We start from the raw sequence: 288,358 nt of genomic DNA, 5'->3' as shown, positions 1-288,358 counted from the left end.
TACTCGGGCACCTAGAACTTAAATTAAATGTTCATTTCTAAAATGAAGAAAATGTATTTTGAAACAGCTAAGCAGTCAGAACTGTGCACCTTCAGCAAGCAGAAGCCTAAGAGTCCCCGTGACAGGAGCAGAGGTGAGGAGTCCTGTGGCGTATCATAGGCTCACAGGGTGCAAAGAACTCTGGACATTAAGGCATGAGGTCTCCTCTATGACACTGGGGTTCCAGAAAGGGGCCCCTGATCAAAAAAAAAAACATGCTCCTTATTTTTGGTTAACGCTGGAATTCTTTCTCTAAGAGGCTCTCAGAGGGACAGGATGACAAGAAGATTCACTCCTGGTCACATTTCATTAACAGGATTATGGAAGACAGAGGCCCAGATCACCCATTACAGCAAATTAAAATACAGGGCTCCCAGTTAAATTGAAATTACAGATAAACAACACATACTGTTTTAGTATATGCAATATTTAGATCATATCTATAATAAAAAAGAAGAAAGAAGAGTATTCATTAATCATCTGAAATTCGAATGTAACTGGGCATCTTGCATTTCATTCTCTAGACTCAGGATACCTCTGAGAAAAATAGGATGGATGTCACAGAGGAATAAAGGACACATGCAAAGGAGGTGGGGTACCAACGCCAAATCTCTGTTATCTACTTCAGGATATGGTGAGTCACCCATGCTCACAGTGGCTCATCAAGGCGGCACAAAGTCCCTGCTAAATGGCCAGGCACTGTCACCGGTGTGCATCTCATCCCATCCTTGCAGCAGCTCCACAAGCTTTGAAGGACAACAAGTATTAACCCTTCTCATAAGTTAGAAAACAAAAGTTCATGGAGGCTAAGAGAATTTTCTCGAAGTCTCAGAGTTGCAAAACTGACGAGCCAGACCTCATATTCCTGGATGAGTACTGAAGAAAGTTTAGAAGGAAGAAATGGATTTCACATGGTTGAAGAGAAGAAAAAGCAATTCCTAAGAAGAGATCCTTGATAAAGGTTAAAAGAGCTATTTGCTACATTTATTTTTGTTACTTAAATGCAAATTATCTAAACTGAAATCTGAGCTTAAAGATTAAGGGTCTTAACAGACAATTAGCAAGTAAACGTCTGGGTTCCTTAGGGGAGTACAGTAATCTTTTCAAAAGTCTGGCTGTTCCTCAGTTGTTACTCCTTCAGCAATTCCACACTGTGGTCAAAAGCAAAATCTTGTTCTCCAAATGGAGCATCTCTGCATACTGCCCAAATTTGGGCCGGGACAACAGAACAATTGGTGTGCACTGCACTAAAGGTTGGGCTTACATAAGAGACACATGGTAAGAAATGGGACACACACCTGGACTACAGCAAACAGGCTGTAAAAAAAATTTAAAAAGCCTCAAACCTCAGTCTAGGCTCACAAGCTAACTTAAGTGATGATCACGTCAAAATACAACAATGTCTCAGCTTTCTAAAATGCATTAGACTCAGCCTATACCCTGCAAGGGAAGCAAACCCAGGACACCTAATCCCAATCCCCTTTCCTCCCACCCTGGGGTGGGGGAGCTGCCTAAGGAGGCCAATGTGGAACTCCAGTCCTGCACTCTAGTCAGCAAGCCCAATTCCTGTCCCAGGCTCATTTTAGAGGGGGAAGGAAGTCAAGACTAGAAAAGGTGTTGCTGGCAACTCCTCTGTTGGATATCACGATCAAAATCTTCAGACAGAAGCACAATTTTTACCTGCAACTCAGATAAATATCATACACTGATCATTACCAATAAGAATTAGTTACCATATTTAGAACTTGCTATGAGCCAAGTATTTTCACATTTTATCTAATACTGCAATAATACTACAAGATAGTTATCATTACCATTTTTACAGATAGATCAAATAATTTGCCCAATATCATACAGTCAAGACTTATAAAACTAGAATTCAAATCTAGGATTGACTAATTCCAAAGTCATAGTACTTTCATTAGGTTCAGGAATTTAGACAAACTACCCTTTAATTATATGAAGGATGCTCTCTAAACTTATTCTCCAACCCTATAAGACCTATTAAGAAATAAACAAAAGAAATAAGCTAGAAATGCAGCATGGGAGACTGAAGTTAGCTCTCAGATTCCTTAATTACTAAGAATTTAACATATTATAAGTGATTCTGATTAACACTTTGTCCCAAGAAAAGTTCCTAGTACTTAAAAAGTACATTTTTACTGAATGGTTGACTGGATAAGTGGCTGGCTGGTAAATTGAAGAATAGATTAATGAATGAATATCCACTCTATCCACTGTTCCCCCTCTTTAGATAACTTGGTTTTCATTGTGAGGATTTTGTTGTTGTTGCTGTGTTCCTACTGTAATGCTAAAAAAAAAAAAAAATCTATCTAACACTTTTTATGTTCTTCTAATTTAGTGGGGCTCCCTTCCTTGTCTAGTTAGATCCCATTTTCTTCAGGGCCTGGCTCAAAATCTTACTAAGAAGCCTCTGTCAACTAGCAAAAGCTACACTAATCACCCCTCTCCCCTGAATTCCCACAGCTCCTCGAGTTCACTATTTAATAAAAGGTGTAAATCTTTATTTCCCAAGTGACTCACTTGAGGAAAGTCCATTTCGTCTTTTATATAATTATAATGTTTTTCTCAAAATATGTCCTCAAGCCGGGTGCAGTGGTGCAGGCCTATAATCTCAGTGGCTCGGGAGGCTGAGGCAGGAGGATCACAAGTTCAAAGCCAGCCTCAGCAACTTAGTGAGGCCCTAAGCAACTTATCAAGACCCTGTCTCAAAAATATAAAAAGAAAAAATAAAAAGAACTGAGGATGTGGCTCAGTAATAAAGCGCCTTGGGTTCAATCCCCAGTACAAAAAAAAAAAAAAAAGTCCTCAAACCTCTAGTTCTTGTTGTTTCACAAATAAGACTGTTTTATGATTAAAGATATCTGAGAAACGTCTGGCTTACAGAGATGCATAATCCCTTTGCCATGGACCATTTTGAAACCTCTTCTATGCTAATGGATATCTAATTCTTCAATATATCTAAACCTCTTGATGTTTCAGAGACCTAAAAACATCATGGCTCCTATCCTTTGAAAGGCAATCTGGCAAACACTGGTTGATGGTATGTTCCACCCTTGATAACTCTTGGACGATTCTCTCATCTACCTAAACTGGTTGAGAGAATCATCAGTGCAGGCAGAAGGCTGGGAGATACCCAGAAATTCTGCTTGTTTGTTTGTTTGTTTTTAGAATATCCTTGATGGCTCAATGATACAGAAAGAGGCTCCATTTAAAAACTAAATTTACTTTTTGTGGGTCTTGAACACTAGGTAAAGAAGCAAGCTGTTAAAAATAGCTTTGTGGTTTTTGATCACAACAATGGGGAAGGATGGGGAGAGAAATAAAAAAAGAAGCTGGCAGTTTTACAGGGGAGACAAGACAGCTTCGGGAAGAACAAGAAAGATAAATGATCAAGGGCTGGATTGAGGATAGTCAAGGTTCAAAAAGTGGAGTGCAGAGAGCTAAATCAGGGTCATTGTTAACAGTGACTTAACACAGCATCTGGACAATGTTATCTTCTGATTTCACAGATGTGGGATCTAAGGTCTGCCCAGTGGTGCAGACCTGTAATCCCAGCAGCTCAGGAGGCTGAGGCAGGAGGATCCAGAGAGAGTTCAAAGCCAGCCTCAGTAAAGGCAAGGCTCTAAGCAACTCAATAAGAGTTATCTCTAAATAAAATACATAACAGGGCTGGGAATGTGGCTCAGTGGTTGAGTGCCCCTGAGTTCAATACTTGGTACAACAATAACAACAAAAAAAGAAGCAAGGCCTAAATGTCCCAGGGCTTTGAAAGAACTGAACTCCAAGAATTTATGTTACTCCTTGATTAATACTGTGTCTCCTTCTAGACTTGGGCTGGGGATGTAGCTCCTCAGTGGTAGAGAACTTGCCTGGTACCTGTTTGATCCCCAGCATTGCAAAAAAAATTAAAGTAAAAAAATAGAAAAGATGAAGCATTGGTCTAAACCCTCCCTTGCCTTGGTGCCTGGCACAGATGGTATTCAATAAATATTTGCTGAATGAAATGAAAGGCTGGCCAGCACAATGAATGAATACATCACTCTGTCCACTGCCTAGGATCTTTTGTGGGGCCCATCATCTTCCTTTTCAACACTGTACCAAATGATGAACTTCTGAGAGCGCTGTCTAGGTCAGTCAGATTAAAGAATGCTGCCTATTTGATCTTCCAAGAGACCGAGCTAGAGAAGCAGCCTTTGACTCAACCAACCAATAAGGAGTGGGCTGTGTGGACTTTCTGAGCAGCTCAGACTCTGAGTGGAGAATGGGGCAGAGGGACTGGCTCCAAGAGATGCTCTAGTCTGAGAAAATAAACATATGTCTATTTGAGAACAACACAAGCAAAATCAAAGACTTTTTTCCCCCTCAATAATTAATTATATATTCACTCACTATGACTTTCCAACCCCTTCTTGAGTCTGATTACATTTTTGGTCTTAAATACTTCTCAGGTCTGGTGTGGTGGCACACTCCGGTAATCCCAGCAGGTTGGGAAGCTGAAGCAGGAGGATCGCAAGTTCAAAGCCAGCCTCAGCAACTTAAATACTTCTGGGGGCAGGAGCTCATTGAGTGTACTGCTTGCTGGCAAATAAGGTGACTTTTCTCTAGCTTTAAATTAACTCTCTGAGACTTCAAGGTGAGGTAGAGGGGACAGGAGGGGTTGGGGAGAGGGGCGGTCATCATTTCCTTTCAGTACTTGGGTTTGGTGGCAGGCTCCAGTTTGTCCTCTTCCTCTCAGACATTACAGTATGGAGTTCAATCATATTCCCCTCTGGAGTTCCAATTTTGTTTGGACGGAGGTGAGTTACATTGACAACAGTATGTTCCAGTCCTCTCGTTTCTCTCAGTGCAGTACAGACTTTTGGCCATTTCACAAGGTTTCTGCCAGAAAACTAAATTCCAAACAGGTGCAGCCCTGCTGATTAGCATTATAATAGATTGTAATTACTTAACAAGCCCATATATACCCAGAGGAACTTGGAGAGAAATGTGTTTTGCCAAGTGTAGCTTTATTTATGTAAAATACTACAGGCCTGCTCTGGAGTTCTTTTAGGCTAAGTGAAACCTGCAAGGTTTGTCTGCAACCGGCTTCAATGAGCTCTGTGAGTTCAGATGCTGCCATTTGAAATTTCATTTCTTGTCGCTTCGAACTACAACAGGTTTTGTATCCAACAACCCCGATGACCATTGAAACTTGATTTAAAACTCGGCAAATGAGGACAAGTGTGCTCTTTCTCTCTCTTCTAACCACAGCACCTTGCACAGGCCATGGACACCCAGAAGACGCATATCCCTGCTTTAAGAAACTCTGGACTTGATAGAAATTCTTCGGTTCAGTGCAAATTGCCACATGGACATTCTCTCACAAGGATGTCTTTGGGGATCTCACAGACTTTTTTATATATCATTTTCTTCCTCCTGTTTACTTCTTTCAACTGTGCAGAGGAATTGTTTAAGGAATCTACTCAACTGCTTACCATGTTGGTCTTCTCAACTCCATGTTGTGTTTTTATACTTCCCAGTGGAAAGAACTTTGCCATACACACAACTTTTGTTTTACCAAGCCCCCAATATCTATCGTAGTGCTGGATCACAGTAGGTACTAGGCACACATTTACTTCATTAAATTCATTCATTCAATGGTATGCTAGGCACTATTTTAGATGCCAAGAAGACAGCAGTGAATAAAAACCTGTACTAGAACTTCTGTACTGGTGTCAGGAATACAAAATAAAGACAAATAGAAAAATATGTAGTATATGAGATAGAAATGAGAGATAAGGAGAAAAAGCAAACTTGAAAAGGAGCATATAAAACCTTCTAGAAGAGGATAGAATTTTAGATAGGCCTTCCAGAAGATCCCTTATATTTGAATAAAGGCTTGAGCCATGAGGTTATCTGGGGAAGGAACAATCTAGAAGGATGAGATGGAAAAGCATAAAGACTGAGGTTTATGAGAATGTTCTGTGGGCCAACATGGCTAAAGAGGAAGGATCAGGGTGAGGACACTAGGTAATAGGGCCAGAGAGGCTGGACCCAGAGGCCGGACTGTTGGTCCTGCCGATTACGCTCTTCGGGTTTATCCTCTGAAGGATTTTCTGACAAAGTTGGGGCAAAGCAGAACAAATTTGGAGGCAGTTGAGATAATCCAGGTGCAAGATGATAGCAACTGGGCAACAATGGTATCAGCAGAGACAGGAAAAATAATCAGATTTCAATCTATTTAGACACAACAGATGTTGCTCTCAGATTAGATATGGGTGGTGAGAATCACAGGCATTACGGATGGCTCTTCGTGGCTGATGATCTGGGCAACTGGAAGAATTGAGTTGCCATTTCTTGATATGGGGAAGATTAGCTTAGATTGGGGAGCAGGAAATTAGGTATATATTTGACACATTGTGTTCAAGATGCCCTTTACACAATCAAATGGCAATGATGAGAAGGCAGACCCCCACATATGAGTTCTAGTGTCCAAAGATGGGTACAGGCTAGAATTAGGAATTTCAAGTTAACAGCACTGGAAATGGACTGAAATGCTTGAAACTGGATGAAATTGGTACAGTAAAATAAAAAACGCTGGCTCCAAAATATTCCTACTTCCAATTACTTATAAGCTTCAATAAATAATTAACTTTCGTCCGCAACGACCACAATTCCTAGACCTTCCAAAACAACCTCATTTCAAGAAATTTGATTATTTTCAAAAAGGCAATTTGCTAAGTGTAACTAAATTAAATTTATTTTTAGACTATGTAAGACTTTTCTTGTAAATACATTCACAAATCAAGGAGCAAAATATCTTTCACTGGACCATATGTTCAATTTAAGATTCTAAATCTATGAACACGCCCACATAACTCTTCAAACATTAATAAAACTGTTGAAATGTTTTGCGGCCAAACCCTTTGCTTCAAGTTTACAAAGATTCCTTATGTAATCCTCACCTCAAGCCTAAGAGTAAGAACTCTTATATTCCCATTTTGCAGATGAAGAAACAAGTTTAAAGGGCCTAAGTCACATGATCAAAGTCATATACCCAGTGAGTGGTAGAGACAACCTATATAGTTACAACTCACTGATTCCAAGGAGATAGATCCACTGAGGAACTGAGGGCCTCAGCTATTCACTAAATCCTCTTGGTGTCAAAGATAACAAAAAACAGAACACACAGACAAGGCCTGACTGCCCTGGAGACCTAAGGCTATCTCAAACCCTTAACTCTTGGGCCCCAATGCCAGAAGTCTGTATGTGATAGCATTGGGCCAAGAACTAACCCTTAAGGGAGTTATTAACAACTAAGAGGAGCAATACTGAATTAGATAGAAAAAAAATGTATAGGAGTAGAGAAAAGGGAGAGATCTATAGTCTCTCAGCCACTGGAAGACAAACTCAAGGTATAGGTGCCCATAAAGGGGTCATGGATGGACCATACCCAGCCTTTGCAAAATACCCTCTGCAGATCCTTCCAGCTTCACTCTGTCTAAAAGATGCTGGAGGTTTTCCAAGACCTCCCTAAGACTTCCCAAAAAAATGTCCTAAAGAGATATGCCCTTGAGCAATATATATATCAACCTGTAGTATGGTCCCCATCAGACTTACCAGGAAGCCTGTTTAATGACCTCCCATGTCCCCAGGCTCCTCCCAGAGTATGAAAATCAGAACACCCAGGGCTGTGCCCAGGCATTTGTGTTGTAAGAATCTCCCCAAGTGAATCGGATAGGCCAGAGGGGAAGCAGGCCCATTTGGGGTAGAGGACTAGCTCCCAGAATCAGCAGGCACAGGATAACTTTGAGAGAAGCCTCGTCCATGGACTACTTCAGAAATCTGAAACAGAAACACTTTGTATACTAGCCTGCTCTTTCTCACAGTAGGCAGGGTCTGAGCAGAATTCCAAGGACAGCTCACTAAAAATGCAGACTCTTGGTGATAGTCCCAAAACATGGAATCAACAGCTGTGAAGATGGGGTCGGAGATTCTTATGCACACCTAAATCTGAGTAGCATTATTATCTAGTTCTTAGAAAACCCCGACCTAGTGCAATGGTGTCATAATGGATTCAGCTTCCAGCACCAGCAAAATCTTTCCTTCTCTTGGTAATGAGCTTTCTCTAAAGCAACCTTCTTGTCATCTCACCTGAGATGTCTTCTCATTATGTGAAGAATAATTACCTCAGCCTGGCTTTTAAACATTCTAGAATCCACCTCGGTTTTCGAAACTTTCTCCTACTTCGGTGTTTCAAACTGTGGCCCCACGTCACTAATGATGTCAAGAGGCACCTGGGATGAACTTCTTTTCCTTTTACTTTTCAGCCATATTTGTTTTAAAATGAACAAAGCAAAATTACAGCTACAAAACCCAAACCTGTGATTTCACAATGAATAGTGAGGCCTAAGAAAAAACTAAGTAAAGAAAAGAATCAATTTGTTAAAATATTTAAAAAGAGCACAGAGGCTATTCAGATGAGTCTCAAATCTGAGAAACCTTGTCCTGCTTGGTCCTAACAGGTATGCGCAGTTTCAGCCCTGCTTGTGCATTCTTCAATCCAAACCACAGATATTCTCCACCTATAGTGAAGCGGTACCCATGCCCAGCAAACCGTCTCCAATTGCAGACATTTCTTTAAATGTTACCTGCTTTTTCATGCCTCCTTCTAGGAATCCTGAATTCTTCCAGCTCTCCCAGGACACTTACTTTCTGAATTTGTTTAATCTACTTAGGGTACCTACCACTCAATTGGAACATAATTGCTACTTAAGTATCTATATGCATCTACTCTTAGTATCATGCAAGCCCATTAAGAGCAACCCATGGCCTCTTCTACCTCTGGATTAGCTACAATGCTAAATTCCCCTGGTGGGATCTGAGCACAAAACAGGAATTCGGGGAATACATAGGAATTCCGGGAATACATGGGAATTCAAAGTGCAGTTAAATGAAATATTCTGCCACATGGACAGAAGCCTTTCCTTGCTCTCCACCTCCCTAACCTCAAACCAGACCTCTTAGCCACATGCTAGAAATGGTGGATCTCTTCATTCCTTCCAGTTAAGGAGCACAAAGGCCTGAGTTCAGGAAATTCTGCCCAAAGATGTGATTCTGTGGGTGTACCCTAGATGATGGGGATGGAAAGGTGGCCTGAATCAGTCCAAATGCAACTTGTGTCTGTTTCCAAAGGCCAGTCACCTCTGCCCATGCAGCCCATGTTCAGTCTGGAGGAACCAGAGTAGCCACAGCAGCCTGCCTCAAGTATTTTAATCTATCCAATATCTGTCATACTTCATTCACACTTGCTATATGGCGAAGAGATAATGATTTTGAAAGCACTTTAAGTTATCACACACAATAAAAATGTCAGGGACACAGCACATGAATCTGTAGAGAGAATAAATAGAGGAGGCTAGACAGACTGTCCCCCTCTAGGCAAGCCGTAAGCAAGAGGAGGTGGCAGCCCAACTTCCAACCCACCTGTGCTGGCCATGTGACCTTGATACCCACTTAGTTACTCTGGAACTCAATGTCCTTGTCTGTAACACCTGCTTGTGCACTAGACAATCTGGTCTATAGCCAAATGCAGCACAAATTTGAGAACCTTACAGAATGACAACCAAGCAGAGAGTTCCCAATACATGCTTTACTAGAAGTGTTGATAAGGCAGGGGTATCCTGATGCACCTCAAGTTTGTGGCAGACCCCAGTATCACAGAGCCACTCTCCCTCCAATTGATTCCTGTTTTGTGAACATAGACCTGCTCTCTGCTCACTGCCCACCTTGATGCACATTTTCAAGAAGGCCTCAATCTCCTCACCACCACAGGCAGGTTTTGAGTGTTGAAGTCGCTTCCAAAATTATTTATCCCTTCAGCGCCCCCCACCCCCTACCCGGAACATGCACTGCCTACAGGAGTAAAAGGACCACGGCCATATGTAGAGAGAAAATGGGGAATCAGAGAGGGGTCCCAGGGGAAGAACATCTATGAAATGCAGTAGGATGAAATGCATTGAATTCTCTTGCATTCCATAAAGGTTTGCCTGCTTTGCAAAGTGGAAGCCACAGATCTCCTAGGGTTGTACCTGTGTGGCTAATTGGAGCTTCCCTGTAAGCCCTGTAACCATGGTTTCAAGCAGGCTACATCACAGCCAGAGCAGAAAAAGAGCAATTTTTTTTCCTATTTTCCCCTAAAACCCTATGTCCTTGAAAAAAACATTAAGGTGACATGCCAAGGGGGTTCATATGCAACCTCTGGCCCCTAGGATATTCAGGAGTTGGCTGTTTTTCAGTAGAAAGTGATTCCTCCATATCTCTTCATGAGTCTAAGGTAACTCTTTCTGTGTAAACCAAAGAATCTTGAAAACATATTCATCCAGAGCAATGCTTGTCCTGAGTGGAAACATGTAACAAATACAGAAACTTATCTCCTAATTTAACACCTTTTGCTCCAGGAAGAGCTTCAAAGAAGAAAAGAAAAAAAAGCAAATAAGCTTGCTTCTCTCTGCTTGTCCAAGTGCCAAATTGCATCTATCTGGCTTACATTGACAAGACCTATTTCCAAGTGCCTAATATTGAACTATTTAATCAATTAGCAATTAACTCGGTCTCAGAGATAGTATTTTATTATTTTATGCTACTGTATCTTGGTAATCAAAACAAGAAGCAATATAACTTTAAGCTTCGAAGCACTGACTTCCATGAAAATACAACATTCTGGATGAATGGGCAATGAATTGGGCGAAACGGGCTCCACTGATGTTTGGAGACTCTAGAGGGGGCATCCTGGAGAAGAACAAATTTTTTTCTTTGATGTCAGAAGATGAGCTAGCCACACATGCAGTAGAATAGAAACAAGCAAGCTTCCTTCTGGAGGGAAAAATAAAAGCAACTCCTCACTTGGCTAGCAGGACAAAGCCAGGACGTGCAAGAAACCTTCAGTCTGAGCTCCACGTGCCTCTCCAAGGATGGAGGGACCCACCCACACACAATTGCTCCGAACCAGCCCACCACGCGCCTGCGGAAGGCGCCAGGTCCTCTGTCAACCTTCAGCACCAGCGGCCCAGGGCTCTCCCAACTTGCAAGCCCCCTGCAGTACCCTCTGCCAGGAGGGCACAGAGCCGGCAGAAGGCTATACCCTCCTTTCATGTCCCATCTTTCTCACGCCAAAGTCTGTTTCTTCTCAGCTACGAAGTGAAACGTGCCCTTCCAAAGAAACTGAGACGTACATGCACACACCCCAGTCGCCAATTGAGTTTCGGAGAAGACCTATGTCCAAAGCCTAGGCAGCCAGTCTTTCCCCCGGGACCCCAGGGCCGGGTTCCCGTAAGGGGAGCGGCCGGACTCACCCAGTCCTCGAAGTGGCGGCTCCCGTTTTGCAGCAGCTCCTCAAACTGGATGGTGCAGTTGGCCACGAAGTCATCGTAGCCGATGGGGGCATCGTGAAAGACGGCCAGCTCAATCTTGCGCCCATTGCACACATCCGTGACGAACTCATCGTGCCAGGCCGGGCTATTAGTCTTCTGTTTGGTGGCGGTTTGGCCGATGCGCGAGTCGTCCACGTTGAGGGCGATGTAGGGGTCGAGAAGGAAAGTCTGTGGCCGGGGTCCCACCGCATGGCGCAGCGACCACGCTGTGGGCTTCAAGCTCACGGCCTCACAGATTTTGATCTTAAGAAGGCCATTGAACACTACCATGGTCGGGGCGGGGAGTGGGGGCCGAGGTCACTCCGTCCGCCCCGAAGGCCGGAATGAAGAACAGACCGCGGGCGCTCTGAGCCACGGGGACTCCTGGGTCCCCTCTTGCTCCACCCAACTCACTCCCTACACCTTGTGGCGTTGCGCCCGGGCGCCGGCGATTCTCAGCGAGTGCATGTATTTCCTCGCCGGGTTCCTAACGGAAAACAGGGAGGGGGGGAGAGCCGGGAGACGTCCGTGTTTGGAGCAAGTCTCTCCCCCCCTACCACCAGCGGCACCTCCAGAAGAGAAGACGAGCTGTGGACTCCACCGCAAGCCGAGGGGGCTGCCTCGCCGCCTCGCTGGCTCTCGGGTCCGGGTGCCGGGAAGCGGGCGCCGCGCCCGGCGCTTACCTACCTTTCCGAAACATAATCCCCGGGAAATTTCGACTCCGGGAGGGGGAGGGGGCGGTAGAACGGGGCGGGGACGAGAACCGGGGGCGCAGATTTCAACCCGGATCCTCTTCGCCCACCCAGCGCCTGCCTCTGACCGCGCGGGGCGGGGAGTGGACCGAGGGATGTGCAGTCTATCCGGAGGGATGCATGTCGAGAGGAAATGGTCCTCCTCGGAGCCAAATTTTTAAAAATCCACAAGCCACACAGCCAGCCCGGCCGCCGCCTTCTGATCGAAGCAGAGCCGTGCCGCAGCCGGCGTTCGGGAGGCGCCAGGAGACCGGAATCTTACAGTCGCTCGGGCTCAGGAGTCGGGTGGCCGCCGTTCGGGATCGGGGCGCAGGCCGGCACCCGGCGGTGCGCAGCGCGGCGGCGGGGCCGGGACTGCGACTCGGCGCGGCCCCACCTCCTGGGCGCCAGCGCCCGCCCGCCGCGCTCCCAGCGTCCCAGCTCTCGCCTGCCGCTCGCTCGCTGCCCGCCAGCCCGCTCTCCCCCACGGTCTCTTCTCCCTCGGTCGGTGTGCGAGCGAGTCTCCCTCCCTCTAATGCAGGAAATGCGCAAAAGACGTCAGTGTGTGAGTGTGTGTGTGTGTGTGTGTGTGTGTGTGTGTGTGTGTGTGTGTGTGCACGCGCGCGCGCGCGCGCCAGTGTTTAGGGAAATAGAAAGTTTTGCCGGTTGGGGGAGCAATACGGGAAAAGTGAGCGGAGGAGAGAACAGCAAAGAGCGGGCCAGCCTGCCTGAGTCGAGCCGGCGGGCGGGGGAGCCCGGAGGGAACCCTGAGTGGAAGCCCTGGGAGCGGCAGCATGGGGGTGCGGGAGCGGGAGCTCCGAGCGATGGATGGATACGTCGTTTTGGGTCTCCACCGGGAGAGGACCGGGCCGCGCACCTTTCGTGGACGCTGCGGCCAACTCTTTAAGAGTTGGGGAGAGAGGAGTGGCGGGGATCGCGTTGCCCCCAGAGGACTCGGGAACCCCCCCCCCCCAGGCCTACCCTACTGGGGCAGTGGCCGGCCAGAGAAGCCTGCGAGTGTTGACCTGTCATTCTGTCCCGGGACGCTCAGCTCCCTGGCAGTGGGGGAGGGGCTCCTGTGAGTTTTTTAAAGGGGATTATTGTCTCTTCCGTTTCTTTGGGAAGCGTTCGCCCCTTGGGGATCTGTCCTGGACCCCTCTGGGTGTGAAAACTTGACGAGAGAAAGCTTGGTCGAACCCCGGCCAGGCCCGGCTTGTGTGTTTATATTTACAGAGTGTGTTTTCCTTTTTACGCTGGACCCCGTCCGTGCCTCGGAGGGGCACACCGGGTCCGATTAGTGCGCTGACAGCCGGCGTCCGGGCTTCGGGAAAGCGGGGCGCGCCCTCCGGGGGGCGAGTGGCGGTGCCCGCGCTAATTTCCTCCGTAACCTTTAAACTCTCGCTGGAAGCCGCCGCGGCGGCTGGTCACGTGAGGCGAGCCCTGGGCTGCTGGGGAAGAATTTCCTCCGCGGGGAGCCGGGGCGAGGAACGGCCCCGCGCCGGGAGACTGGGAACCTGCAAGGGCGGGGCGGAGAGCGCCCAGGCCTGGGGTGCGGCCCAGCTGTAGCTGCAAGGCTATGGCGGGAAGAGATCGACCTGGGAGCTGCAGTGCTTTGAAAGTGGAAGAAGAAACCTCTGCTTTTTTGTGTCTGCCAAGTCAAGTCCCATAGTTTGTAGGATAGTAGTAAATTGAGTGTTTATCTGACGGATCTGATTAGTGTAGACTAAAATTTAAAACCCGCCTCCCGATCATTTTTTCCTCACTGGAAAAGGTTATCATTGCTTGTGGCTTAAAGGCTTAAAAGGGCTTAAAAACGAAGACGGCTGCCCCTTGGAACAACACGATCCACATATAGTGCAACACAGACTTCTCAAAATCATCGGAAGGGTCCCAAGGCCATTGGGGCAGGTCCTCCAGTCCCAGAGGAGCACACAAAGTAGCCACCTGCAGCCAATACCGGAGAAATTACTGGTATTTCTTAGATCTGGTCCAATTGCTTGGGGTAGCTAAGTAGAGATGATGCTAAAATGCAGTCTTGGGGACAGCCGAAATAATTCTCACGCAAAAAGTCAGGATTTTAAAGTGTGCCTTACACGGTCACTTCAGCCAGCTGGAGGTGTGATATTTTAAAATATCAGTTTGACAAAACACTAGCAGAGACATCTCATTGCTGTTTGTTTTCTCATTTCTTTGATCACTGGAATTTTTCTTTCTTGCTTCTCAATTCCATTATTGTATTCTTCCTGACCTTACTGGAGATTGAACCCAAGGGCTCTTTACCACTTAGCCACATGCCCAGCCCTTTTGAGTTTTGATTTTGAGACAGGGTCTTACTAAGTTGCTGATGCTGGCCTAGAACTTTCAGTCCTACTGCCTTGGCCTCCAAAGTTGGGGAGGTACAGGTTGTGTGACATACATTCCCTCCCCTTCCACCACTGTGCTCAATTTTCCATCTTGGGGAATGTGATAGAAGGTAATGGCACATAGGGCTTGATCTTCTGAAAATGTGTTCTGGAAGCAGAGTCAGCAGTAAAATGAGCTGTGTGAGATACTTTTCAAGCAAGCAAAATGTAAAGAATACCAAGAAACTCATTAATCAAAATAAATAATTTTAATGCATTTTTTAAAAATAAAAATATAAAAATTTAAGAATATCCAAATCTTAAATAATTTTAAAACTACACTAAAATATTGTTTCTATTGCTGAGTTTATTGGCAACCATTAAATTTTATACCCAACCAAATGTTTCTTTTGCCTCACCCTTATCTTGGCTCAATTGGGAAATCTAGAATGCCAAAAATTTATGAAGTTAGGGATCCTTGACTAGTTAGTATTTCATACTGTCTCTCTAACTTACTCTGGCAGCTCCTATGTTATATACAAACAGAAACACATTGGATTTAAAAATATTGAATTAAATCCCTCCTCTTTTGTATATTAAACAGAAAGTAAGTTTAGAATTAAGGACACACTGAACTTGAACCTTTTGCATGTGTCTGTTTATTTTTTACAAAGTGAGTCTTCTATTTATATGGGTCCTTGGCTATGCCACTCAGGAGGACATCACCTCTGAACAAGCACTGCTGCCCAAGCGAGACCCTAAATATATTCAATAGGGTCTGTTGCTATCTCAGTGACTATCGTAAACAGATAACCAACAAACTTCCAACACAATTGCCTTGCACATTGGGCAAAGTTACAGGAAGGCGACACCTGCCTCTTAAGAGGCTGTTATCCATGTGAGTAACCGGTCTGCAATTCTCAGAGTCAGCCAATACCAGTCTCCTTTCCTTTACAAGTTTTACAGACTACAAAAAGACTTTGCCAAACAAAATGCCTGCTTTTTAATATTTACATTAAAAGGGAGAATGCATGTATTCTACATGCAAACACTGCTTGTTTCTTGCCCTTCTTACGTTCTTATTTCTAAATAAATATCTTACCTTCCCACAGTCAAACTTGACCAAATGAAAATATGTATTTATTTGGGTTAGTAGCTGGGGTCTACATTGTGCAATATGCCCTTTGGGTTCCAACAATGGCCCCCTTATTTCATAATCATTGAGAGAAGAAAGAAAAATGATGGAAGAATGTAACAAAGATGATGAAGATAGGGCCTCTCTCCTTTTAAAATTAGTTGATGAGAAAAGGATTGATAGAGCGGCAAGCATACACAGGGCAGTGTGGTCAATGTTGCAATAGATCCAGGGATGGGAGTGGCATCCCTTGCCTGGAGAAGCTTACCAACTTATCACCTCAAAGGTCCTTTGAGCATGGAGTTCCTCCAGCTGCACAAAAAAAAAAAAAAAAAAAAAAAAAAAAAGCAAGGAAAGGGCATTGGCAGCAAAGGGAGCAGAGTGTGCCACACAGTTAGAAAAGGCTGTGGCTACTGGGGAAGAGTAAGGGGCTGGGTGTGCCCCTTACATAATATTTACATTAAAAGGGAGAATGCATGTATTCTACATGCAAACACTGCTTGTTTCTTGCCCTTTTTTTGGCAGATAGTAGTGGGAGATGAGGCAGGTTGGAATCAGACAGTTAAGATCTGGTGGGACCTGTGGATGGGTTTGAAATGATTCCTGGATAGACACTGAAAAACTACTATTTTTTTTTTAGTTATTTATTTTTATGTGGTGCTGAGGATCAAACCCAGCACCTCACACATGCTAGACAAGAGCTCCACCGCTGAGCCACAACCCCAGCCAGAGACACTGAAACTTCTAGTGGGCCAGCAGCGTGACAAATTAATACTTTAAAAAAGCAGTTTTGTGACAGATGAATATTTTTCTCTTTTATAACTTTTCCTCCAGCAGACTCACCTCAAAATAGGGTGTTAGAAAGAAGATTCAACTCAAAAAAATGATTTACATTCTGATAAAAAAAAAAAAAAGAATCAGTCGGTGGATATTGTTTAGATCAGCTAAAGGCAGCAGGGAAGGGGAGCTGGAACCTAGAGCAGCGTGTTAATATTCATGTCCCTGCCGCTGTGCTGCTTGTTGCCATTTATAGAATGTTAATGGGCCTCTGGAAGGTCTGCCTGGTCAGGGTCTATCAGACATTCCTCACATGCTCTGTTGAACAGAATTCAACCACCTGGGCCATGGGATGGAATGTGCAGTGACACAATGACAGAGCCCTGCCAGGGAGGCGCAGCCCAGCTCCCACCCAACTCCCAGTCAGCTCCTAACTCTCCCCCAGGCCCACCTTCTGTGTGGCTGGCTTCTGTCTGGCCTGCCCTGGCTTCTTATTTTAGATCAACCTCTGCTCTGAACTCTTCTGCAGTAAGCTTTGTTTGCACCTGTGAGGATTCAGAGGGTTCTGAGGCAGCCTCACAGAGATTAAAGAGGGAGGAGATGGCCTGGTGCCCTTCCTTCCTCAGTTCCCTGGACTGTGAGCCCCGCTCTCTAGGACACCAGATGGAAATAACATCACACATATGTTCTTTGGTTGGCTGTTGCACTGGGTCTTGGGACCTTTAAGTACATATATAATCCAAGAGTCTTTACTAAGTACGTGCTATGTACAAGCTATTAGGGCATGTGCTCTACAGAGGATAAGCAGATACTGGATAATTCCTACTCCAGTCAGGGAGATTAGATCAATTCAGTCAGTCATGTATTAGTTGGGATTGGCCCTTCATTAGTCAGGATTGGTAGGACATGTTGCTATAATAAGCTGTCCACAAATCTCAAAGTCTTGAAATGACAAAAGTTTCTTCTCAGTAGTGACAGATGCTGGAAACTCTGCTCCATATCAGCATTATCTTTGCTCCTGTGTCCAAGCTGACCAAAGACTCACCAACTGGAACGTGGATGGTGATAAGCAGAAAGCAAAAGGATGTCTGGAGAGTCTTAGGCAATTCAATAGTCTCCTCCCCTACCAAATGCTAAATATCTGCTACTGGTTGAGGGGAGAGGGATCATATCAGCCATATGATCCCTCTCCCCTCAACCACAAGGGAGCTAGGAAGTTCTACCATCTTCCAGGGCAAGGAGCCTGGAGTATTTGGTGAGTAGCATCAGAGATGGCCATAGAAATCAATCTCAAATAACTGCTGCAGAAAAATAAATCAAGGTGGCACATAGCAAATGACAGATAAGGGTCCCAGTTAGAAAGTACTGTAGAAATTCAGTAATAGCAATGATCATAGTAAGAGTGGGACTATCTGATCCCCAGTGGCCCTGGGCCACTGTATACAGAAGACTTCAGCTGACATGGGGTATTCTAAGTAGTCTCAGAAATAGCAACCACCCTATACTCCTTTATCCTCTCCTTCATATGCCTAACCTTACAGGTTCTGCTGACCCTTAAAGTGATGTCAGAAAAAAGACAGCACTAAGGGGGCATTTGGATGCAACAAAACAGAGAAGTTTGTTATACTCTATAGGATTTGAGATCACTGTCTATATACCTTATTGGTATTAAATGAGGAATATGAGACCCAGAGAAGTTAACTCACTTGCCAAAAAAGGAAAACAATGCCAATGCCAATAATTATCGACCTAAACCCAAATCTTATGCCTCCTAGTTAAACTTACTACTTTTTCCCATTGTCTGGCTGGAACCAACACACCATTTGGTGATGATAACTTCAATTACACTTTAATATCTTGGAAACAAAATTTCTGTAAATCCAAGGCTCTGAGTTTAATTTATTGCTTTCAAATTATGCTGGCCTTATTCCAGTATAATATAATAATTCTTATAATACTATATACTACCTATACTACATATCATAATAATACAATTATAATAATTCCCAAGAGGACAGTAATATTGATAGTCCTTCTTTAAGTTTTTTGGTGATAAGAATCTTTAAAACAAGAACCTATTGTACCTTAACCTCTATGTTTTTGCATCTTGTCTCCTAACACCAGCATATGTATTGATGTATTTTCAGCATCTGGTTTTATGATCCCTGTACAGTGTGTAACAGCTGCTTCCACAGACTGTGGATATTTTATCAATACAGAATGACTGACCTAACTGTTCCCACTGGGTCATGTGTCTCTAGTACATTCTGGACATTTGGCTAATCCATTTCTACTTCTGATTTGCATTTCAGGATCAACAAGCTGAGACTCAAGGGCAGGGAATAGTGCCCTTTGTCACTGATAGCAAGCATTTAGGCATAACAAAATGTAAAACTAAGACTGGTTAAATCCACAGGTTCTGTTGCAACAAATACTGGAGGCAGGATGCCAAATATTTTCCTCTTTTAAGGTCCAAATTCTCTATGAACCAGGTATTATTCCCTTAGCTCAATCTGTAGCCTCCTTCCAGAATTCTCCCACCTCTTTAACCTTATTGTTCAGAAATCCTACCTCCTCCTACTAAACATGACATAGTTATTTGGAACCTTGCTTGAATTCTGCCACTTCTCTGAAAGGTCTCGGAGACCCAGCAGGACTCTTCTTGGCACTCTTAAATACCTTGGATACACTGTAATATCAATACAATTATAATAATTCTCATGAGAGGATTATATTGATAGAGTTCTTTAAGTTGTTTTGATAAGAGTATCTAAAAAAAAGACTTTATTGTTTTAGTGACTTTGTACTCTATCAACGTTTGAATAATGAAGAGCGTCACAAAGGGCCCTCTTCTCTGTCTTCCCTAGCTCGCCCAAATGAGAGCCTTGAGATGGTTGGCCTCTCCACTCACAGTCAGCTTCAGTCGGGTAGCTCAGTCCCTGGGCTGCAGCTTGGGTTGGCCGCAGGTTCCCGGCTCCGCGAGCCCACAGCGCCCTCTGGCGGTCCCACGCTCACGGGCGCAGTGGCTCCCAGCCTCTCCGTGTGCGCCGAAGGATGACCCTTCCCAACCTTGCTCTGTCTTGTTCTTTGTCGTAGCTCCCAGAACAGACCCTCTCAGGTCGCTGCAGTCTAGGTGGACATGGGATAGAGAAGCGAATAGAGAGACCTGGGTCTAAAGAGGGCCCAGCGAGTCTGTTATCTCTGGTTTAGCAGCCTGTACCTATTTAGTATCTGTCTGAATTCTGCCACTTCACAGGGCCAAGGAGCAAGCAGTAGTGCCTGCTTATTTTGCTGGAAGATGATTTTGAAAGGGACAGCCCCTAGGCCCTGAGCCAGGAGAGGAGTATGAGGCATGCCATGGCCTCAGAAGATTTCTGAAAGTTCTGGAGTAGGAAAGCACAGCAGACCTGGGGATAAGGGACAGGAGACAGACAGGGCCATTTGGATAGCCAGACCACAGGGTCAGAGTATAGGTGATGGACGGGGACTCATTTATTCAGCCTCATTCAAGCTGTGTGACTTATCCACCCTCTGGAAGCTTTATTTCCTCCAAAGTGGGGATAATAGTAACACTGTACGGAACTGTCCTGAGGATTAATGTACTAACCTGTGCCAGTCATCAATTGATGTGCCTTGCACATGGTATAGAATCACTAGGATAACTTAGCAGCCAAGGAATCAAGTCTGGGGAAGACCACAGAGCACCGGACTATTGGCCTTACCCACATGCTCACCACAAGTGAGGGGCAAATACAATCAGCAACAGCTTGTTCTCTGTAAATACTTTGATAAATCCAGGCCTGGTGGCACACTCCTGTAGTCCCAACTACTTGGAAGGCTCTGTAGGAGGATGGCAAGTTGGAGGCCAGCCTGGACAATTTTTAGCAAACCACTGTCTCAAAATAAAAAATAAAAAGGGCTGGGATGTAACTCAGTGGTAAAATGCCTCTGGGTTCAATTCCCTAGAGTACTTTGTTTTTGATTTTTTAATAACTAGTCTTCTCAAAGAGAAGAACTCGGTTCTTATCATTGCATTAGAACAACAGTTCATCTATTTGGTACTTAAATCTATGCTGGGTTCAGAAAAAGCAGATGAAGGAGTTGTGGCCCAGGTATTCAAGAAGCTAAAACATGAAGGTGAAGAAATTCTAGAGATCTCCAGGCAGACCACAGAGACCAACTCTCTGCACTTAAAAAAAAAAAAAAATTCTCAACACCACTGAATCCTCCTTTCTTTTTTTAAAAATATTTTTAGTTGTAGATGGGCACAATATCTTTATTTTGTTTATTTACTTTTATGTAGTGCTGAGGATGGAACCCAGTGCTTCACGTGTGCTAGGCGTGTGCTCTACCACTGAGCTACAACCCCAGACCAACTCCGTATTTTTCAGGTCAGCTCCTGAAGCAGAGGGTAGGATCATGAGAAATGGCCACAGAACTTCTCTGGAGAGGATGGAAACAAGGGGAACTGGAGAGGGTCAGAGGTTGGCCTTTTACTCAACAACACAGAAGCCATCTGTTGGATGTTTACTCAACCTTTCACTGTCAAACCCGGCCACCATTTAGGAAAGGAGAAGGGTGAGCGCCACTCATCCATCCCACCAGTCATCATGGAAGCAGATCCCTCCAGATCAGCCTCCCCATTCCTGGCACATCCCCCAGCCCTGCTTTTCGGGGACTCCACTCTCTTACGTCATCCCTCACTTTTCTTCGACCTCTTCCCTTCTACCAGCTCTTTTCCATCAGTAAGTCTCACCGACCTCACATGAAATATTTTTAACCTCTCCTCACCTCGCATTTCTCTCTACCCACCACTCAACACTCTTCTCCTCCCCAAACTTCTTATGTGTTATTTATTTTCACTGTCTCCATTTTCTTACTACCCACTCCTTCCTCAGCCCACGCTATTGGGCTCACTGAAACATCACTTGCTTCCACCCTGATAGAACCATTTTTTTTTTTTTGTCGTCTTTACCTTATTTAACCACTCTCTGCAGCAGATGAGGCAGCTCCACCTCCCTCCTTGATATGCTCCCTTCCTCTGGTTTCCATGACATCTGAGCTCTTCATATTTTCTTCTGACCTCCTTGGCTTCTTGTATTCCGTTTCGTTTGTTCTTCTCTTCCCCTGCCCTTCTCCTAAATGCATTATTATTGTATGGGCACATTGCCAAATGCTAAGACAATAATGCAAAAGTTGCCTCCATGAGTTGTCAAGCAAGTGACCATATGATGCTGTGACTGTGAAGGAAGGAGAGGTCCCTGTGGCCTGGCAGAGCAAGAAAAGGCCCTCAAGGAGGGAGGTGGGAAAGGAGCATGGATGGGGAGAGAGGTTCAGAGGCAGAGAAGAAGGAAAAGGCATTCCTGGTGGAGGAAACTCCCACAGACTGCAAAGAGAGTTAAAACTAAGCACAATTTTATTCACTGACTATTAAGCATCTCTTGGGAGCCAGTACTTTTCAGGGCATGGCACAAAACAGAAACAAATGTTGTGAGTCTCTAGTTTAATATTCCCATAAAATAATGGCATAGCAATATAAGGTGGTGTTTGGTAGAGGCAGAGGTAGTAGGACAGATCCACAGGGGCTTCCTGAAGATAGCAGGGCTCCTAGGCTGTACCGATCTGTTCAAAATAGAATAAACATAGGCCCCCAAATAAATAAAAGCTTAAACAAAAGAGGTGTTTATTTCTTTCTCACCTATCCATATTGGGTGGCTGAACATGTTGGGGTGTCTCTATCCCTCCCAGGATTCCATAGTCATCCTGGGGGGTGCTGTCACTAATGGATCCATGTAGAAAGAGAAAAGATGACTGAGGGGCTGTCTGCTGAACACCCCCTTCCTGAGGGGCACTAAGTCTCTCCCACCTCTGGGTCAGGCAGATGTCTCTCCAATTCTTACCTTGAGGACAAATTTTCTTTTCCAAGTCAGTCTTTTCCCTACCTCCCCTTTCTCTTTCTCTGAACCTGTTGCACTGCACCGTAAGTTAATTTTTTTTTTTGTACCCTGATTGAACCCAAGGACGCTTAGCCACTGAGCCACATCCCCAGCCCTAATTTGTATTTTATTTAGAGACAGGGTCTCACTGAATTGCTTAGTGCCTTGCTTTTGCTGAGGCTGGCTTTGAACTCATGAACCTCCTGCCTCAACCTCCTGAGCTGCTGGGATTACAGGTGTGCACCACCATGCCCAGGATTAGGTTAACTTTTGACAGAGGAAGTTTTTCTGGATATTTTTGCAAATGCAAACATAAACTGATCAGCATAGGCCAGGTAAGGCTGATGCAGGCCCAGTGTTCTTGGAGGGTGGGAACTGAGTATGGAAGCCTTCTCCTGGACTTGAGAACTCCCAGGGATCTCAGAGAAAAGGTGAAAGTCCTGCTCAAAAGAGGATCCTGCTAACCTCTAGGAGTGCCAATGCAGGACTCTGTACTCTGAGTCTCCGGTGCCTTGAGTAGTGAGGAAGAACCAAAGATGCTACCCTTGTACTGCCTGGAAACCATGATGCTCCTTTTCCCTACCTGGGTCCTGCACCTGTCTTTTCCTTTTGCCAGGACTCCCTTCCCCAACCTCTGGGTCTCAGTGTGGGGATGTGTCTTCCAGAAGGCTCCTCTGTTCCCCCAGCAGCCCTGAATACATTTTTGTCATTGTTGCTATCATTGTTTCCCCCTAAAAAAAAAAAAAAACTGCAACAGCACTGATAAGTTTGATTTTAGGGTCCTCACAATCTTGTACTCCCTCCAAGGCCCTGTTTCTAGTTTGTTTTTGTTTTTTGTTATTGCTGTTTTATTTGTTTTCTCCTCCTCCTCTTCTTCCTCTTCCTCCTCTTCCTCTCCTCTGTCTCCTTTATCTCCTCCCCTCCCATTCTTCTCCTTCTTCCTCATTCCTTCTTCCTCCTCCTCTTCTTCCTCTCCTTCCCCTTCCCTGGGGATGGAACCCAGGCCCTTGCTCATACACTCTGCCACTGAGCTGTACTACCTGGGTTCACTGTTCCTAATTTTATCTTCCTCATTTTTATATTCCTTTTCCCACAGAGAGCTCTTCAAAGTGGTTAAGCTTCAGGGCCCATGAAACCTGGGCCCACCATGGCCTTTCCCACATTGGTTTGTCTCCTCTGTAACTCCTGTTAGAGTTAAACCCCATTGTGAGCTATTAAGAGGGTAAGAGGGCAGATGTTAAATCCACTTATGGCGTTTAAAGGTGGGAACTTTGAGAGATGATTAGAATTGGATAAGAAGCCCCCAACTGAGTACTGGTGACTTTACAAGAAGTGACAGAAAGACCAGAGAGACACACATGTGCTCTGTCTTTTGCCATGGGGGTGGCTTCCACCATCTTGGGATTCACCAGCGAGAAGGCCATCAATGACATAAAATGGGCTAATATACAACATACAGCTACTCTGCAAACCCCTGAATCAGAAACCATGTGTCAGATTCCTTGGGGGTATTCCTAGTGCCTACAGCACATGCCAGGCTCCCAATAGACAGTTGTTGGACTAAGAAGGAAGAACCCTAAGATGATACCCTTGTCCTGCCTGGAAACCATGATGCTCCATGATGTTGGATAAAAGAATGAAAGGAAGAAAGAATCCTTAGCTTGTGCTTAGGACCTGTCACCTGGGCAATCTGATGGCTGGTCTATCCCTTTAGGGTAACACCTTGGGTGGGAGGAATCGGTTTGGATGCTTAGGAACTTCGCTCTAGCATCCTGGACAAATTTCTCACCTCCCAATGGGCCTTGATTTATTCAAATGTAATGGAGTGATAGCAACACCTTACAGAATAACAAGGGGTATTGATCATGGTGGGTACAAGACCTGGCACAAGGAGTTCTCAGGAAATGCCCTCCCTCTGGAACTTTTCATTTTTAATCCTTTTTAACACCAACACTGACAGCAAATCCTTTCCCCCAAGGTGGTTCCTGGATAATGGGGTTTGTGGGTGAGAGAACACAACATTTGTGTTTCCTTGGGCCCCACATCCCACTAAGAATGACCCCAAGACTGGGTCTGGGTACCCCCTTTTATATTGCTCATTTGGACAGTAAAGATAAAGGACTGCATAGGAAATCCAAAGAACTTAAATGATAATATAAATACAAATAGAAGGAAACAAATGTTCCCCATGCAGCTGGGTTGAGTTTTATAGCCAGCTAGCCCAAAGTGAACCCTAATTTATGTATCTCCCTCACCAGGCTGTTGAGTAGTAATTATTTATCTCTGTCTCACAGAGAAGAGAAACTCAAAGGACATTGAGCCACATGCTTAAAGTGCCATGGTGGGCAGCAGCAGACTGAGAACTGTGGCCCAGGTCCATGTCCTTGCTGGACCTAGCCTTCTGTCACTGTCCTTCTGCACAGGATTGACATACCTATCAATTCATTCAAGTTCCCTCCCCACCCACTTACCTTGTGAGAACCAGTGTGCATGCCAATGCAAGATGTGACCCTGCTGCCACATCACTTAGCATGTCATTGCAGTTTTTCTCTAATAAGAATCAAGAGGTGATAAATGTTTCTCTCATTCTGCTCTCTGTCTACATGTGCCAGAGCTTGAAAATTCAGCAAAATAGGTAGGGTATGCAAATGAGTGGTGGGCTGGGAGGGACATCTTACAATTTATTACAAATTCCACTATTCATTTATTAAAATAATAATAGTAGTATTAATAACAACAATGATAATAGCTAACAACTATTGTTTGAGAACAATGTACCAAGCATTAGCATTTAACAACTATTTTAATCATTGAAACAGCCCATTGAAATAATATTACCATATTTATTTGATTCTAAGACACGTATTTTTTAAAGCATTTTATCAAGTATGACAGGAAAGTGCTATCATATTATAATTGATGAAGTTTTAAAACAAAATCTCTACATAGTCTATAAAATTAGGTTACACTTAACAAATAAAGCTACTAAGGTGAAGAAATACTAATCAGCATTCCCAGTCCCATAGTAAATTGGCAGCAAAGCTTGGATTCATAGGCCAGTGGTCCAACTCTAGCGTCCAACTCATTTGCTTATATTTTTGTTTGTTTTGCAATCTCAGGCATCCCGTAAACATCTCCCCTCACAGTCAGCCATAGGCCCATAAGGAGCCAGGGTCATGATGACTTTTCGCTCTGTAAGATGGGTTATATATATTTCATTCACACCTTTATTGTTTAACTTGCACATGTAACTGTGGTTCTATTCTCTTTCATACCAAATTCTGAATTTAGATACTCCCTAAAGAACAAGAGAGGCCAAGTTAAATCTGGTTGAATGGGCCTCGGGTGGAAGACAGGCATGAGAAATATTTCCCAAGGAAAAATCTACTCTAGGGCTGGGGTTGTGGCTCAGAGGTGGAGGGCTTGCCTGGCATGTGTGGGGGCACTAGGTTCGACCCTCAGCACCACATAAAAATGAAATAAAGATATGGTGTCACCTATAACTGGGAGATAAATATTTTTAAAAATCTACTCTAGTAGTGGCTTTGTAGTTCTTTTGGCCTTGATTAAGTTACTTTAACTCTTTTACTGAAGTTTCTCCAAATGTAAAAGGAGAATATTGCACCTCTTCCAAACTTTTTTTTTTTTTTTTTTTGGTACTGGAGATTGAACCCAGGGGTACTTATCTACTAAGCTATATCCTCAGCCATTGTTATTTTTTTATTTTCAGACAGGGTTTCACTAAATCTCTGAGGGCCTTGCTAACTTGTTTAGGATGGACTCAGATTTGCAATCTTCCTGTCTCAGCTTCCCAAGTGGCTGGGATTATAGGCTTGCACCACCGGGTCTGGCCTCTCCAACATTTTTTGATGGTGTATTCCTAACATTTTAAACATATGAACACATATTCTTAATGTATAATCCTTTTTATTTACAAAGAATAAAATTTATTTTTGTGCATTTTGAACTTTCATGCATGTTCAGATCTTTGCAACCACAACCCTAATCAGAATTCAGAGTGATTCTGTCACCCCCAGGAGTTCCCTCACGTCACCTGTTTGTAATGAAATGGTTCCCTGGGCCCAGCCCCCAGCAACCACTGCTTAGTTCCTTATTCTGATTGTGTTATCTTTCCAGAATGTTTTATAAATGTAATCATGCAGTTCATAACTTTAAAATATATATATATTTTAGTTGTAGATGGACACAATACCCTTATTTTTTTATTTTTATTTGGTGCCGGGGATCAAACCCAGTGTCTCACACATGCTAGCCAAGCACTCTACCTCTGAGTCACAACCCCAGCCCCTCTAGTATGTAACTTTTTAAAAAATATATATTTCTTTTAGTTGTAGTTGGACACAATATCTTTATTTTTATGTGGTGCTGAGGATCAAACCCAGGGCCTTGCACATGCTCAGCGAGCGGTCTACCTCTAAACCACAACCCCAGCCCCCAGTATGTAACTTTTAAGACTGGTTTCATTCAGTGAAAATGTCTTTGAGCTTTATCTGTATTGTTGCATGTATCGATAATCCGTTCCTTTTTATTGTGAAGTCATGACTCACTGAATGAATGCACACTTTACTTAACCATGCATTCACTGAGGGGCATTTAGGACATTTCCAGATTTTGGTGATTATAAATAAAGCTGCTATAAACATCCATGGACAAACTTTTGTGTTGAGCATGTTTTCATTTCTACGGGTAAATATCTAAAATGAGATCATCTGTATGGCGAGAATATGTTAGACTATATAAGAAAGTAACAAACTCTCTCCAGAGCCTTTACCATTTTGAAGTCCTACTGGCAATGTATGAAAGTTCTGGTTTTTCCACATCCTCGACCACACTTGGTATTTTTGTGTGATGGTGTTAGTGGTGGTGTTTTTAGTCATCTAAGAGGTATACAGCTACACCTCATTGTGGTTTTAATTTTCATTTCTCACATAGCTGGTGATTTCGAGGCTCTTTTCATGTGTTTATCTGCATAACTTCTTGGGTGAAATGTTTATCCAAATATTTTGCCTATTTTTAAAATTGTGTGGTTGTTTCTTATCATTGAGTTTTGAAAGTTATATACTTATTCTGGATACATGTTCTTCGTTGGATATACGATTTGCTAAAACTTGATCCGTATTTACAGCTTGTCCTTAAGTTCTTTTAGTAATATCTTTTGAAGAAAAATGTTTTTAATTTTAAATCTAATTTACCTATATTTTTTCTTTTACAAAAATATAGGTAAATTAGAATTCTTTGCAAAACTTATGGTCACAATCATTTTCCTAATTTGTTTGCTTTTTTTTTCTTTTCTTTTTCTTTCTTTCTTTCTTTTTTTTTTTTTTTTATTTGTTGTTGTTGTTACTGGGGATTGAACCCAGGAGCACTCAACCACTGAGTCACATCCCCAACCCATTTTTAGAGACAAGGTCTCACTAAGTGGCTTAGAGCCTTACTAAATTGCTGAAGCTGACTTTGAACTTGGGATCCTCCTGCCTTAGCTTCCTGAGCCACTGGAATTACATGTGTGCACCACCACACCTGGCCATTTTCCTAGTTCTTAAATAAACATTTTATGTTTTTTTTTGCTTTACATTTAGATCTATATTCATTTTTAGGTTAATTTTTTTTATAAATTATACTCTAATATACAAGTCAGGGCTCATTTTTAGGATATATATATATATATATATATATATATATATATATATATATATCCAACTTTTCCTTTGTTGAATAGCTGTCCTTTATCCATGTAATAACTTTCATACCTTTATTAAAAATTAAATGCTCTTTCCAGGTGCAGTGGTGCACACCTGTAATCCCAGGGACTCAGGAGGCTGAGGCAGGAGGATGGTAAGTTTAAGACCAGCCTTTGCAACTTACTGAGTCCCTAAGCAACTTAATGAGACACTGTATCAAAATAGAAAATAAAAAGGACTGACAATGTAGCTCAATAGTAAAGTACCCCTGAGTTCAATCCCCAGTACCAAAAAAAAAAAAAAAATAGTTTTCTCTTTGCCAGGTATAGAGGCATATGCTTGTAATTCCAGTTCCTTGAGAGGCTGAGAAAGAAAGATCTCCTGGGCAAGATAAGCCTGGGCAACTTAGCAAGACCCTATCTCAAAATAAAAAATAAAAAAGACCGAGTAGTCCAAGGACTTAAAAACAGCATATTATAGGGCCACAGTCACATTAAAATTTATAGCAGCATAATTCACAATAGCTAAACTGTGGAACCAACCAGATGCCCTTTGGTAGATGAATGGATAAAAAAAATGTGGCATATATATACAATAGAATATTACTCGGCAATAAAAGAGAATAAAATCCCGGCATTTGCAGGTAAATGGATGGAGTTAGAGAAGATAATGCTAAGTGAAGTTAGCCAATCCCAAGAAACCAAATGCCAAATGTTTTCTCTGATATAAGGAGGCTGATTCATAGTGGGATAGGGAGGGGGAGCATGGGAGGAATAGACAACTCTAGATAGGGCAGAGGGGTGGGAGGGGAAGGGAGGGGGCAAGGGGTTAGAAATGTTGGTGGAATGTGATGAACATCATTATCCAAAGTACTTGTATGAAGGCACAAATTGGTGTGAATATACTTTGTAGACAACCAGAGATATGAAAAATTGTGCTCTATACGTGTAATATGAATTGTAATGCATTCTGATGTCATAACATATATTATTATATATCATATATAAAAATATATAGTACATAAAATATATAATATATTAAAATATATAATATATATATAAAATATTATATATACACATAGATAAATAAAGATTGGATATTGCACTCCTGAGTTCAATTCCCAGTACTGCAAAAATAGTAATAATAATAGTCAATCAGTCATATTTATGTGTATCTCTTTCTAGACTCTATGTTGTTCTATTATTTATATGTCTCTAGTTTCACCAATACCATACTTTTTTGATTACTTAGCTTTAGATTGAGTTTTCAAATTGGTTAGCATTGAGCCCTATCACTATTCTTCCTTTAAAAATTATTTTGGTTATTCAAAATAACCAAATTTGGTTTTCAAATATATTTTGGAACCAGCTTGCCAATCTCAAAAAATAAAATATTGCTGGGATTTTGATTATTGTATTAAATCTAAAAAATCAGACTGTGCCCCATAGGATTGCCAGGTAATATATACGCCACTGTATTAAATTTGAGTTTCAGATAAACAATTTTTGGTAAAATTATGTTTACAAATATTACATGGTGCATTAACTACACTTAAAAAGTATTTGTCATAAAAAGATTTTGAAATTTGTCAAATGCTTTTTATGAATCAATGATACAAACATTTTTTTCTTTAGATCATTAATATGGTGAATTACATTGACTGATTTTAAAATATCAAATTAGTTTTAACTTCCCAGAATAAGTTCCATTTGGTAATGTATTCTTATTTTTACATATTGCTGTAACCAATTTGATAATATTTTATTAAAGATTTATGTATCTATATTCATCAGTCTAGATTTTTTTCTATTCCTATTTTCTAACTTAACAGTGCTTAAAATTTTCCTCTAAACATTACTTTAGCTGCAGAATTTTCATTTAGGTCTAAAATATTTTCTTTCCCTTGATATTTTCTCTTTGATCCAAGGATTATTTATAAGTATTATTTAGATTTTCAAGTTTGGGGAAATTTTCCACATATCTTTCTGTTATTTCTAGTTTAAATACATTATGGTCATAGAACATATTTTGTATTATTTCAATTATCTTGAATGTAAATTAAATGTAAATTTAAATTAAGAATTGTTTTAAGACCTGGGATATAGACCACCTTGGTAATGGTTCCAAGAGCACTTAAAAATACTATATAGTTTCTTGTTACTGGATGGAATAATCTATATGGGAAATTAATAATATATGGGAAATTAAGCCTAGTTGGTTGATAATATTCAGGTCTTCTATATCCTTGCTGATATATTCTTTCCACTTGTTCTGTTAATTATTAAAAAGGGAGCTTTGAGGTTTGCAGCTACAATTATGTCCATTTCTTCTAGCAGTTTTATCAAGTTTTGCTTTATGTATTTTGAAACTCTGTTGTCAGGTGTATATACATTTAGCATTGTTATGACTTCTTGGCAAATTGACTCTTATATCTTTATGCCTGATTATTTTACTTACATTAACATCTAATTTGTCTGATGTTAATATTGGAACTCTAGCTTGGTTTTCATTTGTGTTGACACAGTATGTCTATTTCCATCCTTTTTCTTTAGTCCATCCTTAGTATATTTCGTGCAAGTTTTTTTTTTGTAGATGACATTTAATTGAATCTTGGAATGGATATGTATGTGTGTACATATTTATTCTTCAGTTTGGCAATCTTCATCTTTAAATTAGTTTATTTAGATTATTTACATTTAATATAATTGCTGGTAAGTTTGAAAGTTAGGTATATTAGTTTGTAATTTGTTTCATGGTGGTTCTTTCTGTTTTTTTATTCTTTTTCCTCTTTCTTGACTTTTTGACATTATCAAAAACTTTTTTAGCAACCTATTTTAGTTTATCTCTTATGATTTTGAATATATCTTTTTGTATAGCATTTTAGTAGTTGCTCTAGGTATTATAGCACATCATTTGAATTTTACAATTTATGTTTAGGGAATATTTTACCACTTCAAGTAGAATGTGGAAACCACAGACTTAAAGAGATCCCTTCCTTCTCTCCTTATGTTTTGGTTGTTTTATGTGTATGTTGCATTTATATGCCTTGGAAACATCTCAAGACAATATTTTAAGTTTGTTTTTTAACTGTCCTATGCGGTTTTTAAAAAATTTAAAAAATATTTTTAGTTGTAGATGGACAAAATAACTTTATTTTGTTTATTTTTTTATGTAGTGCTGAGGATCGAATCCAGTGCCTCACATATGCAAGGCAAGTGCTCTGCAACTGAGCCACAACCCCAGCCCTGTCCTGTGTGTTTTAAAGAACTTCACAAGAGAAAAACTGTCTTTTATATTTAGATTTTTACCCTTTATGTTACTCTTCATTGCTAAACTCCTAAGTTCTCTCTGGTATCATTTCCCCTTTACCGGAAATAATTCCTTTAGGTCTTTTTGTTTTGAAAAATTTTTTAGTTGTTGATGGACCTTTATTTTATTTATTTACATGTGGTGCTGAGAATCGAACCCAGTGCCTCACACATGCTAGGCAAGCACTCTACCACTGAGCTACAACCCCAGCCCTTGTTTTGCTTTTTTAATCAGAGCTTCAGGTGATAAATTATATCAATTTTCCTGCAACTGACACTATCTTCATTTTACTTTAATTCCTAAAGGATATTTTTTGCTGGACATAGAATTCCTGGACTGATAATGTTTTTTTTTTAAACTTTTAAAATGTTCCTTCACTGCACTGTGACCTTCATCATTTCTGATGAGGAAGTCACAGTCATTAGAATTGTTGTCCCTTTATATGCTATGTACAAATTCTTCTGGTTCTTTTCAAGATTTTTCTTTGTCTCTGGTTTCGGTGGTTTGCTTATGCTGCATCTCAGAAGGAACTTCTTTGAGTTTTCCTATTTGGACTTCACTGAATCTCTTGAATATAGGGTCAGTACCTTTCTTAAAATTTTGAAAGTTTTTAGCCAATTTATTTTTTAACATTTTTTTTAATTTGAAAAATTTGAATATGGAAACAATTTTTTTTCTATCCCACTGTCTTTCTCCTTTCTTTCTGGAAATATTAAAATTTAAAAAAAATAAAATTCTAGCTTTAGTGGATTGCATGGTGGCCCCCACAAACGTGTCCACATCTGAATCTCTGGAACTTAATCCCTGGATTTATGACTGCTACTTTACTGGGAAGAGGGATCTTTGCAGATAAAATTAAGTTAAAGATCTTCAGATGAGGAAATTGTCCTGGATTATTGGTGCAGGTCCTATATTGAATGCCAGATATTCTTATAAGTGTAAAGCAGAGAGAGAGAGATTGATACCTACACAGAGGAGAAGGTGTTTGAAGAAGCAGGCAGAGATTGGTGATGAGGCCACAGGTCAAGGAAGTCAAAAGTGCTGATAGCCAATCCAAAGTGTGAAGAAGCAAGGAAAGGTTCATTCTGAGAGCCCTTGGGGAAGTATAATCCTGATTTTGAACTTCTGGACCCCAATTTGAAAGAATTGGTATTTTTGTGTGTGTGTGTGTGTGTGTGTTGTTTTAAACCCCCTATGTTGTGATAATATGTTACAGCAGCAACAGCAATCTAATACAGGGATTTACTGGTTGCTAAAAAGAAAAGAAAAAGGAAACTAGGGGTCAGGAAGAATGCTCACAGACTCTACAAATTTGCTGATGGTTGGTCTTTTTTCAGAGTCTCAGCTTTGGCCCTGAGTTAGCCAGTTAGCCTGTGCCTTGCTCCATAGTCAAAGAACAACTCATAAATCCTCTAGTCACACATTTTATCCTGATCTCACTGTAGAAGTTGCTCCTTGCAGTGGTCATTATCTTTTATGTGCATGCCCTTAGACCCAAGCAATCCAGATAAAACAGTTTGGTGGATTATTCAGTATATATTTTTCTCATCCCTGGGGATACAACACATAGGAAGAATTGTACCTAGAGGTACAATTCTATAAGAAGAAGAGTACCTTTGGTAAATTCACTCCCCCAAGTGAAAATGCCCAGGTAACTTGACATAATTGGAGACTCTGGCAGAATCTAGGAACAGAATAAGTTTGGGACAAAAGAACTAATATATTTTTGTGCAAGTAACATAGCCAAGAGCCGTGTTAAGTAAAACATACATGATTTCATTCAATTCCTGCAAGAATCTCATAAAGTTAGCAGTAGTAGTATTCTGTTTTATAATCATGGAAACTGAGACTCAGAGGAGACATAACATGCCCATGATCTCACAGCTTATAAGTGATGGAAACAGATTCAAGGTGTTCTAGCTAGTTCCCAAGCCCATGTTTTCTACATTAGAAATTGCTACCTCCCAGTTCAAGCTAGGAAACACTCAAGACTGAGAGCAAAGGATGGATGGGAGAAGCATCAGGTCCAAACCTCTGTCACTGTTTCCTCACAGACAGAAGGAATGTCTGTAGAGCCCCTGGGGGGAAAAAAAAAACAACCAAAAACAAACCCTGATGCAGTGGTCCTGGACTGATTGTTTTAAATAATGCCACTCTGAGAATGACTTGACACTTTAATATGGTTCGCTGGAGTCCTGATCTCAGGTCCTCTGGGACCACTGGTTACTCAAAATGAAAAGACAGCAAGTGTATTTGCCTACCTAGGCCTTTAGAGCTTGTTTCTGCCCAGATCTGGGTAGAGCCAAAAGTGTAGGTGTGAGCCAAAAGTTAATTTAAAAAGAGGGACTACTCTTGACCTTTTCTCTTCTACTTCCCCACACCCCATACCCTTCCTAGACTTGCAGAAAATAGCATCTTGGAAAAGATGTGCTCACCCTGTTTGTATGGGGTCATTGGCTCTCCAGAGAGGTAGAACTAGGAACCAAGCCAGAATTTTCCTTTCCCTCTAGTCCTTCTAAGAAATTTCCCAGTAAGCAGTAGGCAAACTTTTTAAGAGAAAAAGGTTAAGCTTATCACAGGAATATAAGGTTTTAAACCCCAAGTTTCTGGGGGATAGTGCCAGTGATCCTCTCATAGCCCAGAGTTTGGGAAAAGTACGCTTCCTCCTCACTGCCTCGCATCTTCCTTAGTCAGTAATTTTCCTTTTCCAGGAAAGGAAACTGTCCAAGTATCCAATTTTCAAATCAAGCAATCAAGGACTTGTTCCTGCAGTTCAGAAGCTGGGAATTCACATCAAGACCGGTCTGTGCCTCACTGGTTTGTTTGCTCTGAATAGCTTTGAAGTTTACCAGACTCTTCTGGTGACTCCCGCCCCCAGCAGGATCTATTTACCTGTAGTTCACCTTTCCTGTGGTAGTTTTCTTAGAACTCGGGTATGATCCAGGTCCCCGGTCCCTGCCTGTGTGATTTGGAATGAGTCACTCAATGGCTCTGAGTCCCAGTGTCCTGCGTCCCACGACAGGCGAGTCATCCCTGCCTCCTACTCACTGTTGGTCTCAGACCAGAGGAGGTTGTGAAAGTACACTGACAATTCTAGAGGCTGGTGTGGATGTAAATAACATCTTTGTGCAAATCCTTGGCCCTCCAAGCTGACAGCTGCTTTTGTTCAACATTTCAGCAGAGAGAAGAGCACCTCATCTCCAAGAGTTCATGGTTTAATGTAAGAAAACAATTTCTTTATATTCATTTAAGATGAAAGTATAGCTCCAATCCTTACCCAGTTTCAGCCTTAGGCTGTCCATAAGGATAATCCTCTCATGTAGGAGTCTCCACAGGAAAGATTCCACCAGCATCATCAAGCCTCAGCTGGTTCTCCTAATACCTTCTCATGTGGGTCAGTTATGACTTTTAGAGAATGACCCCTCAATGAGAATCCCAACATACTTCCACCAGCATTTTGCTTGCTAGAGTCACAGAGAAGGTCACCCACCCAGTCATCTACTGAGAGATGCTGGAACATAGCACCCAATCCTCATAAGAGCTGCCTACTCCAACAAACATCTCAGGTGCATTCCACACATCACAGGGTTTTAAACCCTAGTGATTCTTGGCTGTCCTTCTTGGGACACACTAGATTTGTCAGTGTCCCTTCAAAAATGATCTTAGGGACTGGGATTGTGGCTCAGTGACAGAGCACTTGTCTAACATGTCTGAGGCACTAGGTTCCATCCTCAGCACCATATAAAAATAAATAAGTAAAATAAAGGTATTGTGTCCATCTACAACTAAAACAACAAAAAAAAATTAAGAAAAGTATTCACTGTAGTCCTCTATTGCCGTGAAATAAATTACCCTAAACCCTCATGGCCTAAAGCTAGCAGTGTCTATTATGTTTCTTGGAGTCAGGAGTCCAGGGATGGTTGAGTTGGTGGTTCTGCTCTGCATCTTTCACAAGGTCCCAAGTGTCTGCCTGTTTGGAATTAGATGGCAACCCAACCCACATTTCTGCATCACTTCCACCAACAGATCATAAAAACACCAACCATACCCAGGTTCTCCGGGCCCATCAGGTTATAATCAAATTGCCATTAACAGAAAATAATTTAGAGATCAATAAATGCAATCTCCTTATTTTAGGAAAGGAAAAATAAAATGAAGTACATTGCGCAAGGTCACCAGGTATTGCTAGAAACAGGACTGGAATCCAATTCCATTCAACATTATGCTCATCGCCTCCATAATGGGTCACACAGAGACCATAGGAAGCACCATGTAGGTCACAGCAGGTAGGTGTCTCCCTGGTTCTTTTCCCCACAGCCTAGGTAGGGCACAGCATCTATGGCAAGCCTGTTCTGGCTCCTTTTGATCGCCTCCTTTTCTTTAAATTAAAAATAAAACATATGACATTTATATTCTTTAAATGTTAATAAACCATCTGTTTAATATGTATTCAAAACCTTTGGGAGGATGGGAAATCTTACAAGCCTGTATTTCCTATAATCTACATTTCCTACCTTTGTAAAATTTTTAAAATAGCTTTTATTATTTATTTATATATTTATGTGGCTCTGAGGATTGAACCCAGTGGTACAACCCCAGCCCCTGTAAAATTCTTTTGCCCTATCTAGAATGGTAGCACGTGCCTGTAATTTCTAACTTGGGGGCACCGAGGCAGGAGGATCACAGGTTGGAGGCCAGCCTGGGCAATTTAGCAAGACCCTGACTCAAAATCAAAAATAAGAAGGGCTGGGATGTAACTCAGTGGTCAAGTGTCTCTGGGTTCAATCCCCAGTACTAGAAAGAAAAGAAAAAGCAAATCTTCAGCCCCCTCTTCTTTTCTTCATTATTTCACAAAAATTCCCAAGAATGCTTCTGTCACTTGGTGTTTATTTGTTTTACGGCTGTGGTTTGTATTTGTCCAAACTCAAGAGATATTGACTCCTGTATATTGTCCAAGGTCATTTTACTATTTTTTTCCTGTGTCAAACTTCATGGCATTTTTCTTATACTTTCCAAGTTGAAGAACTTTATTCTTAGAGGAAAAAGAGGCAAAATATGGATTATTGTGTTTTTTCTTTTAACTATCTACAGTTTATTCACTGTCTTTTCCAAAGAACAATTTATTCCTTCTCTACTTTCTGACTTACAACATACATGTTAAAGCCCTGACTTCACTGCTCTGCCATGGAATACTATTCAGCCAGAAAAAGAAGGAACTAACTTAGGTAATGATGTGGAATAAGTTCAGGGTATATTGTTGAATACAGAATCATAAACATCAGATACTATCTTCTGTGCAACATTGGAACAAATGAATATAGCCAAAATTCATTGATTTCAATATGTACATATTTTTACATTTTTGATGTTTCTGAAATTAGAATGTGCTATTTTTCCATAATAAATAGTATGTCATTGTTTCATTGGCAGGCTTTTTAAAAATGGCTTTATAGTAATAAAAACAATAATGGTGCTTCTTGTAATTGATGGCATCTTAGGTTTGATAAAATAAATTATTTGCCCATTTGTTTGTATAAGCATAGAATTTTCTCTGAAAAATGTCTCAAGAGCCAGGCATGGTGGCACACACCTGTAATCCCAGCATTTTGTGAGGCCAAGAGAGGAGGATCATGAGTTCAAAGCCAGCTTCAGCAAAAGTGAAGTGTTAAGCTACTCAGTGAGACCCTGTCTCTAAATAAAATACAAAGTAGGGCTGATGTGGCTCAGTGGTTGAGTGTCCCTGAGTTCAATCCCTGGTACCAGAAAAAAAAAAAAAGAAGAAGAAGAAGAAGATTCTCAAGAAACTAGTAAAATAGATTGCTCATGGGTAGGGGAACTAAACTATATTGCTGGGGAACAGAGGTGACAGAATTTCTGTTTCATTTCCTTTGTATTTTTTACATTTTGAATCATAATATTATGTTAACAAAACATTTGAACAATAAATTCAAATTTTAAAGGTAAGACTGGATGTGAGTTGTTTGGATACCCCTACTTCATGCAGATCTGTACATAGTTTTCTGTTCCTTCCTAGAAATGGCCAGAGAGCACTGGGAAGGTAGAATTGTGCCTTTATGTGTCCTGCTCTTCATCCAGAGTCCAGCACGGTGCCTGGTCAGGGACTAACTCCAACTGATATTGTTTATTTCTCCCAAGGTGTCGGTCACTTGTAAATCATTAGCCAGATCCTTTGTTGGGTTAAAATTTAGTTCAATATAACAGTTTCTCTCATTATTGCCTTTACCTTCCTGTTGATAAAATTTTTCCATAAGGCAAGGCATAAATATATCTGATGTTCTGCTTTTATTAGATTTTGGCTTCCAACACAACCATTGAGCAGCATCTAGGGAATGAAGAGAAAAACATCTTTAAAAGACAAGAAAAACAGTTTAATTGGTGCCAATGCACTTGACAATAACTGAGTTACCATGAGAGCTCACACATGGTGTTTGCTAAATGAATCAGGAGGTGACTGCAAGAAGGGACTAGAGGATCTGGCAGTTATGCATGTCACTAAAACACCATTGCTGATTCATTCCTGTTGATGATATTTAGAAATGCAAATACCCACTTTTCAGACCATTTTAAAGGTTATATGCACACAAAAAGTCATATTAAATCGCAAGTAAGCCAAATCAATCCAAGAAATCCTGAGTGGTACAGAATAACGGGTAACAAGTGCAGAGCTAACATATCAGGCCTCTTGCAAAAAGTAGTATTTTTAGGGCCAGAGCTTTCAATCTTGACAGAGATGGAATCCAAGCCAATGCTGGCTGGGTGTGGAAAAGGGCAGGTTCCAGGGTGGTTACCATCTATTCCTGTTGGCATTTGTGGTTCATTCTTATCAGTAGACTGGTGCAGGGTGAAGCAAGCTTACCACCCAGGAGTAAAAATGAATGGCTTTTGTGGTTTATGTGTTGGGGTATTACAATAACAAAATTTCTAGAGTTAGGACAGACCAGAACTTATATAAATTTACTCTTGAGTAACACTGATAATTTAATGTGCAACTAACATAAAACATTTCCTTTAATTACTTCTCAAATTAAAAAATAGACAACTTGTTCCAGTCTATGGTATAGAATATGTGGTTTTCTTATTGGAATACCAGATCTTAAGTATTGCTACTGATCTTCTTTCCCACGCTTTCCCTTCAAGAAGGCTTTTCTTTCTCTGTCACACATGTTGCACTCCAGGGTACAATTCTTCCCTAGACCTTGTGCCAGACATCCTCAGTTAGTTCCTCTAGAACCATTTGCCACCTTTTTTCACCCTGCTTTTTGTCCCAGAAGGCTGACCTCTATAGGAAACCTAACAGGTTCCAGTCTGGCCCCTTGGGATGGATCTCAGGAAGCAAAACAAAGGAGAGGAATGAAGTGAGGATTTTTTTTTTTTATTCTCCATTTTTGCCAACTCAGGTTGGCTCTGTTCCTTGACCAAACTTTACTGCTTCTCTCAAGGAGACCAACTGTATAGAATTTCCTCCAGCTACAGCAACCATTCTCTCTCCTCATGTCTTTAAGCCCAGGGGTTGCAGCAATGTTCTCTCGCTTTTTTCTGTGGTCCGCTTACTGAGTTCCAGACCCTTAAGAATAGTTTATCTTAATTTGAATGCAATATTCATCTCCTATTGCGACCCTGATTGATAACCTAACTTAAATTTGACCAAATGGAAAAAAGGGAGCTCCAAACCAGAGTTTTAAAAAGTGAGACTTGTAGATGGTCCACATCACAATCATCTGGGATTTGATTAAAAGCAGATTCCCAGGCCCCTCTACCTCCGGAAGCCAGACTGCAGGGGGAAGTGGTTGGTATGTTAAATAAGTTTTCAATTGATATCTAGACATATTAAAATGGGAAAACATGTCACAAGAATAGATAATTTTAAAAACACACTGCTAATAAAACTAAAGTTGAAAAAGAAATCTTATCAAAGAACTAGAGCATTATCCTAATCTCCCACTAGGATTCTAAATGGTCTGCCAAATCTCTTCAGGAAGCCAAAAAATAAAACTAAGAACACTAACACAAGATAATGACTAGTGTAAAATTGGTCTTTCAGTGACTAAGAAACTTTCCCTCAGGATGAAAAAGTTCTTTAGAAGTATGACATAAATCCCAGAGGTCAACCATATAAGCATGAAACATTTCTGATGGAAAAATCATTATACGCAAAATTAAAAGACAAGTAAGAAAACTATTCGCAATAAATAACCTAAGGAACTTAAAATGTTTTTTGAACCCCCCCCCCGACCAATTCCAGTTTTAGAGTTTTTTGGATGGGGAGGTGGGATATTTGTAGACCTCTTTTACTTCACCGTAGCTAAAAGTCCTGCCTAATTCTTCAAAAACAATCAAACTAGATCTCAATTGTCTTCTCAGGAGACACATAACAAGTAGCATAATGTTAATCAGCTTTCCATCACTATAATAAATACCTGAGACAATCAACTTATAAAGAGAAAAGGTTTATCTTGGATCACAGAACTGGAGGTTCCAGTCTATGACTGACATGGCCCCACTGGGTTTGGGCCTCTGGTGAGGTAGGACATCAGGGCAGGAACATGTGGTGGAACAAAATTGCTCACCTTATGACCAGGAAGCAAGGAAGAGAAGAGAACAGTCCCCTTCAAGGGCACACCCCCAATGGCCTAAAAACTTCCCACTAAGATCCACTTCCTAAAGGTCCCCCATCTCCCAATAGTGACACTCTGGGGAGCAAATTTTTACTCTATGAAATTTTGTGGGACATTTAAAATCCAAACTCTAACAGCATATTTAATATGCTTGATTTTTCCCTGTCCATTTTTGTTTCTGTGAACATTAATATATATATATATATAATATATAATATAATAATATATATATTAATGTGTGTGTATATATATATACACACACACACACAAACACACACACACATGCACATACACACACACTCACATACATATATATAATGTTAAAGACCTTTATTTTATTCTTTGTTTATATGCTGCACTGAGAATCAAACCCAGTGCCTCACACATGCTAGACATGTGCTCTACCACTGAGCCACAACTCCAGTCCTGCCCTATCCATTTTTTTGGTGAAGACACAAGCAATGAAATAGTGTCCTATGACTAGAAAGGTAGAAAGGGTAGACAGGGTGAAGGGGAGAAGTAGCGAAAGAGTTTAATAAATGAAAAACAAGTAAGTAACTCATTTCTTTGAATAAACCAGTTTTTCAGAATTTCAGGATTATCTTTTTAAAAATAATTCTTTTAACATCAACTTTACTATTTCAAACATCATTAAAAATAGTCATAATATATTTCCTTGGTGACCTAAATTATGTCAAAACCTCTTTGCTTTTCAGACATTTAGACCACTTGTATTGGCCCCTGTTCATTCGGTCCAAGGATCCCTGTGAGCTGACTTTTTATGAATTTGTTCACAGAGGTAGGTTGGATAGGAGTAGAATGGCAGCTTATGGTCAGAACAATTTCATTCCCACCAATGCTATTGACTGATATTGTGAACTTCATGCAGATTTCTATTTTCTGTTAGAAATACCTGTGACATAGAGTCATGGAGAACAAGCAAGCTTTGCCTAGATCCTGAATCTGTGTGACTTCCTTCAAGAACTAAAGAAAAACAATTTATGTTTCTCCTTCTCTTCTTTTCTTGTTTCTCTTCTTTTTCCTTTTTTTTCTTCTTTCTCTTCCTTTTCTCTATCAATTAAATTCAGGCTTATTCTGGTATGCATATGAACACTGTTCTATTCAGGAATAGTACTCTTTTTGCCTTTTGAGTTGACACTGTCAATTCGGAATGACTTTCTTGTATATCATTAGAAAAGACTTGAATAGCATTATTTTTCTACTGAATTAAGTCTACTATATTTAAGTTAAAAAAATAATGACAACTCAAATTCTTTTTTTACTGTGTACCTCACACAGTAAAAAAAAAAGAAAGTCTGAATATATTGTTTTCACTATATCTTTGAGTATGCATTCATTTAGACTCTGTTACTCTGGACTCCAATTCATCCACTTTATTTGCCAGGAGAGTAAGTGAATTATTTAGAATGCATATGATATTAAAAAAATATTTTGGGGGTAATCTGTTTGGATCAATGGATAATTAATACAGTTTTAGTTGAAGTAGGTACTTCATAGAACTATTTTTCTTTTTTAGTTTATCAGTTTTTTGACACACCTACTTAATTATGCTCTGTAAATTTGGGTGAATTACTTAAACTCCCTCAGCACTTCAGTTTTATCATCTTAAAATGGGAATAAATACATCAACTTTTTGCTTCAAAGTTTTTTTTTTGTTTGTTTGTTTTTGTAGTACAGATTGAACCCTCGGTTGCTCTACTACTGAGCTATATCCCCAGCTCTTTTTAAAATTTTATTTTGAGACAGGGTCTCTCTAAATTATCTTCAGACTGCTCTTGAACTTGTTATTCTCCTGCCTCAGCCTCCTGAGTCACTAGGATTACAGTCATGGGCCAACACACCCAGCTCAAAGAGTTATTTTAAATATGAAAAAAAATCCAAAAACTTTAACTAAAAAAGTACATAACGGCCTTATTATAGAATCTTTAAAATATTAGGCAATCGATAAGTGTTAGCTATTGTCATTGTTTTCAATTAATAAACTATATATATTTAGAGGGCTAGAGGAACTATGAATATCTGGTCTATCTTTTGAAAAGGTATGTTTAAGGTTAAGACCCTTAAAATTCTGTCTTAAGCTACCATATGGCTATAGCTCCATCCTCTAAGCTTCTTAAATCAAGTGTCTATTAAATGTTATTCTTTTTGTAGTGTACAGAACACTCTGTTGGGATCAAAAATTGTGGCTTTCACACACACATAGATACCACCTTACACCTATTAATTTGGAATCTCATAATCTAGAATGATAATTGGCATTTAAAAGAAGCTCTGCTGGTGATTCTTATGTGCATTAGAATATAAGAAGTGCTAGCCAGGTCTGGTGGCGCACACCTGTAATTCCATCGGCTTGGGAGGTTGAGTTAGAAGTTGCAAGTTCAAAGCCAGCCTCAGTAATGGCAAGGCACTAAGCAACTCAGTGAGATCCTGTCTCTAAATAAAATACAAAAATAGGTCTGGGGAGTGTGGCTCAGTGGTTGAGTGTCCTGAGTTCAATCTCTGGTACCAAAAAAAGAAAAGAAAATATATATGTATATATACACACATATGAAGTGTTAGCTAATGCTTTCTAGAAACAGGCCTGAAAGTTATAGAGTTGTAGACCTAGAATCACTAAACTGAGAAAAGCTCATGGTAGAAAGTTATTAAAAGCCCTTATAAGTACAATACATACTTTTAAAGTCTAACTTGCAGGATCCAACAGCAATTGCTTGGTAAACTATCAGGATTTAGGATTTAGTCTAAACAAATAAGCTATTATGGCTTAGCTAACTTTTTATATTATTTCCTAAAATGTATAAATACCACTTTCTCCATTTTATAGCATTACTTTAGAATGCTAAGTTAATGTATTTAAAACTCATACTTTTATCATCTTTCACTGTGAAATGAGGTCATTTTTCTAAACACAATGTTTTCTGTCTTGAGTGATGCTGGTAATTAGAATTTTGGTATTAGTGATGAGGTATTAGTGACTTTGATTCCTTCGGTCAGCTAGACTCTTGAATGACACTTGTCTTTGGTTATTTTCTTTGTAGCCAAAGAAGGAATCATTTTTCTGTGTGCTACTCTGTTGGCAATTGCCTGTGATAAATTAGATGTGTGTGTGTGTGTGTGTGTGTGTGTGTTTGTGTGTGTGTTTGTGTGTATTTTTTTTCCTACAGTACTAGGGATTGAACTCAGGGGAGCTCTACTGCTGAGCTACATTCTGAGCCCTTTTGATTTTGAGGTAAGGTCTCCCTAAGTTTCCAAGGATGGCCTTGAACTTGAGATCCTCCTCCCTCAGCCTACCAAGTAGCTGGGACTACAGATTACGTCATCGTGATAAGCTAATAAATTACAATTCTTAGAACCAGATTTCATATTTGATAAAATATGATAAGGGACTAAAATTTACAATAATGGAATCTTTAAAGTTCAATAATCAAAAATACAGTTAAAGTTTGATAAAAGATCTGAATAGACACTTCATCTAAGAAGATATATAGGTGAAAAATAAATACATTAGTAATAAACATCATTAGTCATTAGGAAGATACAAATTGAAACTATAACAAAAACCCTTATTTACTTACTGGAATGGTAAAAAGAAATTTAAAAAACTGACAATATTAAGTTCTGGCAAGAATGTGGTACAAGTTGAATGGTAACTGTACCATTTTGCATGTACCATGGAAAACAATTTAGTAGTTTCTTATACAACTAAACACACACTACATCATTCAGCAACCTATTTCTAGATATTTATTTACTATAGAGAAATGAAAACATGTTTACACAGAAACTTGTACATGGATGTTCACAGTGGCATTATTCATGATAGCTTAACATGGAAACAACTAAATGTTTAACTGGTAAATGGATTATCAAACTGGTATATCCATACAATGGAACTCTGGCTGTAAAAAGAAAGAAACTGATAAATATAATGACATGGATTAATCTCAAATGCATTATACTGAAAGAAATCAGATGGGAATGGTCACATACTCTGGGATTCCATTTATATGACTTTCTGGAAAAGGTAAAATTATTGGAACAGAGAGCTAATTATTGGTTGCCTAAGGTGGAAGGAGGGGTTTTGGGGGTTGATGGAAGATATAGAACACTATATATATTTTTTCAGTTGTTGATGGACTTTTATTCATTTATTTATATGAGGTGCTGAGGTTCAAACCCAGTGCCTCACACATGCTAGGCCGGCACTCCATCACTGAGCCACAACACAGCCCCTAGAACACTATATTTTGATTAATTGTGATGGTGGTTACATAACTATATATGTTTATCTGAATAAAAAAGTAGTTTTATGCTATGTAAATTATAACTCAATAAACCTAACTTTAAAAAAGTATGGACAAACTTGGACATAGACTGATATGAAACTCAAAGTTTTTCTGAATTTGAATTCCATTTAATGTGTGAAAGCTCTAGTATTAAAATTATGATTATAGCCATTCCTGGATAAATGTTTCAGGCAAGCATTTTGCAGGACAGTTTCAATTTGTTATGCTGGAATACGGACCAAAGGTACTAGATATAAAACCTCGTTCTGATAAAGAGTCTCCAGATGTGTCTCTGTGTAATTAGTCTACATTAAACTAAAATAAGTCCAGCCCCACTATGCTGCCATTTATCTTTTTTGGCAACTCGACCAACCATGCCATCATTAAGATCTAAATGAGCCCTTTGGGGTTTCCATACTTAGATCTCAGGCCATTTAGTGGAAATTTTAGAACTTTGAGGTGGTCCCTGGACACTACTGATGAGAATTCACCACAAGATAATGTCATAATTTGTCTGCTCCTGAGAACAATAAATTGTGTGCTTCTTATTGAATTTGCTAGGCAAAGTGATGAGTGGAAGAGTGGACCATGCAATAGATACAGCATTTTCATCTTTGTTTATGCTTTTTATGAATCTCAATCTTATTTCTAATTGCATTCATTAAAAAATACCTTGAGATATTAGAAAAAGAGTAGGATAAAACATTAAAAATTTCAAATGTCGCCTGAAGATAGAAATTATATTTCTATATACAGGTCCCATAATTTAACTTCCTATGAGAAATTTAAATATTTGATTTCAATTCCTTGAAAAATCTGTATAATCAAATTCCTTGGGCTTAATTTATGCTTTCCCAAGATCCATTTGATACTCAGTTGATAGTCTGGATTTTAATCCCTTGGATCTTTCTTCTAAGAAAGAGAGACAAATTTATTTTGGGCTAAAAAAAATGGCCTCCATCATGGACTAGGACATTGGTATTATGCTGCTGCTTCTAATCAGATTTAGGAGTAACAGGACAGGCCAAGTTTGGGAACTCCACCTACCAACCTAACCTTAACAAGAAACCCATTTCTCATGTGGGAAACAAAGGCAGTTTCCTTTTTTGTTTTAGAATCTCTAAGATTTTGCAGGAAATCTCTAAATTACTGGTTGAATTAGTCTTTGAAGCTCATTGAAACTAGTAACTTGTCGTTAGGAATGACAGCTTCTTATAGTGAGAAGAGGGGATAGGGAGGAGCTAATATGGAAATTTATGAAAGAGGACACAGTTACAGTTTGTGTATCTTCCAATCTGAAACACTCTTCCACCATTCTAATTATATCAGTGAGGATTCTCCAGAGAAACAACAAATATGAGAGACAGACAGATGAGAGGGGATTTATTAAGAGAATTGGCTCATGAAATTATGGAGGCCATAAATGGTACCATAGGCTACCTGAAAGTTGGAGAACCAATGTAGCTGGAAACATGGGCTGATCCAAAGGTCTCAAAATCAGGGGAGGTAATGACTAAACCCTTCATCCAAGGCCGAATATCTAAGAAACTAAAGGGCCACAAGCACAAGTTCTGGAGTACAAAGGCCAGAGAATCTCGAGTTCTAATGTCCAAGGGCAGATAAAATGCATGTTTCGACTCCAGAACAGAGAGAGAAAATTCCACCTTCCTCTCCTTTTTGCTCTATTCAGGCCTTTAGCAAGTGGATGTGCCTGCCCACATTGGGTGAGGGAGGATCTTCTTTACTTAGTCCACAAGTTCAACTGCCAGTCTCTTCTGGAAATGCCTCATCCACTTATCTAGAAACAATGCTGTGCCAGCCATCAGGCCATGTCTTAATTCAGTTAAGTTGACAGCTAAAATTAATTATCACACCAAGTGATTGTTTCTAAGGGGGAAAAAGTTTGAATCACCAGAAGTAGAGTCAGTTTTATAAATGGGAACCTAGCTGGAATAGGAGCTCTAGTTAACTTTTCTAGAATGAGAAAGGATTTATTTTATTTTATTTTTTTAACTCCAGGCACATTTTTGGGTTCAGGGATTAGTCTACTGTCTTACTGAGTATTTGTCAAGCATTACTAGCCACTGAGTAGGTGAATGGAGAGGATGGAAGTGGGTTGGGGATAAAAAATGCACAAGATTTAGTTTCTAGATCCAAGTATCTTACACTTTAGTGGGTGAAACAATTGCATCTATGTTAAGAATTTTTGCTTCTGTGGAATTTCAATTAGTTCAAAGCCAATAAAGAAAATGGCCTTGCTATGTTTCAGGTGGTTAGACAGTACTTTATTTAGTGTATTTAGAGATTCAACTGTTTCTGAATGTCTCAAGGATTCCAAGTATTGTAGGGGCCATCATAGTTGAAAAAGAAAGATCTTTGCTTCACATTGATGGTATATGAATATATTTAAAAGTACTGGTAAAGCATATCACTGGTTCTGAATCCCACATCTGCAATTTAGTACTGATGTGACTTTATATGAATTATTTAACTTCTCTATTCCTCATTTTCCTCATTTATAAAAAGGGGGAGATAGCAAGAGCTCCTTTAGCTGATATGTGAATTAATTACATAAATACATGTAAAAGCATTAAGTTAGTGTCTGACACATGGCAGGTAATTAATAAGGGTAAATTATTACTTTTTTTTTGTGTGTGTATGTGTGGTGCTGGGGATTAAACCCAGGGCCTTGTGCATTTGAGGCAAGCACTCTACCAACTGAGCTATATCCCCAGCAAAGATTAAATTATTACTATTATTATTATTATTATTATTATTATGATGTTCTCACTGGAGAGACCAAACACATAGAAAGAATTTGAAAACATTGACAATAGCAATTGACAAATTGACAAATGATAATTTACTAAAAAGTATCATATAAAGAGCTGTATTTTTTTTTTTTTTTTTTTTTTGGTCCTGGGAATTGAACTTAGGGACAATCAACCACTGAGACACATCCCTAGCCCTATTTCGTATTTTATTTAGAGACAGGGTCTCACTGAGTCGCTTAGCGCCTAGCTGTTGTTGAGGCTAGCTTTGAACTGAAGATTCTCCTGCCTCAGCCTCCCAAGCTGCTGGGATTATAGGTGAGCGCCACTGCGCCTGGCCAAGAGCTGTATGTTTTGAAGCAATAAAATAAATAATCCCCAAGCAAATCCAAAGCATGTTTTACTTGCTTCCTGATTGCATAATTTCAGAGGGTGTCAAGATTACTCCAGCTCTGTGTCTAAATCCATGAATTTCTTGGAATTCAGCACTTGAGATCCAAAGGTAAATAATAAATTGGGCAAGGTTCTAGACAGAAAAGGCAGTTTTAGTGGTAGGGCCTGGTTTATACTTAACTGATTACAAATATCCTGTGACAGCTCTTAGTGGGAGTGGCTCTCTTGTAAAATTCCAAGGGAAATAAATGTTCTCTGGACAATTTTACTTCTCTTTGGATTAAGACACCAGCTACATATTTTAATTTTAGAGGATTCTGACCTAAGTTTTATTTTTCCCAGATGTTTGATGCCTAAAATCCTACCAGACTTTTCACTTTAGCTTAGTAATCTTTTCTTTCCCAGGTAAAAGGCAAATATCCTTGATGTGGGTCAAGGTCCAACATACGATGGTCAATCCCTACCTTCTTCCTGGATATGTAGTGTGGCTACTACCTGCTTAACTCTAGAGTAGTCTCTAGAGTATTACTTGGGTATTTGTCTCTTGTGGCTATATCTATTTTCTAGTCTTGTTTGTAAATTTTCCAGGGCATGAACTATGTCAAAAGACTGTAGATCTGGGCACAGTGGCACACACCTACAATCCTAGCCACTTGGGAAGCTGAAGCAGGAGGATCCCAAGTTTGAGGCTACTCTCAGCAACTTACCCAGACCCTGTCTCAAAATTAAAAAATAAAATGGTCTGGGAATGCAGTTCAGTGACAGTGCACTTGCCTAGCATGTGCAAGGTCCTGGGTTGAATCTCCAGTACTAGAAGAAAGGAAGAAAGGAAAGAAGGAAGAAAGAAGCTTTGTAGTATATTGATTCACCTTGACCCTTAATACATTTACCTTAAATTTGTCTAGCACAATGCAATATCAAAAGGAGGTAACTAGTGAATAATTGTGGTTGATTTTTATGATGTGGTTTATTTTCCTATAACCCTGGACTGTAACATGTTCCCTTGTATTCATTCAGGACTATAAATTATAAAATACACAAATTATGATTGTAGCAGACATTTACAGACTTTCTGAAACCAGCCGCAAAAAAGCAACATAAGAATGGAAATTAAGAAAGGAAAAAAATCCCTAAGCAACCTTAGAAAATGATCTTTAGTGACCAATGATTTCAGATATACAAGATTAGATTTACCAAGTTTAAAAAGAGCCCTGCTTTTATTCCCATCACAAAATGTATCCAGTAAAATGTATGCTTGCTTTGGATGAATCATTAGCAAGGCCCACTCCTGGGTCATTTCAGTACTTTTGCTAGGCTCTTTCATACTCAGAGTCCAGGAAATGTGTGAGTAGCAGTGGGAAGCTGCTCTTTAGAACCTTCTAAAACAAATCCATGGGGTTTTGACTTTAGTAGTAAAATCTAATCTAGATAGAAGGCTCATTTCTCTAATTTAACAATTTAATTAGTTTCTGTGGGCTTGGTTTAGAAACCTGGTAAAAACCATGAAACTAAAGACAAGTCATTTTATATATATACTGAGCACTGATTTTATGATGTGTACAACAGTAAACAGAAAGAATTGATTGGGGGTGAGCTCGGTGACACAGGCCTGCAATTCCAGCTGCTCAGGAGCCTGAGGCAAGAGGATCGTGAGTTCAAATCCAGCCTCAGCAAAAGTGAGGTGCTAAGCAACTCAGTGACACCTTGTCTCTAATTCAAAAAGGGCTGGGGATGTGGATCAGGAGTTGAGTGGCCCTGAGTTCAATCCCTGGTATCCCCCCACCCCCCCCGCCAAAAAAAAAAAGAAAGAAAGAATTGATGGGAAGCAATTTTTCTTTTTTGTGGTACTTACACTGATACTTCCGGTTAGTTCTGCTTCCTCACATGTTGAAGTATACCATTAGAAAAGCATTCTGAGGCAAGCATATAAAACAGAGTTTATTTAAAAAGGGGTAACATAGACTTCTACTGGGAGGGAGAAGGGGGCCATACCTGGTATCCTGGTATCCCCAGAAGTGAGGGCGGTCTGCTTTTTATATGTCCTAGGATTCCTTTGTTCTCCTATGCTCTTCCCCTTATCTTTCTCCTTCCTGCATACGTGACTAGGCCCCAGAAATGCTGGGTGGGATGCCCAAAATGTGGGAAACAGGTGGGCTGGAGGGCCCAGGGCCAATTAATTATCAATTTCCTGTCTGCTCTGGAGTTGCTTCATTAACAATTTTTAAAAAATATTTATTTTTAAGTGGTAGTTGTCAATACCTTTATTTTTTTAATGTGGTGCTGAGATTCAAACCCAGGGCCTCGCACACGCTAGGCGAGTGCTCTACAGCTGAGCCACAACCCCAGCCACACATTATTAACAATTCTTTAGGATGGGCTGCCCAGGCCAGGCTTTGGGGACATTAACATTTCAATCTCCCAGGTGTAGTTTCAGATTTCCTGGACTCAAATAGGACTCCATTTTCCCCATCAGACCTAATTTACCTACCTACACTAACTACCTGTCTTTAAAGCTAACTTCAACGCTTGCTCAGTAAGTAATCTACTGCTAAGCTACAGCCTCAGCCCTTTTTATTTTCAAAGAGGGGGGTCTGGCTAAATGGCCCAGGTTGGCCTTCAATTTGAGATGCTCTGGTATCAGCCTCCCTAGTAGCTGGGGTTAGAGTGGGAAAAAAAAGGTGGGGTTCAGGGCATGGAAGCAGCATTAAGATATTTATGCCTCATTGATTATAAAGCAGGTGCTACTTTTGTATTGTGGCAAGGGCAATGGAAACGACGAATCTAGAATAAGACCCACCTAGGATATTGGGTTACCAGGAATTAAGTCACAGCACTTTCCAAATAATCTGAAAATGAAATGGGGTAGAGTTTTTCTATTCTTGCCCAAGAAGTACAGGGTCTGCCATTTGCCTAGAGTAAATTGATTCATTCTAGCATTTACTCCTAGTTTGCTGGGTATCTGAACAGGTAAAGGACTGGTGGAAGGTGAAGGCAGTTGAAACAGCTCCAAAAACATAAGGCAGGCCAAGTGCAGGGGCGGCCCCCTGTCATCCCAGCCACTCAGGAGGCTGAAGCAGAGGGATCTCAAATTCAAAGCCAACTTGAGCAACTCCGTGAGGCCCTAAGCAACTTACAGAGACCCTGTCTCAAAATAAAACATGAAAAGGGCTGGGGATGTGGCCCTGTGATGAAGAGCCCCTGGGTTCTGTCCTTGGTACCAAAGGAGGTGGTGGTGGGGGGACAATTTGCACAAAGCCCGGGCAGACTTAGATTTGTTTGATACTTTTACTACGAAGTTCCTGAGAGAACCCATTTTTCAAATCGGTATACTTGGCAGTGTACCCAGCTACCTGAATGACCAAAATAAGTTAGTGATGAGTCCAGGGTTTAAGTTTTCCATTAAGGTAGCTGAAGAAGGACTTTAGTTACAGGCGACAAGATTTGGATCTATCTTAAAGACTAGAGCAAAATCCATATTTCGGACCTTAGGAAATAAAGATGTGAAATTAACGGCGCTTTAAACAAAAAAATAAAGCTAAAATGTTTATTTTTTCACCGTAAATGAATAATGCAAATGAAAAGAACTGTCCTTGATTGGACTTAACATAGGGTAGATGAAAATAAAGCGGGTCAAAGAAAGAGCATTCGCAGCACCCTAACCCCACGCCCGATGAATCCAGGGAAACGCAGCCCAGCCGATTGGCAGCCCAGGAGCCAGGATCACCTCTACACTCCTTCAGGATCCTAGCTCCGGCCCCGCCTCCATCCCGTTTGGCTCCGCCCCATTTCGTCTGCGCCGCGGCTTGGCTCGGCGTTTTTACCTTCGTCGGGGAAAACTGAGGCGGGACTTCCGGCATTTGAAAAACTTCCGGCGGGAACCGGAAGATATAGTAGCACAGAATCCCCGGTCTTCCGACACGCTGGGCGGGAAGGTGAGCTGTGCGTCCTCCTCAGCGGCAGTTCTTTGGGCTCCCAAGGGCCGGCGTCCGGGCTCCGGCTTTTTTGAGGCCACTTAAAAAGTTCCAAGCGCCCATTTGGGAACTAACACTTCCCCTATTTTTTTTTAAAGTGAGAGGTTCATTACATTTTACTGTATCTCATAACCTATACCCGGAGAATCTCCTAGCTGCTGCGTGTCACCTGGCGCGTCTTCTAATTGCAGCTCAGAGGGGCAAACATGGGAAAGCTCGGGCAGACTTTGGTTGTTTTATACCTCGAAGATGAGGGAGGAAGCACCTTTTCACTTTCAGATCGTGGCCCTGTCTGCATTAGCTGCATTTTCAGCAGTGTGCTGGGCATCTAGGAGGCGCTTAAATAACTTAGGGAATATGAACGGGAACTCCAGGCAACTTTATCCTCGAGCCTCCCACGTTCCAGCATGTCATTAATGTAATTTTTATGAAATGGGAAACAAGACTAGTCTTGCTGTTTGGGGCGCTGGTTTCTAGTCCTTTGCCATGTATTTTTTTGAGTAACCCATTTCACCTTCTCTAGCGTCAGGATTCTCATTGATTTTTTTAAAAACATGGCAGTACGGCAGGGCTGTCTGATCCCAGAGGTACTTTCTAACTCGAATTTTGTTTTTGTGACTTGGGTATTTATGTTAACATTTGAAGCCCTTCTGTTGGTTTCCTCTGGGTAACTTCTTTAGGTGCCTTTTAAGAAAGTATTCCTTCTCAATCTCCTTGAATTTTAGTGTTTTCCCCCTATTTTAAGATTCATTTATAGGTCCTTTTGCCCTTTGTTTCCACTTTTCACTTGCCCTAGTTTGGTGCCTCCTCCCTTAGTAACATCACAGCAACCTACTAATTATTGGTTTGGAATATGTTCGTGTGCCCATAGAGATAAGATAACTTGGAAGAGGGAAAATCCTAGATCGCTGAAGAATAGAAATGTTCTCAATGTGCCTTTTCAAGACAGCAGTGAATGCCAAATATTGCATTGCCTAATAGGGATAGAAAGTAAATTCATATTTCTCTTCAGAGCCCATATTTGTATATATTCTTACGTTTATTTAATGGATAGTTATAGAGAAATCAGTAAGTGCTAGGCTCAGTGTGATATGAAAGTAAGACAAATATTTCCTTCCTTCATGTTCTTCACTATATTAATAAAATAGTAAAACAAAATATAATTTTAGATTATGCTATATATTGCTGTATAAAAGAAATAAATAGGGCTTTAAAAAATACAGTGTAACTGAGAAGCTCATAGTATGCCTAAGGTGATGAGAGGATCCACACATTTGATGAGCAGAAAAAGTAGAGTGACCCTGAGTTGGGAAAGAATTATGCTTGTTAGAGGTAATGAAAGAATGTGACTGAAGTTTAGGAGCTACAACAAATGGTAAATATGATTAGGAAGGGAAGCAGAGGTCAAATCTGCAGGGCATTATAGAAAACCATGGTAAAAAATGAGATTGGATTCTGAGTGAAGAATGAGATAGGAAGTCATTAAGTGTTTTTTAAAACATTTTCAAATCATGACTTAGGATGATATGTGAATAATAGGTTGTAAGGACAAGAGCATGGAAGCCGAGAGGGTGGTTGGGGAGAGTGCCATAGTGCAGGTGAGAGATGTGATACTATAGTTTGAATGTATCCCCCCAGAGTTCACATGTTGAACACTTAATTTGCAATTCATATATTGGTAGAATTTGGAGGTAGGGTCTTTGGGAGGTAATTTGGGTTAGATGAGATTATGAGGCTGGTGCCCTCATGATGGGATCGGTGACATTATAAAAGAGGGAGGGAAATCTGAATTGGAAAGCTCTCTTTTTCTGGAAAGCTCTTTCTCTAGTGTGTGATGCCTTCTGCCAGGATATGACTCAGGAAGAAGGCTGAGGGCTGGGGTTGTGGCTCAGTGGTGGAACTCTTGCCTAGAAACTGTGAGGCACTGGGTTTGATCCTCAGTACTGCATAAAATAAATAAATAAAATAAAGGTATTGTGTCCATCTACAACTTAAAAAAAGGTCAACTTCACAACCACTAGTCTATAGTTATTCTGAAATAACAACAGGAAACAGACTCAAGGACCAAATATCCACTGAAGATTGTAGAGATATATTTTGGAGGAAAAATTTATGTGACTTACTAATAAACTGGATATAAGAGATGGAAGAGAAAAAAAATTTCACAGTGTTTTGGCTTAACAAATGATGGATATGTTCATTGTCTTGATTGTGGTGATGTGTATACATATGTCAAAATTTACCAGATTTGAACCTTTTAAAAGTATTCAGTGTACTGAATGTCATTTGCACCTTAGTGAAGCTGTAAGAAAAATTCCAAGTTCTGGCTCAGCAAATAGATGGATTCTGATGCTATTTTCTGAGATGGGAAGGATTCTGGTAGAAATGTGTTTTAGGGCAGGGAATGGTTATCAAGCTTTCTGTTCTGTTTTTTTTTTTTTAATTTTAGTTAACTATGAGACATCTAAATAGTTTCAGAGGCAGGAATTTTATTATGTAAATCAGAATTTTAAAGGCAAGGTTTGGGATGGAGGAATTAGGATTGTTTAGTAGGTGATATAGGTACAGTCATGTGCTGAATAACAGTAATGTTGGTGATAGATGCCAGTGATGGATGCATATATGCTTGAAGGTGATCCAAGAAGATTGTATCACCTGATGATGTCATAGCTGTAGTTTGTGAAAGTACACTATGATGTTTGCATGATAATAATTAATTCCCTATTGATGCATTTCTCAGAATGTGTCCCTATTGTTAAGTGACACTTGACTGAACTGAAAACATGGAAATGGCCGGGTGTACCTGAAATCCTAGTAACTTGGGAGGCTGAGGCAGGAGGATTGCAAGTTCGAGGCTAACCTCAACAACTTAATGAGATGGTGTCTCAAAAAAACAAACAAAAAAAGGACTGGGAATGTAGCTCAGTGGTAAAGCACCCTTGGGTTCAATCTCCAGTTCTAAAACCCCCAAACAACAAAACAATTGAAGAAAAAACCCCAAACATGGAAATGGGTGCCATAATAATTTTTATGATATGAAGAAGACATGATAGGAATAGAAGTGGAGAAACAGGCCCTTTAAGGACATTGGTCTTTAAACTGGAGCAAACACACCTCTGGGAGTATAACTGGCATGAATAATTTGTAATAAATGATTTCTAGGTCTCAGCTTCTGTATATAATACTTTCTAAAATGGATCTGCTTGTAATTGGCCTCTGTGCTCATACAGATTCTCCTTTTCTATCTCCCTTTACAATCATATTTTTTCCCACCAATGAAAAGAAATGTTTCCATTTTACCCACCTTTCTATGTGCATTGTGTCTAGGGTATCTAATAAAGGGATAGTTGGAAATATTAGTTTCGGGAAGCCTTCTTTAAGACTAGTTGTTAATCAAACGTAAGCCTGCCAGTGTTTTTTTTTTTTTTGTGTGTGTGTGTGTGGGGGGGGGTGGTCTTGAACTCAGCAACATCTTCAGTCCTTTTTATTTTTTGTTTTGAAACAGGATCTCAGTAAGTTGCTGAGGGGCTTGCTAAGTTGTAAAAGCTGGTTGCAAATTTGCAGTCCTCCTGCCTCAGCCTCCCACACTGGGAGGGATTACAAGCATGCACCACCATGCCCAGCTTGTCTTTCCCTATTTTAAATGCATTTCCGTTAAGGTTAAAATGTGGAGATAGAATTGGTATATGATGGTCTGTGTGGTATAGTAGCTCCCTCATCCTTAGAAAATACATGTCTAGATCCCAAGTGGATACTTGATATCTCAAATAGTACTGAACCCTGGATATATGCCATGTGTTTTTTTCTATACTACTTATGATAGTTAATTTTTAAATAAGGCATAGTAAGATATTAATAATAACTAATAGTAAAATAGAATAATTATAACAATATATTGTGATAAAATTGCCAGCATTGCTACTCTTGTGCTTTGGGGCTATTATTAAATAAAATTAGGGTTCCATGAACACAAGCATTGTGATCTTATGATAGTCTATCTAATAACCAAGATGACTGCTAAGTGATTAATGGGTGTGGGTAGTTTATACAATATGGATGTGCTGGACAAAGGGATGAGTCATGTCCTTAAAGAGTAAGGTGGAGATTTAATTACATTACTTGGGACAGTATGCAGTTTAAAACATAAGGATTATTCATTTCTGGAATTTTCTGTTTAACATTTTTGGATTGCAGTTGACTGAGGTAACAAACTGTAGAAATCAAAACCCTGGATAAAGGAGGAACTACTTTATATTGTAGGTTGGGGTGATAGGAATGGTTATAAGGTGATCTGGGTGGGTTGTTTGATGAAGAGCATAGAACCTACAGTTTTTCACTTTGGGTGTGGTCAGATCCTCCTGAAAAAAGCCTTCTCATTGTTTGCCCTTAGAGGGCAAGGATCTGACTGGCATTCTGGGTTCTTAGTGGAAGAAGAGTACTGGAGGATTCTGCATTTAGCATACAGTCTGTATGGTTCACATGTACATAGTTGCACTTGGTATACTTTAGTCTGGAGATTCTAGTTTACCTTCTCTGGAAATTAAACTAGACCTTTTCCTAGGGCAGTTGTCTACTGGCATGTTGGGTAGGGGACCTAGATATATAACCTTGTGTCAGATAGCTTATACTGAACCTCCTCATCCTTGTTCTCAAAGGTGTCAGCACTGCTTCTGGAATTTTGAGTCATGCCCAGGAAAAGCTGTGTTTCCTTACACCTACTCAAGATTATGAATAGTTGTCTTTGTTTTTTGTAGCACTTTTGTAGTTTTATTTTGTGTGTTTTAAATAATTAGTCATTGTGGAATATATTTTTGTTCATAGTGTGGAGGTGGGAATTAAACACTTGTTTTTCTCAGAGGAATACCTGATTGTCTCAATACTGATTAATCTGTTTTTGCCCTGCCCTGATTTGAATTGCCACCCTGTCAAAACTAACTTCCTCTGTTTTATTTTATTTTATATTTTTGGTGTTGTGAATCAAACCTAGGGCCTTGTGCATGCAAGGCAAGCACTCTACTAACTTTAGCCCCAGCTTGTTTTATTTTATTTTTATTCTGGTAAATTACATATAACACAGAAATCAGAGTTACCTGTTATGTTATGAACAATATTTAGAACTACTCATTTAAGGAAGGATTACCTGCATAACCATATTCTAAAAGAATGTGAAGGCAAAGATGGGAGGGTTTTTTTTTTTTGTCTACTTCCTTGGGACTGTTTTCCTTCCTGGTTTCCTCTGAGTGCTGTTCTTTCTTCCCAGTAATTCTATACTTACTGGACAGATATGAGCTATTTCTGCTGGGGGAACATGTTCCCATTTGTGACAATTCTCCACCAGAGGCACTATAATATATGACTGGTTTAGGACCTTAAACATATCAGAGTTTAAGGGTTCTAAACATATCAGAGTCTAATGTACTTTTTTATGTTCTGACACACGATCTTTAGGAAATAAATTTTGCAGCTTCAGTAAATTTATTTCCTGTATTTTGTGATGCCTCTTGCTATCTGTCTGGATATTTTTCTATAGATGAGCCTTTGAATCTGGTAAATATTTTTAGTGGCATAGTGATTAATCATTTTATCTAAGTATGAACTGTTATTATAAGAAATGCTTGTCTTGTTTTAGGAATAACCTGATTGCTTTTTCAGTTAATCAATTCCATTTGACTGCCACCTTTGTAGAGGTACCTCTACTGTATACTGTAAGAAGTTACAGAAGAGAGGAAAATATTTCTTATCTTTGAGATATAGTTTAACATAAGATTTTATAATTTGATGGCTGATAGTATTACTAATAATATTTGCAGAATACCCACCCTGTGGGAACTTATTTTTCAAAAGGTAGCCCACACTCACAAAGTGTTTGAGTCCTTTGCAAGGGTGTTTGGTGCTCTTTTAATTGGCTGCTACTTAGAGGGGAAAACCAGTGTTTGGCTTATGAATAAGCCTTCTGTTTTTTCCTATGGCATTTTTAAGCAGCAGAGCTATTGGAATGTTATTTTCAAATGGCACATCATTTTGTAACTGAATGACCATGATCAGACTATTCAAGTCATGCTGATTTTATGTTCGATTCTTCCAGATGTCATTGTTGCCAAGAAGAGCAAAAATACAGGTCCAGACTGCAGTATCCAAAGATGAATTTGCTTGCTTCTCGGAGTTGTAAGCCTCTTGGTTTAATATGATAGTGGGGGAATGAGACATATTTTAAGAAGTAATGCGTTTGTCTCTTACAGACTTGTTAAGTCATTTGGGTGGAAGAAAGCTGTATCTTTTACATTCATTCATACAACAGTATTTCTTGAACTCATGCTGTGATCCAGCCTTTAATGTTGGTGATAAAGTGTTACATAAGGAGAGAGAAAGTAACTAATTAAATACATAACATAGTATTTACACTAGAATGTAAGCTCCATGAGCATAGGGAGTACTTTATATTACATTAGAGCAGAGTTTCTCAACCTGTGCACTATTGACATTGTATGCAGAATAATTCTTTGTTGTGGGGCCTGTCTTTGGCCTTGTAGGATGTTTAGTTGCATCCCTGACTGCTACCCAATAAGCACCCCTCCCACCATTGTGACAATAAAAAATGTCTTTAGATAGTGCCAGTTTTGTAAATTGTCCCCAGTTGAGAATCTTTGCTGTACAGTGTCATGTTAAGTACTCTTAAGATATTTGTTAAAGATATTATTGGTTCATCCCATCATGATTATGCTCTCCTGTAGCATAATTTAACTAAGAAGTCATTCAGTCAGGCTTTTGCTGCCTGACTGAATGACTGAATTTAAGTGGAATTTAACCAATCAAAAACCCTGACATCTCTATTCACTAGTCTCAGTGAAGTGGTTATCCTTTACCCCAAAACCGATCGAACTGACTTGATAGGAGCATGATGTTCCCTCAACAGAATTCACTGGCTACTTTCTTTCTGCTCGTGCTCTGAGTATTATAATGCTTGGTTGTCAAAAAGTATGATAACTGCACTTGATCCAATGTAGTCAAGATCTGTGAAAGGAAAAGAAGGGTTAATAAAAACAACTGGACAGGCCTTGATGCTGACTTTTTATGTAATTAGGATGTTTCCTGGAGTCATTACTCATTCCTTTCATTGAATGAATAACAATACAATTTAAATAGATTTGATTAGCACTTAGGAACTTATTTAAGTGCTCTTCATTGTTAAAATTGAAAAGCTCACATTGATTATGTGTGACATGACTTAGTAAATTACTTAAGGTAATAAGTGATTTTCCGTGTCATGAAAGTGTGTGTGAACATGTTTGTTGACTAGGTGAGAGGAGAGTGGCAAGACCAGTGATTTATAGTGTATGATATGATATGGGGAAGATGTTTTTATACTCTAATCAACTCTGTTCTTTTAATTCTTAGTAATAATTGTTCACAGCTTATGCTCTTATCACTCCATTTTATCTGAATTTATCAGTTTTTTAAGAAGCATATGTCTGTTTTTTACCTTTGATATATTTTTTCCCCCTGGAAATTCTTCTGTCAATTTACTGCTAGATCATCTGCCTCTGAAGAAGATGACAAGGAAGATAATGCCTGGGAGCCCCAAAAGAAAGTCTCCAGAAGCCGTAAGCGGCCAGCTCCCAAGGAATCCAAACCAAAAAGGGTACCTCGAGTGAAGAAGAACACTCCACTGATCAGTGATGGCTCAGGGGTTGTGGATGTTAAAGAGGAGCTGGTAGGTGCTGAACCTAGATAGGGGGAAGGCTGAAGTGTTTTCCTGATTTGGGATGTTACTTTCTCCTTACATAGAGTAGGACAAAATGCAAGTGGAAAAAAAATGAAGGGCAGTAGTCTCCTTGTCATGAGTCCTAATAGCATATTTTGTATATATGTGTATATATATACATACATACATACACACACAAATATATATATATACAGTATTTTATATATATATATATATATATATATACAGTATTTTATATACAGTATTTTATATACACACACATTTTTGTGGTGCTGGGGATAGAACTTAGGCCTTGTGCATGCTAAGCAAGCATTCTACTTCTAAGTTATACTCCCAGCCTTCTCTCTCTCTCTCTCTCTCTCTTTTTAAAATTTTTTTTTTTGTTGATAGTCCTTTATTTTATTTATTTATATTCAATCCAGAGAATCGAACCCAGTACCTCACACATGCCAGGCAAGTGCGCTACCACTAAGCCACAACCCTAACCCCCTAACCTTCTCTTAATAATATTTATCATCAGAACCATTGTGTTTCTTCATTTGCTTTCTTTTTCCTCTCCTAGTAATAATGGCAATGTTAGCAAATAGTAATATTGTTAATGAAGCAATATGCTCAGCATTGCACTCTTGCGATCTTTTTTTTTGGTAGGGGGAATTGAACCCAGGGGTGCTTAACCACTGAGCCACAAACCCATCTCCTTTTAAACAATATTTTATTTAGAGACAGGGCCTTGCTAAGTTGCTGAAGCTGTCTTTGAACTTGTGATCCTCTTACTTCAGCCTCCTGAGCCTCTGGGATTATAGGCGTGTACCACTGCACCCAGCTCACTCTTATGATCTTAATCATAGCAACAACTGTTGGCTAAGAGAGGTGCTGTTATTTCCAGATATTATAGGTAAAAAAGCTGAGGCAAGTGATTTTAAGTGACTTGCTCATAGTACATAGATAGTATGTGATGGCACTGGTTTTCTAAGTCAGCATTTCAGGAACTCATCTATTTCTCATGAGTGTTTTCACATTAGCCATACTCAGGAGTGATGTATATAATTGGAGTGCTAGTTTAATAATTAACACTTTGAAATAATCACCACAAGGTCTTAAAATTCTGATAGCTAGCACTTTTTCTCCTTTGAGTCTGACCTAAGTTGGGCCATAAATAAGAATCCGAAATTTGCTTGATGAGCATGGACTCAGAATGGGAGACTTGACTGTTTATTGGGTTTATTGAAGGCTTCCTATGGTGGAGCTATTGTGCTTGTCACAGTGACAATTGAATGTTTTAATTGTGTGGAGGTAAGGTAGTCTGAAATATTCATCTCACAGCAGGATTCTCTTACCATTGGGACCAAAATACTTGATCTATTTGCTGAGCTTTCTTCTCTTTTGTACATTACTTATAAGAATGCTGATCATATATTTTTTTAATATTTATTTTTTAGTTGTAGGTGGACACACAATATCTTTGTTTCATTTTTATGTGGTGCTGAGGATTGAACCCAGTGCCTCACGTGTGCTAGGTGAATGCTCTACCACTGAGCCTCAGCCCCAGCCCATGCTGATCATATTTGCTTTTTCCTTTTTCTGTTCCTCTGTGGCTGACAATTCCCTTTATAACTGATATATTGGTTTTTTAGCTATAGCAATTCATTTAATTAGGTTATTATCAACTCTTACTGCTTCAGCATCTTATTATCTTCATATCTCTTTTCTGAATCCATTGTGTTTAAGGGATTGAACCCAGGGCCTTATGCATGTTTGGCAAGTGCTCTAACACTGTGCGACATCCCCAGTCCTGCAATGTTTTTAATAGTCAATAACTCTGGAAAAATATTTGATAGAAGAGAAGATTGGGCATTGTTGTTTTTGTTTGTGCCATCTGTGTTACTTAAATAACTGGAAACAAAGCTAGCATGTGAAACTGTAAGCTTCTTAAAGGCAGAATATATTTATTGCTCTATCCCCAGTACTAAGTGTCTGGTTTCCTTCCTTCACAGCTGAGCTGTCACATGGGGAGAGAAAGTGGGGGTGAAGTGAGTAGTCCCTGGATTCCTGTGTAGACTGCTGGATGAACTCTGATTAAAGAAAATGCCTGCTATTACCCTGCTGACATTCTGTTTTCTGTTCTCTCTCCTTTTGATTAAATAGATGGCACATGTAGCTTTTATGAGTGTCTTCTTTCCGTTGTTGAGTTTTGATTATAAGTTTTAATCTTTGTTTCCTGGCATGTATAGATTCATTTTTTAAAATTAAACTTTATTTTTAAACAATTCACATGTAGTAGTAAGAAATAACACAGAGGGATTTCATGTACCATTTATCCAGTTGTCCCCAATAGTAAACTCACTTATCTTACAAAATTTTAGTAAAATATTACAATCAGGATGTTGATATTAATAATTTAGATTCCTCTAGTTTTACTTATATTCACTTGTATGTATTTAGTTCTATGCAATTTTATCACATGCATAGGTTTTCATATCCATTATCACAAGGATCCCTAGTGTTGCCCTTTTATAGCCAAGCCCACCTCCTTCCTGCCTCCCCCACTCACATCTCTAACTCTTTGCAATCACTAATCTGTTCATGAGTGTTATATAAATATAATCATGTAGTATGTAACTTTGAGGTTGGCTTTTTCCACACTCAACATGGTTCCCTTGAGAGTCTTCCAAGTTATTGTGTATATCAATAATTTGTTCCTTTTAATTTCTGAGTAGTATCCTAGGGAAATTGGTTTTTATCTTCTAATTCTTATGTCTTCTCTTTGTGGCTTAATAGAATAGCTCTGTGGCAATTGCTGATGTTGATTTGGAAAAGGAAAAAAACAAATTGGACACTGTACAGACTCTGAAAACAGCGAAGACAAAAAGGAAAAATTCAGCTCAAAGGACCAAAAAACTGAAAATTGAAGAAGAAATGAGCAAAGCCAGCAATTTAGAGGGTGGGACTAATAGTACAGAAATACCATCAACAAGCACCATGTGGGAAGGTGCATGCAAGAAGGAAGAGAGTGAAGATGACTTTACATTTGGTCAGTCTCCTTTAAAGAAAATCAAGACTGAAATGTGCCCTCAGGGGCAGCCTGTCAAGTTTCCAGCAAGTGCCAACAATATTAACGAGGAAGTAGATATGAACTGGGACATAGTTCAGGTAAGTGCAGCCATTTCTTATTACTTTAGTTGATTTAATTCCTTCCTTTTGAAATAGGGGTTGTGCTGGTTAAAAGAAGGGTTGGAGTTTTCAACTCCCTCCTCAGTATTGCCACTGATATCTGGATGCTTTGACCACTGGTTCTTTTCTAGAGCATGCTATTTTTGTATTATGGCTTATCATCATCATCAGTTCTTTGGCTCAGAGCTGTGAACTTCGTCAAGGTGGGTCTTTGCCATGGTGTTTTAATTGTGTTAATCAGTTTTCTGTTGCTATAAAAGATTCCTGAGATGAACGAATTATAATAAGGAAAGGTTTATTTTGGCTTATGGGTTTGAAGGTTTCAATTCATGGTTGATTGACCCCATTGCTTTTGGCCTATGGCAGTATACCATAGCAAGAACATATTTTTGGACAAGTTACTTACCTCATGGCCATCAGGAAGCAGAGAAAGAAAGAGGAAGGTCAGGGTCCCAAGATTCCATCTTGTGACCTAAGTGACTAAGTGACCTAAGATCCTCTACTAAGCCTCACTCTTAAAGGTTCTACCATCTCCCAGTGGTACTCAGCTAGGGGCCAACCCTAAGACTTGGGCCTTTGGGGGATATTCCAAATCTAAACTATAGCAGACAGATACTATGTGGACAGATTATACCAACAGATTGAGACCTCAGAGGTTCATTGCTTTATTTTTGCTTTGAAGTTGGACTATCTTTCACCATAAAATTAGTTCAGGTCATTAGGTCATTGGCAATTCATGCCTTTATTTAAACCTTAATGTATTGTAATGTACTATGAACAAGCCTAGCAATCTTCCAAAGGGAAATTTTTAAGAATTTAAACTTGAGATGCCAAAATGATATCTTTTACTACAGGGAAATAGGATTTCTTTCTTTGTTTTCCCTTTTTCAGGGGTGGGGGATTGGCTTTGGGATGAGTAGAAGGGTCCTGATGAGTAACTCATGAACAGTTATTCTTATCTTTTGTCTGATACCACACGCCTGGGACCATTTCAAGTAGAAATAGCCTTCAGGATGAATCTAATATAGATCTATGACCCACAATTCTAAAGCATTATCTTTTAGGTTTAAATGAATAAAGCAAAAGAAGGCATAAGAAGGAGCCTAATTATAGTTTCTGCAAGATACCTTAGACTATTTAATTCAGGGATGAGAGTAAGAAAGAAGCTGTGAGGCAACATTCTATTCCTTAGTGAGCCAGAAAGAAAACAATCATGGTTAAAATTTAATGTTGTTTGGGGCTGGGGATGTGGGTCAAGCGGTAGCGCACTTGCCTGGCATGCGTGCGGCCCGGGTTTGATCCTCAGCACCACATACAAACAAAGATGTTGTGTCCGCCGAAAACTAAAAAAAAAAAAAAAATATTAAAAAAAAATTACTGTTGGCATTCTGTTTGTAAATAATAGAAAAGGCAGTGTTGGTAAAAAGACACTTCTCCAAAGGAAAAAAAAAAAAAAACAACCCAAAAAAACAAAACATACAGCTCCAGACTGGAAGATAGTATTAAGATTGGGCACGTAATGAATATTTACATATTTTTTAGAATTTATTTTTAATCACTGCTGTAATACCTTAAAAGTGTTTGTTCACAGATCTGTAATTGACAAGGGATAATATTTGCCATTTACTTGCAGATGATTTATTATGGGATAGGCTAGGCTCCATACCAGACACTTTATTACTTTCTTTTATTTATTTATTATCATGATAGATTATTAGAAATAATGTATAATCTCAAAAATCAATTATAGCTAGGATTAGAATAGACAAATATTTTTGCTTATATAATAAGGACTAAAGAGAAGTCATCTCAAAGTTAAAAATTACTGAGAATTGACTCAAAAGTGTTTGCAGAATTTAGTTTCTGTAGGGTGTGTCCTTTCTCTAATAGGTATGACTAAAGTTGATTATGAATTTCAATGTATTAAATACCATAATGTATTAAATCTAAAATTTGCTAACCTGGACTTTTTATTTTTTATTAGGGGAGATTAGCTGGGTTCACTAATGAGTTCTGTAATGTCAGTAAGATAGCAGCTAAACAAAGCTTTTTCGAAAATGAAAGAGAAAGGTGAGATTACTTGCTGAATAGAATGAGGAGGGGAACCTATGTTGAGAGACAAGAGTCCAGCTGTCAGGGTAAGTGGCAGAAAACAGGCAGAAGGAGAAGAAGGTTCATTTATAAACCATAGCAGCAGTGTCCATTAATTGTGGGAACATCAAGTGGAAGAGCGTTATCTCATTTTTAAGACCCTAAAAGCATTTTACAGTCTTTGGTCTCCTTTGAAAACATACATACTCTAATCTTAACTTTTTATTCAAGCAATTTTTCCCTCCTTCTCCTTATTGGAAGTGATTTTTGATGGCTGAATCCTGTTCTCAGGGAATCTGGGCAGTCTTTTCTGTGAGCTGGGAAAAGTGGTTGCTCACCTTAGCCGAGCAACTTGATGACAATTGTTAAGTCCAATGTTTTCCAGGTAAGCTTAAGGGAAATTGCCTGGGAAACTGTTAAGAATTTTTTACATGTTTGGGTTCTTTTCATTTAATCAAATGTAGTCATTCTTTGCTAACTTTAAATTAGCTTTTATGGAAATCCTTAATTGGAAATGTGTATTTTCATTTTATATATGTATGAAATACCATAATGTATGTATGAAATGTGTATTTCATTTGATACATATATGAAACGAAATATATAATATATATGTATTTTAAATTCCACCATAAACAAGAGAAACTCTGTGTTAGAGAATAGTTTTGTCTTAAAATCATATTTATGCTTCCTAACATGGTTGAGAAAGTGGCTAGTGTTGGAAGAACAGGGAGTGAGAAGACTGAGCCAGTGGAAAATCAGGAGGGTCTAAACATTTGCATAAGGACCAGACTGAATGATTTGTCTATAATGCTTATATTATCTGCCACAAAATGTATGCCCAGGTTCTTTTGGTAAATCCCTAATAGTACCTAGCCAGTGAGGAATGGTCAACGGAAATTGATTGTATAGAAATTATTATTAATTATTATTCTGTGTGCTAGTTAGTTCTCATGGCCCCTGCCCACCACCATGCCTGATCCTCGATTTTTTTTCTTCAGGTATATTTCTGAATTCTGAAAACTCTACTGCTTTTTCGGGAACATTACCATCTTGTTTGGGGAGGGAAAACTACATAGCCAACTTGATTTATTTTTAGGCTTTACATATGAACATACTTGTCTAGTTTCTGATCAGGGTCTGGGGATGACTAGATCTCTTGAGCAAAAGCAACCTATTCATTTTTATCCCTTTCTCTCAAACTACAATTGTATGGTTATCACCAGGAACTATTTTTTGTTAAAATCCATTATGCAAATATATAACAACACTATGAGTTTTAGAACATTTAAAAAAGCAAGTAGCACTAATCAATTTTTGAAAAAATTAAACTGCTACAAAGTTGTGATTGCTGTTACATGGTTTCCTTATTTTGAGGGTGGGCATAGGGGAGTGGAGTAACTATGCCTATCTTAGTAACATTTGTCTAAATGAAGGAGCTAAAGGAAACAAAAACCTTTTCTTTTTTTTTTTTAAGAGAGAGTGAGAGAGGAGAGAGAGAGAGAGAGAGAGAGAGAGAGAGAGAGAGAGAGAGAGAGAATTTTTTTAATATTTATTTTTAGTTCTTGGCGGACACAACATCTCTGTTGGTATGCGGTGCTGAGGATCGAACCCGGGCCGCACGCATGCCAGGCGAGCGCGCTACCGCTTGAGCCACATCCCCAGCCCCAAAAACCTTTTCATGAGCCATTTTCCCCTTTGTTCTAGGAGAGTGGGATTATATGGGGGAAGACCTGCATGGGATGACAAAAGTGTGGGAAGAAGTGGGATGAAAAGGTGGACAGTGTCTGTGAGCTGGTCATTTCACTGTAATTCTGCATCTATATGCAGAACCATTTGGTAGGTGCAACTTATTTGTCCTAGGAGAGATTAAATAAAAGAAATTAGAATATTTTTTGTTTCTGTAATTTAACTGATAGTATTTGCTTAAAAATTTTTTTTTGAAATATAACACACATACAGAAAATTTATTTAACTGTGTAGCCCAGGAATGTTCAAGAGGGTAACCATGTCAAGAAACAACACAATCCCCCATCATACCCTTTTCCAATTCCTCCTTGTTTCTCTTATAACCACTCTTCTCATTTCTAACAGCATAGTTTAGTTTTCCTTCTTCTTTAAGGAAAATTTTGGTGTGTGTGATAAAAGTGATACAATAAACTAGAGAAGGGTAGAGAGAATAGCAGGAATCAACAGCTTTTCAGAAGGTGTCCAATTGTGGTTTGGGAGTGATTCTGAATAGAAAATCCTCTCAATTCTACTCACTAGAGACTCATTTAATTTTGATTTTTTTTTTTTTGAAGCAGATGCTTCCTGAATGTTTAGAGCTATAGTGTATTTGCTCATGCCCAGATGTTTTCTTTTGAACTGAGGGAATGGCAATTTTCATTTGGAGGAGTAAATCTTAGGTCACCCTGGGAGAAGGCATTTTCTTGGAGTTGTTGTTTTTTCATGGTGCTGGGGATTGAACCCAGAGCCTTGTGCATGCTAAGCAAGCGCTCTACCACTGAGCTGTATACCTTTTTGACAGTTGGAGGGTGGTAGGAAGACATCTTGAGCTACCTATCTGCGGTTGCGCTCAGGAAGAAAAGTGAGGCAATTTGAGCAATTTGTATTTTTATTTGAAAAGACATCTTGTTTTGCATAAAATTTGAATTTTTGAAGGTGTAATATAGCCTTTGGGAGTTGAGACAATTTACTTGATTAATTTGGTCTTTAGTTTTTGTGTCAATAAAATGTGAATAATTATTGTACCTATCTCATATAATTTAAATGAATGCATAAGAGACTTTACCACATAATAAGCCCTATAAAGGTTTTAGCATAAAACAATAAAAATAACCTCTCTAAAACTTAGAGGTTAAAAAAATAATTCAAGACTGCCTTTAAAACCTTACTTTCATTACTACCAGTTAATTTAAAAAATGAAGTAATATATGTGAATAATTTAAAAGTAAAAAACACAGTTGTTCCCTGCCCCACCCCTCCCCATCCATAAGTCTTGTTCTCTACTTTTCACTTAATTATGTTATATACTGGGGATTAAACCCAGGAGTGATTTGCCACTGAGCTGTAACCCAGACCTTTTTATTTTTTTGAGACTGGGTCTTGCTAAGTTGGTGAGTCTGGCCTTGAACTTGTGATCCTTGTGAACTTTGTGATCCTCCCAAGCCACTGGGATTACAGGAGCGTACCACAGCACCCAGCTACCTCATTTTTTTAAAATACAGATTGTTGGGCCATATCCTTGAATTCTGATTCAGTTTATTTTAGGCAGCACACAAGAATTTGCATTTTTAACAAGTTCTTAGATGATGTAATTATGCTGCTGGTTTGAGACCACACACTCTATAAACCACTTTTGCAGTCCACAGATCTTGTTAACTCAAATGTAACAGCTTACAGATTTGACTCATTCACTGAAACCAAGAAATGAGTAGATCAGTCCTTGAATGTCTTCCTTCTGCGCACAGAAGAAACAAAATTCTTTCTTTATAGAATTATCATCTAGCCCCATCCATCTTTGCATTTCTACCACATGCACATTTCAGCATTACTGAACTTTTAGCAATTTAAAGAATGTACAGTGGTTTCTCATCACTGATTTCTGATATGCTATTCATTCTTCCAGGATTCCTGCCCCTCATTTAGCTGTCTGGAGATACCTTCATTTACTTTTTTTTTTGTTGTTGTTCTGTGCTCCTGTGCTCTTAAAACTGTGTACTTATGCTTCAACTAGATAGAGATCATACTATATTTTAACTGTTGATTTCTGTTAGGTTGTTAGTGCCTTGAGAACAGGGAGTTGGGGTGTGTGTTTGTGTGTATGTGTGTGTGTGTGTTGAGAATCTAACATAGGATCTGTGTGCTAGGTAGGTGCCTTGCCTCTAATGTACCCTGACAGCCTTGGGAACTTGTTTTTTTTAATATCTTGGTTAATACTGGCTTAATATGGCCTTTGACATGTAATATGAAGTAAAATAATGTTTGACAAAATCAACAGAAGAAATTTGGAGATTTGGAGGCCCAAAAGTGATGACTGCTTATGTAGTTTTGTTAGTTTTAATTTCAATGAGCAGTTTTGCATAAGCAGCAACGTATACTCCCTTAATACATGTGATGCTAGCTGGATTCCTTAGGACCTAGTATTATCCAAGTGAGAGTCTGGGATTTTAGCTGTCTTAGACCTTTTTTTTTTTTTTGTGGTATTGGGGATTGAACCCCGGGGTTTTCTTCCACTGAGCCACACCCACCATCCTCTTTTATTTTATTTTGAGACAGGGTTGCCAAGACTAGCTTCAAACTTGTGATCCTCTTCCCCAGTCACTGGTGCTCTACTGTGCTTAGCTTTAAATTCTGTTACTCAGCAACAGCTGATCTATTTAATATAGTTTCTCATTACACTAACAATCACACAGTTTCAAAATGAGCATTTTTGTCACTTCCATTTCTCATTACCATCTTTCAGAATCTTGCTTGTCTTTCAAGGGCCAAGTGAAATGCTACCCCTGCAATAGACACCTCTTGATTATCCCAAAGAAAGCTTGTTCTTTTCTGAAAGCATGGTACTACTTACTGTCTGGCATGTGCTGTTTTATTTGTAATTGTTTGCGTTAATATTTTATCTTCCTTTTTATATTGCTAACTACTTTGAGGACAGTGAAAGTTTGAGCCTCAACTTGGGAAGGGATTTTAAAACTATGCTACGTGGTTACACCTTTTCCAGTAAGTAGATTAAAATCACTGGAGTTGATGTTCAAAAAAGAAAAGAAAAAACAAGGGGTGTGTGTTAGTTTTTTGTTGCTGTGATCAAAATACCTATCAAGGAAACTTTAGAGGAGGAAAAGTTTATTTTGGCTCACAGTTTCAGAGGTTCAGTCCATGGTGGGCCAAATCCATTGCTCTGGGCCCAAGGTGAGGCCAAACATAACAAAAGAGCATGGTGGAAGAGTATTGCTCTATTCATGGCAGCCTAGAAGCAGAAAGAATGCAAGGGAAGAGCTGAAGGAACAAGATACGATCCCTAAGGGCATCCCCTCTTCTACCCACCTCCTTCAGTCATACCCCACTAGCCCAGAGTTACCACCCAGCCCAGTAGTGGGACTTGAACCCAGTGGGGATTGAACCCACTTGAATACCTTCATGAAGCTGCTCCACCATATGGAAATGCTCCTCTTCAGTATTTTCTCTCTTAAATCTGTTCCTTTTCCCATTTGTTATTCTAGTCAACAATTACGTCATCCACCACAGAGACCTTAAAGGTTTTGTGGTTATCTCCTCCAAACTATGGTTACCTCTTTGTTATGTAGCAGCTATTGGCTTGCTACAATTGATTCGTTACAACTCCCATAATCTAATCATTTCACCTCTGAACAGTCCTGCATTAACACAGGAGCTTTGGGGATCCCTCATATCCAAACCATAGCAGTTTCTGATTATATCTATATTTAAAAAATATAATCAGTAGTCATGCAGAGAGGCTGGATGGATAGAGAACAATAATAATGACAACAACATACTACTATGTATTAAAGATAAAATATCTCACTAATGAAATATTTTATCTTTAATACATATATTTTTATGTATTAAAATACATAGTATGTATTAAAGATAAAATATTTCATTAGTGAGAAAGGAGCTCAAGGGGAGGGAACAGATGTCTTACAAGTTTCATTCTCCTCCTTGGTGACAGATTAAATGGGTGTGATAGAGAATCCACAGTGATGTTGACATCTTTAATTAGAATGCTTTTGGTTACAAAAAAAGAAAACCCATCTTAAACTAGTTTAAGAAACAAAGGAGGGGCTGGGGTTATAGCTCAGCAGTAGAGTGCTCGCCTCGCACATGCAAGGCCCTGGGTTCGAGTCTCAGCACCACATAAAAATAAATAAATAAATAAATAAAAATTAAAGATATTGTGTCCGACAACATTACAAAAAATAAATATTTAAAAAAAGAAAGGAGATTTATTGACCTACAAAATGGGAAAGTTGGGGGTCAGTGTATTTATACTATTCTTTCAGTACTACTATCTTCTTTATAGCAAAATAGCTACAGCTTCATGATCTACACAACAAACTGTATTTTTCCAGAAGAAGACATTGTACTGGGGCCCAGAGTTCCAGTCCAAATCTTGAGTTTCATGTTGGTTGGTTTAATTTACCTGGCTGTTAATTCTTTTAAAAATTATTTGAGGCAAATGGAGCTGAAATTGGGGTCAAGTACTGTCAAACCAATAGCTGCTACATATAATTTGGATGAGATAACCACAAAATCCTTTAAGGTCTCTGTAGTGGATGATGATATTGTTGACTAGAATAATATGGGGAAAGGTACAGGTTTAAGAGAGAAAATGCTGAAGAGGAGCATTTCCAAATGGTGGAGCAGCTTCATGAATTCATTCAAGAGGAAAGCAACTGGGCTTGTTTCAGAACCGTTGGGAGAAAGAAGGATAAGATGAGGTTGATAAAAGGACGCTGCTGTCCTTTGGGTCATGGCAAAGAGTTTGGGTTTCAACTGCAATGGAAAATCAGTTAAGTGACATGATCAGATAGACATTTTGAAAAGACTGTTATTGGTGTTGTATAGAAAATGAGACAGGAGCAAATGCAGGCTATTTCAGTAGAAAATAGTAGAAATAGACTGGGGTATAGGGCAGAAGAAACACAGAGACTTAGGAAGTTATTTTGTAGTTAGAGTTGACCAGTTCTTAATGATGGATTGGTTTAAGAGTTGAAGGAAATGGAAGACTTTCCTGCTTGCACTGTTTGAAAAGATATTAGTTACATGAGGAAAGCTGGAGGAATAAGTTTGAGAGGAAGAACACTTTGCAAATTCAAGGTCGAAATGCCCAGTTAGATTTCTGAGAGAATATGTTAAGTAGTTGGTGTTTGGAGCTTGTGCTGAGATGAGTAAGGACTACAGATGTAAAAATTGATGTCCTTATCAGAGATTTGGTAGTAAACTATCAGAATGGGTAATAGAGACGTATGTCTCAGAATTTTAGATACCTAGAGAATGAGGTGTCCTCTATAGTTCCTAGAGTTCAGTCATATCTTGACTTGATTTTGTTAGTTGATTATAATGTTTAAATAATTTTTCCCCTGAGGTTCCTCCCACTCCTCAAGTTTTGGCAGATCTTGGGCATCCAGGTTGAAATTATAATAAAACTTAAATTCTTTTGTTCTTTTCTTTGGGAATAGTTACTGAAATTGAGTTTTATTCTTTCTCTTCTCCAGGTTGACTTTTCTGCTTACATGTACATTTTGCTGGGACCTGTGACTCATTTTTAAAAATAATTTAACTATTTTGACTGTGTGGTATCTATGCATGTTACAAAATTTAAAAAATATAGATGGGTCTTCCTACCTTAATCCTCAGCTGACCAGTTACTTTTCCTGCAAATAATCATGGTCCATGTTTTTGTGAACCATTCCCTATCAGTTCATTTAGGGTTGTGTCATATTCTTAAATAGTCGCACAGTATTCTACTGTATGGGCATATTGTAATTCATTTACGAGTTCCCATTGTAAATTTAGGTTTTTGATGAATTTTACTGTGCTAGAAACAGTTCTTCAAAAAGAAAAATTATTTTAAATAGTATATTTACCAGGGGTATGTCAATATTAGGATGAATTTCCAGGAGTGGAACTATTGGGTCAAACAATTTAGTCATTGTAAATTTTGATAGATATTGCCAAATTGTTCCTCCTCTAAAGGTTAAACCATTGTATCTTGTCACTAGCGGTGATTAAAAATGCTTTTTCTCTGTACTCAGGCCAACATAGTGAGTTACCAACTCCTTGATCTTTGCTATTACTTTGAGAAATGAAAAGAGCATCATTGCATTATTGGAAATGCTCTTCCAGTTCATATATATAATTCATATGGTTTCCTTTAAAAACGAAACAAATGGTTTCTAAGTGCCTGGAAAGCAATATTTAATACTGTATTTGAAGCATAGATGTCTAATTTTCAGTGTTTTAAATCACTATATATCTTTAACTTGTAGGTTTTATCTGAGAGAACCAACATTGAACTTTGGGTTTGTGCCAACATCATTCGTCTCTTTAATGATGATAACACAATTCCCTTCATTATACGTTATCGAAAAGAACTCATTAATAACCTTGATGCTGATTCCTTGAGAGAAGTTCGACAAACCCTAGAGGAGTTACGGTAAGAAACTGGGAAGGGATGAACCTAATATAAGGGAATAGAGACCTGGTAAGCCAATGAGGAAAAACTGGGAGGAAGTGAATGACAGCTTATTTTAATAGTTCCAATGTTTACTTTTCTAGAATTGTAATCTGAATGTGGTCCTCTTCTGACATTCAGCTCTGTTTTACATATTTGGGTGTGTATGAGTCCCTCTGCTGGTGTGTGTTTGAATAGCTTGGGCATGAATCAGTGAAAAGGTGGTTTGTAGTTGAGTGTGCCTCAGGGTTTGATGTCATCTTCATGCATAGAAGTGATTTGCCATTTTTGCCAGCAAAAAATGGTAAAATCAGGACTGCCAGCAGGAAACTCAGAAAAGTACATTTTAGTCTAATTCTTCAACAGCTTACATAAAACTGTGCTATTAATACTACAAAGTCCCTAAATGGAGAGTTCTTTGGAAGTACAGATGGTCTCCAACCTACGATACTTTGACTTAACAGTTTTTTGACTTTGTGATGATTAAAACCATAAGCATTCAGTAGAAGCCATACTTTGGATATTTTGAATTCTATTTTTTCCCTAGGTTAGCTGTATCCTACAGCTTTTCTTGTGATCGTTTTTTTTTTTTTCATTCAGCTATGTGATCACTAGAGCAAACAAGCCACACTCCACACTGCACAGTGTTGCCAATGGTTTTTCGATACAGGTATTAAAAAAATTATATAAGCTATTCAGTACTTTATTATACAATAGGCTTTGTGTTAGATGATTTTGCCCAATTGAAAAAAGTGCTCTGAGCACATTTATGGTAGGCTAGGCTAAGTTATATTTGTTAGATTATTTTTATTAAATGCATGTTTGATTTATAATATTTTCAATTTATAATGGGCTTATTGAGCCATAATCTCATTGTAAGTCAAGGAACATTTCTATAGTGTTTGGTAGGAAGTATATGTTTCCATTCTTTTTGAAGATAAGGATAGTTTAATTTTAGTGGATTGTAATTTTTCTATGGTTGTAGAATGGAAAGTACCTTTTAAAAAGTGGATAATTTAAGAACTTCAATATGAGTAATAAGTACATAAGAGTGACTATATTACTTACAATGATTTATTAAAACACTGTATATCATTTGTACATTTATTGCATGTTTGTTACAGGAATGTGTAATGTGTATATTCTTCAGGTCTACAGCAAGGATCTGATTAAAATTGGATATATTTCTTCTTTCAGGCCATTTTAAAAAGTACTAATGGTTACTTGTAAAATTATCCTGATAAGCTTTCTGTGATGTATGGGGAATTTGTATTTCACCAACTTTACTACTTTTGTTGATGTTCTTTTACTGCCAGGACAATTAAAGTGTTAGTGTCTAGTAAATTATATTTCCTTGAGAGGCAGAATAAATTAGCCAATTCAGAAGTATAAATGAGTCGCCAAACAGATGGTCTTAGATGTAGATCTTCCAGCCTGGATAGTATAATCAAGCATCAGGGGATAAGAAGTAGAGATTACTGGCTGGGATTGTGGCTCAGTGGTAGAGCACTTGCCTCGAATGTGTGGGTTTGATTCTCAGCACCACATAAATAAATAAAATAAAGGTATTGTGTCTATCTACAACTAAATATTAAAAAAAAAGACTTAGGGATCCCAAGTCTTGTCTCTGAGGGGAGCCCTTAATTATCTCCTGGGAATCACGACATGCAGAGTTGTCTGCCCAGTTTGCTGGAGTTTCCTGTATGTGAAAAGAAGCTGCTAATCTAGAATTTTATGTAAGGAGTTTCTGGACCAAACAAACTGTCTACAGGCCAGTAATTTGCAAATTCTAAGTAAGCTTTCTGCTTGGTTGAAAGCAAGGTAGTAAAGAAAGCCTGAGGATTTGGGGACAGTGTCACACAAGAATGGTTTGCTTAAAGTTAAAGGTATTCTAACAATATTTTATTGTATGGGACAGAAAGAAACTTTATGATAAGATTATTATTAATGTTTTCTTTTTGTATAAAAAGCCCTTCTGCAAAAGAGTTTCATTTATTTGGGTTTCTGTTAATGGAGGATTACATTAATTATTACTAAAGGAATATTCCTTGACATAAGTGGAAACATTGAGGCTTAGAACATCTTTTTTTATTACATTTCTTTTTTTGGTAATGAGACATATGATCTCTACTTTTTTTTAAGCTCTGCATTTTCTTTTATTTTTTATTTTTATTTTTATTATTTATTTTTTATTTGCACACACACACACACACTCTCTCTCTCTCTCTAATATATATATATATATATATATATATATATATATATATATATATATATTGTGTGTGTGTGTGTGTGTGTGAGAGAGAGAGAGAGAGAGAGAGAGTGAGAGAGATACCATGTATGTGTGATATGTCCAAATACATATCATACAAACATGGAGTATAACTTCCCATTCTTGTGGTTGTACATGATGTGGAATTACACTTGTCATGTATTCATACATGAATATACAAACGTTATGTCTGGTTTGTTCTACTGTTTTTCCCATCCCCATACATGCACCCCCCCCACCCCCAATCCAGTGACATGCTCCCTCCATTGTGAGTCAGCATCTGCATATCAGAGAGAAATTTGGCTTTTTTTTTTTTTTTTTTGGAATTGGCTTATTTCACTTAGCATGACAGTCTCCATTTCCATGTATTTACTGGGAAATGCCATAATTTCATTCTTCTTTGTGGCTGAGTAATATTCCATTGTGTGTATGTACCACATTTTCTTTATCCATTCATCTTTGTAGGTACCTAGATTGGTTCCATAGCTAAAAGCTATTGTGAATTGAGCTGCTATGAATGTTGATGTGGCTGTGTCACTGTAGTACACTGATCTTGAGTCCTTTGGGTATATGCTAAGGAGTGGGATAACTGGGTCAAGTGGTGGTTCCATCCCAAGTTTTCTGAGGAATCTCCATACTTAAGTCAGCATGTTCTATAACTAGAATATTAATTTTCAGTCCATTAAATGTTACCTGTATATGAAAAGTGAAACCAATAATTCATCCCATTTAAAAATAAAATGGAAAACATAAGGGCACAGTTTATGTGGTAAAGGAAAATATTGTTTCATGAAACATTGTTTCAATTATGTGTGTGTATGTGTGTGTGTGTGTGTGTTTGTGCATATAAAATTAGTTGTGAGTTAAAATATATTAGTATGGATGGCTGTTAGAAAGGGAATTAAGTAATATACCACTGGATAGTAAGGAAAGTTTCCTGAAATTTTTTTTCCTCTTCCTTATATGCAGCCCATTAGAATATTAGCCTTTTGTCAAAATGACCCTGATAGCAAATGGCTTGGGTTACCAGGATTATAAAAGATGTAAAAGTTGTAAATTAAAATTTCATAGTTCACATTTTTTCCTTTAATTGACAATCTTCTTTAGTATTTTTCTTAATATAAATAGATTTAATTTTTTTTCTATCAATTCTTGTAATCATTATTGTTAACTTTTACCCATCATTCTAGTAATACCCTTATTAAACAGAACCTATAAATAGGAATAGGGAATGAAATAGGGTGAGATCCATTATATATAGGAAGAGAATTGTATATTCACAGAGAAAAGCCATTGTAAAGTGGGGAAAACTACTATACCCTTCCCTTCCCCTTATTTGTAAATTGATTCCTGTATGTTGATTCCTGGAATCAGCATTTTTACATGAAATCCTGTTTCTTTTTAGTGGAGAATGGTATTTAGAAACCAGTTGTGGGTGCTAGGTGTGCCCATCTTGAGTAATGATACTCCCATAGCAGTGAGCACACCTAATACTCATAATTTGGTTTCTAAGTGCCATTCTTCTGATTCCAGGGCTGGGACAGAGAATGTAAAGGATGAGCCTGGAATATCTTGTAGCAGAGAATAAGAATAACTTGGGGTTCAAACAATGGTGGAGACATGTCAGAAGGATATAGCAGCAAGCTTGAAGGGGTTATGTCTGGTCACATTGGGGACAATATGACCATTAAAATAAATGATAGCAATGGATTATTACAACTAAATAAAAAAGAAACCACAAATCTAGAGTAATATAAATGAATCTGTGCGTAAATTGAAACCTTAATCTGGAATGTGATAATTACATAGTCTCAAAGCACCTCTACACAAAACATTAATTACAGAGGGAATAAAGAGTACCTGTATTGTGGAGAAACCTATAGACATCAGATAATATAAGGATCAAAGTTAATTAGTAATGGAACAAATCAAATTACTTGCCACCTAATGGGTTGTGGTAAAAGACCAGAGTCACTTCTAAGCTGTCCCTGCAAGGAGACACCAGTGGAATTTAACTGTATGGAAACATCAGAAAAACCTAAACTTTGGGACTTCACACAGAATAACTTGCCTACAGCATTTAAAAGTATTAAGGCCTTGATTTTGAAGGAAACGAGATATGTGGAACTTGTAATTCTGAAGTGAATATACTACAAAAGACTATTATTACGGTACTAGGGATTAAACCCATGAGTACTCTACCAGTGAGTGATATCACTAGCCCTTGTTATGTTTTTTCATTTTGAGATAGGGTCTTGCTAAGTTGTTGAGGCTGGCCTTGAACTTGCAATCCTCCTGCATCAGTCTCCTGAGTAGATGGAATTTCAGGTGTATATCACTGCACCCTATCAAAGACATTGTTCAAACAGTTGATGAAACTTGGATGAGGCCTCAGGTCTGAGTATTAGATGATGATAATGCATCATTATTAATTATTTGGTGTTAAAGATCATTTTGTGATTTTGTAGATTTTTTTTATAGGAAATAACACACTAAAATGTGTGGGGGGGCAGTATTATTCTCAAATGAATCAGAGGAAAAAGGATTCCGTTTCCTTTATCTGCAACTTTTTGAGATGGGCTCAAAAAGAAAGTCTTAAAGTATAGGTCTTGTATATTACAAAAGTTTTTATTTTCAGGGCTGTTGCAAAGAAGGTTCATAGTACAATCCAGAAAATTAAGAAGGAAGGGAAGATGTCTGAATGCTTACTAAAAGCCTTGCTGAACTGTAAAACTTTGGAAGAACTAGAACACGTGGTAAGGAACTCTTTTTATCTTTTAATGTAATGCCTGAATATATTATGATTTGGGTCTTTTTATAATTGAAGACCAAGACATAAAAAGCTAAAATTATTAGCCACCATTACTTAATTCCTCAAAATACTTATCCTTTGTTCAATAAATACTTATTGAATACTTTTTTTGTGTTAAGCACTGGGTTTACAAATATGGGTAATATGCGGTCCTTACTCCCAAGGAATTCCCCATCGAGTGAAAGAAGAGTAGGTTAATAATGTGAAGCTTAAGGGAGAGGGCTAAAATGGAGACCTAGATATGAGTATCTTTACGTACATTTGGCCCTTCGGTTATTCATTTGTGTGTTCCACATCCATGTGTTCAAATAATGTTGGTAAAAAATATTTGAAAAATGTTGTATTTGTATTGAACATGTATGGACTTTTTTGTTAGTATTCCCAAAGCTATACAATATAACAACTATTTACATATATCTACATTGTTTTAGATGGTCTCAGTAATCTAGAGATGATTTAAAGTGTACAGGATGATATGCATAGATTATATGCAAATGCCCCATACCATTTTACATAAGAGACCTGAGCATGATCAGGTTTTGGTATCCAGAAGGAAGGGAGGGTTGTGTTAGAAACTATGAGAGTGGAAGAACTTATTTAAGTGGGTAGGCAGGTCAGAATGAGCCACTGGGCAACATCAGCTTAAAGTGAGGAGGGGAGAACCTAGAGAGACATGGAAAAAATGGTTGGAGAATTATGGGGAGAATCCAGAGGTGATGGTGCATGGACGGTAGGTAGGGAAGAGAGTTTTAGAATGAGGGAAACAATCACTAAGTAAGTGGAGGAGGTTTGGTGAGATAAAACTGAAAGCTGTATATACTTAGGGGTTCTTCATAGATTTTTGTGATACCACTTTCAGTAAGGTGTTTCTTTTCTAGAAGCCAGATGGTGGTGGGTTGAGGAATGAATGTGATTAAGTAGAAGTATCCTAAGCAGACAAGTTTTAGAGTAGCTTGCTTGGTTGAGAAGAGGACCTTGTAGTCAGGTGGTTTTTAAGATAAGTAAACAAATAACTAAGTTAATTAGTACAAATTTATGTCTGAAGGAAGGGGAAAGGTTTAAGAAAAGGATATCCTCAGAATTCTTATTGTGTCCTCTGTTTTGGATCTTAGTTTTTTTAACTTTTGCTTTTTAAAACTGAATCCTAAGTGATTTATGCCTTTTTTTTTTTTTTTTTTCCTAGTCTGCTCCCTATAAAACTGGGAGCAAAGGCACCAAAGCCCAAAGAGCAAAGCAGCTGGGATTAGAAAGAGCAGCCTGGACCCTGCTGGAGAAGCCAGGGGAGCTTAATCTGCTGTCTTACATTAGACCTGATGTTAAAGGTACCAGCTTTACTTAAAGAGTTCAGCCCTGTTTCCTTCCTTCATTTCTTTCTTTCTTTTCTTACTTCAAACTTTATGCTAACAAGTGCTGTCATTAAGTAATGACCATACAAAGGAATATTATAGCATGTAAATATTAAGTGATTCTAATGAAACAGATCCTGGTAGACCTGTTGCTTAGTCATTCACCTTTCCTCTTTTGATAAAGTACCTGTTCTAGTCTTTTGCCCATTTTTCTTTTATGTTGTTTCTCTTTTTCTTATGAATATGTACATATTTTTTAGGCATTCTTTGTTACATAATGTGTGTTGTAATCTTTTCAAAGAAAGATGACTTTCTTTATGACATCTCTTGGTAAATATAAGGTATTAGTTTTATTATTACTTTTTAAAAAATATTTATTTTTTAGTTGTAGTTGGATACAATACCTTCATTTCACTTATCTATTTTTTAATGTGGTGCTGAGGATTGAATCGCATGTGAGAGATGAGTGCTCTACCGCTGAGCCACATCCCCAACCCCTATTATTATTACTTTTTAATAAGTGCTTTCTCCCTCTTTTTAAAGAAATCTCTTCATACCCTGAATTTTTATATCCTTACGTTGTTTTTTAAAGCTTTTATTCTGTTTCTAAAAATTTGTTTAATTATACAACCCAGACCTCCTCTTTATAAAGACTTTCAACACTTCTGACATGCATGAAGTATAAATTAAAGCCACACCCCTATACTTTCTAAGAGGTAAAGTATCTTTTTCTGAAATTTACATCCCAGGAGATCTTCCTGTCCATTGTATGTGAGAGAGAATGAGAAGGAGGGAGTAAAGGAGAGAGAGATTTTGAAGGAAAATTCAAAGAAACTAGTTGATTCATGTCAAGGTTCTCTGGTTTTATTGTCAGAATGAACCCAAGAGTGAGAACTTTCTGAATAAGAATTACTTTTTATCAGGATTGCTTTTTCGATTGAGTGAGATTGATATTCTGGTGATTCCTATTCTTTTCAAAAAATGTTTATGTTTTAAAATTTTTTTTGTGTGTATGAGGTATACAATGTGATCTTTTTTTTGTTTGCTTTATGGTACTAGAGATTGATCCCAGAGGCACTCTTCTACTGAGCTCTATCCCAGTCCTTTTTAAAAATTTTGGGACAGGGTCTTAATTATTTGAAGGCTGACTTTGAACTTGTGATTCTCCTTCTACAACCTCCCAAGTAGCTGGGATTTCAGGTGTTTGCTACTGTGCTTGTCTCCAAGATGTTTTGATATTTATACACAAACATTTGTGAGTGTGAGTGTGTGTGTGTGTGTGTGTGTGTGTGTACATAAATGACTACTATAGTAAAACAGTACTGTACTTGATATTCAAATTAACATATTCATTATTTTACAGTTGCCTTTTTTATTCTTTTGTAGTAAGGGCACCTAAAGTTTATTCTCTTAGTAAATTTCCAGTACATAATATTGTTGACTAATTTCACTGGATCTCAAGGTTTAGTCAGCCTACCTTACTTGAAATAACTGCAACTTTGAGCTGTATGTCTCTATCTCCATTGTAGTTTCTTCAGCCTTCTGTTGATTCTTTAAGATGGGAGACATAAATGTCTGTAGGGGGCAGCCTCTGATAACAAAATTCACACTTTGTACTTAACTGTAGAGAATAATAGCATACCATAACCCATTTTTAGATTTAAATAATCCAGAAATTGTAGATTTGTGTGTGTGTCTGTAAAATACAAATATTGTTCATACAAACTCATCTTAATATCTTTGGGAAGAGACAACAATGAAAAGGAAAAGCAAAATAGTAATATTTGAATTTAGAGATGGTTTGAAATAAGTAACATTCACATGTTTTAATTTTTTAATGTGTATTTAAAGTTAAATTTCAAATGGTTGTAATATTTAATATTTTAATAATAGCTGAGATCGAATAGCCAAACCTTAAGGTTAATCACAGTGGAAACTGTCTGTGCCCATCATGGAATGTTTTATTAGAATGGAATGTTGGAGCTTTTGGTATGTTAGATGCACACAGATTTACTTCCTATTTTTTCCTTATGATTAATTTCTTTTCCTTCTTCTTCCCACCCCCTTTGGACTAAAGTTCTCCTTAGTTCTCACACATACTGAGTTCCTATTGGGTAGGTTTTTAATAACTATCTCTTGATTGTCATATATGGTGTAGCTCCTGGAATACATGATGATGGATACCTGGTAGTGATACTTCTGATCACGTGGATGAATAGCTCAGAGCCAACACAAGTAGTACTTGCAAACATATCAAGACTTTGTTTGCTTTATTCTTTTATCCTGATCATAAATGTAGAAGAATTATAATTAATTCTAAATAAGCCAGGTACTGCTTTTAAAAATTTGAAATGTTTTTTCTGTCTCACTGCCCCTTCACTGTTTTTCTGGTACACATACACACGATCATTTTTAATTACTATTTTTCTAAAGTATTTTCATTATTCCTCAAGAAATATTTAAGAAACTGGATATTTCAGATTTTTTTCCCCCAGTGGAAGACACTTGTTGCTTGCCACAGACTAACAAAATTTGGTTTGAATCAAATCTGTTCTATACTGCAGATGGACTGTGTCCTAGGCGATCCATACTGTACACAAGGAGTAGCTGATTGTTTTGTTGAATGTAACAGGAGGTTGCCTAAGTGTAGTAAGAGAGAAATGAAATGTTGACTTTTCATTTTTTTTCTATATATATGTTTTTTAGTTGTAGATGGACACAATATGTTTATTTTGTTTATTTATTTATTTTTATGTGATGCTGGGGGTCAAACTCAGTGCTTCACACATGCGAGGCAAGTGCTCTACCGCTGAGCCACAACCCCAGCCCCTGGGACTTTTCAGTTTTTGTTTCAGGTGTGGAGATCTGGAGAGTTGGTGGCTAGAAAGATTACATTGTAAGGCAAGGGATAGGATTTTCTGATTCTATGGACTTAATTTCCTCCTGCTTTCACTGAAAGACTGAAGTTTAGGAATTCCTGTTGTCTTTGGCTATATTATGCACCTCTAAAATCAATTCTCTTTGACTGGAGAAGGAATTTTTCAAAACACACAAGACTCATATTTTTCAATTATTCTCTGGGTTGAGAAGGGTATGTGATTTGAAAGATCTTTCCAAATGATTCTGATAATTTCTACCTCCCACTGAGAACCACTGCTGTAGAGGTAGCTCAAGGTACCTCCCTAGCAGTGGTTTTTAAAAGTCGAATGAATTTCAGAATCATTTGGGATGCTCTGTGAAACAATACAATCCCATAGTTTGAGGGTGTGTGTGTGTGTGTGTGTGTGTGTGTGTGTGTGTGTGCGCGCGCACGCGCGCATACATGCCAGATGTTGAACCTAGAGCTTTGTGCATACTAACAGGTACTCTATCACTGGATACACCCCAGTCTGAAATCTGTATATTTAACAAGTACCTAGTATAGTTTCATTTTCAGGTCTTCAGACTATTTCACAAACCATTGTACTAGAGCTCTAACGTAATTTTAATTATGAAAGGTTCAGTAACTACATAAGGTTCTCTAACTGTATTCCCCCAATGTGATGGGGCCTTTTTTTTTTTTTAATGTATTTTAGTTGTTGGTAGACCTTTATTTATTTATACACAGTGCTGAGAATTGATCCCAGTACCTCACACATGCCAGGCAGGTGAGCTACCGCTGAGCCACCTTTCAAAGGCTCTTTTTATAGCAACGTGTATAATTTTTTCTTTCTATTCTGTACATCATTGTAGATTCCATCTTTACTCATTACCATGATGTTATCATAAGACTTTTGAGTAATGACACTTCAAGGTGATTTGAGTATCCTAGAAGTAGTGCATAGAGAATAACCATAGAGATGATAACCATAGAGAATAATCATTCTCTGTGCACTAGGTGAAGGCTGATGTAGGGAGATGGCTAACATAGGAGCAAACATTTATTGAGTGCTCACTATGTTAGAGCTGTTCTAAGTCTTTTACATATAGTCTTCCACCTTGTAAAGTTAATTTGTTTCTGAAATTTTCTTCATAGAGAAATTCTCTTCAAATGGAAATAGAATTTCTATTAATTTCCACGGTAAAATTTCTCTTTGAATTTCTTTAAACACAATTACTTCAGTAGTTACAATTAACTACTATCACAATTATATTAACTATCATAACAATAACAATAAGGTATTTTGCTTTTTTATTAATTAGGTCATAGTAAGTCTGTTTTTCTGTTCTCTTTGGTTTTTATGCCTCTTCTTCATTAAAACTGTGCCCACAGAAAAACATACATGAACAACATACTCAGTGCAGTGTAATTTAAGCTTTTGTGTAAAACAACAAACACCACCAAAACACTTTTAATGCAAATAAAACAATAAAGACAAAGGAAATGAAGGAAGGCAATGCAAATGACATTTGTCTATATAGTTTGATTTCACAGGGGCCATGATAAATAAGAGTGAGTTCTGTAAATTAGCAAATCTAAAGCACTTGGAGAGAACATAGTGCATCACTGAGAGACAATTTTATTTTGAAGATGAATATTCGCACTATAGCTTTTGTTTTATGTTTGTGAGGTTTATGAAATTCAGCTGGGTCATTGAAAATGTAAATAAATGTTTTATAATCCAAAATAGGAGTAGTAATAAAATTGCTTATAAGGAGAGTTTTTGTAACAATTGAAAAATTTATGAACCTTGGGAGATGACTCTTACTACATATTTACCATCTCATTTAATTTTTGCAACTACTTCATGAAAGCATTACTATTATTTTTATAGAAAACTTGAGGTAGAGAAGTTAAGGAACTTTCCCAGGGTTCCACAATTAGTATTAGAACCAGGAGCAGATCAGGCAGCTGTCTCCAAACCTGCCTTTTTACTAGTTGGCAATATATTATGGGAAGGCCCTACAGTATTGCTTCTGGAGGCTCTCTTTTGTTGCATATGGAAGCTAGTCATTGTTATGGTATCTTTCTGTCTTAAGTTTGTTAAGTTAAAATTTTATTTCGACTAGGATTTAAAATAATGTGGTAATTACAGGCATTAAAAGCAATCTTTATACTTTGTTTTTTTGTTCTCCCTCTTACCCTTCACCTAAAGGGCTGTCAGCACTCCAGGATATTGAAACAGGAGTGCAGCATATTTTGGCAGACATGATTGCTAAAGACAAAGACACGCTTGATTTCATTCGGAAATTGTGAGTAACTCTTTCACAGAGTTTTCTGCTTTGTGGGCTTTTGTTGTTAAGGGTCACATGGTTACTGCTAACACCAGTGTTCATTAAAAACTGTCTTCCGACTTTTTTTTCCCCTAGTATCAGATCACTTTTTTCAAACAACAGAACCTTAATATATAGAACAGATAAAAGAAAAGATGTTTTAATTGAATTATGGTCAGGGAGCCTGGAACTCTATCTACTCATCCTATTAAACCCCGGCACCTCAATGGAGGGCTCTGATGAACACAGTTTAGAAACCACTGCATTTACATAACATCTACTAGAGATTTATGCTTATTTAGAGTTGGTAGCATTGCTTTCTTAAACATGTTAATTGTGATGTACATGTTTAATTTTATAATAGTTAATTTATGGAGTTTATTGGCAATTACGTTATCTTCAGAATGTGTGATATGAGATATGGATAAAAGCACTGACCTTAAAATGAATTTTGGCTTCTGGGGGGAGCAGCTTATCCATCCATTGCATCACAATCTGCATTTATGAGATTAAAACTCTTTGCTAGACCTATTTGGGCTCATGGATTTTATGCCTCATTTTAAAAAAGGCATTACTTTTTAAATTTTTTTTTAAAATAAAGTTTATTTTCTTCCTACGATAGAAATACATACCAATTGCATAAAGTATAAAAGTTTACCTAGTAAATAGAATTTTACAAATATGGAATAATGTATATGATAAATTAAAATAGAAATTCAAGCATAATCCTATAATATAAACAAATTCCTGTATTTTTATACAAGAGACATAGAAAATATTTATAAAGCACATAAAAATGTTCACTCCTGAGAAGAGAGAGGTTTCCAAGAGGTAGGATATCATGTGGGGTAGCTGTCAGTAAAAAGGAACATATACTTTTTTTTTATAGTTCTATGTTACTTTTAGATTTTATAAATGACCACTTTTGCTTTTCTAATTTTAACAATTTAAAAAGTCAACAGTACAGATAAGCAAAAATAATTTTTAGCTACACACTCAGTTACCATTCTTACTACTGTTGCAGATTTCTAAGAGTGCTTACTCACAATATACTTTTCTATGCATATTCACTAATATACTAGGATAGATTGTATTGCATGAAAATTAAACCTTTAAAAAATTAACAGGATTGTATGAACATCTTTTTATGTTTATGAAAATATTTCTATAGCTTTAATGCATCAGCTTAAGTGTGTTTGGATTATAACACAAAAATAGAATAATGGGTAGATAATGCAACCCTAAACAGTTTAGATTTAATCCAAACAACTCTGACTTTAGACATAAAGGGAAAATATATGTATTTCTCCTAACTGAATTGGCTAGATAATTGTTCTCAAGTCTTTGCTTCATGGAAATTTTTTAGATGTAAGATGCTAATTTATTTCATTTAAAAATATATCAATAGTTGTATGAAAAGAAGACATATCTGGCAACTCCGATTTTTTTTTAAATTTTTTTATTCTAATTTGTTATGTATGACAGCAGAATGCATTGCAGTTCATATTACATATATAGAGCACATTTTTTCATATCTCTGGTTGTATACAAAGTATATTAACACCATTCGTGTCTTCATTCATGTATTTTGGATAATGATGTCCATCTCATCCCTCCATCGATTTCTAACTCCATGCCCCCTCCCTTTCCCTCCTACTCCCTTGCCCTATTTAGAGTTCGTCTATTCCTCCCATGTTCCCCCTCCCTACCCCAGTATGCATCAGCCTACTTATATCAGAGAAAACATTTGGCATTTGGTTTCTTGGGATTGGCTAATTTCACTTAGCATTATCTTCTCCAACTCCATCCATTTACCTGCAAATGCCACGATTTCATTCTCCAACTCCGTCTATTTACCTACAAATGCCATGATTTTATTCTCTTTTATTACTAATATTCTATCTGTGTTTATACTACATTTTTTTAATCCATTCATCTACTGAAGGGCATGTAGGTTGGTTCCATAGTTTAGCTATTGTGAATTGTGCTGCTATGTGGCCGTGTCCCTATAGTATGCTGTTTTTAAGTCATTTGGATATAGACCAAGGAGAGGAATAGCTGGGTCAAATGGTGGTTTCATTTCTAGTTTTCCAAGGAATCTCCATACTGCTTTCCATATTGGCTGTCCCAATTTGCAGTCCCACCAGCAATGTATGAGTATGCCTTAAAAAGGCATTACTTTAAAACTGAAGTTAATTTTTTTGTTTAGTTGTTGATGCATCTGTATTTGTTTATTTAAAATTTTTTTTTTACATAATGTTTTTTAGTTGTCAAAGTTATCTTATTTATTTATATGTGGTGCTGAGTATTGAACCCAGTGCCTCACATATGCTAGGCAAGTGCTCCACCACTGAGCTACAAACCCAGCCCATAAAACCTTATTTTTATGTACCCTGTTGTTCTTTTTCTGCTATCTATCAAAAGAAATGGTAGGTTTCTGCCAGAGATTTGCTTTTGCTGTGTGTCCTTCCATACCTCCAGCTCTATGACTTTGCAGAAAGAGGAAAGGGGATGAACCAGTTGATTGCTGTTGCATCAGGGGTTTTGTTAATTCAAGGAAGAGAACTTTTCTGTGTTCTCAGTGGTCCTAGCAGGAATGGGTTGAAGTAGGAAAAGTGATTAGATTAATTTTTTTGGGTGTGTGAGTAATTATGCAACTGAAATTTGTCTCAATTTTATAAATTATTATAGGAAGCTATACTGGTACATCCTTTTGTTTGTTTGTTTCTTTTTTTTTTTTAGCTTTTAATTGACTGTGACTGCCTAATTCAGTGGTTAGAGAAGGATGATATTTAGACTACAGTTATTAGTCTGATTCCTATGATAGTTTTGGTCTCTTGCGTAACTATAAATGGTATTTGAACTCATTTAGGCATATTGGGTTGACACATAAATAGTTCTGTAGGATATATGTTAGCATGGTAGGCAAAATGTCCTTATGATGGGTTAATAATACTATTGTTTTCATAATTGGGCATCATTAAACACATTGCACTTGATAATGGCTTATTTTTTTTGCTATCCTTATTTCCATATAACTTATTTTTGTTCTACTGAGGTACTTATTAGTTGGATACATGCTTATAATTCTGGCAACTTGGGAGGCTGAGGCAGGAGGATCACAAGTTTGAGGCCAGCCCCAGCAACTTAACAAGACTGTCTCAAAATAAATAATAAAAATGGCCAGCAATGTAATTTAGTGGTATAGCACCCTGGGTTCAATCCCAGTACTTAAATAAGTAAATAAAATATTAATTTTTTGAACATTTGTGTATCTGATCAGGTGCCAAAATAGATACATTTGTATCCAGTCATCTCTGGCAAAAGTGTCCTCAAAAAAGGTAAATGAGAAAGACGTTGATAAGTTTCAGCTCTACCAGAACTTTTCATGTAACATAAGAAACATCCAGCATCATCAGGTGAGTAAGGAACTACTTGTATGTTCTGATGCCAATAGTAATGATAGTGCTCTATACTTGCCTGCTGCTTTACTTACCTAAGAATTTAAAGAATTTTATGTCATCTGGTTTCTTTTTTCTTCATACACATTTCTTATAAAATATTATATTTTCCTAATTTCACAAATGGGAAACTAAAGACCTAGAGAAGTTAGTGACACTGGGAATTTTTAGCAGAACCAACAGTATAACAACTTAGGTCTCTTGCTTTCTGCCTGGTGATCTTTCATGTTAGACTCTGATTCCCCGTTTGCTTGGGTTTCTTTTCCACATGAAATACAAATCAGAGGTGTCTGGTTTAGAATAAAGTGTGATAGATCTCATTTGGTTGCATGAACCATAGTAATTGTTACTCAGTCTTCTGATTTCATTTTCCATTTTACTAATTTTTTAAAAAATATAGTCATTTAGGGAATGCATGCGTATATTGTAGAATTTAAAAAACATTGGTTTTTAAATAATATAGGAGAAACAAGAGGAGTTATAAATAAAAAATACGGTAGTACTGGCTTTTATATTTACCTGTATAGTTACCTTAACCATGTTCTTTATTTCTTCATTTGGCTTTGAGTTACTGTCTACTGTCTTTTCATTCCAATCCTAAACTGCAAACACTGACCCCCACTATATTTTATGTAGGGCAGATCTACTAATGACAGACTTTTGTAGTTTTTGTTTATCTGGGAAATCTTTAAGTTCTCCTTTTAATTAACTTTTACATAACTGCAGTAAAATACACATAATATAAAATGTATGATCTTCATCATTTTAAGAATGAGTAATGTTTCTACAACCTGTCTCAGAACCTCTTCATCTTGCAAAACTGAAACTCTACCCATTAAACTTTTTCATTATTTCTGAAGAATGATTTTTCTGAGTATAGAATTCCTAATTGGCAGTCTTTTGTAACTTTGGATATGTCATTCACTGTCTTGTGGTATGCCTTCCATGATTTTTCTTTTTATTGTAGCAGGCATTGAACCCACGGGTGCTCAGTGGCCACCGAGCCACATTCCCTAGCCCTACTCCCCTTTTAATTTTTTATTTTGAGACAGGGTCTTGCTAAATTGCTTAGGGACTCCCTAAGTTGCTGAGGCTGGCTTTGAACTAAATCCTTCTGCCTCAGCCTCCCAAACCATTGGGGTTATAGGCATGTGCCACCATGCCTGGACACTTCATAAATTTTGATGAGCAGTCAGCTGCTAATCTTAGTGTGCCAAGTTACTTCTTTCTCACTCTTCTTTCAAGATTCTTTGCCTTTGTCTTTGAAATTTTGATGATAACGTGCCTTGGGAGTCTCTGAGTTTATTCTATTTGTAGTTCATTGTGATTCTTAGATGCGTAGAGTAATTTTTTTTAAAAAGTCAAAATTGATAAACTCCTGGTCATTATTTCTTCAAATAATCTTTTGGCCTCTTTCTCCCCTCTTGTGGAACTCCCATTATATGTGGTGCTTGGTAGTATCCCACAGGGACTCTATTAGTTTTTTTTATTCCTTTTTTGTTCTCATCTCAAATTGTGTAATTTCAATTGTCCTGTCTTCAACTTTGATGACTTGTTTTCTGCTTGCTCAAATTTGCTGTTGAAAATAAATGACCTGGGGCTGGGCTTATAGCTCAGCAGCAGAGAGCTTGCCTCACACATGTGAGGCACTGGGTTCAATCCTCATCATCACCTAAAAATAAATATAAAGATATTGTGTACATATTTAAAAAATCTTAAAAAGAAAATAAATGACCTAACATTACATCTCAAAGCCCTAGAAAAAGAAGAATAAACCAACACCAAAAGTAGAAGACAGAAAGTAATTAGAATCAGGACTAACATCAAATGAAATTGAAACAAAAGAAACAACTGAAAAAATAGATAAAACGAGAAGCTGATTCTTTGAAAAAAATAAATGAAATTGACAAACACTTAACCACCCTAAAGAAAAGGAGAGAGAAAACTCAAATTACTAAAATTCATGATGAAAAAGGAAATATCACAACAGATACTATTGAAATACAGAAGATAATTACAAACTTTTATGAAAAATTGTACTCCAGTAAAATAGAAAATCTTGAAGACATCAACAAATTTCTAGACATGATCTTCCCAAACTGAATCAGGAGGATATGCACAATTTAAATAGGTCAATTTCAAGCAATGAAATAGAAGGTGCCATCAAAACCCTGCCAACGAAGAAAAGCCCAAGACCAGAGGGATTCTCACGTGAGTTCTACAAGACTTCCAAAGAAGAATTAATACCAATACTCCTCAAATTATTCCATGAAATATAAAAAGAAGGAATTCTTCCCAATTCTTTCTATGAGGCTAGTATCAACCTGATACCAAAAGCAGACCCATCAAAGAAGGAAAAATTCAGACCAATATCCCTGATGAACATAGATGCCAAATTCTTCAATAAAATTATGGCAAATTGCATACAAAAACATATTAAAAAGAATGCACAATGATCAAATGGGGTTCATTCCAAGAATGCAAGATTGGTTCAATATATGGAAATCAATAAATGTAATTCATCACATTGATAGACTTAAAGGTCAGAATCATATGATCATCTCAATAGCTGCAGAAAAAGCATTTAACAAAATATAGCACCCCTACATGTTGAAAACACTAGAAAAACTAGAAATAGTAGTAACATACCTGAACATTTTAAAAGCTATCTATGCTATTATGTCCAAGGCCAACATCACTCTAAATGGAGAAAAATTGAAAGCTTTTCCTTTAAAAACTGAAACAAGACAGGGTTGTACTCTTTCACCACTTCTATTCAACATAGTCCTTGAAACTCTAGTCAGAGCAATTAGAAGAAAGAAATTAAAGGGATACCAATAGGAAAAGAAGAATTAAACTATCACTCTTTGCCAACTATAGGATTCTATATTTAGGGAATCCAAAAAATATCACCAGAAAACTTCTGGAACTAATAAATGAATTCAGTAAAGTAGTAGGATATAAAATCAACACTCATAAATCAAATGCATTTCTATACATCAGTGATGAATCCTCTGGGAGAGAAATTAGGAAAACTACCCCTTTCACAATAGCCACAAAAAACAAACAAAAAACTTGGGAATCAACCTAACAAAAGAGGTGAAAGACCTCTTCAATGAAATACAGAACACCAAAGAAAGGAATTAAAGATCACCTTAGAAGATGGAAGCATCTCCCTTGTTCTTAGATAGGCAGAATTAATATTGTCAAAATGTGGGCTGGGGATGTGGCTCAAGTGGTAGCGCGCTCGCCTGGCATGCGTGCGGCCCGGGTTCGATCCTCAGCACCACATACAAACAAAGATGTTGTGTCCGCTGATAACTAAAAAATAAAATATTAAAAAAATATTGTCAAAATGTCATGTTACCAAAAGTGTTATACAGATTTAATGCAATTCCAATTAAAATCCCAACAACATTCCTCATAGAAATAGAAAAAAGCAATCATGAAATTCATTTGGAAAAATAAGAGACCCAGAATAGCCAAAGCAATCCTTAGCAGGAAGAATGAAGCAGGAGGTACCACAATACCAGACTTTAACATATTCTACAGAACTATAGTAATAAAATTGGCACGGTATTGGCAACAAAACAGACATGTAGACCAATGGTACAGAATAGAAGACACAGAGACAAACCCACATAAATACAGTTATCTCATATTAGACAAAGGCACCAACCCCCCCCCCCAAAAAAAAAAAACCATACATTGGAGAAAAGATAGCCTCTTCCATAATTGGTGCTGGGGAAACTGGAAATTCATATGCAGCAAAATGAAATTAAACCCCTATCTTTCACCATGCACAAAACTCAACTCATTGTGGATTAAGAACCTAGGGATTAGACCAGAGACCCTGCACCTAATAGAAGAAAAAGCAGACCCAAATCTTCATCAGGTAGGCTTGGGGATCTGACTTCCTTAACGGACTCCTAAAGCACAAGAAATAATATCAAAGTCAATAAATGGGATGGATTCAAACTAAAAAGGCTCTTCTCAGCAAAGGAAACAATCAGTAACATGAAGAGAGAGCCAACAGAATGGGAGAAAATCTTTACCAAATAGGCATCAGATAGATCACTAATCTCCAGGATATATAAAGAGCTTCAAAAACTTAACACCAAAAAAACCCCAAATAACACAATCAATAAATGGGCTAAGGAAGTGAAAAAGATATATAATTGATCAACAAATATATGAAAAATTATTCAACATCTCTAGTAATTATAGAAATGTAAATCAGAACTACTCTTTTAAGATTTTATTTCATTCCAGTCAGAATGGCAATAATCAAGAATACTAGCATCAGTAAGTGTTGGTGAGGATGTGGGGGAAAAGGTACACTCATACATTGTTGTTGAGTCTGCAAATGGGTGCAACCACTCTGGAAAGTAGTATGGAGATTCCTTAAAAAACTTGGAATGGAACCACCATATGATCCAGCTATCCCACTCCTTGTTCTATAGCCAAAACAGCCTACTTCAGTGACGCAGCTACATCAATGTTTATAGCAGCTCAATTCACAACAGCAGCTGAATTCGCAATAGCTAAACTGTGGAACCAACTTAGATGTCTTTCAATAGATGAATGGATAAAGAAACTGTGGTGCGTAGATACAATGGAATATTACTCAGCCTTAAAGAAGAATAAAATTATGGCATTTGAAGGTAAATAGATGGAGTTGGAGAATATCATGCTAAGTGAAATAAGCCAATTCCAAAAAACCAAAGATCAAATGTTTTCTCTAATATGTGGATGCTGATCCTTAATGGGGTGGGAGGTGAGGACAAGGGAAAAATGGAGGAATTTTGAATTGAGCAAAGGGGAGTGAGGGGAGGGGAGTGTTATAGGGACAGATGAGACAAGGCACCGAGGATAGCAGGAAACAATTTTATTTAGCTGAAGCCTGGTTCAGAGGCCACAGCTTTTGCTGAAATAAATCAATCCCCTGAACCCCGAGTTCAGGTAGTTTCAGAGTTTTATACCCAGCATGTAAGGGGAGGGGCTCAGAAGTTCACAGTCTGTTGAAGTTCACATAAAAGCAGCTTTTTCCTTCACTATTTTGGGCAAGTTAACCCTTCAAGGACAACACCTGAGAAGGTGAGAGCTTCTTCTTCCCTTTCTTTCCTCCGCCTGCCAGCTGTTACCATGGAGCCAAATTGGTATCTTCTCTTCTCTTAGAAATGTAGACATCTCTGTGAAGCCCCAGCTCAAGGCCAGAGGCCTTGTTTACACATTTCTACAAACTAGTATACTGGATATGTTTGTGAAAAATTAGTAAGGGGGTGTCCAGCATCTGCAGTGCTGGTTTCTTCCTGGCCAGTGGTCAAGTAAGATAGGGCAACACGAAAATAGGAAGTTTATCTACATTGGACTCTCTTAATGAAAAATGATCCCACTCTTGCTTTAATCTTAGCCCCACAATTATTCAAAATACCTGTCCTTAGTCCTGTTGCCACAGCTTCCTGGTCATTTGGATGAATGAAGCTTATTCTCTAATCTAGTATGAAACTGGTAGACCATTCCTGTAAAGGTACAGAGGGTAAATATTTTAGGCTTGTTAGATAATTTTTTTTTTTGAAAATATACAACTACCATGTTGTATGAAAATAGTCACTGACGATACGTAAGTGAGTGATCATAAATGTGTTTTAGCAGTTTTATTTACAAAAATAGATGTCAGATAGGCTTAATCCTGTCAGAAGACAAAATTATAACAAAATCTTAATTGCATTTTATTTGGGATTCTAGAATGGGACAAGGCCTCATATAAAATACAATGACTATTCTGATGAGCTGAGTAGAAGAGTTTGGCTTTATAGAAAAAAATCTGGTCTGGGGAAAGCAGAAATAATACAAAAAAGCAGATTGGTTTTTTCAAAGTTACTTTCTTTATAAAGGTTGGAGCTATTATGCAGGCTAAAACTGTCATGTTGGGGATTGACTCTTACTGTATTTCTCACTCTCCTGATTTCTTGGAAGATCCTATAAACAAACTTGCTGGATGACTTGGAACTTGCATAAGTGACTCCATTTTGACTTGGACTGTTGGGCCTAGTGCAGAAGCTCTGTCCAAACCAGTGCCACTCTATATATTTAACAGGCTCATGAACCATAGTTTGCTGACCACTACCCTAGTATATGGTTCAAGAAGGGTATATATGTACAGTATTCTTACTTCTGGCACATTTAAACATTTTTTTGCACTTTCTTTCCTTAAGTTTCTTTTTTTCTTTTTTTTTTTTTTAAGTTTCTTGAATACATTATACTGTTGTTGCTTTTCCTTGAATATCGTTTTGAAGAAATCTGTCTTAGATAAAAATCTCAGCTGAAGATGTCCTCTGTTGCTTTATTAATTCTCTTTATTGATTTTGTGGTTCTTCTAGGAGGATGAGGGGAGATTTAGAATCAGGAGATTGTCACTCTTCTACAAACCTGAAGTCTTCAATAAATAATTAAAAAATTTATTTCTCTTACTGTCTGCATTTTACTGTGGTAAAAAGGGGATGATGGAAAGTAGTAGAATGCTTTACCATTTATACAACATTTAATTTCCATACTAAAAATAGAATTTTTCGAAAAACTTATGATAGCACAGACACAGAATATTTTGATCTTGTTGTAACATGATATGAAAATTTTTAATTATCCCAAAGATATTTTTTGTATACTTATTATATTTTGGATCTTAATTGGAGAATCAAGGTGACATGGCCCGTGCCCTTGAAGAAAGTTTCACTATGTATACTTTAAAGTTGTCAATTTTGGTTTTTATACATTGTATCATATTGGGCGAAGTGTATATACTTTTAGTAATTTGAAAAAATGTTAACACTTTGATATTTTACTTGCCAGGTTTTGTCAACAGATATAGCATAATGAAGAAATAATTTCTAATAGTATTAGTAACTAAGCATACTTAATTTCCTTTTACGGAAATGACGATATCATATTTTGTCCCTTCTTTGCTTTTTAAAATTTTAATACAACTTTGGAAAACATGCAGTTTTATTTTTCTGAAACCATCCTTTCTAATATCTGCTTGAAAATATTTTGTTGGTCTCAGCATTTAAAACACATTTTATTTTATTTATTTTTTTTTATTTTTATTTTTTTTTTTATTGGTCGTTCATAACATTACATAGTTCTTAATACATCATATTACACGGTTTGATTCAAGTGGATTATGAACTCCCCCTTTTACCCCGTATACAAATTGCTGTATCACATCAGTTACCCTTCCATTGATTGACATATTGCCTTTCTAGTGTCTGATGTATTCTGCTGTCTGTCCTATTCTCTACTATCCCCCCTCCCCTCCCCTTCCCTCCCCTCCCCCCTCCCCTTTTCTCTCTCTACCCCTTTTACTGTAAATCATTTCTTCCATTTGTATTATCTTGTCTTACCCCTCCTTTCCTCTTATATGACATTTTGTATAACCCTGAGGATCGCCTTCCATTTCCATGCACTTTCCCTTCTCACTCCCTTTCCCTCCCACCTCTCATCCCTGTTTAATGTAAATATTCTTCTCAAGCTCTTCGTCCCTACCCTGTCCTTGTTAACTCCCCTTATATCAAAGGAGTCATTTGGTATTTGTTTTTTAAAGATTGACTAGCTTCACTTAGCATAATCTGCTCTAATGCCATCCATTTCCCTCCAAATTCTATGATTTTGTCATTTTTTAATGCAGAATAATACTCCATTGTATATAAATGCCACATTTTTTTTATCCATTCATCTATTGAAGGGCATCTAGGCTGGTTCCACAGTCTTGCTATCGTGAATTGAGCTGCTATGAACATCGATGTAGCAGTGTCCCTGTAGCATGCTCTTGTTAGGGCTTTAGGGAATAGACCGAGAAGGGGAATAGCTGGGTCAAATGGTGGTTCCATTCCCAGCTTTCCGAGAAATCTCCATACTGCTTTCCAAATTGGCTGCACCAATTTGCAGTCCCACCAGCAATGAACAAGAGTGCCCTTTTCCCCGCATCCTCTCCAGCACTTATTGTTGTTTGACTTCCTAATGGCTGCCAGACTTACTGGAGTGAGATGGTATCTTAGGGTAGTTTTGATTTGCATTTCTCTGACTGCTAGCGATGGTGAGCATTTTTTCATGTACTTGTTGATTGATTGTATGTCCTCCTCTGAGAAGTGTCTGTTCAGGTCCTTGGCCCATTTATTGATTGGGTTATTTGTTATCTTATTGTCTAATTTTTTGAGTTCTTTGTATATTCTGGTTATTAGGGCTCTATCTGAAGTGTGTGGAGTAAAGATTTGTTCCCAGGATGTAGGCTCCCTGTTTATCTCTCTTATTGTTTCTTTTGCTGAGAAAAAACTTTTTAGTTTGAGTAAGTCCCATTTGTTGATTCTATTTGTTAACTCTAGCGCTATGGGTGTCCTATTGAGGAATTTGGAGCCCGATCCCACAGCGTGTAGATCATAACCAACTTTTTCTTCTATCAGATGCCGTGTCTCTGATTTAATATCAAGCTCCTTGATCCATTTTGAGTTAACTTTTGTGCACGGCGAGAGATAGGGATTCAGATTCATTTTGGTGCAAATGGATTTCCAGTTTTCCCAGCACCATTTGTTGAAGATGCTATCCTTCCTCCATTGCATGCTTTTAGCCCCTTTATCAAATATAAGATAGTTGTAGTTTTGTGGATTGGTTACTGTGTCCTCTATTCTGTACCATTGGTCCACCCGCCTGTAAAACACATTTTAAATAGTATGTTTAATCCATGTGTCATTCTGGGTTAGTTTGTAACTAAATTTAAGTTTGTGGTTGACACAATCTTCTAGATGTAAAGAACTCAGGCCTGAGAAAGTAAACCCTTTGGGGAATGTCAGTTTTGAAAAACAGTCCTATGTTTTAAGAACTTTTTAGATTATTTTGAATGCAAGAGGGATGATGTCACAAAGATAGCTTTCTAAACCCTTCAGTGCTGAGGCCCCTGTGTCCCCAGCTCTGAACCCTATTTTTCAGCCTCTACGTAAATGTCCGAAGATGTAGTACCTTGGAATACAGAAACCTATGAAAATGATGGAAATCTGTGGTAAAGAAACAGCATTCCCTATAATTTCTCCATGTGTTGTGGAGGGAGCTGTTAGGCCTGTCTACTAAATTAATTACTCTGGTTGCAACTTTTCATTGGTCCTTAGTGAAGTCTTTTTTATTATATGAATTTGTCACTTGGCCTTCACATTCTCTCCTGGGATCTTCCATTTCTGTTCTTTTTTTGCTGCTGCTTTCACTGATCCCACTTCCTTTGCCTTTTTTTTTTTTTTTTTTTTTTTTACTACCTATTTCCTGTTCATTGCTGACATCTACAATAATTCTGCTTTATCCCACTACTTACTTTCAGTTTCATTCTATTATTTCTTACATTAAAGAACTTTCCTTCTGTTACTAATTTTTTAGTGTTTTTAACATGAAGAACTGCTAGATTTTGTCAAATGTTTTTGAATCTATTGAGATGACCAGATGATTTTTTATTTTTTATTGAATTGATATAATATATTATATTAATTGATTTCCAGATGATAAACCGCTGGACATTCCTGGAATTAATTATACTCTGTCTTGGTGTGTAATCCTGTTTATATATTTCTGGATTTGGATTGCTGTTATTTTGCTGAGGATTTTTACATCTATATTCATAAGAGATATTGGTCTGTAATTTTCTTGTGACGTCTTGCTTGGTTTTGTATCAGTATAATACAGGCCTTGAAGAGAATTGGGAAGTTTTTCTTCTCTTATATATTTGGAAAATTTTATGAAGAATTGGTATTATTTCTTCTTAAAATGGCAGAGTTCTATGGTGGAGCCACCTAAGCCTGGACATTTCATTATGGGAAATTTTAGAATTACCAATTCAATATTTTTACTTTTAGATCTATTCACATTTTCTCTTTCTTTTGATTTGCTTTTGGTAAGTTGGGTCTTTTTAGGACTTTTTTTCATTTTATCTAAGTTATCTAATTTGGCATATAGTTGTTCATAATATTTTGTTAGGATATCTTATTTCTATGATCTATAGTAATGGCCTCTCTTTTACTTTGGGTAATTTGAGTGTTCGTTATTTTCTTTTGATTAGCAAAAGATCTGTCAGTTTTGTTGATATTGGGCTGGAGTTGTGGCTCAGAGGTTGAGCGCTCCACCTAGCATGTATGAGGCACTGGGTTCCATCCTCAGCACCACATAAAAAAATAAATAAAGTCATTGTGTCCATTTACAACTAAAATAAAATTTCAAAACAAAAATTTGTTGATATTTTGAAAGACCCATCTTTTGGTTCTGTTGAATTTTCTGTCTTTTTTTTTTTTTTAATTCTTAATTTCTACTCTCTTATTTCCTTTCTTCTGCATATTTTAGCGTTTGTTTGCACTTTTCTAAGGAGTGTTTTTAAAGGTAGTTCTTTCAACATAATATTAAGAACAGGGTATGAATTTAAATTTCTACTTTGCTATTTGCTAGCTTTGTGATTTGGGAAAGTTAGTCTCAGAAAAATGATTATCAATTGAAGATAATACATCATTGATGACTTAAGGAATACTTAAGATAATGTATTCAGAGTGCTTAGACGGGCCTTACAATTAGTGCTAGTAAATGATAGCAATTAGTAACTATTAACGATTCCTCTTAGGATTATGCATTTTGTATTTATCTTAGCACAAATGATCTTTCACAGTTATAAAAAATATATCAACTCCAGATGGTCAGAAAATTTCAGTAGGATCTGAAAAGGAGTACCAAAATACATTGTACCAAAATACAATGTACTGTATTTTCTTTCAAAGAGTGTGTTATAGTTTACTTGATAAGGGAAATAAGTTGCTTGGGAAAGGTATAAGCATCTCAAGCAAATTTTTACCCCTCACACACCAGATAGAGCACTAATCTCTAGGGTATATAAAGAACTCAAAAAGCTAAGCACCAAAAAAACAACCCAATCAATAAGTGGGCCAAGGACCTGCACAGATATGTCACAGAAGAGGATGTACAATCAATCAACAAATATATGAAAAAATGTTCATCATCTCTAGGAATTAGAAAAATGCAAATCAAAACTACTCTAAGATATCATCTCACTCCAGTCAAAATGGCAGCTAAATGAAGACAAACAACAATAAGTGTTGGCGAGGATGTGGGGAAAAAGGTACACTCACACACTGCTGCTGGGACTGTAAATTGGGGCAGCCAATATGGAAAGCAGTATGGAGATTCCTTGGAAAACTGAGAATGGAACACTATTTGGCCCAGCTATCCCTCTCCTCAATCTATACTCAAAGGACTTAAAAACAGCATACTACAGGGACACAGCCACATCAGTGTTTATAGCAGCACAATTCACAATAGCTAAACTGTGGAACCAACCTAGATGGCCTTTCAGTAGATGAATGGATAAAAAAATGTGTCATATATACACAATGGAATATTACTCAGCAATAAAAGAGAATAAAATAATGGCATTTGCAGGTAAATGGATGGAGTTGAAGAAGATAATGCTAAGTGAAGTTAGCCAATCCCCAAAAACCAAATGCCAAATGTTTTCTCTGATATAAGGAGGCTGATGCATAGTGGGGTAGGGAGGGGGATCATGGGAGGAATAGACAAACTCTAGATGGAGCAGAGAGGTGGGAGGGGAAAGGAGGGGGCAGGGTGTTAGCAAGGATGGTAGAATGTGGTGGACATCATTATCCAAAGTACATGTATGAAGACAGAATTGGTGTGAACATACTTTATATACAACCAGAAATGAAAAATAGTGCTGTATATGTAAAATTGTGGATGTGTAACCGACGTGATTCTGCAATCTGCATTTGGGGTAAAAATTGGGAGTTCATAACCCACTTCAATCTAATGTATGAAATATGATATGTCAAGAGCTTTGTAATGTTGTGAACAACCAATAAAAAAAAAGAATTGTAATGCATTCCGCTGTCATTTATTTTTAAAAAATCAATTAAAAAATAAAAAACCCAAAAACCCTCAAAAGTATAAGCAAGTTATTATTTGAATACATTCTTGGTAAATTAAAAAATAAATAATTGATAATAGCTCTTGGCTAAATAACTGCCTAATTGGTTTCAATTAGTCATGAATTTCAAATGATTAAATTTATCAATTATATATATATTTTGTGGATTATCAATTTTTACCATATACATTTGTGCTCAGATTTTGGCAATTAATCGTGGAGAGAATTTGAAGATATTGACAGTCAAGGTCAACATTTCCGATGGAGTGAAGAATGAATTCTGTAGGTGGTGCATCCAAAACAGGTATGTTTATGGATTTCTATAGAATTTCCTTACTAGGTGGGTGTTTTGGCACATGTCTGTAATCCCAGCGGCTTAGGAGGCTAAGATAGGAGGATCGCAAGTTCAAAGCTAGCCTCAAAAAAAAAAAATGAGGCACAAGCAATTCATTGAGACCCTGTCTCTAAATAAAATACAAAAGAGGGCTGAGGATGTGGCTCAGTGGTCAAGGGCCCCTGTGTTCAATCCCCAGTCCCCCCCACCGCCAAAAAAAAAAAAAGAATTTCCTTTCTAAAATACCATACTGATATCTTTATGTTCTGATATGGAAAGATGTCTATTATGTGTTTTTTTTTAAAGCAAATGTCAATGTATATTGTATCTTTTGTTTTTTATTTTTGTTTTTCTTTTCTTTTTTGGTATGGAGGAATTGAACCCAGGGCAGTGTACCACTGAGCTGCATCCCTAGCCCTTTTTATTTTTAGACAGGGTTTTGCTAAGTTGTTTGAGGCCCACTTTGCTGAGGCTGGCCTCAAACTTGTGATCCTCCTTGTTTCTGAGTTGCTGGGATCACAGTTGTGTGTTACCATGCCCAGCTATATTTAAAAAACGAAGTATATGAGTTTTGTGTATGTTTAAATAGAAAATACCTAGAGGGTGCATAAGAAACAATAATGATTTCTGGAAGAGGAACATTTACTTCAGTACAGTCAGCAGTGCATAACAATATTTCAGTCAATGGTACATTATCTGCTTCTAAGTAAATCTGTGATTAAAAAAGCAAACCAAGGAAACCACCATAGATACCTGTCTGAATAGTGTGAAGCCTTCTCAAGAAGATCTTCAGGAGGTATTCCAGAAGAAGGCATTATTATCATGGAGGGTATCATGGAGGGTGAAAACTCCATGCATGTTGTTGTTCCTGAGGACATTCCTATGTGACAAGATGTGCCTAGGCTAATCTGAATGTTTTCTCCTTAGATTTTTAACAAAAATGTTTAAAAAGTATTTTTTTTTAATTTTTTATTATTGTTGGTCGTTCAAAACATTACATCTTTCTTGATATATCATATTTCACAGTTTGATTCAAAAGGGTTATGAACTCCCACTAAAAAGTATTTTTTAAAAGAGAAAAAAATAGAAAGTCTTATAGAATTAGAATATATAAAAGTTATTTTTGTACAGCTGTGTTTGTGTTTTAAACTAAGTGTCATCAAAAGAGTCAAGAAGTTAAAAAAGTTTGTAAAGTGAAATAGTTAAAGTAAGCTAAGGTTAATTTATTACTGAAAGAAGAAAAAACACTTAAAAATAAATTTAGTGTAACTTAAGTGAAGTCTATGGTAGTATACAGTAATGTTCTAGACCTTCATATTCACTCCCCAGTCAGTGACACTGAGAATAACTTCCAGTCCTGCAAGGTTCATTCATGGTAAGCCCCCTATACATATATACTATTTTATTTTAATTCTTTGTACTGTATTTTTACTGTATTACTCTATGTTTACATATACAGATACTTACCATCTTGTTATAGTTCCCTAAAGTGTTTAGTAAAGTAACCTTCTGTATAGGTTTAAAACATAGATGCAATAGACAATACCATATAGCCTAGGTGCATGGTAGGCTATACCATCTTGGTTCACAGAAGCATACTTAGAGGCCTGCACTGTGATGAAATGACTTATTGTGCATTTCTTACAACTTATCCCCATTATTAAGTGATGCATGACTGTGCTTTTCTGTACCATTTGAATCTTTTATAAAGAGCATATTTCCCCTCATGAAAAAAAATAGGTTAAAATATCATAATATAGGGGCTGGGATTGTGGCTCAGTGGTAGAGTGTTTGCCTAGCATGTGTGAGGCACTGGGTTCGATTCTCAGCTTCACATAAAGATAAATAAAATAAAGATATTGTGTCCATCTATAGATAAAAATATAAAAAGATAAAAAACCCATCATATTGTATATAGTATATCTGAAATGTTTTACTCATTAAGGATGATTGAAACAAAAATGTGATTAATAGGATATATTGTCAATATAAATCTTTAAACAAACTGTATGGTTTTCCTAAAAAACCTTTGCACATTAAGGATGATTGAAATAAACATTAAACATTTTTAAACATCATATTTTTAATTAACCTTTTTAGTTTTTAAGGAAACCATTTAAACTAGCCACACATTTTATATAACACTTGACTTTTAATTTTTCTAAATATATTTGATCTTCACATCAATCCATTTGATTGGTACAGCAAATTTTGTGGCCACCATGTGACTAATAAGAAAGCTAATACAAAGATGTAAAGGAGCTTGGTTAGAATGATAAATTTTAGATATGCTTATCAGCAGCTATCTCTTTGTGAACATAGCTTAGAGAACTTGCTGTGAATACTACTTGAAAAGTTAGATGTAGCATTCTTTGAGAAATATATATGCTATACTTTGGTAAATGGCTCCTACATCCAACATACTTCTTGTATCAATTCACTGAAAGCCAGTTTGCCCAATGCAATTCCACAAAGGATCAACTTGCTGAACCACCAAATAATACTAACCAAGTAAAATGTAATTTGAATGTTGATCAGTTATGTCATATCCATACAATGGAATTTTGTGCAGCTTTTAGAAAAAGCTGAGATATAAACATGTCTTATTAGGTTAAAAAGATAATTTATAATTATTTATTCTATAATTTCATTAATGGCAAATAATATGTCAATGTATATATAAGAAAATACCTGAGAAGATAATAAATGGTTTACTCCTTGGCTTTGGTATGAGATTTTAATTTTCTATCTTATACTTTACTGTGTAATTGTCACTTTCTTTGAATGCTTATTTCCTTTGTAAATAAATAAATAAATTTCATTAAAAATGAAGAGAATAAATATCAAAAAGAAATACTATATTTCAGAAATTACATTAACATATATTTTAATATAATGAAACTCTAAGATGGTTTTTTAGAAAATATAAAACAGATATGTTTGAGTTTCAATTACAGTTATATTACTTCCTACCCATGTTACTATAGGTGTTTTACTTAATTTTATTTTCAGTTTCATTGTCCTTAAAGTAGTGAATTATACCTTCCTCATGAATTGAAAAGAATGAAGTGATATTCCATGTAATTTTGTAGCTTACACATGGTGTTGAACAGGCCTTTGATAGTATCTGTTATTACAAAGTGGTAAGATTATGGTCCTAATTCCTTTCCTAGAAGTGTTTTAGTAAAGAGGTCACAATAAATTGGGGACAACTTCTAGCTTATTTTCCTGAAAATATTCTTAATTCTTTGTATCAAAGTCGTCCTTAATAAAGAAGTATTAGTTATACTTTTAACCTACCGTTTTATATTAAGTAAATATCAGGGGATGGTTTTCCTTATAATGATATAATTATTTTTTCTATGGCTTACCTATATTTGACTTTAGTTTTTCCCTTGTACTGTGATGTTTTGTTTTGTTTTGGTAGAGGGGATTGAAACTAGGTCTGCTTTACCACTGTGCTACATCCCCTGCCCTTTAAAAATTTTTTTAAATTTTGAGATGAAGTGCCTCACACATTCAAGGCTCTACCAACTGAGCTTCAAGCCTAGTCCAGTAATATAATTTTTAATCGAAAGTTTTTTCTTTTTTTGTCCATGTAGATAATTCCAAGAGCTGAAACACTTCTCTGGGAACTATGGGACTATTCTCAAGGAATTTTTTCTTTTCTAGAACACATTTGAATGGCTAGACATGTTTGCCTAATGAATTTTCTTCTTTTCCTTTTTTTGTTTTTTCTCTCTACTTCTTTTCCCACTCTCCCTCATATACTTATCCACTCAAGTATGTATTAGATGTTGGAGATCCACCTGGAAACTTGAAAAATACACTGTCTGTCCTTGAAGACCATGTAGTTTAATAAGGGTGACACTGAATAGAAGTAGAGAGTACCTATAAAAGTTTGTGTCATAGAACTCTATTTGGCCTGGCATGTATGTAGGGTAGAGATAGGAATGGGAGTAGAGGCAGCATGAAGTGAGAATTGAGATCAGTGTGGGCCAGGTCATACATAGCTTTCTAAGTATACTAAAGATTTTTGTTTTTTTTAATCTTAAGTGTAGTAGGAAACTAATTTAAACATTTTAAACAGAGAAGTGTCATGATCAGATTGCATTTTAAAATCAGTCTGGCTGCAACATAGAAAATTATTTGAGAGGAACTAAGAGTAGATGTGGTAGCTTTGGACTAGGGTAATAACAATAGGAAATAAACAGATTCGAGCAATGTTTAGGAGGTAGAGTCTACAGAGGTAGGAGAAATCATTCGATTAAATGGTGGATGGATTGATTAGGGAGAGGTGAAGTGAAGCATAGCATTTGTATGGCAGGGCAAGAAGATAGATGATGGTATCACTTATGCTATGAATATATAAAGTTCTATATGATTAGGGCAGAGAGTGAGCTGAATGGAAATCTTGTTATTATCTAAGTTAATTAGAATAACAAGGAAGAATTTAATACTAGTGTCTTAGTATAAAAAAAATCCTAGGTCTAAATTCAGAACTGAACAATTCATAATTTATAATTATATGTTGCTAGTTCAAGAGGATAAATATGAAGAGGATTTCTAATCTTGTCACGTGCTGTAATAGTTATGTTTGTGAAAACTCCATTAGTTTCTGCATTTGCTCTTTAAACAAAACATATGTGAGGGAATGATCTCAACGCTTTCCTGTTCATGACTTGGACTGTACAGTGACCAGGATTTGTAAGTTTGAGCTCCCTTGCAGCGAGCTTTTATGTCTTTTATCTGATGAGTAAATTTCTATTGTTTAAAATTATACTATTTTTTGTTCAGTAGTTTTAAGAACTGTCTCCTGATCCAGTTCTTTTTTAAATGTGGAAAAATGAAAGCTAAATGGAGAGAGCCTGTCTTTATCTTAGGTATAAGAAACAAGCAGAGTGTATTTCTTTGCCAAAGTAGAGAATATTTTTTTGTGCAATGGGTGGACAAAGCATGTCTCTGTCAAAAACATACAGTTTAGGGCACAGATCTTTTCAGTTGTTTATAGTACTCTCCTGGCCCTTGCAGGCAGTTGAGTTTGTGGTTCCTGCCTTATATTTTTGCTTTATTGTGCATATCTCATAAGACATATGTTTCGTATTGTAGAATTTGGTTTAGATGAGGTCCTTCAGTTTTATTCAGAGATATTTAGTTGTTGAGTGATGGAAGACTCAGGTTTTGAGATAATATTCTGTTAGGTAAACATATTGTATTGCTTTAAGGATATAGTAAGTAATAAAGTCTGTGAATTCACCATACTGTTTCAAGTCCCTTATGCTAATTTCTGTGAATAGCTTCTAGGAAGCTAGGGAAGGAGCATAAATTATTATTGTGTAAGGAACCAAAAGAAGTTTCTGTAATGCTGGATATTAGTTTAGCTGCTATGTTTCAGGGCTGGGTCCAGTGGTTTGAAGGTCAACTGAATGGAAATAACTGATACATCTTTAAGAATAAAATAGACCCACAACATTCTTCCAGGGAGGAGAGCCTAGCAGTCTAAACCAAGGGAGGATTTTGAGGTTTGAAAAAGATCACTGGGGGGCTTCAAGAGGATATGCAAAGGTAATAGTAGGATTTCTGGCTATTTCTTGCAAGTAGTAGGGAAATCTTTATTGGAGGCTTAAGGGAATAACCTTAGTAGACATCAGCTATACTAATTAAAAAAAAAATCACTTCATTAGTCTTCCTGCCTCTAAGCACTATCTTCATAGCATATCATCCCACTGCCTTGTATTCTAGCCTCTTCTTCCTTTGACTTTATCCTGCCAGTTTATACCCAAGCCATACTAATCTATTTGTAGTTACTTGAATCTATCATGTTCTTTCTTGCCTCTGAGCTTTCCAGTATGCTATGGTTTCTTCTCAGAATGATCATATTCCTTTGCCTTACTAGGTAAGCCACAATTCGTTTTTAAAACCCATCTGAGGTGTTTTTCTGGGAAGCTTTTCTTGATGTTGAATTCTCCAAATTAACAATGATGGTAGCAGCAGCAGCAGCAGCAGCAAGTGCTTAAATAGAATGTGCCAAAAAATTTACGAGTCCTTTACATATTAACTCACAACACTGAATTAAATATGATTATTACTCTCATTTTATAAATGAGATAGCAGACATGGTTAAGTAAGTCTCCCAACAAAGTAGTAAAATGGAATTTAAACAGAGATAATCTGCTTCAAATCTTGGTTTTCATTAAATATGTTGTACTGCTATTACTGCTACTTTTGAGCTCTATACCTTTATTTTTGCATATTTTTAGTATTTGCATTTATCATACTATCCTTTTTTTAAAAAGGTTCAGTGAAAGCAAGACTTGTGGCTAATTCTTGTCCTCCTCCTCCCTACCCCTCATGTCCTCAGATAAAGGTGACAGTGGGGAATAGTGAAGATTTAGATAGAAAGAAGGAAATATACATCCTGCCTAAAAGCACTTTCATTGAAATTAAAAAACAAAATTATTTGTAATTTAAGTATGTTACCCTCTATGGAAGGAGTTTAGTTATTTGCTAACACATAACCTTTGGTATGTAACAGTGTAAAGGCTTGTGCGTTTGCTCGCTTAAACTGAGTTCATTTCCTTGCCTGAGATGATTAACAGAGATGAGAGGACCTTTGACATGTATTAATGGATGACTAGAAAACATTTATATTTTGTTAATGGAGTCTGTTCAAGAGCCATTGAAGGGCAAAGGCAGAAATGCTGTAGGTGGATGGAAACACAGAAAGGGTAGGACTAAATTTGTCCTTTTTAGTTGCGTTTTTTTCTCTCCATTCTTTCTTCAGTGTCTACTAACAGTTAGTTCTATGGCCTTTACATTCTTCAGTATGGGTATATGTGTCCCCAGTAGAGCAGCGTGGCCTGAGTTCTACTCAAGAATGTCCAGGGCTGGGGTTGTGGTTCAGTGATAGAGCGCTTGTGTAGCATGGGTGAGGCACTGGGTTTGATTCTCAGCACCACATATAAATAAATAAAACAAAGGTCCATTGGTAACTAAAAAAATACTTAAAAAAAAATGAATGACTAGAGGTGAGGTTCAGTTTCTCCTTTGCTCAGTCTCCTTTAATTCTCATGAAGAGATAAAGAAAAGGTAATAGAAGAATCAGTGATTGTCTTAGCGTTTTTTGTTTTTGTGGTGCTGGGGATTAGAACCCAGGCCTTTTGCATGCAAGGCAAGCCCTCTACCAACTGAGCTATATCCCCAGCCCTGTTTTATTGCCATGACAGTGTGGTACAGACTGTGTGTCTTACAGAACAAAAATTAATTTTCTCACAGTTCCTGAGGCTAGTAAATCCAAAATAAGGAATTGAGTCACTTCCTGTGGGGGTAGGAAAGAGGGGTGTTCTTCTTGTTTGACAGTCACCTTCTCCCTGTGTCATCACATAGTAGAGACTCAGAGAAAGAGAGCAAGGTCTCTGGTGTCATGACCTCATCTGAAGCTAATATTCTCCAAAAGTCCCCATCTCTAGATGCCATCACAATAGAGATAAGGGCTTCAATATATGAATTTGGGGAAGGGCACTGTTCAGTTCATAGCAGTACTGTTAGTCCACAGTAATAATTTTTTGGTGACTTTCTTGTATCTTGATATTTTACTTATTACTAATAATGCTTTGATGACTCTTTCCAGCAGATTTTTTCCCCTTTAAGTTTTATGTCTAACTGTAGTTAATAGGTTTTTAAAAATAAAACATCCAGATGTCATAGTAACAAGTTCCAGACACCACAGCCTCTCCTTACAGATTATGTTACTTTTTCTTTAATAAAGGCTTTTCCCCCATTGCCTATTTCACACTTCTTTCTTCCAGGTGTCCTTTCATGGTCTCATTATTGTCACATCAGGTTTAGTATGGGCTTTCTTTTTGCAGGTGGAGACCACGTGGCTTTGCAAGGCCAGAATTAATGAAGATTTTACATAATTCACTGGATGATTCCTTTAAACGCCTTATTTATCCTCTTCTCTGTAGAGAGTTCAGGTTTGTATTTTGTCTTGCTTAATTTTGTGTGCTATTTATTTTGCATTGTACTGTTAAAGCATATAATAAGTATTTGTTGATTGAGTCACAAAGCCAAAGAACTTAGAATCACAAAGTCTTAAGTTTAAGTCTTGATTGCAATCTGTACGTGCCTTATGCATAAGTCTTAAAACTTTGTTGTTAATTGTGATATACTTTTCAAGCTGGACCACTTATGTAGTCCAGCTTGAAAAGTATATTCTGGAATAATAGTCTTGCATTTTGACAACCAAGCCACATAAATGGTTTTATTGATTTGAGATTTGGTTTGGAAGAAACAAACTGAGAAGTTAATGGAGAAGTTACGTGCAGTCATTTTTTAGAGGTAAGAGAGCCAAAGAAAGCATAAGCAGGACATGATGAATTTATTACTGTGAAGAAGGAAGGCTGTATTTTATTCTCTAAAGGGGAAGTGTTTGGATGAAATGTTATCAGCAATGATGAGCAAATATCAGGACATTATTAAAATAGCCATTTAAAGGGACTAATAGAAGTTCTAAGAGCAATAAAGATGAAAACTACAAAAAAAAATGGGGTGCGGATTGTTTTAGATGAGAAGATGGAAAGAAAAGAAATGTAGGGAGGCAAACCCCCTCCACTTCCATTTTCTCCAGCCTTTGTTCTGGTAGTCAGTCCTTAAAAACTAGCCATTCTCTCATATGGTCTTTCCTGAGTGGAATAGATTTATTTCATTCTCACTTTTTTTGAAGTTTCAGCAAGGGCTACCTGGAAATTTCAATTTCTAACCATCTCATCAACCTTACTAGAATTTCTAACAGACTATATACTATTTGTCTATTTCTCTTTTGCTTGACATGACCATTGAGTTCAGGGTATTGAATGAGCAGGTACTCTTAATGACACATAGCTCTCTTGTTCAATTTCTTTTTATCAGTGACATTCAGTTTCTTGTTTCAGCCTTTTTAGTTGAGAAGTCCCCTAACAATAGTGTTCATTTTGAAATTTTGTTTCCAATTTATGTTGTGCAACATCTCTTGCTTTTGGTGATAGGGCATAAAATTTAAATATAGGAAATTCTGTCCTTAGTGAAGAAAAAATTATCTTATTTAAAAATGTAATTCCTTTTATATGGTTGTCATTAACTTATTTTTTTTTCATTATGCATGTTATGTCCAGTGGCACTTTTGACATTTTTGCATCTATTTGATTTGGGTGGCTGTGGAATAATTTTGTTCAGATTGAATATAAACAATTGGTGCAGGAGTGTCTAACATATAATCTAGCAGTGAGAAATCACAAGGACTTTCCTTCTCTTTTTCTAAAATACCTTTGGTTAAAACAGTACATCTTCTTTCAGTTCTTAAGTTAGTTTGCAGACATTGTCTGGAGATGTGTCTTGATAGATATATTTCCATGAACAACAGTTGAGGAAGGCAGTCCCAGTCAGTTTTACTTTTTTTTAATAAAGAAAAATCATTTTTTTCTTTTTTTTAGTTGTTATTTTTAGTTATACATGAAAGTAGAATGCATTTTGACATATTATACATACATAGAGTATAACTTCCATTATTGTGGTTGTACATGATGTGGAGTTACACTGGTCATGTATTCCTATATGAACAAAGGAAAGTTATGTTCAATTCATTCTACAGTCTTTCCTATTCCCGTCCTCCTTCCTTTCCTTCCATTTCCCCTCTTGCCCAATTTGGTGAACCTCCACCCGCCCCCAGCGGGCCCCCTGCCCACCCTTCTTCTTTATGCTGAGTAATATTTCAATGTGTATACATTCTACGGTACTTTATTTTTCTAATTAAAAAGAACTTTGGGGCTGGGAATGTGGCTCAAGCGGCAACGCGCTCACGTGGCATATGTGGGGCACTGGGTTCGATTCTCAGCACCACATAAAAATAAAATAAAGATATTGTTTCCACTGAAAACTGAAAAATAAATATTAAAAAAATTCTCTCTCTCTTCTTTCTCTCTCTCAAAAAAAAAAAAATAGAAAAGAACTTTGTCCCAACTATAGGAAAATTGAAAGCATCAGTAAAGCACAAAAGGGGGGAAACATAATTTCGCTAGAGATACCCATTGTTAGCCATAGTTTTCTCCATCTGTGTGTGAATTAAAAGAGACCATTAAGACTATGTTATTTTGTAGTCATTTTATTCAGTTGACTATATCCTATGCATAAACTGCTTTTGCATTTCTTATTAACATGACTGTCATGATCATTCATCCATGTGGCATTTTTCGTATCTACTTTATTTATCTTTTCTACCTTGTCAGTTATCAAGAAGTGTTTTACCATCTTGTACTGTATCATGCATTGTTCCTTCTCTTTATATCCATGGTTACTGTCTTAGTTCAATTCATCATCATTTCTTGTCTGGATTACTGTACTAGTGTCATAGATGGTTACTGTCTTCTATCTTTTCCAACATAGATTCCACATTGCCATTTTAAAATCCCCATCTCATTATTTTATGCTAGTCTACTTACAGTCCTCCAGTGTATCTTCTTTGTCTCCAGGATAAAACCCAAGTTGGTCAGAAGAACATACATGACCCTGTGTGATCTGGGTTTTTCTTTCTTCTAGAGCTTTTATATGTTCACTCTGTGGCTTACAAAATTACTCACCTTTTCTATGAGTCATTTCCCTTTCTTTCATCTCCGTTTCCTCTTGATTGACCTGAGCTTACCTAGTTCAGCTATCCTTCCTAGACATTCCTGTTACGTTAGCACTTAACCATTGTTTTAAACTTGCCTGTGTATTTTTTTTTTTTTCCACTGCACAGTGAAAATCAGGGCAGAGAATCTTGTCTTTTTGGCTTATACCAATCATGGTACCTTCTGTAAGACTGTTAACAAATGTTCATCCAATGAATAAAGTAAAAGTGTAGATATAGAAATATTTGGAAAGATACTTCTTCTCTTATTTGGCTGAATTTAGAGAGAATGATAATGAAATGTTTAGAGAAAATGGAGAAATCTTTAGAAAGTGAATTAAACCAGAGACACTAACATTAGTTAGCTGTGTGCCTCTTTTATAACTGTAACATATTCTGCTTCAGCACTGATATAAAATGTGCTTTGATGACTTTTATATGTTCAGTTTTCTTGTGGTCAATAGCATGTGTAGTTCACATAGTCTAAGAGAAGTTATACTCTATAAATTCTTAAGAATTTCAGGAGACAGTATGTGGAGAGCTTCTATTAAGTAGGTCAATGGAATAAAATTTGGTTTCCAAATGATTTTAAGCCATATTGGACATTTTTATCTTAGAGTGTGCCTAAAAGCACACTTAAAAAATAACTTCCTTTCATAAAACTGAAATTATTTATATGAGGCATGATTCTGGACTGTCTATTAGTATCTATGGTAATGTCATGACACTGAGAATGACAAAGGGGTAGATGTGGAGAATAGAGTAGAGAAGATGACTGGGATATTTAAAGGTAAATATATAAAATTAAATGTTATTGGAGGCTATCTGTGATTCAATAATTTGTTACTCTAATTTTTGTGTGTATATTTTTCAAAATTTGATAAACTTTAATTTGACTCCCACATGACATGCAAGTCTTTATACATTTTTTCTCACATATATGCATATCTACACTGTATCATAGCTAAAAGACTGAGAAGTGATATGTATACCTCTAATCATATTGCTTTTGTATATAGCAAAGAGCAGACAGAGAAGGAAGGTAGGTATGACAAACTCATAAAGATTACTTCAAAATTTTTGTGGTATTATATATTACTGTGACTAGTAAAAATAGACCCAATCTAATTTTTGTATGTGATGTTTTTCTTTTTAACTTGTTATAGGGAATGTTCCTGTGAGGAATAACTAACTATACAAAATGATCCCTGTACTTTTCCCCTTTCTATTTATTTATTTATTTATTTATTTATTCATTCATTCATTCATTCATTCATTCATTCATTTATTTTTCATTTCTGAAGAGCCAAACTGACATCAGATGCAGAGAAGGAATCAGTAATGATGTTTGGACGGAATCTTCGTCAGCTTCTTTTAACAAGCCCTGTTCCAGGCCGCACCTTGATGGGAGTGGATCCTGGTTACAAACATGGTTGCAAATTAGCTATAATTTCTCCTACCAGTAAGTTCTTTTTCAGCTTTTTATATAAAAGTTGTTTGGTCTGTTAAGTTTTACTTTATAGATTTCATGGGGATTTGGAAATAATGTGAATTTTTGAGGCTTAGCAAATGGTTTTCTCATAGGGATATGAGAACCAGAGAATCAAACTTCATATTTCTCTTTATTTGTTGATCAAAGCCTTCAACATATGACCATCATTTACCTCCTTCCCTATTTCTCAGTAGAGAACTGAGGATTAACAAGGCTTGAACTTGAACCCTATCATCCTTCATCAACTTGGTTGACTTAGTTATATTTGATGCATTTTATTTCTATATGTTTTAAGCACCAAAAGACACTTTTGATTTGTCCAGCTAATATTGTTTTTTATATTCACTCATATATTTACCTTTTCTAATACTTTTCATTTTTTTCTGCATTTCTGTGTTTGCAGTTGAGCACATTTTGCATGGGCGGCAGACATGAAAATCTTATGTTATTAATTTTTATGTGGGTCAGATGATGAGAAATTGTCTCAGTTTTTATTCATCTGAAAAAGTGTCTTTTGCCTTCATTTAAAAAAATTTGTTTTATTAGTTGTTAATGGATCTTTATTTATTTTATTTATTTTTATGTGGTGTCAAGGATGGAACCCAGTACCTCACATATGCTAGGCAAGTGCTCTACCACTGAGCCACAACCCCAGCCCTCTTGCCTTCACTTTTGAAAAATATTTTTTTTTTTTTTTTTTGAAAAATATTTTTGATGGTTGTAGAATTCAAGATTGGTTGTTACTTAAAGATGTCATTCTATTTTTATTTTATTTTTTCTGGCATCATATTTTCTGTTGAGAATTTAGCCAAAAATCTTATTATTGTTCTTTTTGAAAGTAATATGTCTTTCCCCCCTGTTTGCTAAGATTTTCAGAAGTTTTCTTATGATATGCATGTGTGTGTGTGTGTGTGTGTGTGTGTGTGTGTGTGTGTGTGTGTTTGCATGAATTTCCCTTGGAGGTTTTCAAAGCTTTAGCATTTCTAACTGTTCTTAGAAACTTTCTAACTTGTGTTTCCTAGGGAAGTACTTTTTGACATTTTGGGATTCTTCTGTTCGGAGGATCATCACATTTTCTATTCTCTCTGCTTCCTCCCACACAGATGCTTATGTGCGTAGGTCTTAGCTGTCAGTGCATTGTACCCATCTGCTCAGTTTTGGGTTTTGTGAAGATGTTTTGTTACGTTTATTATAGATGCACTCATGGGGTTTTGGTTTTTTATTCCTAGTTGTCTTTTTTTTAAAACATGATTTTTTTTTTTAAAGAGAGAGTGAGAGAAGAGAGAGAGAGAGAGAGAGAGAGAGAGAGACAGACTTTTTTAATATTTAATTTTTAGTTTTCGGCGGACACAACATCTTTGTTGGTATGTGGTGCTGAGGATCGAACCCCGGCCGCACGCATGCCAGGCGAGCGCGCTACCGCTTGAGCCACATCCCCAGCCCCAAAACATGATTTTTTTAAATAACTTTATTTGTTTTATTTTTTTATGTGGTGCTGAGGATAGAACCCAGTGCCTCACATGTGCTAGGCAAGCGCTCTAACACTGATGCACAACAACTCCAGCCCCCTTAGTTGTCTTTTGGTGCTGTTCATTTTTATAATAAATGGGAAGTCTGTTTTATCAATTTTTTTCTTCAACTACTGATTCATCCTGTGGCTTTTATCTTTTGCTGTGTTAACTATGATGAAGTTTATTATTCAGATTTTTTTTCAAAAAATGTCAAATTACACTTTCCTTAGTTAAATTCAACTTGGTCATGATTCTTTCTTTTGGATATGTTAGTAAATCAAGTTTTCAGTCTTATATTGCTTATAGGATAATTCTTTTTAAAATTTTTAACATGTAGATATAGGGACTTATCCTCAATCTTCATTGGTAAGATTTTTCTAAGAATTATCCATTTCATCATTTAATCAAAATACTATATACTATTATTTACATACATACTATTATTTGAATCTGTTTCTTTTTAATTTGCTCCATTTCTAGTTACAGCTTCTTTTCATTTCTATACTCTATTCTCTTTTCATTTCTATATATATAGCTATAGATAGATAATATATCTCATATTCTGTATTTTCATTTTATATTCTATAGCATATTTTCATTTCTATTATAATTTATGAAATCATTTTAAAATATAATTTATTTGTCCTGCAAAAACCAAAAACAACCAAAAAAGAATTTTACACCGACTGCTTTAGGAAAATCAGCTCTTCACTTTATTATTTGCCAGTTCCAAGTGCCTATTTGAAAATATTTTATAATTTGTAATATATTTATAGTTATATTTATAATTTAAATATAATAAAATTATTTCTAATATAATACTTTATATTTATTTATAATTAAAAAACGATTCTTTGATTTTTCTTGATTGTTAATTGCTAAAAGTATTTTTTTTTTTTTTTTTTTTGGTACTGGGGTTTGTACTCAGGAGCACTCGATCATTGAGCCACATTCCCAGCCCTGTTTTGTATTTTATTAGAGACAGGGTCTAGCTGAGTTGCTTAGCACCTCGCCATTGCTGAGACTGGCTTTGAACTCGAGATCCTCCTGCCTCACCTTTACCAGCTAGGGATTACAGGAGTTACACTTGTTACAGGATTACACGCCTGGCTATTAAAAGTATTTTTTAAAAAATAATTTTGTTGCTCCTTTGTGTTTTTTTTTTCTATTTCATTAATTTCTGTTTTAACTTTATTATTTCCTATCTTCTGCTTTCTTTGAAATTATTCTGTTGTTTTCTTAACCTCCTTGTTAGGAAAACATTGTTTACTTTGGTCACTTATTTCTATTAGGTAATTACACTCAAATCTGCATGAAGTTTTAATTAAAACAATATTTGTATTAGAAATAAAATATTTTCTGTGTATTGTAGTGTAGAAAAGTGCAATTCTTAAATATATAACACAAAGATTTTTACTAGGAAACAAATTCATATGTCTACAACTAAAAAGAAGAAAAGTAGTATCACAACACTACAACAGTGTTTACTATGTAGTGAGTATTCAGTAAATGTTAGTTTTTACTAATTTGTTAACATTAACTGTTTTGTGTAGCAAAATAAGTGTAGAGATTGTTACAATCCATGTTACTTTGAAAGAAACAGTTTTTCAGAGGTCTTAGGGAGAAGTGAACATGAATGATTTAGATTGCATTTGAAAAGACAAGCCTTTTCTCTTACAACTGGCTTAATCAAAACACTGGTGTTATATTTTGTAATTTCTTACAACAAAATGGCTTTTTATTTAATTTTTTTTCTATTTTCTTTTAAGGTCAGATACTTCATACTGATGTGGTTTACTTGCATTGTGGACAAGGCTTCAGAGAGGCTGAGAAAATAAAGAGGCTTTTGCTGAATTTCAAGTATGAAAATAAGTAATCTTATCAGTACTTCACTGGCCCAGCAAGAAATTCCTTTGAAACCTAAAATAGGGAGGGATCAAGGGAGGTGCCTTGGTGAGAGAGAAGGAGGCATGTAAAACAATGCTGGGGCAAACTTCTGGAGAACTGCATATGGGGATTCCTGACAAGTGCTGCTTCCTCTCTCTTTCACAAATAAGAGGTGGTGATGTTGCCAAAAAGTGAGCATTTATTTCTTCTGTTTGGCCAGTCTTCATCCCCTGTCTTCTTTTCCTTACTTCCTTCCTTTCCTTCCTCCTTTTGTTCTCTGAGGAATGGTCATAGTTTTAGTTAAGAATGTTCAGAAATTATGACAACATAATTCAGCCATATTGTCTTTATTACAGCTTAGAATGCTCCAGCTTTAACCTATTGCCATTTAATTTTGATTCCTGTTGATGGGAAGAAAGCTGACTGATTCTTCTTGACATTGTATGACAATAAACTGTTTTTTCACTGCCATCTGTACCAAATGCATGGGCAGCATCTTTTAAACTGCATGTCTATTTTCCTTTGAAACAATGGAGAGGTTGCTTGGATATATGAGAGAATAAGAGCCGTGTGGAATAGTATTTGTGCATTCTGTACATTTTCTCTGGTTGATTTCAAAGCATGCCTTGAACTTATCCAGTTTCTCATTCTGTTTCTGCCTTGAAGCTGCAGCACAGTGGTGATTGGAAATGGAACCGCCTGCCGGGAAACCGAAGCTTACTTTGCTGACTTGATAATGAAAAATTACTTTGCACCACTGGATGTTGTTTACTGGTAAGGATGTTAGGAATATTTGTTTTCTTGGAGAGCCATGGGAGCTTCTAAAGTTCCTTTTGTGATGAATTCTCCTTTCTCTTTTTTAAGATATATGTCTTATTTGTCCTCCTTTCCCAACCCACCTCTTGTTGTTCATGAGAGTTTTGTAGAATTATGTGAAGTGTCTGTCCCTTGGAGAAATTTAGGACAGGAATGACTAGAGCAGGATGGGTCCTGAATCCTCTCACAGAAGCAGCATATTAGGGCTCACCTAATGTGATTTTCCAGGTGTGCATGGTGTGTGTGTGTGTGTTTGTGTTGGAGGGTACCAGTCCTAGGTTAGCAGTTACAGATTGTATGTAACTTTGCCTGCCTTCTCCCAAATATTTTAATGAATCATTGCCCTTCAGAACTGAGAGCCAAGGTAAGGATATGAGTTAAAAATAATTTTTGATGTTCCTTTCTCATTTGTCTTCCTGGTTACAAGTTTTTTTTTTTTATATATAGGCATATATATAACTTATGGATGGTTGTGGATCAGTTTGACTCAGTTTCTTTTAGGATTTTCTGGTAGTTCTGTTTTCATTTTCTGTCGTTTTCTCTTTGGACTTCAAATAGCCAAGATTACCCATTTCAAACTGTAGTAGAATGAATAGTAAGTCCTATAGGGTTTATTTCTAAGAAAGAGGGTAGAAATAGTGGTGGGTATTTAGGAGAACAGTACTCAAGAGCCATTTCCCATTGCTTAATGAGAAATCTAATAACTATGATTGTCAGATAATAAATAGGGGATTTGTAGGATGAATAATGCAAAACAAATAATTAAACCTACAAAAGGAAGAACTCTAGGATTCATTTAGTAGGCTAGAAAATATGGGACAGATATTTAGCGTAATATTCCAAGTGCTTAGAGTGTATGTAATCAAATTAAGTCAGGAAAACAAAGTCAGGGTGCCCAAAGAGAACTAGGGGAAAATTAGGGACAAACTGTAGGTTCCATAGAGCATGGTTCAGGAAAGTATAGATTCAAAAGTTCACCTTAGCTTTTTTCCTTCTCTCTCTTGTGTTACTCAAGTTGGCCTAGGTAATATTGTGGGAATTCCTATTCTGAAACTGAAAAAATGTACTTAGTACTTAGTCCCTTTGAGAACCTAAAATAAGCACCTGATATAGCTGATTCTGTTAGGTTTTTTTTTTCCCACAGCCAACTTTGATTTCTTTTTTACTTGTTACGTTCATTTGATGTAAATATCTTGGGTATATTTGTAGTGATTATAAATACAGCTCTCAAATCATAAAAAACTTGTAATAAAAACGTTCTGAATTGCATGTGAATATTTTGAGGAAGGGTACTGGGGATTAAATCTAGGCCCTTGCGTATGTAAGGCAAGTGCTCTACCACTGAGCTATATCCCTAGCCCTCATCTGATATTTAGATAGTATATAGTACTAGAAAGGGTGGGCCATGGAAAGACAAATCTGGATTTCCTTTTTGTTTTCATCATTTACTAGTTATGCAAGGTTAGAATAGTTTCTCAGTTTAGCTTCACATTTCCCTTCATCTTTAAAATGGGAAAAAGAGCTGGGCATGTGTCGTATGTCCATAATCCCAGTGACTTGGGAGGCTGAGGCAGGAGTATCATAAGTTTAGGTCAGCCTGGACAATTTAGTGAGCCTATCTCAAAATAAAAAGTAAAAAAGGCAGGGAATGTAGCTCAGTGGAGTGCTTGCCTAGTCTGCATGAGACCTTGGGTTTAATCCCCAGTAGTACAAAAAACAAAAAGCAAACAAACAAATGAGAATTTACAGTGACTGCTTTAGGAAAATCAGCTGTTCAACTTCATTTTATTATTTCCCAGTCCCAAGTGCCTATTTGAAGATACCATGTTTTCTCATCTAGCACTTTGAGGTTATATTGAAATTGAAATCTCCATGCTTTCTCAGGTAGTCATTTTTTGGTACCTTCTAAACAAATAAGCTGATGTACATTTTTATATTCCTTTCACTCATCCTGAAAAACCTTTCCAAGTGATAGATACTAACACATTTCCTCTGACCTCTTCCTTCTAACACTTTTACCTTGACTTGCTGCAGTAGGTTAGCACATACCATGATCCCAAGTTAACATTTCTATCATGACCCATATATCCACCTTTTCTATCATTTGTTTCTCTCCCTACTCTTAAAATACCTTACATATTATGGGGGAAGTCATCCAAAGCTTCAAATCAAGTTGCAGAATGTAATTTAGGCTCAGTTAATCAGACAGGTTTAAAAGATGGAAGTATTCTTGAAAAATTGCACTATTTTATGTATCATTTAAAGTGTATTGATGGAATGATTTGCTATTTTCAGTCTCCTGCCAGATTGCAGGCACTCAATTTACTAATGTCCTAATATTTGTTTCTATTAATGTTAAATTACTATACTTAATTATGTTTTAATCTTTTATTCCTATTTTTTCTTTTATAAAGAATAGGGATTTTTTTGGGGTGTGTGTGTAAGTAACAACAGTGAAATTTATTGAAATGTAGAAATGGCTTAGCTGCTTGGAGACATTTGTGTTCATAGGTATTGTCCATTGTCTCCTTCACTGAAGCCTTCTCAAATCAAAGGTACATATTTATCTCTATCTCCTTTACATTAAGAATATTACTTAAGTGTCTATCTTGGCAAATATTAATTTTATAAGTATTTATTCATATTATCCATTTAACTTTTTAGTTAGATGTGTCTTCTTAAGACTATTGACTGGAATTATTATAAGTTGAGTACCATTTACCTGAAATGCTTGGGATAAGAAGTGTTTGTAATTGTTTTGGATTTTAGAGTATTTGTATGTACATAATGAGATATCCTGGGGATGGGACCCAAGTTTAAACACAAAAATTTATTTATGTTGCATATACACCTTATATATATGGCTTGAAGATAATTTCATACACTATTTATGGTGTACCCATGTTTTGACTGATCTTTCACATAAGGTCAGGTGTGGAATTTTCCACTCTGGTCTAATGTCTATATTCAAAAAGTTTCAGATTTGGGCACATTTCAGATTTTAGGTTTTTGAATTAGGGGTGCTCAACTTTTATATGCACAAAGTATAGAAATTTCTGTACTGCATAATGCTCCACTAATTCTGACTTTGTGCTCTATTTTTTCATTGATAAGAAAACTTGCAATTGACAATTATAGACTTATAGTTTCCCTAAAATAAATGATGATTTGGAAATAAGATAATTATATGGTTAGAGTTGTTATTTAATGAACTATGAAAGAACTGAAAATAATATTTAATCTCTGTATGTTGTATTTCAAACTTTGATTAAAAGATTAGGCCAAATGTTACTTAGAATCACAGCATTTTGTGTATTTTGGACTATCACAGATATACATGAGGCCACTTAAAACTTGGGAGCAGAAAATGGAAGAGAACATTTTGTGTTGTTTTTGACTTTAAGTTTAATGTTTCTACTCTGAAACATATAGATGGATTTGAGTAGGCAAATATAGGAAGCAAGAAAAATAAATTATTTTTGCTTTCTAATGATCTTTCTCATTAGAACAGTGAAAAAATTTGAAAATAGATTGAACTGAGAAGGTGTGGTATGTAACAAAAGAATGAGAGAAAAAAAAGAAGGAATGCTATTATATAGAGGGCTGGGAATGTGTTTTCAGAGGTTACTATATACATGGGGCCTAGTGAGTGAAGGCCATGGCCTTAATCAGATCATATTAGACAAAAAGGCCTGATGCTGGACACTTGTGAAGCACACATTGAAGCCTATTCTGGTGCAATACCAACCTCTAATAAAAGAAATTGGTATTGCTTTAATTTAAGGAATATAGCTTTGTTGCTTGAGATAAATTGATGTATCCGCCAGAGTTTCTAGCTGAATTACAGGGAATTTGATTGAGCCTTAAAGGATAACTCACTTGTTATCTTGATAGCAAAGCCAGTGAAATTTTTTTGCCTTAAAATTTTAAAAGTCAACTTTTTTTCTTTAAAGGTATTACTAATATGTACATTAATTAGAAAATACAGATATATGGTAAAATTTTCTATTTGCTAAATTGCTTGGACTATATTTCTGGATCTTTCATATGTGTGTGTGTGTGTGTGTAAAGAAAATCATATATATATTGTTTTCCCATGCCAACAAACACACTCTGCTTCATCTTTTAAAGTTTACTGGATAACATTCTTGTGTAGTTGAGTCTTATTTAGTCATGCCTTATTCAAAAGCTTGGTTTTTCTAGTCATTACCATTATAAGCTGAGCTAAAGTAAATGTTCTTATGCTTAGATATTTGCATGTGCCGTATTTTCTTTAAAATACATTCTGGGAATTAGAGTATGAGTTTAAAGGAGCACCTTACCTCTTCTCCTACCTGAAAAATGCTGAAATACCAAACCTAGAATACTTAGGTTATTTCTATACTACATTTCTCCTTTCAATATGTTAACCACTTCAGGATTCTATTATTTAGAAACTTTTATATTGCTTTTATATATATAAAGGTCCACACAGAAAGGGAAGAAAATATTTTTTGGGGGGAATGGGGATACCAGGGATTGAACTCAGGGGCACTTGACCACTGAACCAAATCCCCAGCCCTATTTTGTATTTTATTTAGAGACAGGATCTCACTGAGTTGCTTAGCACTTTACTTTTGCTGAGGCTGGTTTTGAAGTTTTGATCCTCCTGTCTCAGCCTCCTGAGCTGCTGAGATTATGGGCGAGAAACATTTTTTTAATTGTCAAATACATCAAAATATGCCAAAGACTATATAAGTTCTATACAATTTAAAAAGAACAAAGTGAACATTCTTGTTCCCAGCTTTGAAGCCCCTTATGAGCTTCTTCTTTGGATTGTCTTTTTCTGCCTATCCTCTTTCTATACCCCATGTAATTGCATGTTTTTGTCAACTTCCTTGCTATGCCCAAAAGACCTGCTAAGAACAAGGTAGAGGAGGAGGAAAAGTTTATTTGATTCACAATTTCAAACGTCTCAATCCATAAATGCCAACTCTATTGTTCTGGGCTGGAGGTGAGGCAGAACATCTTGGTGAAAGGGTATCGTGGAGAAAAGCAATTCAGGACATGGCACTAGGAAGCAAAGAGCTCCACTTACAAACTATATACCCCAATGGCACACCCCCAGTGACCCACTTTCTCTAGCCACACCCTGCCTGCCTACAGTTACTACCCAGTTAATCTATTCAGCTGGATCAACACATTGATTAGGTTAAATCTCTCATAACCTAATCATTCACCTCTAAATTTTCTTGTACTGCTAACACATGAACTTTTGAGTGACACCTGATATCTAAACCATGAAGCTGCTATTTTGAATTTTATGCGAATTATTGCTTATTAAGAAAATTAATTCTAATTATGCATATGTTAAAGTCTTTGGAAATACAGTGCTATATTGTCTTCCAAAATGATTTCCAGTTGATACTCTTAGAAATATCTCTGATTCCATTGTTTTGTGGCATTGGCTATTAAACACTGTGTCTATTTTGCTATTTTTGTTTTGATTTTCATAGACTTGAGTTGATTTTCATATAATAAACTAATAATATGACCTTATGTAGGATACGTAAGCTTGTTGTAATAGTTTCTTTATCCATAAAATAGGATAATAATAGTTCCCATCTTAAAAAATTGTTTTGAAGGTTAAGTGACTTAATACATGGAATGTGTTTAGAATAGCACCCGGTACATACTTGCCATTATTATTAGTGAGATCAGTGGACATTTATATTTCAATTGTTCATTGGCTGTTTGGGGGTAATCAGGGATAGCTTATTTATGTCCTTTGTTCATTTCTTGTCCCTATTCCAGGTTTTCATTTCATTCAATGATTTGGGAAGTCTTTCTATTATTAATTATTAATCTGTCATGATTTTTGCAAATTATGGAAATAATTTTCCCCATTTTTGTTTATAATTTGATCTTTTTATATACAGAATTTTAAATTTTCTCAGATTTATCTTTTTGTTTTTGTTTTTTGTATTATGTTTGAGTCTAGAATATTAAAAAGTGTTGTATAGTAACGTTGAATATATGAATCTCACATATGTCCAGGAATATCAATTTTTAAAAAAATGCAAACCTCTCAAGCTTTTATTTTCCTAACTTTTCTTTAATTCTTTTTCTTTTTCTTTGTGAAGCCTCAGAATTACTTATATAGTTGCTTCAAAGTTTGATTCTCTAAGAAATTAAAAACTGACTAGAGAACCTTAGTTTAGATAACAGAAGTAGAGACTAGAAGAAACTTAAATAACCTGAGAAAAGTTTTGAAAAACAAAGGATGGATGCTGCTTTCCCCACCCCTTTGTTTTTAAGGTGTCCTCATTCACCCAGCTGTTATATTTTGTGAACAGCAGAGCCTCCTGGTTTCTCCCCTTTCTTCACCTCCCCTTCTTTACTTTTCCATTTCCTTTCTCTTTCTTTCTTTCCACTTCCTTTTCTTCCTTAATTCTTTTGTTTGTTTGTATGTAGTTTAGTCATCTCCTGTTGTTGGCCAGCAGGGTTATTTCCAATCTCTGGTTCTAAAACTAGTGGTACAAACCAACAAACCATAATTTTAATATTTATTTACAGGCATATTTAGTATGATATTGGTTATGAGCTGAGGAAGAAGGGCATTTCTGATTTTAAATTTATCATTGATACTCAATAGTAAGAGTATTTATATATTGATAAGAAAATGAAGTGTTTTTTTTTGCCATCAAGTAGCATTTTATATTTCTTTTATTCCATTTGTAATATATTGGAATTGTTAAATCTATGAGGTGATGTCTTTTAGATCTTCAAAATTTTAGCCATTACTCTTCAAACATTATCTCATTCTCTCTCTGTTCTTATTCAGAAATTTTAACTATATGCATATTTAGCCTTCTCACTCTATTCTCCATGGCTTTTAACCTCTCTTTTTCATTTTCTGTCTCTTGTCTGTCTGGGCTGCTTTGTGGTTGATTTCTTCAAGTCTTTTTTCCTAGTTCACTAGTTTTTTCTTTAGCTTTATTTATTCGTGTGTTGGTGGGCATTGGGGTCATTCCCAGTTTTTGTCTATTACAAATAAAGGAGCATGAACATTTTTTTAAACAAGCCTGTGAGCATATGCTTTCATTCTCTGAGATAAACAAACATGTGGAAAGGGTATATTGTATGGTAGGTATGAGATTAGCTAAAGAAACTGCCAAATTATTTACCAAGGTAGTTGTACCATTTTGCATTTCTAACAGTGATGCATCAGAGTTCTGGTTTCTCCATATCTTCAATGGAATTATGGAATTATGGCTATTGTTTGGTATGGTCAGACTCATAAATTTAGCTATTTTAATGGATTTGTTGTGGTATCTCATTGTGGTTTTAATCTGCATTTTCCTAGTGATTAATGATGTTGAGCATTTTCATTTGCTTATTTGCCATTGTGCATCATCTTTTATGAAGTATCTGTTCAGATCTTCTTTTTAACAAAAATTGAATTGTTTTCCTTCTTTTTATAAAATAAGAATATTTTAAAATGTATTCTGAATACAAACCCGTTCTCGGGAATATTTAAAAAGAAATTTTGGTACCAGGAATTGAACCAGGGGAGCTTAACCACTGAGCAACATTCTCAGCTCATTTAATTTTTTTTATTTTAATACAGGATCTCACTAAGTTGCTTAGAGCTTTGCCAAGTTGCTAAGGCTGCTTTTGAACTTGCAGTCATCCTCCTCAGCCTTCCTATACTTACAGGTGTACAACACTATGCCTGGCTCAGGCATGTTTTTAAAACATATACTGGTCTGTAGCTTTTTAGTTTTTTTTTAAACCAGCATTATTTGAATAGCAAATAATTTTAATTTTGATGAAATCCAACTTAGGTTTTTTAAAAATAGTTTTTGTCTCCTATTTAAGAAGTGTTTGGGAAAACCAAGGTTGCTATAATTTTCTTCTATTGTAGAAATTTTACAATTTAACTTTCATTTAATTTTTATAGGATTGACGTATAATTTTTTAAAATTTTTTATCCATTTTTTTGTGGTGCTGGGGATTGAACCCAGGGCCTTGTGCATGCTAGGTAAGCACTCTACCAATTGAGCTATATCCTCAGCCCCATATAATTTTTAATTTCTATTTTTACCTGTAGAAATTCTATTTTGTGTGCTTGATTATTTATGGTTTATAGTTGTTTCTTAATATATTTTCAAGCCTGTCCTTGACTTCCTTAACCATATTAAGCATTTTGTTTTATAGTCTTGTGATAATTTTAGTCTAATACACTTGCAAATTGATTTCTGCTGTCTGTTGTGAACTTCTGGTTCAGCTTTGTGGTGTTTTGTTTCCTTTTTTGTTCAGTTTTTATTGTGAACTCCTGATTTTCTTGGGAAATTTTCTATTGGAATTCATTGAGGCCTGGATTGATTGTGAGTTGCTTCAAAGAGGATTTGCATTTTTTCTGCCAGGTGCCTGTAGATGCTACCAGTATCTAGGATCACTTAAATTCTTAGTTTTCTTTTGACTGCCCAGGTAGTGTGAATTTCAGATGCAAACTACAGAGATGACTTATGGTTCCACATTCTTTCTCATCAGTGATTCTGTATACATCAGCCTGTGACAAGGTTTGAGTTAGTCTGGTTTCTTTATTATATACCAGGGTAGGATATAGTGAGTTTATTTCTATTTTACCCTTATACCAAAGGCTTAACTCTTTGGGGTCCCAGTTTTACATATTTGAGGGAAGGTAGAGGAATCTCTTATTACCACCTGCCTGAGGTGCATTCTAGGTTTTGTCTTCTGTTCCTTTGGTTCTGTGAAACTCCTTGAGGCCATGAAGCTAGAAAACAAAATATACTCAGTTCAGCAGATACCCTAGGCTGACAGTCAGCCTTAGAAATCCAGCTTCTCAAATGTATTGTAATTTTTTTAGTTTGAGTATTTCTCTTAGAAATCCACTGATGCCCCTGAGAAGATCTATTAAGGATTTTTAGTTTTCAAAAATAGGTTAACCCAGGTGGATAATCTGTTTTATTACTAGGAAACAGAGGCCACTATTTGGTTTTCTATTTTAAATTTAAAATTTGGTGTTTTCATAAAAGAAAATGTAATTAGTATAATTAATCACCTTTGTTTACACTTTTAGGAATTACTTGTTTCTTTCACTTATTTTCAGGTTATAAGATGTCTATTAAAAATGTGTACATGATATAGCTTATCTTATTTCTTTGTCAAGTCTGTTTCATTCTGAGAAGCATTGCTTTGCTATATAGGATTTCATAGTTGGCAGAGTTAGCTTCCTCTGTCCCTCTTTTTCTTCTCTTCCCCAACTCAGTAGCTGAATTTTCTCATCCTTCCAAGTTTCTGATCTCCTTAGACTGAGGAGAATATGGAAAAGAAGCATAGACTTAGGGAGTTGCAATTAGAGCAATGCAAATTAAAGCCACACTGAGATTCTGTCTCATTACAGTCTGAATGGCAATTATCAAGAATACAAGTAACTTATAAATGTTGTCGAGGATGTGGGGGAAAAGGTACCCTCATAGATTGCTGATAGGACTGCAAATTGCTGCAACCACTCTGGAAGGAAGTATGGAGATTCCTCAGAAAACTTGGAACGAAATCACTGTTGGATCCAGTTATCCCACTTCTCGGCATATTCCCAAATGTCTTAAGATCAGTATTCCACAGTGATACAGCCAAATCAGTGTTGATGGCAACTAAGTTCACAATAGCCAAGCCTATGGAACCAACCTAGATGTCCTTCAATAGATGAATGGATAAAGAAAATGTGATGTCTCTATACACACACACACACACACACACAAACACACACACACACACACATATACACACACACACAGTCAAATATTACTCAGCCATAAAGAAGAATGAAATTATGGCATTTGCTGGTAAATGGATGGAACTGGAGACTCTTCATGCTAAGTGAAATAAGCCAATCCCAAAAAACCAAAGGCCAATTGTTCTCTCTGATAAATGGATGCTAATACCCAATAAGGTACAGGAGAGGGAAGAATAAAAGTTCATTGGATTAAACAAAAGGGAATGAAGAGAAGGGAGATGGGATGGAAACAGGAAAGACAGTAGAAAGAATTGGACATAACTTTTCTGTGTTCATATATGAGTAACAACAATCAGTGTAACTCCAAAAATAAATAAATAAAGGATTTATAATAAGAAAAATAAAAATAAAAGAAAGTTGGAACAGTAGTAACAGCTGAGGATAAAAATGATATAGCTTTCATTCACTGGCAGTTTAATTTTTTTTTTTAAGTATGCTCAAAAGCTGCTAGGGCCTTCTTGGGGCTGATTCTTTCATGAGACATTTTAAAGAATTTTTCTTCAAAATTTGTTTTCTTAGTTTCTCCAATTAGTAGGCTATGACATGGGAGTTGTTCTTTGCAGTATACCAGTTGTGGCTTTCTTTCTCCAGAATAAACAATAAACAATCCCCTATATCTAGGTTACTTTACTACTCAGTCCTCTTGTACAGAATCTCTGTTTTCTTCCATATCTATCTATCTATCTATCTATCAATCAATCAATCTATCTATAGTGGGGTACTGGGATTGAACTCAGGGGCACTCAACCACTGAGCCACATCCCCCAGCCCTGTTTTGTATTTTATTTAGAGACAAGGTCTCACTGAGTTGCTTAGCACCTCGTTGTTCTTTTTTTTATGTATTATTTTTGTTTAATTGATTTTTTTTTTAAATACATGACAGTGGAATGCATTACAATTCTTATTATACATATATACCACAATTTTTCATATTTCTGTTTGTATATAAAGTAGGTTGACACCAACTTCATGTCTTCATACATGTACTTTGGATAATAATGTCCATCACATTCCACCATCCTTGCTAATTCCCTGCCTTCTCCCTTCCCCTCTCACTCCTCTTCCCTATCTAGAATTCATCTATTCCTCCCATGCTCCCCCTCCCTACCCCACTATGAGTCAGCCTCCTTATATCAGAGAAAACATCTGGCATTTGATTTTTGGTTAACTTCACTTAGTATTATCTTCTCCAACGCCATCCATTTACCTGCAAATGCCATGATTTTATTCTCTTTTATTGCTGAGTAAAATTCCATTGTATATATGTGCCACATTTTTTTTTTATCATTTTTATCCACTGAAGGGCATCTAGGTTGACTCCACTGTTTACTATTATGAATTAGCACCTCATTGTCATTGAGGCTGGCTTTGAATCCCTGTCTCAGCCTCCCCAGCTGCTGGGATTACATGCCTGTGCCAAAACACCTGACTTCACTTCCTTTGATTTCCATGAGATTTGCCCCCTCCTCTCTTTTCCTTTTTCCTTTGTAGCTTCCACATCTGATAGAGAACATATGACCTTGACCTTCTGTTTCACTTAACTGATAAGTCTAGTACCATCCATTTTTGGAAATGACATTATTTTATTTTTCTTTATGGCTGAGTTTAAAATCCCCATTGTGTATAATGTACACATTTTCTTTATCCATTCATCCACTGATGGATACCTAGGCTGGTTCCATAGTTTGGTTATTGTGAATTGTGATGCTATAAACATGCATGTGCATATATTACTGTAGTATGATAACTTTAATTCTTTAGGATAACTACTGAGAAGTGATACAGCTGGACCATATGATGGTTTCATGTGTAGTCTTTGAGGAATCTCCTTACTGATTCCCATAGTGGTTGTACTGATTTACAGTTCAACCAACAGTGTAAAAGTATTCCTTTTTCTCCAAATCCTCTCTAGCATTTATTATTATTCGTATTCTTGATGACTACTATTCTGGGGTAAGATGAAATGACAGTGTAATTTTGTTTTGTGTTTGCCTAATTGTTAGTGATGTTGAATTTTTTTTCATGTATTTATTGGCCATTTTTGTGTCTTCTTTTGAGAAGTATTTGTTTAATTTATTTGCCCATTTATTAATGGGTTATTTGACTTTAAGTTATAATTTTTGGGTTCCTTTTATATTATAGATATTAATCCTCTGTCAGAAGAGTAGGTACCCAAAGATTTTCTTCATTCTGTGGATTCTTTCTGCACATTCCTAATTGTTTCCTTTGTTGTGTGGAACTTGGCATTGTTTCCTGACCTTTAGAGTTCCTATTGAGAATGTTGCATGTGCCTATATGCTGGAGTGTTGATTCTAGGTGTTGCATAGTTTCTGTTCTAATTCATAGGTATTTGATCCATTTTGAGTTGATTTTTGTGTAGGGCGAGAAATAAGGGTCTACATTCATTCTTCTACATATGGAAAACCAGTTTTTCCAGCACCATTTGTTAAAAAGGCTAGATCTCTTTAAAGCCTACCATGTATCTACTCCTAGAGGCTCATTCAGTTCAGGCATCCTTGCCTACTCTCAAAGAGGGATCAATAACCTATTTTCATCTCAGCTTTGTTCCTTTTTTAATTCTCTCCCTCTTCTTGTGCTTGCACCGTTCTGTTTATTATCATCTTCTCTTCCCCCCTTATACTTCTTCTGTGTTCTTAGAAGTAGCTCTTGTTCATATCTCTCTCTCTCTCTTTGTTTGAACCCAGAAACATTCTACCACTGAGCTATATCCCTAGCTCTTTTTAAAAATATTTATTTATTTATTTGTACTAATCAGTTATACACAAAAGCAGTGTATTCTTTGATTCATTGTATACAAATGGAGCATAATTTTTTACTTCTTTGTACACGAAGTAGGGTCACACCATTCGTGTAATCATATAAGTACCTAGGGTAATGATGTCCATCTCATTTCACCATCTTTCCTATCCTCATGCCCCTTACTCTCCCTTTGCCCAATCCAAACCACAACTCTTTATTTTATTTTGAAACAAGTTCTAAGCTGCTGAGGTCAGCTTTATACTTGTGATCCTGTCTCAGCCTCTGGAGTTGTTAGAATTACAACAATTATAGGAGTTGTGCCACTGCATAGGGCTCGCTGTTTATTCTCCAAGGCATGTTTAGCTTCCAGTATTTCAGGGAGTGTTGATGAAGCTCACATAGTGGTCCCAGCGAAGTTTCTCTAAATTTGCATGTGATGGATGGGATATTCTTCCCCATGAAGTGTTGGCCATGTATGTTCCCCATTGTGATGGCACAGCAGGAGGAATACACAGCATTCCAGCCATCTTCCTTGAAATATTTTCTCTTGCAACTTTTTAATTCCCTCTATTCACTTTTCCTAAACATATTCCCATTTTACAGGACAAAGGAGGGTGGTTGCTAATGTTGGTAAAACAGGCCTTTGGAGCTTTTGCCAAAATAAAAACATCTCATTACATGTGCTTTCATGATATCAGCAGTTTACTCAGCAAGCAAATGTTGGGCAGGCTTAGTACTATTTGCTGGGAATAGGAGCAGTGAACCAAAGTCCCTGCCAACTTGAAACTCTCATACTAGTGGGGGAATATAGACAAAAAGATAAATGTGAGTGTAAAATGATAAATGTGTGAGCATTTATGTACTATATGAATTAGTGATAAGTCCTAAATAGAGAATTAAAAGCAAGGGGTAGGGATAAAGAGTAAGAAGTATAATTTAGGTAGATATAGTATAGTAGATATTCTCATCTCTCAGTGATAGGAATTCTGTTTGTGTGGTGTGGTATATCAGATTTGTTTTAAGAAAGCCATCCAGGCTGAAGTAAAGTATGAAAAAATGTTAGTATCTATCCATATTGTGCAGATTTTTATCCCCCTTATTCTTATGTCATATGAGCTCTGTAGAGCCATGTTTTTATATATAGGTTGCAACCCATTGGTGAAAGGTGAAATCAATTTAGTGAGTTTCAGCCAGTATTTTTTTAAGAAGCGAAATAAATAAAAAAATAATATAGGATATACCTCATGTAGAAGACTAAATATTATTTCATGAATATTTGTATGAGCTGCAGATATATATGTTGTATACTAGGTTGTGATGTGAAGTGTATTTGTTATTGTCACTGGTGATCAGAAAAGTTTGAGAAATGTTGTATGAAAGCCAGTAAACTTTTATCCTTTTAAAAGATTTTAAACCTTGAAAAATGCAAAGAGAGAAGATTAGCCTGTGAGAGTCTCTAATAAGAAGGTAGAAAACTCTTAGAAATATAATTCAGACTACCTTATAAAATTCAAAAGATCCTTTTAAGGAAAGAAAATAGATAATCGTTTACAGAACACTTTTAGATATGTAAGCTTGACTAATGTTCTTTGCCAGTAAAATCATGAACCTTGATCCTTTCCAAATTCTCTGGCAGAAGTTAAATTAATGGAATTTTAAAAATTAAGACTCTTCATGATAAAACTTTCATAACACTTTGGTTATTAACATAGGCTAATAAGTTTTATTTTAAATTTTATTACAAGGAAAGGGCTTCTTATAAGCCAGTTCAGAGATGCACCCTTACTAGCAAAATGTTACAGAGAAGAGAATATATAAAATAATAATATAAAACATAAACAAAATTGTTTGGGTTATTGGTTTTAAAAACCAGTTATATAGCCATTAAAGTATATTGAAAAATAGTTTAAACATGTTATCAAGAATGCTTTTTTCCTCTAGAAGATTGTGAATTTTCTTTTCCAAATCAAGTTTGGAAAATATTTTATATTCATACATTTTTCTAAATTTTTGATATCTACTAGTATCTAGTATCTGATTTAGTGCTTGTATAGTTAATCATATTATTCTATATGCAGTTATTCCAGTGTGTTCTGAATAGAGCACATTGACTTCCAGGGGCTTTGCCACCAGAAAAAGATTGAGAACTAAAAGTAAACCAGTCTCTGTGTACTGATTACAGACTTCTGGCCAAGTATGGATTTTGCAAGAACATATACAAAGCTGAAAAAAAGACAAAGTAACCAAGGTTGTGTTTAAGAGGGGACTCACTGAGCTAACAAAAATAGTACTGGAAGAATAAAACTTGGGGCCCTTTTATCTTTTATGCTAAGTATAGCATAAAAGACTTTTAATGATTATCTTAGGGAAAAGAGTTAGAAAAGGGATCCCATTGCTTGTAGATAATCCTAACCAATTATCATGATTGTCATAATTCCTAATGGGGCTAAGAGAAAAGTGGTATTGCTCATTTCCTGTTTTGGTTTGTGAGATAGCATGATCTTAGGGCTGGAGTGGTAGAATCAGTATCAATAAAAACAAACAAACAAAAAACCCACTAGAATATAATTAAAATAAGATGATACTAAGAAAAGTGTTTCTTATCTTTTGGCCCAGATGAAACATTTTGTGAAGGTCTGAGTGGATTTATTAATACAATTTTGATAATTGGTAATTATTTTGATAATTGATATTATTTGGTTATGTAGCTTCCAAAAGGATATTGATTAGCTAATGGATTTCTGTTTGGTGTGAAGGCCCTGGTGTTATGCCACAGATACCCTATCAGTTAATATAGTAGTCAATAATTTAGTTAAGGTTTGGAGGACACTGAGGCTTTTTAGACTCAATATCTAAGAAGTTTTTTGAAAGACTTTATTTTTTGGACCTGATCTTACTCTGTGAACTCTTGAATAAATGACTTTTGTGATGCTAAGAGGATATTTTGATAGAATTTTTTTAACATTTATTTTTTAGGTGTAGATAGATACAATGCCTTCATTTTTTTATGCGGTGCTAAGGATGGAATCCGGGTCCCACCCATGCTAGGGGAGCGCTCTACCGCTGAGCCAGCCTCTTGATAGAAATTTTGATGGGTTGCTTTCTAAGGTTTTTCGAACTGACCCTGGATGATTCTGTCAAAATAGCATGCAGCAGATTTCCCCTGCGCTGAACTATCTGGACCTTTTTTCCTTTGCTTTAGTTTAAAGAAATTAATTTTCCAACCAATCAGTAAGCTTATCTGTACAACCTACCATGTATCTAGCCATGTAAATCATATAATGTTGTGATGTTAATACTGTTTTACATGGGGGAAAGTTGTGGTTGCTGTTATTTGTCCCTCACTAGTGAGTACTTTCCCTTTTTTATATAGGAAACGTTTCTGGTAACGATGAAAGCCATTTATCAGCCCAACTTGGATAGCCCAAGTTGTTTTCTAAAAAGCACATTACTTTGATTATTATGCATAATGACAAGGTGATTTGATATTTAAATTTCTCATTTCTTTCTATAGTGATGGTTTGAGAAGATGTTGGTGACTTTCTAGAATTTTGTTGCCTGTCATGTATTGATGTTCCTCTCTATTTCTGTGATTATAAAGAACATCATGTTGATAAGGTTTCCTTGCTGAGATGTTTGTGCTATTGAATAAATTTTAAAATAAATTCATGTTCATTTTGTTGAAAGGTTAGAATATTTTTAAAAATATGTGTTTAAATAGACCATTTCAGTGGAGTACAGTGGGAAAAGAAGCATAAGGAATAAATAATTGGAGTGTGTGTGTGTGTGTGTGTGTGTGTCTGTCTGTCTGTCTGTCTGTCTGTCTGTCTGTCTTTGGTTTTAAAATAGTGTCTGGATTTGAATTCAATTTGACAGTTTTTGCACAAAATAAAATATGTTTTGTAACCCATGTGTTTTTATGTCCCTAAGTCCAATTTAAGTATCTGCAGGAGTTATCCTAGCCCACCCTTTACAATAGCCCTTCTTACAGGTTTTTGTTTATTGACTTAGATTAGAACTGGCCTAGAGCCCAGTGATGGTCATTTCTCATCTTAAGGTTTTGGATTACAAATCTGCTTTTATTGCCAGTTCCAATACAGATTCTTGATTTTTTTTGTTAGTTTTATTGTAGGTTCTTGCCAGAGATACAGTGTAGTATAACCAAAACAGATGTTCTGTTTAGACAAGTGTATTTGCTCTAACAGAATCTAAAATGTAAATTAAACAACAAAGTGTTCAGCATTAATGTAATACTTGATGAACTTTGAGATTTTACATGATTTTGAATAACTTGTAGAAATGAAAGAAACAATGCCTTACTTCAGCAGTTTAACATTTTTTCTCTGCTAGTTTCAGTTTGGGTGTGTATAATTTTATACTCCTCATTACTTCTCCAAGTTGGTATTTTATTGTGATTTGGAGAATAGCATAGAGTTCACCAATTTTATATATCTAGTTTTGTTATTTCCAAAAGTACATATATCAGATGGGCAGTATTTTCTGCCGTATAGGCATCAACTAAGTCTAAAAGATAGTTTTTAGAATTCTTGTAAGTAAGTGAAATAATTGTATATGTGCCTTTCCATTAATGGTGTTCTTGGTAAAATTTAGAAACCATAGTATAGGGTTGTGAAGTCCATCTTTTGGAACTTTTAGTAATCATCTCTGTGTCATCAACATAGACATGTAGTGTATACAAGACAAATGTGCTAATATTAAGTAATTTTAGTTCTTTTTTTAAAAAAAATCATAGTTCCTCGAGTAAATTAGATATGTAAGAAATAGGAGTACAATATATTAGTTGGTTAATAATGGAGCCATTTTTACTTTAAGATGATTAACTTTTTTAAAAAAATGTTTTTTTAGTTGTAGATGAACACAATACCTTTATTTTATTTATTTTTATGTGGTGCTAAGGGTTGAACCCAGTGCATCACAAATGCTAGGCAAGTGCTCTATCATTGCACACCCAGCCTGAGATGATTAACTCTTCAGCCTATTTTCATTCATGTTTTCAGCTTTTTCATGGCATTAAACAGTTTACTATTTTCCCTCACCTTTGGCCAATACTTTTAAAAGGAAGTACTCAATTGATCATTGAGGAACATTTAAAATGTTTCTTATTTTTATGGTTTGGGTTGCGGAGAATTACTAGGATGTCTTTCTCTCATTTCGGTTTTCAATGGAAAAATTCAAAATTGCTGGAATCCTTTGCTAAGTGCCTTTTCATGTGGTTATATAGGACTTGGAGATTCAAGGCAAGACAAGATAGTTGAAAATATGAGTTCTTGAATCTACCTAATTTGTGTTTTTGGCCCAGGGTTGGGCAAGGAGACTTTGGATTCTAATGTATTTTGTGTGGCTAATTCTTTGTATTATGCTCTCCTACCTTATTGAAATATACCACTTTCAAGTTCTCCACATCCGTACATTTCTAAGGTTACACCCAGCTTAATTCCCATTACTTTTCCGCTTCATAGCACTTGCATTTTGAAGGAACCCTAATGTGTGGGTTCACATTATGATAATGAGGCTTCAGGGTGTGGGGGATTAAAGATGTCTCAGGTCTAGTTGCAGAATAAAGTTCAGAAGCACTTGTAAAACTTGTCTGATTGGTAGATTGAGGTGCTTTTATTTATTCACTACTCATGCAGCATTAATCCGTATTTCATCAAGTACCTACAGTGCTGTAATTCTAGATGTGACCCTGGGTCTTGATTTACTTTAGCTCCGTTTTCTTTATTAATGTGCCATGAAAGAGGAACATGAAAGATAGCCAACATCAAAGTACCTTTTAAAGTAAAATGGTTGATAGGAGTTCCCTGGTATTTAACATTGTCTGTCAAATGTTTCAGCTGGTTTGCTTCCTTTTACAAGCTATTGCTTGCTGCACTAAAAGAAATTTAAAGCCCTTGTTTCAAGTTTTGAGGGGTGGTGGGTGGGGGATGGTAGTAATGGTGCTGATGGCCGCGGTGGTGGTGGTGGAGTGGCATTTGTGAGCCAGGGAAGAGAGGTTAAGAACATAACTCTTTTTCATCTCTGCTCCCAATATTGTTTTCATATATTTCTGTGGGTTGGGAGTCTTTTGTCCAATACAATGCTTATGATTAGAAAGAGACACTTATTTCTATCAGGAGATTGAAGAAGATGGCCAAAGAAAATCTTCAAACCTCTGTGAAAGAAAGAATAAAAGCCCATGTTAGTATCTGATTCAGAGATTGTTTGAATAATTAAAGTTCACAGCCTGTTTATTCTTTACTGAGCCATATGAGAAAAAGCTGTTAAACATAGTAATGTGGGAAACTGAGTCTGAAGAAAGAATGAAGGAAACAGAACTCAGAGAATGCTTGCCATATGTATTGTAGAATATTTATTTTTCCATAAACACATCTTTTAGAGGGTGCTGTCTCTGTTCTGGGCTGGGAGACAAACTTCTTGTAGCTAAGGTTTGAAACTAATTCTTTTTTCGTTTTACAAATATTAGTTGGCTGTTTTTCATTATTCAAGAAAAAATCATTTAAAAGCCTTTTACTTTTTAGATTCTCAGCAGGGTTATCTCTGGATCTATTCCTAGCATTCTTTTTTTATCATAAAACCTTATTGATCTGAATAGTGAAGAATAGAAATTATGGAATGTTTTAGAAAGTGAAATTTACTTGCCTTCAAGTTCATACTTTGTTTTCAACTAACATAAATTTGATGCAGAGGTCTTCAAAAGTCTATTATCATAAAAATTCTTCTGTAAATAGCATTTGTCAATGTGTATTTGTATAGCATTAAAATACTTAAAACAGTATACTTTCTTGATATTCTTTAATTTTGTGTATAGTTTTCTGCATGTCTTTTTATTCATATATGTTGTGAAAATAATTTTCAGCTTGGTCCTGGTCATGACACTTTATTGAATTTAAGAAATCAGTACTACAGCTGGCAGAGGATCTTGATAATGGCCCTTTCTTTTCAAGGAAGGCAGATGATTTGAGAGATTATAACTGTCAATATAGAATGAGTGACAGAGGTCTTCTGGGTTTTTTGAAGAAAGATTGCCTAGTATGTGTGAGGAGTGAAAAGTGTAAGCAGTTTATTTGAATCTGTGCTTAAATAAGGAAAGTAGGGGAAAGAGATACTTTTTGTTCATTTGCTGATATAGGCAATGTAGAACTTTTGCTCCTATTACCATATACCATATATGGTCACCCCTTGCATTTGGATCTCTGGAGTTGAGAGATTGATGGCTGTTCCTCTGCCCGCTTCACAGTATCTTCTTTTACATCTAGGATACATTCCTTTAGTAATTTGATATGACCTATCATAATCATAGGGAATTGGTAGACAATGCAGCAATACTGCTTAGAGTCTTCAAGATCTTGTTGTTTTTTTTTTTTTCCAGCACTTTAACTTGTCTGAGATACAGTTGCAGAGTCTTTTGATGGACTTGTTACTTGTGTTTTTTATTGTATTTTATTTTTTGAAGATTTTGGCGTTTGTGTATCCCACCTTGTTTAGGCTTATTGAAGTTATAACACATAAATTTGTCTTAGTATTATATATGTTATTGTTCAAACATATTAATTACAAGTTAGTCTAAAGTTTGATTGATGAGGGTCATCATAGCCCAGGATCCTTAACTGATATTTATTAGTTACTTGATGACAACTTGAACTTGCAAATGAATTATCAGCTTAACAGTTGATGGGTTTATTTTTGACTGGGTTTTATGTCTACTCAGTTACCCCCTTTACTTAAGATTCATACTATTTTTCAAAGCATTTTTTATTTTTTATTATACCTTTTTTATTAATATAAGGACTATAAGGGACCATAAAAGAAGTTTGATAGTCCACCCTTCTATCTTATAATAGGTTTGAATTAGATAATTCCATTGTTTAAAACCATGTTACCACCATCACTGACATTGTCATGTTTTGCTTCCTGTTTTAAGTTTCTCTCAGCAATATATTTGGAATATTTCTGGCTCAGAATTAAGATGTTGGTTTTGCCAAAACTGTGGAATACAGATACAAAGATGCCTCTGTAATATCTTCAGTAATGAGTAATACTTTGAGGATGACCATTACTGTTCAGAGTATATGCTCTAATTTCTAGTATTCGATGATTTTCTTTCAAGGCCCTAGGCTTATTTTAAATGAAAATCTACTGATTACACAGGAGGAACCTAGGTGCTTATTTTCTTTATCTCCTCCCCTTTTGGGGGGTGGTCCTCTACTTCTTAAGCCCTTTGGGAGATTCTACATCTGGATCTCAGTAGGAGATACTACTTTTAGGGAGTTTAGATTTCAGTGGCAAAAAGAGTACCTAAAATTTCTATCATGAGATCAGTCTTTTTTTTTTTTTTTTCTATTTTAAGGAATTTTTGTTAGGTGCAGAAAGACTGGAAGGATATTAGGGACGTGTACTCTATTTTCAGATTTGGGAATTGACTTTTTTTTTCTCATTCATGGATTTTAGCAGGAAAGTGTGAAGAGTAAAGAAAGTAGACTTATGGATATCTCAGGAACACATTGGGCTTTTGAAGTACCTTAGATCTTTCAGGTTTGATTTGCTTCTATTCATCTTCGTTTTTTTTTTTTTTTAACTGCCCCCCCCCCAAATCTTTCTTCCAGCTACTTTTCCTTAGTGAAAAGTGACAGGTTTATGCTTAGTCAGAAAATGTAAAATGTATCTGTCTTCTTGAATTTAGTATTTTGAGAGAAAGTCTGTCTCCAAAATCTGGTGTACACACAGCATCCTTTTTTTGGCATTACATAGAATTGAAATATTTCATTTTAATTTTTCTCTACAGTTAAAGCCTGAGATTTTATTGTAGTATCACAGTTATTGCCATCTTCACTATCATAATTTCAGGAACCTTCTGGTTATGATAATTGCCTTCTTTTTTGACTATCAAAATTCATTTACTTGATCATTCAACATATTTTGTTGATTACTCCAATATTTGTTATGAATCCAAGATTCATAAAAACATGTCCAGTAACCATTTTATGTTCAGTTCAGTGACCTTTTCTAAGCCCCAGCAATTCTAGACTTCTTTTCATTTTTATATACTGGTGTTTCTCCTACCCTCTTTTGATAATCTGGCTTGTAATTTTATTAACCATTCTTGCTATGTGTTCTTGCATCTCTTCCTTATTCTTAAACTTAGACAGCATTCCAGATATTTTTCTCATCCCTTTTGTCTTCTCTATATTGACTTGTTTTTCTTGATGATTTCTCTTTCACTTCTGGGGCTTCATCTTTATATATCTATGTGGGTTCTAAGTCTACATTATTAGTTTCAAGTTCTCAATAGAGACCTGGTCTTAAGTTATGTCTTATGCTAGTCTCCAGTATCCTGATGGAGATTTAACAAATTTAACTCCTTGCTTTTGGCCCAGATCTTTTGTTTTTCATCGTTTGTTGATGGTCTAACAATTCTCTTGGGCATAAAACTTGTTACCTTAAATTTCTTATTCTCTCACATGCCGTTCAAACTGCCATTAAGTCCCGTTCAAATTGCCATTAAGTCTCTGGAATGTTTCTCCCAATTCTTTCTTCCCACCAGTATTTCTTATATGCCAGTTTTCTTTCTTGAGATGTTATGACATTCATGAACCACCCTCAACTTACTTCTTCAGTATAAACTTTTGGTACTCCTTTCTCAATCCAAGACATGGTGTCATCATTCAAACTTTCAAAATCTGAGTCTTCCTAGTTATTGTTACATTATACCTTTAATGCTATTCATTCAGGACCCATTTAATTTATAGAGGCATATATACAATCGATGGTTTACTTATTTTTTATTTATTTTAAGATTTAGCACAGTTACCATTATATCCCATATTTATTGAATATAAGCTAAAATCAATCCACTTTTAATGTTTTAGTTTTCAAGGTAGCTTTGTTTAAATCTCCTGATCTACTTTGTATTATGTGCAGTGAAGTTTTGATTCCTGTTTTCAGTGACATCCATTTAATGCCCTTTCCCGAATACCAAGTATCATTAGATCCTAATAATTCCTATGTACCAAGTAAATTGGAATATTGGTCTTTGAACGTGTGTGGAATTTTTCCTACCTCTTTAGTAGTTAAGTGCTCAGGCTGTGGAGCCAGGTTTAAATTACACCTTTAATCCCTTACTACCACAGTGACTATGCTTAAATTACCTAATCTCTCTGCATCTCTTCTTTAAAGTAGGGATGATAATAATAGTATCTACTTTTTAGGGTTTTTTTTGAAGGTTAAATTGGGTAAGACATTAAAAATACTTAGAATAGTGTTTGACACATAGTATGCAATCAATAAATGTTAGTTGCTTTTATTTTTATTTGAACTACTAAATGTATAATAATAATTATTATGATTGTTTATACTGTTTTCTTTTCTTTTTTTTTTTTTTTTAGAGAGAGTGAGAGGAAAGAGGAGAGAGGAGGAGGGGAGAGAGAGAGAGGGAGAATTTTTAATATTTATTTTTAAGTTCTCGGCGGACACAACATCTTTGTTGGTATGTGGTGCTGAGGATCGAACCCGGGCCGCACGCATGCCAGGCGAGCGCGCTACCGCTTGAGCCACATCCCCAGCCCCCTGTTTTCTTCCCTTAGAATATTCTTGCATCATCCTCTGCCTATTAAAATCCTAACCCATCCTTCAGGTCCTCAGATTATGTCCTCTATAAAATTTTCTAGTGTTTCAAGTTGGAATTCATCTTACCCTCCTTTGTATGCCCCCAAACTTCCTATGTACTTCTACTAAGTCATTTAACATATGGTCCTCTTTATACTATACCTACTTGTGTTCCTGTTATTTGGAAAATCATTTACAATCAATAAGGGTGTCATTGTTTTCATCCTTTTAGAATAATACTTAGTGCCCTGCTTTGCCCAAGTTGGCACTCTGAAATTTGGATTGATCTTAAAGCTAACTGCCTGCCTTCCCTGCCTGCACATAGTGTGCATGCATGTGCACACACACAACCAACCCTTCAGGAAAGGCACTTCCACACGGGTTGTAGAAGAAACAAACAAAAATAAATTATGTGCTTTCCAGAGCGAGACCAATATTTAAAAGCGTTTGAAAGTATATATAATAGAGGTAACTTAAAACAGTAATAATTAAATTTAATGAGTTGTGTCCCTACAACTCTAAGACATATAAAATTATCAGTTGGTATGAAGCCCTCTGTTGCTCCCTTTTCACATTTCCCGTCTCCCCTTCCACGAATAGTTACTCTCTTGAGTACTGTGTTAATTATTCCTTCATCGTTTTACATGATGGCTCCTTTATATAATAGAACCCTATTGCATATAGTCTTTTGAGTTGCTTTCTCCCCCAAGATTATTTTATATTTAACTGTGATTCATTTATTTTCAGTGTTGCATTTTGTAATTATATATTTTTATCTTAGAGTTGATGGATATTTGAGTATTTTCAGTTTTGTCGTTTTGGGGTGACTGCTTATTTATTATGTCTAAGTAACCATTTTATTGAGGTGTAATTCACATACTATATTCACCCCTTTGAAGTGTACAATTTAATAATTTTTAACATATTCACAGATAAGTGCAACTATTACCACTGTCAATTTAAAAACATTTCATCATCTGAGATTGGAAACTTGTGTCTTTTAGTTGTCACTGCTTACTCTGCCATCCTCCATGCTCCTCCCAGCCCAGTTTTAAGCAACCACGGCTATATTTTGGATGTGTGTTTCCCAAAGGTCTTCAGGATGGTACTATTTGGAGGCTGTCCAACTTTTAGGAGGTGGAGCCTCATGTGGGAGGTCCTTAGATCTTTGTAGGTGTAACCTTGAAGGGGACTGTAGGATCCCTGTCTCTTCCTCTTCCTCTCTAGTTCTGTTTCCTGAGTGGTTTGTTTTTCCCTGGGTACCATCTGTGATGAGCTGCCTCACCAGAGGCCCAAGCAGAGGGGCCACTTGATCAAGAACTGGAATGTTTAAAACCATGAGCCATAATGAATATTTTCTCTTTATAAGGTAATTCCCTCCAGAATTTCATTACAGTGACAGAAAGCTGAATGTTACAACCACTAATCTACTTTCTATTGCCATAGACTTTTCAGTTCTGGACAATGTCATATGAATGGAATCATATTGTGTGTGGTCTTTTGTACTGACTTATTTTGCTTAGCATTATGCTTTCAAGGTTCATCCATGTCAAAGCATGTATCAGAACTTTATTTCTTTTCATGACTGAATAATATTTCATTATGTGGATATTCTTTGTTTTGTGTATTCTTTCAGTGGGCCTTTTGGTCATTTCTATTCATTTGGCTTTTATAAATAAAATGCTGTGACCATTCATATACAAGTTTTTGTGAATGTAGTACTCATTTCTCTTAAGTATTTCTCTAGGAGCAGAATACTATGGCAACTCTTTAATTCCTTGAAAAACTGCAGACTGTTTTCCAGTTGGAAGAAACATTTTACATTCCCATAAGCAGTGTGCAAAGGTTCTGATTTATTCACATGCTGTTATAATTTATTGACTTAATTTTTGACATCCTATTGGGTGTGAAGTTGTATCTTATAGTGGTTCTGGTGTGCATTTCCCTCTGACTAGTGATGTTGAGCATCTTTTTATATGCTTTTTGGCCATTTGTATATATTCCTTGGATGATTTGTGTTCTTGTAGATTTTATTTTTTAATTCTAAAAAAGTGGACGGATAAAATTTTAAATATTGAAGGCAAGATGACATATTGAAGTATATATGCTTTGTAGAGTGACTAAATCTATCTAACTAACATATTTATGACCTCACATAATTAGGATTTTTGTGGTAAGAACATTTTTTTATATTGATTCTTTCAGCATTTCTCAAGAACAGTGTGTCATTATTAACTCAAGTCACCATGTCGTATAATAAACTTTTTGAACACATTCCTCCTAGCTAAAATCTTTGCTCAGTTTTTATTTAAATTGTTTTTTTTAATATTGAGTTATAACTCCAAGAAGAAATCATGGGGTCACCACTTCAGTGTATAGGCACAAGCAATGACTTCCTTGATAGGACCTTTAAAACTTAGGAAATAATATCAAGAATTAATAGATGCGGTGGTTTCTGCATAACAAAGGAAACAGGATTGTGGAGAGAGAACCCACAGAATGTGAGAAAATCTTTGCTAGCTACTCTTCTGACAGGGTATTAATATCTAGAATATATAAAGAACTCAAAAACTAACCATAAAAAAAATGGACCAAAAAACAATACACAGGCAAATGAAGTAAACAGACATTTCTCAAAAGAAGAAATACAAATGCCTAACATATATGAAAAAGTATCAGAATCTTCAGCAGTTAGGAAAATGCAAATCAAAACTACACTGAGAATTTGTCTCACTCCAGTTAGAATGGCAGCCATTAAGAATACAAACAATAATAAATGCTGGAGAGGATGTGGGGGAAAAGGAACACTTTTACTCTGTTGGTGGGGTTGTAAATGAGTACAATCGCTATGGAAATCAGTACAGAAGTTCCTCAAAGACTAGGAATGGAACTACCATATGTCCCAGCTTTAACACTTTTTGGTATTTAGTCTTAAGAATTAAAGTCATCATACTGTAGTGATACATACCTACCCATATTTTTAGCAGCATAATTCACAAATTCCAAATTATAGAAACAGCCTTTGGTATACATTAGTGGATGGATAGATTATATATACATAATGGAGTTTTATTCAGTCATAAGGAAGAGTAAAATTATGTCATTTGCAGGAAAATTGATGGAATTTGAGAACATTATGTTAGGCAAAATAAGCCAAATTTAGAACCTCATGGTGGTATGTTTGTCTCAGATGTGGAAGCTATAGAGAAAAAAAGGAGTCAAAAAGATATGTGTGTGAGTGTGTTGCGGGGGTGGGGTAGGGCTCTCATGAAAGTAAAGGAAAGGGAGCAGGGAAAATGCTGAGGAATGATATTGACCAACTTACATTGTTACATTGTGTGCACTCTACAGTGTAATCATGAATATGTACACTGTTTACATATATGTAATAATGAATTACACTATTATATGTAATTTTAATGCACTAATGAAAAATGGAAAAATATTGAGTTGTAAGAGTTCTTTATAGATAAGGATTTAAGTTTTTATATCAATATATGGTTTGCAAATATCTTCTATCATTCTGTGGCTTGTCTTTTTACATTATTTATGACCATATTTGAAGCACCAGAATTTTAAATTTTGATAAAATCTCATTTGTTTTTTCTTTTGTCTGCTTGTCATATGTAAGAATCCTTTGCCAAATCCAAGGACATGATTTGATACTTCTGTTTTCTTTTAAGAGTTTTATAGTTTTAGTTCTTTCATTCAGATCTTTGACTGATTTAATTTTTATATGTTAAAGTAAGGTCCACCTTAATTCTTTTGCTCATTGCTCTGTAGTTCTTGCAGCAACATTTGTTTACAAGACTACTCTTTCATTATTGGATGTTCTTAAGTGCCCTGCCAAAATCACTGACCAATTGTGTGAATTTGTTGATTCTCAGTCCTGTTCCATTGATCTGTAAATCTTTTCTTGTGCCAGTATTACACTATCTTTTTTTTTGAGAGAGAGAGAGAGAGAGAGAGAGAGAGAGAGAGAGAATTTTAATATTTATTTTTTAGTTTTCAGCGGACACAACATCTTTTGTTTGTATATGGTGCTGAGGATCGAACCCAGGCCGCACGCATGCCAGGCGAGCGCACTACCTCTTGAGCCACATCCCCAGCCCCAACACTATCTTGATTGTTAAGGAATATGCTACATTTTGAAATTGAAAAGTATGAATTGTTTACTTTGGTTGCTTCAAGATTATTTTGGCTATTTAGGTTCACATCCAGTTCCATATAAATTTTAAAATCAGATTATCAGTTTCTACAGAGAGGGCAGCCAGAATTCTGATAGAGATTGCTTTGATTTGGTAGCTCAGTTGGGGGATTATTGCCATTTTTAATAGTGTTAAGTCTTCCAATTTGTTAGCATGTGATATCATTACATTTATTTAGAGATTCTTTAATTTCTTTTAATGATAGTCTTTGGTTTTCAGAGTGTAAGTTTTACACTTGTTTTGTTAAATTTATTCCTGATTTTTAAAAAAATTTGTTGCTGTTGTAAATGGAATTTTCTTATTTTTGTATTATTATTACAAGTATGTAGGAATACAATTGGTTTTTGTAATTGATCTTGTATTTTGCAGCCTTGCTGAACATATTAGTTCTATGAGGTTTTCAGTAGATTTCTTAGGATTTTCTAAAGACAATATCATGACATTTGTGAATAGGGATAGTTTTCAATTCTTCTTTTCCAATTTGCATATCTTTTCTTTCTTTTTCTTATCCAATTGCCTTGGCTAGAATTTCCAATGCAGTGTTGAATAAGAGTGGCAAGAGCAGACATCTTTATCTTTTTCCTCTCTTAGAGGAATACAGTCTTTCACCATTAAATATGTTCATTATTGAGGTTGCTTACACATTCTTTATCTGGTTGAGGAATTTCCCTTCTAATCCTAGTTTGTTAAATGTTTTTAAAAGAAAAAGGTGTTGGCTTTTGTCAAATATTTTTTCTGTGTTTAGGTGATTGACCTTGTGTGTGTGTGTGTGTGTGTGTGTGTGTGTGTGTATACACATTTTGTTTTTTATTCTGTTGATACATTGAGTGTTCTCTTAATTGATTTTCAGATATTGAACCAATTTTGTGTTCTTGGGATGTATGTCTCTTGGCCATAACTTATAATTCATTTGATATATTGCTACATTGGTTTGCTGGTATTTTATGAGAATTTTTGCATTCGTATTCATAAGAGCCATTTGTTTAAAGTTTTCTTGTGTCTGTCTGATTTTTATATCAGGTTAATACTGATTTCATATAGAATTAATTGGGAAGTATCTTCCCCCTACTTTTGGAAAAATGTGTGGAGATTTGGTATTAATTGTTTTCTTCTCTATTTCTCTTTTTTTTTCTTTATTTTTATTCTTATTTTTTGGAAACAGAGTCTGACTGTATTGTCAAGGTTGGCTTTAAATTCCTGGACTCATTGATTTTCTTGCCTTAGCCGCCCAAGTAGCTAGCACTCTTAAGAATGCACCACTATGCTGGCTAAATCTTTCTTTTTAATTATTTGATAGAATTCAGTGCTAGAGCCATACTTTCTTTGTAGTTGGTTTTTTAAAAATTACAAATTCATTGTCTTTAATCTATTCAGATTGGTTTTTTTAATTCATTTTCTATACTTTGCATCTTTTTAGGAGTTTGTCCATTTTATCTAAGTTATATAATTTATTGGCATTCAGTTATTGTTCTTACTCATTTATAATTTTTTTTCATAAGGTCAGTCCTCCTCTTATTTCTGACTTCAGTAACTAAAGTTCTTTATTCACCGCCCACAAACTCACAGCTATTGATCTCTACTTGATTATGACATTTGGAACAGCTTCTTTTTTTTTTTTTTTGACTAGTAATTGTCTGGTACATGATTTTCTATTCTTTTTCTTTTGTCCGTTTGGCATCTAATGTTTTAGACACAACAGTCCCTCTTTATCTATAGGGAATATGTTCCAGGACCCCCAGTGGATGACCTGAAACTACAGAAAGTATTGAGCCCTATAGATACTGTTTTTTTTCTATACTATACATACATATGTATAATAAAGTTTAATTTATAAATTAAGCATAGTAAAAAATAAGTAAAATTAGATATTTATGTTTAAAGAGATTTAGTTGCTTGAATACAGTTGTATCCTTTCTCTAAAATTTTTTTTTAAGAAATCATTACTGTGTGATGTATCCTTTTAAAAACTATCCCCTTACAGTCTATCCAAAACATAAGGAAGTTGTTTCCTTGGTTGATTCTTAAGAAATCCCTGGGCATGTTGTAAAAATGTAAAGTGGAAGATTGCTACCTACTTAAATATCCTTGGCTCTGATTTCCCAGTAAGGTGCTGTGGATAAAGGAAATGAGAGGTATGACCTGGGGCTTTGAGCCTCAGCCAGTCTCTCATTTCTTTTTCACTTCACTCAGCAAATAACTGGATTAATGAGCGCTACCATCCTAGCTTGGAAATTACTGTACAGTGTTGTCATATCACTCATTTTACTCAAAATTATATCATATAGTAGTGCTATAGTAAGTGTGGTGGATAATTAAGTATTCAGTAGACTCTGAAGGGCCAGTAGGGCATAGTAGAGCTAGATTTATGGATTCCAGGTTAACTTTAATAATTTACTAGTTTTTTCTGTCCTTGGTGAATTACTTAACTTTTCTGTTTTCTTACTTATAGAAAAAAAGAATTTGGGCTCTTGAGTCAGACTGACATGTACAGATCCCAGCTCTGCTGCTTACTAGTTGTATAAACTTAAGCAAATAATCTGACCTGTCTGTACTACCTCAGTTTCTTCAGCTGTAATATATTAGGTTTATTAAAAATATTAAAGAACTTAATGTACATGTATTAATAGCTACTGAGTGTTAACACTTAGAGTTTATAGTGTCTGAGTTTTAACACTCATTGACTAATAATCCTGAAGTGGTTCCACACTGTATGTCTAGTGGGATGTAATTTCATCTACTCTCTTTTGTTCCTGATTGTCACTGAATGTGTTGTTTTTGAGATTGAAGTACTTCTAATTTCCAAGTGTCTCCTTCATATTGCTAATTCTTATGAGATAAAAATTCCTTTTAATATTAAAGAGTGATACCCATTGATTAAGGAACTGAGTAAAGATATTTGATAAAGAATATAGTTGGTCATAGCTGTTCATAATCTAGGACAGAGTTGGAGTTTTTGGTTTAAAATGATTTGAAAATTGCGGGAGCTATAAAGTTTGTAATGTAGAGGGAAGTTGTTAATAATTTGGAAAGTACATATTTCAGAGACACTGTGATGAAAATATGTATTTCCTCTGGAAACCCCAACTCAGACAGTTCACTGATTCCCATAATGATGGAGCCAGAAGATCTCAAGACAGTTCCAACTCCCCACATTTAATTTTGTTCTTACTGAGAAGAGTCTGGGAGTATGACATGTTTGTTTTCGTTCTAGCCATGGAATATATAGACATTTAAGAAAATTGCTTTTCTGCCTAATTTTAGCATAAAAGTTAGCTAAATTATCTTTGTTGCAGTGTGTTTTTCTGAGTGGTGTTTTTTTTTTCTTTTTACTTTAGAAGATTAAGTGTACTAGTAAAATAATCTTTTTTTCCATTTCTTCATAGATGAATTGTCAGATACATTTTATTCCTCACATTTGTTTCTTGTTGAGATTCATTCCCATTTACTTTTGAAATTCTATTTGGATTATATAGAACTGCTGGTTATACTGTTTGCTGCTTCACCACAACAAGATTATTCTTGTTCTTTTGCTTTGTCACTAAGTCACCACTTCATAGAATATGATTCATAAACTGGGAGTTTATGAAGAATTAAGTTCTCAGAATTAAGATTCTTAATTAGTAAGAGATTAAAATATTTTTTTTTCTTAAAAAAAGGACGAGGGGCATATTACAGAAAAAATTTAGGAATCTTGCCTTTAAATATCAGTGTTAGCAGTATATAATTAAAAAGAAGTATTTTGCTTTTATAAAAGTAGGTTATTTCGCGTTATATGTGTACTTTTCTTAGAGATGAATAAAGGTAGATTTTAGTTTAGATTTCATTGCAGTATCCGGCAAGTTTACTGCTTATCAGTACCTTTATAACTATTCTTTTATTTTTCACAATAACCCTCTGATTGTATTATTCACATTTAACAGGTGAGGAAACTAACTAGCAGACTAATATGAATTAAAGAATTAAGGAAGGAGACTTAAGTTCAAGTCATCTGATTTTAAATCTTATGTTGTTTCTGGTGTACTGTACTGCCTTTTTACCTCTCAGTTGTTCAAATATGGTAGCTATTACCAAAAAGTTTGACTTGATACCTTCATACTCTTAATTTTGCCCTTTTCCTTTGAGGACACGAACAAAAAACAAAAACAAAAAACAACAACAACAACAACAAAAAAAACCCCAACAAACAAAAACCTATGAACAGGAATGGGTTTATCTTCACATTAAATAGTTTTCATGCCTTTCAGCATAAGGAATTCCCTAAATCATGTATTATATTGGAGTGAGAATACCCTCAAAGATCTAGTCCAGCTCTTCATTTTCTAGAATGAACCTGAGGCTCAGTGATCAGACCATGCAGAATTTGTTTTGTTCTTTATAGGCCCTAAAACTTGTTCAGTGTCTCCACGCCACTCCGGCCTCTAATTAGAGTGGTGGAATGTAGCACTTCTTTGGAATTTTTCATCTCCTCAACTTTTTAGAATTCAGCAAGAACTTTATTTGTCTTAGTGCTAGGTCAAAACTAAGTAACTATTTCATTAACTAGTCAGTTTTTTTTTTTTTTTAAGGAACATTCTGGAGGAGTGGATCTTTCAGAAAGTAACCTAGTCTTCCTTACGTAAGGAGATTACATGTCATTTTCTCTTCATCATCATTTTATTTTTTGATCCTATAATCTTAACAGCTGGCAAGAAACAGTCACTGAAGGATTACATTTGTGCTAACACAGTTTTATATGATGAAGACTATGGAGGAAGAAAGGGAAGGTCTCTGTACCATGTCAGGCAGCTATCCTGTGGATATGACCTTGTTGGAGCAATGGAATAAATGTTTTGAAAGAATAGTGTAGCATTACCAGAAAAGAATTTGAAGGGAGAGCTTGAGTTTTTGCTTTGCAGTTGTGCTTCTTGTCAGCTGGTGGGGGTATGCTACTGAAGTAATTTGTGTGCTTATTGTGTGCTGGCTTGGTTCTTCTCAGCATGAAGTTTGTTATCTCTCACTTCCCTAACATAAACTAGATTTAGGTTAAATCTTTCCTCTCTTTCTTCTAAGGGAACATGGAAGCTCATGTTTCCATGATTAGCATAAATATAATACAGGCATGGAGAAAAGTATTATTCACTTACATAAGTTGTAAATGCATAATCACAAGTTAAAAGCTCACCAAAAAAGGAGTTGCTTTACAACTTTACAACAAAGATCAGTTGCTTTACCAATGATTTCTTTTTATTCTAAAAATTTCACTTTGTAGTTCCTTCAGTGAGGGGCTCTGTGTTGCATTTAAAATAAAATTCGACTTACAAAAATTCAGTGTAAAAGCAGATTGTCCTGAAAATAGATCCATCATCTTGATGTTCAGTGCCTCAGATGGTTGTCACACAAAAAAAGTAGTGAGTTCAAAATGCCCTTCAGATAAAATGCCTGAACTTAGTACCAGAGCTCTCTTCAAATAAGTGCAACTTTGTAGGTGTAGGTTGATAGAGTCAGGCTTTCTTTTCATTGGATAAGTGCTGTGTATTCCTCCTGAACTAAACTAGACTGTAAGTTTCTAAGTCTGGAATTGTGGTTAGCAGTAGGGTTCTGGAATATATTCAGGTCATGCAAAGTATGTAAACTAAGGAAGTATGGTCTATAGGTGGAAAATTTGGAGAAACTTGAGTCACTTTACATCAAGATTTTCTTTCTCTAAAGAGCCATCAGGTTTAGAAGTATACTTAGAGAAACAATGTTCTAGGCATGAAAAATCACTTGGTCAAAACTCAGGTCTTGACGATTGCTTGTGGGTTTGCATGCTACTTTGCATAAGAGATGTATATGGCAATGTATTTCAGTCTCTTTGCAGGATAAGTCAAAGCAAAGAAAATAGCCATGCTGTGTTTCTCAAAGAGCCCTTGTGGTTATTTCAACTTGAAAGGAGATTAGCATTGGAAGTCTGTGATCATAGCAAACATTTGTAATTGAAGGTGCCTGTTGAAAATAATTCTTTACATTACTAGATTCTTGTTGATGATGGGGTAAGTGGAATGAATAGGAAATTATCTGTTTGTCATCACTTGAGCCACAAAGCCAGGAAACTTGGTATCTAGAAAGGAGACTTTAAAAAGTATTAACACTGGAAAATGTTTGATAATCTAAGTCTACAGAGTTTTTTTTTATAAAAAGTGCAGAAGGAATACATGCCATTAAACTTTTGCTATTAACATTTTCCCTTGCCACTGTTAAAATGGAGCCTTTTGATTGCCCGAGTAGCTATAGGTCACATAATGATTTTTGCCAAACCACAAACCGAGGCATCTCATGTCCATGCCTCTTATTAACAGTTTATTTGTCCCGTTGCTTATATTTCTATCCTTTGAAATCAAGCTTTAGAACTTCTGCAGGGGGATGGGGTGTGGAGTTCATGAAATTGTAGCTCTTTTTAAGCAGATGAACATGACTCTTAATTCTATGGGTAAATTATAAATGTACTATAAAAATTTATCTTGCAAGTGAAGAAAACATAGTAATAATTGGCTGCCAGAGGACATTACACCCTTATGCTTCTGATGAACAAGCATTTCTACCAGGCAGTTTTTGAGAGATATACAGCTTCTGGAAAAAGCAGCAAAGTGAACAGAAAAATGTTTTTCTTAAAGAATTTTATTTGTACATTCAATACAGTAGAGAAACATTGAATGATTTGTGGGGAATTTTATTTTCCTGGAGTACCTTTTACAATCTGAAATTCAGTTGGTTATTGTGCTAAGGGATGGGTGCACTGACCTTGTCAAAAGAGTGAACAACGATTGCATTTGATTTTGGTTTGTTAGTTCACAATACTCACAGATATCTAGATCTCTAACCTTGGTTTTCTATAACTCCATAATCCTAGGCAGTCATTCATTATGAAAACACTTGTGTTTCTATTTTTTCTTTGTATTTGTGCATCTGAAAAGCCTTTCAAAAGGAATTTCGGCCTGAATGTGATTATAGCTATCAGTAGCACCTAAACTAACTGCTGAGATGAAACTTTTCTTCTTGGACCCTGCTTATTTCACATATCAATAGAAAAAGAAATCAACCCTTTCTTCCCCCATCTAAAGGGCACAGATTTGCTCATTGGTAGCTATACTTTGGATTCAGCTAGATTCGTTAGGGACAGCATTTGATAGAATAATTTTTGACCTTTTGATTTGACAAGAACAATTCAGAAAAACAATTTAGACATGTTCCTGAGGTGATGTTTTCTCATGCTATGATCATGATCCTTGGCATATGGGGAATGCCTTTGCAAGTCGGCAGCATTTTATAAAGCTTGTGATCCATCTAATGTTATAGTTCAAGCTGCCTGACAGGTGTTTTTATAGGAACTTCTCCTAAAAGACCTTTGCATAAAAACTTTTTTTTTTTTAATTTATTTATTTATTTTTTTTATTGGTCGTTCATAACATTACATAGTTCTTAATACATCATATTACACGGTTTGATTCAAGTGGATTAAAAAACTTTTTTCAATCGATTTCAGGATTTATGGGGTAATGCAATTGAATTCTGATCTTTGTGACCAAAATGGCTTTCTAGAAGTACAGTAAATTTAGGTATAAACTGTATGAATTTTATGTCTCTTTATTCTTTAACCCATTATGTTTTATCATCCCATTTATGGAACATTTAAAAACTTATTAAATTGACCAACAAATATACCACTCATGGTAACTTTAAAATAAGTATGTTTTTAGAATTCTATTAATAAAAGTAATGGTTGAATAATTAGTGATAATATTTTTAAATATTATTAATGATCTTATTGATATTATTAATGATAATAAGTTATACAGTAGGTTCTAGATTATGCTTTCCAATATATTTTAATGCACCTGTTTCAATTTCAGAGATACATTTGCAAAATTGGAAACCTGGGACTTAATAGGTAAATTATGTTTTAGTCTACATCTTTCTAAGTAGCATTTGTTTTTAATGTCTCCCCCAACACACTTAAAAATGGTAGAATAGACTAATTTCAATTGCAGGGTTTTTTTGTGCATACTGTTATAAATTTCTGTGTAATTAAAACTTAATATTTTTAAATCACGATGTTCACGTTTGAAGCAGATGTACAGTATATAAACCCCTGCTAATTTAGTTCTGAAAAATTATCCTAGAAATATTTGTTTCTGCAGGTATTTTTTTGGGGGGGAAGCCTCCGAATGGCCAAATTGGAAATGAAATAGATGTTTGAAGTTTTTGATTCCAGAAGTCTGAATTCTAAATCTGGGAAATAGGTTTAAAAAGAAGGAAAATGATTTTTAATTTCTTCTTTGTGTGAATATGTTTCTAGTATGTGAAGTTTTGTTTCTTAACTACTAGGTAATGTTAGAAATTAATACATTCTAATTTGCTCATGATGATAGTGACTTATTCTGGGAGAAGAAGGTGCATTCTTTTTACTATCAACATAGCTCCCCAAGATTAGGGTAGTAGATGATTTGGAAGAGTAGACTGCTTATGGGGCTGGGGATATAGCTCAGTTGGTAAATATATTTTACCTTAATAATTTTCAAGGCTAAGATGAATTCAAAAGTGGCAGAAACAAGAGTCTAAAGCCTATTTAAATGAGTAAACATAACCTTATACTCTAATCTTCTGTCTCCCTATCTTTTTTTTGGAGGAAACCTTTTAAACCTGTTAAATACACAAGACCCAGTGTTCAATCCCCAGCACCACCACCAAAAAAAAAAAAAAAAAAAAAGTAGACTGCTTAGTGTTGACTGGTTACATTGTTAGTTCTTTACAAACCATTATTAGTATCTTATGTATTATAGTGAAAAAAAAAAAAGTTTAACAGATTTGCCAGTCATGTATATGTGTGAGCTAGCATGTTTTCTTTCTCAACGTTCATCTCTTTTCTCCTCTCTTTTCCTTTCTCCCATTTAAATATGGGAAAAAGGTTAATGTCTTTCATTATCATTGTGTAAGAATGCGTATGACTATAAATAATTTGTTTTGTTTCATGAAGACTTTTAAAAATCTTTTACAATTATTTTTAATAAAATAATTTGTAAAGTACATTTAGCAATCCATTGGTTAAAATTACTCAAATATAAGAAATACTACTATTTATTTTTAATCTAAGAAAAAAATTTCCTGAGAAATAAAGTCAACATATTATGTCATACACTTGCATCTCTTTTTTTAATATAATTTTTAATTTTTTTGGTTTTGTAGATGGACAGAATACTTTTACTTTATTTATTTTTATGTGGTGTTGCTGAGGATGGAACCCAGTGCCTCACACATGCTAGGCAAGCGATCTCTCACTGAACTACAGCCCCAGCCCCATATCTCTTTTGTTTTTTAATTTTCAAATGCATATGATTCAAAGTGCATGAACTAATGCTTTAATAGTACTTTAGAGATTATAATTTTACTTATAATTGTAATTCTTCCAACTTTGTGTTAGAAAACTTAAAATTAACAGGAAAAATTCATTGGATGCATTTGATATAAAATATTTTAAGGACAACTTAAGGTTGTTTTAAACTTATTATGGAATGGAAACTTTATACTTTCATCAAATTTAGGGAAAATAAAACAATCTTAAAAATTCCTTTAGCAATTGCGTGTAGTTACCATTTGAGATGTTTTCAGCACTGACTGAGAAATCAGGAAGTCTGTGGTTTAAATTTTTCAGGATCAGTTTATGTTGTAGATTTTCTTTTCATGGGATGTTAAGTATATATTAAATGACAACTATAACTTTTCCTGTCTTTGGAAATTTCAAGAACATGGCTTTAGCTTTGTTTTAAACTATTTTTATATTAGTTCTAATTTTCAAGAATATGTACTTTTAAAATGTAGTATGAATTACATATTTGAACAACCTTCTAAATTTATTTAGTATGTTGTTTTAAAAATTATATAAATATATATTGGCCAGGTTTTAAGAATTTGGGGAAGGAATTCCCCCCCTCCAAAAAAAGATAGGGAGATAGAAGATTAGAGTATAAGGTTATGTTTACTCATTTGTTGGCTTTATAGACTCTTGTTTCTGCCACTTTTGAATTCATCTTAGCCTTGAGAATTATTAAGGTAAAATATATTTGCACAGAAATTAAGCTTTAAAATTGTCAAGAATATTAAAGAAGATATTAGAAGATTTTGGTGGCTTGAAGAGAGAATTTTCTGAATATGGATTATTTTTAGGTTTCAGAAAATGTTCAGTGATTTTAACAAGCATAGTTGTTTGTGCCTTGTCCCTTGGTTTAATCAAGGAGATTATAACAAATTTCATTAGCCAAGTAATACTTAAAAGCCTAGTTTATCTTCTTCTTTTTGTGGCCTGGAGAACTGATGACTATTCGTATGACTCTATAATGACATTGGAGATTATAATATAATTGTGTCTGACTTGACCTAGTCCTGCTTATTTTTCACTTGAAATACATTTCAAATTGGATTCCAATGAAAAACTTGTCCATATCTGGTGTTTGTTTATCATTTGCATGACTTTGAACAATAAACATTCCTCAATACGAGTATCACACTTTGTTTTTTCCCACACTTATTTTTTTACTCTAAACCTGAGCCCACATTTTTATTTATGTTAATGAAAAACAAATTCCTCTATGTTAATGTGTAAAACAGAAAAACAACTGTTTTTTGTAAGTCTGGAATCAATTAAGTCACCAAAGCTTATAGGAAAAAGACAGCAGACATGGAAATCATATAAAAATGACTTGTTAACAGAAATGGAAACTTGCAAACTAAATGGCAGACAAGAAATTAAGTTAATTTAGAGATTTTTATTTTATATTTAATTTTATTTAAAAGTTTATTTTCAAGCTGTATAATATATATATGAGATTTCTCTTAGTTCTGTGACTGTGGTTCTATTCCAGTTGGCATTTTTGTCCTATTTGTGCTGTATATTTTAATTGGACTTAGAAGAAGATCTGATAATATGATGATCAGAAATTACATAGTTGAAAACAGAGTTGAAGAACAATGTTTGCCAGGTGATTAGACAGCATCAAGAAACCGAAAGCTCCATGGAGTTGTTTCAGGGTAAAAATAGGTACAAGGTATATGGCAAATAAATAAAGTTAATGGTACGGTCCTGGGGAGTAAAAATGTTGTAGAAGGAAAAAGAAATAACTTACTTCATGATCGAGAATTAGGTCATGAATATTTTATATGCTTCTAAAGTTCTTAAATTTATACTACTTTGTTAAAAGATTACTAACTTGAATCTGTGTGGAGCCCTGCTTCTTGTTTGTGCTTCACTTTATGAGGTATTAGAAGAAATCAGGTAGATTCAAAGTATCAGAATTTGGCCCAGTGATCCTTTTGTATATTCTAATAGAGTAAAAAACCTAAATAATACTGAATTTCATTTTCCCATGGACATATTGTATCATTAGCCATGTACTGATCATTCAAGTGAATCCTCGTTTGTTTAGTATCTGATGTACTTGACCAGATAGATTATTTGTATGCTTCTCTAGCATCTCCAGTTTTGAGTAGCCTTAACACCATTACCATATCTGAGGCTCAGGTTTGAGGGAAAGGCATCATACTAATTGTGTCAGCCTCCAGGAACAAAAATGTTAATTGACTAACTTTAACAAGCTCTTTTTTAAAAGCCTCCAAAGTGCTGTCATTATTGGAAAAATCTATGCAGAAAGAAGATTGGGAAGAAAGGTATGGGCAGAGAGACTATATGTGAGTAGAAGGAAGACTGGCCTAACAATCCAGAGAAAAGGTTTTATTTCTTGGGTCTTAGTTTTACCACTTGGTTTCAGATTATTTTGGTCTGATTATTTAACTCTTTCTCATTCTCTTATTCCCAAAATAAGAGATTACTTATTTCTGATTTTCTCATTGGGTATAAATACTAAAATGAGTTGGATTGAGTTAGTAGCACTTTTAGAAAGCTATAAGTACAGCCATGTTTCACATAATCACATTTTGGTCAAGGATAAACTGTGTATACAGCAGTGTCCCATAGTATTATATTACTCAGTGATGCTGTAGTGATAATAGTTGTGTAGGTTACAGTCTGTGTTGTTAACACATGACAAAATCACCTAATGACACATTTTTCAGAAGGTGTTCCTGTCATTAGAAACACACAACTGCACAACTGTTATGCAGGTGAAGATTCATATTATTTACTTTAGAATAACTGAAAATGACCTCGAGAAAATAATACACGCTCATAGACTAAACAAAGAATTCTGTGGCCATTGCTCTCTCTGCATAGAAGGAGCTAGTTTGACCAAATTGTTATACAGATAGGGCATGGACAGGTGCCATTATACTTCACTATTTTCCTTTTTTCTGAGAGCCTTGAATGGAATGTTTCTCTGGGCAGCAAATCCTTGGCACCACAGCTTTGTTCTCATAGTGGCATCTGGCATTGGACTGATTTAACTGAGTCTGAGGTTTGCTCTTTTCAGAATGTTCTCTTCAGGCAGCTTCTGTGTGGCTGACATAACCACATGCTTCCACTGCTTTTTCTGCCTTCTAGCACCACATGTGAAGCTAAGACATTCTGACACCTGCCATTTGGAACCTTTACTTGTCAAGATTTCAAGACAAGATGAGGACAGATATAACTGATCATCCTTCCCTGTCTCAGGAGTAGGCATAGGTGGTCGTTCATAGATGGATGCATTGCTGAAATGGTACAGTTTGGTTATTTTGGAGTGCCTACACTGGTTTTGTGTATTTCTTTCTTATAAGCTATGGTTTTAGTGATTATTTTCTGGCTTTCACTAGAGAAATGATGAGAGTTGGGAGATGGTTCTCATTTTTATGAAAACCTCACCAGGCAATTGTGGAGCTTTATAGATCTGCTTCTGTTAATGATCATACTGTATTAATGGTGCACACACTGATGACTCTCAAATCCTAAATCTTCAGGAGTAAGATCTTCTATTTGAGATCCTTGCTGCTTCCTATTCTTTCTTCATCTTGTGCTATCTACGTGTTCTAAGACAAGAGGGTTGGTTGGTAAATAAAGGACAGAAGTAGTACAAATATGTTTGCTCCTCTTAATAACTGGTATTTAATTGATTGAGGAAGGGAGTTGAACTCTGATTTAAAAAACTATTATTATTATTGTTAGGGTAAGATGTTCAAATGACTCTCATCTCTTTGAATTGCAAAAAACATGAGGAGGTTAGATAAGATACCCTAATAGTTATGTTATTGGAAGGTAGAACATTTTGAGAGATTATGAATCCCATATGAAATTGTATCCACTGGTATCTCTTTTTGAAAAACAGCTGTTCAAATGACTTTAAGTGGCATAGTGGAAAAGGGAGAATGAATATTGGCCAATAGGCTTGTCCCCTGTAGTATAACTTATAGAGAATAGTACAAATATAAAATCCATCTTTAGCAATTGTAAAGCAGTGGTGATGAATGACATTATCAATAAAATTCATGAAATGCAACATAAATATTTGAAAACATTTTGTAGTGCAACCCTTGTAGTTCCTTAGTAAGTAACACAGCTTCTTGCATAGGGTTCTAGTCGACTTGAAATAAAGAAGGATGTTTGTCACACATTTAAATGGTCTTTCTTCATGTTTTAACTGGATCTGTCATTTTTAATAGCTTTTTCCTATAGACTCACAGAACATGTGTCTCAGGTTATAGTTATTGCATCATATATGTCTTCATCTTAGGGTTTGCTTTTTTGGATATAGGTAATCATCAGTAATAGACAGTGTGTTACTTTGAGTTCCTTTCTGTATATAGCCTTACCAGATTGTTGTTATTTGTGTTCTTGATGATTATTATTCTGATTGAAGTGAGATATAATCTCAGTGTAGTTTTGATTTGGCTAAAGATATTGAAAATTTTTTTTTTCATAGAATTGTTCTTTTTAAAAGTGTCTTTTAATTTCACCTGTCCATTGATTGAATGGGTTATTTTTCGATTTTAAGTGTGGTTATTTGCTTTTTGGTTTTAAGCTTTTTTAGTTCTTTATATATTCTAGATATTAATCCTCTGTTGAAAGAAGAGCTGGCAAATATTTTCTTCCTTTCTGTCAGCTGTCTCTTCATGGAAATCTGGATTTTCATAGAACATTCAGTATTGTTTCTACTTGAACCAAACATGTTTTCCATTTCTTAAAGCTCATTTTATATATTTGCAAGTTATGATTCTAGACAAGATTTGAACTGTAGCCACCACCTTTGGTTTCTGCAAATTCCTTGCTTCAGTGATACAGAAACTGAGGGTAGGACCCAGAAATATGTATATAATTTTTTTAATAGCTGTCAGTAGACCTTTATTTATTTATTTATATATGGTGCTGAGAATCAAACCCAGTGCCTCACACATGCCAGGCAACTGCTCTACCATTGAGTCACAACCCCAGCCCAGCAAGCCCTCCAGCTGATTCTTATGCAAGCCAACACTTGAGAACTACTACTCTAAAATCAAGGAAACTTAAATGGAGATGTGGATTTGTTTTGATAGTTTATATACATTCAGACTACCCTCTTTCTGTAAATGCAGGAAAGGTTCGAATTAAGGATTGTTCTAGTAGAGTTAAAGGAAATTACAGGGCAATGGAAATAAAAATAAACTGGTCTTTCATGTACTTGATATGTCCCCCCCTCCCATTCTGAGAAGCTTTATGATTGTGGTGTTTGTGTGCCACATATGTTAGTAAATTCCTGTGTTCTTTTAGGCTAGCTGTTAGTTAACGAACATAGAATAAACAGATTGATTTGCCATAACGATAGTGGAAGTTTAGATTCTTGAAAGGAATTATTTCTCCTAAATATTTACACAGTATAATATAGAAAAGCCAAAAATGTGCAGTGATCCCCAAAAAGTAAAGATTTGAGTACAGATGAAGGAGTAAATGGAATAGCCAGCATATTATTCTCTCTCTCTCCTTCTTCTCTGTGTACTTTAAAACCACAATTAGAAAAGGAGTTAATCTAGTGTAGTGGTCTTACACACAGCTTGTCTTTCAGGATTCTTTTCAGCATTAGCTGTGTATAGCAAAAAGACATTCTCAAAGTGGAGGATGTTCCAGAATAGGGCTTGGGGCTCCAACCTGAAGGCTATTGGTGGGTATTAGATCCAGTTTGTAGATAGGGTCTTCCTTGACAAGAGAGATAATGATTTATACTGAAGCATAAATTCCCTTGAAAGGAAAGTAGAAGTTGTTGGGGGGAGGGGTAGAACAAAGGTAAGAAAGGCAATAACAGGAGAAGTGGGAACCAAGGCATGAAAACTGATAAATGTGTGTCATTTGTAAATGGAATTAAGATTGTTAACATTGTTAACAGGGGACTGGGCACAGTGACGCACACCTGTAATCCCAGAGACAGGAGGATTTTGAGTTTAAAGCCAGCCTCTGCAAAAGCGAGGCACTAAGCAACTCAGTGAGACCCTATCTCTAAATGCAATACAAAGTGGGAATGGGGATGTGGCTCAGTAGGCAAGTGCCCCAGAGTTCAATTCCTGGTACCAACAAAACAAAACAAAACAAAAAGATTGTTAACAGGGGGCTGGGGTTGTGGCTCAGTGGTAGAGCACTTACCTAGTATGTGTGAGTGAGGCACTGGATTCAATACTCAGTACCACATAACAACAAATAAAACAAATAAATAAATAAAATAAAAGTTATTGTGTTCATCTATTTAAAAAAAAAGATTGTTAACAGTACTGTTTAGGAAAGTGTTAGATAGTGTAGTACAAACTATTGTTATTTCCCAAACTATTCTTATATACGTAAAAAGAACTAAGCTATTTGTTGTTGACAAACTGTATATCTGCTTCTCTCTTTTTAGTTGTTAGTTTTCTGTTTCTCTTTTAATTGAAGTTTTCTTTATTGTTCTTTTAAAAAGTTTTTTGAGCCCTTATTAGAAAAATATTAGAATATTATATCCTTTCAGTTGGTCATTTTGATTCTGATTTCTGTCATTGGATAAATAACAAAGGAGTAGAATACTGCATAGTAAGTTTTATTCTAACAAATCTGTGACATAGAGATCTGAAGTCCTCATATTTATTAGCAGACCAACTTCCATAGTTGCATTTAAGTGAAAACCAGCAGCAACAACAATTAAAACAGAATAGAAGGGTTAGAAGAGTGAATGAAGCCGACTTTTCCTTTTGTAAGAAAACTTTATTATTTACAGTAATGTCTATATAGAATTATTACTAAACAAGAATAAATATATTCATAGAATAGCATTTGAACAAGAATAAACAAATACAGTTAATAGGAATAAATGTAAATTAAATACATAAAAAATTGACATTCTGGGCTGGGGTTGTGGCTCAGTGGCAAAGCGCTTGCCTCGAAAGTAGGAGGCACTGGGTTTGATCCTCAGCACCACATGAAAATAAATAAGTAAAATAAAGGTATTGGGTCCATCTACAATTAAAAAAATATTTTTTAAAAAATTGACACTCTGGAGTCAACTATAAGAAGGATTATACTTTTGAATATGTTGTGGGGGAATGGCAAGTAGTTTTACATATCATGTTTTTTAGGTCAATAAAAAAATTATTGGCCAAATAATATTCTAATTGTAAAGTAAGATCAGCTTCAACCTTTAGAATTTCTAGCCCTCTGAGTTTTTGTATCTTGTTAATGGTGAACCTGGAGCATTTGTAGTATTGCTGCAGACAACAGTTTTTTTCATAGATAGTGTCTCACTTCTTAAATGTTTATTCCTGTCTCAGAATCAGTGACATCCTTGCCCTTTGCTTAATCTAATGCCACTTGTGCATTCATTCAGCCACTGGTCTTGAGGCTCCCTTTATGGTGACGTATAGTACTTATAACAAGTTCATGTTGGTCATATATATATATATATATATATATATATATATATGTATATGTATATATATGAAAAAAGAAAGGATTTTTCAAAAGGAGAGGAGAAGATAATGAAGGAAAGTAGGAAGGAAATAAAAGAGATGCTTAACTGTAGAAAGTAATGGAGAATGACAAATTTTCTCCTGCCATTCTTTGTCAGAAATTGCTTCTGCCTCAGTAGATGTTCTCTCTCAATCTACAGATTGGGGACAAGCTTTCTGTCTTCTTTGTCCTTTAGTTGTTGATTTTCTTTCCCCTATCATGGATTTGAAGGTACTATTGAATTTGTCATTTCTGTCATTGAATGGTTCACTGACAGCAGTAAAAGTGATTTAAATGTCGTGTTTTGACACATTGTGGCACACTGTAACAGCTCAACATCATTGTGAACATAAAATTGTGATGCTAAGCAGGAGAGATGGATTTTCTGGTAAAATACTATTTTTTTTCCCTCCCCCTAATAACATAGCAGGATTGGTAGCTAGTTCTTTGAGAAACTCCAAAACCCAAACTAAAGTTCTACTCAGTAGTTGCTAGTTTGGATCTTTCCTTTTTGGCTTATTTTGTGCCTGGAAAGTATTATTTTCATCCATTGTGGTATGGGGCACTGGAGGAAAATAACTAAAGGAATTCTGCTCTGCTCAAAGACTGCTGTGTGGAAAAGATGATAGATGCCCATCTGGGATTACATGCAGATCCCCTGGTAGTCTTTTCAAATTCTCTAGGCTTATTATGGATCCTCCAGGTTATAACTGTATCATTGTTCAAGTTATTCTCTTTGGAAAATGGTTATCTTTTTAAAATTACAGTTAAAGGCTTTTTAAAAAAAATTTAAAACTGGCAATCGAAGAATTGCTTCTAACTAATGTTCCACCAGGTGGTGCTAGTGTTACATATCTAACAATAAACTGCTTTGGTGCCATTGAAATAACCCAGATTGTATATTTTCTTTCTTTTTCTGCTTACCTTACTGTTTTCTTCACATACACTACTTTCCTGGTACACTGTTGCATCACCTCACTTCTTTTATGTTATGGATAATGGTTTTATTGTGCCTTCGTGATCATGAGGGATAACTTGGGAGATGGATTCAGGAAGCCAAGGACTAAGTAAAACATATGGGTGTATAATATGTACTTTCTTGAAAATTTTTCATCATATATTTGTTTCTCATGTGACCTGTGTGTAAAATTTGAAAACTTATTGTTGAGTTTTCTGCTTAGCTACTTTTATTTTATCATATCATAAACATTAAGATCTAGAGATCATTATAAACTGAACTAAATGTTCAGAGGTTATTATTAACAAATGATACATTTACCCAGATTAACATTAAAATTAATTTTAAAAGAAAGTTTGGCAACATTTAAAAAATATTGGCCATTGTCCAGTGCCAGATTTCTTGATTAGTTAATAACTATGCTTAAATTTCAACCTTATTACAAATAAACATTACATGGTTATTAAAGAAAATTTAAAAAAAATTGAAATTAAAGTAATAATTTATTTTTTTAAGTACAATTTATAGTACATAAACTTTTCTTTTTGTGAATATATTTATTTTAAAACTATCATAATTTTATAACTAGTTTTTTCTCTTAGTAATATATCTTGAATATTTTATGAAAATATTTTACAACAATAATTTTTAATAACAACATACTTTTCCATTTAATAAACTATATTGATATGCATCTTGATTTTCAGTTTCTTTTGGTCACTGCTCTGCTGTGATGAATAGTGCTATTTAGTTTTGTGGGGTTTTATTTCTTTTACATAAATTCTTTATAATAGTGCAGAGAGAATGTACACTTTTCTGACTTTTGCTATAATTATCAGATTACCACCCAAGAGTTCTATTTCTATAGTTAATCATGTCTACCAGTATTTGATTTTGTTTGTTTCACTATGTTCTCTTTATCAGCAGTTTACCTTAGTTTTTAAAGAGACTGGATATTGTGCATTTGAGATTCCTTGGAGTGGTGATCATCATTAAACATAGGAATTTAAAATAGCTTTGATATTTTCTTAGAACTGTATTCTTTAAGCATTAAATCCTAGAGGCTCTTCTAGGTATGGTCGTTTGATTTTGACCTTTTCTCCTTTTTCTAAAATACTAACAGTTATCCTTTCATACTTAAGAACAGATTTTTTAAAAATTTATTTATTTTTATTCCAATTTATTATATATGACAGTAGAATATATTACAATTCATATTATACATATAGAGCACAATTTTTCATATCTCTGGTTGTGTACATTCAGAACAGATTTTAATATCTGTTAATATTGTTAAAGTGCTTTCTATTACTTGTTGAAGACTAACTCATTTAACCTCCCTCAATATGAATTTTTTATTCTGAAAACTTGCAAGAACAGGTTTTAAATAAGTTATTTTTAAACTTCAGTTAGGGCTGGCATGTAGTTCAGTGGTAGAGTGCTTGCCTGGCATGCACACAGGCCATGGACTCGATCCTCAGCACAGCAAACAAAACAAAACAAAACAAAAACATTGCAGTTAATGTAATAGCTATTTAGTGCATATTTTTTTGTAGACAGGGAGAAAAGGAAGGTGCTACATGTTGACGGGGCTTGAGGAATTCTAGTATACTTTTATGAAGTATTAAAAACATCAACTTGTATTAGTTTAGGAAACATACTAGCAATTTTTTTATCTTACTAAGTAATTATATTTTCATTTAAGAAAATTACCTGTAAATTAAATTTTCCTCTTAACAAAAGGAAACATATAATTTATTTTAAATCAGAAGTAATAACAAAGTTATTTTGATATTTGGGAAACAGAAGGAAGAGGAGATTCATACAGAGACTTTGTGTAACCTTAAGAATGAATTTGAAAACTATTAGCCCAATTGCTTTAACAACCAAGCAAGCTAGTTTTCTTTTGTGAAAAGAATCTCATCCTCCCATCTCAACTTGGTTAAAAACAAAAACAAAACAGAAAAGATTCTTTTACTATTTGAATGAATTGTCACTCTAAGAGAAGTACTCACAAATCCGATTTTAAAAGCTCTATCAATATAGTCTATCATGGTAGAAGAGACGTACGAAATGTGGAGGTATCAATTCTGAAATTTAAATGTATAAATTTGAAAAAAAAACAAATGATAAGTGTTATGTAAGTTATACTGTTGAATTTTATTAAAATAACCAAATATAGCATTTTGACATAGGAGTTTGGGGAAATATTTTAAAAGAATTTAAAGGGAATTTTTCCATGTTGTAGATGTTTTACTTGCTTTTTAGATTATGAAGGTAGTTTATTTACTTAGAAAGATCCAAAGAGACCCTAAAATAGTACTTAACCAGATAACATACTTTTAAAATTATCAATTTAATTTTAGAGAATTAGCATATTAACATATGTCTGACTTCGGTGTTAGCTTCTGAAACATATTTTCATATGTTTAAAGCTCTAGATACCACCTATTTATCTATTTAGGTGTTTGTCTGAACTGGAGCAACTTGAAGGACTTTCAGAGTACTGTAATATTCTTGAAACATTAGTTCAATTACATTTTGAACATTAGTTCAATTACAATTTTGTCAGTTAAAGTCCCCTAAAATAATAAATTCTGCTTAGTCTTTTTTGCTTTTTGGTAAAACATGTAAAATAATCGAATTGCTAAGATTTGGAGCCTAACTTTTTTATACTGGAGAGAAATTTCTTTTTTTAAATTGAAATACTTATTAAATCATTAGATGTATGATTTTAACACAAAGTTCACTTTTACTTTTCTCACTGTGTTAGACATACAACTATGTCTAACACAGTGAGAAAAAATTTCCCAATAGTTTATTGGAAAACTTCCCATTAAACAGAAGTTACCTTATAAATCTAGTATGCTTTCTGCTGAATGAAAAGGTGGGGAGGGGTGCATTGAAGCTTTTGTTCTTAGCAATTTCTCCTGGAAGAAATCATCACCACTCTCAGTTTGATTTGTTTCATTTAATTCTTGCCACATATACTTCTTGGGTCCTTATATGTTTTATATTGAAGTAATCAGTGTTGAGGCTTTTCTGTTCATTTAGATTATTTAAGCTTTCTGATCTGTGCTTAGTTCTGAGCTGTTTATTGGTCCCATATTATTCAATAACTAAAGCATATGAAATTTACTACATTTTGTATTGATTTAATATTAATGTTAATCTAAAATCTTTGGGTGCAGTGTGTCACATCTGTTTTGTATTCTTCTGTTTAAAAGGAGTGGCAGTGTGGTATTTGAAGGAATATTTATTATCTGAGTGTTTTTCTTTGCAACAGTTTCCCTCAGTCCATTGAGAATTATAACTTCAGGAGACAGTGAATCACCAGCAAATTCTCAGGTACCCAACAGCTAAAAGCCACAGTTAGTTAGAATTTTAATTTACCACTTAAGTTCCCTTTGTTTATATACTTGTAACTTTGGAGGATTTATAAAACATTCTTTTCTCCAAACAATAGGTTGAGCTTGTGCTTCATGGATACGCTAGTTTTTTAGAAAATATTTGATTAGATTGATTGTTGATTTGTGTTTGAAATGGCTACTGAATATTCTTATCCTGTGGTGGTGCTTCATAATCTTTTGGGGAGGTCTTGAATTTCTTGAAGTATAATGAGCTAAAGGTGTAAGCCCTCTTCCTGGGGTGAGTTGGAGAATACATAAGTACAAATATTTTACCACAGTTTTAATTAATCCTGCTTCTCTCTGTCTAGTGTCCAAGGGTTCCGGGTTTAGAAGTACTGAATTGAAAAATCACTTCTAGTTTACTAGTTTTACCATCATATTATTATGCCACGTAAAGAGTTTTTTTTACTTCAAGCTTTATTTAATATATTTTTTTCTTGATCATTATATAGTACAAGGCACACATAATTTAAGTCTTATTTTGGTGAAAAAACATAATTTTCTTTTAATTGTAAAGTTGAATTTATGAAATTATTGACATGCTTGACCTTCTATGTGCTTCAGGCTCTATCTTAAGATACTTAAAAACAACAACATCAACAAAAAAACACAACAACTCATTTTGCATCAGAGATGAAGACAATGGAAGAAAGATGAGTTCTTATGAAGACAGTAGCTCTTTAGAAAAGATATTGTATTTATTGTTTTGCATAAAAATACAGGTTCTCTTGGGCTGGGGATGTGGCTCAAGCATAATGTGCTTGCCTGGCATGTGTGGGGAGCTGGGTTCTATCCTCAGCACCACATAAAATAAAATAAAAGATGTTGTGTCCACCGAAAACTGAGAAATAAATATTTAAAAAAATTCTCTTTAAAAAAAATAAAAATAAAAAAATACAGGTTCTCATTTTAACCCATTTTTGTCCAATTGTCTCAGATGTGGAACACCTGGAAAACTTAAATTGAGCCACAATTGTATATTTACCTTCTAGGTAACTTTGAAATAATATTTGAGTATTTATTTTATGTTCACACAATTGAAAACTTGGGACTTAATGAGTTAATAAAAGACTGTGAAACTATTTAGTAACTACTAGGTTGTTCTGGTTAAGAGCTCAAACTTGAGGATCAAGTTAGGGTCTAAATCCAGCTCAATTGCTTACCTTGGGCTTACTGGTCACTTATAAAATAGATCTAATTCATTAAATGAGATAATTTCTGTAAAGTAGTTGGTTTTATATTTTGTACAAAATATGCTCTCAGTTATCTCTTATTGTATGGTGTTAATGAGAAGCAGGGTAATCAGCCATGCTTTCCAATTGCAGTGTTCATTTTTCCTATCACAAAATTTAGGATAGTGGATTGCAAAAAGATAAGTCTTCATGATCTCAAGAATAATCTTTTAAAGTCTTAGTGGCTTATAGTTGTCAAAATTCAATCAAGGACTGGGGATATGGCTCAAGCGGTAGCGCGCTCGCCTGGCATGTGTGCGGCCCAGGTTCGATCCTCAGCACCACATACAAAGGTGTTGTGTCCGCCGAAAACTAAAAAATAAATATTAAAAAAGTTCATTCATTCTCTCTCTCTCTCTCTCTCTCTCTCTCTCTCAAAAAAAAAAAAAAAAAATCAAAAGTTCTCCAAAGACAAGGGGGTAGTAAACCAACTTTTCCCCTTGTTATTTCTCAGTGTTCACTTATTACATTGGGGTAGTATATTAATAAGTTATCCACTGAACTTGTTTCATGTAATCAAAGTAAATATAGAGGAGCAGAGGAAGGGAGAGATTGTTAAGAATGGATTAAAAATTGAGCACCGACACATATCTGCTTTTGAATCTTGACACCTACATGGTCCTGTGGTATAAAACCATAGGTCTTGTGTATAATTTGGATAGATAACATTTCTTTGCACATTATGTCATAAAGGAGAACTCTAATTTTAAAATGTTTGATGAACTGTAGAAATGCCAACCAGCATGCAAAAGTCAGCTGTATGAGAGTGTTCCAGTTATGGTCCGTGAAGTTTCTGGAGCCACAGGAGAAAGGAAAAGGATGATTTATATTAAAGAAATTATGAAATAAAATGGTGAAAGGATCAAATCCAATGAAAAGGATAATTTCAGGCCCTCCTGAAAAAAAGGGTCTTTTGCTCTTTGTTTTTCATGTTGTGGTTATTATGAATAAATAACCAAATAATAACAATAGTCGTAATTACGGCAATTTGTGTGGGTGGGGATATGTCCTCGTATGCACCCATCTACACAGGAATAAATGTCAGCCAGCAATGAATTCTAAACACAGGAGAAACTAAGTGTATTCTGAACATTTTGAAATTTATTATCAGGGAAAAGTATTCATTGTGTTCATCTATAAACTTTCTCTTATTATCAGCGAGAGAGAAAATAATGGAATGAATTTATCCTGGATATAACCCCATATGTTTTCTATGTGGAAGAAAACCAACATTGCTTAATATAACTTTGTATTGATGAAATACTAAATGCTTTGGTATCATTGAGGTATAAAGAGAGCACTTTGCCTGAGTGTGTGTGTATGTGTGTGTGTGTGTTTTATGATATGGTGATGTGTGTGTGTGTGTGTGTGTATATATATATATATATATATATATATATATATATATATGTAGATAGATAGGTAGATCTTCTGAGTTTTATGTTCTTTGGCTAGGTAGAAAGTTTGGAAAACAATGTTGCCCCCTTTTTTTTCTTTTTTCTTTTCAGTATTACCAGTGAAGCAGGAGCATCAATCTACAGTGTTAGTCCTGAAGCTAACAAAGAGATGCCAGGGCTAGATCCTAATTTAAGAAGTGCAGGTAAGAAACTGTGGTTCATCACAAAAACATGTCATTTTGATATTTGGGACTTGCATGTGTGCCAAGCTGAATATTTTCAATACCCAAGAAACTTTAAAAGATATACCATATGCCCAAGAATTGGCATAATAGAAGGAAAGTGGTTGATTTTACTAATAATTGGAATTATGGAAAAGAAGAATAATACTGTCCCATTTTTAAAGAACATTAGTACTCTTAGAGAATAGTAAAAAATTAACCCAAAAAGTATTTAGAAAATCAAATTCCAGAGAGTTTAATAATAAAAATAACAGAATACTTTTTATTACTATTACAAAATATAATTATAGGCTTTTGGCAATAAGTAATATTTTAACATAAAATTTTTGTAGTACAAATGCATGCATATACAGTCTTTCAGTTTACCGCTAAATATTTGTCAAGTGTTTTGTCTCTCGTGGGTTAATATTAGAGATTGTCATTTGATAGTGTATTTATTGCCTTAAAAAGCCTACTTTTATTTTAGTAATATTTGATTGCTTTAATTTCTGTGATGTGGAATATTTTATTTCAAGAAGTTTGAATACTTTCAAGTAGAAACAGTTGTGTCAAGCAAAATATTAGATCTGGTCGGAGCATTTTTCTGTGTAATGGAAGGATATTAGATCACTTTGTTACTAATAGGCCTTTCATTTAATTTTTTTCTTTAAAGTATCGCTTCAGTTTTCATTGGCTGTTCTTGAAATCTATACCTAGAGATATATTTTTGAGCAGTTTTCCATTAATCTAAAGCTAAAAAGTTCTTTTTCAAACATTCAAAAGGCCTTGTAGTTTCTCTTCAATTGTTTCTTCCATAACACAATTCCTTGTCTAAAATTATCATCTTCTCAAACTCAAAATTCCAGTTCAACATCTTGCTTCTTCTGTGAAGCTGTTTCTATCACATGCGCTTAACCTGGTCTTTGCCTCCTTACCATGTGCTTTTGGTGTTTGCCCTGTAATAACAATAGCGATGATAATGGTAGGAGGAGTAGAAATAGTAATCATAGTGAGAGTTTCTAATTCCAATCTTTCTTAAGTACTTAATATGTATAAAACATTGTGAGAAATAATTTATCAGGATTATTTTATTTTATCCTCACAGTTGCCCTATAAGACATTATCATTATTCCTACTTTACAGATGAGAAAACTAAGGCTTAAAGGGCCACATAGCCAGTAAGTGTGTATGTAATATTTGTGTACGTAATGTTTATAAAAGAATGATGTTTTCTTTATAAATAATAAAGTCCAGAACTTCCCAAGTTAGCATTGAAAAGATATCTTTTTTCTGGAAGGCAGCAGTCCTCAGTCCTTCCACTGCTTGAGGGATTGCTGTTTCTTCCTAACCCTTGTCCATGTGGCTGCACAACTGTTAAAGAATTATAGGTGGGACCAGATTACAACATTCTATCAAGACTCTATGAAAGAAGACCATAATAAAAAAGGGAATTACTATGTGACTTGAATTAGTTTGTGATTCTCATCCCTTCCTTGAGAATCACAAGATATATCTCAACTTGCTGCTGTGTGGCAATGATGATCTTTAATCCATATCAACTCAAAACATCTACCTGGACCCTTAGAGTCTTTAAAGTCTAGGTCTGAAGGCAAATATTCAAACAAGCTTCAAGTCTCCATTCTTGGCTTCCAAGGGCTTACTTCCTTTTCTTTTTTTGTTTTTTATTTTTGTAGTGTAGGTCCTTATACATGCTAGGCTCTACCTCTGAGTTCCACCCACAGCCCCCACTTCCTTTTGAGTCCTGTTTCTCATTGGGAGTCTTCCTCTTTTGTAGTACTTTATGCCAAAAATGACTTTGTACTTTGAGACCTGAGCTACCTATGAGTATGGGATTTACCTTTAAACCTTGCTGTGGTTTGGGTGTTTGTCTGCTGAGGATTCATGTGCTAGAAACTCAGTCCTTAGTGTAGTGATGTTGACATGTGGTGGAATCTTTCTTTCTTTCTTTTTTTTAGATGGGGGGTACTTCGGATTGAACCCAGGGAGGGGCTCTTAACTGCTGAGTCACATCTCACCTCTTTTTAAATATTTTATTTAGAGACAGGGTCTTGCTGAGTTGCTTAGGGCCTCACCAAGTTCCTGAAGCAGGCTTTGAACTCTAGATCTTCCTACTTAAGCCTTCCAAGCCTCTGGGAGTACAGACGTGTACCACTGAGCCTGGCTCTGGTGACATCTTTAATTGGTGGGGTCTAATTCAAGGTAATTAGCTCACTAGAGCATCATTCCTGAAATGGATTAATGCTAATCTTGTGCAGTTAGTTGTTACAAGGCCACCTCACGTGCTTTGCCCCTTCAACATGTGGCTGGCTCCCCTTTCTGTTTCTCTTCCATTTTGTGACACAGCCAAGAGAGCCCTCACCAGAGGTTGAATAGATGAGGCCACACAATCTTGAATTTTTAGGCTCCCAAAATACTGTGAGTTAAATAAACCTTTTTATTTAAGACATTATCCAGTTTAAGGTATTCTGTTATAGCAACAGAAAATGGGCTAATACAAATTCTTTGTAAGTTTACTTTTATATAATAGAACCTCAGCAGCCATGCAAGTGTTAGACATACATAAGAGAATGACCTTTGTATTACTACATCACCTTGGTCAGTTTATCATCTTATTGAAAATAGAAGTTGTTTTATCAATGCTTATCTCTCCCATAATAAGTACATTGTACAGGAAAGGCCTTCAATCTGAATGGATAAACTAACAGATGATACTAAAATGTTTATTGATTTCTGACTTAAAATGGGAAATGGAGTATACTTTTTATGTCTTCCATCCCTTCTGAAATTCTATTAAAATGACAGAAACATTCTGTTTAAAGGAATAAGAAATAAGCCCTCTAGGACAAAAAGAATGAGAGAAGAGAAAGCAGCAACAAAAAGTTTTGAAACTAGAAGCCAGTTAGATGAGTTATAAGTGACCTAGCCAGCTGGAGAAAGTTGAATTGTAAGACAGCAGCATTGTAGAAAACAGAAGACTAATGTGATGATATGGCTTATGCAATCCCTCCTGATTCAGGAAAGTGGTATGAAGTACCTTTGGAGGTATGCTGGGAAGGCCAAGGGTGGTTCTGAAATAAGAGGATTGGTTGAAAGTCTGTTTCAAAATCAAAGAGACCAGGTTAAGCATAGAATTACAACCTGACCAGCAACTGCACTTCTAGGTATATACCCCAAAGAATAGAAAATAGGAACTAAAATGCTTGTAATGCAAATGCTGATAGCACTATTCACAGCAGTCAAAAGCTGGAAACAACTCAAATATCTTATCAGCAGATGAATGTGTTGTATTCATACATTAGAATATTATTCAGCCATGAAAAAGAGTAGAGTACTGATACTTGCTGCAACTTGATGAACCTTGAAAATATTAAACCAAGTGGAGAAAGCCAGTCACAAAAGACCACATTTGTCTGATTACATTTATATGAAATGTGCAGATTAGGAGAATTTGTAAGATAGGCAGCCAGTTGTGGTTATCAGGCACTATAGAGAAATGGAAATGACTGCTTAAATGGGTACAAGGTTTTCTTTTGGTGTAATGATAGATGTGATGGTTGCTTAACATTGTAAGTGTAGTGAGTAGCACTGACTTGTACACTTTTAAAAATGATTAATTATATGTTATATAACTTTCACCTCAATAAGATAGCAACAGTTAGACCTTTCCTTCCACATAGTTAGGTTACTGTTATTTTTCCGCCTTTACTGAAGACTAGAGATTTGTTTTCTGGAGTGGTGAAACAGAAAGTTTCTACAGTGGTGGACACAGCTTACATACAGGAGTGGGGATGCCATAAAGAGTATTTAGAGAGGAACAAACCTTTTATGAAAATTGATAGCTTTGACCAACACAAGAGATAATACCTAAAGATACCAAGATCAGAGATTCCATAGAGAAATGACCAGAGCACCCTGTATTGATGCCAGCGGTAACGCTTACCTTTGAAGAAAGTACTTCCAGTCAGCTTGTTCGTACCCTGCCCGTTGTGGACAGTTAAGGGTCACCTAACGTATAAGGAAAACTTACTTATGACATGTCAAAATACACCAGGGGAAAAAGCTACGGAGGAAATAGAATTGATGTTGGCAGAAGAAAAATAAGGAAATGTTTAACATTCTCAGAGAAATAGAAGTATTCCATTCATTTAGAGATACATCCATAAAGTAAAATTCATCCTTTCAAAAGGAAGACATTATTCTTTAAATTTTTCCTTTAAAATTCATTACAGAAAATGATGAATTCACCATCTATGAATTTTGATTAACTTATATAACCTCTACCAACTCTGTTACAATCAAGATGTATAGTGATTTTTTTAAACTACATTAACGTATTTGTTAGCTTCTTATTCAACAGAGTCAAGGTGATATGTTGACATCAAAATTATTAACATTACATTTTAATAAAGTGGGTTTTCTTAATGGCACTGGGGATTGAATACTCTACCTCTGAGCTACATCTCTAGCCCTTTTTTCATTTTTAATTTATTTTATTTACTTATTTTTGGGGGGCGGTACTGGGAATTGAACTCAGGGACCCTCAGCCACTGAGCCACATCCCTAGCCCTATACAGGGTCTCACTGAGTTGCTTAGTGCCCTGCTTTTGCTGAGGCTGGCTTTGAACATACAATCCTCCTGCCTCATCATTTTTTATTTGAGCCAGGTTCTCACTAAATCACCCAAGCTGGCCTTCAACTTGTGATTCTCCTGCCACAGTCTCCCAAGTATCTGGGATTGCAGGGTTGGACCACTGTGCCCATCCTTAATAAACTTTATAATGAAAACAATTCAAATTTGATGTTATTGAATGAAAATTAAAAAACTACATTGAGAAATTTTATGGATTTTCCTTTGTTCCTTCCTGACAAGGGGAAAGATAAAACAAGATGAATATTGGATCTTAAAAAGAAATACCTCTATTTAATATTGTTAGATAATATAATAAGACAAAATTAAAAGTGGACTGTTTAGTAGAGTCTTTTTTAGGCAATGATTTGATTTACTCTAGAAGCTTTAGGATTCTGGGTATTTCATAGAACTCAAGGGCCCTGGAACCATTTTTATTTTTTGGATACAAGGCATGTAATGAAAGGGGGTGAGAGGTGTTGCTTTCAGACTACTGTATATCAGCATGCAAGTTGTACACAGTGTAACTTAGCCGTATGAGAAAGGTGTTGCTAACCTTTTAGGGTGACGATCTTCACTAAATCTGGACTCACTATCCTCCTTTATGTATCTAACACATTTTTTCCTCTAATGCTTCTTAGCTCAATACCCTTATTAATAATTTTCTTTTACACATTTAATGACACTACGGTTTACCAAATTACTATTTATTAACAACTAAAATTTCATGTGTACTTTCTATGCTCTTTTCATTGGTCTATGTAGTTTAACACAATTCAAGATTCTGTTTTTGTGACTTATAATAGGAGTGCTTTTATCTTTTTTAATTGTTCTTAGGTGTTTCTTTTTTTCCAAATAAACTTTAAATCCATTTAATAAACAGTTTTTAAATTCTGTAAGATATAGAGCAAAATTCTGTTAGCATCTATCCTTTTGTCCAGTTTCTGGACTTTTTTATTTCTCTCGGAGATTAAGTAGACACACACACACACACACACACACACACACTACATATATGGTAAATGATCCTTTTGTTTTGCTTGTTTTTAATTTTAATTTACCACACTGTATATTAGATCTCCAGAACTTACTTATCTTATAACTGCATGTTTGTACCCTTTGACCAACATCTCCCCATTTTTTTTCCATTCCCCAGTCCATTTCTTATTGGCTGTTGAGTGCATAAGATAGAGCATCATGTTTTGACTGTGTGTTGAAACCAGCCAGACTGATTGGAATCTTATTAGTTCTTACATTTTTTCAGTTCACTTGCTACTTTAGTTTTTTAGGTAGACAAATATCATCTGCAAATAAAAATAATAATAATCTAGTTTTTATACTGTATTTATATTTATATCTTCCTTTTTGTTAAAGCACATTAACTAATATTATTTCCTGAACAATGATAAAAAGTAGCATTGGTATAGGAAAATATTGATCTCACATGTGTATAAAGCAGTATTTGGGTTCCATTCAGCCCACCCTTCCCATTTACCACGCCAACTCTTGGCAAACTAATCTGCCATCTAACTATGTGGATTTGCTTGTTCTGGACTGTTCATTTGATTAGAATCATACGGTATGTGGTTTTTTATGTCTGGCTTCTTCACTTAGCATAATGTTTCCCAGGTTCATCCATGCTCTTCCTCAAAGTATATATCAACATTTCACTCTGTCGTGTTACCAAATGATACTCTTTTGAATGGGTAGACCACATTTTGTTTATCCATTCATCAGTTGATGGATATTTATGATGTTTTTACTTTTTTTTTGGTTATTTTAGATAATGTTTCTGTGAACATTCATTGATAAGGTCTTATGTGGACATGTTTCCATTTCTTTTGAGTATCTACCTAGGAATAAAAATTTGAGGGTATGTGGTAACTGTATGTTTAACATTTCCCAGAAATCATATTGACTTACATCAGTTACTGTAGTCTCCTTATGATTCATTTGTTGCTTTTTTCCACTATTTCTACCTTTTCCTCTCCATCTCAAAATAAAGATGTCCCCTAAGATTGGGTCTACAACTTCCTTTTTTAAAAAATTCTTTTGGTAAACTAGCTTATATATTCTCTTTTCCTGAGTTATCTCTTACTTTTTCCTTGTGGGAATCTTTTGCCAAGCCTGATTATTATCCACTGGAGCTCTGCTTTATCATGTGTACTAAGTAACTCTTGCTTGGTGATCTTGTCAATTTCTCTCCAAAGCCTGAACATGTGACTGAATCTGTCTTGACTGGTGTTCATCTTTCATCCTCTCTACCCCTCCTTCCTTTTCTTCCATACTTAAGTTTTTAGACTATACAGAGTGAATAGCATCTGAGAGGGAAATACCAGCTGGAGAAACATTAGGTTGTCTGTCAAGGCTGTTTATTGGAAGCACTGTAACTCCAGAGGCTCTGGACTTATGTAGCATTTACATGTCACCTAGAAGCCCCAATTTCCATTCCATTGCTCTGCTGCATTTAGTAATATTAGAATGCAAAAGGGAACACAGCAATTAGATGCAAACAGAATAGAAAATAGCTTAAAACCCTTTTGTGTATTTCCGAAAAATTTTAACTATGAGGCTGTACCCACACTTAACAAATTATGCAATTGCTTTAACCAGTTTCTGTTTAGAGTTTCATAATGTGGGTTTTCTGGTAGGGGTAGATTTAAGAGATTTACCCATTATTGATTTTCTTTTATTGCATTTCTAGTACTTGCCTTTCTACACTTAAATATTCTGATGCCTATATTTTAACTTGGTTTATTCTTTGGGTGTTTTTTTATTCTTAAAGTATTTTGGCTATATATATATATATATATGTTTTTTGAAAATCATTCTTTTTTTTGAGAGAGAGAGAGAATGAGAATTTTTTTTAAATATGTATTTTTTAGTTTTCGGCAGACACAACATCTTTGTTTGTATGTGGTGCTGAGGATCGAACACGGGCCACACGCATGCCAGGCGAGCACGCTACCGCTTGAGCCACATCCCCAGCCCTGAAAATCATTCTTACTGCATTATAGATTTAAAGCTAGGATAAATAAATGTTTGATTTATAGAAATTCAAGTACATCACTAGTAGCACTGTATTTTCATTTTGTAATTGTAGCATTATTAGAGGAAAGCATTTCTTTTATAGACTGCAGTGTTTACACCTAATTAACCTTTTTTTAATATTTATTTTTTAGTTGGAGTTGGACACAATACCTTTGTTTTATTTATTTATTTTTTTAATGTGATGCTGAGGATCAAACCCAGGGAATCACATGTGCTAGGCAAGTGATCTACCACTGAGCCACAACCCCAGCCCCCCCACCCCCCACTGATTAACCTTTTGTGATTTTTTTTTTTTTTTCTTTTGATGGTGCTGGGGATTGAACTCAGGAACTTGCTTGTGCTTTACCACTGAGTAAACCCTCAGCTCTGCTTTTGTGAGTTTTGATTGAAAGGTATATGTGAAGGCCTTGAAATCCTCTCTTCTGTAAGAGAAATAGGCAGATTGTATGTCACCAGGTTACTAATATCTAAACTTACTTTGCAAATTGCCTTTGTCAATGTGTTACATATATTAAGAGAGGACATAAAAATGACAGTGTCCATATAGTGAACTTGATGTTCACAGTAGATCTTATTTTCTGACGAGAGAGGACTAGAGAATCTGAAGATCTCTTACAAGAGGTGACTTTTGTTGCTAGACCTAAACAGTTTAATATGAAAGCAAGCATGAATTTCCTTTGGTAGTGTTACAATGTTTTCACTTAATGAATTTACATTGCATCCAGTCAATATGAGTAGGTAACACTGATTGGCTTTCATGTATTTAGAAAATAACACAAGATAGCTTTATTTAAATAAAGTGTACATAAAGTACTCAATGTAACTATGTATGTACACAACAGTACTTGATAATATATATTAGTGTATTGTATATAATAGTGTGTATATATGTATGAAGCTGTTCGGTGTTACTGTGCTACTTGGGTTGGGGTTGGGGTGGGTGCCTTTAGAAATATCCATAAAAGTCATAATAAATATGTTTTCTCTACCTAAATCTGTAAGTTCAATTATATAGAAGTTTTATTGTTTGGTTAAAATGATGGCAGTAAATGATGATTAGGTAAAAAATCATGATGTAGATAAAAGTATGTTTGAAGTTATTTTTCAAGTTTCTTGAGTATGGATTGTGATGGTCAAGAAAGGGATGTGATTAGAACTGTATATGTGTTACAAGACAAGCAGTTGGGCTAGAGCGCCTCGCAATGCACTCCTGCAGTCATATTCAGTGGCATACAAGTGTATTCACTAGCTAGTAGACTCAGTATCTCTGCTTGCATTAAGATATGATTCATTATTTATTCATTATTATCACAGGATCTAGTCCTGATAGCATATTTGACATATAACTACAAGTCATATGTTGTGGGGGAGGCTCAGACTCTGGGAAACAGATTTGGGATCCTGGCAGGTGGAAGAAGATGTACAACACAGTTAGGATAGTAGACATTCTGTATTCAGAGGCAGCAGCAGTCCCCCAGCCTCCAACCTCATTTTTTCCCCATTTTTTTCCCAGCCAGTTCCATTTAGATCCCTGAGCCATTTCCATAGGCCTTTTTTTATATGCAGGCCAAACAAAAGAATCCCATTGCCTTCAGGTTACATAAGTGGGCATATGCTCACAAGCAAACATTTATAACCTTGATATATATGCAGAATCAGGGTAGTCATGATCTTGGCTTCATACTAAAAACATAATCTGCCAGAAGCCTTGACAAAGGATCCTAAATATAGCCATCTTGGGCTTGCCCTACATCATATTTATAATTATAATTATTTAAAAATAAAACAAATATCTACTCACTTTTTTAAGCATGAAATATCCTATTCTTTAAGAATGAACAGATAATTGTATAGGTATGTGAACTAAGTGTTATGATTGTTTTTTTCAAGTCTATAATTCTTTTTAGTCTATTTATGCTCAAGAATGCCTAGAATGGCATGATTAATTCTGAAATTTTGCATGGGAAAGAAAGAGAACTTTGAAATTTAAATTGTTTGTCCTTGGAGGGCAGTATAAGTAGGGATAGGATTAAGTACTTAAATTATGAGGAACTAACATAAGTAATTATCTGAGTACTGCTTTTCACATTAAGTCATACTTGTTTTCTGATTCTGTTTTTTTTCAGTTTCCATAGCAAGGCGTGTACAAGATCCATTAGCTGAGCTAGTGAAAATTGAGCCGAAGCACATTGGAGTTGGAATGTATCAGGTAAAGCAATGTGGATCATTTAATTTATGAAATCCATCAATACAAAGAGCAGTGCTCAAATCTGGCATAGTAATTAAGTGTTAGTGGGAATAGATTTCCATTTTTAAAGGTCATACTGTTTGTGAGGAGGTAGTTAGGAGTTATAAGTTACTGGGGAAGGAGAGAATTCTTGCTTTTTCTTGTGTTTGTGATCTTGATCAAGTCTTAGAATGGTCTCTAGTCAAATGTAAAAACTAGTAAACCTTTAGATCAAACCAGTAACAATTTGGAGAGCCTTTCCTTTTAATACTATTATAAAAATGGAAAGAGTGTGGAATGGAGGGGGCACATTTTGGTTCTTTGTGTAAACCAATATGAACCATTGAACTTTATTGATCTTTCAGGAAGAAGCTTTTGGTCCCTACTGTGCCTTATTTTCCCCCTATTTTCCATTTGTTTGATTGTTGTAATTGGGTTTTGATTATTACCTAGAATAGTCTAAAACTTACCAATTGTTGTTACTGTATAGTACCAGTAGTAGCAGCAGCAACAGTACTAGTAGTAGTAGTTGTTGTTTTTGTTGTTACTGTATTTTCAATTCTTAAGGTTCTATGTGTTCATTGAGCAATTGGAAACAGCACTGAATCTTTAATAGTGTGGATTCATGGTGGTAGCCGGATAGTTTATGGGGCTTAAATTTGTCTCCAAAAAGCTTGGGTCAAATTGTTTTTCTCTTTGATAAAATCTTCTTAAATCTAAAATAGAATATTACCTTCTATTGCAATTGTGACTATAATACAATATGATTACAATCTTCATGGACTTTAAGTGATAATTATTGTATTGTACATTCACTCATGAAATCTGTGATTACTAGAAATAGAAGAGACCTTATAAATCATACAACCTTACTTCCTCACTTGACAGAAATAATGGCTGTGCCTTAGAGTAAGAATTTTTACTCAGGATTATATGGTGACAAAGTTTGTACGAACTTGCCATATATTGAAACTATATGAATATTTCCATTTTATAGGAAGTTGGACTAAGAGGCATTCAGAGGTTTAACTGGCCTTGTTCATTTGGGAAAAAATAGTTACTAAAGGGATTTAGCTACAAGTAGATACAAAAACCTGGTTTCTAAAAGATTATAACTTAAAACAGATTTGTGATATAGACAGTTTTTGTGAGGGGAATTGTAGTTTTATTAGATGAAATTATGGGTCATCTTAGCAAGGTAGGTAGGATAAGAAAAAGAGCCAAGATTTCAAATTTCTAGAACCCAAGCAGGCTAATAAGTCACTAGTATCAATGAGGTCCTTAAGTAAATATCAGAGACCTAATAAGAAATTGACTTTAATGGAAAGAGTGAAATTATTGCAATAGCAATAAGACATAGAAGAGTTTTAGCAAGGGATTGACTCGGATCTTTTTTGTATTTATAAACGTTGACTTTGGTATTCTGGTGAAAATGGATTAGAGAGGAAGAGGAAAAGCAATAAAGCCAATTAAGTGGCTGTTAAAGTAGCCCAGGTAAGAGATAATGGTGCTTGGACAAAGTTAATGGCTGTAAAGATGAAAAGAAATTAAGTCTATTTTGTAGGGACTACTTCATGATAAGTAAGAGAAAAGAAATTGTCAAGAATTTGCTCCATGGGTTCTGGTATGTGTCTGATGCCTTAGTAATGTAGATTTTGGGTAATTCAGTTTTGAACATGTTGGTTTTAGATACTTATAAGAAATCTAAGTAAAGATGTTAAACAGAAGTTGCATCTACAAGTCTGAGATAAAAAGAAAGAGCCCTATGAAATTGGAGTGCATACTGTTTAACAAATAATAAAATTGAGAAAGTAGTCAGATGGTAGGTTGAACTTATGATATTCTTTAACTGCCCTACCACTACTGCCAATGTATTCACAACTCCAATTCTCTGAAATAACAGAAAAGGTGTACATGTGTATCTATACCCATGTGAATGCATATTTGTCTGTCTGAATGATAATGACTAGAAAAATAAGAAAGGATCCTATTAGTGAATGGAAATTTCAGGAATTCCAGAAAGACACTAGTGTGAAGAATCACTCCCACAAAGATAAAACTGGCTGGAACTACAGTCCAAAACATGTACAGGTCATTTGTTAACACATAAATTTTAAACCAGATGATGAATTGGAAAAACTTTTTTGCCTCAAGTTTATATGTATGTTTTGATAACTACATATTTTACTATTAAGATTTTTTGTTGATTTGTATACATTTATATGTTAGTTTCTGTCAAACATTTACATAAAATATATATAAGGAGCCTTTCTTTACATGCCATTTATCATGAAAAGAATAGAAATTTATCTTTTTTATCAAACAAGGTGTTGTTATTTCAACATAACAGTTGAATAAAGTTGTAATAAAAATATGTGTAGGTGGGAAGGATATGATGTAACAAGCATTCATATACACTGCTTGTAGAAGTATATATTGCTATTTCTAGCAAATAGTCACTTTTTAAAAAATATATTCTTTTTACCTGGAAATTCTTCTTTTAGTAATTCCAAGGTAGTAATAAGAACTTCTGGTAACACTTATATACAATTTTGCTGGACAAATTGCAAAATATTGGAAGCAATTATAGTAGGAGAATAATTAAACCAATTATGATATGTATGTTAGTTGAAATATTATACAGCCATTAAAAATTCAGGCTTTCAAGGATTTACAAACATAAGAAAATTGCTCCTGACACAATATTTTTAAATTGCAGCAAAGGTGTTGTTATAGATAAAACTAACATGTGTTTTTAAAATATAGCTATGTATTTACATCAAAAGAAAAAAATGTACCTGGAAAGTTACTATAATTTATGTGTTTGGTTGATGTGATGGGGGAATTTTTTTTCACTTTTTCAAGCTTTCTGTAGTGAATATGTAGTAGAAAAAATTATTTATATAAATATATAAATAAAAATATCCCTTTCCATGTCTCAGGCAACATACTGCTTAGTCTTGATACAATGGATTTTCAATACAACCCTAGAAGAACTTAGCTTTGTAGTTGAAACCTTCCCGTGGTTTTAGTATAAATTTAATACTTACATTCATTCCAATTTAAGATATAAGTAGCTGGACAAACATTATTGATTTAAGAAATGAAAACTATTCAATGAAAGTGTTAAATAGAAACTATAATATTATTTCAATAGAAACTGAAATTCTTTTGGTTTAATAACAGCTAAAATGCTAAAGGCAGCATTCCAATCCGTGTCTTAGAAAATGGAGAGAGCTGATTTTAAAAACACATGCCTGTCATTATTTCTGAAGAGAGAGGCCGCCAGTGTGGTCGAATGACAGCATATCCCTAACTGACCCCTAAAGACTTTGCTGGAAAGTGGCTTGGTGTTACTCCCAAGAAAACACTCCGGGTGAGAGCAGGATGATGCAGGATTGGCTGTGGAAGTTCTGTGGGACGTGGGGAATGGTGGTTTAGCTTGGCCTTGTCATACCCTGAAAGCACAACTTAAATTAAGTTGGATTTACTTGCTATTTATTTTTTCTTTGGAGTGTGTTCTAGATACTTTCATGCTCATTAACACCTCTATTTGGTAATGAGCATGTGCAGTGTAGTAGGAAGGACTCAGAACAGCCTCTTTTCTCCTTTTGTGCTTCTCTGTTAGATCATTTGATGATGTTAGAATATGAAATGGTTGTCCAAAATAAGTTTTTGGAACCCTTAGTGGATTCTGTATCCAGGCCATCTTTATTTCTCATTGTGGATAATGAGGAATCACTGTAAAAGGAAATTCATCTTCCCAGCTGAAATTTTTCATGGTAGAACCCTAAAGGTAGGAATTTGCATTTTATTTCACTACCCGCTTTGTGCTTAATTCTGGGTAAAAACAAACTAATAAAACTAAAAGCAACTCTTTGATGCTAACATTAGTTTGTTGAAAACTGTTTTATAGTGAACAAGTAGAGATTATTAAGTGTAATTTTAGTTTAAGTGTATAAAAGTTAATCTATTCTATATTTTTTACTCAAATCTGTAAAATACTTATGTCTCTGAACTGTTTGTCATTGTAGAATGGGTTGCAGAAGAGAGTCTGCCCCATAGACAGTCATTTAGGTAATTTGTTTGGCTTTTTGCCATTTACACTAATGCAATATTTTGAAATAAATACAAAATGAAACTATCTTAAAACTGAGGTATTATTCATTCACCCAGGTAAATTCCTTGCTAAAATGTTTTTGCAATCTTGTCTCTCGACTCTAAGTCCCAAGAAAAAAGATATACTGAATCTGCTTTATGTTATGAATGAAATTCAAACTTAGCCTTGGACTTAGATATTTTATTCATGACCATGAAGAGACCCCCACACACACAGAATGCAAATAAGTAATTGACCCTGATAGACTCATGTATTAGAATTTGCTAATTATTCCTTAAAATTTTTTTGGGGGGGTACTGGGGATTGAACTCAGGGGCACTCCACCACTGAGCCACATCCCCAGCCCTATTTTGTATTTTATTTAGAGACAGGGTCTCACTGAGTTGCTTAGCGCCATGCTTTTGCTGGGGCTGGCTTTGAACTCGCAGTCCTCCTGCCTTAGCCACCCAAGCCGCTGGGATTACAGGCATGCACCACAGCACCTGGTTTATTTCTTAAATTTCAAGTTTTAAAATTTTTATTTGAATGCTTTATCCCTTTGGGATAAATTAGGCTTCCTACATGGAAATATTAGCTTTAGCATTCTCATGTTTTTAGAAATCACCAACAATGTAAAAATCTATATATATACACATATACCCTAATGTTGTAGTATTGCTTATCTTTAAAATAAATGTGAAATATTAGTATTATGTGACTCACCTTTCACTAATACCCCAACAGTGATAATATTTTTGTTTGCTTTTGCTCTGTCAGTGACCTTGACAGTGAAACTAGATTTGTGTCGTTTTCTACTCAGTTCACCTTCTATTTTCATACACTGGAACAAAAATCACTGTCTTGATTTATAAAACTTCAAGATATTTTCATTGTTTAAAATTAGTAATTATCATGATCATTGAAAAAATATATAACATTAAAAATATAACCAAAAGAAAAGATTAATGAATTTTGTGTTAGAATCTGAAACAGAACACAATACATAGATAGTTCATAGACAGTGAGGGAAAGTATTTGCAACATATAACATATAAATTATCCAGAATACATAAGGATCTGCTGCAAAATGAGAAAAAAAATTCAACATAAAAATAGGCAAAAGGTAGTTAGTTCATAGACATGGATACACAAAGAAAAATACAGAAAAAAATTATCACAATAGTAGCAAAAGAAATGCAAATTAAAGTTCTGATGAGAAACCCTTCAGATTGTCAAAAATTAGTCAGACAATTCAAATATTAAGCAGAGGGAACATTGGTAATCCTGTACATTGTTCATAGGAGTATAAATTGGTGCAACCACTTTAGACAGCAGTTAGAAATTGGTAATGTTGGAAATGGAGATTCTATGACTCAGCAATTCTGTGGCTAGAAATACATAGTCTAGAAAAATCCTATCACTTGGGTGCAAGAAGACAAGTATAAGGAGTTCTTTGAAGCCCTACTTATTCTGGTGTAAATTTCAAAATATGCCCATTATCTGGAAAATGGAAAAATAAACCAGTGTACTCATATTGTGTAATAGTATATATTAGTGAAAATGTCCCAGTTAGAGCTACCTGTATTGATGTAGATAAATATCAGGATATAATGCAAAGAGAAAAAGCAAGTTGTAGAATAAGTGTAGTATTATGTAATGGATAAAAAATTTTAAAATATTAAAATATAACTTATGAATACATGCATATTAAGTATATAAAAATAAGTATAGGAATTTAAGATAGTTATTTCTTTGAATGGAGTATGAATGAGAGAAGAATCAATCTCAGAGAGCTACACCAGGAGTCTCAATTATATCTATAGTCTTTTATTTCTTAGCTGGTTGATAGGTACATTGTGACTTATGCTATATTATACACTATAACTTTTTGTTTAATGGTTTATAATTTCTAAAAAGATTTGGATAAGTTTGGCCAAATTGTAAAAGTTATTTAACTCAGGAACTTTGACTTTCAGTTGGTATTCTTTTTATGTGTGTGTATGTGTGTTACAATAAGGATTTATTTATATAATCAGATAATATAACATTTTCAGCAAAAATGAAAAAATAAATAATATTATAGATTACATTTGTCTTCATAATAGTCTTAGATTTTCTTTAAGACCCTAATCTTGTACCAGGTTTACTGTTTAAAGCTAAGTTTTAATACTATTTTAAAAATAGTAAAATCCATAATTTATCTCACAAATATAGATTTTTCTTCTGTGAATTTTGTGATTAACCATCATTTGTTTTATCCTCATGGTACTATTATAGAGGTGTGGTCCAGGACACAGTTGTTAAATTTCTAGTGCTGGGCTGGGTTGAAGCTCAGAGGTAGAGCGCTTGGAGGCACTGGATTCAATCCTCAGCACCACATAAAAATAAAATAAAGGTATCATGTCCACCTACAATTAAAAAAAAAAAAGATAAAGGTTAAAAAAAAATCTAGTGCTTATTTACAGGGTAGTATTGGGTAGAGAAGATATTTAAGAAATTGTAGTGTGTTACAGTTACAGTATGTCTTTTAACTAGGAGTCATTCTATACTATTTTCTTTTCACCAGTAACCTCTTCTTACACTCCTAAATTATCTAAATTAGAAATGTTAAGATTCAGTAGGGGAGCTTTTAAAAATACCTACTTCTCTGGTTATGTTAATTTAATTATTGTTGTTGGTAATGGGGCATGCCTCACAAGTTTGCAAACTGATCTTTAAAATTCCACAGGTGATTGTTGTGTACAATCAGACTGAGAACAAAATATGATTCCTGGACCAGCAGCATCAGTATTTTCTGAGGGTTTGTTAGAAATACAAACTTTTGCACCCTTTTCAAAGACCTATAGGATGAGAAATGGCAAGGGGTGGGGAGAGCTATCCCAATGCTGCCGGTCTGTTTTGAGTAGCAATAAGCCCCATTCAGAGTCTCTTGAGCCCCACCATGCCTATTGAATCAGAACTTGATTTTCACAAGATTTCCAGGTATCTTGAATGCACATTATAGTATATGTAAGATAAAAGGAATGTTGGGTCATACTAGTAGCAGGAGTGAGAAATCAAAGAGGCAGAAGTCATGTTGTATAATACTACAAAGATAAAGTAGCATGGGAACTGAAAATGTGTCTTTCATATTTTGTTAAAAATGGAGTGGAGAGCAATAGGGAAGGTTGATCAATGGGAACTAAGCCACAGATAGGAGTAAGAAGTTCTGATGTGCTAGTTATTGCAGTTGGATGATTTTGGATAATAATTATGTATTGTGTATTTCAGGAAGTTAGAAGAAAGGATTTGAAATGTTTTTACCCTAAAGGAATAAATGTTTGAGAAGACAAATATATTTAACCTGATTTAAATGTTAGGCAGTGTATACATGTATTGAAAAACATCATATGATAACCCATAAATATGTACAATTTTTAGGTTGTTATATATCGACAAACATTTTTATTTTTAAAAAATTAATTTATTTTAATTAGGTATGTATGATAGCAGAATGCATTTTGATTCATTGTACATAATTGCAGCACAACTTTTCATTTCTCTGGTTGTGCATGACGTAGTGTGGCACCGTGTATGCAGTCATACATGTACCTAGGATAATGATGTCCACCTTATTCCACCATCTTTCCTGCCCCCATGTCCCCTCCCTAATCCTCCCTTTTCTTTGCCTAAAGTTCCTCCATTTTTCCCACCCCCCACCCACCCCCATCCCCCCATACCCCCCTGTCCCCCCATTCCTCCCCATCCCTCCTTCAGTCAGCATCCATTTATCAGAGAGTGAAGGGAAAGCGAGGAACAAGAGATGGTTGAGTGAGAAATGAAAGAAGGAGACCAGGCAGAGGTACACACTAGAGTTTATTTGTCCGAGCTGACTCTAAAGGCTGACAACAGGAAAGAGAGGCAAAATAGGCTTGATTCTGGGGCTTTTATTGGGGAGGCTGGGAATGAGAGCAGGGCAGGTCCTAATGCAGGTGGATAGGGATTGGGTTGGTATGAGAAATGCTCAGAAATGCCCTTGGGCGGGAAAGTGAAACTGTTTTCTTAAACTGTCACTTAAAATGGCCATCCAGATTTGAAGCAAGGACCTTATTTTCCCCTATTTTTTTGTTTTTATTGGGCTCCTCAGGGAACTGGGACATAGGTCAATCTTTTGTAACTGCTTCCTGCTGGGAGGAGGCAACATTTGAATCCCTTGTTGGTGGGGTGGAATGTCATTGAAACTATGAAGGAGGTTGAGTTGTGGTGTAATGCTGCCCCTTGCCCCAATTTTGGTTGAGAGTTTGGTATTCTTGTAACAAGCTGGTTCATAGTTTGATTAGAGATTTTTTTTGGATCTGGTCTTGAACCAATCTAATGACACAGGGGGCAAGCATTAACAGAAGGCCTATGACAAGGAGAGGGGTCAGGAAAAGAAGTGCTCACTGGAGAAGCAGGTTTCTTAGCTATCATCCTTCAGTAGAGGAGAGCTGTTGTTTCCGATGTTTAAGGTCCTGTTGGAGTTGTTTTTATCTTGTCTTTTTTTTAAATATTTATTTTTTAGTTACAGGTTGACACAATATTTTTATTTTTCATTTTTATGTGGTGCTGAGGATTGAACCCAGTGCCTCACACATGATAGGCAAGCATTGTGCCTCTGAGTCACAACCCCACCCCCTTTCTTGTCCTTTACTATACCAGATTGATTAACATAAAAATAGCATTCCTCCTGTAGATATAGACAAAGTTTGCCTTTTTCAGTGGAAAGAACAAGGCCCCTTAGATTCTGCAGAACCACAGCAGTTTAAGAAACAAGCTAGGATTGTATGGTTAGTATGGTTTGAACAAGTTGCTGTAAGTCTCCTAGAAATTGTAATGGAAATTCCTGGTAATGGTCCCTCTGGGAGGTGAGTGCAGAATAAGGGAGGAGGGCAAAAATGAAAAAGGGAAGGATGGTACTCATGGTTCTGCAGTGTCCTTGTGGTCCTCAGAGACTGAAGGAAGATTGGGGGTTCTGGCTTTGGAGAAATTCAGCTTGAGAGAGCCTGTGGGTGTCACTGTATAAAAGGGTAGAGAAAACCATTTTAAATGGGAGTTATGAACCCAATATGGGATGCCCTCAAGGTGGGCCCCCAAGGGAGTGGTAAGAATGACCCGATTGGGATTGGGTCCAGTCCATTTTGCAGAGAATTGAGAGGAAGAGAGGGGCCTGTTGCGGGGTAGGGGTGGGGGTTAAAAAATACCAGGTTGCCAGAAGACAGAGTGGGAAAAGGGGAAGAGGCAGAACTAGGCTTTGCCAGAACAGCATCGCTGTATTGCCAAAGAAGGTTCCTAGTATATGCAAGCAGGGGATAGAAAAGATGAGGAGCAAGGGGTAGGAGAATCAGAGGGTGGGGAGCTGACAGGGAGATAGGTCGTCCATATACAAGCTCAAAAGGGGAGATGTTGAGTGGCTTCTTTGGGAGGGCCTGTAACCTTAGAAGAGCTAAGGGAAGGAGTTTAGTCCAATCTAAATGTAATTCAAGGGATAGTAGACATTGAGGGAGGTTCCCTTTGCCAAAGTGAAGGGCAACAAGTTCAACCTGCTGATTGGAGAGGGGAGCTGCTTCCACAACCCAGGTTACAGAGGCTATAGCATACCCTGCCAGATGAACTCCCTCCTGAAGGAAGGAGGAGCCATCTGTGAACCATGTGTATGTTGTCTGTATGTGGGAGGGATGTGGAAGAAGCTCCTCCAAAGTTTCAGTGCATGAATGGGTAAGAAGAGAAGAGGTGGAAAAGTCGTGAGGAGTGGGGAGGAGAATAGCAGGGTTTAAAGGTGAGCACATGTGGAAAGTAAGACTGGGATCTTCCACCAGGGAAACCTGTAGAGATAAAATGTGGTACTGGGGTAAGGAATGTAAGCCCTTGTAGGTGAGGAGTTCCTTTAGGTGATGGGGAGCCAGGATGGTGAGTGGGGCCCTAAAGGTGAGTTTCTTTGACTTCTTAATGAATAGAGAGGCTGTGGTCACCATTCATAAGCAAGGGCCTATCCCCAAACAGTAGGTTCAAGAGTAGAGAGGTAGGGGAAAATTAAATTGACACTTTTCCCTCCCTAGGTCTTTGTATTTCAATGTTAGCTTCAGTGTGACCTTGGCCAGGGAGATTGCTGCCTAGGGCTTTACAGTGTAGGAGGGTTCTGGGTCCCTTATTTGTCTAGAAGTAGGGTCTTTGGAGGAATCCAGAGCTTTAGTGGCAAGTAGAAACTGGGTGAGGGGAACAAGAGGAGCAAAGGGAAGGCTTAGAATGGAGAAAGGAGAAAGCCTGCATGTAAGGGATTTTCTTCCATTTTCCTGAGCGCTCCCGAAAGTTATGAAGATTGGAAGGTTGAACTGGTCGAAGGACCTTTAGATCAGGAGCCAAAAGGAGTGGGGCTAAGTGGGTGAGGAGGCAGCCTAGAGGTGAGTCAGATGGGATTTGGGAGTTCCCCATGGCGATTTGGAATCTGGGAGTGAGAGAAGGGAGTCACCTGCTACTTCCTGAGTCCTGGGCTTTGCCTGTAGAGAGTCTTAGTTGCCTGGCCAGAGCTACTGTGAGCTCTGCTGAGGAGCTGAGAACCAAGACCCGAGAGTGAACTCCCCAAGGGGAAGGGATGGGAGAGAACCTTGGTGCTGTGCCAAGATCTAAGTTCTAGTGAGGAGACTTGTCACTGCTGTCATTAGGGAGTGCAGAGGAAGGGTGAAGTAACTTATCCAAATGAGACCAGAGTGTGGATGAAGAACACTAGATGACTGATGGGAGAATGTGATCAAGGCTGCTCTGCAAAAAGTTTTGAGACAAATGTGAATGGGCTTGCGGTGTCAGGTGTCAGAAGGACTTAAAACATCTCGGACAGTAGGGTCCACCTTGGAAGTGGGTAATGGGAAGGCATTGGCAGACGGAATAGGGGATGGTCCTAAGGTAAGGGTGAGGATCAGGGGAGCGGCAGGCGAGTCTGGATGGAAGCATGTATGAGGGGAGAAGGAAAGCGTAGCCCCCAACTTTGTGAGGATGTCCCTTCCCATAAGGGGAACAGGGCACTATGGAATGACCAAAAGGGAGTGGGTGAAAACTAGAGAGCTAAAGGTGCAGACAAGGTTAGGTGTCTGTAAGGGCTGGTAGGGTTTACCCTCTACCCCGACAATAGAGGTCATAGGAGGAGTAGTGGGCCCCCAGAACTCCTTGAGGACTGAATATGTAGTCCAGTGTCTAGGAGGAAGGAGACAGGCCTACCTGAAATACGCCGAGTTACGCTGGGTTCCCACAGAGTGATGGTAGTGGTCAGGTGATGGGGACCTGGGCCTCATCACTCATCTGCAGCCAGTTCTAAGAGTTGGAAAGGGGAACCAGAAGGGCCAGATGGCCGGGGGCTGCTATGGGCTTGGAGACAGTCAGTGGCCCAGTGTTCCTCCTGATGGCATTTAGGACAAGGGCCTGGAGGCTTGCAAGGCTTAGTGATCCATCTGACTACATTTAAAACAGGGACCCTTCCTGAGGGACTCTTCCACGAGCCAATGGAACCAGAGACAGATGCTAAGGCCGGATGGACTGCTTGAGCAAGCATCTGATATTTCTGCTTCTGGACCTTCTCATCTCTCCAAAACCTCAGCTTGGGGAGTTAGGGGACCCCTCTTGAGGCACCTTAGTTTGGCCTTAATATCAGGGAAACTCTGGGAGAAAAAAAGTGGGTCAGTAGTAGTTGCCTCCCATCTGGGTTTCAGGGTCCAGATTAGTATATTGTAATAAAGCCTTGGTCAGGCGGTCTAAAAGTATTGAAGTGTTTTCATTCTTATCTTGGAAGATTTCCTGGAGTCTTTCATAATTGATAGCCTTATGGGCTGCCTTTCTATAAGTCCTGCCATGAGGCAAGTAATGAATTGGTTTCTATAGTTACTCCTTTAGGCAAATTATAATCTCAATTGGGGTCCCGATCAGGGACTGCTTCAGTGCCAATCGGATGGGCAGGGGAGGTCTGATGTACCTCATCAGCATAATTTCTAGCTTGCTCCCAAACTTGCCTGTTCTCCTCAGGCAAGAGGATGTTAGACAAGATCATTTGGACATCATGGAAGGTCAAATCATATGATTGGGTCAGATATTGAAACTCTTTGATATATGTGGTGGGACCTGAAGTATAGGACCCAAGCCACTTTTTTTTATCTGTGAAAGATCTGACAAAGAGAAAGGCACATGAACCCGGATTATACCATTTACCCCAGCCGCCTCATGTAGAGGACACAGAGATGCGGATTGGGGAGTGGCCACCCGTGAGCATGTGGTAGGAGGAGAGAAAGGTGGAGGGGACGAGGGGACAATTGCTACAGAGGCTTCAGTAGAAAGAGAATTGTGGTATGGCAGGGACTTATCCCCTGGATTAAAGGAGAAGGAGTCCTGGGTAGGATCTTCTGTCCCTTTGGAAGCAGGCATAGGAGAGGTGAGAGCTAAGAAGACTCGTGCAGGAGAGCAAGAGTTGCAGAGAGAGGGCTTAGAGAGAGAAGATCTGAATGTATGATATCTCTTTCCATTTTCCTGAATGCTCACAATAGTTGAAAAGATCCCTGATAATATTGGAATATAGAGTGCCATTAAGTGGTCATTTAGAGTTGTTATCCAAAGGATATTGAGGCCAGATCTGATTGCACCAGTGGATAAGTTTTGAGAAGTTTAGGTCCGGGGTTAGAGAGAGAGTCCCTAGATTAGCCAGGAGGCAGCCTAGGGGACTATGGGAGGGAATAGATGAGGAGCCACCCATGGTGAAAAATGTAGGAGGTGAGTTTAGAGGTGGGGCGTCCCCCAGTCTCTAGTATCACCTAGTGGAGAAGATGGTTATGCTCAGGAGGTCATCACCACTGTTGGGTAAGCTGGCAAGAGCCCATAGAGGCACTTGAGTGCCTAGCTGGGACTTTGTAGTAGAGGCAGAAGCCCATAGAGATTAACCTAAGGACGAGAGGTAGTCTCACCAGGAACAACTAGCAATCATCCTCCGTGGTATGAGGGAGTGGTGAGCCTTGCTCAGAAATGCCCTTCCGCGGGAAAGCAAAACTTTTTCCTTAAAATGGCAACTGTCACTTAAGATGGCTGACCAGATGCTAAGCAAGGACCTTATAGAAAGAATATTTGGCCTTTGGTTTTTTGGGATTGGCTTACTTCACTTACCATGATATTCTCCAAATCCATCCATTTACCTGCAAATACCATAACTTTATTCTCTTTTAATGCTGAATAATATTCCATTATGCATATATACCACAGTTTCTTTATTCATTCATCAATATAAGGGCATTTAGGTTGGTTCCACAGTTTAGCTATTATGAATTGAACTGCTATAAACATTCATTTTGCCACACGCACATCAGATAGAGCATGAATCTTTATATATCTGCAGGATATATAAAGAACTCAAAAAACTTAACACCAAAAAAACCCAAACAACTCAATCGATAATGGTCTAAGGAGCTAGACAGACACTTCTTAGAAGAAGATATACATTCAATAAACAAATTTATGAAAAAATGTTCACCATCACTAATAATTAGAGGAATACAAATCAAAACTATTCTAAGATTTCATCTCACACCAATCAAAATGGCAGTTATCAAGAATACAGACAACAATAAGTGTTGTCAAGGATGTGGGGGAAAAGGTACATTCATACATTGCTGGTGGGACTGCAAATTGGTCCAACTAATCTGGAAAGATGTATGGAGGGAGATTTCTTAGAAAACCTGGAATGGAACCACCATTTGACCCAGCCATCCCATTCCTTGGTCTATAGACAAATACATTTTTAAATATACAAAATTATGTTAAAAAAATGTCAGTGGTGAAGGCTTGGGCCGTGGCTCAGCAGTAGTGCACTTGCCTGGCATGTATTAGGTACTGGGTTCGATTCTCAGTGCCACATATAAATAAATAAAATAAAGGTCTATCAACAACTAATATATGTATATAAGTGTGTATGTATATATACATACACACACACACATATATATATATTTACATGTTTACACGTGCAGTCTGGCTGGGCACAAAATCATGAGCCACTCACACCTTGTAGATTCAAACAGCAACTCTTTATTCTCGAACTTTCACCAGCACTCTTACACGCACGTTCTGGGGAAAATCCACACTTCCACTGGGCTCTGCATCCCAAAATACTCTCTGAATCCCGTGAGAACTCAAGGGGAACTCAAGGAATGGGTGGGCGCCTGAGGCAGCAGGATAGGCCCTATTCCCAGCAGGATACACCTTAAACCTGGAACCGCCCTAAACCCCTATCCGCCCTAAACCCAGATCCGTCCTGGTCCTTGAGCAAGGTCACCTTTCATGCAATGTCACTGCAAAGGACCTGGGTCCAAGGCAAGCCCATTTCCACAATGGAGAGTCCTCCCTCTAAGCAACATGGGGTAGGCTAACAAGGAAATTGCCATGCGTCATTCTTACTTAGCTATGGCTCTCAGTGCCCGCGCGCGCGTACACACACACACACACACACACACACACATATATTTTTAAGTCAATGGTAAGCCTAATGAACAATTTCCCTGGAATGCTGTGTGAGACATCAGACAAGTAAATTCAAACTGAATAAAAAGTGAATGTTCAAGAGATAAGTGTATACAAATCCTTAAAGAAGGTCAGGTTTTGAAAGTGTTTAAATGTTGATAGGAGAAGGGAGAAGTTGCTGCAGTCTGGCTGGGCACAAAATAACCGAGCCGCCACGAGGCACTTGTAGGTTCAAACAGGAACTCCTTTATTGTCGGACAAACACCACCTACGCAGCCCTTCCAGCAATACCCCCCAACCAGAAATCCCTCCTCCAGAACTTCACCAACCAATGCTAACTCCCCAGGAATCCCTGCGAGAACTCCAGAGTGGAGGGGGGGCAGGAGGACAGCAGAGGTCTATATACAACTGAATTAGCAGCTTAACTTAACCATTATCATCTCAATGGCTTGCTGGCATCACCTCTCAACCACTCCCTTCTGGCAAAAGTGCCCTGTGTCATCCTAACAAGAAGTTAAGGTGCAGCTGGGTGCCTGAGGAGATAGCATCCACAGGCCTAGAGCAGTAACCTAAGGAAGGAAATCAACTTGAAGAATTCAGAAGAGATATGCCATGCAGTATCTCTGGGAAGAGATACAAGATAGCAAGGATGTGAGAGGGCTTGTCCCCCACCTGTTAGTCTTTTATTTTCTCTGTGAAGTAGAAACCTGCTGTTTTATACCCAGCCCATAAAAGCATAGCTAGTGTTGATGAGACAACAAATAAATGAATATTGTGTATCCTGAAACCACAATATTCATTTATTTGTTGTTTCTTCTGATGCAATGGAAACCCTTATAAGAAGAGAGGGTATTTCCATCTCTGTACTAACCAGATCCTGTCGCACAGCAGATATTCAGCAACTATTTGCTGATTGAATGGATGGATGGATGGTAGATTATCAATGTAGTTGAACATTTATTATATTTTTAACTATTTATTATGGACATACCATAAGATTTTATACCCCTCTCTTAAAATTTTGCTGGGTAAATCTGAACTACTAGTTGCTAGTATTTTTTTTAATTAAATTCCTTTCAGGAAAGTTATCTTGAAAATCCACTTGTTTTCCTTCAGTCTTATACTTTAATACTTTATGTTCAAGGTAAGAATTTGTTCATTTCTTTGTCTGAACAAGAACTGTAGTTTAATTCTGCAATTTGAATTATTTTCTGTCAGAATTTCCACTCCCACATTTGTGTGTGTGTATATAATCTCAAATATGACATTTTCTTTATAACACATAATATTGGTTCTAATTTGTTGAACAGTTCCAATAAATGCTTAAAGATGTTGGTGAAATCACTTTTCTATTTCATAAATACCCTTTTTTCTTGCTTTTGTAAGTTGTATTTGGCAAAATTTTTTTAAGAGTTAAAACCTCAGTTACCTGACAATATTTTGTCTATTTTCATATCTGTAATCTGAAACACTGATCCAGTCTTCAATTCTGTGCCCCAGTGTTTTTTCCAGTATGGGTTTTAAGACCTTGGATCAAGTGTATAGTGGGTGACTGGACTTATGAAGGCTTGTTACATATTTAAAATGTGTTTTAACTTAAAATGAATGTAGAAACCAGAGTTAGCATTCTTGTTATTCCTGTAATACAGTGCTTTGTGTAGTACAGTGTAGTCAGGTGCCGTACCTCCACAGCCTTTTGCTTTAAGAAAACTATTATTTCTTTAGTAAGTCTGCCATTTAACCACGGCTCTGAGGACATGACATATCTTTTCAGAAGATACTTTATAACATTGTTTACAGTTGAACTTTAGTTAAAATCGGGAGTTGAAAATAGTAGATGTGTATTCTGTCTTATATCCTTAAGATGCTTAATGGGATAAGAGAGAGCTATCTTGTTCAAAATACCTTATTTTAAAAATTTTAAATGTTTTTATTAGTGCATTATAGTTATATATAAGTGGAACTTGGGTTCATTTTGACATAATCATACATGCTTGGAATATAATTTGCTCCATTTCAGTCCCCAGTACTTTCTCTTTCCCTTCCTTTCTTTGCTATGATCCTCCTGCCTCAATCTCCCAAGCTTCTGGGATTATAGGCATGCCCCACTGTTCATTGGTTGCTATTTATCATTTTTTAAATGGTGCTTTATAGATATACATAAAGATGAAAATCACTGTGCTATTTTCATATATAAATATCATAATTTTGTCAATTTCATTTCCAGTTCCTTCTTTTTCCTGTTCCCCCTTCCTCCTGCTCCTCTACTCTACTGATCTCCTTTCTGTTTTCATGAGTTCCCCCGCTTTTCCTCTTATTTTGCTCTTGTTCCCTCATATGAGAGAAAACATTTCACAATTCATTTTCTGAGTGCAGCCTATTTCACTTAACATAATGTTCTCCAGTTCCATTCATTTACCAGAAAATGCCACAATTTTCTTTTTTATGTTTGAATAAAACTTAGTTCTGGATATTTACCACATTTTCTTTGTCTGTTGATGGGTACCTAGACTGGTTCCATAACTCGGCTATTATGAATTGTACTTCTATAAACATTGATGTGCCTGTGTCACTATTGTATGCTGACTTTTGTTCTTTTGCATGAATATCAAAGAATGGGATGGCTGGGTCATGTGGTGGTTCCATTCTGAGTCTTTTGAGGAATCTGCTTTCCAAAGTAGTTGTAATAATTTGCATGTTTCTTTTCCCCCATATCCTCACCAGCATTTATTATTATTTGTATTCTTGATGATTGCCATTCTAACAGGAATGAGATGAAATCTCAATGTAGTTTTGATTTGCATTTTCCTGATTGCTAGGGACATTGAACATTTTTTTTATATATATTGGCTGTTTTTATTTCTTCTTTAGAGAAATGTCTGTTTAGTTCTTTTGTTTGTTTGCTGATTAGGTTATTTTTCTGATGTTAAGTTTTTAAAATTCTTTATATGTTGTGGATGTTAATCTTCTGATGGAGGAGTGACTGGCAGACATTTTCTGTCTTTCTATAGGCTCTTCAAGCTTTTAATTGTTTCCTTTGCTATGCAGAAACTTGATTCCACTCACTTATTGATTCTTGGTTTTATTTCTTGAGCTTTATAGGTCTTGTTAAGGAAGCTGATGCCTGTGCCAATATATTGGAGGTTTAGCCTATGTTTTCTTCTCTTGCAGAGTTTCTGGTCTAATTCCTAGGTCTACTTCCAGTTGACTTTTGTGCAGAGATCTAGTTTTGTTCTACAATCTAGGGATATCCAGTTTTCCCAGCACCATTTGTTAAAAAGGCTATCTTTTCTCTAATATATGTGTTTGGAACTTTTGTTGAGTATCTGATGACTCTCTATGTGGGTTTGTCTCTGTGTCTTTTATTTCACTCGTCTTCATGTCTGTTTTGATGCCAAGTACCATGCTTTTTTATTCACATTAGCTTTGTAGTATAATTTTAGATCAGATATTGTGATGCCTGCAGCATCATTCTTCTTGTTCAGTATTACTTTGGCTATTCTGGGTATTTTATTCTTTCAAATGAATTTAGGACTTTTTTCTAGTCTGTAAAGTATGTCTTGGTGTTTTGATGGAGATTGCATTAAATCTGTATAATATTTTTGGTATTATAACCATTTTGACAATTATAATTTTCTCTTTGAAAATAAGAAGGCAAATTATTTCTGCTGATGACATGATCCTATATCTAGAAGACCCAAAACTCCACCAGAAGACTTCTAGAGCCAATGAACAAATTCAGCAAAGTAGTAGGATACAAGATCAACATAAAAAAAAAATCAATAACTTGCTTATAACGAAATATTGAATCTTCTGAGAAAGAAATCCAAAAAAACAATTTCATTCACAAACAAACAAAAAAACCTGTGGGAATAAATCTAACCAAAGAGGTGAAAGACCTTTACAATGAGAGCTATAGAACACTGAAGAAAGAAATTGAAGCTGTTATCATTTTTATTCTCCTTTTTCTTAGATCTTTCTGTGGGAGCACCTGCACTGAAAGGTATTGGAGAATTTAGGAACAGAGAACATTAAAATAAGCATGTAGCTAAAGTGAGAATGACTGAGGAAGGTGAGGAAGGACTACTCTTGATGAAAGAACTAAAGTTCTTTACGTTAGCACACATCCTTTCATTCCTTTTTCCTCTCCACAATGTCTATGCTGTTCTGTGTGGAAATAATTCTTCCTAGGACAGATCAGAGTAAGCACTAAATGAAGGAATTCTCTATGTGATTAAATCAACCAATCAATATTTCTAAGGACCTATCACTAATATAGTAGAATATCTTTATCAAAGAAAAATCTTGGTCACAGTGGGATCCATTAGAATACCATCTTTTATTTAAAGTGAAGTTATCTATTAAAATGTAAGTTATGGAAATTCTTAATAATTTTATCTTCATTTGATATAGAACCCTGAGGAAGTTTTTAGTATACTACTGATTATGACTAATAATGGTTATGTGAACCTAAAATCCATAGATTAATTATAGTGTATTATAAGATTACTCTAATGTGTTTAATTCTGGTATAGATATAGATATTATTTTTTTTTGCTGAACTGTAGAATATAATTATGTGTTTAATACTGAATTTTAAGAGAATCTTGGGGGCTGGGGTTGTGGCTCAGCAGTAGAGCACTCGCCTCACATGTGCAAGACCCTGAGTTCGATCCTCAGCACCACATACAAAAAAATAAACAAGTGAAATAAAAGTGTTGTGTCCAACTACAACTAAAAAATAAATATTAAAAAAAAGAATCTTGCAGGTAATTTTAACTTTATTCAGCCAAAAAAACTATTTGTGCAATATAATAATATTCACTAGAAAAAAGTAACTGAAAATCCAAGTACTATAAGAGTGTGCCAGGTAATTATGCAATTGAAAAAAGAAATAAAATGTGTATATTAGGAGGGCCACTTCTAAACATTTAAACTGTTTATTTTGCATATCTGATATCTGATATTATTCAGAAATGTTGTTAAATATATTCCTTTATATATATGTATATGTGTGGGGGTGCTGACCATGGTCTTTAAAAAGAATACTGCTGGTAAATATAAGATTATATTACAACTTACATTCAAGGGGGAAGCACCCCTGTTATCATAGTGACAGCATGCATAGAGTGCATGATTCTGCAGAAGGGACTGGGAGATGTAAAGAGCTTAGGAGAACAATGAACCCTGCCTCTACAAAGAGATTATAATTGGTGCAGAAACAGGAAAACTGGTCTTGAGAATTACAGGGCAAGTTTACTTGTGGCACATCACTCCACCAAATCCATCTTATGCTATGGACAGTTGTATTACAGTGTCTTTCTTTCTGGTGATTATGGAAAGAAATTTTAAGGGGAAGAGTCTGTGTTGAGGACAAGTTTAATTTACTAGAATTTCTCCTGTACCCCAGGTTATTCTCAATAATTATGTATCATTGCCAGGTAAGAGAAGTTCATCTGCTTGGATTTATATAGAACAAAAATTGTTTCTCAGGCCACAGAAAGAAATAAATGTATTGTCATTTTGAACAGCTAACTTTAGAAAATATCTTTGTTTTGGGGTGAAACTAGGTTAGTTGGCTGCCTTCTTAGGACACTGTTAATTTCAGTGATATATTTTCTTTAATAATCTAAATCAGGTACTCAAGCTGTTTATTATATATTACTACTAAAAAGTATATGTTCTTTTCAAATGTATAATTGAAGGGGAAATTTTTCTCCTGACATGTTCAAGACTTTTGTTTTATTATTTATTTGGAATAAATGGGGCCAGAAGGTATGAGTACAGTTAGGTTTTGTTCAATAGGGGCTTGCAAAGATTTTTTGAGGCATGATGTGCAAGTGAGTGTTTTTAAATCTCAGAGGTGTGATTATGTCATAACAGCCATAACCTCTGGGCTTGCTTTATTACTTTTATTAAAACAAATCTGTATGGGGGTGCTATGTATATTTTGGTGCTGAAGGAAATGAGGTGGTTAATTTATTATGTGAATAGCACTTTCAACTAACCGCAGCATGATTCACTGAGAGGGCAGTGGAAAAGCCTAGCTCCGCAGACATGACTGCCTTTTGATTTGTGGACCTTAACTTTCAACGCCTGAGGAAGAAGTTTATCTACAAAATGATTTCTTCTTTCTCTCTTTTCCCCCCGTAATGTTTTTGTCCAATTTTAGATTAGAAATTTTCTCCTTCTGTCTATGGCCATACCACACCCTGAATGCACCTGATCTCATCTGATCTCAGAAGAAATTTTCTCCTTCATTTTTTTGTGGGCATTTATGAATATGAATGATCTAAATAGTCCTTGCCAATGAGCTAAGGGGACAAAAGGGACCAAGAATCCATGAGACATGGAAGCATCTTCACAGTTTCCATGCTGCTGTGTGTGCCTCAGAGGAGAACTCCACAGAGTGAATCAGTATTCTCAACCTTCAATGTGTGAGGATAAATGTTTCAAGTCAGGCATTCAGGAGAAGTGAGGCACCTGTTGGTCTTTGTACTCTGTATTTATAAACAGATACTTTGGTGGAAAAGAAAGTCAGTCTCCTGCAAGAGTCTCTGACAAATGTGTGTTTAGTAGTTGGGGTCAGTTGTGGGAGGAGGTGAGGGTGTTACACCACACAGGGGTTATGGGTACCATAGAAAGAGATCGAAAGAGGACTTGAGCATCTGACAAGCTCACAGTGTGTATAAAGCACTTGTTGTATACTCATAAACAGCCATTGAATGACCAAGAAAAGGTTGTTTTCCTTGGAATCGAGCCATATCCAACTTCATCCGGTGATGTGAACCTGCCTCAGAGGAGAGCAAAAATAGGTCATCTTCCCAGCAATGTTTTTGAAAAGCCCTTTCATTTTCCAGAGGTGCGCAGTACCAACCATTTATAGATAGAAGAGCTTGGAAATCAGTGAGGCGTTTTACTTAATTAATTTAGGGTATTTTATATCTGGAACATTGCAAGCTCCATGAAAGTAAGGATAACAGTGACTTTATGTTTATATTTTATCTCTGGTTCTTTGGAAGGTGGCACACTACATATCTCTTCAGAACCCTAAATTTATGTCATTTCTTCATATAGTTGGCAAAGGCCAAAGGAAACATCATTTGTGTAAAGACAATACAGAGAGGGGCAATGCAGGTCTGTGGTTTCTGTAAACTGGATGAACTGGGAGAAAGCAAGCACTGGTCCCCTGATTAGGTAATTACCAGGTCATTAATCAGTCTTCATGACCAGTCATTCGTGGTGACAGATAGTGTTTCCATTTTGAGACTGCTTCAATCATGATAGTAAAGATCATCCAGTCCCAGACTGTGATAGAAATTTAATTTTAAAAGAAACTGGATTGTAGGTAAATTTCATTTTAATGGTATTGGTTAGGTTGTCAAACTCACAAGTCTCCCCACTAGTAGAATAAAATTATGTTTGGGGCATTCCAAGAGATGCTTAGTTTGATGCTTTGTAAACTAACATTGCATTTGGTTAAAGTGGACTTAACATTTACAGCATTTTTTCCAGTTTTAAAAAAATTGAGATTTAAAAATTATTTGTAGAAATAGTCTGTACTTTTTATTCTGCTCTTCTAAATGACTACCACAAACCAATGCAGAATGTATCTGTTGTTTCTACAGCACAGATAATTAAGAAGACACAGTGCTCCATTATTCTCTGCCTTCCGAAGTGCTTTCTCCTGCCCTGTCCACTTGCTTGTGCCCCTTTTTGCTCTTACTTGCTCCAACCTCCTATGAGCTGCTTTTTGATGAGGTAGTTTGTTCCCTAGTCCCTTACTCAGGGCTCCTTCATATAGTTTGAAATACAACCAGCTTTTTAAAAAGTGATCTAACGCTTATTTATAATTTAAAAGCTACTCTAATATGGATTAACAAATTTAGGTATTTCTTGAGTTTTTCAAAATGCAAATTTGTGGGCATGCTACCAAAGTTAGTATTAACCAAACACAGACCTAGTGATAGGGGCAGAATACAGAAGACATCTATCCCAAACTGTTAGACGATAAGGGCATGATTTGAAATAAAATGTTAACTTGAAGTTGAGAGTGAGACAGGAGGTATCTTTTTGTGGAGAAATGTTGTATTTGTAAAAGGAAATTTGGATTCTAAATTAAAATTCTTGGTTACTTGTTGTACAAAGGGCATATAACTGTGCTTTACTAACCTATGCCCAGACTTGTAGTTGAGTAGTCATAGTTCAGGGGTGTGTGTAATCAAAATTACCCTGAGGGGTAAGACTTCTAGATAGAAATAGTTAAACTGTGTATACATTTTAATTGGCATCATCCTCATTTCTGCATTGTTGGAAAGAACACAGAGCCCCAGGACACCAAAGGGAGCCTTGGCCTTACCTTTCCCATGTCACCATGGAAAAATAATTTTACTTCTTAATGCCTTATTGGAAAGCAAAATGAGAATACCTCTATGTTTTCTGAAGGAATAGTAAAAGGGAAAGAAAAAAATTAGACATGAAAGTACCTGAAGATGCAGATGTGAAAATAATTTTATTTCTATAATGAAAACCACCAAATAAATGGACTCTGGATTTTATTTCCTTTATTGAGACTATTTTTAACCTTTGAGGTAAAGTCCTTTTATTCTAATTATTTTTCACATACTAAGCTTATCAAGTATTTGTAGAATCACTTAATTTCAAGTTACAGGGGACCTTCAAGGTCAGTTAGTCCACATTGGCAGGTATAAGCATGTTCATTCCCTTCTGCTGAAAGGGAGAATACGGAAGAAACTGTGGTGAAAGCTTCTAGAACAAAGGATCAGAGTGGCGGCATTGCTGTGGTCATAATCCAGGAATGAGGAAGTCGAGGCCATTGCCTGAGCTGCCTTTTATAAAAGTAATGACAGAATGTGTTGCCCAGGGAAAGATAGGTATTTGAAGTCGAATTGGAAAAAGTATACTTTAAACTTCTGTTAGTTATTAACTACAGAATTTTGTGTAAGTCTGTAGTGCTTTACTTGTTATCCTTGTGTATCTGATTCTTCTGTTGTGGTTTGCATTTAATGTTTCATTTGACTCACTCTTTTGGAGGTGGGAGTGGAAGAATAGTTAAAAACAAACACAACAGAAACAACTCCTTAGTTTGTTGGGATGCTCGATCTGGTTATGGGTTGGCAATAAAAAGCAGCTGTTTGCTTGTTGACAATCTGCCTTTCCTCTCCCATAATCAGGCTGCTTCTCATCATGTAAGTTACTAACTCTGTAGTATTTGAGGCTTGTTGCAAATTTAGAGTTAGTTATATGACATTTGCCTAATGTCATAGTTTAGATAAAAAATTAGTGATTCCCTTGTAGTCATTCATACTGAAATATGAATGTGGGTTGTAATTAAAAAAAAAAAAAAAGATGCCTGAAGAAACATCCAAAATGTAGTTCAGCCTTAAGGCAATGCGAAGGGTGTTTCGTGGGTATTTTCTAAGGAGGGAGCCTCGGTGTGACTTCCCTGTCTTGTAGACCATTGCTAATCGAAGAACCTTGATTTCTGCTTTCACTAATGAAGTGAGGTGGCACTGATATAGACAGCAGATTAGGTCTCATTCTGATCCAGAAGGACATGATTACTTGCTTGCTATCTGTCTTTCTGTTTTCTTAAAACACTATTCTGATGGCAAAGCCAAGAATGAAAGGAAATAAAGTTAAGTCAAAGTTCTCTGATGATCCAAGGTGAGGTTTCAGCTTCCTGGGTAGCTTTACTAGCTGGAAAAAAGCTGGATGTGCCTCCTACTCTGAAGAGACTTATCTAGGCCATTTTATAAACAGACTCCTTTCAATCTGGACTGTGCTGAGTGAGGCCCATTTGAAATAAGGGGAATTCTGTGCTTTAGGAAAACAAGCCAGAAAGGTGAGGTTTCTATTGCTTTGTTTAGTTTTACTCTTCAAAATAAAGCCACAACATTTTCTAATCATGCTTAAGTCACAGGCTCTTTAGGATGGAACAGTTTCTTAACTAATCTTTTCATAGTCCAGAGTTATTTCAGAGAAATCCCCTTCAAACTACAGTGCCACACATTTTTATTTTCAAAATATTCTTTCATTACTCCAGAGTAACATCACACTTTCTCTTTAGTTTGATAATTTTAAAATTATAATGGACTTTAGAGTATTTTTAGTAATTTTCTCTCTTTGATCTCAAAAGCATTACATAAATTAGTAATTGTTCTCTATATAAATACCTGTTTTTAAAGACAGTAATATGTGAATAATAAGTCTTTTTTGTAATAGAAGGTGTTACTAGAAAAGGAATACATTAGTTTAAAATTTGTAAAAAGTCAAACTTTGAAAAGTATATTTTGTGTACTTTATATATTTGTATACTGTTAATTTTCATTATTTGCATTATGTTCATACTATATCTTTTATGTGAAGTTCATATGTACTGTTTTCTAAAAGCATAAGTCATAGAAATATTTTACTTTAAAAGTATTTGTCAAAATTCTTTTTTTCTCTTAGACAAGTGACCCTAACTGTTCACAGGAATTAGACTCTCGTGATTTCACCAGATTCCTAGTGACAGTTAATACTTACATTACTTTAATTACAGTTAATAATATCAGGGCAAGGTTTATTTCTTTATCTTAAAACGATAGCTATACCATGAAGTTGGTATGGAAAATTAAAAGATTATGTCTGGCTTAATTGGAACAGGTAGGAAGTGATAGAGTATAAAGGTGAATATTTTCATAAGTGCAGCTGTGCATATATTCTTAGGGCTCTATTAGTTAGCCAAAAATCTGTTGTCTTAGTAGTGCTCAGGTGCATAATTCAGTCAAATGAATTGCAGATGATCCATTTTAAAACACTTTACTATTTGGGTGTCAGGGGAAGAAAATTTAGTTATAATTTTAGGAACTTCATCCCCAAATCATTTAATGGCATATTTATTTTACTGCCTCAAGTTTATGTGGACAAAAAATAATCAGTTATAAATTAAAGATGTGCAAATCCTGCTCTACTAGCCTTTTGGTGGGGGAAGGAATATTAGGAGACATTACAGGATATTATTATGGTTTTTCACTTCATTTCTCTGTGTTGGACTTTTATTTGGTAATGCTGTCTTAAAACTATGCTAAAAATCCATTATTATAGAACCATTAAAAATACTGATTTATTATCCAGTTATTAGCATTCATGACCTTTATTTTTGGACCAGCTTCATTAATATATAACTTTTTCTCTGTCAGTCATTGTCTAGAATTTCATTTTTGTTCTGCTTTCCATTACATACCATGAATTATATGAAATTAATTTCATCGCTACTACAAACAGAAATTAAATGTGCCCTAATCCAGAGTTACGTTGTTTGCTTTTACAACTGTAAGTCATAAGTAATTAATTTTCCTTGGAAAATTAATTCACTTACCATTCCCAGTAGCATCATATGTTGACACAGGGTTATAGATAGTTTAATATTTTTCTTCAGCATGATGGCCTCAACTTTAGAAGACCTTAAATGAAAACAAATTAAAATTTACCCAACTGTATATAATTTGGGCTTATTTAAAATAAGTGTTGTTGTTATTGATGTCATCCAGGTGATGACTCGAAAATTACATTCAAACTTCACAGAACCTCCATTAGTGCGTTAACGAGTCTGAAACAATGTATGTTTTTGAAAAATTGTTCATGTAACATCCATTAATATGTTCTATTTCTCAATTCTCAATAAACGTTTTCTATGACAGCAGCAGTAGCATTACTTGCCTGGGGAGAAGACAAAGTGGTAACTTACTTGCTGGACATTTTGGCCATCTGAGGTCGCAGGCCTTTGTGTCTAATTCTTACAGAGCTTGTTTTCAGTTTTCACCTTCAGTCAGTAGAAAGATTTCTGTCAAGGTCATCTTGAAACATAAAATATGAAAAATATCTTTTAAATGCCCAAATATTTTTATTCTATTGATTGCTATATTCTAATTCCTTCATCCTTTCTTATGTAATATTTTTTTCTTTTTGCTTTCCAGAAAGGCCAGTGTGGAAAATGAAGTAAGCAAAAGTCTTTCAGTTAAATGAGTTAGGTATCCTCTAACTGCTTCTTATATTCTGGGGACTCAGAAAATATGAGCAAACCAAATTTAGCTTTTCTTTTGCATTTGCCAGAAGGTTATTTGGTAAGGTGATTTTTATTCCTGGTTCATAGAACTCTATAAAACATATAGTGTTTATTACTTTGTTTATATTTATTTAAGTCGCTAAGGTGAAACTCTAGCAATGGTGGCAATGTTACAGTTTTAACAAGTGGGGGCTTATTTTATAAATGTGCCTTTGTGGCCATAGCTTTAAAAAATGCACAGGGTGAACAGTCACATGCTCTTTCTGTCTTTTGGAAAGAAAATTTGCTGTTCAAATCCAGTGTAAAAATACTACTAGAATACAAATCACCAGTGTTATTTGTTTCTATTCATTGTTATATTCAGCTTTTTTGATCTATGCTCACAAGACTTCACTATATCTATTCCAAAGTTGCATCAGGGAAAAAATGTTTACTTGCTACTTTTGTCATAAGGAGGATGACAGAGGAGTCCTTTTTCCCGTAATTCAGGGTCTCCTTGTCAGGGTGACCTTCAGAATTAGGAGAATGGCTTTCTTCTTCATCATTGTCAGACAGAAATGAACAAAACTACATGTGTCTAGTCATGAGCATATGTGTTTATGCTTCAACCCAAACACGTATTGTTACATGGTCAGGTTTAAGAGAAAAAAGTCTTTGAAAACTCACTTATGTAGGCCTCAAAAACAATGATCATTGTCAAACTTTACACCTAAATCTACCACCATATCCCTATAGTGTGATTACACAGTTTAAAAAGTACTTCTGCTTTCTTTTTGAAGTGAACCAGGCAGGTTTACTTCATCATTATTTTGAAGCGGGAAAGCAAATGCATCCTTATGGAAATTTACTAGTATTAATCTGCATTAATTTTTATAGTATAGTCTCTCCAAAAATTAAATATGAAAGTGAGGAGTTTGCTATATTTTCCTTTATTTATTAATGTTTATTTGTGTTAAAATCAATATTTTTTAGAGAAATGTTTTATAGTGAGCTAAGGAACATAAAGGAGTTGTGCCTGTGCAAGTGGAGGTCACAAGAGCACACAAGAAAATAAGTACGGGATTGGAGCTATGTGGTATTTACCCAAAGGTAAAAATGCAAACTTTATGTTAAAAGTACATAAAATTACGAATTCCAAAAGCAAATTTTTGGAGAAGATTTTTTTACTTTTTACTTTACATGGTTTCTACACTGATTCAGATTAGAATACAAACAACCGGACTTAATTGTGGAGCTATAAATGTTCCTTTTTAAAAATTATAATGTATTAAGATGGTACAAAGTCTTTGATTTGCTGAATAATGGTTGTGACCTATATTAAAAACTGTGCTATTTGTGACAAGTAGATAAACATGTATTCATGAGAACCCTGAAGAACTTTGTGCAGAATCTGTTTTTAGTTTGGTCAATAAGACTTTATTTTTAACCCACAAGCAGAGTATAAATAAATAATCATAATCACTCCTAAATTGCACCCTGAAGTATGGTAAAAATGGGATTTGCACACTGCTGATACCTGTTCGAGAACAATATTGATGTTTTATAACATATTACTATTCAGTAGAGTCCTTGACAGTATCAGTGGGTAGAAAAGTAAATTTGTACCTAAGGAAATGTACAACTATTAGTTTGCATTCTGTCCCACTCTGTTCTTTCGAAGGACTAAATTTAAATACCTTTGCATTTCTACTCACAAAGGTAATGATTACATTAAGGATATACAGAGAAAGTTAAAATGGCAGTTTGCCACCACCAGAAAGAGAAAAAACTTCTCGGGTCTTTTCGGGTGAATCATGCTCCAGTCATTATCTTACAGGACCTGAATCTCACATTGACAGTGGGATAAATCCAGTTACAATTTTACTTTAACTAGAAGTCCAAATGTATCACGGGCAAGGTATGGAATGCCACTTTGGAATATCTTGCTTTTAGGTTCCCATTAGGCTGTACACTAACCTTTGGTTGTAGAAACCAGCTTATCTAAATATTGCCCTTTCCTTTTGTTGCACCATTCATGGTTTTAGACTGCCTGCAGTCTAACATATAAGACTCTGCTTCAAAAGACTGTGTGTACTTATAAGAAATAAAATAACTTAAAACTCACCTTTCAATGGGTTTTTTAATGAACTTGAGATTTATGTTAATTGCAAAGGATAGATTGCAATTTAGTGCTACTAAAGCTGCTTCTCAGAAGGTGAAAATGAGTAGAGACTTTAAAGAATGTTCTGTATCAAGATTGTTTCATATTTTCATAGTAACCAGAGCATATTTTTCTCTAATATGTGTGTATATTATATGTATCATATATATACTGTATTTTTGAAAGACTAAAATTTAAATACATTTACACTTCTACTCATAAAGGTAATAATTAAATTAAGGTGACATAGAAAGTTAAAATGGCAATTTACCACTACCTGAGATGGACAAAACTTTCCCAGTCCTTTAGATTATCCCAGGTCCTTCTAAATGATTACACATAACCAAATTATATGTTAGTGTGTGTGAGATAGAGGAATAATTTTTGTAGTCTTTTTAATCAAATTTGCAATGAAGATTAAAAACAAGAATTCACCCTTTTTCTAATAAGTATCACTACAACATTTAAATTTGTAACATTTAGAAGAAAGAAACACTCATTAGAAACTGTTTAATTTCTTTTTTAGTTTTAATATTTTCCAAATTTGTAGGAACCCTCAGCATGTTATTGTTTTATCTTTTTTCCTTTCATACATGTAAACAGAATGAAGTTTGGTTTACCCAGTAATTTCTACTCTAGAGTGATTAAAGAAAAGTAATGTGTCACATTATTAACAACAAACTTGGATTTATTTTAATATTATTGTACCTTCTATATTCTGTAACATGGAAAAATTCTCCAGGAATATGGAAAGAAATATACTGTTCTGACTGATAAGAGTGCTTAACTCTGGAAGGGCCACCAACGAGCCTGTCATGATTGACAAGCATTCTAGTGGAGTCTTTCTTTTTCGTGTATGTCTCTCTTGCTCTCACTCACTCTCTCTCTCTCTCTTTTTTTTTTTAACCCCTATAACAGTGTTGAAGTCAGTCAAAGTATATATACAAAGCTGAGTGAATACCAGTTTCCCCAGTACAGGGGCTATTTTTTCAGGAAGTCTAACTCAAACCAGATGTTTTGCCTAGACCTAGAGTTTGTTGCTGCCAAGCATCTCATCAGAGGTCAGAGTTCTGGGCTCTGGGCCCTGCTAGAATTCTTTCACAAATTGCTATTCGGTGAGGTTTTAATCCTAATGGAAAGAATAATGTGCTTGTAAAATCTGCAGTTATTACAAACACAGTATACATATTGTGGACTTCAAATGACTGCATATTTCATTCCCATAAACAGAGAATGCCGATGAATGCCTTGTGTGATAGCTTTAGACATTCTAACTGAAACCTAGTATACAATTTATACCACATTAACCATTTGCATATGCAGTACCCCAATAAAAGCAGCTGTTATCTTTGGGTGACAACTGGTAACCAGCTCATGCCCCTCACCCCAGTTTTTCCAACAAACTCTGTAACGTCACACAGCTGTTAGAACATAAGAATTGAAAACATTTAGACCTAAATATTAGATGTTCTCATAGGAATACCTATGAATGGTGTAGAATTAGGTGAAAAGTTATTACGGTAATGCAAACAACACCATTGTGTCAATACTTAACTATCTCAAATTTAGAAACACATCTGTTAAAACCAAATTCATTTACTTAAATTAGGATAAAGAGAATTTGTTTTGTTTTTTTTCATGGTAAATGGGATTGTTATATAGCTAGACATGTTTTGGTGCACTTTGGGAAAGATTAAGGAAGATTAATGAGATGTATTGTATCTCTACTTGATTATTATTATATATGCTTATTTGGGGGCTCTATTGCTGATGATTTTGAGCCCAAGAGAAATTCCCAAGTAGATAAAGTTATATGAAACCAAAAGAATCACTATTTGGCCAAGTGATAAGTAGGTAAATTAGATTATACATATTAAAATTAAATAAACTGCAATTGAGTTAGATGTGTCAAATTTTGGTGTCAAAAAAAACAGTGAAAATCCAAATTTCTGAAAATGAGAAATTGAACTATTCTTTAAAAGTAAAAAAGGCAAATGAATTATGCATGTCAAATACAAACACTTCTTTAAACAGTTTGTAGTAGTGGAATTCTAATTTCCTTTTTGTTTTTCAATATAGAGTATAAAAAATGTACAAACAGAGCTCAAGCAGGTTCTCTAAGTTTTCCAAATAAATAAATTAATTACAATGGGAGCCCCCCAAATTCTAAAAGAACTAAATAGTTTGTATACAGCATGAGTAGTGCCTTTTAAACTACAATTTTGATTTTACCTTTCATTACTGTAAAATAAGATCAACACTGATGTCATCTGCACTGTACAGACTGATTATTGCATTGGTGTCTCATAAGGTCTATGAACTTAATGCTCCTAATTGCTGCCAGCAAAGGCAAAAAAGATTTGTTGAAGTGTGTGGTATAAAAAGAAAATGTTTGGAGGATATTTGTACTCTACCCTTTTCTTAAAAATTATTTTCTTTGTGTGTGTGTGTGTGTGTGTGTGTGTGTGTGTGTGTGCACGCACATGCAGGTGCTGGGGATCAGACCCAAGGCTTTGTGCTTGCAAAGTGTACACTCTAGCACCAAGCTAAACTCCAGTCCCCAAATTATTTTCTGATTATTATTTTTGCTCTGAAAATGTAGCATGGTGACAGATCTCTCCTGCACAGTCTTATTTTCTGATGCAAATCTCCTTGAGTGAATCCTCTCTTCCACAAAATCTCTCATCATATATTTAGTGCTCTATCATTTAGTCTCACTACATGATATAAATGCTTATAGGGAACTTTTTCTTGGAAGACTGGTACAGTATTGATACCTAATTTTTTTTATTGCCTTTGGTTTTCTGAAAAATGCAATCTTTCTTTTTTTAATATGTCCATAAGCCATAATTAGTGGATTTTTCTCCTGTAAGGTCAGAGGATACCTTCATAAATTTCTGTAAAGAAATTGAAAATAAGTGTCAAAAGTTGGCTGCATTTTATTCTGTAGGCATAATCAGTCTTTTGCAATTAAAAAATAGTCTGAGTCTATGATCATTTAATGAGAAACAAACAATTTCATATTAATGAGTTCCCATTTGCCAATAATTCTGTCATTTGTAACTTGAATCAGTCATCACCCCTGCAAATAGCTCTTTCAAGACATTATTTGCAGTTTTGTCCTCTGTTTTCTGTCCTTGATGTTGTGAAAATGGCCGTCTACTGTTACAGGAATGAAAAGAGATCCCGTTCAAACATCTTTTGTGTTTCCACTTTCAGTGAAAAATGTTTTTCAAACCTGCAGCTGGTTATTTCTGCAGGAGTTCCCACTTATGCTCAGATTTGATTGACATTTTGAAATGGCAGCTTTTCATGAAAAGCTGTTAACTTGTAGAATTCAGTTATGGTACTAAGACAGACTGACTTTGTTCTGTGGCTGGGACCTGTCCAAACTAAATAGAACCCTGCATCTGAATTTAATAGTGCTACTCAGCCAAGATAGGGCACTTTTGCCCCCCCCCCAAAAAAAGGGAAAAACCCTGATGCTTCTTACGTATTCTAAAACTAACTTGATGGATATTCATCCCAACATCTTTGTGTTCTGTGATTGCTTTAATTGAAATATATAGTCATTCTCTTGTTCCCTTTCTTGAACATCTAATGGACTATGACAGTGCTTCATTTTATGATATAATGTTAATAAGAACTTCTTAATTTGCAGCTAATGTTGCAAAGCAGAAAAATTTAAGAATATTGTTAATTCTCTTTTTGTTCTAGCATAGAGAATCTGAACTCTTTGGAAACATTGATACTAGGGGTGTAGATTCTTCATTCATTCTGTGAACAGTATTTTGCATGTGGTATAAACAAATATAGTTTAATATTATTTATTTACTCAACAAATTATTAGACCAACAGTTTTTTTAAAAACTTTTTTTTAAGTTGTCGATAGACCTTTATTTTTATTTTTTTATTTATATACAGTGCTGAGAATTGAACCCATTGCCTCACACATGCCAGGCAAGTGTGCTACCACTGAGCCCCAGCCCCTTAGACCAACAATTTTAAGGACGATGTGGTATAAACCATGGGAATCACATAGTACATGATCCATGCCCTGAGGAAACTTTGAATTTAGTGTCTTCTTGTTATATTTAACTGATAATACTTCAGAATGTACCAAATCATAACATTGTTTAGTGATAATAATTTTTTTCAAATGCCTATTTCTATATATAATGAAAATCTAGTATCCTGGGCCTGTTGTGCCACTTTTGAGATCCCCTGTTATCTATTAAGCCAGTTCTCCCTTCCAAATATTTGGAAACTGTTTGTGTGTTACATGGGGCCACTCTCCCTGAATATCTCTGTATTATAACCTGGTTTCAATCTGTCTTAGGACAGAAAACTAGGACAGATATTTGCTGTAGATCCTAATCACCTTTATGAAGTCCTGATTTTTCATCTTCTCAGCTCATACACCTGAAGTTTCATTGAAATAGCTAACTCAAGAATGTTATCTAACCGTGGTTGGCTTATCATTGCCTCTTCACTCTCACATAAAAGGCATAGATACGCAAGAACGTAAGGTAGTACAGCAGTGTTTGCCTTCTGAGATTGTTCCTATAGGACAGTGTTTTGCCAGGCATTGGTGGCACACATCTGAAATCCCAGGGATTAAGATCACAAGTTTGAGGCTAGCCTGGGCAATTTAGTGAAACCTTGTCTCAAGATAAAATTTAAAACTTCTGGGGATGGAACTCAGTAGTGTGGTACTTGCCAAGTCTACACGAGGCTCTGAATTCAATCCCTAATACCACAAAAGGAAAAAAGATGATATTTTAATTTTTATTCCTACAGTTCTGAAAAAGAGAAATTCGGGGTTGAAGTTGGTTGAAAATGTGATACAATATAATTCAAGTGGGATATGTTCCAAGATGCCCAGAGGAGGCCTGAAAGCATGGGTAGTACCAAATCACCCAAACCCCATACACCCGCATATACACACACAGCTTTTTCCTGTACATACAATACCTGTGACAAAGCTTAACAAATTAGGGACAGTGAGAGATTAACAACCATAACTGATAATGAAGTAGAACAATCATAATAATATACTGTAAAAAGTAAGGTGAATGTGGTATCTTTCAAAATATCTTAATGGAACTTTCACCTTTTCATTTAAAGGAAGCATTTATGGCATCTCTTTAGTATATCCAGATTGCCATCATCACTATTCTTGCTCTTTGGATTCATTAATAAGTAAAATACAGAGTTTTTTGAACACAAACACTGCAGTATGGGGACCTTTGATCTGATAACTGAAGCAGCTACTAAGTGACAAAATGAACAGGTAATGTATTCAGCATAGATATTCTGGACAAAAGGATGATTTATGTCCCAGACGGGACAGAGTGATACTTTGTGAAATTCCATCACACTACTCAGAATGGTGTGCAATTTAAAACCTAGGAATTTGGGGGCTGGGTTTGTGGCTCAGCGATAGAGTGCTCACCTAGCACAGGCAGGCGAGGCCCTGGGTTTGATCCCCAACACCACATAAAAATAAATAAATAAAGATATTGTGTCCAACTACAACTAAAAAGTAAATATTTTTTAAAAACTAGGAATTTTTTACTGCTGGAATTTTCTTTTTTCTTTTTTTTTTTTTGACTTAAAACAATTTTTTATTGTCTCTTGTGGTTTTGTGGATTGAGGGAATTGGGTTGGGATTTTTCTCTTTTAAGTTTTTTTTTTTTTTAGTTGTATATGGACACAAAACCTTTATTTTATTTATTTATTTTTATGTGGTGCTGAGGATCGAAAAATTTCGAAAATTTTCAGATCACAGGTGAAGTCACTAAAACCGTGGAAAGCAAACACTACAGATAAGAGGGGAACTACATATTGACCAAAATGAATTAACATTATTCCTAAATTTAGGCATTCTATCCTGGTTTTGCTCCCCAACAACTCGCATAATTTAAATAAAATTATCCATATCTGATTGTATTAATACAGAGAATTTCAGAGGATCAATACAATTTTACAGTGCATTTATTAGTAAAAGGAATATAATTTTGAAGTCACACAGTCTCATTCTGTCCCTCCCAGGACATTAATCATTTCTAATTCAATACAGTTAGGTGCTACTATTTCCCTATTTTATAGCTAAAACAACTAAAGCTCATAAGTCTATTAACAGTAGAGCCGAGACTTGAAGCTAAGTCTGTCTGGACTCAAAATCTGTGTCATTAGTAGCTAAGTTACATGTGTAATGATTTCATATACTTTAGAAGTTTTTTTACTGGCTGTAAACATACTATCAAAGAGAGTATGTAGTAACAGTTGTCTTTCTTGTTTAGGCATGTCACAAACAAAAGGACAGAAGGTTTCTGATATTGTTCTTTATATTTTTATTAAACAGTAAACTTTTAATTTTTAAGTTATTATTGTACATTGTGTTAAGCTGTGGAGAGGAAACACTGATATTTACCATGGAAACTTAATATAAATGTTATTCTCTGATGTTAGCTTCAAATTTGTAATTCTGATATAACAGCTTCTGTTGTGTAACAAAATTTAAGAACATAACCCCTTTAATAACAAAGTCTATAAAAACAAACTTTCTGGTAAATACTTTGATACATACTTTCATAGTTTTTTTTCATGCCTAATGCCTATTATCTCAAATACATGTTTGGTTTTTCTTTTGGCAAAAGAAACCCATGTTGGAGAGGCTAATTAGAGGGAGAAAATTGGCTTCTCTATGAAACAAGAAATATGTGTGTTCCAAAATTTGTTATAACCTCATGAAGGCTAAATCACTTAACTCTTTGTACATGAGTCCCATTTCAGGAATATCATAGGCCATCTTAAAGTAATTGTTTACAAGTGGTGACAAAAGGGGAAAAGTCACAGAAATATTATCTGCTTCTAAACTCTTAATGAGTTTAATAAAAAACAGGTATTAACTCTAGTAATACATGGAAAATTACAAAAGAATAAATACTTCTTTTTATCTACCACTGGTGGGTAATAATTGGGAGATATGTAAATGATTGGAACTTTCACCTTTTCATTTAAAGGAAGCACTTATGGCATCTCTTTAGTATATCCAAATTGCCATCATCACTATGCAAAAGGTATTTTACTGACTCGCTTGTTAAGTTTGTGAGGTCTACTTGTTGAATAGTGTCCTCACCCCTAGTTTCACTGGATGTAAACTTTTAGGTTGAAAATAATTTTTCCCTAAAGATTTTCTTACATGTGTTCCATTGTACTGTCTGTGGAATTAATGGTGATCTGATTCTCATTTCTTTGAGCATAATCTGGTTTGGTTTTATTTTTCTCCTGAAAGTGTTTGTTTTGTTTTTGCACCTTTATGTGCCAAGGTGGTTGTCCTTTTTCATTCATTGAGCTGGACACTTCTCATACCACTCTTATAATCTGAAGATGTCCCTCACTTCTGGGGAATTATCTTCTGCTGTATATTTAACTGGCCCTTGGTTTTCTCTACCCCCACTGAGTTGGATATTAGACCTGTTCAATGGAACATCTTTGTCTTCCCCACCCCCTAAAATTTCACCACTTGATTTGTGTTATTGTTGCTCTGTGGGAGTTTCTCAACTTTTACCCTCTGATAATTTTGAGTATTTCATTTTGGTAATTCTATTTTTAATTTCTAAAAAAAATTATCTTGATCTCTAATCCATTTTCTTTGACATTTTGGTCTTATTTTTATTATTGTTGTTTATTTTTTTAGCTATAATATTTTCTGTAAATGTTTTAAGAATATAAGCTAGAAGGAGCCTTCCTGTGTCTGTTTCTTCTAGGTTTTTTCTGTTGTTGATACTTTCTCCTGTTTTATACATTGGTATCTCTTAGGATGGAGATTTTGTCAGCATCTATTTTAGTCAGCTTTTTTGCTGCTGTGACTAAAGAACCTGGCCAGAACAACTATAGAGGAGGAAAAGTTTATTTGAGGGCTCACAGTTTCAGAGGTCTCAGTCCATAGAAGGCTGGCTCCATTTCTCAGGTAAGGCTGAACATCATGGTGGAGTGTGTGGCAGAGGGAAGCAGCTCACATCAGGGTAATCAAGAAGCAGAGAGAGAGACTCCACTTTCCAGATACAAATATATATATATATACCAAAGCCATGCCCTAATTCTGATCTCCTCCAGCCACACCCCGCCTGTCTTTAGCTACCACTCATTTAATCCCTTCAGGGATTAATCTATTGATTACCTTAAATCTAGAACCCAATCATTTATCCTCCAAATCTTGCGTTGTCTTACCTGTGAGCTTTTGGGGGACACCATTATCAAAACCATAACATCTTCCTCTTCTCCTTTTTTTTAGTTGTAGATAGACACAATGCCTTTATTTTATTTATTTATTTTTTTGTATGTGTTGCTGAGGATCTAATCCAGTACTTCACATGGTCGAGGCAAGCACTCTCCCACTGAGCCACAACCCCAGCCCCCATAACAGCTTCTTATAGGGGCCTTGGTTTTTTCCTATTTAAGAACATGGCCATAGAAAGTTGAAAGGAGGCAGGGTTTGATTCATTAGCAGACATTGCTTTATCAGGATCTCATGAGGGGTGATGGAAAGTGACCTCAATGCCAGATTTCAGAGAACATTTTCTCTGTGTCTCCTTCATGAAGAACCCCTATAATTTTTTTCTCCTTTGGTAGGAAAGGTAGAATGAATATTTGGGGTGCTGCTTGTGTTAAGTTTGTGAGGTGTACTTGTTGAATAGTGTCCTCACCCCCAAAATCAAGTCTGCCCAGAAACTTAGAACATGACCTTACTTGGAAAGAGGATCTTTGCAGACATAATTTATTAAGATGAGGCCATAATGAATTAGGATGCACCCTAATTCACCATCACTGTACTTACAAGAAAGCACAGACACATAAACAGAGAATGCCACATGAAGAGAAACAGAGATTGATAATAAAGCGGCAAGCCAAGGAATGCCAAGGATTGCCAGTGATACCACACACTTGGAGAGAGGTGTGGAGCAGATTCCCTCAAAGCCCCCAGAAGGAACTGCGGACATTTGATTTCAAACTTCTAGGCACTACAGCTGTGTGAGGATCAAGTTTCTGTTGTTTGAAGCCACCCAGTTTGTAGCAATTTGTTATAGCAGCCCTAGAAAACTAAGATTAGGATGTGCAGCAAACAAGTCTTAATAACCAAAACAGCACCTCTTGCTCCTGTAGTGTTTTCATTCAGGGACTATATGCAACAAAGTTCAGAGATTCACATCTCAGATTTGAGAACTCACAATGAATAACAGGATCCCCAAGCCTTAAGATATGAGAATTTTAGATTTAATTATTAGGATAGAATAAGGAAGATTGAATTGTGGTATGGTGTGGGAGAATTTTGCCTCTTCTCATGTTCTGCTACCTCAGCATTCATGATTGAGGAACCACTATGATAAAGTGGGCCTAGATCTCAAGACTTGAAGTTCCAGCGTTGGATATTATGAAGCAGAGACCTGATTGACCACAGCAGCTTTCTATCAGAAAAGCTGTTCTAAGCACTTGGCTACTGTTTCCATGGCACACTGTGCAAAAGGCCAACTTTAGTGTGAAGCCAGCCCACTGGCATCAAACTTTGGCATTTTAACTCTGGTCTTAGGAGACAACGACTTTATAACCTCACTTTAAGTTAATGTCCCAGTTCTTATCCAGTGTCTTCTTGACATATCTAAGCCAGAGCTCTGTACCTGGCTTACGAGCTTCCTCCTCAACTGTGTCCTCTCCTTGAATGTGCCAGGCTGTGACTTCCTCCTTCTTCTGACTTTTCTTCCTCAAGACACCTAAAACTAAGGCATTTAGGCAAATGTCTGCCCCACAGTATTGAACTTCTCTAGTAGCAGGTGCATCATAGAAGATTCAGCAAGGGGGAGGGGAACCTCTGGTTTCCTTTCTTTTTAAAACATCTTTGCATTTTAAGCTTTTTTTTTTTTTTGGAGGGGGTGTATAGAACTCAAGCTGTTACATTCAGTCCCTTTTGAGATTAAAAAGTTTCATAGGTGAGTTATTAGTAGATGAAAAGTATGTCTAACTCTTAGGAATAACCATTATTAAAATGAGCATGGGCCTAGACATGGTTTAAGTCACTGACAACCTGCGGTTTTTCATGCTGTCTGTACACTTGACTAGCACTAATTTTTTTCTCTACTTTTTCCTTTACCTCTGGGAAGATATTACTTCTGTAGATTTCACATTGTAAAGAGAAACTTGCCTTATTACGACCCCTAACCTTTGCAGTAAATTCTCTGAAATTAATTTTGGTTCTTTCTGATCTATGCCCCACATAACTCCCCCCAAATTTCATTATTACATTTTGACAGCCTTTTAAATTTGTAAGTGCCACAAATTTGTCACTAGAGATGAATGGGTAAAAAGAAAACTCCTTGCAGTGGAGGATATGGGCAAATATTTCAAGTGACAGATCTGCATCAATAATGTTAATGTTTATGGGGTGATGAAAACCATATAAGTCTTAAGCCAGAATCTTGTTTCAGCTGAGTCCCAGAAATTTTGACCACAGAAGCCAAGGCACATTCCATTTATTCCAATTTTGTTTTTTCAAGTCCTTTCCAACTGTCTGAAAGACAGTTGTCACTCTTGAATGCCTAAAACTCAAATGCTTTTTTTTAACTGTTAGTTAAAAGCAGTGTCAAAAAAAATGTCTAATAGTCTCCAAATTTTTGTCTTGCCTTGAGTTCCTAAAATGGAGAACCAATTTGATGATATTATTTTGCCTCTAATTTTTATGTTCATCTTCTGGTAATATTTTGGGGAAATTTTGCATGATCCTTTTTGACTGACTTTTGACCTTGCTTTCATGCCAAAGAGTTGCCCTAATTGAACACTGAGCAGTCACAGGGCCAGGGGCTTTCCTTATTTTTTTATTGATACCAAAGGAGTTCTTTCATTTGAGTGGCTAAAGTTTTAGTGCAGAGAGTAATTAGTATGGGGTTGGGGAGGGGCTGAGAAGTACATTCAGAGGAAATTTTAGAAAAAAAAAAAGAACTAATATAATTCTGAACATGATGTCAACTAGCACAAATATGTTCATTAGTTTTTAAACTAAAACAGGATAAAGAACTTAAAATCATTAAAGTATGATTTTTGATCTATTTATGTGCAAAAGTATTTGACATTTTTTTCCTTGAAAAACACACCAAAAGGATTCATTGAAAGCTAAGCTATTAGAAAATTTCTCTGAGAAGTTAAAAGTGGCTCTTAGGAAAAAGAAATATTATATAATTTACAATTACTACCATGCTGGGCACAGTGGCACATGCATGTAATCCTAGCTACTTTGGAGGCTGAGGCAGGAAGTTAGAAAGTTTGAGGCCAACCTAGGCAGAAGATTTCCATAACTATCAATATTAACATCATTATTTTACCAAACTGATATCATAACAACATAGTAAGCATAGTGATTTTACAGTAGAAATTTCACAATTCACAAAACTCTTGTAGTACAAAATTATACAAAGACAGGTTTCTCAAAATAGACCATTACAATGAAAGTTAGTAAAGAAAACAGTACTTAGGAATTACTTAATAAGGATGGGGGATAGGATTATTTTCTCCATTTTACATTTGATGACAGTAAGGCAGAAAAGTATTATTTGATTTGCTTAATAATTCTCACCACATTTCATTTTCATTTATTTCCTAAGGTTAAGATAGCCTGGACTCTGCAGTCTAGATGCTGTGACAATGACTCATCATTCCTAGTACAGACTTGTAGATTGTAGAATGTTGGCTCTGAGGAGGAGACCTAAGAGACTATCAACTGGCCCCCTTTTATCTAAAGAACCTGAAACCTTGACAATTAAATGACTTATCCAATACTAGTTAGTGTTTCCACTGTTAACTAGAACAATGATTTTTCTTTAACTTTTATGTCCTTCTTACTACAGTAGTAATTTTCAAACTTTTGATTTCATGGAATAATAAAGTAATATATTTTTTAAAAAATATTGTGGTAGCTAGCCTCCCAAATGGTCCTTAATGATCCCTGTCTTCTTGTCATCATATCTTGGTCTCTTCCTTCATTGTATTAGTCTTTGTGACCAGTAGAATATGGCAGAAGTGATGGTGTGTCACTTCTGAGATTGCTATGGAAGATAATATGACTTCTGTCTTGGATGCTTTGATTCTGTTGGATTGATAGCTGTGAGGGAAGCCAACTTCCATATCATGAGCAGCCCTATAGAAAGACTCTTGTGGAAAGGAACTGAAGTCTCTGGCCAAGAGAATCTGAGGAACCCCAGGCCTTCTGCCAGCAATTAACATAAGTAAGCCACCTTGAATAAGGACCTTCAACTGACCCAGATCTTCAGATGACTCTGACCCCAGTCTACCTCTTGGCTTCAGCCTCATGAAATACCCTCCTGAGAGCCAGAACCGCCCAGCTCATCCGTTCTTAAAACTGCATGATATAGTAAACATTTGTTATTAAGTGGCCAAACTTTGGGGGGTAATTTGTTACCCAGCAATAGATAACTAATACAGTGAGGTTATAGAGAGCTGATGTAGTTCTAAAATGTTTCCTTATTGTAGCAAGGAAAAGGGAAAGGACAGTCATTTTAGCACCAAAATAGTAAAATGTTGTAATTATTCAGTAAAGGACAGTTGTTTAAATAGAAAACATTTATCCTATTGATAAACTTGTTCATTTTTTCATTTTGCTCTTGATCACTAAAAATAATGTCATCAATTGACATTTGAAACCATTATACTTCATCATGCTGTATTTCATTTAGGTGTTTTCAACTTTATCCAAAACTATCTGCCTTTTTTATCCTCAGGTTTTTGCTGGATAAAGAAAAATTTGTTATCTTTTGAATTGTGGCTATAGAAAAAACTTGGCAAACTCAAATTGTATTTCTTATTTGTGGTAGAAAGTACAATAACATGCCAGGCGCGGTGGCACATGCCTGAAATCCCAGTGGCTCTGGGGCTGAGGCAGGAGGATCACGAGTTCAAAGCCAGCCTCCCTAAAGATAGGCTCTAAGCAACTCAGTGAGACCCTGTCTCTAAAGAAAATACAGAATAGGGCTGGGGATGTGGCTCAGTTGTTGAGTGCCCCTGAGTTCAATATGCAGTACAAAAGAAAGGAAAGAAGGAAGGGAGGGAGGGAGAGAGAAAGAAAGAACAATAATTCATAGACACTTTAATCATGCTGTCCAGCTGCTCTGAATTTAGATTTTCTCATTTGTGAATTGAATGTTATAACATTATTCCTTATAAGCTTTTCCAGTCCTTATCATTGAAGATTCTAAAAAAAGACCTTTTAGACATCATTCTTTTCTCCTGTGCTGTTTGGAGATGGTAATCATAAAATCTTTTTTTCCATTTTAAAAAAATATTTTTTTTTACTTATAGTTGGGCACCATACCTTTATTTTATTTGTTTATTTTTATGTGGTGCTGAGGATCAAACCCAGCTCCTCGAACGTGCTAGGCAAGCGCTCTACTGCTGAGCCACAACCCCAGCCCTGTTTTTTTCCATTTTTAAAAATGAAATTGTTGTACATCCAAAAGAATGGGATCCTAACTAGAATGAGATATAGAATAAGATATAGTCCATGATTGTATTATTATATCAAAATGGATTCCACTGGCATGTATGACTAAAAAGAATGTGTAAAAAAAAATCAAATTTGGAATATCATCTGCACAAGAAGGCCATTTTTGGGGTAAGGTACAAACACCAGTTGAGGGAGCATGTTTCTTTTCTTTTAACTCTGATTTTTTGTGCATACTTCCTTCCTAGCATCCGTATTTACTCTTTATTCCACTGTGAAGGAACCAATCAGTAATGGAAATGTCCCAAAGCAGTCAAGTTTCTTTTGAGAAAGAAGTGCATCTGTCATTCACAGATGAGCTGGTTAGTTGGCAATCATAATTATTTTCAGTGTGTCAAATAAAATGGTGCAATTGATCCTTCTTAGTGACAGAAGGATAGAAAAATTAGAGGGAAAGAGAACAGGAGAAACTAAATTATAGTTTTATAATAGAAAAGAGTAGTGCCCTGTCAAAGCAAGTTACAATGTAGCTTCTTCTGAAAACACTTTTTTTTTATTGTAGTTACCACTTACATAAGATTTGTAATATGAACAATGCAATAACAGATTTTCAAAGTGTATTTTCTCAGAAAATTTTTGGTCATTATAAATCTTATGAGTAAATAGAAAATATTGTCTAAAATACTGTGTTCATGATTATTAAAATGTTTCCATTAAAAAAATAAGATAGATAAAACTGATGAGCTTTCTTTGCAACCCAAGCAAGAAAGCGGAATTTGTTAGATCAAATGATAATAATTTACTTATGAGAAACAGGCACCATGTTTAAAACCTTGGGCTCACGAGGTAGACTCTTTGTGTTTAGTTATACTCTGGCACTATGACCTTGGGCAATTAACTTAACCATCTGTGCCTTGGTTTCCTCTTCTGTAAAGTGGTGTTAATAATTGTTTCTAACCCACAGGGTTGTGAGGATGAATTAAATCGGCATTGTAAAATTCCAGATACCTATTAGCAACCACTGCAAATTTTTTCTAGCTTTATTATCATAAGATGGATTTTTTGTACAAGAACTTAGAGTAAGTTCGGTAGCTTAATATAGGTGCCCTATAACATTTTGTATTTTGTCCCTTCATGTGAAAAACAACTAAGCAAAATTATGAATTCTTAGCTGGACATTCAGCCCTGTCATAGACATTTACTTACAGAGTTCCTATAATTAAAGATAGAATACCTTGTCTGATGAAAATTACCTGATGAACATAAGAAGGAGTCTAGAGGCAGTCCTCCTCCATAAAACAGCAGGTTGTGTCAGTCCCTACATTTTGCACATAAATTTCAAAATCATTTCCATAAAGCTGCAAAAGAGTTGTGTTCGATTTCTTGTTTGCTTTCCTGCTTATAGTATGCATATTTCCCTTTCTGCCCCTTGATGAAGCTGGATCCTCTACTCACTACACCCTGAATCTCTCCCAAGTTTTAGTAGTTATTATGCTCCTTCCATTTGTACACTAGAACTTCATCCTTTAAATGCTTCACTATAGATCTCTCCCCTAAACCCCAAACTCCATGTATCTGCCTGCCAATTGGATGTCCAGCAGGCTTCTCAGACTTAACAAGGCCTAGAAGAGAACTCTCAGCCTTACTCCGTTAACTGCCTCCCCCACCACCAAATTTAAAATTAAAATCACTAATCACTTTGTCTCCATTCTTCTCTACTTCTATTAATGGCATCACCAGTCACCCAATTAGTAAAGCTACAACATCATTAAAAATTCTTTTTATTAAAAGCATGAGGCCACACTCACTTCTTTCTAGAGACTACCCACAACTCCTTGCCACACAGACTTCATCAGCATGACTGCCTACTTCATCAATGCGTAAGGAGAATCACCTTTACCATATGATGTAACCTAACCACAGGAATGATATCCTACCACCCTTGCCATATCCTGCTTAGAAGAAGAAGATCACAGATCTTATGCATAGTCAAGGTAAGGGGATTATACAAGAATTATGTGCTAGAAGTTGGTTATCACTGAGGGTCACCTTAGGGTCTGTCTGCCACAGTGATTAATGATAAAGTGTTAGTTTCCTTAGGGATAACCTGGGTCACTGTGACTCTTTTCTGTTTTTTTGTTTATTTGTTTTGGTTTAGTACTTTTTTGTTTTTGTGTTTGTGGTGCTGGGAATAGAAGCCAGGCCTTGCCCATGCTCAGTAAGTGCTCTACTGCTGAGCTACATCCCCAGTCTTCATTGTGACTTTAGAGAAGGTAAAACTTACCACTTCTTCCTGTTGGAATGAAGGACTGTAGTTGCCTCTGAAATTTTCCATTCAAAACAGCACTTTTATTACAATTTCTTTGAACCAGAAACTGTAATGATTCAAGAAATAGGAAAGACATTTCATTAGAATGTTATGAAAGGGAGGCACCTAAAGAAAGAGCCTAGACTGCCTTTTCCTCACATTTCTCCCTAATGTCGGGGGGGGGGGGGGGGGGGACGACTTCATACTGAAATGGAAATAAGTTGCTAATTCACTTTAAAACCCAAACTTATATAAAACTAGCTGTTGGTTCTAAACTGAGATTACTCTGACAGAATATTCCCCTTGATGATTTGAAGACTTAATAAAAGGAAGAGTTATTTGAGTCCTGATCTTAATTGTGACGCTTATTCTTCAAGGATAGTATTTGGTTTCTCTGTCCCAGGGTTCTTTTGTAGAGAGAAATTTGTAATGTTTGTATCACTCTTCTGCATTCTAGAAATCTTCATTTTTTCAATTTAACTCTTATCACCTAGCCCTTATCCATGCCCTGTTATTGTGAGTCATATGGGTGTGTTTTTGCCTAATCTTACAATTTCTCAGAGAGATTTTGGGAAAACAAGTCCATTGTATTACACTGAGACTTAGAAGATTATGTTTCAATGCAATATTTTCATATAAAAAATATTTTTACCCAACCTATTAGTTGTATCTCAAGGCATATACCTGTATCAAGGTATGCTGTTTGACTTTTCAAGTACCTAAATCAGTTTATTTTTTTTAATATCTTTGGTTTTTATTTATTTTTATGTGGTGCTGAGGATCGAACCCAGTGCCTCACACATGCGAGGCAAGAGCTCAACCACTGAGCTACAGCCCCAGCTCCACTAATCAGTTTTTAATCATGTCCATTATGAGATAGTCTATCTATGATAAATGGCATCCGGTGAATGAGTTTTACAAGGCTTTACCTGGGTGTTAACAAGTGAGAACTTCCTTTCTAGTGTTTCTTTGCATTTTGGTTCCAAATCTCCCAGCTTCTTTTGTCACTTTATTGTGTGACAAGCTTCTGTACTTTAGCCAAGTTCAAAATGAGAGAAGTTTGAGTTTTACTGAGTTCTCAGGACAAAGACCTAAGCATTTCTAATTTAAAGTATGAGGAATTATTCTGACTAGGTTGTGAGTTAACAGGAACTCTTTACTGAAATAGAAATCTAGACATAATTTGCGTGAGGATTTGACAGCTTGAAATGGGAGGGCCTGTGACCGTGGTTGGTATTAACATGTTATGGTAAGATTTTAGATTTTAAAATTTCACCTTATGAGTTTGCTGTTGATTATGCCAGCTAAAAACATGTTTCTATAATATGAATGTAGATGTGCTACTGTAATAACCTTAAGCAATTCCATGTCACCAGTATCTCATTATTTATGACAACTCTTTTTTAAACTCCTTTCCCAAGTTCAGCAGAAAAATACAAAGCCAAACTGCTAGATTTTTGCCTGTGGTTGTTCATTACATTTATTGAGTACCTACCATGTACTAAGAAGGATAGCATTAGGAAGTGGGAATACAAAACAAAGTCTAAGTGGCTAGTAAACACACAAAGAGATCCTCAACTGAACCAGAGCAATGCAAATTAAAATGGCAGTAGAAATAAGCAACTACTGTGTGCTAAGATACAGCAGTGAACAAAATGTATTTCTTACATATTTCTTTTTTCTTTTTTTTTTTTTTTAAAGAGAGAGAGAGGAGAGAGAGAGAGAGAGGGAATTTTTTTTTTTTAACATTTATTTTTTAGTTCTCGGCGGACACAACATCTTTGTTGGTATGTGGTGCTGAGGATCGAACCCGGGCCGCACGCATGCCAGGCGAGCGCGCTACCGCTGAGCCACATCTCCAGCCCCGCTTACATATTTCTATGTATACCTAATGATAATATACAAATGCAAACAAAACAGGAAGTGAGATATAAGGGGCGGAGTTGTGGAGTCCAGTCTTTACTCCTACCAGAGCAGGATGCTGAGAACAGAGTATCATTGCAGACCACATGGAGCATTTGGTCTTTCTGTTGCCATGATATTATGGAGAAGGGGACACACCAATAAAGGGAACTTTGCCTTTCCATGTAGTGACGCTGTGGAAACCCATTGACATGGATCCGGTGCTCGCAGTGTCAGCTTCAGGTTTAACTGGGAAAAGTGAACTATATATAATAATAATGGACTGGAAGATAATTCATATCCAACTGCATGTCTGGCCACACACATGTATGTATCAGTATATTTGGGAACAAAATTATATTTTTAGAACTTAAAACTGAAAATATCAACAGGGAGGCTTATTTCTATATTTTGGGAAAAAAATCTTTTAAAATTTACATTAATACCTCCTTTTATCTCTAACCTCTGCCCCTTCAAAAAAAAAAATAGACAAACAGTTTGAACACTTAGCTGTTAAGTTTTCTGTTCATAGGAAGGTGTTCCTTCCCCCACCCCTCCCACCCTTTCCACCACTCCCACCCTTTCCACCACTCATAGTTTCAGATCAGATTTTCTGCACACTGTTTTACTTTTAGTTTATTAGAAGGAAAAATTCTCTCTTGTGGCTAAATCTTTGCACCCTAAATTTTTCTGAAGTCCACTTTTATGACTAAGCTGTAAATCTCTAAAAATAGAGATTTACAGTGGAAATGTCGACTCCTTTGTATTATGTCAGGTCAAAATGTGTTGCTAATTGGTGTGTATTTGTTCATGCCTATGTCATGAGCCGGGATTATGTTTTAGCATAGGGACCACACATGGGGCAGATAGTATGGTCCAGTTCAGATGTGTTAATGTTTTCCTTGTTTATAGCAAATTAGACAGTGCAAGGCATTGGCTTGGAAAAGTACATGGGCAAAGCAGACATTTAGGATTTATGATCTTTACTTAGCCAGTATGGCCCGTCTTTCCACCGCCATATCGACCTGTAACCACTAGGGGGATATAAGAGCACCTATTGGGAGATCTGAGGAAAGTCTAAGTAGATTAAGATGTAATAAACACAGGACTGTTAGAGTAACATACGAAGAGACTTTTTATTCCCATGATTCGTAAAGTGGTTATACATTTTTGTTTAAATTTTTATCCTCATAGGCAGGATCAGTGTCTTTGTTGGTAGTTAGTGAATGAGAACCAAACAAACAGCTGACTAGCAAGCTTGCGCTACCTAACTGTTCCTCCTCCTCTCCTCCTCCTCCTCCTCCTCCTCCTTCTCCTCCTCCTCCTCCTCCTTCTCCTCCTCCTCCTCCTCTTTAATTGACTCTCATGAAGATATGCTGAGAATGATTCTGGCTTTGAAATTGACTTTGTACAAAAGACATTATGCTTTGGAGCCAGGAGGACACCACCTATCAGGTTCCAATGGACAAAATCAGAAGTGTTCTTTATTTTATACACCAGCTACCTACTCTGTAGCTTAGAAACCTGAAAGGGAGATGGAGTTAAGGGCATCACTGTTCCCTTTGAACCTTATTATCTGAAATAACACTTTAGAAACTTATGTTGATTTTTTTATTTGTTTATAGTTTTCACAAAGAATGCAAAAATTTTAAGCAATACAATCTTTATTGATTACATTTGCCTTTTTTGTTTGTTTTGGTTTGGGTACCAGGAATTGAATTCAGGGGCACTCAACCACTGAGCCAATCCCCAGCCCTATTTTGTATTTTATTTACATAAAGGGTTTCACTTAGTTACTTAGTGCCTTGCCATTGCTGAGTCTGGCTTTGAACTCTCAATCCTACTGACTCAGCCTCCCAAGCTGCTGGGATTATAGGCTTGTGACATCACACCTATCTTATCTTTCCTTTTAATTAGAGAATTTATTTCACTAACACTTAATATCAGTTGATATGGTTGAATTAAGGTCTATAACTGTTATTTGCTGTTTGTCCAATCTGCCTTTTGGTCTTTTCCTGTCTTATATTGGGCAGAAAATAAAATAATTTTTAGTTTTCAATTTTTATTTTACTGGATTTTCAGCTGTACTGCTTGGCATTTTTTTCTTAGTGGTTATTCTAGGGATTATAATATATTCTTAAACTTTTCACAGTCCTTACCACTCTCCTTTGTGCTACTGTAGGTGTGTTTGCATGTGTTAAATATATATAATATTTGTATATATGTGCATATATTATTTATATACATATAGTGTATACATCCAGAAAAATCGTGTTATAATTTTTGCTTTAAATGTTCATGTCTTCTAAGTAAAATTAAAATGTATACACACACATAGAAATTTATATTTATCCATGCATTTTCCTTCTGGTGTCAATTTTCTGTAGTCTGAAATTTCCCTTTAACTTTATGTGTAGATCTGCTGGTATTGAGTTCTCATTTATCTATAAAGGCCTTTATTTTTCCTTCATTTTTGAAATATATAGAACTTGAGGGTGACAGGATTTTGTGTATGTTTTTATTATTATTATTCGGCACTTTAAAGATGTCATTTCATTGTTTCCTAGTCCCTGTTGTTTCTAATAAGAATTTAGCCATTGATAAGTCGTTATCCTTCTATATATAGTGTATCCTTTCATTCTTTTGGCTTTCATATTTTATCTTTGTTTTCTAGCAGTTTGACTAGATGGGGTTTTCCCTTCTTTTTATCCTTCTTGGGGGTCACTGAGCTTCTTGGATCTGTATATTGTGTTTTTCAGAAACCTTGTGAAAGTTTTCATTTTACTTCTTCAAATATCTATCTGTTCTATTCTCTCTTAGGATTTCCATTACACATATTTACATGTTTTTATCTTGTCTTGTGGGACATTGAGGCTCTATTTCTCCCTCCATCACTACCTATTTGTTTTGTAATCCTGTTCTTTTTGATGGAGTAATCTCTGCTGATCTCTCTTCATGTTCCCTGATTTGTTTCTTCTCCGATCAATTATGAAACCCATCCATTATTTTTTTTTTAATTTCAGACACTATTTTTCAGTTCTTTGGTTACTTATTATAGTTTCTGTTTCTCTCTTGCTGTTTTCCATATTCATTCATTTGTAACTATATTTTCCTGTAAGTAGGCCTGGAGCTACTTTAAAATTCTTGTATGCTATTTCCAACATCTGGGTCATCATTCTAGGTTGCTTCTGCTTTCGTATTGAGTGAATGATCTATCCCATTGACTTATTTCTTAATGTATCTAGCTATCTTTTATTGTATGGTGGACATTATAGGTACTGGATTGTTGAATGCAAATTTATTGTCTTCTTTTAAAAAAAAATTGAAGTTCGCTCTGAGAACCAAGTAGTTAACCATCAGATTAGACTGAATGTGATAGGAATTTTTAGAGCAGTTTTAGGGTCACAGCAAAACTGAACAGAAAGTACAGAGAGCCCTCTTATACTTTTCTCACTTCATATCAACACAGCCTCCACACTATCAACATCCTTCACCAGAATGGGTGTATTTATTACAGTGAACTTATATTGACACATCATGGTCATCAAAGTCCATAGTTGAAAGTAGAGTTCACTCCTGATGTTTTATATCCTGTAGGGTTGGACAAATGTATAATGAGATGCATTCATTATTATAATACAGAATAGTTTTACTACCCTAAAAAATGCTCTGCTATGCCACTTCATCAGCCCTGTCCTTTGGCCACTAGTAACCACTGCTTTTTTTCATTGTCTCTTTAGTTTTGCCTTTTCCTGAATGTGATAGGATTGAGATTATATAGTGTGTAGTCTTTTCAGATTTATTTCTTTTACTTAGTAATATGCATTGAAGATTTGTTCATGTCTTTTCATGGCTTGATGATAGCTTATTTCTTTTTATTGCTGATTAATATTCCATTGTTCTGATATACCAGTTTATTCATTCATCTACTGAAGTGCATTTTGGTCACTTCTAAGTTTTGGAAATTATGGATAAAACCATGAAATTTTTCAGTGGATGTGTTTTCTGTTCATTTCAGTTCATTGTGTTTAGAAACACAATTATTGTGTGTTTCAGATATTCTAATAGATGGGCAGTAGTAACTCATTAATGTTTTAATTTAGAATTCTCTAATGACATATGATGTGGACCATCTTTCCACTGCATGTTTGCCATCCGTATATCTTCTTTGGGGAAGTATCTGTTCAGGTCTTTTGCCCATTTTTTAATCAAGTTGCTTGTTTGGTTCTTGGTGAGTTTTAAAAGTTATTTATATATTTTGGATAACAGTTATTTATCAGATATATCTTTTGTAAATAATTTCTCCCAGTGTGTGGATTATCTTCTCATTTTCTTGACAGTGTCCTTTGCAAAGCAGAGGGTTTTGATTTTAATGAAGTTCAGCTTCTCAGTTATTTCTGTTCATGCCTTTGGTGTTGTATCTAAAAATTCTTTGTCATACCAAGGTCATTTAGATTTTCTCCTATGTTATTTTCTAGAAGTTTTATTGCTTCACATTTTACATTTAAGACTGTGGTCCATTTTGAATTAGTTTTGTGAAGGGTTTCAGGTCTGTGTCTAGATTGATATTTTTCATGTTGAGGTCTAGTTGTTCCAGCACCATTTGTTGAAAGACTGTCTTTTCTCCATTGTATTGCCTTTGTTTCTTTGTTAAAGATCAGTTGTCTATATTTATGTGGGTCTGTTTCTGTGCTCTCTATGTCTCTTTTTCATGAATACCACGTTGTGTTAATTACTTTGGCTTCATAGTATATCTTAAAATTGCATAGTGTCAGTCCTCTGTCCTTGTTCTCCTTCAGTATTTTGTTAGCTGTTCTGGATCCTTTACCTATGTAAACTTTAGAATCAGTTTGATATTCCCAAAATAAATGTTATGTGATTAGGAGTATTTTGAATCTATAGTTCAAGATGATTAGAACTAACATCTTGACATCTTCGTAGTCCATGGACTGTGGACTATCTCTCCACTCATTTAATGCTTTGATTTATTTTTATAGTTTTCTCCATATAGATAATTCATGTGTGTGTGTGTGTGTGTGTGTGTGCGCGCGCGCGTGTGCGCGCACAGGTATGCCCGCTTTATTTGGGGGGTACATTAATAAAGGGAAATGTGTTTTTAAATTTCCAGTGGCACTTGATTCATTGCTGGTATATAGGAAAGTGATTGACTTTTCTATATTCATTTTGTATCCTGCATCATCACTATAATCACTTATTCTAGGAATTTTTTGTTGATTCTTTTGAATTTTCTATATTATCATGTCATCAGTGAAAAGTTTCTTCCTTCCTGATCCTTCACCTTTATTTCCTTTTCTTATTTCATTGCTAGGACTTACAATATAATGTTAAAAAAGAGCAACAAGAAAGGTCACCCTTGCCTTGTGCCTGACGTTAGTGATAAATCTTCTAGTTTCTTACATTGAATGTAATATTAGCTGTAGGTTTTTTGGTTTTGTTTTTGTAAATGTTTTTAATCAAGTAGAGAGTGTTCCCCTCTATGCTTAGATTGCTGAGAGTTTGGATTATGTTATTTTTAAAATTAGCATGTTGATTTGATAAAATCCATTAATTATTTTTTTTGAATGTCAAGCCAAATTTGCATACTTGGAATAAATCACAGTTGATCATGATATGTAATTATGTTTATACATTGTTAAATTAAATTTGCTGGTATTTAATTGAGAATTTTTGCACCTCTCTTCGTAAGTGGTACTGGTTTGTGGTTTTCTTAAAATGTCCTTATCTGGTTTTGGATTAGAGTAATACTTTCTTCATAGAATGAATTAGAAAGTATTCCTGCTGCTTCTGTTTTTAAAATTAACTTCTATTTGTTCTACAAGACAATAAGGAGAATTGATATTTTTTTCCTTAAATGTTTGGTAGAATTTACCAGTGAACTCAGCTTGGTAAGGATTGTTTATTTTAAAGTTTTTTAGGAGGAAAGTCAGGTAGCCCTTACTCTAGGACTAGAATATCTTACTTTTACCCTTTCTGGGGTATCAACAAAGTATTGAAGATATTCAAGGCAGTCTCCTCGTTATGTCTGGGAGGACATCTTATGTGTCCAAGTTCTTTGCAATCTCGGAATTCTCTGTGTAGCCCACAACTTCCAGGCAGCTATGTCTCCTCTGGCCTTGTATAGTCTTGTCCTTGTGCCCTGGGTATGTGCAACTTTATACTAAATACTTAAGGTGTCTCTTATAAAAATTTCTGGAGTTCTGCTTTTCAAATCTTTGTTCTCTTTGATACGCTTTTAAAATTCCAGTTGTCTCAACACTCCTGACCTCTACTTTATCTTTCCCTAGCTCATTAAGACTGTCATGCTCTGCTTGTACCAAGATCTAGAAAGTGTCCTCAGATAGAAAACTGGGACATTTTGTGGTTTGTCCTATGTAGTTTCCCCCTTTCTGAGGTCATAGTGTCCTACATTGTTGTCTCCTATCTAAAAATCAGTTGCCAGATATTAAGGCACAGAAAAGCTGCTAAAGATTTGTGAGCTGAATGTAGATTCCAGAGTGTCCTCGGAAATAGGAGTTCGGGCCATGCAAAGTGGGGGAACCTCACTGAACATCTGTGGATACTCATTTGGTACCCCAGAAAGTTTATGCCTTAGAAGTCGGACTATTCAAGTCCTAAAGGTTAGATTTTTAAAATTAACTTCCATTTTTTCTTTGTAGAACATATAAGGCAAATCATTGTCCCAGGGACCTTTCCATGAAGTTGACTTGAATGATTGATTTCTATTAAATAGTTTAAGTTCATGCAAAATAGTATGTAAATGCTGAGTTTGCAGTTGAAGAGTCTTCAGCATACCTTCCACATACTTTTTCAGAGGAGGAAAATTTGTAAAGAGAACATCTTCCTATGTTGAATTTTTTTTTCTTTTTTCTTATAACCACTGGCCATATTTTGATCTGAATTTTCGGATCTGGAAAAATCTCTCAAGTGCTGAAAGACTGATACCCTTTTTGCTATCTTGGTCCCAGAGTTTCATAGCACAATGTGTGGTTCATTGTACAATTTATTCATTAAAAAAAAAAAAAAAAAAAAAGTTCTGCTAGTTCCAAGCATTAAAAAAAAAAAAAGAATGTGCTTAGGAAGAAATCTTTGTCTTTTTGCAATTATCTGTGATCAGTAAATCTAGAACACTGGTTTTTAAACGGCTCAAGTATTTCTGAACATGGTCCTCATCTTTATAGGGAGAACATAAAAGCCTTCTTGTATACTGGATGTGAAGAATTGGAGGAGCTGCTGCTTTTAAGCACACATTTTTCTGGTTGCTCAAATGTTTCCTGTCAGCTCTTTCATAGGTCATTAACACACTCCCCTGGATGATTCTTTTAAATTGTCACCCGTCAATCAAAGGAAAGTAGATTCAAGGTGAGGAGAAAAAAAAAAAAAACACTTGCTTTTATTTAAAATTGGGTAGATTTTCCCTGTTAAATTTTTTTGCTTCTTTAGCTCTAGTGTTTTGTATTTTGGCAATAGTAAGGGACCTGAGTGATAATGCTAAGTAAAACAAGTAAGAATATTGCACCAGAAAACCACTGAGGCATAAACTTAAAGTTTAACATGGAATATATAAAGTGGAATGTTGTTCTTGCAACAGTTGGAGAGACGACAGTGTTGCATCTGGAATGATTTTTTTTCCTTAATAATTGTGAGATAATTTTAGTGCTTCAGAACAAAATAAAACATGGCAGTTTGATGAACAATCCTTCAGAAGTTTGTGGTAGAGTAATAATAAAAATGTGAGTTCTTACGTCAAAAAAGCTGACCAGCATAAATGACCACTTATGTTCCTTTTTAAAAATCTCATAAATTTTACATAAAAATTTAATTGCTCAAACAGCATTTCCTTAAATTCAAAAGATACTGTTTATATAATTCAAATAACTTGCCCCAAAATGTAGAATTGGGTAACTTCTTTTAAAAATGGAACAGTCCTTTTTTTTCCTGGCATGAAGTCCTTGGTGATCAGTAACACAGTCAGTCTTGGGGGCCTCTCGCCTCTTGTGATTGCCAGTAGGGCAATGTGTCACATCTCAGCTTTCGGCAAGTCTAAATGGAGATTCTAGACATGGAATACTTTTGATTTTTCCTATGCTTTCAGCACCTAGCACAACTAGCACAGTGTCTGGTACATAATAGTTGCTTAGAAAATATTTTTTAAATGGTAAAATGAATACTTCTGCTTTATCAAGGACACTATTATGAGCACAGTGTGTGACTTTTTAAAAAAATATATTTTTTTAGTTGTTGGTAGACCTTTATTTATTTTTATGTGGTGCTGAGAATCAAACTCAGTGCCTTACACATGCTAGGCAAGCGCTCTACGACTGAGCCACAACCCCAGCCCCCACAGTGTGCAATGTTGTCCCATTTTCCTTCTCCCAAATATGTAAGATTTTTACTTTGAGAAAATAGTGTCAACTCTCAGTACTTTCTTAAGCAAAAAGTTGGGGAAGAATGTAGACAAAATCCATGATTATAGTTGATAGCAGAGCTTCTGGAAATTTCTCTTACATTAGTAACTTCTAGAGGAGTTAAATTTTAACTCAATGTGTCATCTTGGACCTCTTTCCTTCTAAGGTATTTTGGTGAAATAGATAGTCTACTGTGTTTTTTACTTGCCTCATCCTAGTTTACTATGAGGCTAGTCTGTAATTTATTTGTATGAATCCCTTCTAGGTGCATTTTTAGATTGTGTGTACACACACACACACACACACACACACATACATGCCTATCTTTGCATATATCTTGCTATTTCCTTAGAATAAATTTTTATTTATGAAGGTACTATATAAAATTATATATATGGTATAAGATTCAGTTAGATGATATCATAAAGACTTACCGTAATGTCTGACAATAAAAGTTCAAAGGTTTTTCTAGCATGGTTATTGTAGGTTTCATTACTTCTGTCTTCCCACTAGACTTTGAGCCCCTAGATAAAGTGAACGAATTAGTTAGAAAAACACAAGAGATCTTAAGTCAATGGCTTGAACAATAAGGAAATTATTATTCTTTGTTAAACAATAAGGAAATGTTATTATGAGAAGCCCAGAGGAGGAATGAGTCCTAAGCTAGTTGATTCAGGAGCTCCAGAATAACCCACCAACCTTTCAGTGAATGCCTTCTGCTGTCTTTGGTGAGTCAGCTTCTCCCCAGCTAGTTCCTTCACGTGACACAATGCCTGGCATTTGTAAACAGCAGATTTTCCCTCACATTTCATTAAATAAATGGAATGGCACCACCATCATTTATTTAGACAATTTTTTTTATTCCTTTTGATCATGGCATATGCTAGGAAACACATTTTACATCATGACTGGGGTACCCATCACACATATATTTGAGTATATGTATGTTACTCTTTACAAGTGAATATAATTCAGAATAAAGTTTTTTTCCAAAAAAAAATATATGTAACTTTTCTACTACATGATAGTAAGAGTAAATGCTATTTTATTTATATTTTAATGTTTTTAATGCCCAAATACAAAAGTTGGAAAAGATTTAATTTAATGTGTGGGTGTAGGCTGTTCATTAATTTTTTTGTAGTCCAGAACACATAAGAACAATGCTGTGAGTACACAGTGGTACTCGATTGAGGTTGCTCTTTTAAATTTGAATTGGATTGAGATTGAAAATATTTTTTCACATCTTTGATTCATAAGATAATCTTAGAATTGATTCAAACAAGAGTCATTAATTCCACACTCAGTGGGAATATATTATATAAGTCTGTGAATACCAGGATTTGGGGATCTTAGAACCATGTTTGAAGTTGCCTAGCAAGAATATAAAAAGAGAAGATAACTAAATGCCATATGTGATCCTGGATTAGGAAAAAAAACACTATAAAGTATAATTGGGACAGTTGATGAAATTTCAGTATGGGCTGTACATTAGATAATAATATTACATTGATGCGTTTCTTCATTTTAACAGTTGTGTTGTGGATATGTGTGACAATGTTCTTGTTATTTGGAAAAAACACTGAAATATTTATTGGAGGGAAGACTATAGGGATTTTCTTTGAATTGCTCTTACATATTTTTTTTAATTTGAAATTATTTCAAAATGAAAAGTTGTAAAATGTCTAGGATTATTTTCTGATGGGTGTGGGGGACGTAAACATGGGTTTTTAAATTTCATATATTCTGAATACACTATTATGTATATCATGGCTTATGATTCACTTAACATGTTGTTAGATTTGTGTGCTAGTATTGTGTTGAATTTTTGCACCTGTATTCATAAAGGATATTGGTCTAAGTTTTCCTATGGTATCTTTGGGTGACTTTGGTGTCATGGTAATGCCAGCCTCATAGATGACTTTGGAAGAGTTATCCTTTTTATTACTGTTTTTCTTTTTGGAAGAATTTGAGAAGGATTGATAATAGTTTTTTTAAAAAAATGATTAATATTATTTATCAATGAAGCTATCCAGATCTGAACTTTTTATTTTGTTGGGAGATTTGTGGTTACTGATTGAATCTTTTTACTTGTTGTTAAGTTTTTTCAGATTTTCTTTTCTTCTTGTCAGTTTTGGCAATTTCTGTGTTCCTCAGAATTTGTTAAGTTTTATTCCTTTAAAGCTTGTCTAGTTTAACATGTATTGAATAATAATACATTTTTACATTGCATAAATATATCTGATTTAATTTTTATGTGAATTATATTTGAGCCATACACAATAAATCCTCCATAAACTTAACATCTGATCTAACATGTTCTTAACTTACCATGATAATATTTTGAGCATTCCAGTTGTTCTGCATCCTTACTAGCACTTGATATTTTCCATTTTTTTCATGTTAGCCATTCTAGTTATGAGTGTTCCAATTTTTTTTTAAACTTTGAAGGTTTTAAGATGTCATCTACAAGAATATTATTACTAACAAACATCTGAGATCTATTATTAAGTTTTGCATATTTGTAAAACTTTTTTTAAAAATTAAATTTATTTTAAAGTCTTAGAATTTGTTCTTTTCTATTTAGAATGGCTACAGTCAAGTCAAAGATTACTAAGTTGAGTCAACATTTTCTTCAAATTTGATACTATTAACACTTCTCTATCTAATAGTTGAGTTTACCTCTGTAAATCCTACTTCACTATTTGTTTCTTCTAAGTATAAATGATTTTAAGGGTGACTTGTACTAACTCAGTTAAAGTATTCAGATTGCTGGCTTTGTCTGTTTCCTGAGTTGCTTCCCTCTGCCACACCCTTCTGCCATGTTCTGCTTCATTTCTGGCCCAGAGCAATGGAATTGGCCATCTTTAAACTGAGACCTCTGAAATTTTTAGCCCAAATAAGCTTTTCCTCTTCTATATTGTTCTTGTCAGGTCTTTTGGTCACAATAACTGCAAAAACTGACTTAAATAGTCAATCTGCCTTTTTATCTCTCTTTTTAGACAAGGAAAAGACTATGTAGGTTTTTTTGTTTTGTTTTGTTTTGCTTTTTGGGTTTTTTTTTTTTTTTTTTTTTTGTACTAGGGATAGAGCCCAGGGCTCATGCATGCTTGCTAGGCAAACTCTCTTATCACTGAGCTGTATCTCCAGTTCACTGTTTAGCTTCTTAAAAGGTATGGCTCAGTAGTAATGAGGTCTCAGAATGAGGTTCATTCTATTCTTTTTCATCATGATGTTTGCTTATTACATTTTAAAATTATATCCAAAAATTTTAGCTCTGGCCTGGATAGTTACAAGGTTATCTCTTAAATACAGAAGCACTTCTGTATTCTCAGTCTTCTGGAGCATAAACTTCTGTTATTAAATGGTAAATGTAATTGTGATGTATGGGAACTATACTATATTGTTTTTCATACTTACTTAAGACATTTGGAGAAATACGTTGACCTACAGTTCATAACCAGGAGAACAATCAGAAAATTAGAATCTTCAATAATATCAAGTATATTAATTGTAGTAACAGGTTTGTTTAGCCAAGCAATACTTACTTTTAGATAGTGTATTTCTTCAATTGTAAGATGAATATTTTCTCACCTTTTAACACTCTGAAATCAGGAAGCATATTAAAATAAATGCTGCCCTATGATTATTGTTGGCCCTGTGGTTAATTATGGTATCGTGTCTTCATGAACTTGGTTGTTAATCCTAGAGACATGACTGAACTGCAGGCCCTTCACTGTTTTAGTTAACAAGCCATTGAACAGTAACCATTTGAGGAAGAAATAGGAGTTTTGAAGTATTCTAAAATCTCTTCTGTTGATATCTTCTGTTAAGATTAAGGTAGCTTCCAAGAATGACCATCTAAAGCTTAAAAGAAAATCTCAGAGATAATAGAGGACGGTTCTGTTTGGAAATGCTGCGTTACCAAGAGTCTTGAGAGCATAACTATACTGCGTAGAAAACTTTGACACCTATGTCTTTGAGTAAAGGAATGATCCAGAAGAATGGAACACTGAGTATAAAAAATTTGTATTTTAACAATCCCTACAAGTGATTTTGATGCAGGCTATGGTTTGAGAATGACTACTCTAGGTAGAATTTCAGACAAAGAAAAAATATTGGTATTCTTATGTTCAAATCAGGTGTATGAGTATCTTAGTGTATCAGAACATACAGATTCATTAAGTTCAGGTCTGTTAAATCTGATAGGTGTATTTAAGAGGAATGAAGAAATTCTCTGTGACGTGTGTTAGATATCTACCAGGAGTATAGGCAGAATAACAGAATAGTCCAAGAGCTGCATCTCCTTTGCTTTTGATTGATATTTGATTTTGTCTTCTCAGCATGATGTATCTCAGACATTACTCAAGGCCACACTGGACAGTGTTGTAGAAGAATGTGTCAGCTTTGTGGGAGTGGATATTAACATCTGTTCAGAAGTTTTGCTAAGGTGAGACAGAAATCTGTAACTGAAGATCATAGAATCTTGAATATAATTGGCTATCTAGTCCAAACTCCAGCAGAACAAGAGACATGTGTAAAGTTGTCAAGTGTAGAAAATCTATGGATTATACATTGCTTTAGATAATCAGAGAGAAAGATGTCATTTAAGGAAATAATTATAACAATTCACATTATCATTTTTAATATTGCAAATTTAAAGTGAAAAGCATATGGCAACCATTGAGTGCATTAGTGTCTCTAATAGAATTTAAATAAAGTTAACATGTAAAAGAGCTGTTTCCCACATGAGAGTAGGTATTTTTCACTAGTTCATTCTCTTGCATGCATCGATCATAGTTGGCATCAACCAAAAGATAAAATTCTGAAATTCCAACGTCTGGTCACCATATTTTTACCCTGATTCCACATGTCACCTAACAAAATTTTCATCATACTGATTTATCTTACATACTGTCCTTTTTTTTACCTGTGGTTGCAGAAGAGCTGCTTTTTCTGTTTGTAGTCTTGTATTTATTGCACAGTATGCTATTGCAGTATGAAATTCCCTGATCTGGACCTTTTTTACTGAAACTGGTACAGTGGAAAATATCCTTTATGTTTTAAGGTATTGCTTGTCTGCCATGGCTACAAACATTACATAATTCCAAATATGGAATTCCATAATAGAATTGAGATTCTCTAAAATAATGTTTTAGTTGACACCAAGCAAACTACCTAATGAAATTGTTCTCATTCTAATGTCAACATTCATGGATAAGTATCCTTCTGTGGTTCTCTTTAATGAAAACAGACAGATCCCCACCACCACCACAAAAGGATGGTACAACATAATCATAGCTATTGAAACTTCTACTGCTAACTGTCATTTTAAACTAAATAGAAATAGAGTTTTCTCTTGATTCAGAAATACGATGAATTTGAGAATTATTATAAAGAATTTTTTTTCCCCTTGAATCAGTGTTGACCACTTACCAGCCTCTTTGACAGCATCTGGTTTTGTCATTATTTTTGCATTCTGTTGTCCTTATTTCCTGTTTGCCCTTTTGATTTAATACCCTTTTGTATTAACTTTTGTCATATAATATGTACTTGCAATTGATTTTATGACCAGATGTTTTATATCATTATCTTTTTAGATGAGAACTTTTTCCCAGTTTATTCATTTTGTCCACTTATTTATTTTTTAGGCACATTGCCGGACTCAATGCCAACAGAGCCAAAAATATTATTGAATGTCGAGAGAAAAATGGACCCTTTATCAACAGAGAACAGCTGAAGAAAGTGAAAGGGCTGGGTCCAAAATCCTTCCAACAGTGTGCTGGTTTCATCAGAATTAACCAGGATTATATTCGAACATTTTGCAGGTGATTATAAAAGTGTATTTCTCATACTATTTTCTTCCTTCTCTCTTTTGATGGTTACTCAGCCTATGACTGACATAAATTCTAGATGCCCCTTGTTTATGCCTTCATTCAGTATGTGTCGAGTGTCTGTTTTTTGCTAGGCACTGGGAATGCAGCAATTATGAAGTCAGCAAATTCCCTGTTCTCATGGAATCATGAAGTTTGAAAAATATAATCAACTAGTAAAATAAATAGCTTCAGATAGTACATAAGTGCTATAAAAATTAAAACAGAAAGATGTGACATTGTGTTGGAGAGCAGGGCAAATGCTTTAGATGAGTTATTTATTTAAAAGTTACTTCAGTAGAGTTTTACATGAAACAAAGGGGCCACAAGGATCAGAAAGAAAGCAAATAGTGAGTGTGCAAAATTTTAAGGTAGGACCAACTTTGGTATATTTGAGAAACAACATGAAGGCTAGCATGATTAGAGTGTAGTGTAGTAGGAAGAAATGGTCTGAGATGAGGTGTCAAATATGATTTAGCACTGACTACTTCATGCTGATAACTCCTCCCTTAGCATTAGTTATCAATTATGTAGATTAAATTAAATTCTTACTTTCTTTTTTCTACATTTTTATTGGTGCATTATAATTATACATAATGATGGAATTTGTGTTACATATTCATACGTGTACACAATATAACAATATAATTTGGCCAGTATCACTCCATTCCCCCTAAATTCTTTTTTTTTTTAATCTTAATTATTTATTAATTATGTGGTGATGAGGATCACACCCAGGTCCTCACATGTATTGGGAACGTGCTCTACCACTGAGCCACAACCCCAGCCTCTCCTCCTAAATTCTTACTTTCTAATCCTGGTAGCACAAAAGCAAAGAAATTAGATAAACTTCTTAGCATTTTATAATTATGAAAAAAAATAGCTTTTATGTATCTGCTCCTGTGGGATTACTTAACTTATTGACATGTATTTTTTCTCTTGACAGAATTATAATAAAGGTTATATGAAAAAATAATCTTTATTCTAGAAAAGACTAAAGGGAAAGCAGCCCCACAAGATAGTAGGATATATTGTAAAGCTTAATAACAAACATACTAATGATTTAAATGTGGTTTTGATATAGAATAAATAAAACAGAATAGAGTCTGAAATCCACCAAAATGTAGTTGGAACTTAGTTTATAATAAAAGTAACAATTCAAAAACTGGGGAAAAGTTGATAAATTATCCATCAATGGCATTTATGACAACTATCAAAAGTTTGATATGTGTGAAGGATGCTGTAGTCCCACTTTACTTGTTATTCTCAAATTCCAAATGGATTAAATGTAAAAAGAGAAACTGTTTTAAGTACCAGAACATGGGTAAGTCTTGCAGAACAATGGAGTGGTGGAAGTTCCAAGTAGATCACAAAATCTTGAAGGCAGAAATAAAATTGATGATAAAATAATTCTCTATTTGTTTTATGTTTTTTGAACACTCTATTCAAAAAGTCCAATAGTTTTTTTAAAGAAATAAAAAGTGAAAGGTGCCTGCAATTTGTCATTTTACTCTCTTGAAAGATTTTTAGGTTTTTAAAAAATTATTTATGTCAGGTGTGAGTCTTTTTTCCATTCATCTTATTCTGTACTCACTAGGTTCTTTTGAAAACTTGGGATTTTCTTCAACTGAGAAATCATCATCATATTATTTGCATTTTTCTGTTCTCTCGTAGAATGCCAATTGCACAGACCGAATCAGTTAAGAATGTTTTTGGCTTTAATTAACAGAAAGATCTATTAACAATGGTTTAAACACATAAGTGATAGTTTCTGTGAAGTGAATGGTTGCTGTTTGTGTATATTTCTATGGCAGATAAATAAACATGCCTTTAATTAAAGTGTCTTTTCTTTTCTGCCCAACCTTTCCTCTTTTTAAAATTTGTTTTATTCTGGGTTTTAAATGACTGCCATAGTCAGCAAACTGAATCTTCAAGCCAAATTCAAGGGGTTGCTGTAAAATCTTCAGCAGGAGAGGTCACAAGTGAGAAGCAAGGTAAAAAGAAGAGCAAAACTACAGTGGATATTGTACTGAAGCCAAATCCTCTGGATCAGACTTGTATTCATCCAGAATCATATGATATAGCAATGAGGTAAGTTTGAAGCCCATGTAAGAATTCTCCATGCCCATAGTGAATTCTCTACAGCAAATGACCTTTGTTTGGGCATAATGGAAATTGAAAAATATGACTATGTTTAATAACATGACAACATTTTTTAGAAGTTCCGCATTGCTCAGTTATGTGGCACATTATTTTATTTCATTGAGGAATGAAACCATTATTCCTGGATCAGTGTCAAGCTAATAAACCCTGGTTCTAATGGTTAAGTGTGTGTAATGGAATTTGCATGGCACTCTCTTCTGTTTGTTTTGGAAATTAACAGGACACAATTGACTAGCACCTGGCATAATCTTATGCTTCTCTAAAGTTAAAGCACTTTTGAAAGTAAACAGCCAATTCAGAGTTCCTAAGAAATACTGTCCTGGTAAGTTATTACAGAATCTAAGAAACAATGTGTCTTTACAGTTTAACACAGAGTGATACAAGGAGGTTTTTGAATACAAGAGAAGTTTAATATAAGGCATTAAAAGAAAAAAATAACTTTTTAATAGCACATTTAATTATCTTTAAAATTTTTTAATCAGTTCAAAACCAGTGACTTGCTGAATTATATTATAGTGAGTTAAAAAATAGTGAATAATTTATTGACTTTAAAGTGGATATGAAACTTGTCTTGAAATTATTTAAGTAAATTCCATTGGTTTGTTTTCTTTTAAAACTGTTTAATTTATAAGATAGAGCACATTATAGTGAATTTAGAAAATAGGGGGAAAAGTAAAAAATAATATTCTGTTAACCTCAAAACAATGCTTTCTCCCCCCCACCCAACATTTTATTATGAAAAAATGTAAACACACAAAAATGTTGAAAAAAAATCTAAAGTGAAGTCCTCTATACCCACATGTAGATTTTATCGTTTACATTTTATTCTACCAGTTTTTCCCCATATATATCCATCTGTTCTTCAATTGGTTTCTTATTTTTTTGGATGCATTGACATTATTTTCCTGTGTGCATATATGATTACACAACCAGTGTAATTCTACATCATGTACAACCAGAAGAATGGGAAGTTATATTCCATATATGTATAATATGTCAAAATACATTCTGTTGTAATGTATAACTAATAAGAACAAATAAAAAATTGCAGACATCAATACACTTTCCTCTAAATTCTTCATCATGAATACAATTAACTATATATATATATATATTTTTTTTTTTAAGAGAGAGAGAGAGAACAATCGAGAGAGAATTTTAATATTTATTTTTTAGTTTTTGGTGGACACAACATCTTTGTATGTGGTGCTGAGGATTGAACCGGGGCCGCAGGCATGCCAGGCGAGCGCGCTACCGCTTGAGCCACATCCCCAGCCCAATTAACTATATTTTGATGATTCTTTACAGTATTTTTTGAGGCAAAATTCATAGACAATTAAATTTTAACTGTACTTTAGCTGAATTTTGACATATATCTACGTCTGTGTAACCCAAACCCCAATAAAGAAAGAGAATATTACTAGTATCCCCAAACGTTTTCTCTTCCCTGCCAATCCTGCTCCAGCCTCCCAGAAGTAACTACTTGTTCTAATTAGTTTTTTACTTTTAGAACTTCATGTAAGCAATACCACAGTTATCTTCATGTCACCAGAAGCGGGTACGAAGAGGTCTCTCCAGAGACAGAGGAGACCTGTACTTGGACCTTCTAATCTCTTGACCATGTTTAGAAAAGAGTCAGGTTTTACTGAAGAAAGAAACAACTTTATTAGAAAATGAAAGGTGAAGATAGGTATTCTCAGAACAGAATGCAGGGAATCTTGAGACATACCCACCACCAGGGAATAAGGTTGGGTTTTTTTAGGGTACATAACAGTTGAATATGATGCAAAGGGCCTGGCCTTCCCCGAGACTGCAGTCTGGTCTGGTTTGTTGCTTTCTGCTGATATCAACATCTGGTGGTTGTGTGCTCTGTTGGATGATCACATGGTAGATAGGTTGATCACACATTAGAGGGTTGTATTCTGATCAGTGTTAGCCTGAAGCTTCATGTGGTTAATGGTCTTTTTCTATTTGGTTTTTGTTCCTGCTTTGCTACATTCTAGAAAACTTAGAGCTGAAAAGTTAAGAAGTAATTTATGGGATGTTTAGGTTCTCTTACATTTTGGTCCCTTTCTATCCTTTAGGCTTTTTTGTCTAGCTTACAAGTTGTTCACAAGCTACCCATTCATACTCTAACAGGAACATTTCTCCTTTAGACACTCAATTTTCTCTCTGTATCTCTAAATTTATATCTGACTCATTTGTGTAAAGCTTCTTAGAGCATGATGTTTATGTTTAGAATTTTATCTACCTTGTAACACATACCGGCAGCTTGTTCCTTTTCATTGCTGAATAGTATTTCATTGTGAGGGCATACTGTAGCTTTTCTTCTATTTATAGATTTTAAGAGATACAGGAAAACCAAACTATTTCTTTTATTCTTTACTCTCAGTATGATATAGAATATTTCTGAGATCCCTGGTCACCAAAATGTGTGTCCTCAAAACCCAATTCTGTAGCTGATTCTTTAGCAGATACTAGCTGGACACCCTCTAATTCAATTATAACACCATCTACCTAGTGGTAGTGTCAGATTCTACAAGTTTAGGGTTCTGTCCCACAAAACTGCCCCCACTTCAAGTGCAAATCACAAGCACAGATTGTGACTTGGGCTTTTGACCATCCTGTTCCAAATTAGGACTCCCTAATGTGCATAAGGCCCTGAGTTTCATCCCCAGTACCTCCCCCACAAAAATTAAATAAACAAACAAAAGAAAGAAAATATTAATTGGGGTTCCCATGACACCCTCCTTGGGTTTAGTTAATTTGCCAGTTCATAGAACTCAGGGAAAATACTTATGTTTATCCATTTATTATGAAGGATATTTCCAGGATACAAATGAACAGCAAAATGTAATGAATGCATAGGACAAGGTAGGGGATAAGGGGCATGGAAACTTGTGCTGTTCCGAGGGCACTGCCTTCCCAGTACCTGCACATGCTCAGCTGCCTGGAAAGTGATCTGAATCCAGTACTTTTGGTTTTTTGAAGAGGCATGATCAATTACATCATTGTCTATTGGTGATCAGCATGGGGCTTGAAGTTCCAATCCTCTAATCACATAGTTGGCTTTTTTGGTGAGCAACCCCCATCTTGAAGCTATCTAGGGACCTCTAGCCACCAGTCATTTCATTAGCATGCAAAAGACACTTTTATCCCGACATTACAAGGGTTTTAGGAACATTCTGCTGAGAAATAGGATAAAGATGATTGATATATATATTCCCAATATCACATGGAACTTGTCTATTTTCAGTTTGGCTTTTATGAGAAAAATGTTGTGAACATTCTTGTACCTGATGACTTTACTTCCTATCTCACTGAAAAAATTCAAAACTACCTTACAGTCCACTTGTCTGATTGTCTCCTTATCTTTATTCATTGTGTCCCATCCTTACCTAAGCTACCCTTCATTTCTTCATTCTGTTTCCATCACCCAGGCTGCTGCTGAGAACTCTTGGCCCCGGCTATTGTTGTAATTGTGTGTCATAATCACTCCACTTCTAAAAATGAGGCAGAAAGTGGCAGGTAAATGAATAAGGTCTTTTAGCTTTATAAAATTATGTGAATGTCTAGTATTTTAATGTCTCCCTTTATACCTGTAGCCCTCATTTAAGATGGACTTAAATGAGAGCTACAGACTTACTGCTGCAACCTCCCCATTCCTTACTCCCTGAGAGCTAAGCATAGCAACCACTTTTTGTCTTACTTTTCCCTAGAACCTCTAGTCCACCTCACCTCCTTTTCATTGCCAAATTTCTCAGAAGAACTACTTACCACTAATTCTTACTGCCTGCTTTCTCCCAGTCCTTTACAGATTGGTTTTCATCCTTGCCCAGGTTTTGAAATTACTCTCTCAATCAGTGACCTCTCAATTGTCAAAACCAGTGAACTCTTTCATCCTTAAACAACTTAACCTTGCTGCCATATTTGACACCATCAACTTACTGGGAGGCTATTATGAGGAGTTGATTTTCATTCTGAGTGAACTCAGAAATCATAGCTGGGTTTTGAGCTAAAGAGCCTGATGTACATGTTAAAAGGACCCTATTGTTTGCTGTGTTAGCAATAGAAGATAGGAGGCAGTGGGAGAAGGAGGGAGATCGTTATACTAATTGCAGCAATCCAAGTGAATGATGATGATGATTGACATTCAGATGATAGCAGAAGTGGTGAGAAGTGCATATGTTCTCTGTACATTTTGAAATAATGTACAATAATATTTGCTGACAGATTGGGTGAAGATTATGAAAGACAGTAGCTGGTTATGAATGACAAAAATAAGATGTAGAAAATGAAGTAGAAGTTTACTATATTGGAAGGAGAGAAGGAAATGAAGAAGTTAAAGAACTAAATAGTGATCACTCCCTTGGTAATCTCTTTCAGTTTCATGGTTGCAGAAGTATCATAAGAATATGACTTCTAAATTTCTATATTTAAACCAAATCATTCTTCCAAACTTCATACTGTATATATAGCTACCTACTTAGCACCTCAAATCTAACATGTCTAAAACTTGACCTTAGGTCTTTCCTCTGAATCTTACTCCAACTACAGTCTTCTTCATCTCAGATAATTTCATTCATCCCTTTAGCTTATTATACCAACAATTCTGAAGTCATTCTTAACCTTGTGAGGTCTTTCTGAGTTCTTTCTTGAGTGATGTTTGTATTTCATGAAGGGCTCTAGAAGTGAGGACAGTCTGACTGCGATTTCTATCATCTCATTGATTGCCAGAGTTGATTTAACTGATCTGGCTGGCTAAGTGGGTGTCCCTCCCAAAGTTGTGCACTTGGTCAAAGAGGACAACCTTCCCTGATAGAGGAGGACCATGCTTCTGTTAAGGGCAGCTAGAACCTCCACCAAACTCATAACTAATTATTGATGTCTATGTACCTGGTAGTATAAGTTTTTTTTTTATTTGTTTTTGTTTTGTTATATTAAGGATTGAACCCAGAACTGCTATACCATTGAGCTGCATTCTCAGCCCTTTAAATTTTTTTTTCTTGGCGACATGGTCTCAAGAAGCCCAGGCTGGTCTTAAACTTGCAATCCTCCTGCTTCAGCCTTCCAAGTTGCTATTACAGCAAGTGCCACTGTGCCTATCTCTGCGAGTTTAAGTTTTATTCTTCCTATTTTGGTAGACTCTTGGAGGTCATAAATGGCCTGTGTTCATTTTTATGTTATTTAGGCACTACTACAGTGATCTACATGGTCCAAATAATTAATAAAATCATAACAAAATTCATACAGTAAATATTGGTACCATAAAGAATTCAGGAGTTGGGGAACACTAAACTGATCTTAGAGGTGAGGGATCTTAAAAGAAGACCCATCTTGCTTAAAATCACGAAAAGAATAATAGGTAAAAAATTTAATTGAACAGTTTCTTTAATGTGACCCTCATTACTCCCTTTTGTCCCACTTATTCATAATCAACTTAGGTGGTCAAAAAATTATGACAGTAGAATATCATATTTAAAGCTGTAAACCTCTCCATTTGTCCTTGCCCCCATAAAGTAAATGATGCATTTGAAAATTTAGTTCCAGATATGCTTAGGCTAGTGACAGTTAAATTTAAGTTTAGTTTATAATGGTAGACTGTAAGCTCTAAATAGGGACCATAAGAATCTAGTTTACCACTGTATCCCCAACACCTAACAAAGACCGATAGGGCAGTATTTGAAAGAATAAATGATAGAAATAGAGAATAGAAGATGTCTAAATAGAAGAACATTGAGGAAAAGGAACTCAAGAATTGACACTTTAGTAGAAAAAAATGAAATATTTAGCTTTACTTCAATCTGAATATTTTTATCTATCATCTACACTGGCTGAGGTCAATGTAGTTGTACAAGCAAAACTGTTGCTAGAACATCTAGATCATTCTTTCATGGCATTGCCTTTTCCTGTATTGAGGAATTACTTTCAGATTTCCCTGTGGATAGAAAGGATTTCAGAACCTCTCCAAAGTGAATCCCACTCGCCTTCACAAAGCATTGCATCCAGTGCCCAAGCCATCCTAGATTTTATACACTGGAAAACCAGAGACAGTCTGTGAAGGAGGATTTCTTCCTGTTTTCTGTCATCAACAAGCAGTCATAGTGTGTCCACATGTGAGTGATTTCATTATGTTGGTTACTGTAAGCCATGAATAAAATTGCTGCTATGTTATGAGTTAGAATGAGGCCCAGAATGGCCTATGTAGGGGTTCCCATACCCCACCTCCACCATACCTCCTTTCCTTCTATCCTGCCATTTGGGTTGATCTTGAGAACCAAGGCATGTATCCAATCTGCCCCAACTCCCCCATTTTTTTTTTAAAGTAAGGTGCCAGGAAGTCGTGCTTTGTGCAATAGATTATACTGATTTGTATGTGTCCCAGTAAGACCTGGCACTCTCCCAAAGAATCTGTTGCATTAAGAATTTCATGCACTCCAGATAGTTAAGCTTGAAAGTTGTACTCTTGAAAAATACCAGGAAATTTAATGTCAAGACTGTCACTCAGCACTCATTTTGATAAAACATTAGCTATTTTTTGTTATTTCCATGTTGGCCATTAGGGAGAAATTTTAGGACTAGTTTCTAGAAGTAGTTAACAGCCTGTGTAACAGGAATATGATATTGTAGTACCATTATCACATACTAGATAAATGTACATCAAGGAATGATTTGCATTAATGCTGTATTATAATGTTAGTACTGGATATTTCCCTTATTGTTGATGATGTGCCTGTTTCTCACCCTTAGCAATCAATGCTGAAAAGTGTTTATATGTGTGTGTGGTGTGCATGTGTATGTGCTAGAGATTGAACTTAGGAGTACTTTACCAATAAGCTACATTTTGTTTTGAGACAGGATTAACTAAATTGCTGAAACTGACCTCACTTTTGATCCTCCTGCCTCAGACTCACTGGGATTACCAGCATGTGGCCTGAAAAGTATATTTTGAGAGAATAAAGAACCATGAATTTAAAATTTAGGTCTGGAACAGGAATGACCTTATCAACTTGACAAAATTTTTATTTACAGAGGGAATAAGCTTCTTTTTTTTTTTTAAATCTAAGCAATATTTTATCTTTAATTTACTAAAAACTTGTGTAAGATTTTTAAGAGCAAAAGAAGAATCAACACAATTGATACACAAGAATTCCCTGATCAGATCAGTGGCTAGATGGACCCTAACTGGTGCCTTGGGTTAGAAGTAGTTGAGACTAGCGGGAGGGAGGTTGGGAGGTCCTGCCTTGCTGGTCCCTGCTATGGAGCTAAAATAAGTCAAGCCAGATAATGACCAATGGCCAATACTGAAGACCCTGAGTAGGCGCTTTCCAGTCTCTGGCTCTTTCTCATTTCTGTTCAAGGATTTAGCCTCACTTTTGAAATTGCCTTCAGAGGTTTTATGGCCTTCAGTCTTCTTTCCAAGTAAGGAAAGAAGTTTTCTAGCTAGTAAACAACTATAAAACAGAGAGTTTAAATTGCTTTTGGGTTTAAAAAAACAAACAAACAAAAAAAAAAAACACACACACACACAATAAAAAAAAAAAAAAACAAGAGTAGACCTATGCCAATCACACATGTGATTTCATAGTTTCAACTGTGAGCAATCAGAAGCCCCAGACCTTGTCAATTGTGATTCTTCTGAGGGGTATGTCCCTGAGTTCACCTCCCACTCCTCACATATCTAAAATTCACCACAGCTTTGTTCTGCAGTGGCATGCCACCTAACTCCTATAGTCTGAAAACATGTTTCTTTATGGAAGACTAACCTGAAAAGAAATCCAACTACAAGTTCTGTGACATAAATGACAACTAGATAAATAGACCTAAGAATTTATTTGCATATTTGAAAGATCTTGAATTTTTCTAGATTTGTCTCAGAATAATTGGCAGTATTTTAGACATGAAAATTTAGGGAGAATCATTGCTGGATTTTGACAAGCAATTTACTTGGCATTTCTATCAATTCATTATCCTGCATTCATTTCTAATAGAACTATCATTAGGAAATATTAGATTGGGGCTGGGGTTGTGGCTCAGTAGTAGAGCGCTTGCCTAGCATACATGAGGTACTGGGTTCAATCCTCAGCACCACATAAAAATAAAAAATTAAGATATTGTGTCCACCTAAAACTAAAAAATAAATATAATAAAAATATTAGATTCCCTTTTCAGAAAAATAAGAATCATAAAGGAGATCTCAGTAATTTCACATTGATTACATGTAGGATCAATATGTTGAATATATCTGGTTAAATAGAATATGTGATTAAAATTTTTAAAAAAGAATTATAAAGGAGAGGCTAAATCTAAAAGTCAAAGATGTTAAATGGACAGAGTCCTAATTTTTTGTTTATTGATTTTTTTTATTAATAGTTAAAACTTAAATAGCATACTTTAGCTCCCAGGAAGTAAATTCATATTTTCAAAAGTGCCCTCACAAAAGAGAAAAGTGATAAAAGAGAATCCATCCACTTTAGAGTTAGATGATTAGGCTCTCAGGTTCTTGGGAATTGATTATCCTTTCTGATGTCTTACACAATATTCAACATACCAGCCACACAAAGTTTCTGACAAAGCAAGTAGAAGGGAGTATGGGTATGAAGTTCAAGGACCTGAGACTGTGGACATGGCTTTGCCCTAGCTCAGTCTGGAGGCACTGCAGTGTCAGAAGGTCTGATATAGCTATTTGACCTGGCAATGTTATTTAACCTCCCTGTGCCTCAGTATTCTTGTCTGTTAAATGGTGACAATAATACACCTTTCTCATAGAATTATATGACTTAATGTATGTGGAATCCTTAGCTCTTGGGACAAGTAGGTTAGTATAGTTGCTGCAGTTAAGGCTGATCCCTTGGTTGTGATTGAGAAGGTGCGGTCAAGCTGAGCCATAAAAGAAAACATGGGGTGTATCACAACAGTTTGACTCGGAGGAAGTTTATTGTTTTGTCATGTGATCTAGATGTAATTTGGAGCATTTAACATTGTTGATTTATATTCATACTGGCTCTTGGGACTGGAGAACATGCTGGTTTTTCTCCTGTATATCTGGAGCAACTTGTTAGTACCCACTGAGGGAGGAGAGGGAACTGCCAGCCACCTACAATAAACCTTGAGCTTGCTTCAGGCTTATATTTTCAAAGCATGTGTCTGCCCTTTTCCTTGTCTTCTTTTCAACTTTAGGCCACTAAGTCTGGAGCCCAAAATTCAGGAGGGTATTGATTTGGTCTCCCATTATCTCCTCTTTCTTTGTTCCCAGGCTAGATGTGGATTTGAATCTCAGCATGTCTTTTGCTACCTCAGTAATCTACTTTGTCACCATAAGTAAGTGACTCTGAGCTCAGTTGCCCACTCTTTAAATGGATAGCAGTGTCTCTGCCCATTCAGGGAACAGCCAAGAAGTTAATAAAATGAAGATGTTACATAATAATAAATAAGATTATTTTTTAACAGGTTCATGTTCATAATAGAATACTGTGTCCCAATGAAGAAAGTCCTTACCCTTAAGAGGTGGGTTTTATCCCTGTTTGTGCTAGAGCTGTTTAATTTCAGCCTTTCCACCACTCCTATGTTTTTTCGAATACTACTTTTTTATTTGTCTCTTCAAATACACAGGCACTAATCCACATCATGGCTTTACAGGCAGTAAATTAAATTATATTAATTCTAAACACAGTGTTTTTGAGCTGTAGAGAGTCTGCAGCCTTTGAAACCACTAACTTAATTTTGTCCAACTCTTATTCAGTAACTCAAAAAGGGCCAAAGTTTTTTTTTTTTTTCTTTCAAATTCGGTTTAAAAATAATAATAAATTGTTCCCAGGCAGGGGCCCTGGGTGCCAAATTTTATCTAAGATCTAAATCTTCTGTCTGCATTGAAAATTCTCCAAAGTAAGGAGGTGGAAGTGCTAATGACGATGTGATGTATAACTTTTACCTTAACTACAACTTGTGGTCTCAGTGTGTGACTTTGCGCTGGTCCCTTAGTTTCTCTGAGGTTTGCTTCCTTTTTCTGCAAATCTAAAGCTACAGTAAATTTTTGAGAGAATTAAGTGAAATCATCTTTGTTGAGCACTTTCAAAGTATCTATTTATCCAAATAGAAAATTTTGCCTCTGAAAAAAATAGATATGAATAGAAGATTCTTTAATTCAATTATACTGTCATTATTTAAATTAGACAATAATCTCATTCATGGCAAAGATTCTGTTATGATCTTTGATGGTCTCCTCTTCACGAAATAAATATTTATTGAATAAGCTGAGTAGGCTTTTCTTTTTTGCCACAGTGGGGATTAAAACCAGGGTGCTCTACCACTGACCTACATCCCCACCCTTTTTTATTTATTTATTTATTTATTTATTTATTTATTTATTTATTTTGAGACAGGATCTCACTGAATTGCCCTCCAGAACAACTGCCTGGCACTTGTGATCCTCCTGCCTCAGCCTCCGGAGTCTCTGGGATTACAGTGTGTGCCATCATGCCCAGCCCTAGGTGTGCCTTTCCAAACTGCTTTTAGTTGACCTGAGCATTGTGTCGCATTCCTTTGAAAAGCTTTGATTTAAGCAAATCTTTATCATTTGAGGTAGGGGTGTGTATGTTTAAAAACAACCAATACTCTCTGGAAAGAAGGTGATCAAACTAAGTAATACTGAGTTGTTAGGGTTTTTTGTTTTATGTTTTTCTGGTATATATATATATATATATATATATATATATATATATATAATCTATGAAGTTTTCTTAATATGAAAAGACTGATTTTTTTTTATGTCACTTGTAAATTTGTTTCTAAGGCAATTCCTAAAACAGTTTAGTATTGAACTCATGGGCACTCGACCACTGAGCCACATCCCCAGCACTATTTTGTATTTTATTTAGACACAGGGGCTCACTGAGTTGCTTAGCACCTCACTTTTGCTGAGATTGGCTTTGAACCCACAATCCTCCTGCCTCAGCCTCCCAGAGCCACTGGGATTATGGGTGTATGCCACTGGGCTCCGCTAGTTTAGACATCTTTAGAGCAACAGTAGTTTTCAGTGCATGACACCTTCCTTTTTTATGTACTCATATTCATTTGGCTGATATGAATATACATTTGGTGTTTAAATTATAATTCCACAATCTATCATATATAGCAAGATATTCTGAAATAGATAATAATAATAGATAATAGATAATACAACATTGGTTATTATCCTACTGATCTTAGATATTATGGTGTAACTACATGAGTACTGTCTTCCTTCTAAAAGGAAGACCATTTGTATTAGTCAGCTTTTCACTACTGTGACTAAAAGACCTGACCAGAACAACTGTAGAGGTGGAAAAGTTTATTTGAGGGCAACAGTTTCAGAGGTCCGTGTTTAAAAACAACCAATACTCTTTGGAAAGAAGGTGATCAAACTAAGAAATACTGAGTTGTTGGGGTTTTTGAGAAACCTAGAGAAAACTGGCTCCATTCTTTAAGGCTCAAGGTGAGGCAGAACAACATGGCAGAAGAGTATGGCAGAGGAAAGCAGGTCACATGATGATCAGGAAGGAGAGAGAGAGACAGACTGATAGACAGATACACTCCACTGGCCAGATACAAAATATATACCCCAAAATGCATGCCCCCAAAGACCTACCTCCTCCAGCCATACCCTACCCACCTTCAGCTGCCACTCAGTAAATCCCATCACAGGATTGATTCACTGGTTGGATTAAGTATCTCATGACCAAATTACTTCTCTAAACCTTCTTGCATTGTCTCACACATGAGCTTTTTGGGGACACCTCACATCCAAACCATAATACCATCCTAAATCTTAAACTTTTAGAAGATTTCTGTGTAAAGACATTTTAACTGGCACTTTTTTTTCTAACAGTTAATTCCCTATAGTATGTTACTAGGGAATAAGTAGTTTAAAATGAAACAGCTTTCTAAGTATATGTTATCATACATATAATTAATGCAAGATGCAGTGAGTATCCAGTTTCTGCACAAGTGTAACAGATTCTTAAAAAAAAGAAGGAAATGTTTAGTACTTCAGAAGTTAAAAGCAGGTAACAATATGATCTTATAAAGCAGTCTTTTGGCAGGAAAACCTGTGTTCTTTAATCCATGACAGTGTGTTTTTTTGGGGGTTTATCTGGGTTGTTTTTTTTGTTTTTTTTTTTTTTTTTTTTGCTACTCCTCAGTGCAAGAGGTGCTCCAAAGACATTCCAAATGGTACCAAGCAATAACATTAAAGGTACCCTACCCAGCCCAGGTAGCTGCACGTTATTTAAAACTGTACTCTCAGATCAGTCTGTGAAAGCTTTCAGAACAAGCCCGCCACCCTCTCTGAACCGGTTACATTTTAAAACTATTTATCTGTTGATAATGTTAATTTTGTTTAAGTCCAGTCAGCTGTACATTCTCATGAAGAGTTATTTGTGCTTACTTTCTGTTGATCAAATGCTGAGAAAAGCCATTTAGATATTATTTTCATTAGCTCTTTACTAGCTTCTGTAGTAAGGAGGTATTCTGGGGGCCTCTTCTTAACTGTACTCTCCTTGAATTTACAACTCCTTGTGGGTTTTACACCAACATAGATTTTTAAGGATTCTGGCCCAGTTCAGTGTCTTGGTTTAACAAGGAGGTTAGAAGTTTGAAAAGATTCTTTGATGATTAAAGTACAATTCACATTGTTGTCGCTTTGATTTGACCACTAGAGCAGCAGATGTGGTAAAGTTGGCCCTCTCTCTCTCAGCTCAACTCCATCCATGCTGCCCCGCACTCACCAGTGGGAATTTAGTTCTCCTGTAGATGAGGTCAGAGGAGGAGCGATTTTTCGCCTTTGCCTCATTTGAACTTATATTCAGTCTTACATGTTAACAACAATAGATTTGAAAATATATGTATTTTTAGAATAACAAAGTAATGCTGGACTTCTCATTCATGTCTCCCTATTCAATCTATAATCAGTTTTTAAAGTCCAGACTTTTTTCTTAAAGTGTAAGCTCTCTTTAAAACAAAAAACAAACAAACAAACAAAAACACTACATTTCTCACTGTTTTACAAATTGGAACTTGTTCCTATTCATTTCCAAAATGATGGTGTTCTTGCCATTAATTTTTTTGCTTATTGATGAAATTATGTTAAAATTGAGTAAAATTAATGGATAAAAACAAACAAGTACAAAGGCGTCTGAGAATATAAGGTATGGGTAGACAGCTAGAAGTTCTCTGCCGGATAGCAAGGTTCCTGGTGGAAGTATGGGTCGTGTGCGCATTGCACACAAAGCACATGCTAATACATAGTTGTTTTTACTGCTTGTGTTGCATCACCAGGCTTTTCTGTGCTCTGTAGGTATCATGTTGCTTTCATGTAATGAACCTGAGTCCCCAGCGCCTAAATCTCCATGCTGGAAGTGATTACATAAAACTGAACAGCTATGTCTGAAGTCTCGTGAATTCTGAGAATTTCTTCTTCTTTGGGGGAAAAAAAAAATATATATATATATATATATATATATAAAGACTGTTCTTATTCTTTGAGAAGAAAAGCCTTGCATTTGTAACAAGTCTCTGTTGGACATACCACTGATTTTAGGTTGTATAGCTTTGAGTGATTTAGTTATGTAGCTTTCTGTTTGAAAAATAAGCATTATCTCTGTTCCAAGGTCTGTATTTTAACTTTGTGCAGATGTGTGCTAAAAGAACATGATGTGCTTATTTGTTGCATTTATGCTACTTTCTTACTTTAAGTAAGATGGATGAAATTACATATTAAATAAAAACAGCAGCTCTAGCAGCAGTCCTTAGTAAGCTGAAAAAGCCTTCCAGAGACAGTGGAGAAAATGAAACTATGACTTTAATAACTCATTAACTTTGGAGAGAATTTGTCTATTTAAAAGCTTGCATATGATAATTCTTTGTGGGATTTACTCAGTGTTAACTGTCTGGTGTTTAAAAGTAATCTTCCATTAAATCATGTTGGTAAAATATTATCCATAATATTGTGTTTTCTATCTTAACCAAATGCAACACGTTAATTTTTATGTGCTTTCAGTTATACAGACAGATAACCTGTATGTGGAATGAAACTCCAGTTAGTAGGAATAGCTACATGGCCCTGGGCAAGTTATTTAACCTCCCTGAACCTTAATTTTTCTTTTCTGTATGATAGTATACAGGATTATTGTCCTTTTAGGATTATTGCCCTGATTAAATGAGAATACCCAGCTAGCATAATGCTATGCACCTACTGATCAGCACATGTTCTCTTACATTCTGTGTTCCAAGCTTCTTAAAGTCATTTTAATTTAGTACTTTTGAGCTAGGAAATACTTGTATTGAATATTATTTCTCAATTCTAAAGTGAAAATTTGGAATATGTAGAATAGTTTTTTTTAGGCTCTATAAGAATCATATGTCTATTTAATGGCTACTAAGCAGAAAGCACTGCTTCCTACCATATGCATCTGAATATATTTGAAAGCCAGTAAGGAGAGGTCAATTTGGTTTGTCTCTCCCCTTTGGTTTGCTGTTTTTTTCTTTGTGTAACCTTCTTCTTTAAGAAAGTTTTCAAAGTAAAAAAGCACTCAACTTAGCTCTGTAGTCATTTAAAAATAGAGTTGATCAATGTGAAGCATTAGCTAGGAGCACAACATGGTACTTTCTTTTATTGATTTCAGTTACTAGTGCCCTCAGGCTTGTGTGTGTGAGAATGAAAATGATATGTGAAATAGGCACCCAGGTTAAACAGACCAATTTTATTCTGAGATCTGCGATCACTATAAGTAGAATTCTTTATATGGAAGTGACTTTGGTAGCAATTAGTTCCTCTCTTACACACAGATGCACAATCTAAAGACTCCAAGTGGCCTGCTGAGTGTGTATTTTTGTTATTGAGGCCAAGATGTACAGTGCTTTGGGAACTTTTTACTGTTTAGTTACTTCTATTAATTGAAAAATGCCATTCAAGCTTATAGATTTACAGCCCATGAATACATTTTTTGGGCATTTTAACAGATGGTTATAAGCCAGAATCTTGAGGATTTGAAAGATGTCCTGCTTAAGTAGCCAGTTGCAGACCAATAAAGCCAAGACAGTGAATACCAGGGAAGCCTGCTCAGCAGGGTATGAATTATTTAGAAACTTGTGTAAGGAAGTTGGCTGTGGGCAGAGGTTGTCATGTGTCATCTGCCCTGTCAGTCAGACCTCCAACAGCTGTGCCCTGTCACCAGACCCTATGTGCTACTGCTCATCCGTCAGCACTGATACCGGCTGCCTCTGCCTGCTGGGGGGAAGCTGTAGACTTACAAACTGGCTTGTAGTTTGGATAGAAGCTCATTTCCAAAGAAGGACATTAAGTCTCCTTATCTTTTATTAAACTATTTACTAAAATATATTCTCAAAAGATTAGCTGGATACTGAAGAATATGGAGATATTTATTTTATTTTTACACACACACAAAAAGGCCATTAGAAATGTAGGAGAGCGGTTCATTTGAACTCAAAGGGACACCCTAGTTAAATCAGAGATGGAGGAGCTTTCTCCACCAGATTATCATTACCAGAGTACTGCTGAAGAGGCACTTTCTGGTTGAACACAACAATGCAAAATAAAAACGTGGAATTATATATCCATTCCTTTTGTGATGGCATAGCAGCCTGCCAAATGGGATACATCCCAGTCCTGACTGTAGACAAACTTCCAACAGTTTTCCTTTCCTTTCTTGTATTCAAGAGATGTCCTTAGAGGAAAGGATTTGAGGGCATTAGTATCACTGTCTGTCTGATTACTGTGTTGACGTTTTTAAAGTGCCATTAATCATAGGAAATGGAACTTAATGAAGTAGAAAAATACCCAGCCAAGGAATGTCAGAAAATAAGCTACAGCCCAATATTCACATGAAATTGAAGGAAAATACATCTTAACCCTTTACCTGACTTGTCTTTTTCTCTTACTCATTTCTGAACTTCAAAGCTAAGTAGTTGAGAGGGAGCTGTACAAGCAAGGGAAATAGTAAGCAGAGCAAAAGGAAATTTTTAAGTCAGCTCTGTTTATTTGGCAAATGTTGTAGCTATTTCATGCATAAAATATATAAAGATAATATTCATCTTTAGATTATACAATTGAGGTCTTAAACTTGATTCCATTTTGGAAGTAAATTACTTTTTGTTTCGGATATGCCCCCACTTTTGCTGTATGTGTGTGTGTGTTTGTGTGTGTGTGTGTGTGTGTGTATGTGTGAGAGAAAGAGAGAAAGATTGATTGAACCCAGGGCCTCATATGTGCTAAGCGCATGCTCTACCTTTAAACCCCTTCCCCAGCTCCCCTTCCATATTTCTTCTGTTGAATTTGAATATTGCATGTTCTTGATATAATTTAGTTAATACGAGACTTGATGGAATTGGGGAGTCTTTAGGCCTAAAAGTGGGCTGCAAGGTGATGCTCCCATCACAGCCACATAAAAGTAAAAAGCAATGATACCACCCATGAATAGAACAAATCATTTGTCAGAAGCTGGCAATGCTTGATGCATATTTTGTTGGATAATATCGAAGTATTACCAATTAATGGTTTGCTTATTAGCTCATGTAAATTCAAATGTTATCCTAACAGAAATTTCAGGAAACAACCTTATTTAGAAAATATATATGACACTAGTCTACAATGAGCATTACTGTAAAATGTTCTGGTGCTGACTCTGAGCAAGTGCTTCATTTAAAAACAGTATAAGAACCTCAATCAACTCCATTCCCTGCCCCTGTCTTCCTCCACTCAAAATAGATCACCTCTTATAGCATGGTACTCATAGTAGATTCTCAATAAAGAATGATTGATTGATGTATGGTGATGTGTAGATCTGAGATGGCAATTTATAAATCTGAAATGAATGAATTTTAAGAAAATCTGTGTAAGGATAGTGAGAAAGAAGTAATATTATTGATAAATTTGGGGCTTTTCTTTCTACTGAAGGTTTTTATCATTCATTGGAGGGACACTGTGTGAAATTGGAAAGCCTGAAATGCAACAAAAAATAAATTCATCCCTTGAAAAGGAAGGAATAGAGAAAACTGCTGAAAGATTGCAGACAACAGCACACACTTTACAGGTCATCATAGATGGTCTCAGCCAGCCTGAAAGCTTTGACTTTCGAACAGGTGAGTTGAACTTGAATTGTAACACCTGGGTCTTGTGTAGCTTATGTTGTCTCTTTTGACCCCCATAACAGCTCTATGCCATGAATAAAACAGATTCTTTCATTCTATATGAGAAAATTGAACTTAGTAATCATCCTTCAAAGTTCTTATACTTAGTTTCGAGCCAAAGCTGAAAACCAGGTCTCCAGACTCCTTGCCCACTGTTCATTTGTCACATCACTGGACTAGATGCATTGTATATGTCCTGCTTATTCATGAAGGCACACATTTTTTGTCATTCTTCTTGTACACTGTTTTTATATCCTAGAAGACAGAAGTGCAAGTTAAGTCATTCTATTCACAAACTAAAAAGTGAATCTTCATCCTAAATTACAGCCTTCCAAGTTTCTGGATTCAGTGTCAATGAGCACATTGAACAAATAAGATGATATCTCTCTGTTGATTTTACTTCTAATTAAAAGTACTCTCAGCTTTCAGCACAGGTAGGGGGTGAGGGAAGTATAATAGCCGTAGTTGTTGAGAGCAATGACCGGTGAAAAAGAATTAAGGTATTAAATGACCTACTTCCTAAGGAAGTTTGACTTGGAACCCCTGAGATTTAAATGAATCTGCACACTTGTCTCTTAACTAGTTTTGATGATGCCATATTTAGTGCTTGGCTCTTTTCAGTCTGGATTAGGCAGTGTAAGATAGTTGGACATGCTTCCTTGAAAAGATTTAAGGAAATTTCAAAACATACCCAGCAAGTTCATTCATTGTACTATTCCCTAGTGTTCTGTAGGTCCTAAATTAAAAAAAAAAAGAATAAATAAAACACCCAATTAGACCATGGCAAAAATGTGGGCATAGACCCCTCCAGGTTGTCCTTCTCACAAAATAACTGTTTCAACAAACATATCCATCTCCATTTGGAAGCCTGATTCTTTGTGTGTGAATGTCATGGATATGTCTAGCAGAAATACTACATAGAGCAGTGGTTCTCAAACAGGGTGGGGGTTTGGAGTGGCAGGCCTATGCCATGTCTGTGGATGGTTGTTAAGTGTGCTTTAGCTACAGGTATCCTATACCAGGATATCCCTGTCCATTTTGTTTTTCTGTTATGGTGTTGATCGCACCATCATCCCACTTATGTGGTGAACTTAGAGAAAAGATCAGCACTCAAATTATGTCGTCCACTTAGCCAACCAAGATAAGTAAGATTCTTACCTGAGATGCCCTTTGTTCAGCAGAAACATAGATGAACCTGGGCTTTGGACTGAGCTTTCCAGTTACTAGAGTGTTTATCAGTATGTCAAGTGACATTTCAAATATGTGTCTTTAAGCAACAAAAGTCACAACTTTCATTATATCTGAGAACTGTCATTTTGCTACATCCCCAAGGTGAAGGGAGAATAGTCAAGCTTTTTGAGAAGGTAGATAATATTTTGGGTGTTTCCACATAGTAGTATTTATGTTATATTTCTTTTCTCCATTTTCTCAAAAGTATTTCCTTTCTTAATGCTGATTCATTTTTTTCCTTATATTCATCCTGTCTTCTGTTTTCTCAGTGACATAATCGATTCCATTTTTATTAACACTCTGGTTGCAAGTTAGTTTCCATAGTGGGATTCATCAGAAGCAGTCTGGTGACAGTGGCCTGAATACACAGCCTTGGCTATCAAAGTGTTAAAGTTTACAGGGTATATGGAGGATTTTCTGATTTCTCAGTGGCCCAGACTGTCTTCAGGAACATGTTAAGTAGTTTCTGACTCTGATTTTCCATGCAGAATTAAACTAAGCAGCTGATCAGAACCCCTTGGGGAATCTGCAGCAGCTGGACCGCTGTAAGAAAAAGGGGGGGGGGGGGGAGAGTTTCCAAGCATAAAAACAATGCCTTATAGGGCCTCAGAGACCATCCTACCTCTGGCCTTGATCAACGACTTAGTTTTACTTTGCTTTGACATAGTCCCTGCCCGGTGTAACATTACATTACAGTAGGCTTCTTGCTTTAGGAATTCATTGCTTTAGCATCAGGTGAAATTCTACAGAATCAATTCCAATTTTAGCATATTCTCTTTCTCTCTCTCTTTTGTTTTTTAAATGAGGAAAAAAGAGATTTAGGGTTTAAAGGAGGCTTTTGTTTTGTTTTACAGGAAAAAGCTTAATTTTTAAAAGATCCTGGTTTTAGTGTGGTTGGACTGGGGGAGGGGAACAAAGAGGTGACCAGTTGTTAATACAAATGTAAAGGATAGCTCTAACAAGTAATCAGGATAAAGCCAACAGCTGTGGAGGAAAAGGAAATGGACTGGGTGGAGGGGAAAATGAGGTCTTAGTAAAAGGAGATCCAAGCATAGAATGTGTTCTTTGTTATTAGAGTCAACACTCAGTAATCCTAGGAAAGGGGGCCAAGAAGAGCATGGATAAATGGAGGCCACAGATAATTCACAGATCCGTTTAAACTGTTAGTTCTCACTATCTCCCTCATAAAACCTGAGTTGTTGTTTTTTTATTTTAACTAGAGCCATAATGATTCCTTGGCATGCTTTATGTCCACCTCTTGGGGACAGTGAGTACTAGTGAACAGAGAAATAAATGTATGCTTGGATAAGCAAGGAATGAGGGGGCTGTAGGCACTTGAGAACAGAGATCTAATGTCTTCATCTTTGTATCTCTAGTGTCCAGCAGAGTGCCTGGCCAGGAGGTAATAATAGGAGTTAATATATGTTTGATGAATTGAATTTGAAAGAAGAAAAAGAAGGTTGGGTTCTAGATGGTTTGGGTACCTGACCAAGACATCCAGAATCATAATTCATAAATTTTGTATAATCAAGAATCCATAAATATATTTGAAATGGACAAGAATTGATTCCTGAGTTCCAGTTTTGCAGAAAAAAATTAGAAGACAGAACATTTGAATTTCATCCACCTTTAACCAAAAGTTAATGTCTTTTCTGCCACTTTTATACAGCTTAAGGATTCAGGCACTGAAAACAAAATTCCCAGTCTCCAAGGATCTTACTTTCTCAGTGTTTATGATTTAAACATGTATATTCATTAACCAAAAATAATGTGGTCATCATTTCTTACAAAGAAAAATATAGTCGAAGACTATGAGTAGTGCAAATGTTTACATTATCGATATAGAGTTCAGGGAGAAGAAAGTAAGTAAATCTTCTCAAATTATTTCTACTCTGTGACTGCTATTTCTTATAGAGTGCATTTTTTTTCTTATTTATTTATTCATTTATTTATTTTTATATAAGCTCTATTATTATTATTATTTGCATTACAATTCAAGCCGGGATATGTCTTCTGCTGTGTTTATGACCTCCTTCAAAGTCTATTATTGGTCTGAGCATATAATCAATATATAGTCAGTACTGATCCACTAAGTTATATTGTATCTAAGAAGTACAATGCATTATTAGTTACATAAATTTTTCCTCTTCCCTTACAGAGTTTGATAAACCTGATTTCAAGAGAAGTATAGTGTGCTTGGAAGATCTGCAGGTTGGAACAGTTCTTACAGGCAAAGTTGAGAATGCCACTCTGTTTGGGATTTTTGTGGATATAGGAGTGGGAAAATCAGGGTTGATCCCCATACGAAATGTAACAGAAGCAAAACTTTCTAAAACTAAAAAGAGAAGGAGTCTTGGACTGGGCCCTGGAGAAAGAGTGGAAGTCCGAGTACTGAACATTGACATCCCCCGATCTAGGATTACTCTGGATCTCATTCGGGTGTTGTGAGTGTCCCACTGAAAGCCAGACACTGATTTTTATTTCCTCATTTCTAAGGATAGATCACGTGTTAGTGAGTTCTAAATAGCAGAGAAGAAAGAATCCACAGAGTATTTTCCACTTTCTTTATGAATAAATAGAAAACTATCAACTAGTTAAAGAAAGCGGCTAGTAGATATCCTTACATGGTATTATGTAGTCACAGTTTTCTGACCAAAATTTTATTTTTTATTTTTTGTATTTCATTTTTTTGACTCAACATTTTTTATAATAGATTGTTCACTCCCAGTTGCCAGCATCCTCCTCATTGGACTTATATGGGATCATCATTTTTATTTGAATTGTACAATGCTTTTTGACACAGGAGAGCTGGCAGTATGTAATTCTTCCATTTTATAGATTTTTTTTTTTAATCAGGCCTTTTGGACATGATTCATGATTTTGCAATAATCTTTATTTTCTCTTGCCACGCAAACTAAAACCAGATTCTGATGTGAACATCAATTGAATGGCTCAAAATATTTCTTGGAGGATATATGTATTGATCCCTACAATAAAGTTTTGTGGCTAGTGTCTTGCTTTTGCTATGTTGATTCAGTGAATGAATAGAATTCAGTCTTGGATAAAGAAGATATGGTTCATGGAAATGTACCTTTGGGAAGAGGGTACCTCTGGAAATTTGAAGAATGATTTTATTTGAGTTAGCTTATTATAGAAGGGTAGATTGTTTCTTAACAATCAGGTTAAACTTCAATTGGAAATAAAAATGGCCCTCCCTAAAGATTGTAGATCGGGTGAGAAGGGTCAAGAAAAACAACTAGACAAAGGAAGTGACTGTTACTTTCTTTTAACTAGTGGACATGGTAAGTATTAGCATGACTATTCAGGGTCAAAATGATATGAATAGAACCCAGACTAGACTGGTAGCAGTGTCTGACTGTTGCTGCTGTTGTTGATTTGCCTAATGAAGTTATTTGCATGAATCAATACCTGGTTTTCTCTATGTATAATGAGTAGAGGATGGTTTCTAAAGTGTGACCAATCCTATTTATTTGCCTGAGACAATCCTAGGCATAATTTTTAATAATGCCTCTTTTTATCTTCAGAGTGCACCATTTGGATCATATCATCACCTAGTAGTAGTAGTCACTCACAGTGTGGTGAATATGACTATATATCTCATGACAATGATGCCTGATGGCTCACTATTCTCAAAATGTAGAGCTTTCCAGCTAGTGCCCATAGACCTTTTTAATATAGAATGTTCCTTAAAAGTTGTGTTAACGCAAATCTCATTTGCCACGTAGTTTTATTCTTGGAATACTTTTGCTCTGTTTATTATTGGTCTTCAGCTGACAGTGAATTTTAATGTTCAAACCTTAAATTGATCCTCCTACTCACTCTTCCCAATAGTCTTCATGGTCCATAATTTGCAAATCATTGATGAGTGATGCACCCCTGTGGGATGTAACTTCAAACAGATGCCCTTCTCCCTGGACACTTTGTACACAGGAACCAGAGTAATTGACAATGCCGGGCAGCTCTGTTGAATTGGCAGCTAAGCTTTTTTGGACACAGGGAGGACTCGACATTGCATTAGATAGTATAGTTTGTTCTTTCCATCCCTAACATAGTGGTAGGTCTATAAGGCCAAAGCTGGGAAAAGAGGTACCTCATCTCTTTATCATTACAACTCTAAAATGTAGAATGGAAATCAGTATTTTATACTACTCCTAGTCCTTACTGTACCAATAATCCACACTGTGCCTTTCAGCTTATATTTGCTTCTAGGAGTCTCCTAATCCCAAATATAAGATGGGGTTGGTGATAATAAAGCATTTATCTCCCTAAATATTTATTGACAGCCTTCTGTGGACCAGACATTGTGCTATACACAAGCCATATTATTGTGATAGAAAAATAGATATTACTGCTCCCCTTATGGAACTTAGTTTACTAAGGAAGAGAAAGGTAAATCAAAGAATTATACACAAATAAAAATTAAAATCATGATAAGTGATATAACAATGACTTGAATGTATTAGAGAAATTGATTTAGTAATGTCCAAATGTTTCAGTGGGATTTGACAGAGATGTGAAAAATAAACAGAAGTAAGTAGGAAAATTATTTGTTGACTTTAATCAGAGTTGGTTTCAATAAGTGGTGAGGCTGAACCTTAATGGATTGAGTTTAATAGAGGAGGAGGAGGAGTTAGTTTAGAGATAATTAATATAAACATTTATTTCAGAGAGTTTGTTAAAAAAATACCATAATGGTTGGAAGGGGGAAATGGAGTCAAGAGAAGGTATTTGTTTTTAAGATGAAATAATGTATGTAAAGGAAAATAATTCAGAAAACAAGAAATTTTGATTCAGCAGACAGGGATGAATTACTGGAATGATATCCTTGCCTGGATGAGATCAGATGGAATTGAGCATACAAGGGATTGGTTTAATAAAAAACCTCAAAAAGTTCATCCATGTTAACAGGAAAAAAGATTTAGTGTGTGGGTATACAGGTGGCAGATAATGTGGGAGCTTGTGAAGAGTCTCTGCACTTCTTCTATTTTTCTCATTAAAATATGAAGGAACATCATCATATGAGTCTAAATGACAGGGGAGGGAAGGTGGAGGAATGAGAAGAAGGGAAAAGACAAGAAAAGGATCTGACTGAGAGAGCAGAAAGCCTAGGGAGATAGAGTATGATTTCCAGGCAGTGATCAGTGTTCCATTTGAGATCAGTGATCGTGAATTGAATGTAGGATCTAGTCCACTTAATTATCATTTTTTTTTTTTTACAGCTGTATCAGCTGTATGGGTGCAGACTCAGATTAGGTGAAGAGGTGATCTGATCAGAATTGGGAGTTTACTATATTGCCAAATGAGAAAAGGGCAAGAAAGTTGAAGACAGGAAGACAAAAAAATTATTGACTGAAATTTAAGCTCAGAAGAAAAGTGAGAATGTAAGGGGAAAGTGAAGGGCGGTGGAAAATTGTCAGATTAAAGGCTTATGGGTCCTATTAGAATTGGAGGAATATTGGAGTGAGAATGAAAGAGGAAATAATGGGTGGATAAGAGTGGTTGTCAACCATGGGGTGCATAACTCTGAGATTCTAGAGAGGTTGCAGCTTTGGGTACTGACATTGTAGGAATAATGGTGGGTTAAGTGCACAAGCAAAGGATGAAATTATAGAAAAGAGGAGGTCAAGAACAATTTAGAAAGGGTTGTTTATGTGAATGAGGACTTTAGGAGGCTGTTGCAGTAGTACAGGCATAAAATATGGTGTCTTGGATCAGAATATTAGTGGTAGAAATGATAAGAAGTGCTGGGATTCTGAGTATATTTAGAAGGAAAAAGTAAAGCCAAACAGAATTTCCTGGTGTAGGATGCAAAACAGGCAGAGTAGCCCAAGCAACTACAAGTATACATTGTTATGTATGAGATAGGTAACGCTGTGGGAGGAACAGTTTGGTGAAGGCATTTGCTTTGAACAGGTTAAATTGGAGATACTCAGTAGACATCCAAGTGGATCTGCAAAGTTAGCTGTTTTAGTCTGAAGTTCAGGCTAGAGTGCTGGACTAAAAATGTAAATATGCTTGTCACTAGTGTGCAGCTAGTTACAATGAGACAAAATGAGATCACCGATGGAATGAGTGGAGATAAAGTAAAAAAAAAGAGGTCCAAAGACTGAGTTACTGGAAATCCAAGACTTTCAGTGATGAATTCTTTTAATCTCTTTGTAAAGGCAGGAATTTCTTCCTCCTCTTCTTCCTAACACAATTCTGATGGGAGGGGAGCAATAAAGGGGCCAATGGAGATGAACCTGGTCGTGCGATACAGTTTTGACCAGTTGAGTATAGGCAAAATGCATGGAGTGGGATTCTGGGAAAGTTAGAGTGGGGAGATTGGGCTTAATATCAAGCTTTTCTTGTCCTTTGCCCCTGCCCTGTTTCCTACTTGGAATGCAGATAGAATGCTGGATGTGCTGGGGGTCCCACAATGCCAAGTAAGCAATAAGAATGGACACACAGACAGACATTGAGAGCCTGAGTCATCTTGACATTGTGGAACCAAAACAGCCTGGACTGCCTCCTTGGACTTCACATTATGTGAAGAATAAATGAAACTCCTTATTCATTTAAGCCAGGTGCAAGTGGAGAGGGTTTACAGCAAAGTACATTCCTGAATATACATTTGCATTTTCCTTACTGTATCCCACATGTATTTAGTGCTTAGTAAAAGTTGGTTGATTGGATGACTAAATGATCAAATATCTAGTAAGAACTCAATAAAATGGTTGAATATAAAACAAATGTCCAAACGATCATGTTAAAAAATGATGGAAGATTTCTATTTATTATGTATAATACACTATGAAGTATCTAGAAATAATCTACAACTAAAAAAAATTTTTTTTAAAAAAGGATAATTGAGTTGGAAGGTGTGAGGGTGATCATCCTATTCGATATTCAAGTAGACTGGAAAACTGCCATTATTTGAACAGTGTGTTACTAGCATAAGAACAAAGAGAAGAATAGAATAAAATGAAGATTTCAAAATCAATGATGTTAAAAAGTGAGTGGCATTTCAGACTGAAACAAAGTTATGTTGCCTTACTACACATAAAAATAAACTCCAGATGGATTATACATGAAGTTGTTTTTTGTTTTGTTTTGTTTTGTTTCGATTACAAGCAAACATAGGGGGGTTTTGAGAAGTGGTTGAATAGCCATGGTAGTGGAGTGCTGGGAGAAAAAGAAAATATTCACCTCCGATAGACCTAAAAATTTCACTCATCAGTCTTTTCCTGGACACCTATATGAGGTCCTATGCCAGGTGCTAGAGTCAAAAGATGAATAAGACATCTTTGGAGGATGGGTTCAACCTAGAGGAGCTGGAATTTAAGTGGCAGCAAGCAGTTTTGAAGTTCAATATCATGTGCACTCTGGAGTTCAGTCTGACTGTTGTCCTCTTCAGAATATGGTGGCATCCCATCTCATTTGAGGCTATGTGGACTTTTTGGAAACTTTGCCTTTGTATTAATAGAGTACTCATGTTGGGGTGTCTGTATTTCTAACCGTGACCTCGGAGTTAGCACTTGTGTTAAAATTGGAGATGGCAAGAAGGGACAGGATGGAAAAAACAAAGATATATTTAGTCAATCCTTTTATTTTGGCCTCCTGCCTAAAATCAGTCATAATTATGAACTGGATTTGAATAACAGATCATGGAGAACTCCTGAATGACTGGGCTCATTGCCAAAGCAGTCTGTTCCACAGGAAGAAAGATTAGATTTCTTCTCACTCACTCATCTATATAGTGAGGATGATTTTGTGTACATAGGCTGCATTTCTTATTTAGGAGAGGGGTTAGTAGACTAGTGCCATCAGCACTAAACATTACATTTTTAGAAATTAAAAATACTCCCAGAAAAAAAATGTGCTATTTTCTTGCCTCTTACCAGGAATCTAAATAAGTATTGTAATACACACCCCTGAAGTATTCTGAAGAAGGAAAGTTTCATAGTGAAGAAAGGAAATAAATGGTTCTACAGAGAAACCTCTCCAATGCCAGAGAGCTGTTCACAACATCATGGCCTTACAGGCCTGAAATGTTAATGTGGCCCAAACCTAGCAGAAAAATTCAAAGCTAAAGGAATGCATATTCTCTGGTGTAAAAAGTACAAATAGTGAAATAGAAAAATCCCCTGTCATTTGAGAAGTAGCCACTTTCATAGCCCTATTTTATACAAATACTCCTTCCTATATTAAGATATTTAACATGTTGTGGTCATATTATATACACTGTTTACAATAGTATGCACAACTTTCCATATTAGCACATATATATCTATCGTAACACATTTCATTTTATATGTATAAACTGCCCACAGGGCTGCAGTGAACACCACAGAAGTATATGCACATTTAAGTGTCAATACCTACTATGAAAATCCCCTATATATAAGGGTAAATATTGTTCCACGAACTTCTGTTTCAGTTGTGCGTGTTCATGAACATGTGTGGATACTAGGTTACGATGTAAAATGCAGTATGTTTATTGTGGGTTGAAATTTTTAAGAGTCAAGTTCTGCAGGCCCCTTTCTCTATGGGGTGAGGTTCTTCCTGTTCCCCCAACAGTGGAAATAATGATACCTGTCATTCCATTTGTCTGAAACAGCTTCCCCTCATTTTCATTCCCACCCCTTTATTGTATCCCAGGAATAGATCTCACTCCCGATGACATTTTCTTACAAAAGTCTTATTGACCTTTCAGACTAAATCAAGTTCACAGTTATATAGGCTCTCCTTGCACCATGTAACTTTCCTTCACTTCCTGCACATCTATATTTGTGAATATGATAACAGGATTTAAAGACTGTCTTCCTCTGCATTCCATGAGGATGGCAACTACCACTATTTGCCCCCTTTATTTATTCCTTACCTTCTCTGGTTTTTACCCATCCTTTCCAGACCTTGTGAGTTTTCCATCTTCCTCTTCCTTTGATTCTAGTAGATGTGATGTTTGCCTTCGTCTTTGTCTGAGCTCACTTTTTCTAGAAAATAGAGCATGAAAAAAAGCTTAGGAACTTATGCTTTATTGAGGATTACAATGCCAGGGCAGGAAAAGGAAAGGAAAAAGAGAAATGAGCCCAGGAAGCAGAGAAAGCATATACAAAGGGGGGTGTGTCACTGAGCTGGACAAAGCCTCAGAAGAAAACCTTGCTGGTTTCCAAGTTGCCAGATGGTCTTGGAAAAAGCTGTGTGGAATGATGGTGGCTTAGAACAGTGGAAGGGTAGAAGGCAGGTAAGAGAAAGTCTTGTGGTCAGCAGGTGACATTTTTGGAAAGTCACATCCATCTCAGGTGCTGTGTGGGATCACAGGCAGAGCAAGAGAAAAGGCACACATATGTCACACAGCCCAATTAGGCAGGAACATCAGACCAGTTCCCTCATACTGCTCAAATGCGCTTAGCTTACACACACAGCCTATGGATGGCTTGTGACAGGTGGGTCCAATTGTATTGAATGAAGTTACTTTGGATCTCCAAGCAGCAGACTTGATGGAGTCCATGCTGAAGTCTGGCTCTCAATACTCCCTCCCCTCTTCCAGCAGAGATAAAACAGCAAACAGCACAACTGCAGTAGCAGCCAGGCCTCCCAGAGAGCAACTGGCTGCAGATGGGGCTGGGGGTGATGCAGGTGAGGCCAAGTGAATCTGGGGAGCCCCATGAACTGGACCAGTACAGCTACTGGTGCATTAGAATTGATGTTCTAACACATCTAGCTTACCTAAGTGAAGCTGCCCACCACCACCACTCCAGTCCACACCCCACCCCAGTCATCTTTGGCTCCCATTCTGTACTTGTGGAACTCAACTCAAACCCAGAGTCTCCAACCAACTCCCTGGCCTCACAATTAGGAGCACTGGGTGACTGAAGTGCCAAAAAGCCTTTATTTTTTTCACTGTTTACAAGGTTCCCTTGGATCACTCCCCCCACCCCACCTTGCGCCAGCCCTCCAGGAACACAGAGCAAAGGCTGCACATCCGTTAAAGACAGAAAATTAGAAATTCAGAGCAGTGGGGAGATCTTTTTGGCTCATGGAGAGTTTGGCTCCTGCTTGATTGATACTGGAAGCTGTTAGAGTTGAAAATGGACGAGAATCAGGGGCCAAGAAAACTAAAGCTGACAATTGGCCCTTAACCCATCACATCTTTCAAAGAGGAAAACATACTCTCCATGCCCCACCTCATCCCCAAGATAAAAACATCAAAAACCGTAGGAGAGGATATGCAAAACTAGGCTGTGTATGTCTAATTTGACAAAGGGTTATTTAAAAATAAATTGCTCAAGGCAAAGCACAGAGCAAGAGTTCCTTTGGGCTTTAGCCAACTCTTCATTACTACCGTCTGCTGGCCCCAGTGAATAGGGCCAGGACCAAAGAAAATAGTCTGCAGTCAAAAGTTTTACCTCCAGAAACTTTACCTTGCCCCGCCTTTTGGGGGGGTGTGTGGAAGGAGGGGGATAATTTCATTGAGATGTAATTCACTCACATAGCAGTCACCCGTGTAAATGGTACAAATCAGCATCTTAGTATATTCACAAAGTTCTGCAACTATTGCCACAATAAATTTCAAAGCATTTTCATCCCACCAGCAAGAAAACCTGTACCCATTAGCAGTTACTCCACTGCACCCTTGCCCTAGGCAACCACAAATCTACTTTCTGTCTCTATGCATTTGCCTATTCTGAAGGTTTCATATAAATAGATTCATACAATGTATGGTCTTTTGTGGCTGATTCTTTCACTTAGCATGTTTTCAAGGTTCATCCATTGTAGTAGCTGGATTGTAGCCAGCTATGATCATTTATATTTATTTAATTATTTTTATAGCCAAGTCATAGCCTACTATATAGATATATAGCTTAGGGACTAGGCTTGTGGCTCAGCGGTAGAATGCTCACCTCGAACATATGAGACCTGAGTTTGATCCTCAGCACCACATAAAAATAAATAAACAAAATAGATATATAGCTTATTTATCCATTCATCAATTGATGGACATTAGGTTGTTTTGCTTTTGAGCTATTATGAATCATTCTGCATTACATCCACATGTAAGTTTTTGTATAGACATTTTCATTTCTCGGGTATATACTGAGGAGTGGAATTAATGGTGACTATGTTTAACCTTTTGAGGAACTGCCAGATTGTTTTTGAAAGTTGTTGCACCATTTTACATTTTCACCAGCAATGTATGATGGTAACAATTTTTCTACATCCTCATCATTTGTTGTTATCTGTATTTTTTAAAATAGCCATCCTAGTGAGTATAAAGTGGTTTCACATTGTAGTTTTAATTTGCATGTCCTTTATGGGTGATATTATTGAGCATGTTTTGATATGCTTATTGACCATTTGTATATCAGCTTTGAAGAAATGTCTATTCACACTCTGACAATTCTTTAATTAAGTTGTTTTTCTACATTTTGGATTTTTTGTGGACTCTAAATAGAAATTTCTCATCAGACATAGGTATTTTTAAACTTTATCACATTTTGTGCATTTTCTTGATGGTGTCATTTGAAGCACAACATTGTGAATTGCCATGATATTTAATTTCTCTATTTTTCCCTTTTGTTACTTGAATTTTGGGTGTCTTGGTGAAACACTATTGCCTAACAAGCCTAGCACTATTTGTTGAAAAGATTGTTCCTTCCACATTTTATTATCCTGCCACTTTGTCAATAATCAATTGACCGTAGATGTAAGAATTCTATTCCATAGATGTATAGATCAATTCTAACCCATTGAATCTACATTTCTGCCCTTATGCCAGTACTATACAGTCTTGAGTACCCTAGCTTTGTAGCACACTTTAAAATTGGGAACAGTGAGTTCTCTGAATTTGTTCCTCATTCTCAAGATTATTTTGGCTAGTCTGGGTCCCCCTTGCATTTTCTTATGGATTTGAGGATGAATTTGTCAATCTACTGAGATTTTAGTCGGGATTGTGTTGAAAATGTAGATCAGTTTGAGGAATATTACCATCTTAACAATACTAAGCCTTTTAGTCCGTGAACATGGAATATATTTCCATTTATGTGTTCTTTCTTTTCTTTTAAGAATTTGTTGTTGTTTACATAATACAAGTTTTGCTCTTTTATTATATTTATTCCTAAGTACTTTAATCTTTTGATGTAATTATACGTGGGATTGGTTTCTTTTGTTCATTTTATTTATGTACATTGCAAGTGTTAGAAAGATGATTGACATTTTAATATTGATTTTTGCATCATACAATCTTGCTGAACTTATTTATTCCAATATTTCTTGGGGTATTTATATACATAAGGTCATGTCTTTTCTGAATGAAGGTAGTTTAAATTTCCAATTGGAATTATTTTAAATTTTATTTATTTACTATTTAGTTATTTTTGTCTAATTGCTCTGACTAGAACCTTCACCACAAAGTTAAATAGAAGTAGTGAGAGTGAGCATTCTTATCTTACTCCTGATCTTGAGAAGAAAGCATTCTTGTTTTTGTTTGTTTGTTTGTTTGTTTGTCATTGGATATGATGTTAGCTATGGGTTTGTGGGAGTGTGTGCATGCATATACATTATCAAATTGAAGTTTCCTTTCTAATTTTCTAATTTGTTTAGTATTTTAATCATCAAGAAGTATTGAATTTTGTCCAATTATTTCTCTTGATCGATTGAGGTGATAACATAGGTTTTGTCCTCTATTCTATTCATGTAGTATTAATTAATTTTTTGAAACTTTTTTGTTCTAGTCAATAATTTTTTATTAAATTAATTAATTTTCAAGTGTTAAACCAATCTCAATCCCATTTGGTCATATATACGTTATGGGTTGAATCATGCCTTTAAAAAAACTCATGTTGAAATTCTAACCCCAATTACCTCAGAATATGACCTCAGTTACAAATAGGATCATTGGGGATGTAATCCAATATAACTGGTATTCTTATAAAAGGGGAAATTTGAACACAGACATATAGAGGGAGAATATAATGTGAAGATTAGAGTTATGGTGGCACAGACCAGAGAACTACCAGAATTTAGAAGAGAAGCCTGGAACAGATTCTTCCTTCCTACCCTTAAGATGAACCAACCCTGTCAACACTTTGGTCTTGGACTTTTAACCTCCAGAACTGTGAGACAATATTTTTGTTTAGCCACTCATATTTTTGGTACTTTCTTACAGCAGCCCTAGAAAACTTATGTAGTCATTTTTACATATGATTGGATTTATTTTGTTATATTTTGTTGGATTTTTTGTATCTATATTCATAACAGAGTTTGGTCTGTATTTTTCCTTACTTGTGATGTTTTTAGATTTATACTCTTAGCATTTCTCTAGTATGCCATGTACATCTTAATTTAGTGGAACTGACTTCTGATACATACTAACTTATTCCCCCTGAGATACAGAAACTTTGCTCCTATATGATTCTACTCCTTCTCAACCCTTTTTGTACTGTTATTGATATATTATATATTATTACAACTCTATGTTACAAACACAACATTAATATTTTTTATATAAATTTGTGTCCATTAAAGGAACTAAGAAAATAATGGGTCAGCATGTTACTTTAGATTTTGTTATATATTAACCTCTTTATATATCATTTCTGGTTTTCTTCATTTGTACCTTATTTTCTAAGCAAAGAGGTTCCCTGAAGTTTTGGTGCAAAAAAGGAAATGGGAACATTTGAATGTATAATTGATATTTGAGGACAGTTGCTATGACAGACATGTAAATGCCTTGTGGGAGGCAGGAGGAATACAAATCAAGGAGATAAGCTGGAGGCAGTTGCTGCAGTGAAGATGCAAGTTAACAGGAGCTGGATTTGGCTTCCTTTTGGCTCTGTACCTTGTGTTGTGCCTTCTGGAACTGGGTGTGATTAGGCACTGATTCAGAGTCGAGGCATGGATGGCTTCACTCATGAGGATGGTGATGAACTGAAGTCAATCCAAGGATGGACCCAAGAGGGAAATAATGCCTGATCCAGTGATTCCAGAGGCTCAGGAGAAACTTTCCCATGGCAAGCCTCAGAGGAGAGGACGATGTCTAGCAAGCAATGACCATCCCAGGACATGCTATTGAAAGTAAATTGCCAAGCAGTTAAGTTTGAATAGCAGGGTTGGGGGCAGGGATGTGGCTCTTCATGCACGTGTCCCTGCAGCTGTCAAGGATGAGGTTACAGACCAAGGAAGAGAATGCAGAATTCCCTTTCCTTTTCCCAGGGCAGATGACCATTCAGAAATTAAACAAATCAATTCTGTGTCCTCAGAGGAAGCATGTGTGCCCTGATTCAATGTCTCTATTGTTTCAGGTGAATCCAGGTGACTCAATGCCTCACTGATAGGAAGTTTTTGTCTGTGAATTTTTCTCTAGAATAATTTTGTAAGATCTGGATTAGACCTGTTACTAAATTCAATTAGAACAAAAACACAAAACAAAAAATAGACAAAGAGCATTCTCCCCTAAATATAGAACAGCTTTGGTGTTATAGACAGTATGCAGTGGTTATTCTAGTACAAGCAAGAGGTAACTGAGGCCTGAATGCAGCAGTAGTTGTAAATGCTTACTCACAGAATGCTCATAGAGGTTATCGAGGATAGTGAAACTCGACAGTTGATATCAAAAGGTTTAAAAATCCACCAATCAAAGAAGAAATCAGAGAAAATTAGAAAATATTTATAAATTAAAAAAAAGAAAAACAAAATCTATTTAAAATGCTGTTTAGAACTGCTGGTTCATGTTACCTGAGTGATCCCCAAATCTTTAAGCCAAGAATATTGTTTACAATGATTGTGCTTCTTGGTATCTGATAAAATGAACATAAGTTACTGAAGGAGCATTCTCAGACAACTTCCAAAGAATATATTACAGTCAAGAATTTAAATACAAACAAAACAAAAACAAACCAAGAAATAAGCCACCTTAAATAAGAGTAGCAGAAGAAAACAAACCTGAATGAGACCCATAAAGCTTTGCATACTGGAATAATTAGACATAGATTAGAAAATTAGTATATTTGATATGTTTAAATAAAAGAAGGGATTGGACACAAATCATCTTATATAGCTATAAAGATTATTTTAAAGTGACCAATGGACTGGAAAAATAAGAGACCCCCAAATAGCCAAAGCAATCCTCATCAAGAAAAGTGAAGAAGGAGGCCTCACAATGCTAGACCTTAAATAATACTACAGAGCTATAGGAACAAAAGCAGTTTGGTAGTAGCACCAGAACAGACATGAAGACCAATGGTACAGAATAGAAGACACAGAGAAAACCCACCTAAATACAGTTATCTCATACCAGACAAGGGTGCCATAAATGTACATTGGAGAAAAAATAGGTGCTGGGAAAACTGGAAATCCATATGCAACAAAATGAAATTAAACCCCTATCTCTCACCCTGCACAAAACTCAAAGTGGATCATGGACTTAAGCACCAGACCAGAGACCCTGTGCCTACTAGAAGTAGGCCCAACTCCCCATCATGTTGGCTTAGGAAACTAATTCCTCAACAAGACTCTTAAAGTATAAGAAATAAAATTAAAAAATCAATAAGTGGGATGGTATCAAACTAAAAAACTTCTTCACAGCAAAGGAAACTATCAAGAATATGAAGAGAGAGCCTACAGAATGGAAGAAAATCTTTGCACCTGCACCTCAGATAGAGAGCACTAATCTCCAGGATATATGAAGGACTCAAGAACGTAACTCCAAAAAAAATCCAAATAACCTAATTAATAAATGGGCAAAGGAACTGAACAGACATGTCACAAAAGAAATACAAATGGTCAACAAATATATAAAAAATGTTCAACATCACTAGCAATTAAAGAAATGCAAACTAAAACTACACTGAGATTTCATCTCACTCCAGTCAGAATGGCAATTATCAAGAATACAAGTAATAATAAATGTTGGCAAGGATGTGGGTAAAAAGACACACTCATACATTACTGGTGGGACTGCAAATTGGTGCAAACACTCTGGAAAGCAATATGGATATTCCTCAGAAAACTTGGAATGGACCACCATTTATTTGACCCAGTTATCTCACTCCTGGGCATGTACCCAAAGGACTTAAAATTAGCATACTATATTGATGTGGCCACATCAATGTTTATAGCAGCTCAGTTCACAATAGCTAAGCTAAGGAACCAACCTATGTGACCTTGGATAAAGAAATGGATAAAGAAAATGTGGTACATAAATATGATAGAATATTATTATTCAGTCATAAAGAAGAATGGAATTATGGCATTTGCCAGTAAATTTATGGAACTGGAGACTATCATGCTAAGTGAAATAAGCCCATCCAAAAAACCAAAGGCCAAATGTTCCCTGTGATATGCAGATGCTGACTCACACTAGATGGGGGTGGGGGTGGAGGGAGGAATGGAGGTTCACCAGATTGGACGGGGGTGGGGTGGGGTGGGGGGGAGTGGGGGGAAGGGAGTGGGGATGATAATGGGAAAGACAATAGAATGAATCAGACATAACTTTCCTATATTCATATATGAATATATGACCAGTGTAACTCCACATCATGTACAACCACAAAAATGGGAAGTTATACTCCATGTATGTATGATATGTCAAAATACATTCTCCTGTTGTGTATAACTAAAAAATAATTTTTTTTTTAGGTGTAGATGAACACAACACAATGCCTTTATTTTTATGTGTGCTGAGGATCGAACCTAGGTCCTGCCCATGCTAGACAAGCGCTCTATGGCTGAGCCACAATCCCAGCCCCAAATTTTTCTTTTAAAAAGTGACCAATAGTGATCTGATAAAAGAGGTTAAATTATAGTTGGAAATTCAAAATTGAGAGAGGCTTTCCCCAAATAAAATCAAAATTTTCAAAAAGTTAAATATGTAATTTCTGTTACTTTTGTGTTTAACATTTGTCATTTGAGTAATCTATCTAGAACTTTTTTTGATGCATGAAAGAGAATTTAGTTTCATATTTTCCACATAGATATTCTCCTATACTATTTAACAAACATAATTTTACTAATCTGAATGTCAACTGTATGAGAAATTAAACCCAATACATTACATCTATTTCTGGGATATCAGTTCTATTCATACATCTTTCTCTTCATGTGTTGATACCAAACTGTTGTAATCACTAAAATGTTTATAGTACTTTTCAGTATCTGTAGGGACAGGTCCTCTCCTATTACTCTTTTCTTGCTTTATTCCCAAAATAATGGTGTTGGTATTTTTATTGAGAAAGTTCTATTCATAGGCTTATTTAGAGAGGATTGCCATTATTTAGCACCATCTCCATATCTAAGAATATGATAACATCTTACTTTTTATATAAGCATTTCTTATTTTTTTTAAATGTTTCCAAGTTTTATTCATGTCCACCATGCACATTTCTTAGGATCTTATCATATTTCTTATTACTGTAAATTGGACATTTTCTTCTGTTATATTTTCTGGGATGATTATTGCTTATATGGAGAAATACTAATATCTTTTTGTTTCAATTTTTTCTCAGATACATCACTAAATTATCTTACTCTTGGTAGTAAGAAAAATTTTAGTTGATTTTCTTAAGAGTTCCTACCATCTTATCTACAAATATTTCTTTTCCTTGTCCTTTCTCATCTTACATATTTTTCCTTTCATTTCTCTAATAACATTGGCTAGTATTGCATGAGCAAAATTAAATAATAGTGGTAATAATGTGTGCCCTATTTTGCCTCTGATTTTAATGGGATTCAGTGTTTCATGGCATGATTTCTGGCTTTTGAAATGAGATATGCACATTTTTCATGTTAAGAAACTATTCGAATATTTTTGATAGCTTTTTTTAATTAAACAAGGATAACAAATGGTATTAGATGCCTTTTTGGCATCTACAGCAGTGTTCATACTGTATTTCCCCTTAGATCTCTGTGCAAGTTTTATTATTATTGTTTTTTAAGTATTTTTTAGTTGTTGATGAACCTCTATTTTATTCATTTATTTATATGTGGTGTTAACAATCTAACCTAGTGTGTCACATGAGAGGCAAGTGTTCTACCCCTGAGCCACAACCCAGCCCCATAAGTTTTATTATAATAATAGTTTTTAAAAAAATAGAGTATTGTTATTAAACATAGCAGTTGGATTCATCTTGATAAAACTGTACATGCATAGAATTCAATTTCAGTTCATGATCACCCACCTTTTCCCTCTCCTCTTCATCCCTTTTATTCTCCTTCCTTCTAGTCTATTAATCTTCTTTTCACTCATCTATTTATTTTTGAATAATATCTTCTACTTATATATAAAGGTTAAATTCCCTGTGATATATTTATATTCGCACATAACATGATTTTAAAAAATTTATTCTGAATTTCCTGCCCTTTCCTATCCCTTCTCTCTTCCTCTTGATCTCCTTCTACTTTACTGCTCTTCCCTATATCTTTATGATATCTAGTCCTCCCCTTCTTTTTTTTTATTTTGCTCTAGGTTCTAAATATGAGAAAAAATATTTGACCCTTAATTTTCTGAGACTGGCTTATTTCACGTAACATGATGTTCTTCATTTCTATCCATTTACCAGCAAATACCATAAATTTATGCTTCTTTATGGCTGAGTAAAACTCCATTGGGTATATATACCACAATTTCTTAATCCATTCATCTATTGATGAGCATCTGGGTTGATAATAATAGATTTCTTAATATTGAACCATTTTTGCATTCTTGTTATGAATTTTGCTTGATCATGACATATATCTGAATAATGTGTTACTTAGAGTAAGCAGGCTAATATTTTATTTAGTAAGTCCAGGAATTGAACTATTCCAGTGTTGATAAGATTTTCGAAACTTTCTATACTCTGAACCATTTAAATAATATTGAGTTATATGCTCCTTAAAGATTTAATGGAATTAACTTGTAATTTTTTAAATGGTCTATTTGTATTTTCTTTCTTTTCTGCAGTAAATTTTGATAATTTGTATTTCTTTAGCTAATTATCTATTACATATATAGTAAACCCTCTGTATCCATGACTTCTGCATTTGTGAATTAAATGGATCACAGATCCTAAATATTTTTTAAAAATTGTATCTGTCATTGTCCCTAACCAATACAGTATACCAGCTGTTGACATAGCATTTACATTATATTTGGGATTATAAGTAATCTAGAGATGATTTAAAGTATATGGGAGATGTATGTAGGTTATATGCAAATACTATGCTATTTCTTTTTTTTTACTTTTTTCTGTCGTCATTCATATGATGAACTTCAGCACCCACACATGTTGGTATCCACAGGTGTCCTGGAACACAAATATATTTGCATAAAGCTAAGCAATGTATTCTCTCATAATTTTAATTTTCTCAGCATTCATGATTGTTTCTGCATACTTGTTTTTCTTTAAGAGAGAGTGAGAGAGAGAGAATTTTAATATTAATTTTTTTTTTAGTTTTCAGCAGACACAACATCTTTGTTTGTATGTGGTGCTGAGGATCGAACCCAGGCTGCACGCATGCCAGGCGAGCCCGCTACCGCTTGAGCCACATCCCCAGCCCTCTGCATACTTGTTTTTAATATTTTTACCCTTTTATTTATATTATAGAATTAGTTTAGCTAAATGTTTGCCCTTTTATTTTTCCTTAAGAACATTCCCTTGGAGAAACATATATGTCTTTCAGTTCTCTCCTTTCCTAATTCTTTATTGTTTTTACCTTTTCTAGTGTTTTACCTTTACTACTTTACTAGTGTTTTTACCTTTACTAGTGTTTTACCTTAAGCTAGTGTTTACTAGTGTTTCCATTAAAGCTATTGTACCGTTCTAACTTACTGAATTGAACACATTTCATTTTCCATTTGTATTTCAGTGGACGAAGCTGTTTTTTTGAAGTTTTTTCAAGAAAGATTCCTAGGAACTGTGTGATCTTGGAATATTTATATGTTTGAAATCATCTGCATGTTGCCTTTATGCATGAATTATGTGTTGGCTGGAAATAAAATCTTTAGTCATAGTCATAGTTTTTCTGAGGTTTTTGAAGACAGTGAATTTCTACAGTGTTCAATGTTGCTTTAAAGAAGTTTAAAGCCAACCTGATTTCTTGCCCTTCCCCTTGAGGCAATTTGATTTTCTGTCTGAATGATCATATCTTTGAAAACCAGTAACTTTATTAGGATATGTTCTAGCACTGATTGATTTTTGTTAGTTTTCCTGGAAGATGATGTGCTTGTTTAAGTTTTAGAGTCAAGTCTTTTATTTCAGAGAATTTTCTTGAACTATTCTTTGAAATTTTTTGGTGCTTTATTTTTGTCATCTTCCAAAAAAATGCATAATTGAACATTAACTCCTCCTCCTTATCTGTCTCCCATATATGTACGTATGATTTGTTCAATAATTCTTTAAGATTTTTTTTTTACTTTTTTCTGTTATTTTGCTCAATTTTCATAAGTCTGTCCTCCATTCCTTAGCTTGTTTTTGATACTATCTGTTTTGGTTTTGTGCGGTTTCCATTTCTATGATGTCATCACTTCTCTTCCACATCTTCTTGGAGCTTGTGCAGTGTAATTTTTGTCTTATGATGTTTTATCATTTCTTCCTTCAGTCCTTTTGTCTGTACTTCACACTCTCAATCCATAGAAACTACTTTTTTACTAAGCTCCTTGAATCTGTATGAAGCTGTTTGGTCACAATATTCAACTATTCCACAAAATTTTTCTGACATTTGCTGAATTTATAATTTTTATCACCTGATTCATTTTAAAAAAACTTTATTGAAATACAATTCACATACAATATAATTCATCTACCAAAAATGCACAATACAATATTTTAAAAATATATTCAGGGTTGCAAAACATTCCTAGTTCTTTTTCCATTATTCACATTTTATAACATAATGTCCTCCTACAAGAAATTTGAAGGATTTTTCTTGGGAAAATAAAATGTGAGAAAGAGGTGTCAGAAATTTTGAACAACCTCTGGATCAAAAAGAGTTTCTCCTAACTCACAAGGAAGTGCTGAGAGAGTATAAGGAGGAGTGGAGTGTATCAAACTACAGAATTTTAATTTTTAAGAAAACTTCAGGTCCACCAATTAATTTTAGTTTCTATAACTTGCTCAAAATTTTTCTTGTAGGAATGTCATATCTATGTAATTTCAAAAGGGAACCATAGAGAATTCTGCAGCCAAATTGTAAAGCTCAGGTTTTCTTAAACAAGGAGCTGTTGCTTTTGCTTCTCAAGGTAAATCACTAATTTGTAAATGTACTTCATATCTGCAGTCATGGCCATCATTTCTTGGCATCCTTTCTCCCTAATTCTCACCATGCTTGGCAGCTTTTCTTTATGAATACTAAGGTTCAGATCATAGGTGTTTTCTGAATTCCTCCTAGATGGAATTTTTATTCTTATTGTTTCTGATTGGTGTTAGAAAGCAGATAAGGTCATAGATTTCTTTATTCCTCCATCTTAAAAATGAAAGACTGATAATTTATTATCAGATTTTAACTATACATTTAAACCTCTTTCTTGCCCATCAACTTAAAAATACATAATATATTTATGTGTGTATATATATGTGTGTATGTGTATATATATGTGTGTGTGTACACACACACACACACATATATATATATAAACACTTTGTAAATTAAGAAAATAAATAGATCTACAGTTCCTTCTGCCTTCTTTGTGCTTTTATACATTGATTGTAAAAACTGGAAAAAATAACATTTGCTTAAATTATTATAGACTGTGCAAATATAGTAAACTGACTTCAGTATCGTTATTGGAAACTTAGAGAAGGAAACATAATCCAGTGTCACTAACTCTTGAAATAGAATGTTCCAGGATGTTCCATACATAATTCTATCTTTATTGTACTCTGAGAAAATTATACTACATTTTAGTTTCATGTTTTTTATTTGTTTGCTTTTTGGTTTTTTGCAGTGCTAGGAATTGAACTCAGGGCCTCACCCATGCTAGACACATACTCTACCACTGAGCTATAACCCAGGTTTTTAATTATCTTTTTTCTCTCTTCAGTGTTTATATTATTAATATTTACAATATATACATTCACTATAATGTTAAAGTATCCATCTCTTTCACTGTATAACCTTTTGGTAAAATCCACTTTCTTTTGGAAGGTAGACTTCCTGTGGTCCAATTGGAATTGGCCACTTTCGTACCCTATTCATTAATTGTTATACTGGGATTTCTTTTTATCACACTCATATAGAAAAGAGAAAATAATAGAGAAAAATCAGTGAAACTGATTATTTGAAGGGAAAAAAAGCAGAGGTAAATCTCTGCTGGGGATAACATAACTACACATAGTCTATTTGTATTTAAAAGATTTTTTGAAAGAATAAAAGAACAACATTATGGCAACCACATAAAAATAAATAAAATAAAATAAAGGTATTTATGTCCAACTACAACTTTAAAAAAACATATCAACACTTCAAATAAAATTCCTTGAAAATACAACTATCAAACCTCACTCTAGAAGAAACAGATAGAATTGTGCTGTAGCTATTAAAGAGATTAAATTTATAGTTTAAAACGTAAGGCCCTCTGGGGAATTGTACCAAATATTTAAGGGAAAAAAGTAATTCTTCTAGAAGTCTTTCTAAAGGGATACTTCCAGATTATTAAAGAGAAGATTTCCCAATTCATTCTCTGAAGCCAGCATTACTCTGACACCAAAGTCAGAAAAATATGTAGGTAAATATAATGAATACTGCCTGTGTAACAATGCTTGTAATAGTATCTTGAGGTGTTTAAAATATGTAGAAATAAAATTCATGACAATAATAGCACAAAAATGAGAAAAGAGAATAAAGGGAATTAAAATATTCAATATAGAGCTCACATTGGTGAAAAATACAAATTTATATCAGATTTTAGCAAATCAAGATACATGTTGTAACTAGGGTAATCGCAAAAAGAGTAGTAAAATTATGTACAAGTAACAAAGTAATCAAAAGGGAAATGCAATGGTAAAATGTATTTGATTGATTTTCTTTTATTAAATTGTTAGAAGAATGGAGAAAAAAGCACAGAGCATATGGGACAAGTAGAAAACAAACAGTAAGATGGGAGTTTTAAACCTTAATACATTAGTAATTACTTTAAATATGCAAGGCAGAGATTATTCAGACTGGATAAAAACAACAAAAGCTGTGGAGCTCAAGCGAGGGATGCTCTGAGAATTCATTGATGCAGATTTTAGAGGAGTCCAGCAAGTGTGTTTCTCAGAATTGAGGAGCATGTTCTTAAGTGTAAGACCTAATGTCTTTGCGCACACCAGCATGAAGAAAACTCATGGGCTGGTGGCAGAAGATTCCCAAGACTCAATTTGATTTTGAGAAACTCAAGGAGAAGGACCAAACAAGCAATCACAAGTCTGATCATGTATGCTGCTGAGAAATGTTGAGTAACTGGCTGGCCAAGTGTAGTTTCCATATGAATGTTGACTAATAATTTGTTTTCCATTAATGAGAAACATGAAGTACAACAATGAGCCGGGTGTGATGGCACATGCCTGTAATTCCAGCAGCTTGGGAGGCTGAAGCAGGAGGATTGCGAGTTCAAAGCCAGCCTCAGCAACTCAGTCCCAAATAAAATACAAAATAGGGCTGGGGATGTGGCTCAGTGGTCGAGTGTCCCTAAGTTCAATCCCCAGTACCACCCCCCCAAAAAAAAAGCAGTACGACAATGAACACATATATCACAACGTCGCTCATTCATCTGCTATCAATGGCATATGTGACTTCTTTGTTGAATTGGAAAAGTTTATAAATACTGGAAGAATACTAATTTGATTTTTCTCTTTTTTCCCCCTTTCTTTTTCTTTTCTTCCTATTCACAACACAGTGGCTACAGATGTTACATACTTTCAAGTTTCATTCATCTGCATTATTAACATTTTCCCCATCACTTTCTTAGTGATCCTAGACCAAGGATCAGCTAACAACAACCCAAGAGCCACATTAAACTGACTGCATAACTTAATTTATCCATTCAGATCTAAATGTTACAATGCTTTGATATGCTCCATAGTACATGAAATCATTTTAATAGCCAAATATTATAGATAACATTTCTGTTTTCCTCAATCTTACCACCTTTCCACTTCTTCCAGATAATTTTATTCCAACACAAAATCTTTATGTTTAAAAGCTGCTATTGATTACCTTATTGCATTTCTCTGCAACAAAAGTCATACATAAATTAAAATTTAATAGTTTTTAATTTCCTGCCTGCATGTCTCTAAAGTATTCATTTTCCCCCTTCTAATTGAATATTGCAATTATTAGCAGCATACAATTAAGCTAAATAAATGTTATAAACTTGATAAATAATGATTAAATTTTAAAAGTAAAAGGTTATTAGAAAATTATCACTCAGTGACATTGGTTAAAGAATTTTCAATTAGTTCACATTCATAATATGTAAATATGAGTTATTTTCATATTGAGACCACAATATAACATCAATTCTATTTCTCTTTTTAGTTTTTATAGATATAAGAGCTGAAAACCCTCTTCTTATAAGCAGATAGAAATAAAAATAATTTTATTATTTTACATGTCCCTTCAAGTTACATGTCAAAATCATACAATGATAATAAAAAATATTTTTAATTATCCGTAGATGATAACTTGATTAGATCCTCTTTCAGTTGAAAATCTGGAATTAGAACTAACCCAACTTGCAAAAAGGATTGTTTCCTATTCTTTAGAGTCATTCAGTGTCTCAATTTCTGGTAATTTTGCCCAGGAAAAAAAAAAAGTGTTTTTTAAGACTTATCAAATTCCTATTAATTGTTCTTGTCATTTTTAGAGGAACTTTGTTTTTACAGTTTAAGTTAATTAAATGAAGGATTTTTTAAAGAAAAATATTAGAAATTGTATGTTTATTATGAACGTAGTATAATGCTGAATTTCAGTTTTCTAAGGCATTTTGAAATGTCTTTAAAAGGCAACAGGTGAGCAGAGTTTGATACTTGACAGAGATAAGTTAGTAATTCACTTAATGGCTGGAAAAGATCATGTTTATAATTATGTGTTTAATATTGTTATAAAAGCACATCAAGATCTGAGAGGGAGGAATTATCCCTAATTAAATAAAATTGGTTATGTAAAGTTCAGGATATTATGTTCTATTATATGTTTTGGGAACATTTTATCCTACACCTGTATAGACATGGATGTTCTGTTTTTCAGAATGCAATTTAAACTGCTTTGTGGAAAGTAAGGGCAAAAGGAAAACATTGGACCATCAATAAGTAGAAGACTTATAAAAACTTTATTAATAATTGTTGCTAATTATATTATTCATAAGAGAATCTATAACATTTCTGTTATAATAACATAAATCTAATAGCTGCATGGTGAAAAAGAATAATTGAACAACACATGGTTTTCTGATGGCAATGAGAAGGAAATATAAGCCCAAATAAAAAATAAACATGAGATTACAGCATGCCATAATCTGTTAGTAAAAGTTAATAATTTTTTTTCTACTGGGGATTGAACTCAGGAGCTCATAACTACTGAGACACATCTCCAGCCCTCCTTTGTGTTTTATTTAGAAACAGGGTCTCACTGAGTTGCTTAGGGCCTTATATTTAAAAATATAAAATTGGGCATGGTGGCACACACCTATAATCACTGGTACTTGGGAAGCTGAGACAGAGGATCACAAATTCAAGACCAGACTGATCAACTCAGCAAGACTCTGCTTCAAAATAAAAATTAGAAGAGGCTATGATGTCCATGGGGTAGAGTGCTTGCCTAACATGTGTAACTCTGGGTTCAAGCATCAGTGCTGCAAAAAAAAAAAAAAAAAAATTGTGTTAAATCCCACCTCCAGATGCAACACTAATCTGCTGTGCAACTTGGAAATTAGTGTGGAATCATTCAGTTCCTCCTTAAAATCATGTTGATATGCAATGGGCCAATGAATGAGAATATTCTTCAAGCTCTATCACTATAATTGGCAGAAATTTAGAAAGAATGATTTATGACAGATTGATATATATCACTTCAGTACTCAGTATCTTAGATTAATGGGCATAAAGATAAATAAGAGCTGGGGTATGTCATAATTTTGTCTCCTACATGCTCATAAGATTCTTTTAGAGGCAGTGTATTCTTTGACAATATTTATATATTAGAAGAAGTGAGATCAGTAAACAAAACTCATCTTTTCTGCTGCTCCACTGTTCAGTGAATTCAGAACATACAATAGGCAAAATTCTCAGTTTCTAATGCCTTCATTCCATCTCCCCCATCAAGAGTTAAGCTTTTCATTAATGTTATAAAAGAGAGCTAGTCCTAAAGACCAAAGCCATGTCATCATCAGACTCCTCAGACACTCCCTTTCTTTGTTTCCACTTTCTTCTGCTTAACCAGGAAGCAGCAGTGGAGTGGGCAAGCCCTCCTACTGATGTGGCATCAGCTGCTGGAGCAGGTCAACCAGCTCTTACATTGCAGATGAAACTTCCGATGTTTATGGTAACCAGGGCCTTTGTAAACAAGCAAGGCCAAAGAGGTTCAACATTTGTACCAACTGCTTCAATGAGGACATTGACCTTATCCTTTATGGTGCTTATCTATTGGTTGTGCAGAGTGAGTCAGAGCAGACACAGGCAAGCTGGGAGACCAAAGCCATGTTATAGGCAAGTGTAGGGCTGCCACTGCCAGGTGCCATGCTAGTTGCCCAGTGAAATGAGGACCTCACCCCAAAGAGGCTTCTGCTTCCCAGGAAGAACAAGCATCCTGGCCCCAACTAAGGAAAGTCGATCTTAATATAAATATGTACTCATAATCAGCTTGAATCAAATGTATGAAATATGATATGTCAAGAGCTTTGTAATGTTTTGAACAACTAATAAAAAAATAAATTTAAATAAATAAATAAGTAATATATAAATATGTACAAGAGAAGGAAAGACATAGCGTCCTACCAAGGGTTATGGTGCCTTCATTAAAGGAGACTTCACCAACGCCCATGATATTGAGTGACTGTGAAAGCAGAATGGATGGGGGAGAAGATCCCACAAAACATTAAACCCATAGGTATATTTTCTGGCAGATCAATTTTTTTTAATGATGAAATGTCATTTATTCTTTTCAAGATTTGGAACAATACAAAGTTGCCCACTATCTCTCCTATGATTCAACCAAGTGAGTCCTGACCAATGCTATAAGAAAAAAGAAATAGTACTTATAACAATTGAAAGGAAGGACATTAAACTATCTTTGTATATACACTTGTGATTATCAGTCTTGAAAATCCCAAAGTTTCAACAACTATTAAGAGAGATACAAGAGTTCAGTCAAGATTATAAAAAAAAACTTTAAAAATTCAATAGAATATATGTATATCAATAGAGATTATATAACAGGATTGTTAATCCACACCCTTTATCACATAGCTTTGTACTCCTATCCTCCATCCCCACGATAGGCAGAGTATACTTTCTTCCAAAGTGTGGCTGACTTTGAAAGTGTGCCTTCCTTTAGCTAATGACCTGTTTGTGCACTGACTAAAACAGGAACTTTAAACCTACTTGCATGATTTTGTTTCATTCTCTTGCACTCCTGCTATATGTCAGAGAAGAATATTCTTTAGATAACTAGTGTTTCAAGGAGAATGAAGAGATCTATAGGGCAGATATGCATCAGACTTGTAACCTCAAACCAAGTCCAACTAATTTTAGCTAACTCCTGTAGAACTGTGACCAACCTGCAGACCTTAGAGAGAAAATAGACATGCTTAGTTTTGTTGTAAGCTACTGAATTTTAGATTGGCTTCTTTTGCCACATTATTGTGGCAACACTAATAATAATAAAGCTTGTGATAATTAATTTGAAATATAACCAAAAGTGAAACTTAATGAACACAAACACTGGCCTTGATGGCAGATCAATTGAAAAGAATATATATGTAAATTGAGAATATGGAAGTCGATTATCTTAAGACTGCTTGCATATCCCTTAGAATGTCTTTGCCTAGAAGTATGCATAAGACTGCTAGCATTGAGAATAGAAATGAGAGAAGACAGCAAAATAAAACAAAGCAAGTAAATGAATAGAAAGTCTTAAAAAGGAAATGATAGTTACAGAAGACAAGCCAAGGATTTCAGTGGTAGGGTCTCTGAAGAAGGCAAGAGAAATAATGAGCAGAACAAATATTTAAAGACTAAATTCAAGAAAAGCTTCCTGAAATAAAATATATATATATATATATATATTATGACTCTATAAGAAGGGACCTAACTAAGAAATACTGAGGCAGAAAGGTCAGCTTAGAGATATAACTTCATTAAATTACTAAACTTCAAAGAATTCTTGGGAAAGCAGGCAAATTTAAAATGAGTTACTTATGGACAGGAAAATTATGGGGCTTATCAGCTAAGCTTCAAAGTAACTAAAAGACAATAGGATGTGCTTTCTTTAGAAAGTATGACTTCAAGAATTTTATTCCCAAACTATCATCTCAATACTGTACTGTAACAACAGAATGTTTTGAATATGCTAGAACATTTTAGAGGGGACATTGTTTCATTGAACCTTTTTGATGAATACAGCATACTTTTTTTTTTTCTTTCAGTGCTGGGGATTAAACCCAGGCCTTCACACATGCTCTGCAAGTGCTGTATCACTTAGCTACATCCCCATCCCTTTTTATTTCATTTTGAGACAGGGTCTTACTAAGTTGTTCAGGCTCACCTTGAATTTATAATCCTACCTCAGCCTCCCAAGTAGCTCAGATTACAGACCTGTACCACCATGCCCAGTAAAAAGCATGCATTTTAATTATCTGAAGGGAAACTTCAGCAAAATAATCTGGTGGTGAGCATTGAATCTACTTAACTGCTGAAATAAACCAACAAGTGTAGAATTGATTACAGAAAAGAATGTAAATATTGTAAACTAAGATGTGAAAATGGAATTAAGTAACAAGTTGGAAGAGGAGAAGAAATAAAGATAATAATGTTTCAAATATAACAAAATCTTTAAAAGCTAGTGGAGTCAAAAATACAATTTAATAATAAAAGTGTAAATATCCTCTTAGGATAAATTTTTTATGAATGTAAAATAATCTAGAAAAATTCTAAGTATATGTAGTGTTGAATTTTCACAAAGTGATCATGTGACT

The 288,358-nt window shown here is 35.8% G+C and overlaps 2 protein-coding genes across 2 annotated transcripts in view; one reads left to right on the top strand and one right to left on the bottom strand.

The window, feature by feature from the left end:
* Prkce (protein kinase C epsilon) overlaps positions 1–12,758 on the bottom strand; it is a 477,543-nt gene extending 464,785 nt beyond the window's left edge. Inside the window, exon 1 of the mRNA XM_026385723.2 lies at positions 11,397–12,758. Coding sequence (XP_026241508.1) covers positions 11,397–11,744 — 348 coding nt within the window. The 5' untranslated portion in view covers positions 11,745–12,758. The remainder of the gene's footprint in view (positions 1–11,396) is intronic.
* Positions 12,759–51,394: 38,636 nt separating this feature from the next.
* On the top strand, positions 51,395–262,149 carry Srbd1 (S1 RNA binding domain 1). The gene is made up of 21 exons (XM_026385739.2): positions 51,395–51,424; positions 57,549–57,628; positions 58,994–59,174; positions 61,965–62,336; positions 72,464–72,630; positions 77,559–77,676; positions 78,916–79,054; positions 84,154–84,250; positions 87,555–87,690; positions 99,910–100,013; positions 107,912–108,019; positions 111,990–112,147; positions 115,458–115,548; positions 116,242–116,349; positions 167,769–167,860; positions 177,704–177,786; positions 237,100–237,206; positions 238,408–238,584; positions 240,544–240,720; positions 257,744–257,928; positions 261,365–262,149. Exons 2-21 carry the CDS (start codon positions 57,549–57,551, stop codon positions 261,652–261,654), a joined length of 2,970 nt encoding a protein of 989 aa, XP_026241524.2. The 5' UTR covers positions 51,395–51,424; the 3' UTR covers positions 261,655–262,149.
* The last annotated feature ends 26,209 nt before the right edge of the window (positions 262,150–288,358 follow it).

The sequence above is a fragment of the Urocitellus parryii genome, chromosome 12 (genome assembly GCF_045843805.1).
Source record: "Urocitellus parryii isolate mUroPar1 chromosome 12, mUroPar1.hap1, whole genome shotgun sequence".
Lineage (NCBI taxonomy): Eukaryota > Metazoa > Chordata > Mammalia > Rodentia > Sciuridae > Urocitellus > Urocitellus parryii.
This window is presented reverse-complemented; position numbering and strand designations above follow the sequence as displayed.

What these genes read in the sequence shown, in the direction of transcription:
- Srbd1 (XM_026385739.2), top strand. Translation starts at nt 57,549, where the DNA reads ATGTCATTGTTGCCAAGAAGAGCAAAAATACAGGTCCAGACTGCAGTA. An exon ending in TGGATGTTAAAGAGGAGCTG is followed by an intron (nt 59,175 to 61,964) that starts GTAGGTGCTGAA and finishes GTGGCTTAATAG; the next exon opens with AATAGCTCTGTGGCAATTGC. An exon ending in TATATTCGAACATTTTGCAG is followed by an intron (nt 238,585 to 240,543) that starts GTGATTATAAAA and finishes TGACTGCCATAG; the next exon opens with TCAGCAAACTGAATCTTCAA.